This window comes from Pocillopora verrucosa, chromosome 10 (genome assembly GCF_036669915.1).
Source record: "Pocillopora verrucosa isolate sample1 chromosome 10, ASM3666991v2, whole genome shotgun sequence".
NCBI lineage: Eukaryota > Metazoa > Cnidaria > Anthozoa > Scleractinia > Pocilloporidae > Pocillopora > Pocillopora verrucosa.
In genome coordinates this window covers 11,897,715-12,139,109 of record NC_089321.1, presented here as the reverse complement: position 1 = coordinate 12,139,109, position 241,395 = coordinate 11,897,715, and the positions used below count along the sequence as shown (strand labels likewise).

The window sequence follows — 241,395 nt, the reverse complement described above, 5'->3', positions numbered from 1 at the left end:
AAAAATGAACCATTGTCAAAAGTCATTCGGAGTATTTCTATGTATCGAGGAAATTTCATTCGAACAAGAATAACGATCTAAATTTCTCGACACATCGTGGAAATTTGCTATAAATTTGGACAGAAATATTCAGATCATGTATACTAAGTTATCAGTGACGAAGACGAAAGATCATCGCAAGGAGTTGCTCTTTCCTGCACATCACAATCGTCCGTTTTTGCACACAATAATAATACTGAGACGTTTCGCGAAGTTCGCGAAATGTTTTTGTTTTTGGTTAAAAATTTATTCCGACATGCAATATAAGGGGAACCCAATTTATATCCATCATATGCCAAAACGCAGTAAACAATTTTTTTGTTTTCATAGACGACTTTGTTTAAAAAACAAAAATTATTTGAAATTTTCTTATCACAATTTCAAATGCATATTACTTGGTTCAAAACAAAATGCAATCAAATGAATTTATTTTCTTTTTTTTTCAAAATAGTTACGTCTAAATTAAAACATGCATTTCTAGTCTATTTGCTGCTTTATGAAGCCCTCATAATTCGAACTTTCAAAGTATTTGGCAAAACTCTGTTATGGTTTAGTTCGGGCTCCACGCAACATATCCTTAGTCACTTCAATCTATCCACCAGGCATTTGGTTTTGAAATGTATTGCAGTATATTTTAGAGGAAGGAATACTTTGTGCAGTAATTCGATGTAACACAGGAACAAAAAACAAAAAATCAAAAGCTTTTTGCCAAACCAGTTGTTGATTTTGACTCTCGATTGCCGAACTTTTCATAATGCCACATTGGAAGTGCTACATTTTTTAAATTAAAGACACGGAATTTAATTGATCAATGTATCCGTTTTCCGGGAAGATAAAAATTTTCCTGAGAAGTCCAGGTGAATCTGAAGACTTTTCTTTCTTAAATAACCAAAACGTTGTCGTTATTCAGAACCAATTGTAAATTTCCTACCTTTGACAACTAAACTAAATTTCAAATATATGCACCAATGGTTATTTTATTTCTTTTAACGGCCTCCAAAACAAATTTTCAAATCTCAGTATGCCTTAGGTTCATATATCGTTTTTTTTCTATTTCATATTTACAAAGTAAAAAGCAAAAAGCAGAGTCACTCTTGTGGTTAAAACCTAACCCTAATTCTCTTTGCAAATTGCTTCCTGTTTTTATTCCTGTGTTACACACGAAAAATGGTCGCTGAAGAAAATTTTCATCCTGAATTGAAACTGTATCATGGCAAATTGTAGGATACGTTTACTGAGCTGATATGCAAAAAAAGCTTTCGAAAAAATTGATTTAATTTCGACTATAATTGTGATTAAACTGCCTCGGTAAAGTTTGCCATGATGCCTTTTCGTTTAAAATAACTTTACGTGCTAGAGGCTGTCGCGAAAACATATTCTGGAAAAGATGGGGGTAGTCGATCCAAAAGATTTAGGCTGATGGTGAATGATGGGCGATCAGATTTAATCTTTTAGCATGGCATGCTTAACAAATAGTTTTTTGCGAGAGATTTTTTAGATAGCCTTGTTAAAATTTTTGCCGTAAAAGTCGCTAGGGGAAACTCTGTGCAAATTGCTCTGAATTTTCCTGCCAAAAGTCTTAGTATATATACGAAAAAATTTCTCTGAACATTTTTTATTGATTTAATGGGGCAATAGTTAGAACACAAGAAAACTATAATTTATTGACTTGTTTGTTAATAATGATGATAATACAAAAATGCATCGAGTGTAAAATATTGGGAAAACAAAATTGGCGCATGCGTATTTTGGGCGCCAATTTTGGCGGCGGGGAAAACTCAACTCATTTCAACAGAATTTTCCAACAAATGCAATGAAAAAAAATTGGCGCATGCGTACCTCCAGCACCTGTATTTGTCTTAGTTTTTTGGCGGGAAAATTTAAAATTTTTAACAGCCCTCGAAGACGAATCTCTTAACTCGCGAGACAACATCTGCTTTCGTTTGGCATCGAGCTCTTGATTTTCAAATTTGACTGGTCATATTCTTGAAAGAGATTCATTGCTTTTTTGCAAATGCTTCTTGTCCTTCGCCTTTGATTTGCCTTTGAGGTATCAGAGACATTAAACAGTCAGTCTGTATTTTTTCAAATTCGAGGAGTTTGTTGTTGTTGTCATCGGAAAAGACTTAGCCCTAATACGCTTACTCTTCATCTTGTTGTGTTTACGTACTGAGCTCTCTTATTTTAAACTGGCACGTTGAAAGTCATCAGTCAAGCCTCAACAAGCAATTACTCTCTCCTTGTATGCCAGCAATTCAAAGTTTCTGCGATCAGGACGGAATTTATAATTAAATGAAATAGCTGAATGAATTAAGTTTCCGCAGCTTATAATTAAATAACATTTCCGATCATTCTCAGGGTTTATATCAATCCCAAAAGTGCTCTGTCGTTCATGCTTTCGACGAAAATACCAAAGGTCGAGGAACATAATTCTTTTTTAAGTTTTTTTTTTCCGAGCCGAATAAAGATCAGATATAAATCTTGGCGACTGAAAAACTGATGAATATTAGACAAACAATTTAAATTGGAATGGAATCCCTGAGCGACGTTTTGATGAGAAGTTTAAACTATTCCCCTGATAACATATATTTTAAAAATCATTCAAAGGTATTTCGGCTGACAAGTGTTTTTATTTTTCTATGAAATCAAGTGAACTATTCTGTCGGCGAAATTGTTCCATAATCTCTTCCTGTAATAAAATTCATTCTTAAGATCATCACGTAATACTCGTTCGTAGATTCAGCTAAGACCTGTTTTCATTTATCGATGAGATCAAGTGCACTAGTCCTTCGAAAAATTTGTTCCATGCGAGGATTCTTGAATGAATAAATGTAAAATGGTTTCCGTGTTTACATAGCCTGATGTAAACACGCGGAAGGTTGGGAGAACACGAGATAAACGTAGGAAACCACGATGCGAAGCGGAGTGGTTTCCAGCTTATCGAGTGTTCTCCCAACCTTCCGCGTGTTTACATCAGGCTATGTAACACGGAAACCATTTTACATTTCTTTTATAAAATAACTAATGAAAGAGGAACGAAAACCGTGTTTACATACGCTCATGTAAAATGGTTTTATGGCCAATCAGAGCGCGCGTACTATTTGAATTATTTTATAAAAGAACGTTCTGGAACGTTCTACTTCTTATTATTATTATATATTATTATATTATTATTAGAGGGCCACAGGTTTGTCAGCTTTTCAGCTGTTACGTGTCCCCCTCTATAAATAAAGTCCTTATTATTATTATTATTATTATGTAATCACTCAAATTTAGAAACCGTGTTAATCTTCTTAATTTAGTTCTTTAGAGAACTTTCTAGATCCTTGGACTTTATGTATATAAGAGCGATAGTTTTATCAAAAAAAAGAGAAGTGTGAAGAAGCTTGGTGCTGTAAAGTCGAGAAGTCAATTACGTGGAAATAAATCAGTTTGTTGCTGTTACCGACGATCCTGAGTTTTCTCTAGGAACAACCCTGCTCTACATTGACACTCGTAACATTGGTGAATTCTTAGAGCCATTGGAAAACAAATATCTAGGTCTGAACGTACGCCTAAAAATGAGACTTCAAAGTTTATAAATTAAAAAAAAAAGTGGACTCAAAAATGTATCAGGGATTTAAAAAAGCAATGATGAAAACACATTTGGAATATATATATTTAATAACTGAGGAAATGAAACAAAAAATGAAAAATGGAAATGAAACAAAAAATAGGAATGGCAAAAATCTAAGATGAAGCTTAATATGCTTATTAATACTTATTCTAGGCAAAGAAATATTGTTATGCAAAAAAAGTGTAACTGAGAATATAAGAAACGTATGTACATAAAATGGGAACGACTTTTTATTTTTCAAAGAAAAGCAACTTTTGAGCGGTCCCTTTAAGATATCAGAAGTGTAATTTTGAGCGGTCCCTTTAAGATATCAGAAGTGTAATTTAGCCATCATTCTAGTACCACGATTTTTGAAAAGCTAGCCTTGAAAACCTGGAATGAATCGCTTGGTAAAGACGAAACATTTGTGCTTCGTGTTAAATTCTGCCTTGTAAAAATAAACACTTTATCCGACAAGTTGTCGCTAAAATACCATCAAAAATGGAGAATACCAGGCCAAAGCAACTTTTTCTCATATTATTTTAGAAAATTAAAGGAGTATCTACCAGGGTAAATGGTTGCTATAGTAACTTGGTGGAACAAATAGATTAAGTACAATAATAACTCGGTAATTCTTTGACTCTTGTGTTTTAGCACCAGCAGAAACGAAGTGATAGAAAAAAATGATTTATGAAACCAAAGATGTTGTAAACTTCTTAAAAACCATTCCAATCAAAGATATTAAAGAAATTAACCCACTTATCTGTTTACAGTTTTTGGTCTCGGACGTAGGTAAAATCCAAGTTTAAGCATTCCATGACGACCACACATATATTCACACACAATAACTCGCTATTAAGGGCCGGTTATTCACACGAGGTCTAACCCAAACCATGGCTTTACGCAAACAGTGGCCTCAGGCTTTCTCTATAACGGGGTTGCTTTAATTAAGTAGAAATGTCTTTCCACTGTTAGCTCTTGGCTCTCTTGACGCTGCTTACAGATTCAAATGTTCAGACTGAATTAAGGATTGTTCTGGACGCGGTTTTGTTAATCAACGGCTAAACTTTGTTTTTGATTATCAGAGATAACTGACTGACTTTGCTGACAGTTGTATGTCTTGCCTTCCTTTTATTCTTTCAATTCTTGATTGTTGTGCTGATTTCATTCTTTGCTTGATACTAACCCACAAATAAGAGAACTTTTTTAGAAGTAACTGGGTAATGACGTAAATTTGCCACCGTAAAGAGTTTCGAAGCTGACTTTTCGAGCGTTAGCCCTTCGAAAGGCTAACGCTCGAAACGTTTCTCTCCCACCGACGCAGCACCACAGTTTCTCCAGAAACTTGCCTCTTTGTTCATTTATTTTAGAAATACTTTCATACCGATTGTTTGATTAGCCCTTTCACTCCCAATATCTCATAAGTGATCCTCCTTACTGTCTGCCATGCAATTCTTATGATCTTGGCCAGGAGAATTTAGTATCTGATTGAATCAACTAATAATTCCCTAACTGATATTATGTTTCCGTAACTTCGTTTTATGCACCCAATCTAGGTTTATGTGTTAAATGCAGATTATAGTTACAAGCTTAGATGAATTTGATTATTTAAAAACTGAATTACCAACCTCCTAGGATGCTAAATATGTTATCCCTTCCTCCTTGGTCAGTTCTTTCTATTGAATATAATGCTTGACGCTTTCCTGGAGACAAAATATGAGAAATACATTAGGAATTCAAGCACGCTCGTATTAAGTTGAATACTCCTTATAAATAAAATAAGGCGAGATAACTACTTAATGTTTAAAACACGTTCAGAGAGATAAACAAGTAAATAAGCGAGCAACACACTAGAAATAAAGTCTATTTCCCCGAAAGCCTCGTGGTCCCAAAACGACCAACCATGGCGGTCGCCATTGAGAATTTCTTGCGCTGTACTATGTTCGAGCAAGCTTTCCCCCATATTCGTGTCTAGAATTTGACGGTCATAGACAAGAAAGACTACAAAATTCACTGCATCTCTAACAAAATTCTATTCATACGCAAGTTATTTACCTCGAGAAAGTTTGTGAAACTATTCATCAATCCTCGACGTCGAATTTAAGCCCCTCGTCAGCAACCTCGAAGAAGCGGGCAAACGCTGGTCTTGACAACGTGGACGATATCCATAGCAATATCATTAAATTTATATGTTTGGCTTCAAAGTAGCTGAAAAAAAGCTCGTACATGTCGTAAGCTCTCACCACGTGCAAGTTTTGAAGTAAATATGAATATTAAATTCGAAAGTTATTTGCAATTCTATGAGCTTCCGAAGTTGAAGGGCGATCCGAAAATTCCCGAAAAGCTCTTCGGCCAGTTTCGTTCAAACTGAATGACCTGCTATCGGCTGATTTTAAACTTGGAAAATTTAAAAAGATAGCCGCCTTTATCTTCGTAATTTTAAAGTGCTAACTCGACTCAGATGCACTCGTTCTTTATTTCGATAGATTTTTCATATCTTTGGCGGAAATTTCGATTCAGCGCGCAGGCATCTATTACACTGCACTGCCGAAGCGCTAATAACAAGGCGTTGCTCGCAGGCTACTCATCTCAATAATAACTACACTCAAACTTTAATCTTAAATATTCACTATTTTTATAAAGTTACAATGTTTTTTAATGACATATGACGGAGGAAGGTGCTTGGAAATTTCTCTGTACGAAGAAAGCCTCGGGCGTGGTAATTCAGCCTCAGCTCATGGGGGAAATAAAAGTTCTCGGAATTTTAAAACTGCCGGCAACTCATAAATACAATTTTTTCGCGCGAACATTGCTCACACGTATAATGTATTTGCACTTATTTTGGTAGTATGTCTTCGTAACTGAGAGACAAGATGTACATGTCCTCATTCTGTTGTATTCTACCTTAGTTTTTTCTAACACCTTTTGGTCTGAAACATTCTAAATATCACTTAAACCTACCAAACTTATCCGACAAGGCTCTCGCGAAGCCTGCGCGTTTCGAGTCAGCGAGAAATAGAAGTGCACGAGAGGTTCGCACAAGTTCTGGCATAAAGAGTGAGATCTCTCCTAGATTTCTCGCGTGTTCCTCTCGCTCGCTGGCTTGAATCTCGCAGGATTCGCGGCTGCCCGCTGTAGAGAGTCTGCTTGAAAGGCTAAATTTTCTAATGTCCAATGTCCGTGATGCTAACAAGGCAATGCAGCGTCCTAATTCATTCTATTGTCATTTGTTATTTCAGTCACATTCCCTTGAAAAACGCCTAGGACAGTTTGCAGCCTTCTTTTATAGGCATTGCTGTCACAAGTTTCACAGCCACATTCGGTAATAACCAAGTACTTCAAAACTTTAGTACTGCCATCTGGGCATTTCATTGACACGTTCGCGACGCTAAAATTCTTGGGTTTACAGCAAGAACATTCGATGTCGACCCAAGATGAGGTTATGTTCAAGACCGCGGTTGAGTTGCAAAAACCATTGCAAGTTGTCTGTTGAATTGGATAAGTGTTAGAACAGCCGGATTTGTCCACAATACTTCTTGGCTCTGAAGTGATATTGCATCGTGATATTGGAGCTTCAGCCTCTGTAATTTCCGTTATTGGTTGAATGGATGTTGTCGGCTTTGTAGTCCCTGCTATTGAAGAAGTTTGTGGAAAGCTCGTGCTTTTCGGAACGGCTTTTGATGTTATTGGTTCCGCAGCAGGTGTCACCATCGTTGATGGAGAAACTGTTGGAATTTCCCAGGTTGATGTCGGCTTTGTAGTCCCTGTTTCTGAAGAAGTTTGTGCAAAGCTCGTGCTTTTTGGAAGAGCTGTTGATGTTGTTGGTTTTGAGAGAGTCGTCGTGGTAGGTGTCCCCACAACCGTCGATGCGGATACTGTCGGAACTGACTGAGTTGTTAAAGAGCTCACCACAGCTGTTGATTAAAACAAAAGAAGTAAGCAATGATTGTGAATATATGAAACTCAGATATGTAAACTGCGGATTGAGACATGATTATTAAAGCGCTCTTCGCAATAATGATTCAGTGACTGAAAAACTGTAAGCAAAAGATTATGATAAGATAATTTTAGTCATATGATTAACTGAATTGCGTATGCATTTGGATTGATGTATTGAAGGTTTGACGTATGGATGACGTCGTCATTAACAACATTTGCTTTTTTATCATAGGAAACAAATAGATTCTTTGTTGTTGTGAGTCTGACGTCAAAACGTCAAAATGTGGTCAGAACAAAAATAGCTGGTTGCACAGAAACAAGAGAATATAAACAGTTTATATTCTCTTGGCAGGGTATGAAAGGGGGGCCATAGAACATTTGAGGCCAGGAGGGGGATCATTAGCATTCTACAATGCCTCAGGGGAAACCAGGTAAAAATTGTCGTGGCAAAACCAGAAACGGTCGCCCCGGTCCCCCCCCCCCCAGATAATGAATGAGGAGCGGTCCCTTAACTCTAACATTAGCTAGTTACTGAGAATTAATGACAACTCAACTCCAAAACGAATCCCAGAATATTTACAGAAAGTTTCCAAGTGAACTCACAAGGAGAGTTCCACTTACACAGCCTTGGCTTTTTACGAAAAGAAATGTTTACAAAAATTGGCACTTACAACGGGTTAAGTTATGCATAGTAAGAATGCACTATACTAGAGACTGACCAAAAACTATAAGGTCTAATACGATAATATTGGTGATCCCTTAAATGTAGGAAGATCTTCCCCATTACTTAAAAATGGTAATATCCTTCCAAATAAATTTACTGGTTTCCATATGGGAGTTATATTGGTATCTTTTTTAAGGACACTATCCTTAGATACTAATGAACGAAATTATCCTTTTAAACGATCTCGTAAAAAAGTTCTAACCTGGTGAAGGAACTTGATAATTGTGGCGGACGTTGCGCTTGAGGCGCTTGTTATTGTTGTTTTTCTCACGAAAGATCCAAGGGCTGATATTTCCGGTATCGGGCTCGATACCTTTGGTGTTGCTGACAGTTGTTGTTTAAAAGACGTAAATGTCGAACCTATTGGCCTTCCAACTTTCTGTATCATTGATTCATCCGTGGCCATTGCTGTGGTCAAGCTTGTCTCCTTTGAAATTGTTCTCGATTTTGTTGGAGATAACGCTGTCTTAGACAAACCTGTTGCCTTTCCAGTTGTCGCTTCCTGAGTGGTTATTGTTGTTGTTGGACTTGTCGTTTTTGCTGATTTCTCTGAGGATACCGTCCATGTGGGGGATGATAACTGTGTTTTAACAAACTCCTTTGCAGATACGTTTGATAGTGGACTTAATGACTTATACGTTGATTCCCGAGTGGGTTTTGTCGATATCAGACTGCCCACAGTTGGTGTTCTTGTCAATTCTTTTACAGATGACATTGATGAGGTTAGAATAGTTGTAAGACTTGTTGAAACTGCTTTACTCCCTCCCTTTGCTGAAATTAGCGATGTCGGTTCTGTTGTCTTTGTTTGTTTTAGCTCCTTTTCGGATATTGCCGGTGTCGCACGTGATAACTCTGTTGTTTCTGGCTCTTTAGTTGTGGATGCCGTTGATTCCACCGTTGATAAATTTACCACTACCGTTTTTATTTTTCTTGTTTTTGTTGTTGTTGCTGTTATCGTTGTTATTGACCCTCCCGAAGGTCTCGTTACCATCCAGCTTCTTACCTTCGTTGTTTTGGAATTCTTCGAAGACATTGTCGTTGATAGACTCTCTATGTTTGATACTAACAGAAATTGTTGGGTTGATATTGTTGTAGGTGTTTTCAATCGTTGAGCTTGGTTTCCTGGTCGAGCCGGTTCACTGTGACCTGGCAGCAGTATTCCAATTGCTATCAAGAGAATTATCCGGTGAAAATATGATATTAGATAATGTTCTGATTATCAATATAATTTGAGGCTTTCTTTAACCAAGTAAATTCGTTTCTTCAAATAAAAAGAAAATTAGGATCCAAAACAGCCTCCACTTAGCGAGAAAATATCCAAGGATATCTTTTCTAGATCCGACCTCAAGGAAAATAAAAGATGATGTATAACCCCTAGCCTCTCTTTTGCGCGAAAATATGCACGAATATTTGTCCGTAAACACTATTCGTTACTAAGAAACGAAGGGTCTTCAGAGAGCGAAGCCCAAGGAAGACTGTGAGCTTCGGGAAAATGATAATGTCCAAACTGGGCCATCTCAGACGTTCAGGGTGCTTGTTAAATCTATGTATGATGTGGGTATATCTACACAGTACGGTATGCCAGATATATGTTTTCGATGTGAGGTTGCTGTAGTTTTATCCTAGGAGATGTTCGTGAATTTTCACATCGTTAGCGTGCATCATCTTTCAACTTTTTCACTCTTTTGAGGTCGCAATGTGCTTACCTGCCGTGGATAATGAAGGAGACTTTGCATTTTCCACACTTATTGTTAAACTATTTCCAGTCCCCAAATACATTTTGACTGTGGTTGAAGTCCCATTTATTAACTGACACCTGCAACAGCCGGCTGAATTTTCCGGCATAACGAGTTTATAGCCCTGAGCAAACAAAACAAAACAAAGAAATTGAGAGGCAATTACGCAATTATGTTTTCAAAACTGAGATTTTTTCGAATAATTTTTTGTAGCTATGATCATAAACCAATATGCGTACCTTAGTACAAGACAGCGTACATGTGGTTTTGCAGACGGCTATTGTTTGGTTGAGGGTGTTGGGTTTCCTCATGCACGTACACACGCGGCACTCTCCGTCATGTATTGTATCCTTGATCTACGAAAAAGTAAGTATCCAGTGTATAAGGCTCTTCCATAATAGTAGTGGACTTGTCATAATTTATCACCGAGGATGGAGGATCTTGGGGGATTGCATGGTTTTGAAGAGGAACCGAGGAGGGGGGGGGGGGGGGGATCAACGAGAATAAAGGGAGGACTGTAGAGAATTTACTCCCAACTAACTTCCCCCTCCTCTCTCTTTCCCTCTCTCTTCAGGGGTAATAATGAGTAGTCCCTTAGTGATGTTAAGTTAAATGAAAGAGTGTTAGTACTTACAGATTGGTGCCAAGGAAAAAATAAGTTTTGCTTCCCCAATACCCATAAGAATAATAAGCGCACGTATGGTTTCTCTTAGGAGTTTGGTTCGCCCTTGGGAAAAATCGAGTGTCGGCCCACGGCACGTAACATGTTCTTCCCCAATCGCGGTTGTTTTGCTTTTAAGTTTTTCACATATCGATGTGAATTTTATTAACATCTTAGGTGCTCTAGTAGATTATTCGACTCAGTTCCCCGGCTCATGTTCAACAATGCGGACGTAGGTTGCCAAGGTACAAAGCTATTTATTAGAACAGGTTACTCCTATTTTTAAAGACACTAAAAGGGAGAAGAGTAAGTATGAATATTTATCTTCCTTAAATACATCGCAGCAGCCTCACATTCATTCAAACGTAGTCCTCTTCGTTTGGTTGCTTATTTTAACTTTACCGGAAATTCGTGTCCTTTGATGTCACATAGAGGCAAGCATGGCTCAGGCATGGGTACAACACATCGATTTTGCCACTTTAGCGTACCATTGTCACAGATGCAAGATGGACAATTGGCACCACGTTCACAATTGATTTTGCTATAGCAGTCCATCCTACAGATGCATTCTTTTCCGCACTCTGAAATGAAATCGTTGCATAGAAGGTAAGCAAGGAACAGAATCACAGGAGCCAGTTACTGTCAGTATTCGTGGATATTTACATGTATTTATGAATAAACTAGCTTGCATCAACCTTAAAAGTATTTGCATTTATATCATGTGATTAAGGGAACATTCCATAATCTACCAGAGCCCTGTAGAATCAGTGCTGCAGCCTTACTTAGAGTAAAGCGAACCTACTATCTTCACGCTTACCCTTTCTCCTCACCATTGAGGTGCCAACAGACAAAGTTGAAGGTGTTATGACCATCTTCGTGCTCTCTGGTAAGCTAATAGAACTCATTTTTGCTGTAGCTTGACTAGGAAGCGCTCGTATCTCCGACAAGGGTGACATAACCTCCGATGTGGTTGACATAATCTCCGAGACATGTGACGTTAACTGCGACACGGGTGACACCGTCTCCGACACGGGCGACATTATTTGCGACACGGGTGACTCCATCTCTGACACGGGTGACATCATCTGCGGCACGGGTGACATCATTTTTGACACGGGTGATATCATCTCCGTCACGGATGACATCCTAATCGACACGGGTGACATCATTTTCGACACGGGTGGCATCATTTCCGACACGGATGACATCCTAATCGACACAGATGACATCATCTTTGACACGGTTGACAACATCTTCGACACGGGTGACATCATCTCTGAAACGGGTGACATCATTTCCGTTGTTAATCGAGGGGTCGTAGTTTTGCTCGGGGAACTTCGGTTGATGGTTGAGACGAGAGTTGCTATCCTTGCCGTTATCCGCAGGGTGGCATGTGTTAGAGTGCGCGTGATTCCTGCTGAACCGGCTGGAGTTGGACATTGAGTCTCGTCCTGACCGTCTGAACAATCCTTGTGGCCATCACATAGAGATCTATGGGTTTGATTAGAATCACGTTAAATTTCAAATCTTAACAGAAACTTTTAAAATCTAAAAGCCATCACAATTTACATTTTATTCTGTAAGCTTCGCACGAATGTCTAAATGTGTTCTGGCAGAGGTTGACAGGAATACGGCCCCTTCCATCCTGGTCTATTTGCTTGATGAAAGCAGAGAAGAAGAATTCGTGATTGATAGGGTCTACAGGTTTTAAAACGGGGAACCTCTCTCTCGGAACACCTTCGACTCGGGCAAAGGACACAAACCATAGCAGCCGATTAAGAAAATGCTTCCATTAGCATAATGTTTGCCTCTATCATTGAAAAGGCACCTTGACATAGGTCCAAATTCAACTGCCATGAAAAGTGAATATCAAAATATCATAGAATCAATTATCTCCCACCTCCTGGTCTGAGTAATCTAGGGTTCACGTTATCCATGTGGGAAACGAACGGTACAAGAACAATACGGACGTGTCCATCCATTAAAGTTAAAAGATAATGAGCTACAAGAGCAGTTTTCAGGAAGGAGCAATATTTGTGTCCCCAAAATTAGAGTTTTACTGATCTGAGGAGCCACAAAGGATGGGTTAGAAGGTCGTAATATGACGTGTCAACTCCCGTAACCGCTGTTCAGGTTTGAGATCCTCAGTGAGTTTGCGATAAAATAAAAAGAGTTCTCTGCAATCGCAAATTTGTAGACATACGAATGACCCCAGGATCGATCAAGTGTGTGGACTGAAAACTTACTTGAAGGAAATGCACTTGGTGTTGTTATCACAGTGAAATTCTGCACATGGTGTAGAAGGGTTGCATGTCATCTCGTCTGAGCCATCACCGCAATCATCTCGTCCGTCACAAACGTTCTCGTGATTAATACACTTACTGTTGTTACATCTGCATCGTAAGGGCAACACGAACCATTAACCCGGCTGATAAGATACGTTGATATACCAATTGTGAGCGTAAAACACTTAAAGGACATGATAATAGTCCTTATGAGAGACAAAATCACTTGTCCGTTCGCTGGACTCGGAGCTAAAAGATCCGGTCTAGAGCACTGACCAGGGTTTTGCATTGTGCTAGACACTTTATGATCACCATTCCTTTTCCCCACCCAGGCGTGTAGCTACTGGCTGACTGAAGAGTATAGCTACTGACGGACTGAGGAATATAGCTACTGGCGGACTGAAGAGTATAGCTACCGGCAGACTGAGGAGTATAGCTAATGGCGGACTTAGGAGCACAGCTACCGACGGACTGAGGAATATAGCTACCGGCAGACTGAGGAGTATAGCTAATGGCGGACTTAAGAGCACAGCTACCGACGGACTGAGGAATATAGCTACCGGCAGACTGAGGAGTATAGCTACTGACGGACTGAGGAGTATGGCTACTGGCCGACTGAGGAGTATGGTTACTGACGGACTGAGGAGTATGGCTACTGGCGGACTGAGGAGTATGGCTACTGGAGGACTGTTTGATTAAGCCTTACAGAATTCAAGGGAGAGCTACCCGCGAAGAAAGAGCCATTCCCTTTAAAAGGAATTAAATACCCCATAAGCCTTTACTTCACAGAACGTGAGATAGGCTCCGATAGCTCTGTTAGTTTTTCTCTTATTCAGTAATTGTCCAATCTGCATTGTGGAAAATATATTACTGATAACCCAAGCAGACAGAAAGGTTCTATAAAACTATCAGTTTGAAGTCGTCAAACATATGAAGGACCGGATCCATTCGTTATTATTAACTTTGTCGGCTGCCAGCGGGTGAGGAAGGTTTTACTTTTTATCGAGCCAAGAGAAGGAAAACGGCAGGCGGTAACAATGAAGTCACTAACCTAACTTCAGGACAAATAGGTGGAACGTCGACCTTAATGTTGCAGCCGTAGAACTCCAGCCGCAGACATGGATCGGTGTGTGACTGGATTGGGTACACTCGCAGGTAAAGAGCCTTAACTGGCTGTGGAAACTTGTTTGTAACAACGGAAGTTTGGTCCCTGTTCGCGTGGAATGCCTGCCGGAAAAATTGTACCATATAAATATAGTGCTCGGCTAACTTAGCATTCCAATTTCGTTAAACCACAAGACGCTTCGGAGCTTCTTATGTCGGCATTTGTACTGCACGCAGCGATCAGACTAAGTAATAAGGACAACAAAGGTCCAAGTAAACACAACCGTGTTTCGAGATTTCCGATTGTAGGATAAAAAATTTTGTTAATGATTAAAATGAAAAATATGATTCAAATGTTTTTGTTAAGGGGAAGAGTAAAAGGAAAATGGAGAACATAGGCGGAGGGTTTACGGAAATACTCGGTGGATTACCGGGAGAGGCGATTTCGCCTGAATAAATAGGGTTACTTCCATGACTGAAATTCGTTGATGTAAATGACCGCGTAGGAGTGAGCACCGACACGCCTATTCTATCTCAAATTGCACAATCAGAAGGAAAAAATGATACAGTTAACGGCACCTTTTGTATTTTGGTCCAGGTAACTCCATTCCGACTATATGACATTCGAAACAATGTCACCCATTTGTGAAGAAATGGATGTCCTTGGGTTGCTACCGCGGTCACCTTCCGTAAGGAGTCCAGCTGGACCTGCAGATATGGTTCTGTATCGTCAGGTTTGGGGCACCAGGAACCGTTTCCCTTTCCTTTAACATGAGTATTATTAAGTCGTCCCTCACTCGGTCTGTAATATACACTGACAGAAGACGAGGCTGCGAAGGAATGATCTGGCGCTCGATCTGACAATCCTAGCAATGCAGAATCAAAAATTATCCAGTAAAGAAAGGAAATTAATTTAAAACCTCTGATTACGTTGCTAGCTGATAAACACTTTCGCTTGGATAAAAAATTGCAGTGGCATTTACCCGTATACTTTAAACGAAAGATTATCAAATAAGCTTACCTAAGGATGCAAAACACGGTGATATACTGGTGGTGCAATTTCCCTCGTCTTCGCCGTCTTTACAATCATTTTGTCCGTCACAAACCCAGTGTTTGGTGATGCATTTGCTATGATCTCTGCATTTGTACTCGGGTGAAATACATTTTGTTTCATTTTCAGGTACTACACAAGATTGACAGCATTGTCCAGGAGATATCAAAGCCACGGAATTGTTAGGACAAGGAACGAGCTGGGGAGGACAACGAACAGGTCGGCAGATGACACTATTATTCCAACACTGGCACTCATCACAAGTATCATTCCATGTGGCGCCTGGATCATAGTACTTTCCTTTATGGAAGCAAATGCAATCTGCTGGTTTAACACAATTTGTGCCATTAAACACTGTTTCACCGGGGCACTTGCATCCGGGTACACAAGGTATTGCAAGTGTCTTTCTGCACGTGTTGTTCATGTACTGACAGGACTCATCACAGATTGATTTACAAGGAGTGTACACCATGTTGGGAGGGCATTGCAAAGGAGTAATTGTAACAATGCTTGTATTTTGTGGCTTGATGTTTGTTGAAATTAATAGTTTTGTTGTAATAGTTGATACTGGTGATGCCCTTAATGCTGTAGATGCTTGTGATATTGTTGATGCTGGTGAAGCTGTTGATGCTGTCGTTACTGGTAATGCTGGTGATGCTGGTGATGCTGCTAATGCTTTCGTTACTGGTGATACTGTTGATGCTGTCGTTACTGGTGATGCTGTTAATGCTGGTGATGCAGGCGATGCTGTTGTTATTGTTGATGCTGGTGATGCTAGTGATGCTGGTGATGCTAGTGATGCTAGTGATGCAGGTGATGCAGGTGATGCTGTTGTTGCTGGTGATGCTGTTGATGCTGGTGATGCTGTTGATGCCATTGATGCTGGTGATGTTGTTGATGCTGTCGTTACTGGTGATGCTGGGAATGCAGGTGACGCTGTTGTTACTGTTGATGCTAGTGATGCTGGTGATGCAGGTGATGCTGGTGATGCAGGTGATACAGGTGATGCAGGTGATGTAGGTGATGCAGGTGATGATGTTGATGCTGTTGTTACTGTTGATGTTGTTGATGCTGATGATGTAGGTGATACTGGTGATGCTTTTGTTGCTGGTGATGCTGTTGATGCGGTGATGCTGTTGATGCCATTGATGCTGGTGATGTTTTTGACGCTGTTGTTACTGATGATACTGGGAATGCAGGTGACGCTGTTGATGCTGGCGATGCTGTTGATGCTAATGATGCTAATAATGGAGTTTCTAATGTTTCCTTTGATGCTGGTGATGCTGTTGATGCTGGTGATGCTGTTGATGCTGGTGATGCTGTTGATGCTGGTGATGCTGGTGATGCTGTTGATGCTGGTGATGCTGTTGATACTGGTGATGCTGTTGATGCTGTCGTTACTGGTGATGCTGGGAATGCAGGTGATGCTGTTGTTACTGTTGATGCTAGTGATGCTGGTGATGCAGGTGATGCAGGTGATGCAGTTGATGCTGTTGTTACTGTTGATGTTGTTGATGCTGATGATGCAGGTGATATTGTTGATGCTGGTGATGCAGGTGATGCTGTTGATGATGTTTTTACTGGTGATACTGATGATGCTGTTGATGCTGTTGTTACTGTTGATGCTGTTGATGCTGGCGATGCTGTTGATGCTGGTGATGCTAATGATGCTAATAATGGAGTTTCTAGTGTTTTTGATGACGCTTTTAGTGAAATTGTTGACTGCACTGTTGAGGCTATCACTGTGGTAAGGGAAGATGCAACTTGTTTTGGCATTGGTGGTACGGAACTAATTGTCATATTTGTTGGCCGCACTGGCGTTGGGAGACTTGCTGTCATCTCTACAGGTACTGATAATGGCAGGGAATTTGTTTTTACGAGAGATGATAAGGCTGCAGGTGGAGAGCTTGCTGCCACCTTAATGCCGGCTGATTTTTGCGAGGCACTTGCAAACATTTCTGGTAATGCCTCTTGTGCCGAACTTGTTTCTATCCTAACTATCGCTATTTTTCGGGAACTTATTTGTAGAGAGGTAACAATCACCTTTGAAGAAGGAACTAATGTTGGAGCACTCGCTGCCAATTCTGAGGTTCGTGTTGTTATTAAATAGCTTGTCAGCACTTTTAAAGTAGATGCTACTGGTTTGGAGGATGCTGGTGCCGTAGAGAATAAATTTTCCGTCACTTCTGAACGTAATGTCCCAGGTAAACTAGCTACTGTCATATTTGAAGTTACCCCTCCTGGTAAGGAGCTTTCCGATTTTTTTGAACTTGGTTCTGCCAGTATAAAACTTACTTTTCCTTTCGTAGAGGATGCTGCCGGAAGTAAAATCTCTGTTTCATTTAAAGATATTCGTGTCGGCAATGAACCGTATGTTACTTTCGAAGGGGAGGTTGCTGTAAGGTGGCGTTCTGTCACATCTGAAGGTTTTGTTGCTGCTAGAGATATTCTCGTCACTTTTGAATGTAGAATGGAGGGTGACGTTGCAAGTTTACCACTTCTGGTTACTCTTGGAATGATAAATGTTGGCACTGAGGAGCGTGATGCTTTTATCAGTGAGAACACTGTGACTATTTCGTGCTGTACGGCTAATCGAGAACTTGTGGTTACTGTTATGCGTGATGATATTGTTGGAAAAATTGCTGTTTGAAAAATTTCTCTTGCTGTTGAGTATAATGGCGTCACCATAAGGGAACCACTGGTTGCTATTTCACGTGGAGCTGCTATTACGGAGCTTGGCAATGTTACGTGGGCTGCTGCTTGTTGGGAATGTGATTTCCATGTAGTTTGTGTTGCTGTTAGAACGAATAAATAGTTAAAATCATTTTCACAGCAGTTAAAAGCTTTTCTCTAGTTTGGGAAAGAAATACTTTTGGGCTAAGTAGGCGCGCGTGCTGGTGCCTTACTTAGGTTTAAAGATAATGGCTTTTCGTACCTGATGATCTGCAAGAAGGACCAGTACATGAAAAACATCCAGCCTCACACGTACTAAAAAGAAGATAATATAAAGAATTATTAAATCAATAGTGGCAGCTGGAGTGCACTGAGTTCTTTTCTTGAGCATTGCGTGCAATCTCTTGAGTTAAGTCGCTAGGGTAAGGGTAATAAGAGGTGTATGGAGCGAAACGCCTTTTTACTTTCTAGTTTAGCTCTTGTTTCACATTTGGCAAATAAATCATAAAAAACTCTATGATTCTTTGGAGGATCCCTCCTCAACTGTCTTACCATCGTTGACAGTTTATCACCACAATTGATCCAGGTTCATGGTCAATCTCATCCAAACTACACGGACAGCTTTTGGGAGAAATGCACTTCCCATCATGCAGCACTGTTCCATTTGGGCAAGAGCATCCTTCAAGTGTTACGGGACAACGGGCAGGATTGGCTTCACACTGGTTTTCACATGTCCTGGGACAACCTGCAACACAGGGCGTGTACTCAAAGCAATGACCGTCCTCGCTAGGACATTGGATAGCTGTGTTTGGAAAAAAAGGATAATAATCATTGGCGAGAACAGTCCCACCCACAGGCCTAAATATATTATGTAGTTCAAATTTAATTGATACTTACAGAACTGCTGTAATACGGGTATTTGAGCCAACGTAAAATCATAGAATGAAACAAGTAATTCTTACGGTAGAAAAAGGAATTTAACATAGAGAAATAACCGTGGAGGAAAGAGGAAGGTTACGAGAGAGAAAGGGTAACCTGTATTTGTAAAGAAAATTGTGAAACGTTCAGGCTCAAGTTTTTAAGATGCAACAGCCGTGTCGATGATTTTTAAAGACTTTACCCTTCCGTTGGTTTCCAAGGTTACAGACTGCTTCTATGAAGTTATTTTTCTCGGATGTATTACAGTTTTTGACTGTTTCGAATTTCGTTTGTATGCAAGATAAAAATTCAACTCGTTTAACATCCCTACGATACTTACGACACAATTCTTGCGTTCTCCATTTGATTGGCACACTATGTTTGCAGCACTCATGGCCATAGGAGGCGATTGCTGTACACAAGCACTCACAGTCACCACCGCTATCACAAGCACAAGCATCGCGGTAGCATGCATCGTACCAAGGATCCGGGTTTACCTGAGAGTTAAATGTAGGACAAAACTCGGGGAAAGCTCAGCTTTTCTTTGATAAAGTATGGAATACGTTAGATTAAAAATGACCCACGTTCAAAATTTTTCGTCAATGCAATTTTTAAATCAAGTAAAGTGTGACACGACATCTGCCATAAACCAATGATTAGTTACTGCCGTTGGGGGAGGGGGGAAGGGGGGTTTGGAGGATACGATAAATTTTATCCCATCCCCCAAAAGACTCTTTAATGTTCTTATGATCTCCCCCGCCCCGCCTCATTGGCAGTTAATCGGCAGTGAATTTGCTCTGATTCCCCTTTATGCTCTGTTGGCGACGACTGATCCCTCCGTTCCCCCTGAAAACTATGTGACCCCCTTAAATCCTCCAATACCGACCCCTCCCCCTCCCCCTCCCCCTCTCCTCAGGTGATAAATAAAAACTGGTCTCCTGTTCGAAATAACCTTATCAACTTATTTTGTGTTACAATAGGCCCAGGACTTACGACTTCATGACAAGGCTTGAACACATCTGATCTGATGATGCTGCACATCTTGTGAGCCCACGGTGCACGATGCTTATTTATCACGCAGGGATTCCTGGGTATGACTGCATCCGGGCATGATGACTCGACCCTCCAGCTGTCGCCAAAGTCATTCGCTAAGGTCTCTGGCAACATTTGTGGTGTCATGAAATCGTCATTTCTGTCACCGTTAAAATTGCCGCATAGCCCACACACTCGCCCTGAAAAACAAAGATGTGCTATGAACATGTCACGTGATGCAAAAGACGGATAATTGACTTTTGATATTCAAATCTGCAAACGCCAATGAAGCAAGGCCACAACGTTTTGTCGTCCTAAAATACCGGTGGGAATATTCTTTAAACTTGAATGTAACTCATTGTCAGAGTTGTACTGAGACAGGTCTTGGTGATCGTCTTACCGGGAATAGGGAATTTACTTATCTCAGGTAAGTTATTTATCATATGGCACTTGGACCAAACTTGTTTATTTTGAATCAACCGGCTTTCGCGAACAAAAACACGCGGCTCAAGACCTTTTACGTGGAAACCGTCTGTATGGCAAAATTCAGACCCAGGAAGAACCAATAAGAGCGCCTAGATTTTAACTCAGGACTACCTCGCCAAATAATGATAAGTTTGATTCTCTCATGCCATAGCAAACACCAATAAAATTTCCACTCACCTGTAAATTTGGGATCCAAAGTGACATATAGCCTTGTTCCTCTGTCCCACGTGATTGTTAAACCAAAGCCAGTCTCTAACACGGTAAAGAAGTGATGCTCTCTGATTTGAAACTCTTCAATCATGCTCAAGGCTGCAGCACCCGGCCTCGAGGATATCACGGGATGCTGATCCCTCTCAAGAGTGACCACCGTGTTGTTGAGCGTGATAGTCACTTGCTTTGTGCACGTGACGCCACTGTTCCCGCAAGGGACATTCTGGGCCTGGATTTGGAAAGTACGTGAAGAGGCGTCATTACAAGAGTCCTGAGCAAGGACATAATCACAGGCCCCACTGAAAGTGTACCTCCTGTCGTCGAAGGTGATGTAATTCAGTTCACCGTAAACGGAGCATGTTCCAGGGCAAACGTGGTCAGTACATGACCATTTAGTACCTTTGCAAGAACTAAAATAAAACAAATAACATCTATCTGAGAACTCAGCGATACGTAAATTCACATGAATAAACTGCTTTTTCTTAGCTTTAAGTGAGACAGAAGTAATTTTTGGTGGCTATTTGTTGCCAAGTTCCAAAATAACACTTTCTTCAACTTGATTATCTACATTCAGCTTCCTGTCTAGACAGCAGCATGATACTCAGTCACTCAATGGTATTACGTGGTACAAATAAGTCATCTTACACTTTGTTATCATACTTCGTTGTCAAAAGCTAAAAACATTAAAAAGGTGTGTGTTGGGATCAAGAACCACTTGCTGTCGTCCCTAGTTGTGGTATTACCCCCAAACATGTGTAAAGCCTTTTTCAAAACTTTGTCTAAGACAGGTAGAATTAGGCTTGAGAGCTTCTGATTAAGAGTCCCTTCTATGCGATTGGCTGCAATTTTTCTTCACAAGATCGTAACACCATATTTATTGATTTTAATCAGATAGACTTCTTCAGCTTGTTTTTTTTTTGTTTTACACCTCTCAGGTCTCAAGAGAATGTAAATTTTGCGTACATATGCACGTCAATTATCGAAGGGCCTTAAATGGATAAGCTAAAGAGGTCTATTGTCTCATGATTGTTGAGCACAGTGTCCTCTTCTGTCATGTGTTGTGGAACCCACGAACATTGTACAATTGCGTTCACGGTTCGAGGTTATTGTTCTTTCCTATTCGTTATTGCGCCTATACGCGGTTGTCTTTACGTTTCTGTTTCTAACGAATTACGTGATACTCCTCGTATATCAGGCCAGTAGATTGTAGCATCTTCGCAGTTCAGTGCTCCAATCATCCGGTCTGTTTTAGCTGTAGCCATTCAATGTAACCCACAGACAACTATGGTGTTGTGAGTGGTTTGTGTTACCTTTAGAACATACCAAGTATTGCAATCCTCTTTAATCTCTTGTCCTAGCCTGTAACTGTGACCGCCGCGATGACAGTAGCACTGGGAAGAGTTGATACACCGCTGACCATGTAGTACTGTGCCCTCCGGGCAGACACAACCTTCCTGGCACTTGGTCTCCATACATGGCATATGAAAATTTTCACAGGTCCTTGCGCATTTTGCACCACAGCTTACCCACTTTTGTCCAGAGGGACAAGCTGAAAAAAAAAACTAAGTTACATTTACTCTAGCTCTAAAGAACGAAAGAGCGAAAAAGATACCATATCCGGAAGTTTATTCCACAGCTAACCCTGGGAGTATGTAGCCTAACTCTATAGAAATTGGCGTTCACGGTAGCTCAGAAATATAGAAGCACGTAGGATTGGCGGTCTGCAACGCTCTCCAAGAAGTTCCCCCCCCCTACCCTCCCTGCTAGCGTAGCCTACGCCCGTGACTGATGGATGATCTTTACACTTGTCTAGAAAAAAGAGCGCGCGCAAAATCCACCGTCTTTTTTTTAATCTCGCTAATTATCCTGTCCAGGAGCTTCTTTCCTGTCTAAACTTGATGAACTTTTAGAAAAACTAAAAGTGGAATAAAATAAAGCGCTGTTGATTTAACAAATGTAGAAAACGAATTTTTAAAATATTAGTTTTGATTTGCTTGTAATTGAAAACAATTTCAACATCTTAAAGATATCTCAAATTGTTTTTTTTCGCAAATTCTTTTAATGAAATATAACTAGAGTAGTTACATTTCTGCGAAACAAACTGGAAAATATTTATTAAAGCGTATGAAAAGGTAAAGATCGAAGAAAGTTCCCACACCGGGAGTCGAACCCGGGCCGCCTGGGTGAAAGCCAGGAATCCTAACCGCTAGACCATGTGGGAAATCCTGATATGTTCGAATACTCCTTTGGTGGTTAACAAAATATGAAAAATCCTCGTGAGCAAAATATACGTTGAAATTTCATCCAAATATAGGTTAAGATGGCTTTCAAACAGTTTGATCGATTTATACGTTCATTTGTAAACACAATAAAAACCTGTTCAAAGCTAAATTTATCTATAACGTATGCAAAATAACGCTTTTAAAAACAAAAGATATCTAGCTAGATCCTCCTGAAAGCGAAAACGTACAGCACTTTATTCGACCGTTGCCTTTTTTTTCTTTCCGTTGCTGTCGTTGTTATTGTAAATAATACTGGGCCATAGCCTTGAGGAGGAGGACCTCCCGGATTATACTCCATCAGCAACTCCTTCCCGCCGCACGAATACGAGAGGGAGAGCAGCGGCATTGGATTTTCGTGTAAGGCGCGCAAAATTTAAACATGACCACTCTTAAAATATCCATGCTACGTCTCTGTGATCTGAATTATAAGAAAGAAAAACGATCTTACCTTTGCATGATGTTTTGGTACAGTTAAATCGTCCGCTCTCACAAACGCTGGGGAAAAAGAGAGTCATTAAGACTCTAGAAAGGACAGATGTATCACGCAGTAAGAAGGATCATTTCATAGGCCTCTCGCAAGCTTCAATGTTTTGGGTTTTTTTTGCGCTGCACCAGTCATACAATATCTTTTATCAGCACCAAGAGTGACTTTGCTCAGAAAGTTTTTCAAGACTAAAAGAACACAAGGATTGACCAATCACCTGACGCGCTGAGTGCCACACCGGTTCTTTCGTAAGAAGCTGAGAGTTTACATTATCCTTTTAATAGTATTTGATATGTTCAGAATACTTACAGCTCTGCTGTTTGTCCAAAAAAAATGTTATTGCATATGTATACCGCATTGAAAATGCATGTTTACTCGATTTTCATTTGAAGAAAGCGACTCGCTCCCTAAGTGTTCTTGAAGACTCTTGAGATGTTTGTAAATTGCATAAAACGTTGAATGTTTGGTAGACTGTCTTAATCGAAGAAAATTAAACTTAAGGTAACCAAATATATTAAACCGAAATTGGAAAATGGGTTGGACATTAAACCGTTGAAATTCACAACATACGGAGCCCATTTCGCAAAATTCCCCGTAGTTATCTTCTCCGAAAAGATTCATTATGTGAGCCTTGTTTACCTTGAAAATCGAAATATTTTACAAAGGTAAAAAACCTTACCATTCTTTGCAGTGGGAGGGTCGTATCACAGTTCCAGGTTTATAATAATTTCCATCGAGAGAACAGGGACATTGTGAATGGGGAACACATTGATTATCCTCTGTGAGTGCCATGCCCCTTGGACAGTTACACCCCTCAACACATTCCTCTTCACAAGGGAGGTCCATGGAGATTTCACGACACGTCCGCTGACATGAAGAGCCGCAGACCTGGTGCACTTGGCCGGGAATGGAGCAAACTGCGTCTAAAAACGAAAGGCGTGTAAAATACAGATCTTTTATAGGCGATCAAATGGAATATCTAGTGGACGTCTTCAATTATGGTCAGCTTTTACTACATTCGTGCATTCCAAATTGACGGAAATTATGTCTGGCTAGCGAGTGATAAGGAAAATAGATCAAACCAATGATATAAATGACATGAATGAGTTTGTGAAGGAAAACCCAAGCCCGCCTGGAGTAATAGTGTTGTATTCTTAGGCAATACTCTCCTTAAAAATCAGGGATTAATATCAGTATCTGGGCAACTGCCCACCTACCCCTCCCCTAACCCAACATTAACCCTAACTTGTTACAAATTAATTGTTGTTGAGTTAGGGGAGGGGTAGGTGGGCAGTTGCCCAGAAACTGATATTGATTCAAAATCAGTGCCCTCCCAAGCAATTAGCGAAAGGACACTAACAAAATGTCAAGGAAACCTGGCCAACTGTAGGGATGGAGATGCATTGGACCAACTTGACTAATTTGTGTAATAACTACACTTAAAACCGTTCGCTGTTTTAAAGAGACTACAAATTTTAGCAGATCAGAAAGTAAAAGGGAAGAGTCTACGTAAGTTAACTAAATACTTACCACATTCCGGCATAACTTTAGAATTTATCCATTCAATCACGACCCCATGTCTTGCACAGTCGTGGACATAAGCAGCGATAGCACTACAAAGGCATTGGGTTCCCTGTTGACATCCACAGACGTCGTACATGCAGCTAGCGATGTAACCGCTAGATGGGTCCACTGTGTGATGGCAGCTGCTAAATGGAGACTGCAGTAATCTGTTGCACAATTTTCCCGCGGTAGCCTTTCTCTGTATCTGTACTTCACAAGGATGCCTTAACGGCTGCGTGTCATTACAAGCTGAGCTCACCTTCCACGAGTTTCCGAAGGCTGTCACGCTTGTTTCGATAACGCTTTCTTTGGTGGTGAGTTCGTCTTTCTGTTTGCCATTAAAAGTTCCGCACAAACCGCAAGTCATATCACGAAACTGAGGCTGTAATGTCACATAAATGCGCGAGATGCCGTCCCACTTGACATCGAGGCCAATGGGACTATGAACTGACGTCATTGATGACGACAATTGTTTAATGATGTAACCTACGAACATAGCATACTTACAGTTATTTCTAATGAATTTAAAAGCTACCACAGTGAAAAATGCTGTTATCGTCAACTATTAATTCCAACTTTACGTATTGCACTTCGATTTAAAAATATCTTCTTTTTTTACAACGTATTCTTGCATAAATTGTTCACCGTCACTACTCCATTCGGGCTGCATTGAAAAATCTAAACTAAGAGAGATAATGGCGTTATTTAATTGCTTACGAATTTAATTAAGAACCCGGCTAATTTAGCAAGCAGTAAGAAATCTATACCATCAAAAGCTTCTTGCCTTTCTATCATACAGCGTTTTTCTTCCACATAGTGTTAACAGTTAAACAGAATTTCACAAAGCTTTACATATAATCACCCCTTTCCATACTGTAATTTAAGGTTTTGTATCAGGGAATCAATGTCAGTATTTGAGCAACTGTGCACCCACCCTTCCCCTAAGCCAACAACATTATCCCTAACTTGTTATCAGTTGACTGGTGTTGGGTTAAGGGAGGGGTAGCTGCGCAGTTGCTCAGATACTGACGTTGATCCGATGACTTCTACTCACTCTCTGTTGCCATAGGGAAATTTGCCAATCTGTTTCCGTTAATGAGAACTGCCCCTCCTCCCCTGAGTGTGATAGTTGTCCCATTGAGAAGCACATATACGTTCCTGGTGCAGGACACTGAACCAACGGACCCGCACGCCACGTTGTCCACCAGAACAGTGAATGAATTGTTGACACAGTCCTTGGCCAAAATGTACTGACATAAACCCATAAAGGAGAACTCCAGCCCATCAAATGTCCTGTAGTGTGGGTCGCCAGTTGCAGAACAAACTCCTACACGAACAACATTCGGGACGATCTTAGAAATTTTTTCACTATTGTACGTCTTTTGAAAATACAAACCGAGCCCCAAAAACTAATTACTAGCGAATCTGTTCAGGACACTTCTATAAGCAACAAGAGAATACATATCAAAAACTTCAACGCGTTGAATAATTAATCTTTCATGGGGTCAACCTTCGTCGAAGTCTGAACCTGGGCTCGTGCAGTACAGTTGTAAGTCTGAAAATTTTTCTCGTGTTCATTCATTCCAAATTACATTCTTAAAATCAAAGCGAAACATTCTTACCTTGACAGTGGAGTTTCGTGCACAGCCATAGGCCATTAGCGCATGTGCTTCAGGTTAAAAAAAAAATCAAATCACTACGCTTGGAATAATTTTTTAATTTTCACGCAACTTTCAAAAAATATGCTTAACGAGTGATCCTACATCTCCAATGATAAGTATTGTTGGAAGTTGGAATTTGAACAGGAGGTTGCAAAATTGTCGAAAGAGATCTCTTTTCATCATGTCATGAGCTGTCGGTAAAGGCTTCTTAAAGGAGCTTGCATACCAAGTTGAAATTCTATATTTTCACATGAAATAAGTTTCCTTAAAATAGAAACCCTCTTATTTCAATCATACTCTTTCTTTAATTTGGCAGGTCAGTGATTCACACGGCAAAATTTTACTCGACATTTTCACGTTCTACGGTTATCTAAGGGGCTTCAGATCGCATTACTTACCAGTTGTTGCAGTCGCGCTTAATGACAGAGTTTGGTGGGTAATGCTTCTTATTGTGAAGACAGGGGCATTGCTGTATAGTGACACATCGCTGACCATCATACACCGTCCCGTTACGACATTGACAGACATCAAGACATCTCTGTGGACAAATGTAATTTCCGTTTTTGATTTGACACGTCGGAGGACAGGAGGATGCACATTCGGTGAACTGCTGAGTTTTTGGACAGGTAATAGCTACGAATTCCAAATACAAAATTAAATCAATCTCTGCTCAGTTTATGTAGTAGGGACGCGTGTGCATTACGACACAGACAGATGGAGCGAGAAGCCGCGCAGAAGTGTAGTGAAAGAAGCTCCTTCGCAGCTCGCAAGCCTCTGCCTTTGCCACCATCAACAAGTTACATTTACCATCGCTCCCGCCTCAATGTATCAGCGCCTGTCAAGTGGGCCAGTTTACCCTTCTCGAGCAAATCATACCAGGAACACGTTCATAGTCATTTTTCACAGACAGCGGCAGTATCAAAGAACATGACTTTTTCATTTATTTTTCTTGCTTAGGAAAAAAATTTCTATCATATCGTATAGTTCGTTTCCCAACTAAGAGGTACGTGCTGTTCCTTTGCCATCGGGTAAAGCCCTATTGTAAGCCCTTACGAAGTTTGAGATGACCGCCTTAGCCTAAAATTTATTTCCGTAGGAGAACTGCGACAAAAATCATCTTTAAAATTTGAACTTCTTTTCAGTACTTCTAAGCTTTTTTGAAAATTAACAAAAGATACCAAGTTAAACTTACGGCATAGATCATTTGTTCTCCATTGTACGGCCGCCTTATTCCGCGCGCATGCTCTGGAGTACTGCGTGAAAGCTGAGCATGCGCAGTCAAGCCGGTCAGTCAAATTGCACTTGCAAAGTTCTTCCTCACACATTTCGATGAACGGCGAAGGATCAAGAACCCCGTGACAAGGAAAGAACGTCGCATTCCGTAGAAAGGAACAAATACCTTTTATCTAGGGACAAGAATTAATGAAATTACAACATCGAAGGAGCGGACTTGGAGGGATTATTTTGTGGTTCCTCTTAGCGCTTAGATCAACACCGTACTTCAGCTCATTAAATAGCAATTAAAAAAATAGATTCTATATCGCTTTGCGTCCGTTCTTTCATAGATCACAGATGAAGTCACCAAGTGTAGTCACATAAAGTCGAGGCTTATTGGTATACTACAACAGTAAGATAAAGCAAACAAGAAAAAAAAATCCTTCTTTCGAAATCGGACTTTTCTCTTAATTTCAAAACATCCTTCCTGAAGTGCCTGTCGCACAGTGGGCCTTAAAACAGTGGTTCAGAATTATTATTTTCCCTGTTCAACCAGACTTACCCTAAACTTCGTTTTTCATGACTGACATCCGGAATAATTAGGAAATAAGGTCTGGGCTTGAATTTTTGCCACACACTCACCTTCGTCACGTTACCTTGCGTGACCATACTGCAAGGACTCTTGGTTTCTTCTTCTCGTACGTTGGGACACATGTCAAAAACATCAGTCATGCGCCAACTATTTCCAAATTTGGCGATAGATGAAACTTGTTGACGTCCTGACGTCCTGATGTCATCATCTGGTAAGCCATTGTAGTTGCCGCATAACCCACAAGTCTTATTCTTGTGATTGGCTGAGACATGCACGTAAACCGCATCGATACCATCCCATAATACCGTTATCCCATTGTAACCGTACGTAAGAACATAGTTGGACACTTTTTCGATGACAACATTGTTCACGATGTGAGGAAGGGAAACGTTCTTGTCTGCCACTGTAACTTGGTCACGTTCTCCTAAATAAATCTGACGGAATTTTTCTCATTACTGGTCTACTTACACCACTTTCTAAACTAACCATTACATTGATAGAGATGATGGCTAAGGTAAGTTTTCCCCCAGAGCGACCCTGTAAAATTTAAGACTAAACTCACCTTGATGTCCACTCCTCCCAGGTACAAATTGACCGAGCGGCGACAGCGTGTGAGATTCTTACACAGAGGGTCGCCAAAAACGTGAACGGAGAAAAGACTATCCTCACAATCATGAATCAGTTTGTATGTACAGCGACCCGGAAAGTAAATGTAGCGGCCGTCAAAAGTCTTGATGTGTGATCGCCAAGAGAAGCAAAGGTCTGGCTCGTTCATGGCACCGGAGGGAACTGGTAGGGAAGAAATGAAAAATGTGAGTGAAAGCTCATCATTGAACAACGCTGGAATAACATCAGAAACAATACATTTTGAAAAAACTAAACGGATTCATTTTATTGTTCCCTCTCTCTAACCATAATCTAGCTTTTTTTCATTTGGCTGAAACATTTCTGTATTTTGAAAAGCGGTTTTTCATTCGCAATATAAAATTTGTGATTCAGATGAAAAAACCTTAAAAAGATCTTTGGTGGTGACAACGCCCAATATACTATTTTATTGAGAGTCCCCCTCTTCCAAGGAACTCCCTCCTCGAGTCTCCTCTTGGTGAATTGGATACTTACGAGCGTCTGACAGAATCGTTTGTCCTTTGACGTCTATGACATCTGGAAAATTGAATCAAATTTTATAGTTCAACACTTAAAGCGAAGCAGCACCTGTTATCAAAGATTTGCTGGCATGCGCGTAAATAAAGAAGTTCTTCTACAGAGATCGATCGGGCTTATCTTATAATGGAGAGCTTCACAACTCAACTGACAGAGCATTGCATTGGAGAAGTGAGAGGATTCAGATCCCTTAAAGGAACTTTTTTTTTATTCGCGCTTTTTTCCCATCTAGGAGTTTTACTACTCTAAACTTTTAAATGTATGGAAAAGCGTACATATCGCAGGAAAAGCCAGTTAAAAGTTCTCTTTCCCTTAGTGCCATCATTGCCACTTAATTAGTTTAAATGTTTTATTCTTGGTAAAATTCCTTTATTCAACCTTCTGCGCTTTACAAGTATATGTTTATTTTACATGGTCTCGTTGATCACGAACGATTCTTAATTCGTAAGCAGGCAAATCATGTATGGAGAACTTGAATTAGATACTAGGTTTCAGGTTCTTAGAAGCCCCCACTTACGTTTGGAGCGAAAATTACCATTGATAATGATTGCATGATTGCGAGGAACCACCCATTTATTTTCATGCAAAAGCGATGTACATGAATTCATCAAACTTTAAAAGCTGGGAGCAGGTCAATTTTACCGCGAAGTGCATACCTTGATCACATGGTACATGTGCTGGCCAATCACACTGATTTATAGTGTAGTTGTACCTGAGGCCAGTGGGACAATCTTTGTAATTGGTGAGGCCATCAGAACATGATATATATCCATAACAGTTGGTAGGATCTTTGTAATCTCCATCAGGCAAACCAGAGCAGAACGATATTCCTGGAAGTCAAATTTGAAATCAGAAAACCAATAAAGTTAAAAACGGTCAAAATTTTTGATAGGAACCCCACGATTCTGAAAAAACATCTGACACCTTAACTTATTGTTTCGTGATATTTATAATATATCTCCACACAAGACATAACTTGCCTATGATAGTAGCATGTAAGATACCTGTATGTCCCTCATAAAATTGGTAAATGGTCAAACCGAGCCCAAGATTCTGAAAATTTGTTTTGTATTGCAATCATGCAAAAACTTTGCATTCTATCTTAACTTACCTAATTGACACTGAGAGCCTGTAAAACCAGGAGCACATGCACACTTTTCAGGCGCGATACAGGTGCCATGGTTAGCACATCCAGCAATACACAGAGCTTACGGGAATGAAGTGAGAACTTCGTTAGTTTTTGCCTTGATAAGAAGGAATTATCCGGAAAAGAAGGAGTTAAATCCGAAATTCTATTTTAGAACTTTCTTCTTACAAATCTATGTATAATGACAATTATAATCATTATTTGAAGGAATTTGGGTTGAATCTCAGTTTGATCGAGCGGGGAGGAACGATTGGAAGGTAGCTAACATAAAAATGAAAAAAATGAAAAAATTAGTAATATTCTATCTTGGTTCGCTTTAGAGTGTAGTGGAAGAAGTTTCCTCCTCTGTAAAGTGCGTGTTATCACAAACCTGTTTGACAGCGGTCTCCACTCCAACCAGGTGCGCAAAAACAGTTTCCATTCAAACAGGTTCCGCCGTTGCTACATGTCGGATCACAGAAATCTGAAGAGAGAGAGAGAAGCTAGTTTGTTATATATGGACAATTGCTTACTTAGTTCACTTCTCTCTTAATCTTAGCATATCACATGATTCTGTATAAGATTTGAAAATGATTCATGAAAAAAATGAATGGATTTTCCATCCTTTCTTTCTTTCCATAACCAACCTGTTTTGCACGTGGGCCCTGAGTAGCCAGGCCGACAGTTGCAAGTGTCAGGTGCCACGCAGATGCCACCGTTTTCGCACGGGCTGGAGCACAGTGCTACAAGATCAATTTAAGTAATCCATTTAACAAAAGTATAAAAATTAATTTAATTTATACACCTATCACTTGACTGGCGCAGTTTTTTTCCTCTGACGTTTTCGTGGGCGCATATCAGAGAACCATACGAATGATAATTGTGTAAGATCTAAAACTAGAAAACGCCATTGCAACAGAAAACAAAATAATAGCAATTGAAAAAAAATCAACTTTGGCTCAAATTCAAAGAAAAAACGACTTTATACAATCAAATTCACGTGCAGATCACGAGAAATTTGTAGGAAAAACTTAGCATTTTTCATGACAAAACATTGTTAAAGAAGAAAGAAAACAAACCGTCACTTCTTACCTTTGCTGCATCTCGGTCCAGTCCACCCGCTTAAACACGTGCATTGGTTAGGTTTTGAACAGAAACCACCGTTCAGACAAGTTGGAACACAAACAGCTAAAACAGAAAATTTATCAAATTTTTCATTATTATCTGTCTGTTAGTTATATCTTAACAGGAACATTTACTCTTCATTTGCAATCATCTGGACGTAAGCGAAATGTCTGTGCTTAAAAAGCCTGGAATACTATAGCATTAGGACATGGATTAACCACTTAAAGGCCGAAGTTTTCCTGAAACTCCATTTTAGTCTGCCTATTTAGTCTCCACCCGATATTAGTCTTATAAGACATTTTCCAAAAGACTTCGTTTTTCGATAAGAAAATGCACTCTTTTAAAGAGTAGACCAGGTGCAGCGAAAGAACTGTTCATTCAGATTTGAAGGTCCAGGGCTTATTCAGCCATTTACCTCGTTCACAGGCCCTTCCGGTGTAACCAGCAGGACAGAAACAAAAACCATCTGAACACAGGCCGTTGTTGAGACAAGATGGTGAACAGGTCTCTGTGGGAGGAAAAAAAGAACACCTTCAAGTTGAAAGAAAAGGGACCCTCATATAACCCTTCAGTTGAAACACCTACCCTTCCCCTAACGCTTAAACAGTCAACTGATAACAAGTCAGGGTTAATGTTGAGTTAGGGGAGGGGTAGGTGCACAGTTGTCTAGATACTGACATTGATCACAAAAGCTGTAGCTGTTATCATGGCAAACAAGAAGATAAGATGCATAATAATCCGGCATAAATTGACAACAAACTTTTTCTTTCAGATCCCAGTGCAGCATTAGAAGATAGGGTACCTTTTATAAATAGTACTTAATGTGAGGTACTCACTAGTACATTTGGTAGCGTTCACTCCATCAGCTATTGAACCGTTAGGACAAACTAGACACAATGTCTGACCGCTGTGAGGTTGATAAGTATTCCCACTACAGCCTGTACACTCTCCAGCATGTAGGTCATGATAAGAACCAGCGGCACACGGAACTATACACACAAGTAAAAATATGGGACATGAATTTATGACTCTTAATAAGTCACATACAGCGCGTTTAAGGGCTGTCTATCTCTCGCATGCTTCAAAAAGTATAAGTTTGTTGCAAACGCTTCTAACATTTTTTTTTGTATAGGAAGTTCCTCTCGGATTACGGGTAACCTGACCATGGGAAGTAGCAATTGTTGCCAAGAAAATTAAGATTAACTCCGGTTCAAGATGGCACTTATACTCTCGAAAGAATTAAAATTTTAAAGGATAGAATGTTTCTGGTTTTTTATAATTTTGGCGTGACCCTTACTCGGAGGTTAAAGGAAGCCTGGTGTGTCAAGATGTAAAGCCAAAGTTAAATGATGCGCTCTATGTTTATCTAAATATAGAGGAGTAGGTTACACTAGCTAATTCACTCACCACAAATGCCACTGTCGTCTACGTGACCATACTTGCAGCACAATCCACTCGTGTCATAAGTCACGTCAACTGCTTTAGCTGAGTGGCCATTGAACTTTGGTGCCTTGCGCTCAGGTATAACTTTGAAATCCCTGAAAACCCCGGATTCTTTTACACAGTCGATGTCGATGCTTGAAAGAGAAGTGGATGGTGAAAGCTTGGATCGGAGATAGAAAACTGCAGTTATGGATGTCACGTTGATTATGCGCCTGATGTGAACGTCACGCAGTTCCACCGTCACGTCTTGACACGTGTAAAGCCCAGCTATCGCCTCGCCGGCTATCTCTCTCATCTCACTGATGGCCTGGTTTCGAGTGATGTTGGCATCATTATATTCGAGAGTTATGTTGACTTTCCAGCACTTGATCTCTTTAGAGATGGAAGCTTTCAATAAATAAAAAAATAAGTGAATTAATAACAATAGCCTCAAGATTCATCCGTCAAGGTCAATATTGATGAGGTAAGTATGGAGAATTTTTGTCTTGAAATACACCAGGTACAGGTCACGAACTGTTCGGTGGGACTTTTTTTTCAAGTACTCCCAAAACTAAGAAATAACAGCCTTCAAACTATTTTTCTGATTATGACCTAAATGACTTTGATCTACCCAACTTACTGGATGACTTTAAATCCGAAAACTGCCTCTTTTGAGTCAAAGAGTCATCTCCTGCAAAAGGATATTGAGCATCAGTTCATCTAGATAACCATTTAACTCCCAGAAGTGATTAACATGTAACGTCTCCCTATAAAATCAATACATTATCCAGCAAGCAGGTATTGAGGATTTTTAAACTTATCAAGTAGAAGTCTTAATCTTGATCAAACATCAAATTCTCGTAACTAATTTATAAGAAAATTTCTTTCAGCTGGAGGGGAGAGTCAACGATCAGATCTCGGGAGTTATAGGTTAAGTCCCTATGAATTTTCAGCTCAACGACCGAGAGTGCTTAAGGATAGACAAGTTTCCGACATGACGTTTCAAAGAGGCTCCTCTTCAGAGTTCCATCCGATCAACGAGGCAAGAGAAAACAGCTGAGGAATAGAAGCAAAAACGTACGCTGATTGCAGTTGATGCCTTTCCATCCACTACAGCATCTCTGTACCCTTCGAAGAACTGTTCTGTCAAGGTCCTTGACTGCAGGCTCAAATACGACCCTACGATCGAAGAGAACAAACATACTGCTGAGGGAGAGTCCCATGGAGATCAATTTTGCCCGCCCGCGCGCCAATTTCCCGCGTAAAATTTCAAAGAAATCACAATAAACAACCGTTGTCTCGCAAAAAGAGCCGAAGAAAATTGGATTGTTCATAGAAGTCTGTAAGAAGGAGCAAAAACTAAAAAAAAGGAATTATCGAGACTTAAGAATTCAAAGCTTATTCAAGTACGAGTACCCTGTTGATTTACCGTACTCAGTTATCTTTACCGAAAAGTTAAATTGGCTTGCGTGGTTGTTTGTAACTGGTGACATGCAATTTAGCTTTGACAGACTAAAAGCGCACCACCCTGTAATTACAACATTCGCATATGCTGTGTTGAGTGCCACGAGCCAGACCATGAAGGATTAAGCAGAAAAAATGAAAAGAGAGAGAGCGAGCTTACTTAGCTAGCTATTCAATGTTCGTGCTTGTGGTGCAGTGTTTTTTTTTTAATTTTGTATTTAACGTGTGAAATGGTTATTTTGGTCAAAAGTGGTATATGAAATAATTAGGATTTTGACTATTCTTGGACGAGGGAATCCATACCATGAAAAACCTCATTTAATAACCCTTAACATTGTTGTTGTAGCAACTCTTAAGCCCTCTCAGGTAATAAGACTTACGAGCCTGAAATATTTTATTTAGTCGCGAGCCAAAGTCGCGTGCTTCGCTGACAGACAAAAACTTGGTTTTACTAATTTTTTATTATAATCCTCCGTTGCGGCTGTCATCTATCGTTCCATATTAGTTGCGTGTTTTTTCCTTTCCTGCCAAAGCCGGACGCTTTGGCCATTTTAAAACGTTCCTTTCTATTTTAGTCTGTCTGGCAGGAATGCGATTGCCGACAGTTACACGCCAGAGCCAGATGCTTAATTGGATGCTCTTGCGCGCAATCGGAAAATCATACACTTTACATGTGGTTTTTCGAGCAACCTTGCTGACTGATAGATCGAAGAATTGTTTCATTTAACTTGGAAGGTCGGGTGTGCTGCTTGTAAAGGAATCGTTATCAAAAGAGCTTTTTTACTAGCACATTCAATGTTTGCTGCATGTAAGATTCAGGGAATTCTCTGCATCAACATACGTTTCCGTGTTTAAATCCAAGCTAATTTTACAGCCACTTTAAATTTGGCTGTTTGACTTCACTTGACCTCAGTTTAGAAGAATTTATGATTTCTTAAGTATTCACTTCCGATCTTCCGTTATTAAAATAACAAAACTTGAGTATTTTTTCGATGCTTGCATGTTCCGTTTCTTTCTTAAACGGGCCTGGATATGACTGGCACGATTTACTAACAGAATGAACAGCACTGCTTACTTGACATTACGGTTTGAGCCGTAGTTTTGCAAAATCTTTCAGGAGTGGACTGATATCGGGGGGGGAGAGGTACTCAGCCGCTGGCCTCTCAAAATCCCTACCACATTGTAGTTTGTTCTATGGCCAATTATGAACCCCATCTTAGCCACCTTTGGATAAACGAACGTGGCAACTTTTCATCCGGAATCTTCCTATTTTTCAATCCCTTCGGAATTTTCTTACCCCCCAAAATCCTGAAAAGGTGTGACCCCATTCTAGAAACTATTGAAAATAGAACTCTAATATGGTCAATCCAGGCGTGAGAATGTGGCCCCATTCACCGAGACATCCCTATTAGCCTCTGACTAAGAAGTCCCCCCCTCCCCACCATCCCGGGGCTAAGAATACCCTTGAAACCAAGTTAACACTCTGCAAATTCTTGTAGACGAGTACGTTCTGTATTTTATGAAAACTCATTCAAGTTTATACCTGTACTGAGTGCATCGTTTAACGATTTCGCCCAGCTGGCAGGGCACTTGAAAACTCTTAACAGTTCTCCTTCTGAACTCTCGACGAACACGAATCTTGTGTGGTACGTAGAAAGTGCAGTAGTGTCCTTTTCTTTTACTTTCATCAGATTTCGACGTCGTTTCAGCAAGTCTGTCAAGTTCATCTAGACTGAAAAATCAGTGATCAAGAAGATTATCATGCGCTGTTCCAGTGTACTAAAAATGGATAATATTTTTGAAATTGTGATCGGTATTCGCAGCTACCAATATAGCATAAGGGTTCTCTTGGAGCCACCCATGAATTATACGTGGTTTAGGAATATATTATTATTCGGAAGTTCTATTAAAATATGCTTGGCTGCGTGGTTCATATCCTTCTCTTAAGCTGATCCATTGCGGTAAATTCTAGGAGGGGGTGGAGTGGAGGAAATAGGCGTTACCAATTCCCAGAAATTGTTTGTTTGCAATTTATCCACTGTTACATCAATAACACTTGAAATTCATGTCATCCTGAGTATATTCTTGTTCAAACGAAACGAAAATCTCCTGGCCGACGGAATATTTCATTTCCCTAAACCTTCGCATACCACACCGCAATATTCTCGTGAAGGACCAGGAAAGGTCTAATTAGAAGAAGTTCTCTGCAGTATTTTTTCTGCCAACAAAAAAACAACTGATCCATTTTAAACTTGTTTACTAGACACAAAGGAAGAGCTTTAAATAATTAAAGGTGTCAAACGATCAGTTTCCTTTCATACATATCGTATTTATAGATAAAATACTTGCCCTAAAGACCCCACTTTTCCTTAACGAGATTAATGCACATGTTTTATCTCTGAAGCGATAAAAGTGTGTTTGTTCACTCATATCACTTGACACAAGGCTTGCCTGCCGAGAAATGGATGATTTTCTTAGCTTAACACGAACGAAAACTTTTTAAAAACGTTTGAAGCTGTCCCTCACTCAATGTTGATTAAATGGACGATTCAATTGAGGCCTTGAGCCAGAAAATTTCTTTCCTTCTCTGACAATGCCGTAGATGGACGAAAGCTTGGAATACAAAAAAAATACAAATGCTCAAGGCCTCAATCGAATCGTCAGTGAAAACTTTTGAGTTTAAAGAAAACGATGCATTAAAAAGGTTTTCCAAAATAAGAAACCACTGCGCTCATAAAATTCTGCATCATTCCGAATTTTTTTTCTTTTCATTTTGCCGTCTTTGAGGAAGTGTCAGTTGACGAAAAAAGGCTTAACTAATCAAGAAACAAAATTAAACGTAATCAATTAAAATCTTCAGCTGTAAGAAAAGTAAAACTTTCATTGGTAATTTGTACGAACATGAAAGGTTTACCTAAGGTGAATTCTTTTTTAAACAGTTTCAACTTAGTGTGACTGTCGATAGCTTTGCGGCCAACAGCTTATTACAAGGTAAATCACGAAATTGCTTCCGATACTTACAAACCCAAGATTTCTTCTTGCGATTGCATTTCTCCGTAACTTGTTCCGGAATGTCCAAGCACCAACAAGACACCGTAAACCACAAGAAAAACAACATGGACAAACTTCATGATCTGAAGGTCCACACCTGGTCAGACTTCACTTCGGAGAGACAATTTAAAGTAGAACCGATCGAAACCTTTACAGATCTGCAGTTGAAAAAAACTCCTCTGAATTCTCTAGAACTCAATTCACCCTTCTATACCTCTGTCCTCGGCCAGTTTAAGAGGTGAACCCTATGTGGTAACCCTTCTAAGTACTTCTCGAAATTTTCTACTGGTATTTCCTCTTTTAACATTGGTGCACGAACAAATCTTTTGCCAATTTTTATGCTTCGCCCTGATTGGTCAAACCCTTGACCAAACGACGTCATCACCTGGTTAGTATCATCTTGAGCAGATTAATCTCCTGTTCATTGCATAAGTTAGTTATGATTCCTAAAACTTCTGCCCTTCTAGTTTGGTTTCAATATCTAGCCCTGAAGGGATTTGTGTTACAGGAAGTAAAAGGACATTCAAAGAAAAATTAAAAGAAAAATACATATTGCATTTATTATACGATGAATTCCACTTTCACTTCAGTTCTAGAAATTAAAGGCAGTGAGGTTATTTTAACAGTCTCCACTAAAATATCGTGATGGAGATCACTCACCAACAGATTAAGAAACAAATTTCTCTCAAAAAATCTGCGCCAGGCAGACAATAATCAGATTTCCCTGGAAACAGGAAACATTGATGCATTGAACGGCTCGTTTGCATGCAATCAGCCTTGATTAACAGGTTTTTTTAAATATAGTGGTGCATGTTTCGGACACCTCTTTTTTCTCTCAACGATACTCAAAGGGGCGCATAGAGAGGGTGCTTATCACGGTAGTTCTGCACATGAGTCTCGCTAGAATCCAAGACCAAATCGGAACGTCTCTTACTGAACACACACCAACAACAATAACAACAACGAAAAACAGTGGATACTAAAGATTTTAGATATATGAAAATTGCACTGCGGTGGAGAGATGAAATTAAGAGATCCTCGCAGCTAAGAACACTACTGAAACGAGTAGTTGTAAATAGGGCCTGAAAAAACCATTCACTTGGATGTTTGTTTGGACCCAATTCATTGACCAGCTCCCAGTTGGCTTGTCAGCTCAATTGGTAGAGTGCTGCACCGGTATCGCAAAGGTCATGGGTTCAAATCCCGTACGGGCCTGAATTTTTTTCAGGTCCTATTTACAACTACTCGTTTCAGTAGTGTTCTCAGTGGATACTTTTTCATAATGGAGGTAAGGGGTCAGCAGCACCATAGACCCTCGCTAGGATCAGATAAATTATTCCAGCATAATTGTGGGCATAAAGCTACAGTCAAAGTATCGTACAGAACGCAGGCATAATGATTAAGCTTCTTAAAAGTTCCCTTGATAAGATGAATTCTGCAACCTGCTTATCTTAGTTGAACTTCAAGATTTTGATCCAATAAAATGATACTCTGAAGTTTGCTGAGCCTTTCATTCTTAATAAGTTTACCTGTTGGTAGTAAGAAGCATAGAGGGGGGTAGGGGAGATGATGAAGGGGTTAAGAGGCTCTTAGGAGCATAATGAATAGAAAAAATTGAGGTTATTGGTTAGGTTCAAAAGCATAAATTTTTCAGCATAAATGATCTAAAACTAGTCCCACCCCAATCAGCAAGTGGTGAATCTAATCATGACCTCTCTTGACAAACATCCCCCACATTTCCTTGTTCACTGAGCCACATACTCACTACCATTCAATCAATTTAGTTTTGGCCCAGAAACGACAAAACTGTCGAAAAGCTTGTTCTGTGTCCTTCCTGTTTCCCTATGAAGATTTCAAAGAACTTATCCTCAAAGGTAGACCCACTGCAATTGAAGAAATTGGGAAAGATTTTCAAACCTCTTTCAAAGGTCTAAGACCAGTTAAGTCTCATCGGGTGAAAAAAGAACATTCTTGCTTCTTGAAACGTTAAAATCATGATTGATACTCAAATCAAGGTCTTAGAACTTCAATTTATTCATTTCAATGTTGTAAAAAACAGCACACGGCAAGTGTATCAACCCACAGTACATTTACAAGTCTGAAAAGAAAAGAGCTGTTTACTGCACTTCCTCTGCCAGTCTCTCTGCCTTTGCTACAGCCTCACTGATGTCCCCTACCATGTAGAATGCAACTTCAGGCAGATGATCATATTCACCTAGAAAAACAAGAAGACATGTTAGCAAAAATATTCAAACCTTTGTGGCTAAACAGAACAGTAAAGATTTAAAAATGAACAGAAAGAGAGATAGAACTGGAAAAGTGCATCAAACAATTTCCTCTTCCAAAAAAGGACTGAACCTTTCCAAACATGCTTTGTGTAATGAAGATATAAAAGAAAAACAAATTCTGATTTTTTTAAAATACATGTAGTTCAACCTACCATGAAGGATTTTCTTGAATCCTGAGATAGTGTCCTGACAAAGGGGGGAAAAAAAATTTAAGAAAATGCTGCAGAAGTAATCTATTTGTTTCAAGATGCAAACACACAACTGTAATTTTCAATAATTTTGCACCAAACCATTTCTCTCTTAAAAATTTACTGGCCTCAAGTAACACACATCCATCAGTTTCCATGGACAGAAACAACTTTTCTCAGTTGAATAATGAAGGAGAAAGTGAATATCATTATTGTTGTACCGGTAAGGGAACAAGCTTGCCATCGTGGCCCGTGAAAACCTCAGCAACCTGGAAAGGCTGTGAGAGGAATCTCTGGATCTTCCTTGCACGAGCCACTGTCAGTTTGTCATCTTCAGACAACTCATCCATACCCAGGATAGCAATGATATCTTGAAGAGATTTGTGATCCTACAAAAAGTAAACAAACAAACTTAGCAATCAAACATGATATACAGTTAATAAAAGGGGTAAGTTTCTAAAGTATAGTATAAGAGGGTAATCTAGTATTATCAACTGAGTTGATAATGTGAATTGGCTACTGTAAAGGCTGACTTTTTGAGCGTTAGCCCTTGGCTCAGAGTGATTGAGGAAGAGCTAATGCTTGAAGTGTCAGCTTTTCAACTCTTAACAGTGGCTAATTTACATTACCAACTCAGTTGATCAAACAAAATTACCTGCATGTACATGTACAAGTTGTATTGTTAATTAACTGCAATGACATGACTTACTGAAAGGATATAAATTAGGCCCAAATCTTCCACAGAAGAAAAATGTTACCATAAGAGATGAACTTTGTCTTACCTGCAAAATCTTCTGTACGCCTCTTGCTACCTCATAGTGCTCTTGACCAACTACATTGGGGTCCATAATACGAGATGTTGAATCCAGAGGGTCCACAGCTGGGTAAATACCCAGCTCAGCAATGCCTCGGGAAAGCACAGTGGTGGCGTCCAAGTGAGCAAAGGTAGTAGCAGGAGCAGGATCTGTCAAGTCATCAGCTGGCACATAGATAGCCTATCAAGAAACAAACAGCCTTTTATCCACATGGGCAAGATTTTCTCTTCCCTTTATAATCAAAGTGGCTGCAAGCCATTGAACTTAGAAAATGATTTATGCAGTGGTGAGAAGTATAGTCCATTGAACTTATATGTACTTCGTATTTTAAAACTTATTGTTCTGAAAATGAAAATCTACCCCCTGAAAGCACTCCTCTTCTATGTCAGTTAAGGGTTTAATTCATTCCAAAGTACTATTCATCGCTGTTGTGTTTTACTGCAACACTTTCAACCTTTTGCCAAGATAAAAATGATCATTTAAATAAAAAAAAGTCTTGCTAATGGCTACAGAATTATTGCAATTTACCTGTACTGATGTGATGGAGCCCTTTCTTGTTGTGGTAATTCTTTCCTGCATAGTACCCATATCAGTGGCAAGAGTTGGCTGGTATCCCACAGCTGATGGAATACGTCCCAACAGAGCAGACACCTGCAAAAAAAGAGAAACAAGAATACTTTGTTTGGCTTTTCAATACCATGATCAATATACAAAGCATCCTGGGAAAGACATAATATTAAGTACTTCCTGTGGTAGGTTGAAGCTAACATATTTCTGTCTTATCTTCAGCTCAAATGAAACATCCTTAGGGTACTTTGATAAAAGCTAAATTGTACCAAGGATTCAATTTAAGGATCTGTTGATGTAAAAATTCCTCAACTAAGTTACTCTGTTCAACCCAGGTGAAGGGCTACTTTACAAAGCCAGTGCCCTTTGAAGGTAAATAGTTGTGCTACATCACTGTTACACACACCTCTGAACCAGCTTGAGTAAAACGGAAGATGTTGTCAATGAAAAGCAGCACATCCTGTCCTTCCTCATCACGGAAGTACTCAGCTACAGTCAGGCCAGTCAATGCTACTCTGGCACGGGCGCCTGGGGGCTCGTTCATCTGACCATACACCAGAGCCACCTAACGACACAACAGAATCAACACGTTACAAAATTGATGATCAAAATAACCAACACTGAGACACCACCTAAGTCCTTGACTTAAGTTGAACTGTTGATGTTAATAGGGCCCTCTGAGATTAAGGTGGCTTTCATTTTATGATTTCGCGAGTGTGATTTGAATTCAGGCTTTCAGTGAACTATAACAGCTTATGCTCTCTTTGATGGTATATTATGCTTGTCCTGAGCAAGACAACATACACTTTTATTATTATCAAACGTAACTGAGCCCCATTTGTCATGCATAGTAATATCATTAGAGGTGCTTCTGTACCGTTCAAAAGACCAAAATGTATCTTTCTACAAAGAGTATTAGCAGCCTATTTTGCAGTCCACAGAGTTGACAACTAAATATTTCATGACAGGTTCCTCAAAACTATCTGTCAATCACTACCTTGGAGCTCTTGTCTTTCAAGCTGATGACACCAGACACAATCATTTCATGATACAAGTCATTTCCTTCACGTGTTCTTTCACCCACGCCAGCAAACACAGAGTAACCACCATGAGCTTTTGCAACATTGTTAATCAACTCCATGATCAACACAGTCTTTCCAACACCAGCTCCGCCAAACAGACCTGTAAATTTGTCATGAAAAAGAAAAGGGAAAAAAAAATACATAATTCTTGGCAAAGTCAATCACAGGTTAGTCAGGATGATTTGTCAAATAAACAAAAGCCACAAAAACTAGAATTACAGTTTGGGTGAACAAAAAAGTACATGTAAATAAGCAAAACAATGCCTAAGAAAACATTTTTTAAAGATTTCTTTACTTCATAGACTTTAACTACAAGAAGTCAAAGCAAAACTGTCATATACAACAAATAATTGATCATACCAATCTTTCCACCCTTAGCATATGGTGCAAGAAGATCTACCACTTTAATTCCTGTTACTAGAATCTCCTGTTCTGTGCTCATTTCCACAAATTCAGGTGCTTCTGCATGAATGGCAGCACGTCTGAAAAGAGTCATAGGAAAAATAACTCTCTTTGCCATAAGAGCATGAAGTAAGACATAACACAATTTCAGAGTCTCCCAAATCAATTATAATATTTCATCTTTTCTTTATCCTTTTTCTCATCACTTAAAAGCCAATTACTTTTTTAAGGCTCATCTGAAGGAAAAACAAATATAACTTGTTTGACTGTCTGCACAACAAAGCGTAGATGATGTAACTTCTATAAAAAATTTTGTTCCTGATAGTGATTGGGAACTCAAGTTTACTATACCTTAACAAACAATGTAATCACTTACTTGTCAGTATCAACAGGTCCTCTTTCATCAATGGGCTCTCCAATAACGTTAATAATTCTTCCTAGTGTTTCTGGCCCCACAGGAATTGTAATAGGCCCACCAGTATCCTTACATATTTGGCCTCTCACAAGACCCTCTGTACCATCCATAGCAATGGTTCGCACAGTGTTCTCACCTAAAGAAGTTAAGTCCATGAGTTACTAAGACCATCCCCACATAAGTTTCTTTCTTGCGGCCAGACTTCTCCCTCCCTCCCTCCCTCCCTCCCTCCTCCCCCCCCCCCGTAAATACAAGAAATTTGACGCTGATCTTAATAGTTCACTAAATTCAATTTTTCAACTTTATCTTGAAAGCAATTATAGCAAGGAAAAGCATATATCTAGGCTTTTCCTCAATTCAGGCTCCTTCAATCACTTTTCTTCACTTCTTTTCCTTTGTTTTTGCGAGGTTTGATTCATGGGGATTAATTTTCAAATTCTAATACACTGGGAAAGTAAAATACCCACGAGTTATAATACACTTATGCTTATACATCCTCTTTTCAAAATTTTTATTTTTTAGATGGCAAAATGATTCTTAAACTGATTGTTGGCTGTATTTACAGATAAAATTAGACCTTAGACCCTCTGCAGACTTTTGCATTCAAGGAAAGCTAATGAATGATTTCTGGTCACAGCCATTTTTGATTTTCTAAACATGTCATGTATTTTGCTGTCAGAGACAAATGTTGAACCGTCTGAAGCAATGTAAAATGAAATAGTTGGGGGGAAGGGGGGGGGGGGGGAGGGGAGCAATACCTATACTGTGGAAGCCTGAAGAGTTTGATGGGTTTTTCCAAATCACAAGTATGTGAAACTTTCTGGATAATGATAAATTAAGCAAACAACAACATTAGTTCTAACGGGCTGAAGGAATCCTTACCTAAATGTTGCGCGACCTCTAGAATGAGTCTTGGTGATCTACCCTCGACCTCCAGTGAGTTCAGAATAGGAGGGAGGGCCTCGTCAAATTGTACATCAACAACGGCACCGATAACAGCAATGATTTTACCAACTGCTCCTGGTGCAGCGGCTGGGGCTGCTGAGCCTGCCTTTGGTGCGGCAGCCGATGCAGCAGCCGCGGCGGACACGGGCTTATCGGTTGAAACATATCGACGATTATCTGGAGGAGGTAAGTTGGACAAGAATCTTACTATACAAGCCGACACAATATCATCATGCAAGTCCACAAAGAATCAAATGGAAGCGCATAAAACTACAATGAAAAACGGTTGGAGACGTGAAAGTTAATTCCGGTCACTGTTTAAAGTGAACTTGAAAGTAGGAAGCAATCATTGCTAAACATGAAGCACAAAGTCAGTATCGTAATCAACGTGTCTTCCTACAAATGCCGTCCAAAGAACTCATTCCTTTAGCTAAAAATAATGAATGAATTTTCGTTATTTTTTTACTTACACAGTTGCGAACATACTGGAAGTGTTCTTTGTTGAGTTTGTCTTAGAGTGCGAGCGACAAAGTTAGGTCTGAGAGCGGCTCTTGCCGCACGCCGTAATCCGTGGACCAACATGGCGGCTGAGAAGAATGGTGTAGGAGCTACCGGTGACCATGTGACCAACGATGGTTTTTGACGGATAGTAACGAACCTTTCCGAAACTTTACGGATACTCTTCGAGCGCAGTCCCCACGGTCAGCAAGCACAACATGACATGCACACGTGATTAAATCATGATATCAACAGCAGATATCGATTCCATCCAATAGAATTCGACATAAACACACGCTCCTCTGTCTGCTGCAATCAGCGATATTCTATCATGTAACTCACGTACATGCAAAAAATTTCGTTCTCTTGGCTGTGTCCCAGAGAGGAGTCTTATTGCTGTACGAAACTGCGTTAAGTTTCTGTTCGGAGATAAGTGCAGGAAGAAGCGAGTTTCTTTTGACAAAGTGAGTTTCTCTTGCGTTTGAAATCAACCAGGTGCGTTTCTAGGCCCTTCAAAATTTGGCGGGAAGAAAATACGCCTGTACCTATAAAACGTGCTCTTAATTGGTTTGCAATGCTCCTCGCGAAAAATATTGGCATGATGTCAAGAGGGTGATAAAATCAAGATCATGAGAGAGCTTTTGATTCTAACAATTTTTATGAGTTTGAAACTGCCTCGCTAAGCACTCACTGTTTATACAGAGGATTAGAATATGCGTTTCAAAGTCGGTTGTATTCCATAGTTCGAATCAGATTGTCACGGAATGCCTTGTTCGCATTTGTACTGTAAATGTCAACTTTAGTACACTATATATTATGGTTTCCTAGTTTTTATTAAATCCCTTTTTGTTGATGTTTCATTTAACAGATGTGGAAAGCGTGATCTACAGAACCTATGTAGTGGAGAAAGGAACAGGAATGTGTTTGCATTTTGTAGGGAAATTGTCTACTTTCTCCATTAGATGACGCATGATTCAAAGATCAGACGAGCAAAGAGGAAATTTTTCGATGAATCAAGTTAAAATAAAGTTTTTAAGGAGGACTTCATAGGCCTGCATAACTCAGCTGACTGAATGCTTTATTCATTGTCATGGAGGCAGCTGATCTTGTATCGTAGAAAATTAATTTTGTCCGCTCAGTGAGGGATGTGCATGCATGTACATTATGGCTTACAAATTACCAACACGGTATTTTATGCTGTGTTCTTTTATGATTCTGATGTTTTGGATGTTATTAAACGTGGTTTCTTTTATGTATTTGGGGTCGAACGATAAATATTTAACCAAAGGATACGGTAGACATCTTCAAAACGACAGCCCGTCGGATGATTTCGAGAGAGAGATGATAGCGCAAGAGAAGGACCCTAGCACTTTGGGTTTAATTCGAAATAAGGAGGATCAGAGAATTAGGGAAAACGGTTACGAGAAACACGCTTTTAATGAACTTGTTAGCAACAGATTGGGGTTTTACCGTGAAATACAGGACACTAGACACGAATTGTAAGTAGCCAATTTAAATGTATTTAACTGTTGACACAATTATGCTATTTGTTGAACTCTACAATCTTATAAACCATTGCTTACGATAACTGCTGCCTCCCCCTTAGTGATGGAAATCTGATGGATGAGTTCTATGACTTAAGCAAACATATGGTAAATAGGGAAACGCAAGATTTCTTTTGATCCAAATTTTCATAACAGCATTACAGGTGATTACAAGCAATCCTATTAGGGGGACATCAGTGGGAGGAACGCACAAGGGTCATGTCATCCGTTTAAATGATCTTGAGACACTGCTGCTTCATAGTGCTCTCCAAGTGCTACTGTGCTAAAATCTTCTTGCTCTCTCTCCCAATTCCAGAGCAATTTTTGATGGAAAGGAAGTTTTCCAATTTATATTGCCCCTCAAAATTCTAAGAATGCTCTTTTTTTAAAAAAATATATGCTTGTTTATTTAAACTCTCAGCCATTTCCAAATGATCCATAAGCCAAGTAAGTTTTGAAGACCCAGGATTTAAAGAGAAACTTAAGTCATTTTCTTGTGGCTGAATTTTGATAAAGGAGGAGATTATTTCATTTATCTATTCAAAATAATTGTTAGAGAATTTTCTCAGGGGAAGCACATCTATAGAGTATCTAGGGAAGGCAAGGTCCTCCAAGCCTGCCATAAAGTATGCTAGAGATGATTACTTCAACCCCAGATATACTCCAATCAATTTTCCAAATTAAGTGTGTGAGTACTTAATAATTATTATTCCTCTTTATTATATTGCAGGTGTAAATCAATGACATACTCTTCAAATCTACCATCAGCCAGTATTATCATTTGCTTTCACAATGAAGCATGGTCAACATTATTGAGAACTGTACACAGTGTCTTGAACAGAACAGCGGAAAATCTAGTTCATGAAATAATCTTAGTTGATGACCATAGCAGCTTAGAAACATTGAAAGATGAACTTCAAAATTATGTAAAAAAATTACCAAAAACCAAACTATTGAGGACAGCTCGGCGTGAAGGTCTCATAAGAGGGCGAATGATGGGAGCAAAGAATGCAATTGGTGAAGTGCTAGTATTCTTGGACAGTCATTGTGAAGTGAATAAAGATTGGCTTCCACCACTTCTGGAGAGGATAAAAAAAAATCCAACTACAGTTGTTTGTCCAGTGATTGACATGATTAATACGGACACCTTTGATTACCAGTCCTCTCCCTTGGTGAGAGGCGGTTTCAACTGGGGTCTTCATTTTTCTTGGGAGCCTGTGCCCAAGCATTTGCTTGTGAAGCCTGATGACTATGTTCTGCCCATTAGGTAAGGAAGAAAGGTTTTTAACATTTCTACTTGGTTTACGATGGTCAAAAATGCACAATCTAGTCTAGTCTGCACAGAATTTGGATAGAATTTGTCACTGTACTTATGTTATTGTCAATATACCATGTTCTTGCTCATGAGTAAAAGATTTGCATTTGATTATTTTTCATCCCTTATCTCACATTTTCCTGTGAGCTTAACCCTTTAACTCCTAAGATCTGATTGTTTATTCTTCTCTCTAGCTGCTACATATATCCTTGTAAATTAGTTATGAGAATTTGGTATAAGATCAAGACAACAACTTCTACCTGATGACTTTGAATATTCTCATTACCTGTTTGCTGGATAGTGTAAGGATATTATAGGCAGGATTTCATGTTGATCACTTCTGGGAGTTAAAGGGTTAACAATGAAATCAGATCACAAACTGGATATCCTAGAGTGCAGATCTCAGCTGAGATCTTGGGTGTTTAATATGTGGAATGAATATTTGGAGTCGAACCTTCTTTTACAATTATCAGTCAAATAACAATTATTTCAACTTTTTCAGCTGAATGTCCTGCACTTCATGGTTCTAACTTGGCTTTGCTTTGAATTCTTATTGGCTCCTAGTGATAGTTTCCTTTGTAGAAACAATAAACCATGAGTAATTAATTTGTCTTAATTTTAATTTGTCTCTATTAACAGATCACCTACCATGGCTGGAGGCTTGTTTGCCATGGATCGTAATTATTTCAATCAGCTTGGTCAATATGATGAAGGAATGAATATCTGGGGAGGTGAAAATCTGGAGATCTCATTTAGGGTAAGTAAAACAAGTATCTCTCAGATGCAACAAAAACTCAGGAGAAGCTTCACCAGCTGTAGGATGATTTGGATGAGTGGCAAGGATCTAATCTCCAAATCAAACATTAACCCTTTAGCCCCTAAGAGTGACCAGCTTCCAATTTCTCCCAACAATATCACCCCTGAATCAAACATAAGGTCACAAGAATTAAGGAAATGATCACTAACTTATAAAGTTCTTGATTTTTAAACAAATTCTCCTTGTTAGCACTTGAGCAAATGTATAGAGAACAGTAAGGAGAAAATACATACTGATGTTAGGGTGTAAAGGGTTAAGGTCAAAGGAATAAAAAAAAAATAATCACTAACTGAAAAGCACTTGTTTAAACTTTGGGCTGAAAGGAGGTCAAGGGCACTTATTGGAGCTTAATTGAGGGTGATGCTTATTAGGAAACTACTAATCTGTGCTGACTCTGCTGTAGTTGAAGCTTAAAAAGTTAAAAATGAGGTGGCAATAGAAACAAGTTTTCCTTTTATCCCTCATATCAAAAAAGTGCAGGAGGAGGGATGGGACAATTATTCAAAGGGGTGCTTGTGTGATGGGAAGGTGCTGATTTGTGGGGGGGTGCTTATTCAAGGGAAGAGGATAATTTATGTAAAACGCAAAACTTTTTCTCATTACTGTATAGATCTGGATGTGTGGTGGTTCCCTTGAGATCATTCCCTGCTCTAGAGTTGGACACATATTCCGTAGATGGCGCCCTTATGGATCAGATTCACAAGGTGACACTATGTCATACAACTCAATGAGGGTTGCGGAAGTATGGCTTGATGACTACAAGAAGTATTTTTATCAAATCAAGAAAGATCTTGTGGGTAAACCCTTTGGGGATGTAAGTGCAAGAACTGAGCTAAGAAAGAGGTTGAATTGCAACAGTTTTAAGTGGTATATGGGCAACATTTACCCTGAACTGAGACTTCCTGAAGAAGGTGTTGGTGGTAATAGTGTTATCTGGAATGCTGCATCACAAAAAGATAAAGTGATTGTTAATAAAGGAAATGTAAGTAAAAGATCAGTTTTGTCAAACTTTTTACTCTAAGAAAATCATAAAAATGAAACTTTCCCTGGCAATTTCAGATCACTGTCAGTATCTGAGAAACTATGTACCTACCCCTCCCCAAGCTCAACAATAGCCCTAACCTGTTATAAGTTAACTGTTGTTGGGTTAGGGGAGGGGTAGGTGGGCAGTTACTCAGATAATGACATTGATCCACAATTTCAATGAATTGCCTGGCAAACTTGTAATGAGAGTTTACACATCTATCAGCTCAACGATAACCCTAACCTGGTATGAGTTAACTGTTGTTGGGTTAAGGGAGGGGTAGGTGGTTAGTTTACACATCTATCAGCTGTATGGTTGTACTCCTTATGATAGCAATATTCTTGCTATGAGAATTTCTATTTGAAACAGTTGCTGCAGTGAAACTTTATGTGATACCAAAGTTTTTCGAGACATGAAATTTAGTAGAAACAATTGCAGTACTAAAAACAAGTACAGTACTGTTGACTTGTTTGTTTACAAAAATATAGTTTTTAACTTTTAGATCATTTGTAGTAATGTGGTAAAACAACAGTCCAATTTTAAAGTACTGGTTTTCAAATGTTTGTTTAACCCTGGACACCTAAGGGTGATCAGCTTCTAATTTCTCCTAATAAATCTTCCTGAATCACACAAATAGAGGAAATAATCACCAACTAATGAAGCTTTTCATTGTTACACAAATTCTCCTTGTCAGGGCCAAAGGAAATGTTTAGAGAACAGTATGGAGAATATGCATTGTAATATTAGGGTGTAAAGGATGAAAGCAATTCACCTTAGCAAAAGGCATCAAATGAACCATGGAACTGAATGCAATTTAAGTTTTTCTTTTGAGCCTAGAAGAGATGTTTACTGCATCTAGGATGCATGGTTGTATAACAACGGTCTTCTACATCTGCACGAGGCCACATTGGCTGTCTTCAAATGAGTTTGGATAACATAGAGATTACGGCTAAAATTAGCCTTTAACTTTGTACATTTGTTGTGACAGCTCTTTGTTTTATCTTACAGCTCCAGAATGTTGGCAGCCTCTTGTGTCTCGACATTCCTGGACAGTCAAGTGAAAAGCAAGCCTCTGCTTTGCTACGCAATTGCAAAGAGACCCATGCCAAGGTTAGTCAAAATCATGAATTCTACCATGCTTGAGGACACAGTTGCCTTATGGGTAACACAATGGACTTCTGATCAAGAGGCCTGGGTCTGAGCCTTGGCTGGGTTGTCATTTTGTATTTTGGGGCCAGACACTAAATACTCCATCAGGGCCCCTCTCTACCCATAAGTAGGTATTAGTGAACTTTTAGCAAAATTTGACAAAACATTGCCGCACAATCTACCATAGACTAGTGTCCTATCTAGGAGAAGTAGACAGTACTCCAGGGAACCAGTAGATGGCTGGCTGCATGGAGTGGATGGGTGATAATTCAAGGGCTCTTTCCCAAGGTCTTAGGGCATGCTTCACTACAAAATATTATTTTTAAAATGTAGAGGCTCTGAAATGCTATTTTATGTATTTTCTTGGAAACCATAATCAAAAACCTGAGGCCTGTCACACATAGCCCAAATGGGAACCTCTGCCCAGTTGCTTAAAAGGGGGAAATCACAATCTAGAGGGTAAGTGTTGGCCAAATGTGCACTGAGCCTCTCACTGGATTGAGAGTTATCCAGTGCATATAGCATTATCCACCCTTCAAACTACTGGGGTCTTTAGGCTGTCCCCTGGAAAGCATATAGGTTATTACAATTTATAGTCTTTTGATTTCTCAATGGACCCTTTTGTAGGTTTGGTCACTCAATCAAGACAATGAATTGAAAGTGGATCGCTTGCTCTGCCTTGAAGTAACCAGACAAGAGATGTTGAAAGTTATGAAATGTCATGGACAAGGAGGAGCTCAAGAATGGCGGCATAATAAGGTACGTACCTTATCATTCACAATGATGAAAAACATGGCTTTCAAATTACAAGCTGTAAATGACCAGGCTGTGGTTTGTTTGGACAAAAAATAGTACCTGAAAGGATCAGAATCACCTGTGAGAATTTGTATGGTTGCCCCAATCATATGGATCAGAGCTTTGGGCTGGATTGTTCAAAGCTGCAGGCTTTAGATAACCCAGGATTAGTGAGAAATCTGATTTCAGATGTGAAAGCTGTAGAATAAAATTCAGTCAAATTCTCTTTGTTTAGAATATGATTATTGGATGCTCTAAAAAGAATGCAGAAAAGTATCCCAAAGGGGCTTTTGAATTGAGGAATAAAGAAACCTGGATTCAAATTTAACCTTGGGTTAGTGCTAATCAACCTTTGATCAACTGGGTCTTGTACTCTTTAGGTGATTTTGGATTCTCTTACCCTTAGATTTTCTAATTTTAAATGGAGATTGTTTTCTTATTGGTCTTGATCATAAAAACAAAGTTTGATTGCATGGTGTACTTGTCTGGTGAGCAGTTAGGAAAGGACTCTTGCTGATGTTGGTGATTGCAAAGTAATCACCAAAGTCAGGTGCTTGACATTCACAGTTCTTGTCACAAAAATTCACTACACTCATTCATTGATCAAGGAAAACTTGGGTTCTATCTCTTGAGGTCAAACTCTTTATTTTTAACTTTTCTTTAAGGTCAAACATTTTATTTGCGACAGGTTTACTTTTCAGGTTCAAGGTTTAATTTAATCCTCCCTCTTTATGTTTAAGACTCTGCAGTTGTACCACAGAGCATCTGGTTTGTGTATGATGTCTACCAAAAAATCAACTGTGAAGATGGAAATCTGTGATGATAGCCTCACCCAGAAATGGTACTTCACAACTGACTAAGGAGGAGAAACTGAATTAAAGAAGTCAGGCAAACTCATGTGATATCTTGAAATAATGTCAAGCTGATATAGGGTGGAAACCCATGTTAGCTGTCAGACCATTTTTCACCAGCTATGTTTTGAATTGTGATTAAATAGAAAATGAGTATTTTTTAAATGATTCTAATATCAATGTATGGCCAAAGAAAAGTTTCTCAAATATGTCCCAGAATGCTGTAAATCATATCTCATCACTTTACTATTTATTGATATTGTGAGAAATTACTTTTTTTGGTCATTCCTGTTTGTGAAAGAGTTTAAAGAGGTTACAGTAGGCTTAACTCTTTAACTCCCAGATCAAATTTGTAATTCTCCTTACTGCTAACAATACAATTCTTATGTTAGTTCAGAGAATTTAGTACTGGATCAACTAATCATCCCCAAATTTATATTTTTCTTTATTCTCATTTCTTATCTATTAGATGTTGTATTGATATTGTAAGGAGAAATTCTGTCTTGGTCACTCATGAGAGTTAAATGATTAAGATAACACTTTTGAACTGGCTCACTAATTTTATATTCAGACTTCCAATTAAGTGGCCTTTCCCTTCAAGGTTACCTGGACATCTTGATGTAAAACATGGATACTGCCTCAAAAACTGAAAAATTGTAAACAAGTCTACAGACTATAATATGTAAATTAAAGGATCTCATGGTTATATTTTTGTCCAAGAAAAAAGAACTTGAAAAAATTTGTTCCCTTCAATTCCTACACAAAAAATGACATTGAAATTTACCGCAAAGTTCTCCTTTCTCTATTGAACATTACGATGTAAACAATTTATCATTTTATGCTTAATTCATGGAAGGAAATTATTGACTGTAAATTGTATTTTATTTATCAATGTTACACAATCATATTTTCAACATGGATTAGGTAGTAATTAATTTTAACTCAAGATGCTTGTATATTAATTGTGCAATAAATATTTGCTCTGCTAAATCTGTTTTGAACAAATATGGGTGTCAAGCGTAGGATGTTGTCCTTCAAAGATGCCACCTACATTCCCTGATGATGCTGTAGATCGGCAAAAGCTTGAAAACCAAATTATCATAGCAGACCCAGCCTCACTTGATTTACATGTGTGACTAAATATAGGTGTGTTTGGCTAGATCCAGTTTAGGTCTTGTAATCTATTGGGTTGAAGTGCAAGTCCAGTGCTCTTCCACAAAAATCTTGGAGATGAAGTTATCCGATAGTTTTCATGGATTATTTGATTTGCAAATTTTGACCAAATTTTGTTGTTGTTGTATCCCAGCCTCACTTCTTAACATCAGTATTTATATTCTCCATACTTTTCTACCCCTATTTTTAAGATATTGACAAAGAGAATTCATTTAAAAATCAAGAGCTTTCTCAGCTGGTGATCATTTCCTTTACTTTCATGGCCGCAGTGTTTGATTCACCAGTGATACTGTGAGGAGAATTTTGATGCTAGTCACCTTAAAAGTTTAGAGGGTCGCATCTTCTGGTCCTACTTTGGGACCCTTTTCTTTTATTCATGTACTTTTGATTTAAATGTAGTTTTCATTCTATGAGCATGCAGGAATTGCTACAATTTGGAAAGAGAGCTGCAGGAACACTTCTTTTCTTGAAGTTTCATTTCCAAGTTTTCTCTTTTGGGCTTTAAATCAGTACTTGGACCAGTCCCTCCTAGATATTCTCTTAATGTGCCTCCCTTGAAAGTACTTTTAGACTTTTGCAGCATATCATTGGTCTCCTTATAATTTTCACCTCAATCCCACTCTACTGTTTGTTCATGTCTGAGTGGACCCAAGGTCCTGAGCCAACTGGAGGGCAAACTAGAAGTCTTCTCTCATCTTGTGAGATGGAATGAGGATTGTCAGTTCTGGAATAGTCACCTTTGGGGCAAAGGATGGAATGGTGTAGAAAAAAGTTCTTTAGGGGGAGGCTTGGCCACAAGAAAACATTTTTGACAGAGAAGGCCCAAGTGTTAATGTTAACCCTTCTGCAGAGCAAATTGAGAAATTGGGGGTTGTGTGAAGTCCATAGAGAAAAAGACAGAGCAATGCTATTGGTGGAAACATGGTAACACAAAAAACACAAGAATAACTTGAATGAAGCATTGGTTGATACTGTGAGGAAAAATAGTGCTCACATGAAAGATAAATCTTTTTGGTTAAGTTTAGTGACTTTCTGAGCTGCCTAAATGCAGAGAAAGGCTGCATGTTGCTTAGAATGATTAGGGAAATTTTAAGTGTCTAGTGACTGATTTGGATACCTTTTCATCATCTTCTCTATGTTACAAAAGTTTTCTTGGGAATCAGTCTCCTAATTGTCTTCCTGGGTTGCATTAACAATACTCAGACATTTTCCTGACCTGAAATTTATTTTGATTAAAACCTTTATCAAAACTCTACAAAGTGGAATAATAAAGCAAAACAAGAAAAATAGCCTCACATGAAGTTATAATGAATTTATTCAAAAGAAACTAAAAATCCACTTGTTGAGAAAGCTGTCTTGAAAGAGACATGCACATGCAGGGATCCCATATACATCAGCATCAGTGCTCTTTCAAGAACTTTCCTCAAAAGATCAAGATAAACTACTGACAGCTTAAAATATTAATGGTCCAGATACAAATAGTACTACTTGCCCATAAATGGATGTAAAAATATTCAACATCTTTTCATTTGAGAATTTTTTCGGGAGAGAAAGAGGATATACAGTTGTTACGGCAACAAGTGAGCAAATTATGGCCAAGACAATCTGACTGAATTACCTTCATCTATCCTTTAAAGCATTGGCCAGTAACTGGAAGTGACCCCAGTCTCCACTGATAGAGAGACAGAAATGCAGAAAGCTCAGGACTGAAGTCAACTTAGTTTAAATGAGAAGGAATGATAGTTATTCATCATGATTCCTTGAAGTTTTATGGACCAAGCCCTCCGAGACATTGTTATGCAGAGATAACTTGGATGCTTAATGAAGTAGAGAAAACCTGCTTCAACCCTTCTTAATTAATACATACAATACCTTAACCTCAAATAAAAGTCACAAAAGTTTGCTAAAAGTATAAAATTCCCTTAACTTAACCTATTTCCAAACTACAAGATCCCAATCCTTCTTCAAAACCATTTCCATTTTTGCCATCTACCTAATATGTCTCTCTTTCCTCCATTGTTGAAGAACAGTGGATGAAGAACGCACTTCTTGGGTCAATTATACTAACAAAAGTCAAGTAGATGTAGTAAATGCCCTGGCTTTCCCTTCCAGAGGATTTGATCAACTTGGAATCAGGTGATAGCATGTAACTTGGTAAATTAAGCATTTTTTGCCCATTATCTTCCCCGACAGATTTGTCTCCCACCAACTCCTCTGCTACATTGATAACTACTGCATTTTTTTTTTATGTAATCAGCACCAAGCTGATTATTCCATAGGCCCAGGGGCGTGATTACTGAATGCTGTGAGGAAATTAATAGCATTATCAAGATAAAGTTGTTATGTAGGGAGGGGTTTGCAATCCAGTTGTAAGAAAAAAAAACAAAGATATAAGAAGAGGAACAAAGAAAAGTCAACAAAAATGAAAAGAATTCCAAGCTACTTAAAGAAAAATAGAAAAGCATAATCTGAATTAACTAAAAGATCTTCAAGCAAATTTACTCTGCATAGGTGGGGCACTACAGCAGCACCTGGTGTAACAATTGCAGTTCCCTAGGAGGCATATGAACGAGTGAACACCCAGGACCAAGAGATGATGAGAAAGAAAAAAAACAAAAGGGAAATAAAACAGGAACAAGACAGAAAGCCGGCAAGGAAGCAATGAGTTAATAAGGATCACAAAAAAAAAAAAAGAAAAAAATTAAATGAAGATGAAAGAGAGTCAAAGGAACAGAAGAAAGGATGACAAAACAAAGAAATGAAAAACTAAATGACAAGGTAGAGCCAAGGAGTAAACAAACTAAAGAGATAGAAGAAATGAAGAAATGAAGAAATGAAAAAGGGGAACAAACTGCATACTTACATGTTCCCTGCAAAGGTCTCAACACCAAAAACTTAAGAATATCTGACAGAGATAACACCCCAATGCAGTGACCTTCTTTATCAACAATTACAAGACGATGAACCTGGAAGCAAAGATATCAAAAACACTGTTAGAGAGTTTCTTAAATTTAAAAAAAAATCGCAGACTAGAATACATTTTGATTGCGAGTCCCAAAAGCATTGTAAGTGACTAGCCCAGGCAATAGCGAAGGAGACTATATACTGAACAGCCTAGCAGTTTATACTATCTTTCTAAACTGAGCAGCTGGCAGGGTTAAGTGCGCTAAATGATGAGCAGCAAAGAGGCCTGAAGAAAAAAAAACCAAAAACATTCAAAACTATTATTGTCACATGGCAAATGCTAGCCACCACATTGGAGCACATAACACCTCCAGCTATGCAAGCCACTATGTTGCCTACCCCTGCATCAGTTAGTCTGTCAATTATGGTGTGTAGTGTTTCATCCAAGCAACATGTATGGACTCCTTCAAATCCCTGCAACAAAGAAAATATTGTTTGAACAACTTTATTGCACCATTACGATTTACTGAAATCGGTAATGGCTGAGAGACATTTAGTCTACAGATGCAGCTTCAGTCCAGTGAACTTCCTTTGTAAGGAAAATTGCCCCAGTATCATGTTAAAAATGCCTGAATCAAAATGTCTAAAGCAGGGCAGGAAAATACAAACAAGCAGGTGGCCATTGGTTTCAGATTTGTACCTGATCTGTTGAGAAGGTGGAACAGGTTTTCTAAATTAATCACATAGCACAGCTGAGCAATAACAACACAGTCAAGGATTACTTTCAACATTTGTTTCACAATCAAGAGCTTCCCTGGTTGATGATCAATTCCCATGACCTAAATGTTTGATTCTGGGATGTTGTTGAGGGAAATTAGATGCTAGTCACTCTTTAGGGATCAAAAGGTTAAAGTGCATTGTTTAACAGTAAAACAATAACATTAAAGAATGCTTGGATATTTTGCTATTCCATTTATCACTCCAGACTTACATCTGCTCTGTGTTCAAGTGCCTTCTTTACAGTAATATCCAGGTTATTGTAAGTTTTCTCAGCAGCCAAATTCTACAAAGAAAATACAATCATCTTTAGTTGAGCAAACCTCTTCAACACTCAATTGAATACTATTCTATTTTGATTTAAAATTATTGAATACTTACAATAACATCAAATCTTGCATAAATATCAACTACAACCCCTGAAATAAAAACAAAGAACATTGAAAAAAGGTTCAAATTACGCCTCAAGTTTCAAAGTTCATTTGAGAATGATGACAGTTAGTGAAAATTTGCGATTATCACATGAAAAATTCTCTTCAATATTTAAGGAGACACCCCTACCCTTAGTCTGAAGTTTTTCTTAAGTTACCAAAGAGAAAAAAAGTATATCAAGCAAATGTTGACTAAACAGGCTTGGTTATTATAAGATTAATTACAGTGCCACAGTACTACAACTTAGAATAAATGTTTATCAAAGAATTTTGCATCACTCTTTTTAAGAAAATTCTTGACTTCAGTTTGTCTTTGTTTCCTTTGTTTAACTTTCCTCAAGGATGAAATCTTAAGAAGTGAACAGAGAAAACAAATCATACCACTCTCATCAACCACTGGTAAAGCAGAAACTCTCTTTTCAGAAAACATATGGAAGGCTGTTATCAGTGGAGTCTCAGGAGATATCTAAGAAAAAAATTTCCCACATTTAAAGATAAAAGCATAGACTTTCTAATTCTCTTGGATCATTGTCCACAGCACGAGCAAAACAAGAGCCACAGAAACACAAAATTTTCCCCCCACTGCCCATATTGTCACATGCTGGCTCTGATACAGCTAAACTAAAGACCAGCATATCTAAAGATTGTTTGTCAGTGTTAGGAAAGATGATAGAAAAATAGGGACAGCAGGTAGGATAACATTGAGTATATGTATGCATCATATTAAAAGACCAACTGAAGGTAAGTAATCAGAAGGGGCCAGAAATTTCAATAGTAATTGCTAAGTCTTGAGCAAGTATCAACCCTTAAGTGTAAAACAGAGATAGCGGCAACAAAGGATCCACTTGTATCTGAGTTTAAGAGGCCCTTCTGTCATGGTGTCTAGATTCTGATCAGGACTAACATGCTCGCTTTCCTTTTTCACTTCCATTGTGATGAAAATCATCATGACCTCATATACCCCAACAAAACAAACAGGGAGAAATACTACTGTAATGTGATACAGCCATAACCACTTACTCTATTAATACCTACCACAGCTACATCACGGTACGTTCCAATTCCAAGTTCTTTAAGCGTGTTATTCATGAACTCCGGTGGACTGGTTTGTGTCAACTGTCAACAAAAAGTCAATACTTACATGCACTTATTTGAATACAAGTTGTTACAATTTAGCTTACTACTAACAAATCCAATTACTTTACACTGATCACTAGATAAAACATTAGTAGCTCTTCTAAACAAGCCAAACCATCTCCCTATTTCAATTTTCCACCACACCCTTCCTAAAACTCAGAAACAAACCCCACAGCATTCCTAAAAATCAACCCAGTAAGTCTCTATCACATTATATTACAGGCATGCATTTGGTAAATACAGCACAGCAATAGTGCAGAAAGACCAAAGTAGGTGATGTTTTGGGACAGGTCGCGGCCTTCCCCATATTTGCCCTTTTATTTGATCCTTATTTCTTTCTCACCCATCTACTAACCAAATGGCTGAAAAATCTACCACATTTAGTGGAGTTCAGTTTGTGGACAAAGAATTAAGTCTTCAGTACATAATACAATGAACAAAATTAAGCATGCACTAATGGATCAATTTGGGCCTGCTGTGCCCCAATTTCCTGTGCAAAAGGTGGACAGAAAATATAACAAACAATAACTAGCAAAATTTGCAAAATAATGATCTGCAAAAGGCAAAAAAGGTTAGGGAAAGAAAAACCTAAAACTTCTCCAACGTAAAGACTATTAAGCTATGGGTTTCTTGACGATTAACACTGTTTTTGTTGGTTTTTTTTTTTTTTTTAGCTTTGTCAAAAAGTTATACTGGTATAAAACACCATGGCTTGCTTATATGTCTAGTGAGGCTACATGAGTCTGACAGCCTGAATGCATACCACCTAGCCACTTAAACAATCACACATGTGCAAACGTTTGACTGCTGTGTTCTTAAAGCTACTGTACATCTCAACCTTTTAAACTTACAGATGAAAACATGAATCGCAGGATTCTCTTGTGGGTCAGGATATAAAGAGCATTTCCTGTTACAGGATCAAGTACAGGAAGTCGATGGATTTTATGCTCCACCAATGTCTTGACAGCATCAAGTAGACTGTAAAATAATGTTAAACCACAACTTACTTCAGGTGTATATGTAGCTCACTAACTTTGAAATATTATTAGTCTTTCTTTACTCAGAGATCGTTATTGTCAGTACCTCTGCATCGGTGATATTTGAATCAACTCAGGCCTCAAGTTGGAATCATCATAATCTTCACAGGAAAAAAAAAGGCATCAGAAACCAGAAGTTATGCACAATAATATTGCAACCACAGTTGTAAAAGGTATGTGGTGACAAACAGGGCAAGTTTCTAAAAATCTGTGGTGCTGCATCGGTAGAGGTACAGCAGGATAATTTGGTTTTACCAACTGAATTGATAAGTAAATGTAACTTGGCCAAAGTAGAGCGTTCCTAAAGCTGATACTTCTAAAGAGCCAATGCTTGAAACATTCATGGACAGTGTTATGTCCATAAGCAGTGTCTGGGTGTTTGACAAAATATAAGTATAAGAAAAATAGTAATAAATGAAATAAAAAGGATAATAATAAAAGAGTCTTCTTTGGTTCTTGAAGAAAATAGGAGGCATACATGAATGCAGGGGCTACACATGTACATTAATTGTGTCACCTTATTTATTTACTGAGTTAGACTTTCTCGTCTTGGCAACAAATAATAAGTGCTTGCCCCTTTCACTCCTAAGATCTCATTTATTTTAAAAAGTAATTCTCCTTTCTGTCTGCGTACAATTCCAAGATTTGGTATTGGATCAACGGATAATCCCCTTGTTCATATTTTTCTTTATTCTCATCACTTGTCTGCTTGATAGTGTATTGATACTGTAAGGAGAAATTCTGTATTGATCACTCATGGGAGTTCAAGGGTTACCTCGAAAAGCTTGAATATCATATTCTTCTAATTCATCTATTTGGACCTGAAGAATAACAAAAGGTTATTGACTTTAGATTAAAACTATTACTTCTGTGCAACACATGCCTTATGCACACTATAGTATAACCAGCACCTATTAATTAAGCATAGCTCTTACCAATGGTGACTTGTAATAGTGGCGAAGAATGTTGATAAAGTCTGAAATAGTAAGCATTCCTGCAAACCAGAGCAGAACACATTAACTTTGTAACAAAGAATGTTCTCCATGTTGTCCATTTGTACATAAATACAGTAGAACACAAAAGACAGAATTGATGACACAAAGTCCTGTTACCAATGGAGTCCAATTTGGTCTGTAATCATACAACTGATTAACAAAATCGGGTAACTGCAAGGCGGGAGTCAGATTTTTTAATCACTTGTTTGGTTACAGAGAGAATTGATGACGCAAAGTCCTGTTACCAATTAATCAAAACTATGACAAAATTCAAGAAAGAAACTAGGTCAAACTAGGCTTCAGCTTTATGTTTTCATAAAAAAAAAAAAAAAGTTAACTCAGCAAAATGTGAGACAACAATATAAATGCGAGCACATGACATGTTCTGTCCACTTACACAGCCATGGAGTGTTAACTGTCCCTTTAACTCTCCTATGACACTGTCCAATTACAAGCATGACACATACACTGTCCTATTAGAGCTCAAATCAGGCTGGTAATAACTAATCACATTTGAGAATTTTTTTATAGTTTTTGATTGACCTTGAAAAAGTTCCAATTTCCCTTGATCCTGTTTTTTCAGTCATTTACTAGCAAACTCAAACCCCTGACAACCTCAAACCATTTTTTTGTTTCCCTAGGGAGTTTGAATTAGCAGGGTTTTACTGCAGCCTGTTCCAAGTTTTCAGCAATTAAAACAGTACAAGTAAACCGTGCATAATCAGTGTGAAATAATAAATAGCTTCAAAGAAGCAGTAGAGAGAAAACAGAGGGAGGTCTGGATCTGGTTGGGTCCACTTACCAACAAAGGTATGTTTTTCACTGTCCCAGAGAGGTGCAGATCTAACACCTAACAGAAAAATACAAACAAAACATTTGACATCCAGCAAATAGTTTAATCTTGTCTCATGACTTAAACATTCTGGTACTTAGGGCATAAGCCATGTGAATAAGCTCAGAGACTAGACATTAATAATGCACATAATTTAAACAAAGTTGTTTGTAGAGTGCTTACCATTGGCAACCAGTCCAAAAAATGCTTTCTTAACCTAATGCAAATAAAATTTAAAAATTAATTATAAAATATTAAATGCAGCTTAAGACAACAGACAAACATTTTAATGACATTTCAACAGTAAGACAGACGCAACAATAGTGCAGTACTATCAAGTGACTTAGCTCACCCTTAGCTTGGTATCAAACACTACAATCTTGGAGCTTTTCGGCATGATGTCGTAACAAGTTCTTGTCTTGAGAAAGTTGGTATACATGTAGGTTTCATCCTCATCTGACAAGAAGGAGAAACGCAAATGTTTATAAGGGATATTGTACCACAACAATCAATGAGAGAGAGGGTGCAAGTTGTCACTGTTGAAGGCTAAGACATGTAGATAAGAAAATCTGACAGTTACTTTTAAGGGCTGAAAGAGTCCAAGGTTTGGTTATAAGAGAGGCCATTACAATTGTACTGTAGAACTTGACATCCCTCAACCCTTTCTTTTAAACAAATCCTCCAACCACAAATTGAAAGAAAATAATCAATTTGTCAACTATTCAGAAAGTTTGGAGAGGCCAACTTAAAAGTCCTTTAAGGCATCATTGTGGCAACTGTTTGCTACATGTTACCTTTTTTACAATTAGATGCCATACTGCTGTGTGTTTGTTCAGTAATAGGTTACAGATGAGGTCAGCTGGAACTCCTTTACAAACCTCTTAAAAATTAATGTTTTACATATGTGCAGTCTGGGCCAGGGTTTTGGAGGGCAAAGTACTGTTCAACATTCCATAAAAAAACTTACTAAACTTACTAAAGATTTTCTAAACATTTTATGATAAAAAAATAACTTTCCACAGAAATACACTATAAGACAAATTCACCTGATGTTGCATATTCCATCATGTCCTCCACATCATCATCTTGAGCCTTAAAAAAAAAATGTTTAAACATATCAAGACTGGTACATTGAGCAGAGCTCAATATAATGGCTGGTCAGTGGACAATGTCTGCTCAAATACAGGTTTTGTCCACTCAACTTTTTGGATGGCAGGACATTTTGTCCTATTGTCTGTAAACTTAAAGAAGAATTTAATTCCAAGCTAAGTTCAGGTTTGAAATACCACTGTATCAATTTTTCCTGCATTGAGCTTGAGACTGCATGTACAATAAAAGTGTAGTAAAAATACTTGTTTTATAAGGAGGATGGGATTTCTTGAGATATGATGTACAGTAATTGATGTTTGTTGAGCCAAAAATGCCTCATATCCAAGCAAAAATAAGTTTGACTGGATAACTTGATTGGCACCAGCTAAAAAACAATTTTGAGACTTGTTGTGAAGTACATGTACTTTGAAAGCCAAGCATTCAAAAAGAAATTTCAGATTGAAAGCTCAAAAATTTTTATCATTTGCTATTGTCATGAACTCCCTATTTTGCTAAACCAAAGTACACTGTAGCTCAAACTTACAAAGACTTGACCTGCTCCTCTGCCATCATCTGCGATCCCTTCATCGGATGTCACCTCACCCCTGGTCTGCCTCAGTTCCATGAGTTTCTTGCTTGGTGAACGTGACAAATTCTGGATTTCAAATGGCTCACTTTCCATCTGTTCCTCTTCCAGACCTGCTGTTCTTGGCAATGAGCTACTACGAGCAAAACTCCCTGACGGCGAATCTGAGTTTGTTTCAGGGGCTGATGAGCTATTTGACCTCTGCATCTGCTGAAGATAGTGCTCAACCTCGCTGGTGTCACTTTTTCTGTTCCACTCCAGGACCCATTCCCTTGACGACTGTTGTTCTTGCGGCAAACCATCGTCATTTGAGTTGCATGATTGTGGATAATTCAAGCCAGGAATTACAAATGCATTGTGGTCATCATTAACATGTAGATTCTAGCAAAGGAAATATGCAAAAGCATTCAGTCAAAAAGGAATTGTTGTTGGGTGTTACACCTCATCTGGCCTGAAATCGGCAGCACATATTTCTCCTTTAAGAGCATCACTATAAATACTCCATGCAACAGCAGAAAGTATTGATGCTAAAGCCATGCAGTATCAAAATTTCTAAACACAACAAAATGACATTTTTTGCATGGTTACATTTTTGGAGAAATTTGTATGCATGCTGGTGCAAATGCCATTTCTTTAGTCCAAAATGGCATCAAACCCTTCTTTTACATATAAGGGAAGGTTAATAAAATAAAATACATTGTTATCAGATGAAATTTTTCAAATTCACTAAAAAATAATAACTTACAACCGATGCAGAAACTGTGATAAAATGCAGTGAAAAAGTTATTTTCAGTTGACAAAAATACACACAGATATATTTAATAGCTAATTCATGAAGAGAGATACATCAATTGTTTAGTAATTATTAAATGTTTTATCACCAGTGGTTTACGGAAAACATGCGACATGACATCTAGACATTGTTGGTAATAAGGAATTGCATATTCTTCTGTAACTGCATGAAATTAAGTTTAGTTATTGTAACAGATAAAAATACGAATACAATTTACATTGTTCTTTTGTAGATTAATACATTCTTCTAAAACAAAAATTTTAAGACAGCAGCTGTAGTTAGGAATTGACTTTACAGTTGTATTACAAACCATTTTTAAATTCAAGCATATGTGTCATTATCCTATCAGACATTACTAACAAATTTCAAGTTAGTTCAAGTAAATGAGTGTTTTATCATTATCACAAAAATCATCATTATTTAATTATTTGATAGATGTCACCTTTAAAACACTAAATAATTCCCCCATGAATTATAATTAACCCTTTAACTCCCAAGATCTGACTGTTTATTCTCCCCCTCCAGCTTTTACACAATTCCTGGCAATAAGGTAGTCAATTTGGTATTAGATCACGGTAACAACTTTCCCCTGATAAGTTTGGGTATTCTCATGCGCCTTTTGCTGGATGATGTATGGATATTATGGGGAGAAGTTTCATGTTAATCACTTCTAGGAGTTAAAGGGTTTACGATGATAATAAATAATTTTTTTTTTAATCAACCTATTTGTTAAAGTGGCACTTTGCCCATCACTGTTATGGAGAGCTCTGCAGACAACACTAAAATTAACTTACATTTAGTCATTTGCATGTTGTGGCTCATGATAAGCTGTTAAATGGAACAAGTGTAGCATGTTACATCGTCATTTATGTTATCAATGAAATTTCCATTTCAATCATTCTGATATTGTATACAGAGATCTGATCTTCTCATGGATGTTCAAGGTAAGAATAAAAATATTACTGAGTGCACAGTGGTTAAAATGAAAAATGTGTTAAGTAGAGGCATGAACCAAAGAACACAATTAACTTTATAAGCAAAAATCTAATTGCGGTTTTATCTCCCTTACTCATCAAAACAATGTAGTTGCTGCATCAACATGGCATCATTTCTTGGATGGCTTTTGCCAGACAGGTTAGCGCTCATGGTATCAAGTCTACTGTTTCATAAATTATTCTTAAGTTACTCTGACTATTCCCTCAGTTAAGATGAGATATTACACAGTTAATCAGTCAGTCATACAATTTATATAAATGTGGACAAGCATGGGAAAGGGACGCAAAAGACTGAGAGTCTAACTAGAAATTCAACTCATGCTGAAACAATGCACATCGCATTTTCCTCTCAAAGTTCTTAATTTTCTTCAGCTTATCTATTGACAAATCCTTGCATGAAAAATAAAAAATTATATTCAGATGTTATTATTTATCATGCTACTTTTGCTCACCAATCAAAGGTCAGTAAGATGTTAGACTTAGACTTATAATACTTAGAGAAGGGTTACAGATACAGAACATATAAAGGAAAGGTTCAGATAGAATAAATGTCTAAAATATATTACACCATTTCAACAAGTTCAATACAAATTTATCAATTATTTGTGTCCATATAAAGCTGTTAAATTAGAGAAAATTCTTAGTCTTGTATCTTAGTTTTACCATCCGTCTTTAAATATGAACTGGTGTGAGGTTCCATTGTTACACATATCGCAATATTTGAATAAGGACACAAAGGAGCGGAAAAAGTCTCTTTGAAGTTAAACGAAAACTACTTAAATATTCCATCTGTTTCTACGACGGAGTTAATAACCAAAAATTAATTTTTAATAAAATTATATACCTTTTTCTTTCTTACAATGAAAAAGACACTTCACATTTCAATGATGTAACACTAATTAGCATTACATTACCTCCATTTCAGCACTTCTCCACAATCTATCTCCTATTGAATTCCTGTTTCCATACTGTTCCTGTTTGCAGCATAAATGTGCATACACACAAAAATAACTATTACTTACTTTTACTTTCATTAACTTACTTTCTAGTTTACTACATAAAAATGTTGAATCAACAGCTTCAGAAGTAATAATTTGTGTACCATACTACAGTGAGAAGTGCACTTCTGCATTGGTTACAATGGCAAACAAGAATTGCACTTTTTTCTATACAGGACTTCCTTGGGAATGGTATTCAAAAGAATGCCAAATAATTTATTTTCAGCAAGTTGAGATCCTTCTTTGGTCAAATAAGGTTACCAATACAAGCAAACCAACATCCTTTAAGAAACACCTTTAATTTTAGTTTTACATGCTTGCAGCTCAAAAATGAGTAAAGTTAGCCACAAGTTTTTTTTTTCAATTACCAAATTGCAATTAACATATCAAACTTCACCTGTCTAGAAACTGTAACAAAATCTGTAAAATCATGTACAATTCAGACCCAGTTAAATTCTTTTTTTATGCTTAGGGTGGCAAAGATTTTTACAGTTTTCTTATGCAGTTCAACCATTGAAATATGGAGGAAAAGCAACAATCCCAAATAATAGCCTTGTTTTTACTGAAATCAGAATACTCTAGCTGTACAAAGGAGTTGAGCTTAGGAGATTTGAAAAATCCTTTTAAATATTATGAAATCAGAATGAATAAACATGTACATCCAAGTACAAGTCATGTTTCATGTATATATTACTTGTGGTTGTTAAGTATGTACATGGCTGTATACAGTAACTGAATAAAGGGGATAAGTTTCTAAAGAAACTGTGGTGCTGTGTTGATGGGAGAGTATAACAGGATAATTTAGCATTATCAGCTGAGTTGATGACATTAATTGATCAATGTAGAGAGTTTAAAAACTGATGTTTCAAGCGTTAGCCCTTTGTTAGAGTAACTGGTTCAGTAAGTGGCTCATTTACCAGATAAAAAAGTAAAAATTTGAACTGCAGTATCAACTAGACAATAAACTGGTTCAGCTTAAAGACAGCCAGGCTGAAAATACAATACCAATTGTGGAAAAAAAAAACATGAATCAGTAGAGTAACTCTTAGTTACACTTTAAAGTATGGCTTGAAAATTATTCAGTAAAGCTAGGTTCACTTCACAATAAATATAAACCAGTTTCAAAAAATTAATTCTGATTTCATTACTTCAAACTAAAGATTAAATCTTAACACACATCTTCATTTGGTACACGTATGTAAGCGATTTTTCTGTGAGCTTTTTTAATGGAACCCATGAAAAAAAAAATTCGCTCTTTTTCAGAAAAATCACCCTATTCTGATACTAGCATGATGAATCAAGCACTTCTTGAGGGTAAAACCACATCCAAGATTTTTTTTCAATACATTGAAATAAAAAAAGCTCACCAAACAAAATTTCCAATAATTTCTGCGGACTGCCACTGTGGTGTCAGCCATTTTTTGCATGTGAGAAGATTGGGATGAACCTTGAAGTGACCCAGTTTCCAACAATGAAAGACTTTAGATATAAAGTAATACAGTTCTAAAACAGCAGTAAATTGCCAATGAAAACACTACATGTATTTAGAGGAAATGGTACATCTGTTGGTCATTTAAAGCAGGAGACAATTGCACAAAACAGGAAAACAACAGGAAATCAATATCTCATAGCCTTTTGTAAAACATCGAGCCATGACATGTGATTGTGGCATGATACCTTGCTGACTAATTTTTTTCCCTTGAATTTCCTGTTTTTTCACATCACAAAAATCAGCTAGGAAACAGAGACCACATCTTTAGAAGTAAATCTATCCCAAAATTAATATGACAGCACATTTCTTAAATTTTCAGATGTCTTATTTAACAGTTTGTTCCCTGTAATTACTTGTAAATCTAAATGTAATGAAACTCCAACTGTGTTTGAACTTTTGAAACATGAAACATGAAACTACATGTTTGCAAAACATGAGAACCTAACAGTAGTTCAAAGTTTACATTTTCATAAGGTACACCATTATTTTATTACATGGTAAGTCACTTAAACTCAGACTTGGTGTTAACTGTTCCTGAAACAAAACCCTATTTAATAGCCAAAAAGATCCTCAATAAGAATAGATATTTTCAAAATTAATTATTAGCCATACTTTACAAGGAATAACACTTTTATCCCCTGTTGACCATATGATGAAGTTCAGGGTTACCATGTCTCTAACATGATATGACAGGTAGCTTTAAGCAGTCATTCCCCCACATAAACACGCTTGTAATAGTTTGATCCAAATGATTTTCTGGGAGTTCAAGGCAAATAAGACAAATGATATGTCTCATGTCAATGATTTTAAATAGGCCATGATGATACAAAGCCACCAAATTACAAAAAATAAATTAATAAACACCCATTCAAAACAATCGACTGTATTCTTTAATTTCCCTTATACTTCTATTTAAAGAACTCCTTCTAAAATTACCTCTGAGTCATCACTCAGCAAGAAAACCCATTTTAGGCAATACATTAAATTATAATATATTCCCTGGAAAATCATGCAAAAAAAATTAATTAACTGCTGTAAAATGACCTTTCCAGATTGAAGGTCATACTTTAATTGAAGAAAAACACCTCAGATTACTTTGCATAGGCAGAACTTATTCTTTAGCGGAACAAAGAATATCAAAAAGAAAATTATGTGATTAAAACCGATTCCATGACAGTAGAGGTCTTAAAAAAAGTTTTGACTCATAGAAAAGGAATTACAGAGAAATTTAACAATTAAACGCATTTACTTAATCTTCAACCAGTGAGTGGGACAGCTTTTGATTAAGAGCTTTCAATTAAACATTGTAGATCAAAAAGCGGAAAGAAAATGTCCATTTTAACTCCATCCTATAGCTCTTGAGTAGCTATAAAAAGCTCTGATCTCAAAATATTTTTGGCAAAATAAGTTAGTAATATTCCTGTTAAGGGAGCTAAGAGGTGAAAAGGTTTTGGAACCCCTGAAATGGTTCTTTCCTTCAGATTATTAAAAAATTCTCAAAATCCTCAAAATCTCTGAACATAAGGTAATATGTTCAGAGATATGGATCATAAGGTAAGTGTGTGGTGCATCTTTGAACAGGAAATAATAATAACAGTCATAATGATTTCTGGTGATAGACATTCATCCGTATGGACTGATTACAAATTAATTATAACATTCATTTCAACTAAATTATAAGCTGTGTCAATGTGTAAAGTTATGTTACTTGTGCAAAAGTCCGATACAAACAAAAATAAAAATAAGCTCGGCCAAGCTCAATTTCAAATAAGCTTTTTCACAGTTTAGGGTTAAGCTCTTTGCTATTACATGCAAATACGTAAGCCAATTATTAGTAAACAAAGAGCGATAAGACAGAAAGCTATTTGCATTAGGTGAACAAATAACAGTATGAAGTATTTTGCAGACACGTTGACAGAAACATTATGAGCTAAAAAAAACCTTAGGCTGGAAAACGCACAAGTCGATGGTATTACACATTCAAATCGCGAAAAAAGTTACACTCTTGCTCTTCCCAAATACGCCGATTACTAGATGGCCGAGACCACAGACGACCACATAGATCAAAACAAAAGCATAACAAAAAAAACAATGAATTTATGCATCTATAACTAAAAAAGAACTCATAGAATTTTCTCTTGTAGAAAAATGCTCTATACGTGTTAAAAATAAACTTATTTAGAAGTACTTCGTGACGTTTTTATGTCCTCGAGTTGGCGCAAAGTCCACACACCAGTTAACCCTCGCGGCCGTGCTTCTCTGCACACATGTAGCACTAGATTGATTATATATTAACAAGAAATGTGAAAGCTGAGAGCCGTTTTTTTTTAACATCAAAATGAGCTCCTAAATTGCATATCTTTGTAAATCTTGCTCGATAATACCTTATCCGCGGTTACTTCCATCCCGTTCAAGGCATCAGACGACATCGTTCGTTTTGCAATAACAACTCCGCGATGAACAAGTGTGAAGATTTCTCTACACAAAACAAAACAATGCATGAATTATATAACGCGAAAAAATAATATAATTCTAAAATATAAACAACTTCAGCGTAACAGAGGGAACCGGATTTGCTAATAAATTTAGAAACAGCTGGAAACATTAATTTAAAAAAGTTTAAATTTTGTTTTGGTGTCGCTCCATTGCTCGGAGAGTAATATCAATTTAAAATCGTCTCTTTCTCTCATTAACTACAAATAAATCACCGTTACCTACCAAAGCGTTCTCATCTTAAGGACGAGGTTAGCAATCGGTCGCCACAACAGCTACTTAATTACTGTTCCAGTAAGCTTTTTCAAGGCCACCTTAAACCGAGAGTCTTATTACGATTTCCCAGCTTAGTGATACGACGGGCGCCGTTTGGTTCAGCGGTCTCACTATTTGATAATGCGTGATTGTGTTGGTTGCCATACTAAATTCGTCCCTCGGGTTTTCGGGTGCAGCCACGGGTGTTAAACATGCCCGGGGTCATGCACCAGATTATTGTCATTCTGGAAAGAGATGATAGGAAGGAAACGAACTTGTTTGAATTTTAAGATCAACCGTTTTCTTCCTCTTGCTTTTTTAAAATTTTTTTTCTAATTTTCCGTGGGCAGTAAGGGCAGCATCATTAAGAGCCTTTGAGGTCAACCTTGGTCCCAGGGCCCTCCCTTGAAGGAGAGGAAGAGAGGACCCTAATAGTGACGTAGGAGTACACAGCTGAGCCACATGTCTTGACCGTTTTTTATTTTAAAGAAAGAAAACACCAGCAACAACAACCAAGACTTTTTTACGAATGTGGGACCACAGTTTAGCTACTGTCACTGTTTAATTCATTACTTGTAACAGCAATGTTTTTATAAACCCATGCACACAGGCCAGCATGAACACCCAACTCTTACAACAGCCTTTAAAAATGTATATGGTTGTATGGATACTTCTTGGGAAAGGGATAAAGGGAATCCAATTTTGACTGCAATGGTCATCCCTTAAGAACAAGCAGCAACTCAACAAGCTTGTCACCTGCACATACACTTATGAATCTATGATGATTAACTCACAAAATTATGCCACCTGGCCCTCTGGGTGTTTTTACAGTGATAGATAATGGCTCACTGGTTGTTTCTTACAAAATCAGCCATTCCTTCTTTCTACTCTAAGCTTCGTTTGTAGCATCCTGGACTTGATCATCATTACCAGTTGATCCCTATACTCATATGTTGTGAACCATTTACTGCCCAAGAGTGACATGCATCTAATTTCTTCTCCCAGTGTCACCCCTGGATCAAACATCAAGGTCATGAGAATTAAGGAAATGGTCACCAACAAAAGATCTTGATTTTTAAACAAATTCCCCTTGTCTGCACCTTATTCAGGAATAAATAGAGAAAATTATGAAGGATATACAAACTATAATAGGGTGTAAAGGGTAGACCCTTTAACTCCCAGATCAAATTTGTAATTCTCCTTACTGTCAACTGTACAATTCTTATGATGTAGTTCAGAGAATTTTGTATTGGATCAATTAATTATCCCCAAATTGATTTATTCTCATCACTTATCTAGTTGATATTATATTGACATTGTAAGGAGAAATTCTGTCTCAGTCACTCATGGGAGTTAAAGGGTTAAAAGATAATAAACAGAGACAAAGTAACATCATGGGGTATACTGCAAGGTTAAGAGGGAAAGAAGCTTGGATTGCTGAAGTGTAAACTAAAAATGTCACAGGCAATATGCATTTACTATTCAGGAACTGGTATCAACTAACATCTGGAGACCAACATCAAAAAATTTCGTAGAGCTTTATTTCATAACTTGTGCAAATTTTCATCCCACAATTCTAATAATAATCATAGCATGATGTGCTGACTGAGACCTGAAGTTTCAAACCCAAAATAAATGTATCAATAAATACCATTAAATCATAAATACAATGGCCAATTGTTAAGAACCAATAACTACAGACTCGTCAAAAACATTTCTGCAGAACAGTTACAGAATTCCTTAACATAACTTACTTGTTACAGGCCACACATTAAAAATTACAACACACTATCAATATAACACAGTAATACCAAAATGATGTACAAGACTATGCAGAATAATTCCCAAATATCTAAGATCTCAATAAGTATTTTAAATGATGTTACTTCCTATCAGTTGAGGAATTCAAAAAAAAAAAAAAATTGGTCCTGCACCAATCATTTTAAAATAAGTTTGTCTTACAAAGGTGCTGAGGGACAGTCTAGCCTAACATCTGCATTCTGTAACTTCCTTAAGTGATTTCAAATGCACACAAAGTCATCACAGCTTCAACTGAGACAAAACAAAATTCACCAGGAGCCTTAATCAAAGAAGAATTTGTTTCTGAACAAAGAAGAATAACACACAAACTATTGCATTAAAGCCATGATGAAGAGGATGAGAGCCAACAGAGAAATGTTCGGGACACTGGTGATGCCAATGCCTTTCACTTTCTTAGATGGGTCCATCATTAAACAGTTGGAGTAGTCAGCGTTTGGCAGGGTGTATTTGTATGACTCTCCCCACATCTTCTCGCAAAGGTTCTTACCATTTCCATACATGGCCTGGTACGACTTACAGCTGCTGTTGACAGGACAGTAATTCTCTTCATGTTTGGTGAAGTTATAGTCCACAAGAACATTTTCAACACAAATCTGATCTTCCTTACAGGCTTCATACCACTCATCACAAAAGCCAGAACAAACTGGTACACCTGAAAGGCAAATTTTCAAAAGTTGTACAACTCCCAATGCAATAAGTATCAAATAACAAAATAGGAACTTCTGGCAACTTTAATCCATTTTTTTAAACAATTGAGAACTTCTTTCATTGGTGATCATTTCTTTTATTCTTGTGGATTTAATGTGTGATTCAGGAGTGTTATATTTGTAAGGAGGAATCAAATGCTTTACAATCTATAAGGGGTCATGGAGTTACAATTAATCTGGGCCATTCATAAAACCCACCTTCTTCAACCTATAGGTACGCAAAATTTATCACAGCATGCACATTGCAAATGGTTGCAGTTTGTATCAGTAAACACCCTGTTGATTACAGGCATATCCACCACACACACTATATATTGTATTTTACATCCTGTCATGCACCAGAGAAATTGATGGCTACTTTTAAGTGTCAGCAAAAGATTGAAGAATATAAAAGAGTATAAAAAAGATTAACCAAAGAAAAGATGACGCTTAAACACAACGTAAAGTCAAATTAAGAAGGCTACTGCGACAACAGCATGAAAACATCTGGCTTTGTTATACACCTAAGCCTTCACCCAATAAAATGAGTACAGTGATTGGTTGATTCTTGGTCACGTGCCCCTGATAAATGCAAATGTATCCTGACCATGATACAATTGCGCAGTTGTTGCCTGTGTGCCGAATACAACAGCATGTTTTTGCCATATGATTGTTTAAGGGAAAGTCTAAATATATAGCAAAGCACATAATGTATGGGTCCCAAGGGAGACTGTTTTGTTTTCTCTCTTGACCATACATTAAGTGTATAACACTAGTCTTGAAAACATGCCTGAAATGTGAAATGCAGAGAACGTGATCTTGATCTCTTGCCAAGATGTCTGCTCAGATGTAAGTGGAAACAATCATACATTGTCAAGCATAGTAAATTAGTATGCTATCTTGTATATTACCTTTCAGACCCCCTTTAAAATTTGGATCTTCATATCGGTAAACCTTGGGAGAACACTGATAAAAACATTCCTGAAAAAAAAGAAAAAAAGGCAAAGTCATTAAAACTCAACAGACAGGAAAGATTCTTGCATGACCTCGTACTGTTCTAAAACAAAGCCGAAGTCCAAAAGGCAGTCTATTTTGGCTTTGTTTTTTTTTTTATCCGAGAACTGTATGCATAATGACATTCGGGATTGAACAGAAATTTTTCCTTTTGGGGTGGCATAGTAAGCTTTCAATTAATGATCACTCTGAAATCACAAGACGTTTTCCTGTAGCTTCAAAGCAAAGCATGAACCACTGTGACAGCCATGTCCGGAGCTAGAGTAAATCTTTTTTACATTTGTGTAAAAGATAGGAAAACAGAAAAAGTAAGATTTAGTAAACCTGAATTTCTACTCAATTTATCGTACGCAATCACCAAGTATTTTGATATTCCTGCTAAATTTAATTTTTTTGGTCAAAATAACACTTGACAGTTGCTGAAAATCGCGTGACAAATATTGAGTTACCAAATGGTTCAATGTTGCATAATCAGTCATAAATTCTATGCGGAATGCCCTACTTGATACTTAAAAGGCTTAACAAAATTAAAATCAGAAGCCGGGCTGGTTGTCCAAATCGGCCTTTGTATAGCTGCCTAGTACTCGAAGTGAATATCAAAAACCTGCTCTCCAAGATTGTCTTCTGATTGCTTTTGTTCAGAAAAAATCACGGCGAGGCGATAGCAACAGGTGTGTTTAACGACCTCTTTCTTCAACCTGGAAACGAAGCATATTTATCTGATCCCCCCCGAGTTTACCTGTTTAACCCAAAAGGATTGACATTTTGCTGAGAGAGTACCGCAGCGATGCCAGGAATGGTTGTACAAATTGCGGGTTTCGTTGGCCATCAATTCCACCGTAAAGGCTGCGTTGCAACAACTGCTTTCTTTAAAGGCATGGCAAGTTTTGAACTCGGCTGTTTCGGGAGAGGGTGACTTTTTGTGCCACTTTCCTTCTATGCACTTGTCTACATACTCCTCTGCATTTACATAAAGGGTTTGAAGGAATATTGCAAGGAAAATAGACAAGATAAATTTCGCCATCGCCAGCGCCTTCCTTTTGTTTCGAAGTCCGTCAGCACATGAATTTGTAAGGGCAGAACGCACGTGCATGCAACGATGAGCATTTCAGAGTACGTAAACATGTGGAAGCAAATATCGCGACCCTACCCTACCCTCCAGGGGTATGAGTAGACTATGAGATAAAAATATTATAGATTAAGGTGATAAAATAAAAATTTTAAAAAACCCGGAACACCAAAGCGATAAGAGTTGATATTGTTATTATACAATTTCCCATCTTGCACAGATTTCTTCATCACTCAAAAAAAAAGGGAAAATTGAATTGTTCGCCACAGACCCAGGGGTAGACTGGGGAATTTAAGGATCGTGGGAACCTGAGATTTTGTGTCCAGTCCTTCTGGTTCTAAAATAGCAGCCTGGTGGAATTTAGCCAGGTTCAGAAGTTCAGTGGCGATAGAGTTTTAGGAATTGTTTTGTCCAAAAATCGTACTTTGTAGGCCCAAAACGACAGCAATTGAGTCACCCTATGGCGTAATATACTATTTAGGGCGAAACAGATGGTTAAAGGATCGAAATGAAAAACCAAAAACGAAAAGCTACCGACTGTAAGTAGTGTTACAGACAAGTTTTATACTTTGAGATGGGTAGTATTTTGTTCATTGAATGCCCTCCCGTTAATTGCAAGGCTTAGATAATAGCAGTTCATGAAAATCTTCAAACAGGTATGACCCAAATAAAAAATTTTAAATGAATTTTGTATGATTATTACAAGCAATATATATAGTAACATAAATACTCTGAAGTGAAGGTCGTGTCATTATCTTATCTGTCTGACCTTACAGCTTCGAAAACATCAAGAAAGGCCAAGAAAAACAAGGTATCATGTTAGAGAATACCCTGAAGTTAATTTTTTATTTGTATTGACAGAAAGTCGTGGAAAAATCGTAGTAATTCTCATGTTGAAGACGCAAGTAGGAGTTTTAAGATTCAAAATGGTGATGTCTCAGTTGGACATATTTTTTTTTTACAAAAAAAATGCGTCGTTATGAGTGCAATTTACAAGATTGTTCAACCAAGTGTTTGAGTTAATAGAGGGTGGCAAAGGGGGGAGAGGAAAAGGGGGGGTCCTGATCCTGTTTTGCACATTAATTTTAGAAAAATAGTATTTTACATGTCATGAGTGTAAAAGGAAAAACTTCATATCTTGCCTTACCTCACATTTCTGTATGATTCATTGTTTCGACGATAAATTCTTCAACTTTTACAGATTCGAAAATGAAAATGCAGACACTAAACATACTGTTTTTTGTCCGACCTCTTCGACTGCTGAACAACAACTAACACTGACACGACCGATTTGAATTTTAATTAGTAAGGCTTAAATTCTAGCATGCAGTGTTTATTGGGCTGTCCCATCGGACGGCATTAATGTCAATGATCAAGTGCTCACCAGAACATTCATTTGTCACCTATTAGCTTTGGGCTTAATCATGCATCATGTATCAGCAGTCACCCTGAATTGCACCCTTTTGGTTGCCATGGAAATTAAAAATGTATTTGGTGACTAAAATTTTGACAACAGATTTGAAAAAAAAAAGGAAAAAGGAAAAAGAAGAAAAGTTTCAGTCCCTGGCCGAATCGTCAAACAAACAAATGTAAACAAAAGGTTCTGGAACTCTAAAAGCAACCAAAATATTTTTTATGGCCACCATTTTATGATTGAAGGTGGCCAAAAGGTGACACATACTCTTTGCCACCTGCTTAATTGCCATTCAAGACCTGGCTGTAGTTTATTCTTCACCTTTCTTTAACTTATTTTCCTACCACCACATAGCAAAAACTGATATCAAACCCTTGAACAGTACAAAATTTTGAAACCTCACATCACATGCCTTTGGTCTAACTTATACACTGGAAAAAATCATGCCCCAATGTAATTAACTAATTCTTCTTATAATTAGGTTGAAGAAGAGGAGGAGTTTGTAGATGATGAGCCTGTAGATGATAGTATGTATATGTCTTTTTAATGGTCAAATTGTGCATTGTAATCCCCCTTGTTAAGCCAAGGTGGTTTTGGGGAAAACAATGAAAAATATGTTTAACCCTTTAACTCCCATGAATGACCAAAACAGAATTTCTCCTTACAATATCAATACAATATCAACCTAGCAAGTGGTGAAAATAAAGAAAGCTATCAATATGGGGATAACTAGTTGATCCAATACAAAATTCTCTGAACTAACATTATAAGAATTGTATGGTTGGCAGGTAGGAGAATTACAAATTTGGTCTGGGAGCTAAAGGGTTAAATAAAAAAAATTGTGAAAGCCTAAATTTTGAAGATGTAGATGACTGAAGTTTCAATATCCTGTTTTTAAGGGTCTCTGCTAAATTATGTTGCTTAGTTGTTCCTAAGTGAAAACCAGTTTGAAGAGAATCACATGTTTGTTAGGATTACAATAACATTTTGGTTAAAGGCTACAAGCAGGAAGCAGGCACATTGATTACTAGCAGGTGGATGTATCTGCTACCCCACTGCTGATGAAAATCCAGATCTTTGTCAACTCGTGACTTTCTTAACCCTGTTACGGCCCTAGGAATGACTTCCTTAGTATTTCTCCCAACAATATTACCCCTAAATCAAACATTTAGTTAATGAGAATAAAGGACATGATCAACATCTAAAGAGGTTCTTCATTGTTATACTAATTCTCCTTGTCAGCACCTTGGGAAATGTATATAGAACAGTATGGAGAATATCAATACTGATGTTAGGGTGTAAAGGATTAAAAAGGCTATGGAATAATCAATGGTGACATGTTTTAATTTAATTCTAGGTGAGGTTACACCAAAATCGTCTTCTGCCACAGTGAATGATCAGGCAAATGAAGTGAGTTTAGGAGTGATTTATTTTCATTTGATATCTAAACCTGACATGACTTTTGATACAGAAATACCGATTGATGTCAAAATGGTTATCTATGAAAATCCTTAATAATTGAATTATGATTGCTGCTAGGATGAGTTTGGAGCCAAAGATTATCGTAAGCTGATAGAGCTCAAAGCAGATCATTCCTCTAGACCTCTCTGGGTGGTGAGTAGGAAGTTATTTCTGGCATAACAGATTTTAATTATTTATAACTTAAAAGTCAATCTTTGAAATTATGAAAAAGATTATTATTAATAACATTTTCTTTACATCTGAACAAGTTAGATTAGCACTGTGATAATAATATTGGCTAGAGAGAGCCCATGATCTAAAACCCCTTGGGTTTTTCATGGGCTTCCCTATCAGCTGAAGTCTTAAATTACTTATTTCAATTGTAATTTGATAATTAAATTTGTGCCCAAAGAAAAAGGAGAAGGAAATAGAAAATCCTTTGTTTTTCTCTTATCAGGCTCCTGATGGTCACATTTTCCTGGAATCTTTCTCTCCTGTGTACAAACATGCCCATGATTTTCTTATAGCCATTTCCGAGGTAGGTCATGATATACAATGAACCAGGGGTTAATTTAAGCTCACACCAAGTTATTTGAAAACAGTTTTACCATAGCCCATTTCTAACATGATAGTGTGGAAAGATTAATTTTTTTTAAACTTTTAAGTGCACTTGACATTGATTAATTATTTATTGTAATTAAGTCAATTACATATTTTCATTTTTTTTTTCAAAACGGTTTGTTTAAACAGCCAGTCTGCAGGCCAGAACACATTCATGAGTACAGGTAAGTACATACTTAAATTATTATTATTATTATTATCTTTATTATTATTATTAAATTATTAATAAATACAATTAATGAGTTATAAGCATTCGATAACATTGGATGATCTCTGTTTCAGTTTGCCAAAAATTAAAAAAAAAAGACTTGTAATGAGATATGCCTTAGCAATGTCCTGAAACCAAATGGGATTTGCTCTACTTGGTGTCATTTGTAATTCATTTAATAGTTTAAAATGATCTAACCCAGATTGATTTGTTTTTTCCTGTCATTTCTTTCTTTCTTTCCACGTTGTATAATAATTTATTGAAGATAAATTATTCTCAACTGGAATAAAAAAAAATGTGATCATTTTTGTGTGAGGTATTTAACATGATATCCATATACAAGACACTTGTGATAGTATGATTCAATTTTTGTCACACTGTTTTTCTTAAAGGTTGACGGCATATTCTCTCTATGCTGCTGTCTCTGTTGGTCTCCAGGTGAGGATTGTAGTCTCTAGGCTTCAATGTACACTGTTATGTAAGAGAATAAATTAGAAAAAAATAGATTCAGTGCCATTCTTATTGAATTTTGTAAAATTTCCTTATGAATCAGAGCTTGAATAGGAAACTATTTTAAATTTCTTTTAATAGCATGTTTGTTATCTCCTTTTTGGTCTCCTTTGTTTGTGTGATTTTTTTTGGTCATTTCTTTTGTTTGATGCGACAGTTTATGTTCCATAAAATATTTTGGCTAGCACATGATTGGTCTTAACCCAGCATGTGACCCAATTTCCCCCAGCTAAAACTGGGTGATATCTGAGAATATCACCCTTGAAAGGGATATTCCCCAATTTTCAAACCTTACATCCACTACAAGAATTCTTTGTTTCAAATTTAAATCAAGATTAGAGAGGGTTTTTATGGTTGTTACAGAAGAATGGAAATCTTTTTTTTGTGCATTAAGTTGTACCAGAGAACAATCTCAAAAGAAACATCCCACATTGTATACAGTAAGCTGTTCGTAATCTTTTTTTCATGCACGTCGCAAAATATTTGCAAAGAAGAGAATTCATGGAAACAATAGCCCCTATTTGGTGCAAAAATATGTGTGAATATTTGTCCTTGGACATTATCTTTTCCTCGAAACCCACAGTTTTCCTTGTGCTTTGCTTTAGGGAAACTGTTCGCTTCTTGAAGCAGGTAATTTCTACAGGCAAATATGTGTACATACTTTCATGCCAAATAGAGGCTCTTGTTTACATTATTTCTCTTCGCAAATTAAATACAATGTTTTGACCTGTCCTTTAATTGTCTCAAGGTTAACATAAAAAATATATTATTTATGATGCGACTCTAAAATTCACCACAGCAAACAAAACGCTAATGATATTCTCTATTTTTCAGACAAGTGATATCATTGAATATTTAAGACGACTCAGCAAAACTACAATCCCTGATGGAATAATCCAGTTTATAAAGGTAAATATGAGTGGGTATCTTAAAGCGAAAGATTTGATAGAATGAGAGTGTAGAGTAATGCAATTAATGTCCTCTGCTTCCTTGAATTTATCTTTGTTAATTAATCAATGTTCTGCTCCTTTATTTGCTTGTTTTCTTTGTTTGTCTCAAGTTATGCACATTGAGCTACGGAAAAGTGAAGCTGGTGCTGAAACACAACAGATACTTTGTGGAGAGTAGCCATCCAGTAAGTAAATATTCAGAGGTCTTTAAGATTGAATCTCTCCTCTCACAGTATAGTTGATCAAGGGTATGATTAGCATGTCCGTACACTATCCCAATGATGATGATGTATATAAAAGCATTATTTTAAATATAGAAATACAATTTTAGTGTGAAAATTGTTTAATGTCTTTACCATTTTAAGCAATCTTATCTTAAATCTCCCAAAACATATGAGATGTTGTTGCTTAGTTTCAGGGCAGAAGGGAAGGGATGTGGAAACTCACCTTTCTTCCCCCCCCCCTTATAAAGATTATTTTAGAACATTTACCCCCTTAATTTGAGAGGATTCTCCTCTTTATGATAATAATGAAAAACACTTATTTTAAGAGGAGACCTCCATCACTCTGAGTAGTTTTCAGCGGGAGTCTTCTAAAGATTAAGTAGGCCAGAAATCTTTCAGAATAAAGTACAGTTTAACTATAAATTTTCTTAACTCTGCTTTTTAATTCTTGAACAATTGGCTTGAGTTAACCTGAGTTATAATCATTGATTTTCAAATAGGAAGTCCTTCAGCATCTTCTCAGAGACCCACAGATTCAAGAATGTAGAAAACGAACAGAGGAAGACATGGAACTTGGCACAGGAGAGGACCAGCTGGTTAAATCTACTGTGAGCGGAAAGTCGTCATTGAAGGTGGAGAAAGGGAAACTTGAAAGGCACTTGTGCCATATGCTTAGTTAGCCAGGTTGAATTGTAAACTGTAATGGATGTATCCAGTAGGTGTTTAGGGCATACCAATATGTTGAAAAAAGTTATTTGCCTTAAGTAAGTAACTTTATATCAAATTGGGGTAATGAGGCTGATTAGGCCCCTGGCAGTACATGCTAAAATGCTGAGAAAAGTAAAAAAAACCTAACAAAAACTGTTACATAAGTGTCCTATTTTAGAAGCTAGAGTCTGATTATAGAAACTAGCATTCAATTGTAGACACCAGTGTCTGATTTTTGGACACTAGTGTGCAATTCTAAACACTAATTTCCAACACTAGTGTCTGATTGTAGACATTGGTGCATACAATTATTCTGCCATTTAGAGGTTATGAGCTACAGCTTCATTTCCATCTGTTTACTTTTCTTATTTAAAACAGTTGAATAAACCACAAGAATCTAATGGAGACTCGTCACAAGCAGCAGAACAGGTGATTCATGTTCCGTGTTATAGAAATTTTTTTAGGCGTGAGAAGAAAAACGAGCAGATTCCCTTTTGAACATAACTTTTCAACTGGTCCTCTTGTAGTTTATAACATATGAAATATCATCAATGAAAATTTACCTTAATCCATTAGGATCAGCCGTCAGAGGGGACATCCATTCCGACTGACATTTCAGATTATATTGAGAGAATAGACCAGGACGAAGATGAAGAAGAGGTTGGTAAAGAACCATGTGTTTGTGTATGTTTGAAGAAAAGAAACATTTAAAACCCACTTGTATGACTTCAAATTTAAATAAATTTTGTTTAGTGCTCTTTACAAGTTTTTTTTTCTCTTCGAACCTAATTGTGGTGTCATCTCTTTCCAGAGTCAGACTTACTCTTTTGAAGTGGCTCAAGAACACATTGAAACGTTACAGAGAAAGTAAGCATTTTTCACCTCAACATCCACACAGGTTTATCTCCTCCGAGAGCCACGCCTATTCCTCATCACTAACCTAATAAGCTCTCACCTCTCTGCTCTCCTAATTTATTATCAACTTCATTCTGGTTCATTTATACGGAGAAACGGGCCCATCACGCCAGAGATACTTCCGCTCCCTGCTCATCGATACGCATGCCCAGAGAAATGCATCGTGTGAGTAAAGTGACCTACCTAAGAACATAACACTAGGACTCGGCGACGACTCAGACCCAGACTTCTCGCTCTGGAGTCCTGCGCTAACTTACAGGCCACTCTGTCTCCCATTCAGAAACCTATAGATTGACCTAAAGAAAGCTCTTTACTTTCTATTTTCAGGTGCATTGAACTGGACTATCCTTTACTAGCAGAATATGATTTCAAAAATGACGCAGTCAATCCTGATCTGAAGTAGGTGACGTTATCAGTTTGGGGTTTATTCTAAGGCGCGGCTTTGCGAGATTTCCGTCCGCATAAAATCCACGTCAAAGGGACTTTATCTCTTGCGGGGAAGGGGAGGGGAGGGGGAGGTGGTGGGGGTGAAGTTGATTAACAGTCATTTTTGTATAGTCTTAATACTCGTTTGGCGACTATTGGTCTCCTTTGTGTTCCTCCTAAAACCATGCGATCTCCCAAAAATCCTTCTTACTCCCCCCCCCCCTTCCAACATCTCTGGCGATAAATAATGATTGTCCTCCCTAAGCATCAAATGTCCCCAAATTTGTCCCCTAGTAAATTGACAAGTATAAAAAATTTCATTTAACCCTTTAACTCCCAGAAGTGATTAAAATGGAATTTCTCCCTATTATATCCAAACATTATCCAGGTAAACAGGTATTGAGAAAACTCCAACTTTTCATGCAGAAGTTGTTATCTTGATCTAACACTAAATTCCCAGAACTGATTTACAAGGAAATGTGTTGCAGCTAGAGGGGAGAATTGACAATCAGATCTTGGGAGTTAAAGGGTCAATTGGCATATTTTGAACCTTTTTTCTGACAGCATAGACCTAAAGCCAACTACAGTTTTAAGGCCATATCAGGTATGGTGACTTTTACTCGAGTTTTACTTGTTTTACCTGTGCATATTTGTATTATTTAGATCGTTTGCAAAATTGTAGATTACGTTTTGTATTCTCATAGCGCAAGAGGCCTTTACGGTGTGAATCAACCCCTTGCTGCTGATCCCACAACACTCCATTTGTATTTTTACTTGGTAGGAGCGAATTTGAAAGGAACATCATTTTGCCCTTTTGAGTCTCCATTTCACTGTGCGTCTCCAATATAGATTTCCATCCACCCTCTTTTTGCCATCACTTCCAGCGCCAAATATTTATTATCTTGTTGTGGTCATTCATTTTTTTCCCATCGTCCTTCATCTGAGACAGTGCCAGTGTAGTTCATGTCAAATAATCCCAGTTTTTTTTTCTGTTAGGAAAAAAGCCTTCGGAAGATGTTTGGTAACGGAAGAGCCAGATCTGGTGTCATTGTCTTACCTTGTGGTGAGGTTCAAAGTATATTAAAATTCTGCGCCTCAAATATGCAAGCACAGAAATTGATCGCAATTTCCAATCAGTAAATAGGTAAATATTACAGACCTGGGGGGAATTCAAAATATAGATAAACAAACTGCTTGAAGCGCGAGAAAACGCAAATAACCAAGTCGCTGTAGGTGTAACCTTGTTATCTGATTGGTTAAGACGATGGTACGAGTTTTCTACACCAACATACGAGCGAAGTAGAGAAAAGTCAAACTCTGTTAAAAAAAAAAAAAAGCGGAAACTGATCATTTTAGCCTCTCTGTTTGTATAAACAGGAGCTGGGAAGACCCTCGTAGGAGTGACGGCTGCATGTACTGTGAGAAAGCGATGCCTTGTCCTTTGTACTTCAGGTAAGACGCACGCCCACGTCCCTTATTCAATACTCTAGTGTCAATTTCATAGGCTGTTCGCGGACCTTCCACTTATTCTCCTATTATCGTCCAGTGATATAAAAGCCGCCTGGGATTTTACGAACACGAACGTGAGAGGGCAGGCCATGCGCTTTTTCTCTCGCGCCGCGCTTATTCCCTTGCGCCTACTCTGCGCTTTTTCTCTCGCGCTCTTTCCGAGCTACCTCGCATGACTAATCAAATTTATGGCCCAAATTAATGGCCAGCTTGTTTGATTAGCTAGTTTCCTTTAAGTATTATTTGGAATCGTTTTCTGGAGAGGTTTCAAATATGGACAACCTCAGAATCTCTATTTTCCCCTGCCACTTTTGCACTTAGAGAATGATGTACGTTTCTTCATTTCCTCGAAGGTGTTGCAGTGGAACAATGGAGAACACAGGTTTGGCCAGTTATATGAAATTACTAATATGAGAATTAGTACTTATCACATTTCAGGCACAGAGCTTCTCTGTGTCCGCATGTTGTATATTTACGGTGCCATAACGTTATTCTTGTGAACAAGACATTCACTCTGAAAAAAAACCTTCATTCTGGCTTAAGCGGGCTGTTGGCATCCATTCTGTGATTAACTAGAATTTTAACTCCTGTCATGTTGTAGGTATCTTGCCCCTCGTATTTACGGTGCTGCCTCCATTTGCTTTTTTTCACTCTAGTTTAAGATGTGGTCAACCATTGACGATCGCACAATCTGCCGTTTTACTTCAGACGCGAAAGACAAACCTGTCAGTACGTATCTTTCATGATTGGAGAGGTTTCATGAGTAGGAAATGACTTTTGCTTCCATCAACAAGTGTCATAACTGATACTAAGGTAGACGCCTTGTACTCATCTATAAAGATATACCTAACTCTCATATTTTCTTTTTTAACAGATTGTAATATTGCAATATCTACGTACTCTATGGTGTCTTTCACGGGGAAAAGGTCGTGGGAGGCTGGCGAGGTTGGTATCGTTTCGATATGTCTTCTAAAGGTCTATGGTTAAGGCTTTTAGAGGGTGCATTATTTGGTATCTGTGCCTTCTCGCAGAGCTGGTTTTTTTCTTTCGGCAGGTTATGAATTTTATGCAAACACAAGAATGGGGCTTAATGATTTTAGACGGTGAGTGTTCCACATTTCTTGTTCCTAAAACGAGTATCCACTGAAACGCGAAAAAAACGTCATGCCTTGATAATCCGTGTTTACCGTTTTTTAGACGGCTTTGTTAGTTCCTTTTTTGGATTCATGACATTCACTTGAAAACCGTCCACTTTAAAAATGCATTTTCAATCGAGTGTCGTGAACCAAAACCTGGTGGCTGGATTATGAAGAATACCAAAGGAACCATTGTCTGAAACCTCAAATTCCAAAGCAAAATACCTAAAGCGCCCGAAGACGTCGGTAATCAAGTCTTAATTGATTTTGGTCTTGCATCTAATTGGCTGAGAGGTTGGCGAAAGTTTTCTGGACCAATCGCAAAGCGCAGTGAAGGGAAACCAACAAAATTGCAGATTACTTCCAAACTCTAATCGACAGTAACTTTGTAGAGGCCACTCGCTTACAACAAAAATTGCTTCCTAAAGTAATCTTTGTGTTTTCTTTAGAGGTTCACACTATCCCTGCCAAGCAGTTCAGAAGAGTTTTGACAGGTAAGGACAAAACATTGCTACAAATCCTCTCCTAAACAACTGTACTTTAACAGACAAAATTATGCGAGACCTTTAGTGTTGGCCTTTCAGTTAACATCTTGACCTATGTTTCCTAATAGTTGTTCAAGCGCATTGTAAACTGGGACTCACAGCAACTCTGGTGCGAGAAGATGATAAGATTCAGGTTTGTGTTCTCTCATCAATTCCTAGGTTCCATTCCTGGACCGGGCCTCAAATGTGATTTGAGTTTGTTGTTGTTTCTCGACCCTGCTCCGAGGGTTTATTTCCAGGCCCTCCAGTTTCCTTCCCTCTTACGTCGATGCCCAGGAAACTCCGCTATTCTCATATCCAGTCCTCTCACTGTGATATAAATGAAGAGATTTAGTGACGAAATGAATAGAGAGGCTGTTTTCAAGCGCGATTTTTGGATGTGCTAGTGATCGCTGTGTCCAAGAATAATCGAGATATTTATCAATAATTCTCTCTATAGGATTTGAACTTCCTGATTGGACCCAAACTTTATGAGGCCAACTGGATGGAACTTCAGAACAATGGATTTATTGCACGAGTCCAGTGTGCGGAGGTATCTGTTCTACCTACTGCCATGCTTCTTCGTGTGAATTTACTTAGGTCTTTTGTTGGGAGCGGGCTGGCGCAGAGGTAAAAACGCTTGCCTTCCATCCGCTGTGGCCTGGGTTCCATTCCTGGACCTGGTTTCACATGTGATTTGAGTTTGTTGTTGGTTCTCATCCTTGCTCCGAGGGTTTTTTCCCGGGTCCTCCGGTTTCCCCCCCCGTCACGAAAACTAACATTCCAAAGTCCAGTTCGACCTGGAAATAGTGGACAAGAAGAGCCACCTCGTGGAATATCCACTGCTTAATTCCCTTTATTTTTATAGTTATTATTGTAGTTATTATTATTATTATTTTTTTATTACCAATATATCTTTTATCAGGTATGGTGCCCTATGACACCCGAGTTTTACAGAGAGTACCTCAATATAAGGACAAGAAAGAGGAAGGTATGACAGCAAGAAAAAAGTTGTGCTGAGTTGAATGAATTGTATCGTTTTCCAAAGGTCTTAAGGATGTACTTATTTCTGAAGCCATCGCGTTCAAAAGTATCCCCGGTAAAGTGGTAGGTGACTGTTCCCGAAAGCCGCTTCGATTTGTAAGTTTTCCAATCTTGCTGACGGGTTCACGGTTTCTTTTTTCGCGAAAGTTGAATGGAGAGATCCTTCTCTTTCTGTTGATTGATCAATATCCCGGTTGCTTGGTTAATGTGGTTTACTTCGTGAAGAGTTGGGCTTAATACGCATATTCTCCATACTGTTCTCTATACATTTCCTATGGTGCCACAAGGAGAATTTGTAGAACAATCAAGAACTTCTTAAGCTAGTGATCATTTCCTTTATTTTCGTGACCTAAATGTTTGATTCAGGGCTGATATTGTATGGAGAAATTAGATGCCGATCACTCTCAGGGATTAAAGGGTAAACTTAACCTTTTTTGTTTCAGTTACTGTATGTGATGAATCCGAACAAGTTCCGGTCTTGCGAGGTAAGATAAGATTGTGTTGAATAATAAACTATAAAAACCAACTTTCTTTCGCCTCTTTTCGTGTCGGTGAAAATGAAAATTATATCAAGCTTCTCAAGCTTGAGATTGTAAGGTGAACGAAGAATCTTTTTTGTCGCTTCTTGGGGAAGAATATATACCCAGAAGGCGAGAAAAATTTATCTCTGTCTGCCTATGTTGCCAAGGTAAAAAAAACTATATTCTAAAACGCTTTTATAAAATCCCTCTTTACTGTTATCTTTCGATTTCAAAACGTTTTCCTTTATTCTTTTTCCTTGCGCAGTTTCTGATTCGTTTTCACGAAAGGTGAGCATAAGATTTCCAGTGTTGAAGTTAAATGAATATATTTTTTTTTATGCAAAGAATTAATGTCATTTTATGCAAAGAATAGTTAGCCTGAATTATAGTTTTTTACGTTTTTGCTGATGAATTTTTTTACGTCTTTCTCTTAGACGAAATGATAAAGTTATTGTTTTCTCCGACAACGTGTTCGCGCTCAAAAAATACGCCGAGAAGCTTAAAAAGTGAGTATTATAATGACACATGAGTACATTTTACCTTTCTGGCGCTCTTGAGGGGTGCAGAACGAGAGGAATGATAGACGGGCGGATAGCTAGGCTGGCAGGCAGACAGACAGAATGCCTACAGGCAGGGGCCAAGGCAATACAAAATTAAACGAGGTCTTTAGTTTCTGAAGAAGCCGTGTTGCTGCGTGGGCGGGAAACTGTAATAATTGGTCGGTTGTCTCTGAACTATCAGTCGATACAATAGGTAATCGACCGTAATGAATATTGGGGAAAAAATGACGTTGAAAAAGTTAGATTTTCGCGTCAGAGTAAGTCGGAAGTAGGGTGAACCCTCGAAACGTTTTTCAAAATTTCGCTACAGTATTTAACAAAGACAACATACATTTATCAGCTTATGGTACCTTGTTGTGGTCTTCTTTCTCTTTCTTCAGACCGTTTATTTATGGACCAACTCACCAAGGAGAACGGATGCAAATCCTGCAGAACTTTCAACATAATCCTTTGGTTAACACAATTTTTATATCTAAGGTAAGAAGAATTTTATTTTCCGATTTTTTAAGAAGCAAAATTGGAAATGTCTTTTTCTCCCAGTCCCTGCGAGTTGAAATTTAATGCGAGAAAGAAACCTTTCGGATCTGCCAACAAACGGATTTGCCATTTTGGCCAAATTTACCAGTGTATTAATCCTCCCTGCCATTTTTGCCATATTCGCCAGTAAACAGATGGGACCTTGCAAAAATTGCCATATTTACCATAAGTGATCCTTCGCCAAAGTCCTTGGCACACTTTCGCCAAAATTGCCATTTTCGTTGCAACTTTGATTTCTGGACATAAGTGAGGTTTTTAAATATTAGAGATTAATAGCACTGGATTTTAACTCGTCTTTTATTACTTTCTAGGTTGGAGATAACTCCTTCGATCTCCCAGAGGCAAATGTGTTAATTCAGGTAGGCTTAACTTCAGGATTGTTGTCGAACACTTACAACTTCAATCTAGCCTAGAAATCTACTTCTCAAGATCCATGGCATTTAAGAATGTGTTCCTTTTTTCTTTCCAGATTTCCTCGCACGGTGGCTCAAGGAGACAGGTTAGGCACCAGTCCTTATTCATCACCTGGGGCCTGGGAGCGGGAGGGGGGAAGGTGTGGGAGGTTTTGGGTCGAAACAGAGGGGAGGGGGATCGGTCGTCGCCATCAGAGTAGAAATGGGAGACTACAGGAAATTAACTGTCAATTAACCACCAGTTAGGGGGGATCTTTAGAATATTGTTGAGCCTTGCTGGAAGATGGGGTAAGTTGTATCGCGACACAACCGAAATCCTTCACTCACCCACTCAGGGAATTAAAAATGAATGGTCAATGTGTAATTCATTTTGGGACAACTTCGGGACAGTTCAGAAATTTAACACGCATATGATTTTCGTGATGTACGCGGCATGACCTTGTGTGATACAACGGAATTTAAATAAAAGCCCTTAAAGAGAACCTAAGAATTTGTAACATATTGCAAAACCTTAATTACAAAACCACCCCCTCTCCCCCTTCTTTGTACAATACTGTTTAGGATGGCTTTGTTGCTCAGCTCCGCCTTACCGTAACATTTGTGTAATTTTTAACAGGAAGCTCAACGTCTCGGAAGAATTCTCCGGGCAAAGAAAGGTATGAGTGAGTCTATTCCCTGCACACTTAATCTTGTGGATTCACCCTGTGACCTCTAAGAGTGACCAGCATCTAATTTCTCCTTACAATATCACCCCTGAATCAAATATTATGGTCACGAGAATAACGGAAATGATCACCAACTAAAGAAGCTCTTGATTGTTCAACAAATTCTCCTTGTCAGTACCACAGGAAATGTATAGAGAACAGTATGGAGAATATGCATACTGATGTTGGGGTGCAAAGGGCTGAGCCTTTACCTTTCATGTTCTTAAAGTATCAATTCATAGAATCTGCTTTCGTATATTCTCTACGTTTTGGGAAATTAGTATAGGGTAAGAAACGATCTTCGGTAGTATGGCATAAATCAGAGTTATTACAGAAGCAAATCAGTGCAGTGGAAAATTTTGCAAGGAGCAAGTGAAAAGTGAGCAATGCGACTTAAGTAAATCGGAACGAAATGGCTAACGGCGCGATTTTAGTGGAGAAGTAAAAACGGCTGAAGACCTGGGTCGGGTTCATTAGGCGACTAGACCCAAACCTCCCTTTCATTACTCCGCCATTTTACTATCGCGCTTCGATTTACTAACTTAAAGCCTGGAACAGGCTGCGTCAGATTGATCTGATTAATGAGTCATGTGGAGCGAGTTTTCTTGTTTTGATGAACCACAGAGCCAAGAAAGGCAAACTTAAACCAGTCCCAGATTAAGTTTCGTATTCGGTGGAAAATTACCCCATCCAAAATTTATTTGTTCCTTTCCCCTTTCTCTTTTTCGTAGATATGGCCGCGGAGGAGTACAACGCATTCTTTTACACTCTTGTCTCTACGGTAAGTAATTTATTTGAAGATGTCTCATGAGATTAAAAACAGTTCTTCTTGGAGTCGAATTGAGGCCCTTTTTATGTCGAGAGGACTGAACCAACCAGTTAGAAATCCCTTATGCCAGTTTGCTTCCCCTTGAACTTGAATGGTCAGTGGGAGTCACGGTGCAAGAAGCGTGAGACTATCCGTGCGCATGTTCAGCCGTTCTGCAGCCGTGTCCAGAGTTCAATGTATTTGGACGCGAGCAAGGAATCTGGGTCTGGCACATGAAAGAAAGGCTTGCTGGCAAACTTCCGTAGAAAAATAATGTTGCGAGAGAAATCCATGCTCTTCTTTTTATGGGCTATTTTTTTTTTTCGGTTGTAGCGAAGAAAAAGATTTGCTTGAAGAAAATTAACGTGGTGAGAATTGAGGGGTCTTGCACTAATTCCAATTTTAGAAATAAACCCTTGGTTAACAGTTCGTAACAACTTCCTTTGCTCTGCAGGCTATGGAATAGAAATACTTGCTAATTCTTCTCTTGATGTTACAGGACACTGAAGAAATGTTTTATTCTGCAAAGCGTCAGCGTTTTCTGGTAAATCAAGGGTACAGCTTCAAGGTGAGCCCATTCTCAGCTCTACACATGTAAACCGCGTCGGAAATAGTGTTACCGGACGTGTTATATCTAATCCCGGTGAATACCAGCCAAGAAACTTCTTAAGGACACTCCTTTTTAAGATCTTGCTTGAGAATAAATCTCCACAACCCCTTTTCAGCATCTTTAATAAAGAAAAAGTCTGATGAGTCAGTTTTTTGTAAAGCTGTGTTGTCAAAGAAAGACTTCTCACACTGTTTGTATACACCCAGCGGTAGCAGAGAAGTCGTATATGACCACGATACGCGCGACTCGTTCATAATACTGGAAATACATTGGGCAGCATTTAGCGAATCCTGTGATCAGATTAGCTGCCTAAGTGGGCAAGATGGGCCTATGTTGTACTCTAGGGATTTCCCGATTTGATTTCATGCCAAAAAAAAATTGCGTGAAGAAGACTAACAAATTTCGTACTTTTTGGACAATATCGGCAAAAGAGTCGCATTATGCGAAAGAGGACAGTAAAAACAAAGAAAACATAAACGAATCTCTTGGGTTTATTGTGCTACAAACACAGTTGGCTTCCATTCGTGGCTCTCGAAATAAACAAATCATTCTTGATTCCCATTATAGTGAGAGCTACTTGCTTTTTAATAAATCCTTTTTTAACCATGCTTTCTCGGTCAAGATGGCTGGAGATTGGCCCCGTTCCTTTTTCTGGCGTTTTCACGGATCTAGACTTCGTCTAGCCTTGTTAACCACACGCTTAGTGAATAACGCATATATGATAATCCTCCGCTGCCTGTGCAACATTGTTAAAGAAATGAGAGGACAACAAACAAAGCCAAAAGTATTTTTGTTGTGGAAATCTTCAAATATTTTTCCTTCTAAACTGTCAACGAAAGCATTGCTAGAGAACGATAGTTGTCCAGAGAAACTTGGCTCTTTAAAGTATTCATTACGATCAAGTGTCCCTTTTGTCATAATTTTACGAAATAGCCGAGTGCTACGCGCGCTCTGATGGGTCAAAAACTCGTCTTTTATCAAACTGATAAAGTTATAGCTATTTGTACGAGCAATATATGACACTCTATGTCGGTTAGGCCTGTTGATAACCAATCAAGGATGGGTCTTTTCAAATTATATTTAATTGATTTTTTGGTCTTCTTTTTTCTTTACTTCAAGGTCATTACACGGCTGACTGGAATGGAAGAGGTACCTATAAATGTAGACTCTATAACAATGATTACTTTCATTTTAATCGCACTTTTATTTTGCAATCGTGGTCAAGGTGAAGGTCGTGACATGAAGTGAGCTGCAAGTTGCTGATCCTATAGTATTTTTCAATACACTTTTCGAAATTTCATGGGGGATTTAGATTTTTTTTGTCCCCTGTTTGTGACAACGTTTGATATCTTTCTTATCTGTAACGTTTGCTGTTTTGCTCCGTACAAAACTATTGTCAATTTAATTTAAAAAACCTTACACTATGAGCAATGGAAGGAAGGAAACCATCAAAGAGATACAGATGAACAAATTTGGTGCGAAGGTGAATAACGACGGGGAAGATTCACACGGATTTCAGATGACTTCTTTTCATGATAAGCAAACCTTGCTGTTGCTGCTCTATCAAGTAAATAGTCTAATACTTTTCGTCGTCCTTGATTGAACAGGAGAATTTGGAGCTTGGAGACAAGAGAAAACAGCAGGAACTCCTGCAGCAGGTATGTGCCGATAATTGCTTGCGTTACCGCGAAAGACAACAAAGTTTATGGTTCTCTGTCGAACGAGAAGAGTGCTGTTTTGTTTGAAGCGATTCTACAACGAAGTGTTTTCTTATACTTTGATAGTATAAACTCGCCTTCAGTTCGTAAATTATTTTCTTCCAATAACTTGGCTAATTTTTGAACACGTTAAGGTTGATCAATCACCAAGAAACTCTTCTCTTCTAGTATAGTTGATCCACATTGAAATATTTCGTGAACTGAGATGTTGGAGTTTTGCATATTACTGCGAGACAGATGCAGTTTCATGAGCACATGGCACCGACGGCAAAATAGCTGTCAATTTAATTGATTTTATACTCAAAAGTCATGTACTTAGTACTGAAGACAGATTTATATAACTCTGGAAAGTCAGAATGTGTTCATTGATGAGCCCTATACTTGACACCAAAGAATTGGTTCATGCTTAGCGTGCGTATATCGAGTTATGGATACACGCGGTAATTTATACCATAATTCGCATCGCTTTTGGGATTGAAGTATCGTCTATTTTTCGTCGCTTGAAAGAGCTACTTGGTCATTGTTTTTAGAAACGAGTATAATTGGGCATATTTTCCTTTCATTTGAGTTCGAAAAGGTCCATCTCAGTCGGGATAGAACGGAAAAACAATCTTGAAAGGTTTGAAACATCGCGGCTAAACTCGATGGAAACTTTCAGCCGAAGTGAGATTGCACACGTCGTGTTATGGATACACGGTCGTGCGGTACATAGGGATTTTTGTTATGACAGCTCCTTAGGAAATAGGTTGGCCTTACGCGCGCGCTATGATATTACATAATTTGGGTTTTGCGACTATTTGCAATGAATTTGTCCCGGTAGTAAGGCCAGTTTTTGATATACGCCCAACAAAGACTTTCAATTACTTTTTCGACTATGACATATTTATTGGCATAGGGTGAAGGACATCCGGTTTTTGCACCGAAACAAAACAATGCTTTGAGTAGCCAGCTCTTAGTCTTTGAATGACTGCCTCACACTTAATTGTGGTTACGTAAATGTGGGTTGAATAGTGACTGTAGAGTCATATTCGTGAGACACTTGAACCACTTCCTAATTCCGCCTTCGAATTTCCTCCGCCTTTTCCTCCGCAAGTGTAATTCACGAGAAAACGTGAAGTGGAAACATTTGTCGATGACCCAAGCGGGAGATCAAGGTCGGGAGAAACAACTGAAAATCAACATGGCCAACTTCTTCGAAGCTAATTTAACAAATGTTACAAAAATTAGCAGCACAGCAAACGATGAAGCAAAAGTCCCATTAGGTATCATCATTAACAGCATCGCTTGTCCTTTCATAGTTGTACTTAACGTGCAAGTTATAATGGCTGTGAAAACGAGACCACGACTGCGAACCAACAGCAACATCTTGCTGACCTGTTTCGCGGTGACCGATGCATTAACTGGTCTCACAGTGCAGCCTTTGTTTGTTTTGGGGAGAATTCTCCGGCTCTTTGACGTTGGTGACCCCGAGAGAGTTGCAAAAGCCCACAATACTATTCTCTTTCTTGTCGTAACATCTTCGTTGCTTCAACTTATGCTGGTTACTTTTGAACGGCTAGTTGCGATCAAATTTACCATGCACTACTTGAACGTTATCACTGGGAAAAACCTCAAGTTAACAGTGGGTGCATTTTGGAGCTTTAGTTTCATCTGTGGGGCTATGTGGCAGTTAAATTTCAGACTGGTTTTATATTTTTGTATAGCTCCTGTTTTGGTTTCATGTATCGTTTTCGTTGCGTTAGCTTACGTGGTTTTGTATCGTGAAACCCTTCGCCACCGAAAAAGGATAAAAACTCATCAACTGCCCCAAGAAGAGGTTGAAAGATTTACTAAAGAGAACAAGGCGCTTAAGACAACTGTTTTTGTAATCGGTGCCATCGTTGTTTGCTTTTTGCCAGCTGGGTTCTCTATCATCCTCCACATCTATGGAGTGTTTCAGGGTAACGCATACGTAACTTTGACTTCATGGATTCGAACATCCGCCATGTATAACTCTCTTGTAAATCCGCTGATATACTGCTGGCGACAAAAGGAAATGAGGAAGGCAATATTTTGTTCAAGTTGCCAGGTTGTGGATCCTGCCAACCAATGAAAGTGAGGAAGAAAAGCGCGCTGAATAAACTTTTTAGAATGAACCGGAATACGACTGTCCCTAACAACCAGCGTGTTTAGTCATAGAACAACAGTGGGGATTTAGTTACCTCATTTTGTGAATAAATAAGCCGTTACTGATTAAATTTTCCCCAATCCCGGTGTTCGTTTTCTTTAAATCCCTTGCGCTAGCGCTCTTGAGGATGATCTGTAACCCTTTGACTCTCAAGATCTCATTAGGAATTCTCCTTACTGTCTGCCAAATGATTCTCATTAAGTTAGTTTGGAGAATTTGGTATCGGTTCAATAAGTAACCCCATAATTGATATTTTTCTTTATTCTCATCACTTGTCTGCATGATAGTGTATAGATATAGTAATGAGAAATTCTGTCTTGGTCACTCACGAAAGTTAAAGGGTTAAGGAAGTAGGTCTGTCAGCTAACCAATAATTAAACGTCCTTTTGATTACACAATTTCTAACACATTTAAAGTCTCAACCAAGTTTATGAAATTAGTGATATACTACGAGCGCCTCGGTCGAATTGGACAAAAACCTATTGTTTATTTAGCCTGCAGAACAGGCATACTTTTTTTGCGTTTTTCAGTGGAACAGAGGCGAGCACGAGCGCAAAAAATTTTCCTTTCGCAATCCTACCCTCGCGCGTGACTTGCCCTTCGCGCTTGCTTAGCGTTTGTCTCCGTTCGCCTGTTACATGTAGAAATTTACGCCGGTTCTGCAGGCTACGCGAGGTGTTGGAGTGCACACTAGATGTTTGTAAATCATTCGCATCTGGCTCGTGATTTTCAGGCCCTTCTCATGGTCTCCCAACATTCTGCATGGGTATAACGTAAGCTGATATTGCTTAAGGCCGTGAAAAAAGTCGTGCAAGTTTTTATCAAGACGATGTCAACCCCCTGTTATGAGCACTATGCTGATATTAAACTCCTCGTGTACGTGACTCGTGACTCTAGAATGACATCCTTTTGTTTACATGCACTTGAAAATTTTACTTCGTGGGGGTTATTGGAGTTGTCGGGAGTTGCGTGACATTGTAGCGTGACACAGAATTGTATTTCCCTTCAGGTGCTGGCTGCTAGTGACGCAGACGCTGAGGAAGAGAGAGTGGGTAATGAAATAAACCGCAGTAGCTCGCAGGTATGATGCAAGGGCGTGGCTAAGGGAGAAGGGGGGAGTCAAGAGGGTGTTGGACCCCATTCTTAGTGATGCAAAACACCACATGTTGGTTAGACGTTGGTGTAGGATGCCTCTTGAGCTGCAAAACTCCACATGCTCTCTTGCGATGCTATGTGAGGGGGAAAAAACATGTCCTCAGGGAAGAGAGAGGGTCACATGATTCTAGACGGAAGATTTTTTGTGTCACAGGGGAGTAGGTAGTCTCTTCTAAGCGACTCTAAAAGGCAGGGCGAGAAGTGTACAAGCACTTTCCATATTTATACAAGGGAACGAGTTGAAAGGGAGGGTCAGAATTACTTCCCATTCGGACAGGAGTCACGTTAGTTTTAAGAGCACTCCACAGCTTACTCTCCTCAAACCAAAACGAAAGATACTACTTCGGCCGATCGGAGCAAAGGATTCAGTACAGGTTCTTCCCGTAACGAACCTTTGTCTTTGGGCGACCGGTATGAACTTGTTTTTAAGAAAACTTGCTAAATAGAATTGGCACTCCAGATTTCTCAGATGAGAATATCCAGCCCTTTCCAAGCCTTGACTGGACAAGCTGTTGCTTTTAGGATGATGTGCATCTTTTCTCCCATGGGCAGTTGTTCTGAACAGTGGTATCAGGGGTTTGGGCCATCCCGCAAAGCTCACCACGTGACTTGTTGGTTTTCATTTATACTCGAGTTTTATAAAATAGATCGGATTCCCATTATGTTCAGAACTATGGAAAAAAATTCCAATGCTGTAGGTTCTCCACGAGAGGAGGAAACATTATTGTAGCTTTACTTACATGGGTTGATTTTTTTTCTCTAGAGCTCTATAGTATCTCGGCGCCAAGGCTCAATGGCTTCCATGTCTGGAGCAGACGATATGATGTATCTGGAATACAGGAGTAGTTCAAAACAATCCAAGTCTAGACATCCCCTGTTTAAACGTTTCAGAAAATGAATTGGAATGAACTGAGACTCGCATTTTATGCGACTATAAAATATTCGTTCTATGAGACTAAAAGATTGGAAAGAGACATTTGTAGACCAAGAAGGATCAGAGATGGCTAAGGATGAAAAAGTTGAAGTCACTTTGCAAATAATTCGCTAGACTTCGAGCAGTCCTTGCTTTTTGGCAAAGTTCGTCATACGAGTCAAAAATCAGTTGGAAAGTGAAAATCGATGTTAGTGCGTCGCGCGGAACCCTGGGAGTAATGCGCACGAGTTCTCGCACGGCGGACTTAGCTTAAAAGTAGGGATTGCTTTAGTCTAATAAGTAGCTTTTCCTGTCGGAAACGAAGCAACCTGTTGACCGCAATGGAAAACGTTTCAAGACTGAAAACCTCTGCCTTCTTACGGATAGAAGTCGATCTATGCGTGCAAGGTGTTGAGATTCACGAAATTGTCTGTAATAAAAGGTGTTGCTGAAATAGTGTCATTTTATTGTCAAGTGTGCTGTTGCGTAAGACAACAGTATCGAAACGAAGTGCGCTGTCGTAAGTAGAGGAAACCGGTTGGGTCAACCGAAGAACTTAAAGGTCAATGGACCTCTTGAGCTCGTATGTTTTTTAGACACATTTTAGGTCTCAAGGGTATTCCCAGCTTCAACGTTGATAATTCATGCGTACATATACACGTAAATGAGAGGAATTGCTCTTGAGTACGTATTAATGTGAAACAAAACATACAAGCCTGAGAGGCAGCGAGCTCTGACTTTTTGACGCACCAGTCACGTGACCTTTATCGTGCTCAAGATATTAAGATATCGGCTGGAACCAGTGTTATCAACTTTGATTTGACTCTCACACCATTTGGTAATGATGTAATACAGTTCAAAGTCCTTTTAAGCCTGGTTTCCATATAATCTCCCAGATTCTCTTGATGTTCCCAGTTTTTTTCATCATTTGTAGCATACTTTGCGACGTTACTCCGCCCCAGTCGTCTCTGCTCAGTATCTGCTGGCGCGGTTGAGGTGGGATTGAGTTTAGGTGACACGCCGTAAAGAGGATGGTGGGATTTGCTAAGGATTATAAGTTGCATTTAAATGGAATCTATTAAGTTGGTCTCGGCCTGAACGCAGCACAGTGCAATTAATTTTGCTCTAACGAAACTTATTGTCAACAGCTTCAGTCGATAATTATTTCAACTGTTCTAACAATTTGATTGATCTTCAACAACAACATTTCAACTTGTGACTTTTAGCTAGTTGATTTTCGTCTGCTAAAATTTACCAATTCGGATTAAGTGAATGAAATAATCACGCAATCACTGATGACTGTCAAGGCCAACATTTCAAGCGACGTGACTAAAACACTTATGGTAAATTCAAATGTTTTTTTCTTTTATTGATAGGCCTGGCAAGGAATGTTCCGTGAGCAATTTGCTAATGAGGATTCAAGGTGGTACGCTTCCAATGATTTCCAAGGTAATTCCTCGTTGTTCACAACATCGTTCTGGTAACTCCTGTGATGGGGTTGGTGCCACATTGTAACATTCCTTCCGAGGGGGACGCTCAACAGGGTCCTCTCTCTTTACCCTTAGTGCCCTAACATCAGTAAGCATATTCTCCATACTGTTCACCGTACATTTCCTAAAAAGCTGTCGAGGTGATCAATTCCTTTATTCTTGTGACCTTAATGTTTGATTCAAGGGTGATATGCCCAGGAGAAATTAGTTGCCAATCACTCTTAGGGGTTGAAGTGTTAAACCTTGAGAGAGGAAAAGAGAGGACCCTGGGAACAAGGTTAAAGCCTTCCTTAGCCTCGTAGCCTCGCTTTTGTGTATATGCATGACGTCACCCGGAAACTGCATAGTATTCTGAAAGCAGGCTTATTTTCAAACGTAGGTATTTTGGTGCTGCTGCTACTCAGAAACTGAAAGCTTACCAAAAGATGTCAGGACCAAAGAGTGAAGGCGTTAACAGACCATCTTCACTGCTTAAACAGTATGAAAATGACGAAATTTTTAGTATGCTTGGTCGCCGTTGTGTGGTAAGTTGAAAAGAATCAGCTCCAAGAGTGGCGTTGGAGCAAGTTCGAGCCTCGTTCTTTTTCCTTATTTTTATCATGACTCTTTTACAGACTCTAGCGACATCCGTAGCCCAGCTATATATTGCACCGCCTGAAAACCGTAGAGTATGGAAGAAGAAAGTTACAGGAGTAATTTGTTTTGTGAAAGACAACGGGAAGAGATCATACTTTCTTCGAATGTACAGTCTTGTGGTAAGCTCAGAACGTGTCACTTCACAACTGCACTCTAGAAAGACATCATATTGGCCAATCTATGTGTTGATTTTAATTCTACCTTCATCGTATTGTAGACAAAGTCGTTAGAATGGGAACAGGAGTTGTACAACCAGTTCAAATATACTCGTTCTCAGCCTTATTTCCACGCTTTCGCCGCTGATGTAAGTAGAAGTAATTTAGAATTTCATTTGTCTAATCTACTTTGTTTTCAATGTTACAATTTTAGTATTTTACCGATTATAACGTTACTATCTATCTGTGGGCAGTTAAACAAAATTAACTGGGATTAAATGAGCAATTGCCTTTGTTGTGAGATTTAAGAGAGTTTAGCTTATGTAATAAATTTCTCTATGTTATTAACTGATGACTAAGTGCTATTTTTGAAATACGTGCTATGATTGGTCAATATAGCAACCCTTGTTCCACAATAGAGGATATTTGTCCCTTCCTGAGTTGAATGTCTTTGCTGTTGTTGAGCAGAAATCATTGGATAGATCTTCATTTGGACTTGCTGCTAATATAATAATGCAAATCAAAGTAGAGAAGAAGATTAGCCCTATCAGTTCACATATATGATTTTCATATATCCACAGTCTTTTATTAATCTGTTTGTGATGTGGCCACTCTGTGTTGTAGAAATACAATGCTGGTCTAAATTTTGCAAATGCTGAAGAGGCCCAGAACTTTATCAATGTGATTGAAAAGAAGCTGAAGGAGAAGGAACAGAGACGCGTAGGTGAGAGAAAGATTAGATTAGGTCAACATGTACATGCATTTATACAGTCACATGGCTGAATACACCATGAACTGATAGTCAGAGCCGTATTGTTGGGAAGTGATTGAAATGAGCAGTTATGTTTTGGTCACTACTAGGAGTGTGCACATGAAATAGTGTCCAGTGAGAAAAGCTGATACATCGATGCTAATTTTTAATGATTAATCCTTTAATTCATAAGAGTGACTAGTATCTAATTTCTCCTTAGAATATCACCCCTGAATCAAACATTAAGGTCCTGAGAATAAATAAAATCATCACCAACTTAAGAGGCTCTTGATTGTCAAACAAATTCTCCTTGTCAGCACCTCAGGAAACATAAAGAGAACAGTATGGAGAATATACATATTAATGTTAGGGTGTAAAGGGTTGATTATGTTTCAAACATAATTGATTGCTGTTTATTGCTGTCTATTAAAAAATTCTTCATCACATTAATGTGGCTTTTTTTTTGACATTTTATGATCAGCAACACTTTTTAACAACCATTTTACAGAAGCAAATGAATCTCTTTTGTGTGATTTGTAGAAAGAAAAAAAGAGAATGCCTCAAGGCATGGCAAGCAGCCTGCTCCGCCCCCTGCAGTAGGGGGCAATGTGGACATTGGAAAGAGGAGTTCTTTACAGGCCAATGGTAAGAGTATGTGTAAAAAAATTGGTTGACTGTTGAAATCACCTTCATTTGCTTTTGGTTTTGCATGTACAACACTGAATAGATGTATGCTCTTTAAATCATTATTTGTTGTTGTAGATCTCCATCTCTGCTAATACAATTCGTTTTGGTATCTTTTTTGTACAAAGATAACTTTAGCAATATGAGTCATTCACAATCACAGACAAGTCTTTCCTCCGTGGATGGTGGTCCTGCTCTGTCTCGGAAAAAGAGCAAAGACAGAAAAGACAGCAAAAGTAATGCATCAAACAACAAGAAAAACACCAAGAAAAGGATTACCAAAGATGACATTGGAAAACCAGAGAACTTCCAGTGAGCTGATCTTTGAATTGTTAATTTCCCTTTTAACCTTTTAACTCCCATAAGTGACCAAGACAGAATTTCTCCTTACAATGTCAATGCAATATCAGGCAGACAAGTGATGAGAATAAAGAAAAATATCAATTAGGGAATTATTAGTTGATCCAATACCAAATTCTCCAAACTAACATCATAAGAACTATATGATGGACAGTAAGGAGAATTACTAATGAGATCTTGGGAGTTAAAGGGTTAGCTTCCAGAAGTGATTACCATCTAACTTCTCTCTACAATATTCATACATTATCCAGCAAACAGGTAATGAGAATACTCAAATACACCAAATAGAAGCGGTCATCTTGATCTAACACCAAATTCTTGTAACTGATTTAAAAGGAAGTATGTAGTAGCTGGAGGGGAGAATTGACTATCAGATCTGGGAGGTAAAAGGTTAAGAATGGAGGCTCTTCTTTAGGACAACCTTTATTCAGGGCACACAAGCATAACCCTTTGACCCTTATGATGACTAATATCTAATTTCTCCTTACAATATCACACCTAAATAACACATTAAGGTCATGAGAATAAAGGAAATGATCACCAATTGAGAAGCTCTTGATTTTTAAAGAAATTCTTCTTGTCAGCACCAAAAGAAATGTGTAGAGAAGAGTTTTAAGAAAATGGATACTGAAGTTGGGATGCAGACACTTAAGTCCCCCAGAAATATTCATGTAACATTTCAATTCGCCTCTGTTTAGGAGTAGTGTACATGTAATCTTGTATGCAAATCAATGGTCATTATCAGTGTTGTTTTTTCTTCAGGTTTCTTTTTGCAGAACCAATTCAGCTGTATTTCCATGAATAAGCACCCACACTCTATAAAGGGTCGTCCCCCAGATAAACACCCACCATCAATGTCATAATGTCAGACAAGTGCCCCTCTTAAATAAGTGCCCCCCCTCTCCTCTCCCTTCTCTCTCAATTTCTTAATTAGTAGGGATTTAAGGAAAACCCTGTTTTTACTGCCACTTTATTTATAACCTCTTAAGCTTCAACTACAGCAGCATTAGCACAGAAGAATGATGAGCACCCCCCTTGCTTTAGCATCCTTTTTCCAATAAGTGTCCCTCCTTTTAGGCAATATTTTAAATCAGCACCTAGTGCTTATTTGAGGAAATACAGTGATAAGAATTTTTTTAAATTTCACTACAGGCACATTGGACATATTGGCTGGGATCCACAAGGTGGATTTGATGTAAGAAAACGGTTTTAATGTCTTTAAAGGGGGAACTTAAAACTTGACTACCAATGAGGGAGGAGGTGGGGTGGATATCAAGTGAGTTTTCTTATGACACAACCAAAATCCTTCAACACCCCCTCCATGGTAAATATTGACCAGTCCCTAAGATAACAAAATCTTCATTAAAATTTTTCATTCAACAGTAGACTATGAGTTCAAGATTTCTTTTGGATGAAGCAAGAAGCTTGATTGTTGCAATTGTCAATGACGTAGACCACAACTTTGTGGGTGACTAGTTGCCATGGAGATGTTAATCAAAAAGAAACTTTCAGAGCTGAATGCCTAAATTTCTTTGAAACATTCTGGTGATCAGTTTTTTGTCTTTGTTAGGTTGATAGATTGGATGATAAATGGAAAGAGCTGTTTTCTCTAGTTGGTGTTACTGCTGAACAAATGCAGAAAAAGGAAACGATGGACTTCATCTATGATTTTGTCGAAAAGAGAGGAGGAATTGACAATGTTAGACGTGAAATAGAGAAGGAAAAAGCTACGGAACCACGTAAGCAATCAATATTCCTCTTTTTTTCAAGCTGATGGATTGACATGAACTGTTTAAATTGGAAAAATGTTCAAAATACCAGTGAGTTTTTTTAATCTATGAATTAATTTGCAATTTGTTAACAGGCTAGCTCAGTTTAGCTTTAAAGCTGGTTTAAATGGGGGCCTGTATAAACATTAACAAGGCCAGATCACAACACAGAGAGCTAAATTCCCCACTCTTTGCCAGAAGAGAAGATGCAGGAGAAAGGGCCTACGGTTTTTTGTCCTTATCTGAGAGGACTAGAATGTTTAACCATTTGCAGATGTCATAGCCAAGGCAGCAAGTTCTTCTCATACATATGTTGGCACTTAAGGGGGACATTATATATATATTTTTTCTAAGTAGGGACATAAATCACAAGGCCTTTATTACGATTTTAACACGTTAAATATTATGTCCTAGCTCCACCAGCTCCACCAGCACCATCCAGAGGACAGTCAAGAGGACCCCCACCACCCCCTCCCCCCTCACGTGGAGCCCCACCACCACCCCCAGCAAGAATAGGAAATGCCCCACCACCACCCCCTCCATCCCGTGGTGGGCCTCCACCACCCCCTCCCTCACGTGGAGGCTTACCACCACCACCCCCTCTTTCCAGGGCACCACTTCCTCCTGCAGGGGTACCTCCGCCTCCTGCCCCACCTCCTCCTCCACCAATGGGTGGTGCACCTCCTCCACCTCCACCAATGGGAAGAGGTGGCCCTCCGCCTCCTCCTCCCCCCATAGCTAGCGGTGGTGGCCCGGGTCGTGGAGCTCTTCTTGATCAGATTTGTCAAGGAACCTCCCTGAAGAAGGTAGCAGCCGAGGAGAGAAGACCAAGCAGTTCAGATGGTCGAAGTGGATTGCTGAGTGAGATCAGGAGTGGCAAGCAGTTGAAGAAGGTGGGGTTAACTCGTGCGTGACCTCCAGATAACTCTACTTTTCCGCAAGGAACCCAAAAAATTCAATGACTTGCTCATAATTGAATTAATCTCTTTTACTACTTAAACGCGCTTTTGCTATGATGCAGGAATTTAATAAGTTCCAGTTGAGTGATTGCGTGTCAATATCACATATTTACTCTCTCCTGTGAGCATTTTTTCTGTTACACGCATTGGCGTGTAGTAACACGCAGAGTGCGTGTACTATGCGTGGGAATTGCACGCGCGTGAAGTGCGTGTGCTGCAATACGCACGAGTAGTACAATATATCAGACTGATTGCGTGCTAATTTCCATTTTGTTAGGTATCAGAGACAGATGGACCACCAAAAAATTTGAAGTCTCCATCCGGAGGTGGAGGGGGTGGAATCTTAGGGGCCCTCCAATTGGCACTGGAGCAAAGAGAAAAAGCCATCCACTCTTCAGGTACACCAAGTGATGGACATGTAACTTCTCCTTATAATATCCAAACATTGTCCAGCCAACACGTAATGAGAATACTCTAACTTATCAAGCTACAGTTGTTATCTTGATCCAACACCAAATTCTTGTAATTAGTTTACAAGGAAATGTGTAGCAGCTAGAGGGGAGAATTAATAATCAGATCTTGGGAGTTAAAGGGTTCAAGCTAAACCGGCGGAAATCCAAGCTGTCGGTAATGGCCGTTGTGCACACCGCGAGGTCTTTCTTTGATAGTAGTTAATTATTTGATTCATTTGTTTGCAGAGAGTGAAAGCGAAAGTGCATCTGAGTTTGAAGACGACGAGGACGAGTGGATGGACTAGGGACTAGCACAGGCCACAGTATATGAAGTGCTAATTACGCATATTAAAGCGGGAAGACACTTGACTTTCGAATATATAAGCGTAACAATTTACTCTTTGTATCTTATAAGTAGATGAATGATTTCTAGTGTAGTGTTTGATCTCTGGTATCAATTGTGATTGGAGAAGATGGGCTCATTTCTTACATGCGTTGTGGGGGGTGCGGACGGGAGGGAAGAGGGGCGAGGGCGGACACGTGCACTTTTTGTGATGTGTTTTTTCTCCCTCGTGCGTGTGTCGCCTGATCAGTTCTGTCGCCTCGCCTACAGAAGTTTAGGACCGATAAACGGCAAGTTGAACTTTAGTTGTCTATTTTTCTGCTATCTGTGTATAAATGTGAAAATGATGGAATTTTTTGTGAGAAAGAAATGTTCCAGTTTTCTGTTGATTCCTTGAACGCAATAAGAGGTAACTTTTTCCCAAGAGTTTGTAAACCTGTCGTAGCTTCCTTTAAGGCTTTCTCCCAGTTCTTCACGGTCAATCGATTCTGGTGACTTAACCAAGGAGAATGGGATGGAGAAAGTTCACTTTTTGAGAAGTAGGAGAGGGGATAACCGTGGCGAAAGTTTTGGGCTTAGGTACAAGGAAATCTGATGAGGAATGATCCGAGGGCGTATCAATAATGATATCGTATGGAAATGATGTGCAATTTTGAACGAAATCGTGATGAGGCTAGGGGAACTGGATGAGGTGAATTTTGTAACAATTGTGAAATGCTAAGATTGTGTGTCGCCGTTGAGACATGTTCAGGAACAGAAGACACACTTTAATGTATTCACCATTTAGGTTAAACAATAAAACGTGATGGAAAGATGAAAGTTTTGTCAACTTTTCTGATTATTTTGTTGAAAATCCTGAGGAGAATTTAGATTCCGGTCTTTGGTACAAATTGCCTGTCGTCAGGCAAGCATGCGCGGCTGTGCTTGTGCTCAGTTCTCCGCACCCTATTTTGGCGAGAAGAAATCTGGAAATGAGAAAAAATGCGAGGCGATCTGGAGCACAAACTACATTTTGTTTATTAATAAGGTGTGACAGTTGTCTCGTAGCTGTCGGGTAAATTACAGCTCGAACGGAAACTTGCGTCCTTTCGGTTTGATTTTGTTCAGCTGAGGCGGAAGATAATCGTAGCTATGTCGGTGACGGTGTTTGTGAAGGTGAGTTGCCAACGTTACAGCTATGGGGTCGCACTTCTGGAATTGAGAATTAATTCATTCCGTGAAAGCGGTGTTAATTTCACAAAATGTTGTGTTTTGGGTTTAGGGATCTAACGACCATTTTAAAGTTCACAAAGAGCTAGGAGATTGCCCTTCCAGTCAACGAATTGTGATGATATTGCGACTGAAAGGTGTTCCGTTCCATCAAGAATTCGTCGATCTGACGAAAAAAGATACGAAAAAGTGGGATGAATTTGTGCGAAGAACCCAGGGAAGATTAAAACCACCTGTGCTTATCCATGGAGATTTGGAACCGATTGAAGACGCCGACGCGATCGTGGGATATTTGGAGGAAACCTTTCCAGAGCCTGATTTGAAGAGTTTGAAAGCGCAAGCCAACATCGCCGGCCGCGATTTGTATTCAAAGTTCGCTTTATTCATGCGGAACAGCATCCCAGACAACGATGCTAAACTGCGCGCCGCGCTCGTAAGGGAACTTAAAAAGTTGAATGAGTTTTTAGACAAGGAGAGCCCAGGTGCTTACCTGGACGGAGACAAATTAAAGTTGCCAGACTGCAATTTATTGCCTAAACTTATGCACATCAAGGTGGCTGGAGAGCTGAAGGGGTTTACGATTCCGGAAGAATTTGAAGCCATTTCGACTTATCTGAGAGAGACACACAGACAGAAAGCATTCAAGGAAACATTCACCGAACCGGTAAAGCACGACATAAAACAGGGTTGGCTCAAAAAGATGGGAAATTCTATGGGTACTAACTCGCATAGATAAACCTTACCGGAACCTTTTTTAAATTATATTAACGCTGAATACTGAGACAACACGCTGAAGCCGTAAATGTTATTACTTAAAAATCCGAAAGGTGTTCTCTTAAATAACAAAAGAAAGAAGGGGTCGTTTGAAACAGAGTAAAATGTTTGAAGCTCGCTGTAAGCGATACTTCGTTAAGTCACACTTAACGTGTTATTAAAATGATAGACCAACATTTGAATATTAACAAGTTTCTCTTGTTTTTAATGACTTTTTTCGCACAAATAGAAAACGCTGTACTAAAGGCGGAACATTTTTGCAAAATTTTCACACAAAATAATTTTTTCTACACCATCCGAAACCAACCAGATCGGTTTTCAAAGCTGACAACGGTAAATTATTCATTCTTTCAACATCAACACCAGGGGTCGAACCGATCTTCTGAAAATAATATTAGTATTGCTTATTTTTTTCTTTCATTTTAAAGCAAAACACAACCGCTTCACTTACACAGTAAACTTTTTCAACTTGAAAGAACAAAATATATGAATAAACTGCATGCATTACTAATTACTCCACGGAAAAACTAGGCGTTTCGAAACAATAGAAATAAGTTATGCTAATAAAAGTGTGCGGTTTGGTTTTCGTAATTTGCATGCGGTGGAAGCAAGATCATGATTTGAGGTTTTTTGCGCGTTCTTGATCTCTAATAGATATAAATAATTTTAAGTTTTCGCTTCAAGTTATATTCAAATCTTCAAATAAAGTATTATCTTGCTGTTTTTTCAAATCTCATATTAAATGCTTCTTTGTTTTAGCTGTATTTACTTTTAATACAAGCCAAGGTCTTTTATACAAATCCATATAAGGACAGATAGACTGTCTAGAATATTTACTTGAAGGATACAAATTTCTTTATTTTTATTCAGTGCGTTAACAAAATAGAGACTTGAGAAGTTAGGAGCGAACTCACGAATGGCGAAATATCTTTCGAAAATTTGTTTAACTTTCGGATTGAGTGCGAATGATACACATCCCAGTTTTAAGTCTTAAGATATGAAGCGCTTCATTTGAAATTTGGCAGCGTAACTGAGTAAGACATTGCAAAGGCACCCCATCTTCTCAGTAGGAATATTCGCGGTTGCTCGCTAAAATTGAGGCTGTGTTTCCCATTACAGCTGTTTTCCGTTCATTCTAAGTCAAAGTAGTGAATTTTTGGCTAGTCGGTAGTCTCCTTGCGTCTCGGAGGGTAATTATAAGGCCGCAGTTGTCAACGCAGAGCTTGCAAATTTGCCTGTTATGAAAAAAGTAGATTTTAATTGCTTGTCACAAGTGACATACATCTCACTATACGTCGATTTGCCGTAGTTTTCGGGCTTTTATTTCTTTATGGAAGTTTCTAGAATTTTAAGTGCAGGTGTACTATCTTCAACTGTTAATTTCTTCGTACACCTTATTTACTCCTATTTTAATTTCGTTATAAGCCCTCGCCAGCGAACAATGAGTTTTGCACTAAACTTCTTTTCAAGGCGGTAAAAAAACAGTAAATTGTTATGCAAGTTTTTGTTGACTTTAAATGGGTTTTCTGAAAGTCTTGGCTCGGAGACAACTTGTATTTTAGTTAACAGCTGGTTCTATCACTGTTGTCATGCAGATATAGGGGGACTTCTCGGACGAATTATCGTTTCCTTTAGGACCAAACATGAATAAACCAGCGACACGTTTGACACCCACGCTTACAATTACATTCGCGTAAAATACATAGGAACCACTCATTATTTATCGACTGAAGGGGGGAGCGTGGAGTATTTTAGGGGGGTGTCACATGGTTCTTTGGGTGAAAGGAGGGAATCAGTGGTCGTTAAGAGAGTATAAAGGGAGGACTGCAGAGAATTGACCGAGAATGAGGAGGGATCATAATCATATCCCAGAACCTTATGGGGATCATTATTCCCCAGTATGGCTTGAACAAGCGAATTTAGTAATTAGTTTATCTTATGGCACTCGGATCAAACTTGTTTATTTTGAATTTGCCGGCTTTCGCAAACAAAAATACATGGTTTTTGACCGTTTCCGTGGATACTGTCCATATAGCAATATCCCAACCAAGTAAGCACCAATCAGAACGCTCAGATTGGGTCTTGGTTCAATGGGTCACTTTTTGCTGGGTTTGTGCCGCTGGCCTCTTGGAACCCTTACCCCGGCCTACCCTGTGGTCAAATTCAGACTCCATCTTGGTCACTTTTGGTAATATGGAAACAGCTATTTAACTACAAATCTTCCCATTTTTAATCCCCACTTACCAGAACTTTCTGATCCCCAAAGTACCGAAAAAAATGTGCGACCCCATCTTCATAACTCTGTTGAAAATGTAATCTCATCAGTAGTCAATCCAGCGACACATTCCCATAACTCTGTTGATAAGAAGTACCCCCTCCCCTCCCCCCCCCCCGAAGGTTAACGTGTACCGTTCAATATCATTTTCAAAGCAATGCAGTTAACATGAGGTACATCCACGCAGTTTAGATGTGTTACTGACTTCCTTTTTGCAGGTTCCGTTCCTTTATCTTGAATCTGATACCTCTCTCGATCATTGGACCGGATTCAGTAGAGAACCTGCAAAAAAATAAAACAATTGTCTTTATTTAAAGTTTAAATTCGATCGGATTGGTTCGCACGTCTTCTTAACTCCAATAGGCTTAAAGTATGACACTTGAGTGGTATATTGAAAAGAAATACTGGTGGCCTTCCAAATAATAACAGGTGGAAAAAAATTCGACAAAAACAAATTTGCCCGACGGAGAAAAAACAACCACTGGCGGAAAGATGGCGGGATGTACGCACAGGAATTACCAAGAGGATGAAAACTGGCAAACAGAAAAAAGAAACATTGTGGAGCGAAATCGTTACATGTTCAACAACGAACTTATGAGCGATGTGCATTTTCTCGTCGGAAAATGCGATAAGTTGAGAATTCCAGCGCACAAGTACGTAATGGCGATCAGCAGCCCAGTGTTCTACGCCATGTTTTACGGAAGAATGGCCGAACAAGGGGAAGAGATAAAAATCGGCGACTGCGAAGCAGGCAGCTTTTTAGAGCTGCTGCGATACATTTATTACGATGAAGCAAAAATCGATCCTTCGAATGTCTTCGGCATTCTATACTTGGCCAAGAAATACTTCCTCCCATTTTTAGCCGAGAGGTGCGTGGATTTTCTGGAAGAGAACATCGACCATCAAAATGCCTTCACGTTACTCGCGCAAGCGCGTTATTTCTGCGAGCCTAAACTGGAAGAAAAATGCTGGGAAATTATCGATAGGGAAACAGCTCGAGTTTTGTCGTCTGAGGCGTTTACCGAAATCGATCATGAAACGTTGCTAGCGGTGCTAACACGTGATACATTGACGGTGCTCGAAGCGGATCTGTTTAAAGCAGTAAAACGCTGGGCCGAAGGGGAATGCAATCGTAAAATTCTTCCACCGACGCCAGAAAACAAACGGAGTGTACTGTCCAGCGCTCTGAATTTCATTCGCTTCCCCGTGATGACTCTGAAAGAGTTTTCAGAGGACGCAGCACAATCCGGAATTCTTACCTCTGAAGAAACGATCAATACGTTTCTATACTTTGGTTCCAAAGATGATACCAAAGTAAAGAATTTTCTAACTCACCCTCGTCCTGGAGCGCACCGGGCTTATCGTTGCACGCGGTTCCCCACTTACGGTCAAGATTGGCTTTGCGAAGGAACAAACGTTGACAGTATAAAATTCACTGTCGATCGAGATATCACTGTGCTTGGTGTTGGACTTTACGGAGTAAGTAACAAAGAAGACTGCTCAAGTCCTTTTAGCGTTGATGTAGAGCTTCTGGATTCGCACAATGATGTTATGTGTACGTACGAGGGAACGTTCTTCGCTGATGTTAGCAAACGCGTCCATGATATTCTCTTTGATGAGCCCGTCATCGTAAGAGGTCATCGGCCGTACATCATTAGAGTCTTGCTCAAAGGACCGATCACGTTGGGGGGTACGGACGGGATGAGAGATGTTGTAACTGAGGGGATAAGATTTAGATTTGACGTAGACGAAGCCAGCTTCAATGGGACTACAACAGCTGATGGACAAATTCCAGATATTGTGTTTAAAATTTAAGAAACGGGAGGGAAGACTGTTGTACAAGGACTGTAATCTAAAGTTGCAAGATTTTACACCCCTGGGAACAGGTCATTATGAATCACCTGGGAAGGGGGGGGGAGGGTTCAAAGGATTTTGGTAATGTCACGATAAAATTAAATTAGTTAATTAGTTTAGTTAATTGGCTGGTAGGTTTCTGTAGTCTCCTCCTTATAATCTGTTGGCGACGACTGATTCCACTCTCCGTTCTCCCTGAAAACCATTTGATCCCCCCCCCTCAAAAAAAACCTTTCATTCCCCTTCCCCCTTCCAGTCGATTAATAATAACTCGTCCTTTACTTAACCTTTAGTTCTACTTTGCAAAATTAGGGGAGGGGTCGGAAAGAGGTGAAGAGGGAGTGATTTGCTAAAGATAAAAAATAAATAAAAAAAACAGCTCAGACGATTTTATCTTTCATTTCAAATCAAACTCATGCTGTGGTCTCGATGGTTTATGTTTAAAAGATTTTCTCGAATGCTCTCTGTGTGCAATGTGACAACAAAAAAGCGTATTATTAGATTTTTCAAAAATATGGTGCTCGCTGATCGCACTGTAACTTAAAAATACGTAAATAAATTTAATTTTTTTTCGTAGGTCCTATTGTCTTGATGTTTTCTATCGTCCTCACCATATCTGCCCATACTCTCTGAAAATCCCACAAAAGCAAATCACCGTGAAAGATTTGGGGTTTTTTTAAGTCTCTTCGTACTTTCACTTTCAGACTTTCAAGAGTGTACTATTCTATTATTCTAAGTTTTTGTATCACTTTCAAGTTGAAACAAGATCTTACAATACGGATCTTGGTTGCAATTTATGGCTTCATATATTTATTTTGTTAATTGAGTATCGCATGGTTTAAGTCGATAGGAAGCCCTGAGCCTTCCTAAATGTTCAGTTTTAAATTTCAATTGTGATGACACTTTGCTCATTTAGGGCCTTTTCGATTGAGTGTCATAAACCCAAACCAAAGTAATCCCAACAACCAATCAGAAGGTAGGAAAATGCATTTAAGAGCCAATGAGAACTCAAAATAAAACCGACCAAATCTCCGAAAGCGCGGGAAAACGCGAACAACTAAGCCGTGATTGGATTTAATGTTGCGTCTGATTGGCTGAAAGAGTAGCGCAAGTTTTCTAGACCAATCACAGAGCAAAGTAAAGGAAAAACGATGCAGTCCCAAATTACTTTGGACACTTAATTGAATATTGCTCGAACTGATAATAAGTTGGAGTTAAGCTGTAGCATTTGTACGAGGTGACTCTACATTCAGCGTATTATCTATCATTTGGAGGACCGGTTTTCGCAGAGGGAGGAAAACCAAAAAATTCTGAGGAAAACTCTCGGAGCAAGGACGAAGAAACAAGAAAAAATGTTAACCCGTGTATGTCATCCGTATTGCGAAATCGAACTCAGGCTTCAGCGACGGGAGACAAGCACTTTCAAGATTGCGATACTTCTGCTCCACTAATTGTGTTTTAATTTGATTAGTAAATCACCTCTTCTCTGTTCACTGAAGGTTTTTGCCTCGTCAATACGATCAACAAGAAGTAATTCAGACGTAGAATTTGTTTTATCACAGAGCTGTCAAAACTTACAGGTGTTCTTTTCAATGACGACACGCCTGAATTCACCCGGTTGTTCACTCTTTGCTGGCGAGAGTGCCCAAAATAACTTTTTCGCAAAGCAGGGGAGGATTATTGAACTTCCTTTTACCTTTCGTTGCGGAGTTTGATGGCTTTTTGATCCTCTTCGATGTCTAAGTACGTGGATTTGCGGTTATGTTCGTTCGATGGATGGTTTTGGTACTTCTCCTTTTGCCCTTAGCATCGAGCGCGTCGGCTCCGCCGAAATTTGAACATAAAAAGTCCACGATGCTGTCATTTGATTTACGTAGAAAAACCAAACATCACAGACATAGAAATACGACTGCAGTAACTGCAACGCCTGCACCAACAGCAGACAGCGATCAAGAGGAAATGGAATTTACACTTCGCGTATGTTGTATTATAATTGTTTGTTATTTTTTTAGTGATTTGCGTGAACATGTAATGCAACACCCAAACGCGCTTAACACTAATTTTCTACTCTATATCAGCTTTATTTTCGTTTGAAAGCTTTATATTTGACTGGCTTCTTGCAAAGGTATTTCTATCAGCGTTTTTACATTTCTTTTTTTTTGTTTGTTTGTTTTCCCATAGAGCACCTCCTATGCTTATGTTATCGAGTTGGATCTAGGCACACCCCCTCAACGGGTAATTGTATTTGTTCATCATGAGAATGCAAATAAAATGTGAACTTGCTTAAATCGTTATCGATAGATAATGAGATATGTTGTTTAACAGAGTAACTGGTCACAAGAGAAAGGAAAGCTAGCTGCTGAATAACTTAAAGGCGGAAAGACTTTGGTCAGTCGAGAAGCGTACCGGACCCATAAGGGCAGATCAAGCGGAGGGGGGGGGGGGGGGGGGGATTTCAAGCTATGATCACCGCACATTTCACATAACTTTAGCTCTGCAAGTCTGTTTTCCAAACGAGCAGTGTTTCCCAGTTTAAACCTTTCTTTCTTCTCGTTGCCTTTCTGTTTAACAATGTACTTAAACGTGATCTTTTTCGCTTTATAAAATTGGAGGGAACATTCTCACGCCTAAATCGAGTTCAATCCACGAATCTGACTTATTTAAACAAAGGCCTAGCTAATTTTCCCATTCCATTACTTTAAAGCTGGAGTTTTTGATTGATACTGGTTCCTCCAACATGGCTATTGCAGGTAAGAGTTTATCTGAAACATGATAAAAAGGATCTTCGAGAGTTGATCATTTCTTTAGCGAGTGAACGAAGTGAGATACTGTTCAACATTAATCTAAAATACGGCCGCCTCGTGAAGACCGCTGAAAATATTTTCCGTCTTTTAAAGTGCTTACATCAATTCTATTGGTCTGTTTAATCTACTAGCTGCGTATTTTCATCGTTACAAAAAGGAAATCTTAGTCAAAGAGATTGTGGCTAGGGCAATGTCAAATTCTGAGCAACTCGTACCCACCCCTCCTCTAACCCAACACTAACCCTTACTTGTTATCGATTGACTGTTGCTGTATTAGGGGAGGGGTAGGTGGGCAGTTTTTCAAATACATACATTAATCCGTGTGGCCTTATAGCTGAGATTTTTCAAACAGGTGGTCACCCAAAGGTGTAGGAGCACGAAACAAAGATGTCACGCCCTGCACTTCACACCTTTGCCCGGAAATTTGAGTGCCTGCTCTTCAGACATTAGTTATAATATGATAAAGGTAAAAAGATAAAATAAAAAATAATTCAAACTGTGTCTTCTTTATGTCTCGCTTCTGAAGGCCCAGAATGTCAAGATGAAATGGATCATAAGTGTCAAATAGAGACCTTCTATCATCCAGAGAAGTCCAATACATCGGTAGATCAACATATTCCAGTGAGTGCTTTTCATATTTCATCTTAGAGCTGAAATTTTGAAATACCGTTCAGAGTAAAATTAAGGAACAGTCAATTTTTATCGCCTGGGGGTGGGGTGAGTTAGGGAGGGGGAAAGTCGAGGATTTTCACGGGATCACATGACTTTCAGGGGGAACAGAGGGGGAATCAGTCGTCGTCAACAGAGTGTAAAGAGGGGACTATAGACAATTATAAGGGGGGGGGGAGGATCATTGAAATATTACAGAGTCTCAGGGTTGGAGTAAGTAAATTTCATCGTGACACAACCAAAGGATGACTGGTTTCTTATTCCAAGGGATTTTGTTGAGTGCTTAACAGTCGATCATGTATGAAAGATCATACAGGTGTGACAAACCTTTGGCTGGTTTCTTTCTGAATTACGATATTTTTTCTTATCCTGCAGATCGAAACAGAGTACGGAAAAGGGGCGTGGTCAGGGGATATTTATCTCGATGTCGTGGCCTTCCCAGGTGAAGGTAAGATGAATCTGATGCCTATCAAGTTAAAAACCACAGGGTAAAGGGATTTTTTTATACATGTGATGTGTATTGTGAATCCAGCCGCTACAGAGTCTTTCACCTCTCTACTTCTTGATTGTCAGCTTAACTTGTGTCGCAAAAAAGTTCAGCAACGAGGCTTTTCCGCATCAGTGATGTTTGTGTTAAAGAAAAACGGGAACAATATCAGTATCTAAGCACCTGTGCACCCACCCCTCCCCTGGCTGACCCGACAACAGTCGACTGAAAACAACTCAGGATAAATGTTGTGTTAAGGGAGGGGCAGGTGCGGAGTTGTTCAAACCAATTCTTTTTCTTAGCCACCGTTATTTCCATGCTGTTCTTTATTGTTGTGTAAATCATTTCAGCAGGTCGGGTATGCGTCATTCAAGGAGAGAGGGGAGGGAGAGAGGGTTGAAAAAGAAAATAGACTGGTGATGAGCTTGTAAGATTAACATGACATAAAATAGGTGTTCAGTGTTTAAAGAGATTCCTTTCCCATTTTTTAATCCTTTAGGTCCGAGGACGACAGCAGAATTTGCGGTCATAAGGCACGAAAAAGACTTCTTCCTCAGTAAGATGGAATTGAAGTAACAGTTTTTAAAATTTGTTTTGTACAACAATATATTTGCTTGCAAGAACTTTAAAAAGTTTATGCGAGCAAATGTGTTTGCTTGCACTTTGCAATAATTTATGCGACGGTCGTTAACGTACCTTTTTAGCCCTCGAAGTGACTAGCATCTAATCTTTCCTTACAGTATCACCTCTAAGTGTAAACTTTTTTATGACTGTAAACGGTTAAATTTGTCAAGTTTTACACTTAACAGTCAACCCGACCCATTGAGACCCTCTGAAATGTTCTTAAATCACAACGAAAACCTGCAGGTCAACAGGCATTTCCATCTCGATAAATTCTCTTGGTATTCCTCTGACACTGAAAGAGACGATATTGAAGAGATTTCAAAACTTACTACCTCTTCGACTTACTAACTTCGTTTTTCGCCTCATCAATGCAGGAAATTCCATAAATGAGGGGATTCTTGGCCTGGCGTATAAAACCCTGGCGACTGATGATGTTCAGGTACTTATTAGTTATCACCATTGTAAATATTTGTTTTTCAAAAAATTTCTGCTTTAGAGCTTTTGCTTGCAAGCAAAACTCTAAAGCAGGATTATAAAGTTTATCTTTCTACCTTAACGGATGGATCTACGTATTCGGATTGTGTCACAATGAACTTTATCTGCCCCCCCCCCCCCATAAGGCTCTGTAACGTTCTTATGTCCCCCCCCCTCCTCATTAACAGGTTATTAACGATCATTAACAGGTTATTAGCGAACGCCGAACCCCCCTCCGTTTTCGCTGGAAACCATGAGATCCCCTAAAATCCCCCTCCCCTTCCCTCCCCCTCCCCCCCCCCCCCCGTTTCAGGCGATAAATAATAATGACTATTTCCCAACTGAGGCAAAAGTTTTCATTCACATTTTTCTCGTAGCCATTGTACGATCAGCTCGTCCAGGATAACAAAGTTCCAAATGTATTCACTCTAGGGCTGTGTAATGGAATGGTGAGCGAATTTGACCTCTATATTTTATCTGTAATTTTTTGAGTAGGCCAATCTACATAGCTTGATAAGATTAGTCGTAATCGTTTCCGACGAAGGCGCCCAAATATTTCCGATGGGTTCCGACGAGTTACAGCACAACCTCGTCCTTAGTTCTCTCCCAATATATTTCAGAGGTTTTGAGGAAAATTGGATTATTTGTGCAATCTTCTCCGTCTTTTATTGATCTGAGTTGATTTGATTTCATGTCTGTTTTTCAAATATATGGTTCTTTGACATTAATTGACTGTAAATATGAGCTGGTGTAGCATGAACAGTTTCGTTGTGTGGGTGTTCATGTCGAGAGGTATCACTAAAAACTGAACATTTCATTTTTCCAAAGGGTAAAATCTGGCTGGACGCTCCAGAACCGTCGGCGTATCGCGGGCCTATTCACTACACGAGCATTAATCAAGAAACCTGGTACAGCGTTTCCATGACAGGCATTGTAAGTGAGTCTATCGTTATGTATGACAACCTGACGAATGTAAAGTCAGAAGAAACCGATTGTTTAAAAAGACCATGTCTATCATTTTTTACTTGTTCTCCTTGTACTGGACATGGTTTTCCCAGGTAATTAAGTGTTATCAACAGAGTTGATAACGTAAATTAACGATCGCAAAGAGTTTAAAGGCTGACGTTTCAGCGTTAGCCTCTGACGAAGGGCTAACGCTCGAAACGTCAGCCTTTAAACTCTTTACGTGGCCAACTGACGTTATCGACTCAGTTGATAATACTAAATTACCCTGTTATACTCTCCCACCAACGCAGTACCACAGTCTCTCTAGAAACTTACCCCCTCTATGGCTTTCCTAGCTCAAGTCTACCTAACTCGAACGTACAAACGTACAAGCAAGCCTGCATTACAGCGCTTTTTAATTACATTGAGAGTCGAAAAACCAAAACCAAATTAATTCCAGCGACCAATCAGAGCCTAGGTTTATATTATCATTAGACAATGAGAACTCAAATTAAAAACAAGCAAACTGCCTGAAGCGCGGGAAAAACGCGAGCGACCAAGTCGTAAGTGGTTTAAGTTTTGCTTTTGATTGGTCGAGAGAGTGAACCAATCATAGAGCAAAGGAATAAAACCAAAGCAATCCCGGATTACTTTCTATATTACTAGGTAACGTATAACGCTTCTTCATTGTTTCTTTTTATTCACGTGTCATTCCTGAGCTATGATATTTTTTGGAGAACTTGTTAGGTTTTTTTTCAGGAAGACGCATGACCAGAGGAAATCTTATAGAGAAATACTACGATTTCCGGTTGAGTGAAACGCGACAGAAGTTTGGCGACCACGTTTTGATGTTAAAATCTTGTTGTCACGAGCAACCGGCTCTGTTTCCAATGACAACGTGTCGTTTCACCGCTTTTAGCGAACTTTCACGTTCGACGGTTGGGGACGGACGATTTTTGAGATTCGGTCACTACTGGAAATAAGGAAGATCGCCTTTAGACAAAACCGTAATTTTTACCATCAAAGCCCCGTTACCAAACTTACCTGCGCCTCACTCAACTGATAATCGTAGTACCATTGCTTATTTTTATTATGAACTCTTAAACGCGAACAACAAGAAAGTGCAGGTCTTGCTGCCCTTACCCACTTGGCCGCAGAACCAGACAGCTGATTTGTACGGCTCTTATATTCATCTTTCAGGATGTTGCTGGCAATAGTTTAGGTTTTTTACCCCCTAGTTTCTCAGCCGCCATTGTTGACAGTGGTAAGTACTTCCATGGTGCACATGCACATTTTGTTTTCAGTGAAAGATTTCCCCTTTAATTAACACTTTTGGGAGCACTGCGGAGATGTTCGTGGGCTCGCTTACTCGTTGCTTGATGTGGGGGCATGCTACTGATTCTGCTCAATCAAAAAAAACATTTTCCTTTTCTAAGGCACAACGGATATTTTATTACAACCTGAGATTTACGCAGCAGTTATAGCACAACTAAAGGAGGTAAGAAATTGTTTGTTTTATTTTTTCGAGACAATTTTCTTACTAAACGATCCTCTGGATGATCACAACTTGCAAAAAGGGGTCAGTCCCGCATATAGAGATCTGGTGTCCAGTCCACTGAATCTGCAACCTTTTCATTTTAGAAGTTTCTTCAAAATGGCAGCACTTAACAAAGACTGATTACGATTCTGGGTGTAAAGGTCCAGTTGGAACCTTAGTTGAGTTAATTACGCGTTTTGTTCCTGGAAAGACACTTTATTTAAAGAGTGCGTCTCTCCAACTAGGAGTTTAAATGAGTATCTTCCCCCCCTCCCCCCCCCCCCCAAAAAAAAAAGGCATGGAAAGCTATCAAATTGTTGGACAAATACCCTACCATGTTGCGGTTTTCCCTCGACTGAGCGGAGGAAAGGGGTTAGTGCACGTGATCGTTGAATGGCATCTTTCGATGCAAAGTAAGCTCCGAAAATAACGTATTCCTTAGCGAAACTGTATATCCTAATTGTTAATGTGTTTCTGCCCTTTTTTTTTCCTTTGTCTTGCCAGCGTGGTCCTCCTGTTGATGAACGCTTCTGGAAGAGCTACTGTGTTGACACAGATCCCTACCAGTGGCCTTATATTACTATTTACCTCAAAGATATGAGTAAGTAAAGAATACTTCTTCCCTGTACCAGATTTGCCTTTTCTTAAAATAAGGTAGCTTCATGTCAGCTTTTCCCTCGCTCTATTTCATAATTTATAGGATTATAAGTCGTTTAGTCGAACTAGAGATTACCAATTGCTTGCAGAGCACCTTCTTAAGATAACGAAATTTTCTGGCGTTCCTGCTTCTTCTTAAACATAGTGCTTAAGCTGACTTAATCCGGCATTTTCTCTGCTCTTAGAGCGTGTTGCAAAAAAATTCCCACCTGGATTCGGTGGTAACTTTAAGCGTTTAATTAATTATCGATGTGGGTTTCTTAGTCGTCTTAATATTTTCGAAGGTAACCTTGTTATCATTTTTTGTAGTTGGAGGCTCATTCGGACTGACTGTTCTTGGAAAGCATTATGTCAGAAAACAGGAGTAAGTCATTGTGTAATGTCATTAACAAATTATGAATACTTAGAATTCTTATAGCAGTTATAAGTTTTTTTGAATCTCTGTTTCAGTTTCAAAATGCATAAAATGGGAAAAGGTGTTGGGGATTACAACGAGTACGAAAATGTTTTGCTAATCTTCTCGTAAAATTGCAGTGTTTTTCCCATTCCCGCGTGCGCTTCAGACATTCATGTTTGAGAGGGAGAGTTTGTGAGTCCGACGCCATTGACGGCTATAGAGTTGTGTGTGTAGCTTAATGCATGTATGTCTACTGATTCTTGAATATATTGGACTTACAACTGAGCACCAGATGTTGTCCCAAATTCCGTTCATTTCATTTTGCATTGTGACACTCTATGATTGGTCTGGAAAACTTGCGCCACTTTCGCAATCAATCAGATACAAAATTAAAACCAACTGCAAGTCACTCGCGTTTCTCGCGTTTTACTCCTACTGCGTGTTGACTCCGAGCTCTCTGCGGTTTTATACTTGTTGTGATTGGCTGTTGAATACCAGGATGTAATTGTTCTTTTTTTTCCTGTTTACATCTCTCCTCAGCGAGTTTCATTGCCTCAGTATTGGTGCCAAACCATCAGGGGCTGTGTTGGGTGAAGTTGTCATGGAGGGGAACGTAGTAGTGTTTGATCGAGCCAATCAGAGGATTGGATTTGCACCGAGTAACATGTCCCATCCTGACGTTGGACAATGTGGTAAGAGAGGGCCTGGTAAAGGTTTTTATTGGTATGGGAGTGTAATTCTAGTTGGTTGCTCGAGACTTTTACAGCCAGTAGCAAATTGATTGAGACATTTCAGGCTTTTCTTTCCTTCTTGAAGTGGCGTTAGATTTCTGCAGGGTGCCTCTGACCACAAGAAGATATGATAGAAAATTTCAAACAAAACCTATAGATTTAAAGGGTCTCCAAAAGGTTTTCTTGTTGTTATTTATTCAGATAAGACCTTCAATGCAATGTGTTCAAGACACGATGCCACTCGCATTTCACTTGTACTTCACTCGCATTTCACCCGATCAGTTCATTGCTTCCTTCCCTATTAGGAATTCGGTAACTTACTTTATACTCACACTCTGATATTAAAGCATCATTTGCAAATTAATACCAAACATCAATTTTTTTTCCAGGGAATCCTATTCGTGTAAACAACACTGTCAAAGGTAGGATCACTGTAACAAAATTGAGTGAAATTTAACGTTTAAAAGAAGCTCTTCGACGCGATCACCAGGGTATAAGTAACATCATCATAACGGTAGAAGTACGTACCCCTCCCAGTTGACTGTTGTTGGGTATAGGGGAGGGGAAGGTGCGCAGTTACCCAGATACTCATATTAGTCCGAATTGTATGCAATTTCTGTAAGAATTTTCACGTCCAGTCGTCGCTTTAATTGTCCATGGGTTGGCGGGCTACTTTAGAAATCTACCATTCTAGTCACCAGTGCCTTTCGGTTGTTGCAGGTTGATTTGGGGGTTGTTCGTGGCAGCTGATTTTTGTCTGCAGGTTCTCCAGGTTGGGGTGTTCTAGCTTCAAATTACTCCACCCAGTTTTGGTAGCCATTTTACCCTTGTAACTTATCTGTTTTTGGATGAACTCTACATTCACATTTTTTTCTGCTTCTAGGGCGTCTGCACAAGTATTGCCGTGCTCCCAACATGCCCCACGAGACGTGTTTTATGGGTTGCAAGCCTTGTATCGAATATGGTGGCGTGTGGTGCCCTAAGGGTCACGTGGTTGTCTGGATTAATGGAGTCAGGTAGACCATTAAATTTTCGCTGTTATTATCTATCACGGGGGGGGAGGGGTCACGAGGGAGGATCTGTCATTTCCAACAGAATGTAAAGGGGGAACTATAGAACACTGACTGCCAATTAAATTCCAATGGGGGGGGAATCATTGGAATTTTAAATAGCCTTATGGGGGAATCAGGTAAATTTTATCGTGACTAAACCAAAATCGTCCAGTCCCCCGAGAGGATAAATAACGACCAGTCCCTTAGTTGTAATTCAACGGCCTGTCAGAAGCTGAATTCTGATTGGCAGTTGTCAAATCAAAAATATCTTTTTAACTTTTTTTCAATCGCAGATCTGTTCTCAGCACCAAAAGGGGCTTCTGCTGGCCAGGTAAGCTCTAATGCGTGTAAGAGGTTAAATAATTGGAATCCTTTAGGGCATGGCCTTTTTTTCAAGGAGTGCCGTCCTGGTTTTTTTGAGATGTATACAATTAAACTTTTGTAAAATTGTTCTCTGCAATATAACAACTTATTTCATACTCAACAGGAGGCCTTTTCACCTTAGATGATACGAAAGTTCAAACCTTTCTTACGGGACATGGCAGCGCCGAATTCCAGGCGTATTGCGAATCGTTTGTTCCGATGTATAAACAGTGTTCAGGTAAGCAAACCAAATCAAAGGTACTACTAGCCTAACTATCAGGCCTTCCAACGGAAGGGGTAGTGAGGTTGAGCGAAAGCTAACCTTAACCCTTCCCCCCTTGGAAAGCCTGGTACTTATGATCAGGCTATGGAATCACGTTGCTACTACTGAAAAGAAAGCATCAGTTCTTGCGCCAACAACGTCAATAAACAGTTCGTATGAAAGAACAGCTCAGTATTTCATGAGAATTGATAAAATGGTTGGTTACATTTTAGCCGATTTTAGGATTGCACGCACAGACTTAGAACCAGCAAATTACATAGTACAATATCAACGTACTGCCTAATAGCTTTGTCAAAAAATAAGGCTGTTCTACATGACAATCAGTACTGCATTAAACTGCCGCTCTTTAGCGCTCACCGTAAGGATGACCGACTCTCCTTTGAACAGGACTCAAAAGCGCCAATTCAAAATCCCATTCACTATTTCTCATTTGAAGAGTTACATGCTTCCAGTGAATAGGGTTTCTTCAGACCTTACAGTTGACACCATAATGAGCGTAAAAGCAAAAAATTTAAAACACCATTAAACAATGTTTTTATATCAAGGTTACAAAGAAGGGTTGTATTCTGTTATTAAGTCTTAAAACAGAGAATTATCTAAGCTCAATGAACAGTAAGCATGACCAAGACAAGAGCTAATTGTTCTTCACGGTAACAGGTAACGTTGCCTCCTTACACGGTCGCCCCAATTCCGTGTCCCCCCTCCCTCAAGTATGTTTGAGAGCCCCCAACTTTCCAACGTATTTTGTCAGAGGTTGGTGGCTACGCTACTTCAAGCTGGGGGCGATGCAATCACACTTCGGGGTGACGAAACTTCAATTAGGGCGAAGAAATTTGGGGCGACCGTGAAAGGGCGTAGTCACTTACATTTGTCTTTATTTTACTGATCGTACTCATGGTTGCATAAACAGTAACTAATGACTGTGATCTTTGTTTAATTGCCTCATTTTGTTTCTATTTCAGTGGAGGGTATTTGGGTTTTGCTGATGAGCGGCACGGTTTTTTTCATCCTTTGTTCACTGTTCTTGTTCGTGAGCTGTCGAGGAAGCATTAGAGCTAAATCGATCAACAATCGTCAGAATCCGGGAAATGACAGCAAATCTCCAACACATCACAAAGAAAGATTTCCATCCAACAGATGACATCAACTCCTAACATTCGCTACAACGAATGCAAACGTTTCTATCTGAGTGAACGTTTGGAAAGAGCGGTGAAGTTCAGCTGATTAACAACACCGTTTATCAAGAATTCCGAGCTTAACATGATTAATTAAATTTTTTGAAGTAAAAAAATTGCGTCCTAAGGGTTTTTTCCCTTAGTTAGCTTTTATACCAAATTTCATATTAATATCTGAGTATGCGCAACTGTGCACCTATCCCTCTCAGTTAACCTGAACTTGTTGTCAGTTAACTGTCGTTTGGTTAGGGAGGGGAAGGTGCGGAGCTGCTCGTATATTACCATTGATCCTATTCCTTAATATTGAAAATTTATTGAGGACCTTTTGGATTTAAACAAAAACTGGTCAATCAAATTACCTTTAATATTTACTAGATTATTTCCATTTCACCAATACCATGCCTGCAAGCAGGAGCGCTTTTATATTTTCTGGTCAAGCGTACAATGAGTTTTAACGAAAGTCGTTTCTTTCAAGGTTCCAAGTGATTTGTGAAAGGAGATGTCTAGACATTTTTCAAATTCAAAAGTTTACAGCATTTTGGGTTATTTTTTCTCTAAATATTCAGTATCATTGTACATAATATTGTTATTATTGTTTTTTAATTGAATTTATCTACTCAACAACTCTTGATTGACGACCAAATACAATTTATTTGTCAGCCTGTCTGTCTGCCTGTGTGTCCATCTGCCTGTATATCCGTCTGACAGCCTGTCGGTCGGTTGGTCTGTCTGTCTGTCAAACTGTTTCTGCATTTTTTCGTCTGTATGACCGTTGGAACTCCTCTTCAAAGTTGTGGTACCCTTACAAATGCAAAGGCTGGAGTACAAATAGGAAAGCTTGAACGTGAATGTTAAGTTCTCTGCTCTCTTGATATTTTCTTCAGGCCACGAAAATAACAAAGGTCCTGCTATCTAAAAAACAAATTCATTGTATTCTCGTAGACGGTTTCAGCGAGTGACTGAACATCTTCACCTCGGCATCCCGCCACAACCTCTAACACTTGTCTAAAAAAAGCAGAGACAAGGAGAAAACAGCTTAGGGTTAAAGCAAGAACACGACGACGACATTTTAAATCAAAATGAAAGAGAATTTGGGAAAAGAACGCTTCTTGATTGTAGAGGCAAATGGGAAAATTTCGTAGAAGTTTTTGATAAAGCTCAAAACGAAATGTCAAATTAGCAGGATGCCCATGTTTAAATAAGCGTTGTGTTTGAATAGCCTCGAGTTTTTCTTTGCCCTACCTCGATTTCCTTTTCCAGATTGTTACGTTTCAATCTTTTTGCATATTTCACGTGACATTTTTCCCCAGTTTCCTTTGAAAGTTTTACGCGGGAAATTAGCGCGCGGCCGGCTCTTTTGATTCACTTGCGCATGCTCCTGTGGTGTATTTGTATTGTTGGCTTAAGGTGCCCGATGGGATACTTACACAATGTTCGCAGGCTCATTACGACCTTTCACGCACTGTCCTGCCTGCCATTTCTCCTTTTTCCTGCTCTCAAACTTTGTTTTAACGTGTTTAAAGCCAGCATGTGTGGGACGGATATCACACCAAGGCGCATCTAAACAGTGTAGAAGAGGGAAGTGTTATTGACGGTCAATTATGGAACGCATTCACGGAAGGAAATTAACCGTTTCTGACAAAATACCTCTTCTCATGGGACTCCTTTGTTTAAAGGGCCTTGGAACCGAATCGTAAGAAGTGCCCTATTACCATTTGTATCTGTAACCTCCCTTGGTAGAAAACCTCTACTGAGGCATTTGTTTTAAAATTGGGATCAATGTCGGTATCTGGGCTACTATGCACCTTCCCCTCCCCTAACCCAACATTAGTCCTAACTTGTTATCGGTTGACTATTGATGGTTTAGGGGAGGGGTAGATGCGTAGTTGCTCAGATCCTGACATTGATCAGTAAATCTTGTTCTAACCTGTTTCAAGAAGTAATCTTTCTGAAGGAATTGACTTCATGACTTCGATATTTTCGTCTGTCTTTAACGAGCTACAGAAAGAAAAAGACAATAGTCATTTCAAAACAAAGGATTAGGGCACCTTCGCTCTTGCTGAGGAACATAGGGTGTTGGACCTCAACCCCCTGGCGATGATTTCAATACAAAAGCTTAAGAAATAATCACCCAAACGTAAATCTAACTCTTAAAATTCCCCATATTTAAAATGTTACCGACAATTCTGCCGGGAGAACGTACCAACCCGTGATACCGATATATAATCCCTGGTCCAGATAATCAGATGCTTCTTCCTTGGTTCCAGTGAAGCAGTGAGCCTGAAAAAAAATTGAACATACGTCTCAATGGTTCGTTCTACGAAAGTATAAATGAAATTTTGGCTGTAAAACTGTTCAAGTTGAGCGTATTCCATGACGACTAAGACAAACAACTCACAACGAATTCTACAACCATTAACGCCTTATCTCCCACGATCTACTTGATAATTCTCCCCACCACCTACCACACATTTCTTTGTAAATAAGTTACGAGAATTTGGTGTTAAATCATGGTAACTTTACCTGAAAATTTTGAATGTTCTCATTACCTACTTTCTGGATAATGCACGGATATTATGGGGAGAAGTTAAAAATTAATCATTTCTGGGAGTTAACCCTTTCACTCCCACAAGTGACCAAGGCAGAATTTCTCCTAACAATATCAATACAATATCAAGCAGGCAGGTGATGAGAATAGAGAAGAATATCAATTATGGGATTATTAGTTGATCCAATACCAAATTCTCTGAACTAACATCATAAGAATTGTATGGCAGATAGTAAGGAGAATTACTAATTAGATCTTGGGAGTGAAAGGGTTAAGGGGTTAACAGAAGTTTGCAATATAGGACACTAACAAGCTCGTACTTATTCCGGTTTCTACCGAGGGGTGGGATGCTATCTCAAAGCAGGTATCCCCCCTCTTCCTCCCTTCCCCCCCCCCCCCACCCCCACCACAATCCTATTTTTTCACCAAGCTTCCCTGACAATTCACTGATAACCAGTTACACTCCTTGGGGACGAGTGGCGTGATAATTATTTATCACTTGGGGTGGGTGGAGGATTTTGAGGGGTATCACATGGTTTTCAGCGGTACGGTGTAGGATCAGTCGTCGCTAGAGGATAAAAGGGGGTCTATAGAAAATCAACTTAATGACCGGTCCCTAGGAGTAAAGTGACCATAACGTCTTGACCCAGACCTTTCGATCAAGACCCCAGGTCACCTCGTTCGTACGTACAGCTAGGTCCACAAGTTTAGAAGTGGATTCCAAAAATAGAAAAAATGTCAGTCAATAAACAGAAACAGTGAATTTGTGATGTAAGCGCAATCACCATTAACATAACCACACGGCTACGCCTTCCACTAAAGAACGAATTAACGGAGATTTTGGAGATATAAATTGAAATTTTCAGAAAACTAAATGACTCCACGCCCGTTTTGCTGGCAAAATCAACTCGTACTTTAAAGATAGAATTGATTTAAGAATCTGATCACTGGGACTCACCACACCACCCACAAATCTATCTCTATTTCGTCTGATGATTTCTGCAAGAAATGTTGTAGAACACTGTTAAACAAATGATTATCAAAAGTTTTACCAGTGGTTTCGTTGACGCGTGCTGATTTTGTAAGCGACAAAACTCCACTGTATATTATTGTACTCTTCCAGCACGTTATCTGGGAAAGACGTTCTGTCCCAGCCAATGGAAAAGGCGAAGGAAAACAAAAATCTTCGAGGTATTTTAGACCAGAAAAGATTGGAAAAATCTTGCAAAGAAAAAAAACATAAAAATTGCGTTTCATTGTTTCTACGTCAAAAAGATTCCAATACGTTCTATGTTAATAATTTCCTGGTTTAAAATTTTAAATTTAATGATGGACATTGATCCCAACATTTCAATGTAGTTGACTCGGAAAAAGCAAGGTGGCAGCTAAAGAGATACTTCATTATAGACTGACAGGTCGAAGGCTACAGCTTCGAGTCTCAAAGAAATTTATCGACATGCTCAAGGTTTCTAAAGAAACTGTGGTGCTGCGTCGGTGGGAGAGTATAACAAGGTAATAAAGTACTATCAACTGAGTTGATAATGTGAATTGGCCACCGTAAAGAGTTTCAAAGCTGACGTTTCCGGCGTTAGCCCTTCTCAATTGCTCGAAACGTCAGCTTTTAAACTCTTTACGGTGGCCAATTTACGTTATCAACTCAGTTAAAAAATACTAAATTACCCTGTTTGTGAGAAAGTGACCTTTCCACACGCACAAGACAAAAACTGATCTGCCTACCAATGAAATCTTGATGTGCACTTCTTGAATGTAGAAACATAGGTAGTTTGGTTTCTTCCGCTAAGTGAAACTGTTTCTCAAAATATCTGTAAAGAATAACCAAAATCTAACATGAGCGGTGTTTTCATACATTAAAACACTGTTTCTTGGTGAAGTTACAATACATCATTAGGCGGACGGAACGCGCCAACCAACTCGTCATTGCTGTTTGTTATGCACCTGATTGGCTTAGAGACTTGCTCGAGTTTTCTGGACCAGTCACAGAGCTGATTTAACACTTTTGACACTCAATTGAAAACTGCTCAGATCCGAATGGCCAATCAGAACATAGGAAAACATCACAAGGATTCGATGAGAACTCAAGGTAAAATTAAGCAAACCGCATAAGCGCGGGAAATAGCGCGTGCACAAGTCGTAGTTGACTTAAGCTCTCAATCTGATTGATTGGTTGGGAATATGGTGTGAGTTTTCTAAAGCAACCAAAGAGCGCATTTAAATGCAATCACATATTACAGACTCCTTCATATCTAATATCCGCACCAAATTTTACATCATTACTTTACTTACTTTAACTGAACTTCTTTTGGACAAAAATGGATCCTGTCATAATCTGGAAAATCAACAAAAGTTGCTCTTTGTTATTTAAACATTCTAAGACGAGTTGAACTGGCACATTATGAATCTCCTAAATACTGACATTCTTTGGTTGACTGCTTTAACCCTATACAGCCTACCATCAAAGTGCATATTCTCCATACTGTTCTCTATACATTTCCTAAGGTGCTGACAAGGAGAATTTGTCTAACAATCAAGAGCTTCTTTTGGTGGTGATCATTTTCTTTATTCTCGCGACCATGATGTGTGACTAAGGGGTGATATTGTAAGGAGAAATGATATGCTCGTCAGGGGTTAAAGGGTTAACCTTAAGGTTAAAAGTAACCAGAAAGTCCTAAACCTCATGGCCTTGAAGAAATCCCTTTTTTTGAAGTCCCAAACAAACTCACTTTTTACATCTTTCTGAAACTGGTTAGCTTCCATTAAGACACTTCTGCTTAAGGGAATCTTCCTACAGAAGTTTCAAATCAATTATCACCCCTTAAGCTGAGTTGTGTGAACCATTCTATGGCTCTCTGAATCTTTGACTGTCCTTCAGCACCTGCCATCTGTTGGTCTCTTGGATCGTGTGTCTACTTTGGTCAGTTTGTATTCATTTTTCAAAATGTCTCACTGCCAATTTGCCCAACTGCTTCTGTCTTTGAATGTCTGCTCGTCTTTCCGTCACTATCTGAAGCTAATTTGGTTTTATAACTCAAGTTCATAACCATAAAGGGTTCTAAAAAAGACATTTTTAAGGGTTAGCCCTTCATCTGTCTGTCTGTTTGACTTTGACTGTCTTTAGACCTATCAGTTTCTCATCAGGTGATGTTCTGCCTATATGTTGGTCTCTAAGGGTGACCACTAACAACTTCTATTTCCAAACCTCTCTCAGCACAACTCCCCGCATTTACGTTGAACTGAACATATAACAGAGTGTTTAGCTACACGTAACAAGAAATATACTTGCCCAGGCCACATTCCCCAACAGCAACAACTTTTCCTTTATTTTCCTGTGCTACTGCAATCAACTGCTGCAGGTAGTCAGTAGGGTCTTGGCCATCCTGATCAAATTCACTGCATCGAGTTGGGTGACACCCAACTGTAGAGTGGAAAAATTCTACAGAAAATGGCAAGAAATCAAATGAAAATAACTGTTCAATGTATGAAACCTAGATTTAATGAAAATCTTCCTTATCCACAAAAACCCATTCCTGTTTTGTGTTCATCTAAGGAGGTTTAACCTTTTAACTCTTTAACTCCCAAGGTCTTGTTGTCATAAACTGTTAATAACATAATACATTGCAAAATGCACCAATCAGAGCTGTTGAAAAACAACTAATCACAGCAGAGCATCATGCTTTATAAGATCACGCATGACCAGTCAACCTCATCGCCTGAAGAAGACCAACAGTATGCAGTTGGAACATGGCGATCTACATCACACGTGACTACATCATGAGACAAACAAAAAACTTAGCTTTTATTGTTATTCACCAGGATGAATAACCACAACCTTTTCTACAAAATTAAATTAAAAGTTAATCACTTCTGGGGTTTGAGGGACAAACCCTGAAAGTGATCGACAAAAGAATATGGGAAATGATCACTGACCTGAGAAGCTTTGATCGTTAAACAAATTCTCCTTGTCATTGCCAAAGAAAATGCATAAAAAAGAGTTTGGAGAATTTGGTTACTGATACTGGGGTGTAAAGGATTATTGGAAAAATAGTTACAAAAGTGCAGAATTGTAGCTTTGATTATTACCCTTTGTTTGTGCAAGCTCCAGTGCATTGTGACTCTCAGATAAATTTCCTGCTGTAATTATCATCTGAAACAGAAAGTAGACAAAGCTAATTCTTAAATAAAATTTTATTTTTTTTATTTTTTGAGATATTTTTGGCCGGACTTAATTTTCAGAATATATGCCCTTGAGAGCTGAATGTTTCACTGTCTTGGATATAATTATTTAATTTGTAACATATTTCTTACCTTTTGCACACCAGTATCAGATGCCCTCTTAAGTACCTCTGTAAAATCATCTGCGAAAAAAGCGTGGACATCAGTGGGGTGGTAATCTAACAGTAATCTGTATCAAAGACCTTTCCTTTTTACTAAATCCTAAGATCAGTTTTAAATTCTCAAAACTGAGCCACGCATTTCCTTAAATTGCAATGAGAAAATTTAGTGTCGCAAGTTTGCCTGAAAATGTATTGAAATTGTGAGAAAAAAATCAACTCAAATCACTTCTTTGGGTTGAGGGGTTGATGCATGAGTAAAAACTCTCTCCAAAATACTAAACATGCATCTTGAATCTATCATATCACCTCCTACAATTTTCTGTAAAAGCCTCCTCACAAAGAATGTTGTAACAAATGATGTATATTAACAGATTCACCAATAATTAACAGACATCAAAAAAATTCTCTTAGACTTGCCTACATGAGCTTGCTTTCCATGATAAATTCCTTTAAACATTAGATCTAGAAAAATTGTAAGGTACATACTTAGAAAATATTATACTCCTCCTCTCTCACTCTTCCCAAGATCTGATTGTTAATTCTCCTCTCGAGCAGCTACACATTTGCTTGAAAATTTTTTAGGGGAATTTGGTACTAGATCAAGATAACAATTTCTACCCATTAAGATTGAGAATTCTTATTACTTGTTTTATGGATAGTGTATGAGTAAGTAGAGGGAGAAGTTACATGTTTATCACTTCAGGGAGTGAAAGGGTTAAAATCACAGAGATGGATTATTAATTTAAATTATAAGAAACAAGTTAAACTACTCAAAGAAACAATTTCCATTGAAAGATATTTCTCCTCCGAACAAGTTTTGTTCCCCATTGTTCCTTCCCAATCCCCTAGAACAGACACCTTGTGTGCACAACCATAAAATATAGGGGTACCTCATTTCTAATGATCTGAATTTGGTACCTTAACCCTTTAACTTTCAAGATCAGATTGTTAATTCTCCCCTCTAGTTCCAACACATTTCCTTCTAAATTGGTTTGGAGAATTTGGTGTTAGATTAAGAAAAACAACTTCTACATGATAAGTTTAAGTATTCTCATTAACTGTTTGCTAGATAGTGTATGGATATTATAGAGAGAAGTTGCCTCTCAATCACTTCTGGGATTTTAAGAGTTAAAATACACTACAATTACCTATTTTGAATATTATTAATACTATTACTATTATCATCTATAACTTTAACTTTCTGTGTGACTTTCAGATCTCCTGTTCCATTTGGGTGACATTCCACATGATGCCAACCCCATTACAACACTTCACTCACTCCCACCCCCTCCCCCAGGGGTTGGGAACAAGGAAAAGGAAACGAACTTCCCTGCAAGCTGAAGGGGAAGGTGGAAGAGGAACGTGAAGTTGAAAGACGGGAACCCTTTAAATGAACCTGAAAAAACTTGAACACGTACAGCAGCCTTTTTTTTAAACATGACGGATAATATCCAAATACTAAATGATATTCATGGCTTTAAAATATCAGCTCAGCGAAGGGGGCAAATCTTACCTGTTAAATTAACTCCGATGTCTTTTGGGGGGAATTGTTAATAAAAACAACATATGATTATATTGAATCATCATTCTATATCGAAGATCACCTAGTATGCTGTATGAAGAGAAAAACAATTTTCAAGTAAACTCAACAAACCAATGAACCGGAGCGACGCAGCCGCCATCTTGGGAATCATGGATACAGTCTAATTGTGTTACATAACAAAACATTGTCTTGGTATTACTGCTGACCTTTACATTGCATAATTCTTATTTCATTTCCATCGAGTAGGTGACAGAGTGAACTGAACCATCACCAAGATTCAAACTTCGATCTTAAAGGTAATTTAACTTAAGGATTTTTCTTCCGATTCATGAGTGCTCAAATCCTTTCTTAAAGGGTTAAGTTGACGCACATATCGCGCTAAGCCAATACAAGAGAAACCTGTGTTTGTTCTCAAGATGGAAGTTCCTGGTTACCTAACATTTCTTAAATTTATGTTCTTAGCTTAGTTTCAGTACGATTTGTTTGATTTTCCAAATATTTTGTTTGTTTGTAACTTAAAGTAAACAGCGTAGACAAGCTTATTGTTTTCTTTCAAAGGATAAGGTTATTATTGCTCTTTTTCCTTGTCAAGTCCTTATCGATCAGACGAAAGGGAACTCCGAGTACTCGAAAACAAATTTTTGACAGACATTGAGGATAGTTTGCTAATTAGTATTAGAGATGCATATTTTGCGACAATAATTTCAACGTACGCCGTTAGCTACTGTATTTGGTAGATCTTGGTATCAATTGACGCAAGCACTTCATAAAAATACTGAGCTTTGTTCGAATATTGAAATATTCTAAACAGTTTCTTTCAGTCGCACAACACCAGCTTGTTGACGCCATCGGGAATCTACCAGAAATAACCACTCAGCTATGAATCGTGCAGCGCTCACGCTGATTTTTGGGGTTTTACTCTCATGTTTTTACCTCGAATGTAAAGGTTAGTGCAAGAGACATTGATTTTAGGTGGAAAGATTCCGTACGTACACTTTTCTAAAAGCCTTATAATATATGTTATTTCGTAGTTGTCAAAACTTGTGATTGCTCACGTAACATCCTAAATATTTGCGTGCAATTTTTGCTACAGAGATCTATCTACTGTAAGATTGTTTTAAATTTATTTGAAATATAATTCCCGTTGTTTTTCGTTATTCGTTAAAGGAGTTTTCACCAATCATTAGTTAATTCAGGTTTGCACTGTAACTCAGGAAGTTTGCGGCAGTTAAATTTTCGTGAAATATTATGCGCAATTATGTATGCATGAACTTTGTTTTGCTTTGTCATTCTTTAAGATCTGTTGTCGTAAGAGCAGCGGCTGTTGTTTGTTTGACACGGCAACGAATATTTTTTTGCGTCAAAAGACTGCGAAATTTTTTCAGTTCTTCTATCGATGTGCAAAGTACCTACGTGCGAAAGTTCTTTCAAAATGTCACGCGATCTTAAAAAGGAAAGATTGATTACCCCGTGCGATGACGTGAAATTCAAAATAAATGTTCTGTTATCTTTTATTTGACTTGTCCTCTTAGCCCTTCAGTATCAAGACTCACGTCACAATTTTCTAAGTTCTCTCTTGGAAACGGACAATACACTTGATTTAATTCGCCATGATCACCATCGGTCCAGAAGAAATCTGGGAGGAGTGCTTACTAATGACTCAAAGGATTGTGAACAGCCAGAAAAAAATTTAAACTGTTCAGAAGTGGAGGTAAGTGTTGTGTCAAGAAGCTATTTGTTTTTCATCCTTCTTTTCTTGTCAGCGTGTTATATTGTTTTTGCAGAAGGGTCACAAATATCGTCATGATCAAACATTAAATATTGCAATTTAAGTTTGTTATCTGCAAAATGTTTTGGAAATTTTTGACACAAAAGCTGACAAAGTTTAACTCTTTGGCTCCCAAAAAAGATTAACACGTAACTTCTCCCTGTAATATCCGTATATATTATCCAGCAAACAGGTAATAAGAATATCCAGACTTCTCACATTGAAGTTGTGTTGTTGATCTAACATTAAATTCTCGTAACTAATTTAAAAGGAAATATATAGCAGCTAGAGGAAAGAATAAAAAGTAAATCGTGCATTTTAGTTTGGTACTCCTTCCCTAGTTGGATAAACGGTTTAAAAATCTGGATGAAATGTTTAGAAAGTTAAGGAATAGATCAATACATAAAAATAACAGTGCTTCAACCTCAAAAAAAAAAAAGGTTTTAGAATGTAGAAAAGAGGTGCCTCAAAGTTAAAGAATCAAGGTCTTTTCAAATCTTTCTCACAGATCTCATGCAATATTGACAACCCTCAGTGGTGGCCAAATATTTTCTATTTATGGAGACTTGTTTTGAAAACACATAAATATTATAATGTACAACCCACATTATTTACATGTTGTAAATGTTGTGGTCTAATTTTATCATATTATAATCAAACTCATTATCATACATTACAATACCCAAAAACAAAACAAAAGAAAATTTGAACCAAGGGTAAAATTGAACCACAACATATACATCAAGCAAAAATTGCCGTTTTTACTCAAAATATGTGACCCTGAAAGGTAAAACAGACAATAATGGAAAACCGTTCGAATGTCAAAAATGTACGCATGAAGAATGATTAACGAATGGTACTTGAAGCATTTGAACAGTTTACCTAACTGTTCGAATGGATGAATAAATTATTTGAACAGAAATCAAGGTTCCGATGTGTAATGCTGTATTGTCGCAATCCATTCTCTTGTATTGATCAAGATATCTAAATCGCTGTTTAGTTGAAGTACCATATTCACTTGTGTATGAGTCAAAACTCATTATTATTAATATAAGTTGACCCCCCATTTTGAAAGTAAAAAATTCTTTAATCATTTCTAATTAAAGAAGTAAAATTTAATTAGAAATTTCCCAAAAAGTTAATCTCTTCTACATGTACAGTATATTTCTGTAAAGCATGATAAATACAGTTCCTTGTGATACTATTGTTATTAAAAAATTGGAATAATGATGAAATTTCAAAGCAATCATATCACTATTTTTTGTTTTGGAATCTGATTATACTACAGTGTTATTTATCAATGACAGAAGGGTATTTCTTTCTTTTTTTTCTCTCTTAGGTGCACCATAAATACTATGTGTCACAAATTATTAATAGTGGAAAAGACTACTGGGTTGATGTCCAAGGTAATCCTGACCATGAGGAACATTATAAACTATCGGACAGCTATCTGTTAAGAAAGGTATTTCTATTTTTATGCATTAAATATTGTTACCAGCACTAACAATAGATGGCAGTGAATGGCTGCTCTTAGGGTCAGTGGTCGATTTAAGACAAGTGCAGTCCCCCCCACTTGTACATGTGGAAGTTTGTTTACCTGTTACAACCTAACATCAAAATATATATTCTCCCTATACTGCTCTCTGTACATTTCCTAAGGTGCTGACGAGGTGAAATTGTTTATCAATCAAGAACTACTGTAAATGTAGTTGGTGATCATTTCCTCTATTCTCATGACCTTAATGTGAGATTCAGGAGTGATGTTGTAAGGAAAATTTACTTGTAGATGCCAGTTGCTCATAGGTGTCAAAGGGTTAACTCTTTAACTCCCAGTAGTGATTAACATGTAACTTCCCCTGACAATATCCATACATTATCCAGCAAACAGGTAATGAGAATACTCAGACTTATCAGGTTGAATTTGTTATCTTGATCTAACACCAAATTCTCATAACTAATCTATGAGGAGATTTGTAGTAGCTAGAGGGGAGAATTAATGATCAGATCTTGTAACTGCTTGAACATTCAGGGCAGCTTATTTACATGAAGGCTTAAAGTTATCAGGCTGAATTGCACCACAATCACCACTCATACTATTTTGATAATCAGTGCTTTAAACTTGTGAAATATCTTTCATTTTTTGTAGCCCTATCCATTAAAATTCAAGTTCCCCTACTATGGTCACTTGCTGGACTCTGTGGTGCTAACAACTGGAGGTACAGTGTTCATGTAACTTATTAAAGAGAGTTTGTGAAATGAAATAGTTTGCTCTATAATAAGTTGGAAAACTTTGTTTCTCTTTTTTTCTTAACCCTTACACCTCTTGAGTAGCTCTTGCTCTCTTCCTTTTTAATTTTCTGACTTTGCATCTTTTTTCCTTTTTTTTTCATTGGTGGGTCTGCTTTTTATCTCTTACCTTTTCTTTCCCTTTCATTCACTCTTTCCCTCCTCTCAATCCCTTCCTTTTATTCACTTCCTCCCTTCTCATAAACTTCGCCCCTTAGAATTGATATTGGCACAGGTACTTCTTTTGATACATGTAGATTTAAAAACCTGTGTTGTCCATCACATGATATCACTTCTGCCTGATCCTTTTTTTTGTGCAACAGGGTTCCTGTACATGGATGTCCATGACACAAGGCTAATGACACAAGTTCAGTACCTTGCTCCACTGATGGCGTACTTTAATCCTCATTTAGACAAAGATTCAAAAGTCCTTACATTACATGATGGCAAGTAAAAACTTATGGAACACTTGATGGTAGAAGCATAAAACCTTTCACTTTCAAGATCTCTGTTTGGTTATAGTATCGGTGGCAGATACTACTGATTGTAAATTTTATCATCCAAGACTTCTTGCGACCCATGGTTGACCACAAAAGAATTTCTCCGTACAATATTAATACGGTATCAAGAAGACAAGTGAATGAGAATAAGGAAAAAATTAATATTAATAAAATAAGGAGGTTATTAGTTGATCTAATTCCAAATTCTCCAAACTACCATCATAAGAATTGTATTTCAGACAGTAAGGAGAACTACTAATGAGATTTTGGGTGTGAAAAGGTTAAGCTATGGATTCTCATTTTTTCCTTTGGTCTATATTTTGTGTGATTTGCACTTCTCCAAACTACATGTAGATCAGTTGTAAGGTTTCTAAGAAATATTTCCTCTGCATTCTTTTTCGCTGGTGCACACTTTGCATGGTTAAATCTTTTTATAAGTGCAGAATCCTGGAAGGCTTAATGATCCAACATTTGAAGCCTAGTTTGAGTGGAAAAATTAACTTCTACATCGCAAGACTTTTGCCATTGGGAACAAAGAATTTAGCAGACAGAGCTCATTTCCCTTAATGATGAGCTAGTGTTTTTACCTTTTATAAATAAATATGTTTTTCCTGATAAATTGCTCATTTTTATTTTATTTTTTTGTTTTTCAGAATCCAAACTGACAGTGCAGTGGAACCAAGTTCATTTACATAACAACAAATCTGGTAGGTGTATGTTCAAGCTTAGAGTAATGATAAAAATCATTATCTTGTATCCTTTTCATTAATTCATGTCAGCCTGTTTGTTGTATCATGTTAGATTTTCCTTGGATTACCATACTACCGAATTTTTATGAAACATTTTAATATGCAGATTCTCATTATGGGTCTACAAATTTTGACACCATCATGTGCAATTGTATGGATAAGTCAGTATGAAAATTGTCAGTTTAGATTTTCAAAAGCTGGTAACCCCTTCTGATCTGTTATGCAGGCATTTTTTTTTTTTTATTATTGATGCATTCAATCATCTTGTTATGGCTTGTTGCTTTATAATACATTCCATTTTTTCTTTTTTCAGCTGGACCATTCACGTTTCAATGCACTCTGCACAAGAATGGCACAATCTGGTTTGCTTACCAAGCGGTAATTGCATTTCATCATGTGCTTCTCATTACATGAAAATATTGAGATGGTCCCTCTGTAGCCACCCCTATCTCTTCCTTAATTCTTCTGCCCCTGCCACTTTCAGTCCATTCTTTTCATCTCTGTCTCAATCCTTTCACTCTTTCAAAACTGTCAGTATTCAGTCACCCCATCATCTTAGGCCTATCACACTCTGATTTCTCTGTTCCCATACTGTCATTCACCCTCATTCTGCTCCCTCCTGTCCATTTACTAACCACTCTTCCACCTTTCTTCCATGGATCTTCCCCCCATGACCAGTGGTATGAAGTCATTACTCTCCCATCAGTCCTACTCTTTCCGCCAACACCTCCTTACACCACCACTTCCCTTTCATCTAATCTGCCACCCTGCTTCACTGCACATTCCCCTCTCTACTCTTGTAGACATACATGTAGTTGTATAAGAAAACTCTTAACCTGTGGAGGAGTAGATGACTTTTGATATCAGTAGTAAAACTCTTGTGTGTCTCCATGTCATAGATCCCTGTTGATGTGGCAAAAATTCCACATTTACCATACCACCCTGTCAGAGTTGGCATTGCAGATGCATTTGTGATTGAAGTTAAAAGAGGACAGGTTCGTTACCGATATTTCTACATCTACAGTACAATCAACATCACTATGGAGAAAGTGGGTAACAATGTGGCAGTCATCATTAAACCTCAACTTAGTAAGTTGTAACTTTAAATAGTATTGGGTGTAGAAAGATTGAAAAGGAGAGTACGTGTAAATTTTGAGCTCTGCTGTCGGTTAAAGGGGAGTGTTAAATAGGCGATACAAATAAAATTACACAGATTAATAATATTAGTAATAATTATATATAATGGTAATAGGACCAAGTGGAGTCCAATTCTGTCAGTAGTCATGCAAGTGGTTAACAAAATCGGATGACTATGAAGCGGGAGTCTGATTTGTTACCTAGCAACATGATTAGACAGAATTGGACGATAAGAAGTCTTGTTACCAATTAATCAAAACTATGACAAAATTTTAGAAAGAAACTAGACATCCTTCAGTTATACCTTTTCATTAAAAAAAACGACAACAACAGTTAACTTGGTGAAATGCAAGACAACAGTGCGCGCACATGACGCGTTCTGTCCACTTACACAGGCATGACGTGTTAACTGCGCCTTTCATTGTCCTATTACTCTTTCCAATTACAAGCATGACTCGTACGGTGTCTCATTAGTGCTCAAATTGGGCTGGTGATAGCTAATCACATTTGAGAATTTTGTTATGGTTTTGATCACTATTATTACAGGTTGTGTGAGTGCCCAGTCATGTTCTCTCTGCATGAAGAGGACTGAACAGTCTAACTTCACATGTCAATGGTGTCCTGAATTGAACAGGTGGGTAACTTATCACTTCCAAATATACTGTAGATGATGTTTCACCTGAAGAGTTGGAGGTTATTCCTGTATTTCCAGGACCAATCAGATGCATTAAGGAAGGTGTCCAAGTTTGGATGTGTAGGTCAACACAGTAAATCCTGGAATTTGGGACTGTAATCTTTGAAATTTGTCATTTTGGCAAATATTAATGTTACGTTGATGGGCAGAGAATTGATTGCTTGTTTGTAATTATTGTAGATGCTCTGATGGAGTTGATCGTCATCGCGCAGATTGGGATGCAAAGAATTGCCCGAAAAATGCCGTCAAAGAGGTAACTAGATGCATGTACGTGTAGGTTATGTTGCAGTCTGCCAAGGTGCATTTCATGACAGTAAGTTAAGCTTTGCCATGTGGACTGCGTTACAACCAAAACTTGGAGGCCTGAGCACAGGACTAAGAGCTTAGACTGATGATATTCAACACTGAGTGAAAAGTGCCACAGTGAAGGGGGCAAGAGAAGAAAGAGCGAGCTTTCATTGCTTCTCCGTTGCAACAAGTCATTCTAAGTTAAAGATTTAAGGTGGCAAAAGTAAGATGGTTCTGAAGCCACTCCATAAATTTTGTGAAAACCATGTAGGAAGATAAACTGTTACATGTTGATTAGTTGTTTTTCAACAGCTCTGATTGGTGCATTTCGATCCTCGCTGTTTCATTCAGTGATTTGCTCCCTCGGCGGTCTGCTGTCGCACGGCTCTCCTGTTTTTATGTTTTTTGATCGTGGGCATCCACGCTTCTGGAATTTCTATTCCACTATCCCTGTTGATGTTGTCAGGGTGAAGTCTTATCTAAATTTCCTCTTTGACCTTGCGCGTGTAGTAATAAGGGTCACGATCAATAAACTTTACTTCGTTCCAGAGTGGCTTGTGTCCGATGTTGTGGGCATGCTCTGAAACGGCGGAGGTCTCGGTACGGGCGAGTCGGATGTCTCGATCGTGCTCCTTAATTCTGTCTTGCATAGGTCTTCCAGTCTCTCCGATGTACATTCAACCTTGCCGCATTCACAGGGAATCCTGTAAACTACGCCGTCTTGTTTAGCCGGGTCGACAGCGTCTTTTGGTCGTACTAACTGAGATCTTAACGTAGTCTCCGACTTAGAAACAGCGCGTACGCCTTGTTGTTGTAGGCAACGGCAAAGCTGTTCGGACAGACCTTTGACATAAGGTAAAACCGCATTAGCTTTGAAATCGTTGGCGGGTTCGGCACTGTTGTTTGGTTTTCCGGTCTTGGTAAGTTTCCGCTAGAAAGAAAGAAAAGAAAAAAACCAATCAGAGCCGTTGAAAAACAACTAATCACAGCAGAGCATCATGCTTTCGAAGATCACGCATGACCAGTCGACCTCATCGCCTGAAGAAGACTAACAGTATGCAGTTGAAACGTCGCAATCTACATCACACTTGACTACATCGTGAGACAAACGAAAAACTTAGTTTTTATTGTTATTCACCACGATGAATAACCACAACCTTTTTTTACTAAGCTCTGTGTTAGACAGTCACCAAGATGTGTGTTCTTGCAGGCTTTGCTGACAAGTTCTTGACCTGTTCGGTCCTGATAATGATCAGTATCCTATTTCTCCTTAGAGTATCACTACTGAATAAAACATCGAAGTCATGAGAATAAGTAAAATGATCACCAACTAAAACTGCTCTTGATTTCGAACAAATTATCCCTGTCAGTCCCATTGGAATTAAGTGCGTAGAGAGCAGAATGGGGAACATGCATACTTATGTTAAGTTATAAAAGGTTAAAGGAGAGAAGTGTACTAGTTCACTACTTTGGGAACATTTCATTTTTTTTCTTTATAAAATTTTTGATTTGATGCTAAAAAATTGTGGTATCCACTGATTGTCTTGCAGTTGACCAAAGAGTGTAAAGCCAACACAGTAGGCATAACAGGCTCTCATGGGTCGGATGAGAAAAAAGGAATCGGTGCAGGAGCCATCGTGGCCATTTGTTTTGTACTGGTGTTGATAATCGGTGTGGCTGCTTGGTGCATGTATGCATACAGGTATCCCACCTCTAAATCTGGACTCTTCCTCATTGAGGTAAAGATCATCTTTCAATCCTGTTGTTTTCAACAGCATTGGAAACAACATTTGAATTTTTCTCTCCTTTGAGGGTTTCTGTCTATCTACTAATAGATAAAAGCAGGATTTTTGTTCAATTTTACTAAAATGCACTAAAATCATTAAATCCATGAACTGTGAACATTAATGGACATAAGTGTGAAGAGAACTGATACACTTTTGGTCATTTTGGCATAACAAAGATATTTACTAGTTTCATCCTCCACAAAGTGAATTTGGAACAGCTCTCCAGACATGTGACGCACATTTAATTCTACCAGGAGCTGATGTTAACTGTGATTTCCTCCAACTGTAGCTATGCATCTCCTCTTCAAACATGAATTCAGGGGTATGGGTACCAGTTGTTATTTATGCCTTTGGGGGTGGAGGATTTTTTTTTAAATTTGGGGGGGAGGGAGGGAGGGGAGGTCACATGGTTTTTTTTCAGGGGGAAGGGAGGGGAATCAGTTGTTGCCACAGAGTATAAAGAGGGACCACAGAAAATTGACTGCTTATTGATGGCTAGTCAGGGAAGGGGGGGTGGGGATGGGGTCATATGAATGTTACAGAGTAGTGTGAGCAAATTTCATTGTGGCACAACCAAAATCTTCAAACCCCTCCCTCCCATGATAAATAATGACCAGTCCCTAAGTCTTAGCTGAATGAAGAACATCTTGTATAAAAGTTATTTTTATTTTCATTGCTTTTTGTGGGACAATCTTACATGTTTATCACCACAGGAAGTTAGAGTTAACTTGGATGCAGCCATTGCTTCTGCCCTGACTGAAAATTGACTTATGACCCCTAAATCTCTGAGGATGCCATTTATTGTAAGGTGGACAATTGTCTTATCACATTTCCCATGTTTTTTCACAGGCCAGTCGCCGCCCCAGGGAGCTGTTCAAGAGTAGGTCTGATGGAGGAAACACAAGCCATGCAGCGCCCTCTGATGTAAAACCTCAAGTGCTGTAGAATAGTAGTGGATATTTCTGCCATTCATAATATGGCAGAAAGAATGATATTTGTCCAATCAATAATGCAAAAGCATAATTTTCCAAATCAGCACACACATGCTTGTTGAATGTATTTTGTAACTATAATGCACTTTTTAGTAAGAAGTTTTGTAGACTTGTGTTTTTCATGCAACAATTTCCCTTAGTCAACGAGAAATTCAAAAGCAAGAGTTTTGTTAGGGAGCTTTTCACGTTTGTGTCAAAATACCTTATCAACTTATCAATTCCATGCAAATAAGGGTTACAAAAGCCAGGAATGAAGTTGCAATTGGTTTAAATGCTACATTTAGGGCATGTTTACATAGAGGTGAGGGAACCCAATTTCTCTCAGGTAACCCACTCATTCATTTAATCTCTTATTTTATCTTGATAAAATTTACATGATAGGTGGAGTGACTTGCCAAGGCAAGTTGTCCAATCTGCTGGGTAGGGTGATCCTGTCAGCAGGGGTCACAATTTGCTGTGTCTCCAGGAGGGTAACCCTCCTAGCAGGGGTTGCATTTGTGTTATATTTGCAAGCGCACCAACAACCATGAGAAACTTCACCCAGGGATGCTGGGGTTGTAAGATTGTACGCAAATGTAGGCTATTTTCTGACCATGGCTAAGTGGGTTGCCTCACCTATCTGGGGGGGCCCCACCTCCATGTAAGAGGTTGATTGAGATGACAATACAACTTCTTAACCCTTTAACTCCCAGACCAAATTTGTAATTCTCCTTACTGTCAACCATACAATTCTTATAATGTTAGTTCAAAGAATTTATTATTGGATCAACTAACTATCCCCAAATTGATAGTTTTCTTCACTCTCATTACTTGTCTGGTTGATATTGTACTGGTATTGTAAGGAGAAATTCTGTCTTGGTCACTCCTGGGAGTTAAAGGGCTAAAGCCAATAAATTGTCAGTTTTGCTTGGCACTCAGTTGGTAAGCTTTCTACTCTGGGTTTTCGATAATAACTGAATTGTTTTTCATCAACACAATCAAAGTGATTTACTGCAATATTGTTATGTGGATTGAAAATAATGTTGCCCTGTTCCTTTTTTTCTCCTAATTACAAGCTAATTTTCATTGCTTGTAATATTTTGGTTGTTAACTAATTTTTTTCATGATTTTTTTTTTCGATTTAATTTGTCCTTTTGATAAAAAAGACCATAAAATCTGCAAAATTGACCAAATTGAGTGGAAGCATATTGTAACGGACGTAGTCCAGGTCAAAGGAACTTTTAATCTGTCCTTGACCCAAAAAAATTGGTTTTTTGAAACACCTATTTAAAGCTATCCTATTATTTAGTACTATTTCAACTTAGTTATATTTACTGCGAAGTTTCGTCTTTTTTTATCGTATTTAAAAACCGATGTAGGGTTAATTTACGTGAGTGGCATTTTGAATGCATATTTTTTAGTCTATTAAGGTTATTGTGTACACGGTAGAAAATGGTTTTGTGTTATGATAAGTTTTTGAGCTTTTCCTTTAAGACTATTTAAGCTGGAACGTTCATGAAACGTTTAGCTTTTTTTTTGCTTGTATATTTAAGTTACCAGTACTCTTTTAGCTTCCCACCTGAAAATGAAATTAAAACAGTCTTGTTGCTTATCTCTGTTGTCGTATAAGATGTACATGACATTCGTGGAACACTGATCCCTAAATACAAGTAAATCTCACTGGAATGCTGCTGAAATTAAGTGGGAGGGGAGGGTAGAACATGCTTAGTGCGTGGCTTTGTTCTTGCCACATTTTGACGTCATCTGTGATCTATTACTGAACAGACGCACGCCAACTTGGAATCTATTTGTTAAGTTTATACTACACGAATAAATTAAAGTTTCAACTTTACCGCTTACCCTCGTTGTCGAGGCAGGATTACAAAGTGAGTTGAGCGATAACTGTTCATACCTTCAGTGAATTTCGCGCAGAGAAATCTACTGCCTTTCGTAAGGAGCTAAGAGATTTGACGGTTATACTCGTTGCGCTCAGTCAATATGAGAAAGGAAGTTGTTATTTGTTTTCAAGATGGGAGTTCTTGGTTACCAAAGATTTCCTACATTCATGATCACTACGATTCGCTTTATTGTCACAATAAAGTTTAATGTTTATCTTTAAGTTTTCGTTTTGGATTTAACTTTAAACGAGTCTCAAAACAGCTAAGTTTTAGTTTTGAATTATGAAGTTTAAGTTGCTCTTCTAGCTTGACTCTTCTGCGGTATCATCAGCAGGTGAAAGAAAACTTGATTTTCATCACCCGAACAGAATACAGGGGAAACGCAGCGAAATAAAATATTCAGTGAGCAGAATAAAGTTCGGTACGTGTGCTTCAACCGTTTTGCATTTCAAATAACGCTCCTCTGCAAAGAAACAAAGTGCAATTGCAAAATTTTGCGTAGAATACACAGGAAACTTCGAAGGCGAGTTATGCACGTTCCTCAGTATCAGGTGTTAGCGTATCATTGGGTATAACCAAGTTACAGAGAAGTTTGCGACATTAGTAGTCACACTGAAGGTTGAAGGGCTCTCAAAGTAAAGTGAAATTTTCAACTCGGCATTTTCTCTTCTCAATTATGTTTATCAAAAAAAGCTACTTGCTTTGACATATTTTCAATTCTGTATCACGCAGAATGAGCATACTAGTTTTCTTGTGGCTCCCGTGACGTCACGTCCATGACTCCCTTCGTCCACAAGAGGGTAGTGCGCACTGTCTCTAGGCAGAGTAGCTTTTGTTGATAGCTGCTGTCTTGATGGAAAGGCAACTCTTGCTAGATGTTGCCTTTACTGTTATGAAGTATCATTTTGGTTTTTAGGCTCTACCTGACACATTCCCTCATTTAATTTGCAGAGCAAATTAAATGAGGGAAGTTTACCCTTCTGTTATTTAAGAGTATCTGGCACTTTCTGGTTCCACTTACTATTCCCTTTATTTTGCTATGTATTGCTCTTCACATCTCTTTTCTTTTTCTTCCTCAGATGTGTTTGCTCAGGTTCTTATCGAAATCAGGCAACACCGGGAGTCAGCTTCTTTCGGGGTCTGGCGGACAGTTTCAAAATTACGGTCCTTTCTTCAGAGGCGTGCATACAGCAATACCCTTCAGTGGCACCGTGCGTGCCACAAGTGATAACAAGTTCGCGGTCTGTAAGCGTAAAGGAAATAGTTTTCTCGCTGATTATTTTCCCGAAGCTCTTTATTTACAGAATCTTGTGAAGCAGTTCCAGTCTCATAGCGCGATTGACTTCGTCTTAAACGGCATCAAATGGTACCATGTTATGGTTAATGTCCTATTTCCGACTGACAACCCTGAAGTCGACGCTTTCAGGTGAGAAAATTCTTTGTACTGCTACTGTCAACCATAAGGAACACATTTCCTCAGATTTGATCCGTAGAATTTTTAGCCATTCTAACTTGGATAACCCCGTGGATTTGTAGATGCTTTTTTGCTGGCTTTTGTTGTTTTGATGACATTTCTCGAGTAAGATTACTCATTACTCATTACCTGTTTGCTGATGAATGTATGGATATTGTAGGGAGAAGTTTTATGTTAGTCACCTCTGGGAGTTAAAGGGTTAAGCCATTTATTGCAGTATCGATATCTTAAACTTAGCGTATTCCGTAAAACCAAAACAACACACAATCGTTCAGAAGGAATAAAACTGACCAAACCGGAACCAAAACCAGTAGAGAGCGAGATAAACTAGTTTTTAGTCACTGTAGTCTTGAAGAGTCATAACAGCGCCAACCACGGATGGACTTATTCAGAAACGGATATTTCACATGGGGGTAGGCAACTAAATTTATGCTATGATGCTTTTCATAACAATACAATATGCAATGTGCTGTCATAAGTCGGAATAAAACCGGTCAGGCTCCATAAATAAACAATGGCCTCTATTTTGCGCAAAAATATGTACGGATATCTGTTTGTGGACGTTATTTGTGCCAAACAGTTTTCCGAGAGCGAAGTTCGAAGAAAATGTAAGCTTCGAGAAACAGGTAATGTCCAAGGACAGATACATGAGCATATTTTCGCACAAAATGGAGGTTCTTGCGTTTATTATCCTTCAAATGTTTCTGCAACTGGTGCGCGGGAAAAAAAACGAGATGCGAGATGTTCACTTTTCAGTGTTCTCTGGTACGACTTTCTAAGTAAAAAAAGAGCGGTTTTTTTTTCTGTAACAACCGTAACACGCTCTCTCATCTTGAATTAAATATTAAGAGAAAACTTCCTCCGGGACTTGAGTTATGAAAACTCGGGAATATCACCTGGGGTACAACCTCGCCAGTTTTAGCTGAGCATATTCAGCGTTGGGACCAATCGCGCACGAATAAAATTATTTGATGGATTTTAAGTTTAATTAAAAAGTCTAAATTAGTAAGCTTTAAACTCACAAATGATTTCCGTGGCAAAAGCCCCTATGCAAATAATTAACGTTAAGCTCATGGTGCCCAAGCAAAAGAGATGTGAAATAAATCAATGTATGATTTTTCCCACTGATACGCTTTAAATCGGTGAACGACAAATAATAAGCTTAACAACTACGAAATATTTATCAAGTGATGCAAGGTGAAAACATTTGTGAAGAAACCAGCGGGCTATTTCGAGTTATCAGCTACCACGAAAAGTAGGCTGAAACCATTTTGGGACTTGCTAAAACACATTTGGTGATAATAAAAAATCTTAATTGATTTTTTTTCAATCACTTTGGGTTAATATTAGGATTTGGGCCGAGCTTAAGGCAAATCCAGTTGATTAGGCGAGGAAAAGCCCTCTTGGAATCTGTCCTTTATGGTGCAATTGTGAAAGTGTGTTCTGAGACGTCATGCGTAAGAGGTGCTTAAAGTACTTACTCTTTTAAGTTTAAAGTTCGGTACTTTTTACGGCAGATCATAGTCAAAACAGCAGAGGAAATAAAGAGGTAATCTCAGCTAGATATGGTTGATTTACATGTCTTCAAACTCAGATGTGGTGAAATTCTCCTGGGCCGGCTTTAGAAACGTGTACAAACTCATAAACCTATTTCTAATGTTCATTTTAAAGTTTTCGGATCAATATCAGTATCTGGGAAACTGCCCACCTACCCTTCCCCTAACTCAACAACAGTCAATTGACAGTCAATTGACAACAACTTAAGGTTAATGTTGGGTTAGGGGAGGGGTAGGTGGGCAGTTACCCAGAAACTGAAATTGATCCAAGATTTCTATGTATCCTGTCATTTTGATTTTAAATTCTTGGTTTTGCTGAACGTTTCATTGAAAGCGGTCAACATTATATACATTATAGTATTTACGTTATTAAATGACTAACTTCCAGGATAATATTCACTGACATTATAACAATATTGAAATATTGCTGATAGCATTTTCGGAAATGTCTGATTGTTTCTCGTTATGTATGAAATGATATTACAAGGCATCAAAAGCATTCGATTTTGGTTGGGTTGATATGTCATTAGACTATGTTCTAATTACTGAGTAATTAACATCATTTTAAATATATTTTGAAATGTCAAACGATGTTATGTAATGTTTGAGAAGCAAAATGCGACTATAAGCAATTTGAAATTAGCAGAATTGAATTAAAGAATTCTTTTTGTATTTAAACTATAGTAAAAGTGAAAATTGTACGTTCACTCATGAACTCGGTAGATATTTAAACCACAAACGGTTGAGCGGCACACACATTTGATACAAAAAACTTGAAACTGAATTAGTTAGACAATTCGCTAAGGATTACATAGTTACAAATGGAAATACGTGAGAAAATGTCAAATGGAAACACATGCACACTGGAGAGGAGCAAGTCCATCAAAGCCCCCGAAAAAAAACAGTTTTAATCCAACACACTGATGAAAGAGGTGCGGTTGATCTTCGTTACGTATATATTGACCTCACTCCTTCGGGTTTAATTTAAAAACCGGGGATCTGAAAAGATGGCCAACCAAGAAGGCGACACAGCGTATTTACCACTGGAGGTAAGTTTCATCATCAGTATTATCATTAACAGCATCGCCTGTCCCTTCACAGTTGTGCTCAACGCGCGGGTGATAATGGCCGTGAAAGAGAGACACCGACTTCGAACCAACAGCAACATTTTGCTGGCCTGTTTAGCCGTGACTGACTTATTCACTGGTCTTCTTGGCCAACCATCGTTTATCCTCTGGAGGGTATTCCTATTCTTGGGTCTCAAGAGCAGTCGAACAGTGGGAAGTTTCCATTTCGATGCTCTGGCCGTTTTTGTAGTGGCGTCATACGTTCATCTGATGTTGGTTACGTTGGAGAGGCTCATAGCAATCAAATTTACGATGTTTTACTCAAAAATTGTAACTGGTCATAACATGAAGATGGCAGTGTCAGTAGCCTGGATCATTGCCTTTATGTGCGGGGTTTTCAATGTGTTAAAAATGTACCATGTGTTACTTCCTGTGGGAGGCCTCATCACTTTTTCATGTATTGTTTTTGTGGCCTTAGCTTATGCGATTTTGTATCATGAAACCCGTCGCCACCAAAGAAAAATAAAGGCACAGCTACTTCCCAAAGAAGAAGTGGAAAGATTTACCAAAGAGAACAAGGCGCTTAAAACGACTGTCTTAGTAATAGTTGCTGTTGTTGTCTGCGTTCTCCCTCTTTGTTTCTGTCAGATCACGATGTCTACAGGCCTTTATAATTATTGCCCCATCAACGTGTTAGTGCTACAAACATTTGTTATGTTTAACTCGCTTGTTAATCCACTAATTTACTGCTGGAGACAAAAAGAAATGCGAAAGTTCATATTTAGAATGCGAACCCAGGTTGTGCATCCAGTTATCCAGTGAAAGTGGGAAGGCGGAAACACAGAAAAACTGGTTAACTATTTATGAACACTTTTCTAGCGCATTTTCCATCCACTTGATGAACGAAATTATGAACGAAACTATGTTTTAAGGAAGATATATTTTAGGCTTATTTACTCCTTACCAAATCTGATTCTTGAAGACAGAAAGGCAGATGTCCTCGACAGGAGTGCAATTTGTTGAGCTTACTTTTCTGCACTTCTGGATATGCACTACATACCAATTTTTCTTCTGTTTTATTTATCTATTTCATTCGACTGAATCACATTAAAGGAAATGTTCATTTCCTACTTAATGGTTTAAAAAAATCAAATCCCTTACAGGCCTGAATTTTTTTCAGGCCTTATTTTCACTACTGCTCGAGTAGTGTTCATTACTGCGAAGATCGCTTTCATGTTCATGTCGCATTTGAAATATATGACTTTCCTATATCCACAGTCGTTAGTTATTTTTATTGTTGTCGCTTGATAGGGTGTTCAGAACCTTGCCAATGCACTATTTTGGAGGGTAACATGAATGGCTTTATACCCGTTGATTGTAAAGGAAAACGTGCACTCAGTTCCACCGAATATACCAGAAACTACATTAAAACTGTAAGTGTTTTAAGTCGCCACACTGAATGTGCTTCCGAAAAAGTGTATTCTCTTGAAGCAATACTTGTAAAGAATAAAAGCACAACTTAAAATTTATAAAAATCTCTGGCTTAAAGTGTCACTTCGTGTCAATATCACTGAGTCGATAACTATAATGAATGATGAATGAAAAATTGGGGATTGCCAATTTTGCTACTTGAGTGATCAATTGTTATCGATTTTTAAAGTTCGTTATCGGTGGTCGCAAAATTTTAACTAGGCATGCAAATGCGACACGCAGCTCCAAAGCCGGTGTGTCATCTCACTAGCGTGTCCATGCGTTCACCTTATTCCTTGTTTTCCATGGAGGGTCACATATTGAGAGGATCTAACGTCAGAAGAACTAAGTTTTACGGTAACTTCTTAGAGAACTGTACAGTTTTGGAAGACGATATTACAAGAATTTATTTGATTTGAACTTGCGGACGTAATTGCCCTGAATTAGGAGCCATCGCATGTACGAAACTCTTTTTGTTTTTTATTGATCTCTTGTTTTATTTATTTTTTTCCAGTAAGTTAGCAATGTAAGAATTCCCTTTCAAAATAAGGAGAAACGTTTTTAGTATCCAGCGAATCTCACGTAACCTCGTTAAGTGTTTTTTTTTCTCTTTTACGACTAATTGGTCATAAGGAATGGTCCATAAATCATTCCCAGATCCGGTTACATGTCGCAAGCTGATGTATGGCAACCGTTTTTTATTAAACAATTGAGAGATATGATTTATTATCAGGAAAACATTGAGTACAATCAAATTTTCCATGGATCACTGATTCTTTGAAGCAATATCTTTTTAGATGATGTCATGAGTTCTGTCAGGGTATCTAGCGTGTAAAAACCATGCTCTTAAAATCCACTAGTGCATAAAGAAAAATAATGTTCATTGATGGTAAATCATTACCAAAAGACCGACACACAACAAAAACCGAGTCAGGCTTCATTCACCCCTCCCCTCTTCTGTACCATGATGGAGATTTCACTTTGTTTCATTTGTCTGAGAGTTAAGCATAATATATTCCTTGTTATATCAACGGATTGAAGTCTTGCAATAATTATGACCTTTATTTAAAGAGGATAAAAGTCAAAGCCGTCAGTTTCTAAAACAAGAATGGTCTAAAACGACCTAAAATAAGCTAAAATGAGCTAAAATGACCTTTTAGAGTGATTTCTGAACTGTTCTAAAATGACCTTGATATTTTGGCGTCGACAAAATCTGGATCGGAACAGATCGGATCGGATCACGGATCGGATCTGAGACTGGATCACGAATCAGATCACAGATCAGCTCAAGGATCGGGTCACGGATCAGATCACGGATCATGGATCTGATCATGTTAAATAAAATTTTGCGCTACATGGCAAAATAAAGTCTGCGTGACATAATAGAGCGTAGAAACCAATGAAAGTTTTTTGCCCAAAAGCCCCATATAGTGCCACCATGGACGAAGGCAAGCGAGAGTTACGTATTATTTCATCAATCAGTTAAGAAAAACATAACACAATCCACAGTTTCTTCTTAGAGTCCTTGAGCTTCTTCCGTTGCCTGTGCGTGAGGCACGTTGGAAGCCATGGTTCGCAAATTGATCAACCTAAGTGTTCCACATTGCAAGGTCAAAGTCTCGGGCTACAGGTCCTTACGATAGTTAACCGGCAAGAAGTTATCAAATCACTCAAAGTCATTTCATTCCACGAGTTTTCAGTGAAACAAGATTGCTGTACAGACTGTAAGTGCCAAAACATATTGCAAACAAGAAGGGAGTCAGACTGAAACAGACTGAGTACTAAAACGTCCACTTATCTTATTTTTGCTACACATGTAACCGCATCATAATTATTATACTTCTATTTTAATAATCATTATAATATCATTCCAATGATGATTATTATTTTTTGTGATTTGTTTGGAAAAACAAGTTGTCAATGACATAAAGCATGACAAAACTTTTCTATACCAAACAAGTCTTGTCATTAGATGCTTTCCCTTCGGAAAATATATCAGCAACTATGGAAATTTTCTTTCACACATTTCTACATGTAACAAACATTTAAGCACAATATGGAACAAAAAGTTGAAGTGGAAATGCAGATGTGACAGTATGACAGATCAATCAAAAATGTAAAGGCAGCAATTACAAAACTCTAATATTACTGACAGAGGTGGGACCAGCTTAAAACCACTTAAAAAAAATTATTCCTTAGTTTATATTACATGTAATAGTCCATTTTATAGCTGCATGCTTGGTTGCCAAGCCTTTGAACAGAAGTGAAACTAAGGGTGATGATACAAACCTTGCTGCTTTTCAAATGTAAATTACATTAATTGTTATGCAAACTAGATACTGGCCTCTATCACAACCAGGTCACCTTCAGCCTTACTCCAAATCACAAGCTTGGCAACTAAGTACACAACTGTAAAATGGCCTACTGGTTATCTGTTCTGAATGCTATAGGTTTGCGGCCTGCATCAAACCCTGGGATAGTTAATACACAGCCGTGTTCCCTGGGCAGCAATAGGCTTGGTTTGTGACCATTACCACTGACTGTTGGCAAAGGCAGGACACTGAGCTGGCTGTGCTCTGTATAGATGAGCAAGATGAACACACTGACTGACATTCTGACTGCATTACTTCCATGTGTTTCTCTATGGCAACAATAATTTCACCAGCCCAAGCAAGTGCATCTGGTCTGTTAGAGGCACCTCTAACAACCTGTTAATGTTGAATGAGCAATGAAACTGTCAAAGGTAGAGTACACAGTACAGTATGATTGTGAGAAGTTTAACATTTATGTGCATGACCAATCACATCAGATATCAGGACACAAATACAAACCACAATACCAACAAACTCAAGGGGTGTGCAAAATGATTCCCTCATTAAATTTTGATATGGCCTCAAATTCTCCTTACGTTTTAAATAAACAAAACAATTTGGAAGGAGGATCTTGCAGTCTAACTGGAGTCACACAGACCTTTTTTTCCAGCCCCTTTTTAACTACAGTTTTAAAGGTTGTTTTTTGCACCAACAGATGGCCATCTTTTAGAACCACAGTACATGTATGTTTGAATGGCATAGACTGGGTATTTATAGCTATTTTTGTGAACAAAAAGTCAGTTTTACCTGAAGCAACTGGCAGACAGATTTGTAGAGAGCTGTTGACCTTCATGTTCAAACAAAATCATTGTTAATATTAGAACAGATTTATGACCTCAGTATTTGACTTATTTTCTTGTTTTCCTCAGTCTCCGGATTCGTTATACAATGTACCTGTACATGTAGTATTGTGTCTGAGCACATACACAATGTTCTTACATGTACTTGTATCTTGTCCAAATAGATTTTGTTATCATAGCCCATTCATTAAATGGCAGTTAAGATACTGACAGTAGTATTGAAATATTCATGTATTATAATTTGAAATACTGCATCTCTCAAATGATTTATCAAGGGTTTTATATTTTGACCATGAAAAACATGTATGTTGTCATTTCCTTACTTCTCTTCAATTTGCTTGGAGTCTGAAGGTATATACATTGCTTTGACCAGCTCATCCACTCTGGAAGAGAAAAATTTTTCAGATTGCAAAACTGAACATCCTTCTGTAATATTTTCCAATTTCCTTCTAGGCAACCATGCTTTACAAAGCAAAAATTCAGATGCTTGTCAACAACTCTAAAACCTGTAGGATTATAGAAGTTAGTAACCTAAAAAAAGAGTATTTAATAGTGACACAAACTTATTCAAAGTAGAGCAAAACAGGAATTATAAGGTAAGAGTCACCAAATACCCTCCATATTGGGAAAACAAATTATCTGAAATATGCAACACTTAACAGCTCAGAGGTAAATGGCCAATGCATACACAATACCTTTGCACGTTTATGGTGTTTCATGCATAATAAAACAAGCACCAAAGTGCATGTCTTATGCACGTTTCTGCTAATGTTATTCAATGCAGTCAGTTTTTTTTGCTTTGATCTGAACTGTTTTGCATGACTAAAGTTTCCTGTTTCAAATGCCAGGAGGTCCAGGCCATCAAGAAAAGTACAGGATGCTTTAACTGCACATCACCTTGGCCTAATTTTCTTTGCTGCAGTCACAATTTTATCCATTTCTGTTGGTGACTTGATTGTTCCACTGCTCTCCATTGTGTGGGCAACAAGCTGTTCTGTTAGTACATGACAGGACTTCAACAAGTCGATGCAGTGCGATATCAGGTGTCTGAAGCAATAAAAATTAGACAATCAAAAATTGAATTGAAAATAAGAGATTGTAATCCATGTAAGAGATAATATTCATAAAATTTACAAAAATTTAAGAGAGAATGATAATGATGAAAATCATTGATTTTTAGTAATGTTTTAATGAAAAATAACAAAAATGATGATAATTACAACAATAATGATAACGATGGTAATAACAGTGTGACTGTGTAACCTAAAACTTGTGCAACCAGCTAAACCAATCAGATAACTGTTTCTTCTGTTCATACAATGTAACACTTACTTATTGTGAGATTTTGTCAAGTAACCGACAATGACACATTAATTAATTTTCACCCTTATGTTTTCACATCACTCTGTTGAACTTACTCAGCATCGCCACTCCAATCTGGATCCAGAAACATTTCTGGCTTAAAATTGAAAAGTATGAATATCAGAAATGCCAAGACATTTAATTAATTATCGTAATTAATACAATCAAATAATACTGGGTCACCTACTGTCCTCTTATTTCTAATCCATTTTCTATTACCTAACCCTTTAACTCCAAAGATCTGATTGTTAATTCTCCCCTCTAGCTGCTACACATTTCCTTCTAAATTGGTTTGGAGAATTTGGTGTTAGATCAAGAAAAACAAATTTTATGTGATATGTTTAAGTATTCTCATTACCTGTTTGCTAGATAGTGTGTGGATATTATAGGGAGAAGTTACATCTCAATAACTTCTGGGAGTTAAAGGGTTCACCCCTTGAACTCCAAGAGTGACTAGCATCTAATTTATCCTTAACCCTTTAACTCCCGCAAGTGACCAAGACAAAATTTCTCCTTACAATATTAATACAGTATTCACCAGGTAAGTGATGAGAATAAAGAAAAATATCAATTTGGGAATAATTAGTTAATCCAATACTAAATTCTCTGAACTTACATTATAAGAATTGTATTGTCGACAGTAAGGAGAATTACAAATTTGATCTGGGAGTTAAAGGGCTAAAATATCACCCCTGAATCAAACAGTAAGGTCAAGAGAATATAGAAGACGATTACCAACTATAGAGGCTCTTGATTGCTAAACAAATTCTCCAAGTCAGCACCTTATGAAATGCATTGGGAACAGTATGGAGAATATGTATACTGATATTAAGGTGTAAAGGGTAAATATTCACCAGGTCATCCTGTGGAGAAAACCCATCCAAACCCAGTTCAGTATGAGATGTGTTCCATGCCGCCTGCACCAGCTCTGCATCCTGCTTCCTTGAAAAAGATAGAAAATAACTACTTAAATTATGACTCATTTTATTTCAAATGTCACATGAAAATTCAAGTTGATTATTACTTATTTCCTGAAGCATTTTTTACAAAAATCAACTGATCACTATTTGAATAAAGTTCTGCTTAATCTTTTCAGTAATCTTAATCACTAGCAAGGAGTACACTCCACTCCAGGTGTGGCAACAACCTGAGCTGTTTTAATCAATACTTCAAGATCTTCAATACCCCTAAAAGCATCACAGAATAATTTCAGCCATCTTGTTTCACTCTGCATCGTAGCAGTCTGAGTTATCCAGATGAGATTGATAAGAAAAGTTTAAATTGAGTGTTAAAAGCAATTTACATCTAGGATCATCTTAGTTTTGCTTTACTTCCCTCTGTGATTGGTCACAAAAATTTGCACCCTGCTGTCAACCAATCAGATGCAAAACTTACACCAATCACAACCAGGTCACTGATGTTTTCCTACACTTAACAAAGTTTATTTAAAGAGCGTCATCACCCTATGGACATTTTCTTTAATTTGCTTTCAATGACAGGCCATTGATATTACTGTGGGTCTGGGTTTGCAACAATCAATGGAAAATTGTTCTAAGAAGAGAAACAAGAACGTTGTACTAATCCAAATTCTACCTTGTATGAGTCGTATGAACAGGTGCGGTACATGCAGTAATACACACAGAGTACGTGTTTTGTGTGTGCGATGCAAGAGATTTCTGATGTGCGTGTGTGATGCAGAGGTACATACAAGTGGTACTGTACACGATTCTATGCTGCAACTGGACTACCGATCTTTTAATCATTACCTGGTGTTGAAGGGGAGAGGGGGATTCCCTTGTTTTTCCCAAGTGGGATTATGTGCCAAGCAGGGTATCGTTTTTGAGATCTTGAGTCTTAAAACAGGGTGTGAAAAGTCCAATTTCATTACTAATCCTCTTGTACGGACGTTTTCGCAAATGATCTTGCTATCTAGGAATATGCTTTCACCCTCTGCGTCAAATCATTCCTCTGACTCATAAATTAAAGTTGCCAGTCATATATGAAAGTTTTGCGATAATTCCTGTATTTAGCCGAGGGTCTATTAAACATAAGCGTTAAACTATCAAAATTAGCAAAAGTAAGTAAAATTAATATCAGCACAATCAGGTGGAACACTGCATCTAACCTAATTCCTCTAGTCAACTGACAAACTACATATCACTCAAACTCACTGATATTGCTGTTGTGAAAATTCAGCTTTCCTGCAACGCCGTTTGGTACAAATAAGCAACAACAAAGCGAAAAGAGAAGCCGTGACAACTGTTCCCAGTAGGCTAACCGCAATGATCAAGGTCGGAGTCATAATGGCCGCGAGAGTGGAATCATTCACATTTCCCCTTCCTTACATAGTGTTTTGATTCGGATCTGTTCGTAACAGGCGCGAATATTGCCGCGAGTCCGAATACAAACAAGATCTTCTGGGGAAACCCGAATTATGTCCGACAAACTCTCGGAGAGCGTTTGTCTATTTTAATTGGACTATCTGAATCGAGAGCCTTTCGTAAACTTCCCTAGGGATTTACCTCCGAACTTGAAAAAAAAATCACTAAGCCAGGGTAGGGTCAGTTTTTTTCGGTATGGTTTAAGACGTTTTATGAGAAAATATTTTTGCTGTTATATTCTTAAACTTTAAATGATGTTTGAATTGTATTGAAAATTTGTCTCGGTTTTTAAGGAGAAAAAATAGCTGGATTTTGTAAAAGAGGGAAAAAGAATCGTATATTAATCTCGGAAGAGATAACTTCCCTCTACCCTCCCTACAAGGGGCTATTTAAGACCAGACAAGTGCAAACCCATTCAACCGACGTCTGAAATGACAATAGATGGTAAAACTTTTGCGGAGAAATAGCTGTTACTGAAAGCGAAGCTGACTCACGTGCCTTAGCTCAACATTTGCCCCAGCGAATTTTCAAGAAATATTTCATCATGGCGCCTAGCGAACGGGAGTCAATGGGATCGCCATTTGTTTTTATCCTCTCTGTGGGCGCGATTCAAATTTTCGGGATCTTGGCCATGGTTCTCACTGGCATATGGATGGGAAAATATCTCGGTGGATTTGCTTGGGATGGAACAGCTCACGAGTTTAACTATCATCCTCTATGTATGGTTATCAGTATGGTGTTTTTATACAGCGAAGGTAAGCTCAGAACGTTTTCGCGTTCGAAGTCTCACTACAGCCCTTTTACAATTACCTCTTAAACGCCCACTAAAAGTTGATGAGAATTATGTAATATTTCACCCTCAAAAATGCTGCTCAGAAGCTAATACTTTTTACTTTAATATCTGTTGAATCCTTTTTTATTTTTAGCTGTGTCGTTATCTGAATTTGTTTCGTGAATATTTAATGTCATTTTCAAAAGGCCAGCAGCTGAAATCTTAAACGCCCCAAAGGATGCTGCGATGGCTCCGCTTAATCTTATCATCATAGTGTTGACGGGTAGATGGTGATCCACAGAATTAAAAGAATAGGATTAAAGTAAATAATAGCATTTAAAATTTGAAATGTTCTGAATTTGAGATTGCTCCTTGTACAATGTACATGTATCTAAGTTTTCATTATCACACTAACTTACTTTACTCAAAATAAGAAGTACGAGTTGCAATCGTTAAATATGCACGGGTATCCAACCAAAAACAACGTAATCAAGGATGTTATACACCTATTTTCTAGAATCTATAACACGGAGAGAAATCAAAACTTTCACAATTTCTTTAATTGCTGCTGGTACGAAATGGGGCGGCTGTCATATCACTTCCCGCAGATGCCAGCAAGACTTGATTCAATTTTATTTTCGCCTGATACTCGGTTACCCATCTGCAGCAAAGGCATTCACTGTGCTTCTTAGCTACAGTGCATTTTCTTGAAAGATTGATGAGAAATATGGTGAAGTTTGTTATAAAGGGTTACCGTGCTGCTTGTCAGATGTTTGGTTTACAACCTATAGAATCTAATTTGCCTCTACTGTACATAAAAAATGTTTTGTCATTTAGCAGGAAACTGACGCGTGCCATTGTAACTGCAGCTGGGTGTTCTTGAAGTATCAACGTTTATAGTAAAATGTGGCTACATGTTGCAGAATTCTCTAGTTTAAATAAAACTCTTTCCACCTGAACAGTAGTATTCATATTGTTCACACTGTTTTTTTTTTCTTATGATACCAAAAAGGAGAATTTGTTCGATAATCAGCAGCTCCTAAAATTGGTGATCATTTTCTTTATTCTTGTGATCTTTAAATTTGATTCAGTGGTAATGCATTCAGGAGAAATCATAGAAGCCAGTCTCCTGTAGGGGTTGGTTTTCACAGTTATCTTCTAGATACCACTAAATTTTTTTAACAAAAACCATGGTGAAGTTTTGTTATTAAAGGTTACATGCTTGTCAGGTGTTTGGTTTACAACTGACCACTTGTAATTTCTCCTTACATTTTTACCCTGCTGAATCACACATTTAGGTCACAAGAATAAAGGAAGTGACTACCATATAAAAAAGCTATTTATTGTTAAACAAATTCTCCTGGTTAGTACCTTAAGAAATCCAGAGAGAACTGTATGGAGAATATTCCTACTGATGTTAGGGTGTAAAGGGTTGAAATAAACTAGAGAATAATGGCACAGCGGCAAAATGGGTGCACATGCTTGTAACATGCAAGAATTTTTTATGCACGCAAAAGAATGGGAACTACATTATTTCAGTAGTAACACTATGGAGGCAAATGGCTGCATTTTTAAAATTCTCATTGCTTGTTTTCATTTCATGGGGAGAAGCCCATATCAAAACAGATAAGGTTGCCATTTTCAGGAAAGTTTCTGTCAAACCTTCTCTGTCACATATCTCATTCAACAAGAAAAAATTGCCGTAAGGGGTAAAGCATCTGTATCATGGCAATGTAGGTCATGGCACCTGTTATCATTTAAGCACTTTTTGTCCTTGCTTCAGTTCAGTGGGCAAACCCCCTGGAAAAAAAGTTTGTTGTCTCAGTGAAAAACAGCACACATCAATTTTGTTTCCAGAGGAATAATAATGGCAACTCTGAATACTCAATTGGCTCAAGTAGCTGTTAGCATGCACACTCATTTAGCCGCTGTGTTGAGGGAAACAAGGATGATTGAGAATGGAGTTAATGAATAAGTCTTGTGATTGTCAAACATAAAAACTGAGCTGCAAAAATCATCATAGCTACTTAAACTACATCAAATTTTTCAGAGATGGGTTTGGCAAGCTCATATTACAGTATGCTATCACATTCCCTTTTTGCAGCTATGATTGTGTATCGAGTGTTTCGCCATGAAAACAAATTCTTCATCAAGCTGGTTCACTTTGGTCTTCAGCTAGTAGCCTTTGTAATTGCAGTCCTGGGTCTAAAGGCCGTGTTCGACTTCCATAACCATAACGGAATTCCTAATCTCTACAGCCTCCATAGCTGGTGTGGATTGTCAACCATAATTCTCTTCTCTTGTCAGGTCAGTGAGTGATGTGCATGTTGTGAAGCATTTCTACACTCAAACTTTTATTACAATTTAAATTGTTTCTCAATCAAGTTGTTATTTTGCTACCACGAAAGTAGATTGAGAGATGTAAGTTCAGGAAGTGGTGCAGGATAGAATTAATCAAATTAGTTCTGTTTTCAGTGATGTATCTAATCAGGTGATTAAGCACATAGGAATATAGCAGCATGATTTTCAAGTGAATCCACGTTTGATGGGAAATTAATGCCCACAAATCATTGTGCCTGTCATTGACTCCTACCAAGGCTGAGATAAGTGATAAGAACAAATTTATAATTTTTAGTGAATAATAATCTATTTTTTTAACAAGTAGCTAACCTTTTCATATGTTATGTAGCATAAACTCACAGGGGCTGATCACAAAGTGGGCTCCCAAACATTTCATCAAGCTTTGCAGCAGGGGCAGCATTAGAATTTGGCCCCACCCATAATTTACCTAATGCTCTAAGATTGAAATTTGCCTTTTTCCCTGCGTTAAGGAGCACAAACTATACTTCAGTGGCCCAAAAGTTATCACTTTTTAGAACACGGAAACAAGATTTGATGCAGTACCCCAGTGCATAATTAGTTATGTATTAGATCTACATATTTTGCTAGTTGAAATTGATGTATTTTATTTTTTAGAAAATATGTGAGGAAAATGTCTTGTAATTCTTTGGTTGAGATTTAGACAGCAGTTCCACAAAGTTGTCTTAACAGCTGGTCAATTTGTACTGTGCCTGGCCCCTTAAATGAAACTCATTGAAACCACAAATTCTACTGATAGACTGCTTAACAGAATTATGACTGGCTAAGCAATTTGTCCTATTTGTCTTAATTACTTCAGCTCAACTGAACTGGTCATACCTTCTTTGCCTTTCTCTCCAGCTTCTTTTTGGTTTTGTGAGCTTTCTTTTCCCCAAGCTGCCAGACGGTCTTCGTGCAGCATACCTTAAAGTACATGTGTTCTTTGGTATGTTTATTTTTATGATGGTCATCGGCACAGCGCTCATTGGAATCAACGAGAAGCTTTTCTTCCAGTTGAGCACAAAGTAAGTGAGTCATGGACTGGTCATTCAACCCTTAAACTCCCTTGAGAGACCAAGACAGAATTTCTCCTTACAACATCATTACAATATCAAGCAGAAAAGTGATGAGATCGAATAAGGAAAAAAATTCAATCAGGGAATCATTAGTTGATCTGATACCAAATTCTCCAAACTAACATCATAAAAATTGTTTTTTAAACAATTGTAATCGTTAGTTACAATAAATCTTTGTATGAACCTTTCCATGAAGGCATGAGCCTCCTGTATTATTTGGCCTAGCTTTTTCAATGAATTCCTATTAGTTTAAGGGTTTTTTAGAGTAGCTGGCAAGTAGGTGCTATTGAGGTTGATAATACATGAGCCTTTAGCTCAGTTCCTTTCAAAGATTCCCTCTCAATATTTTACTTTTTTCACATTGTTCTTTTTTTTTTTTTGCATTCCATCCTCAAATCCTCTGACTTCATTCTGTGTTGAGAGTGCAGAAAGACAAACCAGTAGTTCATAGTTCTCGCAACATTCAAAATAGAATACACACAGTATATATGCTGTAGAACTTGTCAAGAGCTACATGTGATACAGTAACTGTAGGTAGGGGAAGGGTATATTCTCTCCAAATAGACACAGTACATACAGTATACATGTGGGCACAGTGTTAATTTATGATTTGGGGGTATCATGTTGTAAGGAGAAATTAGATGCTAGTCACTCTTAGGGTTAACCTATTGACTCCAAAAGTGACCAAGTGATGAGCGTAAAGAAAAATGTCACTTGAGGGATTACTAGTTTATCAAATTCCCGAATTCTCCAAACTAATTTCGTTATAGTTAATATTGTAGAGAGTAAGGAGAATTATTGAATGGGGGTTCTTGCGAATGAAAGGGTTAAATCCAAGAGGTTATATGGCTTGGTAATAAAATCAGTTTTGATACTGGTTATGCAGCTAGGCTATCTTATGTACTTTAACAGTAGCCAAGCAATTAGCAAACAGTAGCCAAGCAATTAGCAAACAGTAGCCAAGCAATTAGCAAATTCTTAGGCTCTTAATTTGAATAACAAATGGAATTGGTAGTATTGATCTGCCAGTGGAATGTGCTTGTTTTTTGTTCTTCCACTGTTTACTTTTCTTCTGACTACACCTTTCATCTTCCTTTCATTGCCAAATTGAGCTGACAGTAAGTTAATTTTTGCAGATATTCCACACTACCTGCTGCGGGGCAACTAGGCAATGTGCTGGGCATCACACTTATCATTTTAGCTGGCACAGTCATGTTTGTGGTGACAAACTCTGCATTCAAGAGGGTTGACACAGATGAAGAACGTGTGTCCTTGATGAATGACAAATAATTTAACAATATTCATTATTTTACAGTGGAGTCTTGTTATCTTGAATCACCAGTATAGAGAATATATGATCACACTTTCAACACATTATCCAACAAAAAGGTAATTGAGAGTGAATAAATATATGAGCTGGAGGCTGTTTGCTTGATACAAAACCAAATTCTCTAACTTCGTTTAAAAAGAGATTCATATTGGCCCGAAGGGAGAATTACTAAATCATGATCAGATCATGGAATAGTTGAATCCACCCCTGAAATGTGTCCTTGTGTGTGTGATGAGAAAAAGGTTAAGATATTAAGGGCTTGAGATATCCAGACTCCACTGCATTGAAAATATTGATTTTAAAAATAATGGTTATTTGAAGGATTGTTTGAGCAGCAAAAGAAAAATAAACTTTACTTAATCCTTTAACTCACAAAAGTGATTAACATGCAACTTCTCCCTAAAATATCTGTACATTTTTCAGCAAACGCATTATGAGAATGTTCAAACTTATTAGGTAGAATTTGTTGTATTGATCTTACACCAAATTCTCATAACCAATTTACAAGGAAATGTGTAGCAGCTGGAGGGGAGAATTAACAATCAGATCTTGGGAGTTAAAGGGTTAAGAGACCAGATAACATGCCTTGAATGGAGTGGTGTTCTGAAAACAGATTTTGCAGTTTGCATTGTAATAATTGTTACAGTTGTCTGTTCAAGCAGCTCAACAAAATTAAAGAAGCAAAATTGTAACTTTTTCAAATTTTGTGACTTGTTGAGTTATTTAGTGAGGAGCTTCCTGTTTCGTCAACTGGAGAAGTGCATTGTTAGTAAGTTTGAATGAGCAACATTCAAATTGACACATCAAGACTAATAGAAGTATCCACCATTGTATTTGAAAGGATTTTTTTTTGGGGGGGGTAGGATTTTTTTTTTTTTACAGATTAAGAGCAATCCCTGAAATTGACAAAAATAAAGCACTGTCAATTTTATCATGCTCCATCGCCATGGTAACAGCTATGTACCCAGTGGATAGTGATGTTTATTGTCTAAACAGTCAGGACCTATGGTGGATAAATTTTAGGTGTATATTAAATTTCCAGTCATAAAAAATTGAGAATACAATTTATTAGTTGCCCATAAATGACTAACCAGGAAATGAAAAACCATCTCATTGAATTCATTGTTTATTTTGTACTTTGTGATGGTCTGCTAGTGCTGATAGTAATGGGTTTAACTCCATGAGTTATCATTATGTGAATGGCATTTTAAGTAATATTTTTCATGCTAATATACGAAAATTGTTTTGTTTACTGAAATGGTTAAAATGAGTGCCATCCCCTGGACAAGAGGCTTGGCCAATTGTTACTTTATTTATCTATTTATTGATGCCTCTAACACATACATTCCATTACAAAGTTGTGGTGTAATTGTCTCTCAGCAATTTCAAGGCTTACAAGTGAAAATTTAAATGTAGTTTCTATAAATGTTCCCATAATTGTTAGCACAAGGTTATATGTGCCCTTTGAAAGGGCTTGGGAAATCATTTAAGCTCAGAGGGCTCCATTCCTAAAAAAAGGAAATGAGGATGAATAGTTATGATTGTTTTTGCATCAAAAATAAATGAGAACATACTTCCATTACCTCCTCAAATAAATTATATGCAATTTTCTGGACACTAAGATTGAATTATTATGCTTGCCACAGCCTGTTTTAGGCATTTGAGTTGTTTATATATTTACTCTTTTACTCTCAAGTGACTAGCTTCTAATTTCTCCTTACATTAGCATACCTGAGTCAAACATTAAGGTCATGAGAATCTGGGAAATGATTGCCAAGTTTTAAAGCTCTTGATTTTTAGACAAATTCTCCTTGTCAGTGAGTGAGGAAATGTCTAGAGTTCAGTATGGAGAATATGCATACTGATGTTCAGATGTAAAGGGTTAAAGGTAGGCCTTGGAATATAATATTAATAATTATTGTAATATTATTATCATTAGTCAATTATTTTCATGTTGTCTGAAAAGATCTGATTCAGTATCTTAGAATAGAATAAAGATGACATTTGATGTCTAAAAAGGATTTGATGTTGAGTGTCTTGAATCAATTTTGAACTGTTTGTCACTCCTAGGTGAATTTTATTGTGCTCCTGTCAAAATTATTTACCCCAGGTACCATAAACTGCCACTTATAAGACACACCCTCTTATAAGCCCTTATCTAGCTTTTCCTGGTTTTTACAATAAAGCAGGACGCATCACTGCAGAGAATTATACATAACACATTTAAATATTGGTAACAGGAGAGCAAAAATGAACTTCGAGGGAAAAAGTCCGATCTTGCGTTTTGTGCTGTTCCCGTTTTGTTCGTGTTGTTAATTTTGATTCTGTTCCAAGAGTATTGAAATTAATTCGATTCATTGTGATGTTTTGAAGCTTAATTAAAAACCAGTTTTTTATCAGCACTGCTGTAACTCGTTTCGTAGCACTTTCTATTCCGGATGTAAGCTCCTTCGAATACAAGTCTTTCCGTTTACAAGCCCTCTTAAAAATCCTTACGAAATTGTATAAGCCTAGGGCTTCAGCGGCAGTTTACGTTATCAAAAGGCTATAAAACTCTGTGCTAGAGCACTGATTAAGATGACTAACCTCAATTGTTATGCGTGAAAACCTTCCTTGTCATCTGTTACAACGTGAAATTTGATCCAGCGTTGCAAGTGTCACACTCCTTCACATAAATCCGTCACGCAACGCTTCCGGCTGCGAAGGAACTAAATTGGTGGTTTCCACTATACCTGCTCCACCATATTTTAAAATCAGCATATGCAGAATAGAGAAGTAGTTTCTGGCACCCCAACCAGTCCATTTTGTTTCGTCACCTGATATGGTTTTATTGTGGGAAATTCAAAACTTTTGAAACCCCCATCTTGAATGAAAACAGAACAACTTCACAGGCCCAATAAGTTACCGGAATCCACCCATGCCCTTGTCCTCCAAAATAATATAAAACGAGAACTGACCGACATTGCGCTGTCTTGGAAGAATTTTTAACATAAAAGCCAGACATACTTCTCGGTCACAGATATTGGACGAGAAAACTTACCGTCATCATGCCCACAGGAAGGTCTCAATGGGGTTAACCGATTGCCGTTTAGCATAAGATTTGACAAATTTTAAGTAACAGTCGTAAAAATTAATCGTAAAAAAAATTACAGGTGACAACAATGGAACGATATTAACCTTTTTGCCATAAAATCTATCACTCACTGACACCCTTTAACAGTATGTGCGATTATTGGCTCTCTTTTGCTAACTTATCATTATATAATCTACACCAAAGTGATCAACATCTCCACGGTAGACAGCTCACGCGGCGAGCCACCTTGAATAGGCAAATATTTCCACGTTGCGCAACGCGTGAAACAAAAAGATTTGCATGGGAATGAACGGTCGTGCTCTCAACATCATTAAATAGGTCTGGATCAGCTCTGAATAAGGACAAATTTACCCCGCTCAAGTGGTTGTTCATTTACATCGTGTGAATTTCTTGGGCTGATTTAGGGTCATTACGCTCGGTATTAGTTCATCTGCTATGCCCTTACATATACAGTCCAAGAAAACGTCTGAGGGTGACTTCATATTTATTAAATGAGGAGGCAGCACCTACCTTACCCCTCCCTACAGGGGGCTATTCGTTTTGTCACATGCTTTTTCCTACTTCCGCTGAATGTGAACTGAAAATAATCGACAACACTCGAATACGGATAAAATTACCGAGTTTTCCAAAGTGACTCTAACAAACGTGCCTTAACCTAAGCTTTAAGCGGCGAAGTGACCAACATTGTAGTATGGCTCCAGATGATCAACATCGCACATCTTCGATGCGTTCTTTAATTGTGTTCTCCCTATCGGTTGGTGCAGTTATAATTTTAGGGATGTTGGCGATAGCACTGACCGGTACATGGACAGTGAAATACCTCGGAGGATTCGCTTGGGATGGGACAGCTCACGAGTTTAACTACCATCCTCTTTGCATGGTGATTAGCATGGTATTTCTCTATAGCGAAGGTAAGTTTCTTTGAAGCTTAACTGAAGCATTACTGCCGCTTTGTCTCATGTCAGTGGACTACATTATGTAAGTTTTCGTGCTTTGTTTTGCTCTTGCGATTTACTTCAAAGTCTTACTTTCCTCCTATGTAAATCTTTTTCCTCTGCTTGCCATGAGCCAGTTAAGCCTCTGGCTTTGGCTTGACTGTTGAGAAAAGAACCACTAAAATGATGCAAAAAGTTGTACTCGAAAGCCGGTTTTAATTTTAGATTATTGCATGATTATATTCGCTAATTTTAAATACCCCCGGTGCAGAGGTTACCATGCATGTTGTAATTAACAAGGTAATCGACGAGAGCGCATATTAAGACGGGAGATAGTGCGTTCTGCAAAAAAACATGTCCTTGTTTAGTGTTTATCGACTTATGGATGTTCGCAGACAGTTTGAAAAGCGGGAAGTAGCTCTACTTTCTTGACTGCTGTCCAATCTACTGTAGTGCATCGGTAACTCGTTCGCGCCGCTCAAAGCCTCTTTAGCCTGTATTTTCAGGTTATGTGATAATATTCTAGAGAACTTTCCTTTCAAATTTCCTCTTATATACTTGCTTATGTACGTCTAATTTACAGTAACATAAAGCAGGGAATTCCCTTGAGACCTGAAATGGCTAAACAAAACATACAAACTAAAGAGGTAATTAAGTGTTAACAACTGATTTGAAAATGTAAATTAGCCACCGTAAAGGGTAAAAAAGCTGACGTTTCGAGCGTTAGCCCTTCGGCAGATCGGGCTAACGCTCGAAACGCCAGCTTTTTTACCCTTTACGGTGGCTAATTTACGTTTTCAACTCAGTTGTTAACACTTAATTACCTGCTATACTCTGCCACCAACGCAGCGCCACAGTTTCTTTAGAAACTTACCCCTTTATACAAACTAAAGAGGTCGGTTTATTGAGGAACTCGTGCTTTTTGATGTCACGCAATACTGAGAGATCACTGCGTGACACCCCTAAAAACGACCGGGAATGAGACTTCGTGACTATACGACCTCTTTCAACCGATGATTTTATGGTGGAAGACGTAAATAACCATAGCTCATTACGTTTAATATTTGTAAACCATCAGACATTTCATATTCTTTGCGGTTAATAAAAACGCGTTACTTTTTCGAATATGCAACAGGGGAGTATTTGTGATATGAATGCCCTTAGTGATAAGGGCATATCACTAAGGGCATATCCTTGAAAAGTTGACTCAAGTTGGGAGAGCTTTCCCTAGACGGGACCTAGACGTTTGTAAACGTTTTGTTCCGATCACTGCAAAAAAATTTTCCGATGGTTGAGATAATAACCTCTGTTTGGCTTGAGGCTGTACGTACTCATATCTTTGTCCCTGGACATCATTTTCCTTGAGCTTCGCTCTCGGTAATCTGTGGGCCTCTCAGGACAAAAACCTTTTTTGAAATGGGGGGAGAGGGGGAGGTAAATAAAAGGTATAGAAAGAATTCAAAATAAGTAATGCGTGCCGAGAATCTTCCAACTTATTCTAGGTTTATGAAAAACCTTTGATTAAAAAGAACATTTGCCATTATGAGAAGTTCATCTCGCTACCACGACAATCTAAAGGAGCTCATTAGATTTTGTATCCTTTTGTTCCAGCCATGATTATATTCAGAGTCTCACGTCACCAAAACATATTCTATGTAAAGCTGGTTCATTTTGGTCTTCAGCTAGTGGCGTTTGGAATCGCAGTCTGGGGTGTTAAGGCTGTGTTTGACTTCCACAACCATATGAATTATCCTAATCTTTACAGCGTACATAGCTGGTGTGGATTGTCTACCGTCATCCTCTTCGGTTGTCAGGTCAGTTATCCAAAGCCATTTTCTTTCTCCTCATCGAGGCAAAACAGTGGTTAAACGTCTGTGCATGTGCAAACGTTCATATGGCCAGGTGGCGGGCTTAGTTAGGGCCAAGTTGTCTTACTGGAATTGGATAAATTACTGGATTACTGGATAAAGCTCAAAACAGAATAGTAAATCGACAGGATACCTTGGCTTAAAGGCCCATTTTCATCCTTAATGCAATGGACGCCGTGACCCAGTTTCCTGTAACACGAAATAACTCCCAGATTACTGAAAACCTTCTAAAGTCGTCTTTCTCAAAAGCCATCCTGGACATATAGTCAACTGTTGCATGCGGATATATTTTTATCCCTTAAATGGCTGTACATGTTTTTTTTTTTTAGCTAAAACCGGTTATTTTCTGAAATATGACTACTTGACGACCGAACTCTCGATGACTTCTGTTTAACGAGATAGGAGAACGTAGTTCTGTAATTGTTAGATTCATAGAGCATACCATTTTATTTTCTTTATTGTAGTCATCTTTTTCTCCTCAGATTCTATTTGGTTTTGTGAGCTTTCTTTTCCCCAAGCTGCCTGATGGTCTTCGTGCAGCTTACCTGAAAGTACATGTGTTCTTTGGGGTGTTTATTTTTATGATGGCCATCGGCAGTTGCCTATTGGGAGTGAATGAAAAGCTTTCTTTCAACCCCAAGTGAGTACTTGTAAACTGACAATTTTAGTAGTTTTAATGATTCAAGTACAGATTTTTTTTGTTGATACCGAAGGAATACAGTCCTCTAATGGTTAATTTTCTTTTGACCAATCCTTCACTTACTAACTTTGATAAAATCGCGCGAATCTTTTCAAAACATTTTTTTTTTTTGGCAAAGTAAAAATCATTGAAAAATGGCCATCGCGGAACGCGTAGTATTCAGGACATTGTAATATATTAAAGTGATAATATTTAAACTCCTAACTTTTGCAGCTACTCAAAACTACCACCTGTAGGAATATTGGGTAATTCGTTGAGTGTCACACTCATCCTCCTAGCCGGCACAGTCATGTTTGTGGTGACAAACCCAGCATTCAAGAAGCTAAATACAGGTGAAGAGCGAGTGTCGTTGATAAATGAGAATTTAGCCTCTGCTTGACCCATGGAGCACTTGGATGATGCCTAATGTCTCAAACATACCACTAAGTTGGCAAATAGTCTCACAGACATCCGAGCGCACTTAGAAGGTGCCCAATGTCTGCTACATGCCAACAAGATGAGATACAGTCTCACAGACATCATAGCGCACTAAGATGGTGCCCAATGTCTGTAACAAATCAACTAGTTGATATCGAGTCTCACACAGACATCATAGCGCATTTAGAAAGTGCCCAATGTCTGCAACATACCAACAAGTTGGCATCAAGTCTCACACAGACATCTTGGCGCACTTAGATGGTGCCCAGTGTCCACAACGTACCAAGAAGTTGATATCGAGTCTCACACAGACATCATAGCGCACTAAGATGGTGCCCAGTGTCTGCAACATACCAACAAGCTGGCATCAAGTCTCACACAGACATCATAGCGCACGATGGTGCCCAGTGTCCACAACGTACCAACAAGTTGATATCGAGTCTCACACAGACATCATAGCGTACTTAGATGGTGCCCAGTGTCTGCAACATACCAGCAAGCTGGCATCAAGTCTCACACAGACATCATAGTGCACTTAGATGGTGCCCAGTGTCTGCAAAGTACCAACAGGTTAATATCCAGTCCCACACAAACATCATAGCGCACTTAGATGGTGCCCAGTGTCTGCAACGTACCAACAAGTTGATATCGAGTCTCACACAGACATCTTGGCGCACTTAGATGGTGCCCAGTGTTCACAACGTACCAACAAGTTGACATCGAGTCTCACAGAGACATCTTTGCGCACTTAGATGGTGCCCAGTGTCCACAACGTACCAACAAGTTGATATCGAGTCTTACACAGACATCATAGCGAACTTAGAAGGTGCCCAATGTCTGCAACATACCAACAAGTTGATATTGAGTCCCACACAGACATCATGGCGCACTTAGATGGTGCCCACCGTTTGCAACATACCAACAAGTTGGCATTAAGTCTCACACAGACATCATAGCGCACTTAGATGGTGCCCAGTCTCTACAACATACCAACAAGTTGATATCGAGGGTCACACAGACATTACAACACAATTAGATGGCGTCTAGTGTCTGCAATATACCAACAAGTTAATATCGAGTCTCACACAGACATCATAGCGAACTTAGATGGTGCCCAAGCTAAGATCCAATCTCACACAGACATCATGGCGCACTTAGATGGTGCCCAATGTCTGAAACATATAAACAAGCTGAGATCCAATCTCACACGGGCATCATGGCGCACTTAGTAAATGCCCAGGCTGGCATCAAGTCTCACACAGACATAATAGCGCACTTAGATGGTGCCCAGTGTCTGCAACATACCAACAAGTTAGCATCAAGTCTCACACAGACATCATAGCGCACTTAGTTGGTGTCCAGTGCGCGCAATAAACCAACAAGTTGATATAGAGGGTCACACAGACATGATGGCGCACTTAGATGGTACCCAGTGTCTGCAACATACTAACAAGCTTGCATCAGGTCTCACACAGACATCATAGCGCACTTAGATGGTGTCCAGTATCTGCAACATACCCACAAGTTGGCATCAAGTCTTACACAGACATCATAACGCACTTGGATGGTGTCCAGTATCTGCAACATACCCACAAGTTCGCATCAAGTCTCACACAGAGATCATAGCGCACTTAGATGGTTTCCAGTATTTGCAACATACCCACAAGTTGGCATCAAGTCTCATACAGACATCATAACACACTTAGATGGTGTCCAGTGTGTGCAACATACCAACAAGTTGTATCGAGGGTCACGCAGACATCATAGCGCACTTAGATGGTGCCCAATGTCTGCAACATACTAAAAAGCAGGCATTCAGTTTTGCACAGACATCGTAGCACACTTAGAAGGTGTTCAATGCGCGTAAGATACCAATGAGCTGGCATATGGTCTTGAACAGACCTTATAGCTGTTGTTTGACTTCACAGCTGTGTTTGTTGCGCGGAGTGCGAGCAAAAAGACGCAGAGAGGATTATGACGAAAGCAGCAAGTCTTTATGAACTGATCATTGAGGTTCCCCATCTGAGTTGAACTCTAGAAAGTCGGACATGTACGGCCTGGGCACTGAAAAGTTTTTTTAAAGTTAGCGCGTTCGTAGTTGAAATTAAGCACATTTAACGGCAATTTTCAAAAGGCTAAATCTTTGTTTGGAATCTTAACCAGCTGTAAGAAGCAAACTTGTGAAAATTTTTTGTAAACCAAATCCTACCCATACAAATCATTTTTGTTTTCAGCCAACTTTATTCTTCTTGTTTATAATTATTTGTGTTTCTCTATCCTACTAAAGTAACATTTTGCGGTCATTTGCAATCCGTTTTAGTCATCTTCATCCTCGGTCATCCCAGTTCCCTCGGGGTCAAGTATCAAATAAAGATAAAAAAAAGTCGTTGTAGGTCCTGTCTCCTTCATCTTCTCTGTACTGATTAAAAGGGGACGTTGAAGAGCCCATGCACCTCTAGCAAAGAGAAAGGAACGTAGCTCCCGCGTCAGTACCGGACAGCGGTACGCTAGTTATAGGCATACGTGGCCGTGCGTTTCGTTCTGTTCCTTTGATGTCTGTAAGCCCGCTCGTTCTGTTATCATCATACCAGTTTCATTAAAGCATCAGTTGTGTTACTAATCGTGTCATCAATTCACCTCTACTTCCATAACTGGCACCGCTGTTGTGGTTTGGCCTTGTTAGATTGTCTATATAGGCCCTAATTTAAACCAGTTTTAAAAGCTGAACTGGGCCGAACCAAGATTTTTGTTGTCATTTATAGCTCATGTCAACCTTCTCCATCCTAAGCCATTCTTGCTCCTTCTTAGTTTCTTTTGTGGCTCTTTCGTGTTTTTATTTCTACCCTATCTTATATTTTGTAGTCTCCCCTTGAAGTTTAACGTCGCTTTGCGAATCGCAGAGAATTTCTGATAGGCCAGCAATTTGATGATTAATCTATAGAAAATTCTTTATGGACCAATGATGAGATGATAATTACAACCTTCGAAAGTGATATACCGCTGTTATCACATATGTCTTTACGTGCTCTACTTATTTTTACCACCAGTGACAAACGAATCGACACAAAAAAAAAAAAAAAGAAGCGAAGCAAAGCGGCAAAGGAGGGTTGTGACTGGAACACGCTGCTGCTACTCTAGACTTCAACAGACGTAGAACTCAACAAAGCAATAACTATATTCAAGTCAAGACATACAAAATGCAAAATAAGACCTAACATACAAAACAAGTAAAGCACAGAATGTGAGACGGATCAAGGCAACCAAAGGTACAAGAAAGTGAAAACTAGGCAAAAAGCACGAACATAGACGATTACGTAATGCGGACGCTTACAACTGTAATTGGTGTTTTGGTCGGCCTTTGTGACAAATTCATTTCAGATTTACTAACAGATAATTTGTTAACGATAGTCATTCATTTAAAGTGGAAAGAAATAAAGAGCGGAAGATCTGAGAAAACTCACTAGATATTTCTCACTAATAGCTACTGGGATTGAAAAATGATAACTGACTTCAAATTCGTATTATCAAACGAAGAGAGAACACTTGTGCGCCAGCGAAATAAACTTTCGAAATGACAAGCATTATTCTCTACATTTATAGAAAAATTGAGTTGTAGGTAATTGTGGCATGATTTCTTGTATTATGTAATATGCCACCGTCAAGCACGACTTTTGAGCACAAAACTAACTTTATTTTCGATCGATGCCATAGATGCGTTGACAAATGGCCTAATAGAATAGTTATTAGCAGATGACGCACGGCATCCCAGGAGTTTTGGGCGAAATCAAATTTAAAGTCATTTTTATAACGAAACAAATTTCAATCAATTAATCAATCCATCAATAAATCGTTTATTTACCCACGTAGCGTCCAGTGAGCTGGAAAGCTCGTTCAAAATACGTACGTTATAACGTAAAATGGCCCTAAAACATGCAGAATTAAAAATATGTTACATATCTATAACAACGTAGGTTTATCATAAAAAAGCTAACATGTACAACTGCGAATGTCACTATATTAGGATTAAGATGTCTAAAAACTGCTGTAAATAAGAATGGAATATATAAAAGCTGATTCTAGTATACCAGATAAAAAACGCTACAATAAAATGAAATAAGAAATGGAATTAAAATGATTTCTTCTTAATCGACGTCGCAAACATGGATAGTTCTCCTTTCCTTAAATCGGGTTCAAGTGATTTCCAGATTTAAGCGGCTTGTTAAGTGAAAGAGTTCTTCATCCAGTTAAGATTAAACCTTGGCATGCTAATATTAACAAAAAAACTTCTTAAGTTATAAGTTGAGTCTTTAAAACCAAAAAAGTTACGGATGTACCAAGGTCTGTTGCAGAGAAAATTTAAAACCTAATTAATGGCAGAAGACAGTCTTGGAATCACCAAGAACCATATCGCCGCTCAAAAGACCTCTCAAAATGAGAGTGACCAGCATCTAATTTCTCCTTTCAATATCACCCATGAATCAAACATCAAGGTTATGAGAATAAAAGAAATGAAAATTAACTGAAGAACCTCTTGATTGTGAAACAAATTCTCCTTGCAAGCACATTAGGAAATGTATAGAGACCAGTATGGAGAATATGCATACTGATGATAAGGTGTAAAGGGTTAAAGACTAAATAGGAAAATTAGATAGAAAACAGGTGCCTTCTGAATTAGTGCATCAAATTCGAATTCGAATTTTAAGAAAAGTTGCCTGTTAATAGCGGAGTATTTCTGTGAAGCTAAGAAAATCGCGTGAGGTGATGTCATGATCTCTCAAAGATGGCTACCGCTGAAGGTGATAGCCTGAAATTGTTCTAAAAGTTGGTTCTATAATAAATGATGATGATGATAATGGCAGATTCTTCGTAGTCCGACGATCAGTGGGGAGAAAGTCCTTACTAGGGGCGGCATGCCCTCTGATGAGTGATGAGTCCAATTCTGGATTTACATATTCTTGAGCAGGTGGGGTAGTGGAAAGTCTGATCGCTGCAGGACGATGCTTGATTGGCAGACTCCTTTCATTATATGATTACAATTATGTTATATATAATAAATAACTACAAGAATCACCTGTATATTCACAAATCGGCTTAACGAACTGGCTTACAATTTATGTGATTCATGCGTGGAAATTTTCAAGTGGTCACGGTAACATTCACCAAAGTGGTGGATTATCAAATTCAATATTACAGTTGCGATTCAACAGGATGAGTTGATCCGTTCACCTTTATTATTCATGTCAATCGAACTGACCAACTTCTTCGAGCTTGATTTTGCAAATGCCACAACTATGACCAGCTCGGAAGGCAACGCAAGTGTAGTTTAATTTTGTCATGATAATCATTATTAATAGCATCGCTTATCCCTTCACAATTGCTAACTTGCAGCTTAAAGCAACGCTTGTAAGCACTTCACAATCTTGTACTTGGTGACGGAAACAGCGAGAGAATTGAAATCTTTCTCTCCATTTCTTTGTGGATCTTGTTCATGAATCTCTTCTCTGCTTCATTTAGTGTTGGTTACGTTCGAGAGATTAATTACGATCAAATATTTACGGTGAAGTACTTAAACATTATTACTGAGAGAATCATAAAAAAGGCAGTGACAATGTTGTAGATTATTTCGTTCATTTTTGGGGCTTTTTTTTCAGTGCACTTTTTAGCTCAACTCTTGCCCTTCCTCTGATTAAATGAAACTTTTGCGTTGCCTCTACTTCCATAAAAATGTATCGAGAAACGTGTCGCCACCAGAAGGAAATGAAAACCCAACAACTGCTCCCAAGAAGAAGTAAAGAGACTCATTCACTTAATTTATGTCTTCTCCCCTCCGTGTTTACTTTATGTCATCTCAGTCTTGTGATTTGCTGGAGTCCTTAGCCCGCAAGTTCGGCTCGCATGAAATCAGCCTGGATTCGAACATTTGCCATGTTATGAAGAAGACGTTGCCATGAGGGGAGGGTACAGCTACACGTAGGGTAAGGTTAAGCACAGAACATTGCACAGTTTCTTTATCAACGCCACCTCGAAGTTGGTGACCAAGTTACAGGCCACATGTGACTGATAGATTCAACATTCCAATAGAATCTCCAAACGTTCAGATCTTAGTTCGCAAATGGAAATGTTAGATTAGGGATTTTCGATGAAACTTTCCAGAGCTATAGCTTTTAGCGACTGCAAAATTGCAATTCTAAAGAGGACTTTTGTGCGAATTTCCTTAATTTAATTAGGCTCCCCTACCAGCTGCTGAGTCCGCAGAGACCACGCTCGAGGTTCACGAGAGTGCAGCTGTTAATATAAGCAGATACTAGAAAATACGAATGCCAAGTCCATGGCATTCATAAATCCTGTAACGAAATTAGTGTAGTTTACTCTGTACGCTCCACTTGTCACCACTGTATCGGATCGATCAGGGTTTTAATAACTGGGATATGAAAATGTATCGGTTTCGACAGTTTTGCCTGCGGTTTTCGGTTTTGATCGAATTTTTTTTCGGTTTTTCGGTATTGGATGATTTTAACTACGGTTTTGCGGTTTCTAATAGGCCCCAATGCCCGCCTCTTTAACTGATAGTCGCAAAAAAATTAATCGTTAAAAAATTACAGGTGACAACAATGGAACGATATTGACCATTATCCGTAAATTGGCCAAACTTTTAATTTTTTGCAGTAAAAGCAAAAAGCACCTCTCTTTTGCTAATTATTAATCTACACCAACGTGATCAACATCTCGACGATGGACAGCTCATAAGCAAATATTTTCACGTTGCGCAACGCGTGAAACAAAAAGATTTTCATGGGAATGAACAGTCGTGCTCTCAACATTATTAAATAGATCTGGATCAGCTCTGAATAAGGACAAATTTACCCGCTCAAGTGGTTGTTCTTTTGCATCGTGTGAATTTCTTGGGTGATTTAGGGTCATTATGCTTGGTATTAATTCATCTGCTTTGCCCTTACATAATCAGTCCAAGAAAACGTCTGAGAGTGACTTTCTATTTATTGAATGAGGAGATAGCACCTACCTTACCCCCTCCCTACAGGGGGCTATTCGTTGTTTGTCACATGCTTTTTCCTACTTCCGCTGAATGGAAACTGAAAAGAATCGACAACACTCAAATACGGTTAGAATTACCGAATTTTCCAAAGTGACCCAAACAAACGTGCCCTAACCTAAACTCTAAGCGGCGAAGTGAACAACATTGTAGTAAGGCTCCAGGTGATCAACATCGCACATCTTCCATGCGTTCTATAATTGTGTTCTCCCTATCGGTTGGTGCAGTTATAATTTTAGGGATGTTGGCGGTAGCACTGACCGGTACATGGACAGTGAAATACCTCGGAGGATTCGCTTGGGATGGGACAGCTCGCGAGTCTAACTACCATCCTCTTTGCATGGTGATTAGCATGGTATTTCTCTATAGCGAAGGTAAGTTTCTTTGAAGCTTAACTGAAGCAGTGGACTTCATTATGTAAGTTTTCGTGCTATGTTTTGCTCTTGCGATTTACTTTAAAGTCTTGCTTTCCTTCTATGTAAATCTTTTTCCTCTGCTTGCCATGAGCCGGTTAAGCCTCTGGCTTTGGCTTGACTGTTGTGAAAAGAACCAATAAATTGATGAAAACAAATTGTAATCGTAATCAGGTTTTAATTTTAATTTTGGATTATTGCACAATTATATTCGCTAATTTTAATTATAATGAATTTCGGATATAACACGTGCTGTCATTGCCTTGAAGTGTTTGTTTTCCACTTGTCATTTGAAATACTTGCGTGTTTTTCTGAGCTATAATTCGGCCGAATTTCACCGAACATTTCACTTTCAGATTCTGTATTATAAACTAAAAAACTTCAGACAAAAGTGTTAAATTCGACACGCCGAACTATTTTGGTCTGTAAACTATTGCAGAATGTGAAACTTCTGAAATTTGATGGTTTGACATTTTGACAGCTTTAGTCTTGTACAGCCAATCAGATTATTTGAACCATTCCAACAGGGATTCTGATTGGCTTATTGTAGCGTGCTTTATGAGAGTATAGAGCATGCTGACGACGTTGTTGTTCGCTTTGGAAAAAAGGTTTGTTTTGAAAATTGAAAGCAATTCTTGGGGAATTTGACGGATTCTTTATTATAAAACAAATAGAGAAGCCTTGACTGTGCTCTGTTCTGTTTTAAAGCACTTAGGAAGCGGCTAAAGCACTCAAGAAGTAGGGAGACACACTAGACTACGTCTCGTGTTTCCCTCTACACTTCTTTCGTGCTCTAGCCGCTTCCTGCGTGCTTTATAACAGAACAGAGCACAGTCAAGGCTTCTCTATTTGTTAATTATAATAAATTTCGGATAAAACGTGCGCTGTCATTGGTTGAAAGAGCGTGCTCTATGAGAGTATAGAGCATAGAGCTAAGCTAAGGCTGCCACGTCATCTGCCAAATTGTACCATGTCCGCCCTTTTCCGTGACTTTTCTCTAGTTTTTTTTCCTTAATTGAAAGTGAATTTCGGAGTCAACAAATAGCAACAGAACAACCAAACAAAGGTTTGCAAACATGCCAGGTGCCGTAATTGACGTTATTATAACGTAAGCAGAAACGAAAATCCTCAAAGGGAAAACGAAATGGACAGTTCAAGTTTTCATGGTTTTCACACTCACTTAGATTACAAGCTTGCGTACGGTAATAGAAATCAAACACAGCTAACACTCGTGTAGTTCATGTAGTTTCGTGTTCAAAAGCAAAGCAGAAATGATGAAAAAATATAGTCAAAGTGGCATAACTGATAAGATTCATACCAATCATGACAGTGTCAGAGCGACCGTGATCATGCTGAGGTCCAACGCGGCTAGCTCATCACGGCGATCTCCGGTCATCGTAATGAAACAAGCCTCAGAAATTACATCGGCCGCTCTTCGAGTGAACAACCAAGAGCTTGCTCTCATGTCCTTTCCGGTGCGTTGTGTGGAAAGCCACATTCAGTCACTGCAAACAGATTATTTGAACTATTATGACAAGGATTCTAATTGGCTTATTGTAGCGTGCTCTCTGAGAGTATAGAGCATGCGACGACACTGTTGTTCGCTTTGGAATTAAACATTTGTTTTGAAAATTGAAAGTAATGCGTGGGGAATTTAACGGATTCTTTATTATAAAACAAATAGAGAAGCCTTGACTGTGCTCTGTTATGTTGTAAAGCACTTAGGAAACGGCTAGAGCACTCAAGAAGTAGGGAGAAACACGAGACGTAGTCGAGTGTCTCCCCCTACTCTTCTTTTGTGCTCTAACCGCTTCCTGGGTGCTTTGCAACAGAACAGAGCACAGTCAAGGCTTCTCTTTTTGTTAAATACTCCCGATGCAGAGGTTACCATGCATGTTGTAATTAACAAGGTAATCGACGAGAGCGCATATTAAGACGGGAGATAGTGCGCACTGCAAAAAAACAGGTCCTTGTTTAGTGTTTATCGACTTATGGATGTTTGCGGGCAGTTTGAAAAGCAGGATGTAGCTCTACCCGCCTGACTGCTTTCCAATCTTCTGTAGTACATCGGTAACTCGTTCGCGCCGCTCAAAGCCTCTTTAGCCTGTATTTTCAGGTCATGTGATAATATTCTAGAGAACTTTCCCTTCAAATTTCCTCTTACATACTTGCTTATGTACGTCTCATTTACAGTAGCATAAAGAAGGGAATTCCCTTGAGACCTGAAATGGCTAAACAAAACATACAAACAAAAGAGGTCGGTTTACTGTGGAACTCGGGCTTAGTGATGTCATGCAATACTGAAAGATCACTGCGTGACACCCCAAAGAAGAGCCGGGAATGAGACTTCGCGGCGATACGACCTCTTTTAACCGACGATTTCATGGTGGAAGACGTAAATAACCATCAAAAGTATCTGAGCTCTTTGTAAACCATCAGATATTTTATATTCTTTGCGATTAACATAAACGTGTTATTTTTTCGAATATGCACCTTCTAAAACAGGGGAGTACTTGTGATATGCCCTTAGTGAAACGTTTTGTTCCGATCACTGCAAAAAAAATGTTCCGATGGTTGAGATAATTGGCTCGAAGCTGTACGTACTCATATCTTTGTCCTTGGACATCATCTCTTCTTCGAAACTCATAGTTTTCCTTGAGCTTCGCTCTCGGTAATCTGTGCGCCTCTCAGGACAAAAACTTTTACTTGAAATGGGAGAGAGGGGGAGGTAAATAAAAGGTTTAGAAATAATTCAAAATAAGTAACTGGTGTCGAAACTTTGCAACTCATTCTAGGTTTGTGAAAGACCTTTGATTAAAGAGCACATTTGCCATTATGAGAAGTTCATCTCGCTACCATGACAATCTAAAGGAGCTCAGTAGATTTTTTATCCTTTTGTTCCAGCCATGATTGTATTTAGAGTCTTCAGTCACCAAAACAAATTCTATGTAAAGCTGGTTCATTTTGGTCTTCAGCTAGTGGCGTTTGGAATCGCAGTCTGGGGTGTTAAGGCTGTGTTTGACTTCCACAACCACATGGGCTATCCTAATCTCTACAGCGTACATAGCTGGTGTGGATTGTCTACCGTCATCCTCTTCGGTTGTCAGGTCAGTTATCGAAAGCCATTTTCTTTCTCCTCATCGAGGCAAAACAGCGGTCGAACGTCTGTGCATGTGCAAACGTTCATATGGCCAGGTGGCGGGCTTAGTTAGGGCCAAGTTGTCTTACTGGAATTATAAACAACCACAAAAACCAGTCCGTAACGAAATTTTAAAACCATAAAACATTTTTGATAAAGCTCAAAGCAGAATAGTAAATCGACAGGATACCCTGGCTTAAAGGCTCATTTTCACCCTTGATACAATGCGCGCCGCGACCCAATTTCCTGTAACACGAAATTTCAAGATTACTGAAAACCTTCTAAAATCGTCTTTCTCAAGAGCCATCCTTGACATATAGTCAACTGTTGCATGCAGATATAAAAGTATGGTTTTAGAGCTTACTTATTCCTTAAATGGCTGTACATGGTTTTTTTCTAAGCTAAAACCGGTTACTTTCTGACATTTGACCACTTGACGACCGTTTGACGAGATAGGAGAACGTAGTTCTGTAATTGTTAGATTCATAGAGCATACCATTTTATTTTCCTTATTGTAGTCATCTTTTTCTCCACAGATTCTGGCTGGTTTTGTGAGCTTTCTTTTCCCCAAGTTGCCTGATGGTCTTCGTGCAGCTTACCTGAAAGTACATGTGTTCTTTGGGGTGTTTATTTTTATGATGGCCATCGGCAGTTGCCTATTGGGAGTGAATGAAAAGCTTTCTTTCAACCCCAAGTGAGTACTTGTAAACTGACAATTTTAGTAGTTTTAATGATTCAAGTACAGATTTTTTTTCGCTGACACCGAAGGAGTACAGTCCTCTAATGGTTAATTTTCTTTTGACCAATCCTTCACTTACTAACTTTGATAAAATCGGGCGAATCTTTTCAAAACATTTCTTTTTTTTTTTGGCAAAGTAAAGATCATTGAAAAATGGCTATCACAGAACGCGTAGCATTCAGGACATTGTAATACATTAATGTGATGATATTTACACTCTTAACTTTTGCAGCTACTCAAAACTACCACCTGTAGGAAAATTGGGTAATTCGTTGAGTGTCACACTCATCCTCCTAGCTGTCACAGTCATGTTTGTGGTGACAAACTCAGCATTCAAGAAGGTAAATACAGTTGAGGAGCGAGTGTCGTTGATAGATGAGAATTTAGCCTCTGCTTGACCCATGGTGCACTTGGATGATACCCAATGTCTCAAACAAACCAACAAGTTGGCAAATAGTATACACCACATCAATCAATCAATCAATCCATCGTTTTATTTAGTGATGTAGGTTACGAAAGTGGCAGCCATCAGGCTGATGTGAACCTACAATTAACTAATAAAATATGAAATAAACGAAAAAATTTGTAAAATCACTCTATGGTATTTCAGTTCAGTACAAGTCAGTAAAATGAGGTTCATTGACAAATAAAAGTTACAAACTAATCTAGAAATTTACGTACAGTATTAATAATACTTTAAAATATACAAAATCTCGGCCTTTCATAGCTATCATGGGTGCTTCGAATGAGAAGCTGTTTATGTTTTGTGAGAGCCTAAGTAAAATTTTAAAACTGTCTTTTTGAACGTTTACATTAAAATTTATCAACCTAGTAATAAAATTCCAGATTACAGGGCCTTTGTATTATGTGATTCCTTTCCCACTTTGTACTCCACCCTGGGGATTTCAATCTGTAACCCTCCCCTGCGTGATGGCCTGTTGACTAACTTCAAATTAAAAGGGGAATATAAGACTTTATCATATAAAATATCATGCATCAGGAGAAGGAGTCTTCTTTTATATGTATAAGAAATTGACAACCAATTTAGCTTTTCAAGACTTTTTATCCTGGTGGATAACTCGTGTAGCTCTCGCTTGAACAAGGTTTAAAGAGTTCATAATAGGGTAACTGCAGTTTCCCCACACCACAATACCATAAGTTACTGCTGGTACAATGGATTTGAAGTTAATTTCCTCCAGCACTTTAACAGGAAGCTTCTTCGTTCTTTTTAATGCGCCCACTTTCTGTACAAAAGATTTCTTCATATGGTCTGCATGCATTGCCCATGAGCGCACTTAGAAGGTGCTCAATATCTGCAATATACCAACAAGCTGAGATCCAGTCTCACACAGACATCATACCGCATTTAGATGATGTCTAGTGTCTGCAACATACCAGCAAGTTGGCATCAAGTCTCACACAGACAACACGGCGCACTTAGATTGTGTCCAGTGTCTGCAACATACCAACAAGTTGGCATCAAGTCTCACACAGACATCACAGCGAACTTAGATTGTGCCCACTGTCTGCAACATACCAACAAGCTAAGATCCAATCTCACACAGACATTATGGCGCACTTAGATGGTGCCCAGTGTCACCCCCATGAGAAGACACAAGTGCTTTGCACTGTAAGTATTAAGCCCGCTGGGCTCGTCTTTTTCAGGTGTGATAATCCCGAAGTTAATTTGATTTAATCTCATTAAATATGTCATGGGCCGACTAACTTAAATTATCAACACTCTCGAGTTAGCAGCTGGATAATGTTACTATGTCGATATTCGAATGTCATGGTTTTTGCCCGCCTATCTTTTCTTTGCAGTTTCGTGTTTCAAACGCGTGATTCAGTAGCAGTAGAGATGGCACCTAGGAAGGGTTTCTCGCCCTTCACTCCGGTCATCAGCCCTGAATTAAGTCCACAATTGACTTAGTTCATTCTAAGTTCGAAAGTTTGTGGATCAACGCCGACGTAATACTTTAAGCGGTCGCCTGTTGTCGCCAGTTTTCCAAGCGATTTTCAAAGAATCGACAGTGCCCACATTCGGCTGCTAGATGGCCACCATTACTCGAACAAGAAGTCCTCTAATGCAACGGAAATTGTCTGTTCCTCGTTTGGGTTGATAACCACTCTGCTTCGCCGTTCCTCTTCAGAAAGCTCTGAGTTCATTTCGCAGCTGAGAGATTTGCTGAACTCAGTATATCTCAGTAAAATGTCTATCGACGAAGAAAATGAAGGCCAAGCAAACAAAGAACGACCACGTGCTTCACGATGCTTGGAAATGCCAACGACACCAACGAACAAGACATCATCTGTGGCCATGACACCCCCAAACAGTGGAAACTCGCAAAGAGCTGAAAAAAAGAATGTTTCCCCAAATCTAAAGGAGATCAGCGAAAAGGAAGATTTGGATACTCCAGAAAAGGTGCTGTTGATGAAGCAGCGAAGCAGTCGCGTCATCAAGGACGTGCATAACGTGTGCGAAAGAAACAGGGAAAGTTTGGCGATGGTGCTTTCGAACATGTGCGCATTTGGCGACCCAGAAGCGAAGGCCATCGTCAATGAAATTGTCGAAGAGATGGCTGTAAAAATGGGAGTAAAGAGGAGTGTGGAAGAGCTAGTTGGCGACGACACAATGTCGAAGTACGTGGCGTGCCTGAGAGTTCCTGATTGGAAGCTTGTCCTTTTCCAGGCGATGGCGAGAGTTTCTTCGAAAACGTGGCAATCCGTGATAAACATCACAGGGCTCAGAAGGACGGGGGTAAGATGTTTAGTTACGTTGGTCTTACGTCGGTATATTAATATTCATACTTGGCGCCCCGGCTAAGGGAATAAAAGAACAAAAAAAGAACTATTCCATCGCGAGCCTCAATGTTTATAGCAGCTCTTTCTTTTGTTTTATTCAGTTATTCTCGTAAGCGAAGCCTTGTACAGGAAAAGATAAGCAGGCTTTTTTTTATTACTTGAGCGGGCGTTTTACTCAACTGCGTCTTCAAAATTACCCTAGGTCTGTTTTCCAGAGCAATTTCAGCCAGTGGTAAGCTCTTTTTCAGCTGGTGAAATATGCTGGAAGCCGTATGATAATCATCCACATATTTTTTTTGTGTGTGTGTGTGTTGTACTTCCAAATCAAAATAACTATAACTGTTAAATTTTTTTGGCCTTGCAAGCAGTTCTTTGTATGGAAGGTGGTCATTATAATAATGTGTAAGGTGAAATGGGTTGGTGAAGGGTGCAGTTTTTGTCTTGACTAATTTAGTGTAAAAAATTGTTTTGCAGGTAGAGCTCATATGTTGTTTGGAATTGTTCCCCGTGATGGTGCTGTATATAGCCAGCAAAGTGCAAAATCAGTCTACACATTGACAATTGCCAACTGTAAAGAAGACAGGTTTGTGAATTGCAACTTGCTTGAACTCTTTACTACCTTCTGGCTAGAATATGCTTGTGGTTGTATGTGCATTTAACTTAAATAACACAATGACAGATTTTTGTAAGCCCCACTCAGTTGCAATATCACCAGGTCATGCATCCACTCTGAGATCTAAGTGGATTGATATCAATATCCCTAATTTGGCTTTAATGCACTAAATATAATAATGACTGTATAGATTTTTGGTTTTTGTTTGTTGACAGAGACAACCTCAAGATTCTTTTTGAGGACATCAACCACCAGAAGAAAATATTAAAGGAAAAAGGAATGACAGTTGATGGTAGACATTACACCGTTGAATTTCTGGGTAAGAATCAATGTTAGTCTTGGAATTTGCTTTAAAAGTCAACTTCTTGTTCATGATACTATTTATAGCAATTTATTGTGTTTCTACCCAGTTGGTAGTCTGACTAGAACTAGATTGAAGCAGTAGTCAAACTATAGTAAATTAAGAGTTTTTTATATTGTAAAACATGTTCAAGGTTTAACTGCAGCAGCAAGAAATAAAACCTGGAATTTATTACTATTTTACGTCAGAAATTGATTTGACTACCCTTTTCTTTAGATACATTAGAGATAAATTTCCTGGAAAGTTTAGCATGTTAACTTTTGCTTTCCCATTTCTGTTATCAAACTTAGTTGTACTGGACTACAAGACCTTGGTACTTCTTTTGATGAAGAAGATGAATGCTTCATTCATGTTAGGTGGTAGAGGTGTCAGTGTCGAGTTCTGTTTCATCTGCAATGCTATCAGGGTAAAGTACTCAAATGATATAGAAATTAGTATGGGGCAACTGCAACTTGTGCTGTTAAAGTTGAGGTACATAAAAGTGCTGCATCAGTTCATCAACTTTTTTTACAGTGATTTCAGATGACTTTGATCTTTGCCAATATTTGGGAAAATAATTAGTGAGTGATAGAAACATCAAGTAGCTTTAATTCAGTCAAAAAAAGTTGTAAAGTACTTCTCTAAAGGTCATTCTGCTTTTAAAACATTTAAAAATCACTGAAAGTATGAATACATGTACTGTAAAAAGAACAGGGCTCACACAGAGTCATAAATTCTTGGAAAAGTCTTGATTTTCCAGACCTGGAAAGAGTCTTGAAATTGAAGATAATGTCTAGAAAAATAGTTCAAGTCTGGAGTTTTTTTTATAGCTAGAAAAAGTGCTTAATAAGTTCATTTTTTCTCCTGTGGTCAATTCAATCTCGCCTGTAGCTAAGACATTCAATCACAGAATGAGAAGTTTCACAATTGCACCATGGTTATTGTACATTTGCAGTGCATCATGAAAGAAGCTTGGTTTCTGCATTTTTCAAGATCTCTATTGATCACCTATTTGACCATCTTCAGTCTGGAAAAATAAATTGATGTTTTGGAAAAAAGGTCTGGGAAAAGTCTTGAATTTTGGATCCAAAAATCTGCATGAACTCTGAAGAAGATAATCAGAAGCATGATAAATGTGTAGTTCTATCTGAAATTATAATATTATATATTATTTGATAGTGTGCCTGTTTTTGTCAGGGTTGCAAATGCCATGATGTTGCTCCAGATGAGACATGCCTGGATTGCCTCAGAAGCAAATGCAACATGGGAAGGTGTGTAGGCATTTGATCATTGTCATATTAAATTACATTCAAACACATAAAGGGGATTTTCTTACTGTTACATAACAAAATGAATTTTGTAAGCCATGGGGAAATGACTTGTACTAAAGCATGAACTGAAATTAAGTGTATAGTTTGGGGTTTTTTTTTTTAATTGTTGCTAGTAAACTAAAATCCTCATTCAGGATCTTTTGCCAAACTTGGAAGGTTGCCAAAAATTGTTTTCATACTGTCAGGAAAGGAGTACTCATAGTTTGGTAATTGAAAAAGAAAAAGAAAAACATTTTTAGAGAAAAACATGAAATAATTCATTGCTTCAGAAAATCAATCATTCTTTGAAATTGTCTTGTAGATCAACTGGTATATGAGATGATCTGGTTTTTTCTTTTGGACGAAGAGCTTTGCAACATTCAACTTTGTGCTCTCCATATGGAGATGCGCAACACTGAACAGTTGGTCTTCATGCATACAGGGTAGATTCAGGGTAGATTCCCTAGCAGAGGCCAATGCTGCCTTGAAAAACTATGGCCCAGAGTCATTTCATGGCGATCACATCTCAGTAAAGAAGAAGTCAGATCAACAGTCTGCTATTACAAAGCAGAATATCCATGTCAGTTCAATGTCTGGTAAGACATTTCCTAAAATAATGTTTTCAAGAGATGTTTTCCATAGGTCTTAGGTAAAATCTTTTTTTTTTCTTTTTTAATTTACTCTCATGCTGTTGTGTTTCAGGTCCAACAGATCGGGAAATCCTTCAACACCTTGAAGAAATTGTAGAACTTGCCCTACCACTGGATAAATTCAAGAAGCCGTATGAAGATGTGAACACGGCAAAAAATTTGATCCTTAACAGAGTTACATTTTACCAGGCTCGTGTTGATGTTAGTAAGAAGCAACTATTATTTTTATACTTGCAACTTGATTTAACATCATGTAGTCAAGATCATTGGTAATGTGTATTCATTGAGTTCATACAGCGTCCAGACGATCCGTCGGAGTGCGCTTTAGAAATCAAATACCTCTGTGAGTATTTCTTTAATTGCTACAGTCTCCTATGTAATTTGCCCATCTTATGACTAATTCCATCACACAGCAGCTTGAAATTAATGGAGCTCCATTAACTGAAAGCTACTGCATGTAGGAATATAGGTGAGCTCAGGATTGAAGTGTGAACCATTGTTTAATTTTAGCATGTCTGATTCTGTTAGTTAACACACCTTAAAGTGTAGAGTAACACAGAATTTTCTATAGTTAGAGATCCATAGGTGCAGTGTAACCCAGTGTTTAATTTAGTTCAAGGTAACTAACATAGGCTGCACTTTAGGTGGTACACCCATGGGTGCAGTGTAACCCAGTGTTTAATTTAGTTAAAGGTAACTAACATAGGCTGCACGTTAGGTGGCACACCCATAGGTGCAGTGTAACCCAGTGTTTTCTTTAGTAAACAGTAACTAACATAGGCTGCACTTTAGGTGGCACACCCATGGGTGCAGTGTAACCTTGTGTTTTATTTAGTTAAAGGTAATTAACATAGGCTGCACTTTAGGTGGCACACCCATGGGTGTAGTGTAGCCCAGTGTTGTATTTAGTAAAGGTAACTAACATAGGCTGCATTTTAGGTGGCACACCCATGGGTGCAGTGTAACCCAGTGTTTTAATTAGGTCAAGGTCACTACTGTAGGCTGCACTTTAGGTGGCACACCCATAGGTGCAGTGTAACCCAGTGTTTTCTTTAGTAAACGGTAACTAACATAGGCTGCACTTTAGGTGGCACACCCATGGGTGCAGTGTAACCTAGTGTTTTATTTAGTTAAAGGTAATTAACATAGGCTGCACTTTAGGTGGCACACCCATGGGTGCAGTGTAAACCAGTGTCTTATTTAGTTAAAGGTAACTAACATAGGCTGCACTTTAGGTGGCACAACCATGGGTGCAGTGTAACCCATTGTTTTCTTTAGTTAAAGGAAACTTACTTTGGCTGCATTTAGGTGGTACACCCATAGGTGCAGTGTAACCCAGTGTTTTCTTTAGTTCAAGGTAACTAACATAGGCTGCATTTTAGGTGGCACACCCATGGGTGCAGTGTAACCCAGTGTTTTATTTAGTTAAAGGTAACTACTGTAGGCTGCACTTCAGGTGGCACACCCATAGGTGCAGTGTAACCCAGTGTTTTCTTTAGTAAACGGTAACTAACATAGGCTGCACTTTAGGTGGTACACCCATGGGTGCAGTGTAACCTAGTGTTTTATTTAGTTAAAGGTAATTAACATAGGCTGCACTTTAGGTGGCACACCCATAGGTGCAGTGTAACCCAGTGTTTTCTTCAGTAAACGGTAACTAACATAGGCTGCACTTTAGGTGGCGCACCCATGGGTGCAGTATAACCTAATGTTTTATTTAGTTAAAGGTAATTAACATAGGCTGCATGTTAGGTGGCATACCCATGGGTGCAGTGTAGCCCAGTGTTGTATTTAGTAAAGGTAACTTCCTTTGGCTGCACTTTAGGTGGCACACCCATGGGTGCTGTGTAACCCAGTGTCTTATTTAGTTAAAGGTAATTAACATAGGCTGCACTTTAGGTGGCACACCCATGGGTGCTGTGTAACCCAGTGTCTTATTTAGTTAAAGGTAATTAACATAGGCTGCACTTTAGGTGGCACATCCATGGGTGCAGTGTAACCTAGTGTTGCTAATGAGTGACTGTAACCCAGTTCAGTTTTTTCTAGAAAGTGCTGTCCTTTAAGTAGCATAAAGACATGCAGACATTCTCTTTAAGACAATGAAATTGGTGTGAGGGAACATTTCTTCAATTGGTATGGCAGCACAATGTTATGTAATTAATGCATTTTTCCAAATGTTTAGTACTTTTCAGAAGCTTTAAGCAAGGGCACTTTTGTAAGAGATTTTGGTACACATACTGAGATAATTGATTTGGAAGGCTCAGGTTTGTAGAACAACAGAAGTAATAACACTTTGTTTTTTCTTTGGTTACAAGTTCTGATTTTTTCTCACTAGCTAAAGAAGATTTACCATACTATAATATGACTTTATTGAGTGTTTTATGCTGAAATATAAAAATTTTGGAAAATGAGTTTGGAAAATATTAAAATAATTAAACTTATTGCTAATGATGAGCTTAGGAGCTGGTACCTTAAAGGTTAGTGTGAACCCACTGACCAGCTTTGCTCCAATTTAACTTTGCCTAAATGATATTTAGCCACATCAAAAGGAGCTTTTTGTTTTTAATTCCTCAAAAATATTTACCCAAGGAAAACAAAATGTTTACTTGCAACAGTTATTTGAATGATGTGATAACATATAGGGCCTCTCATTACAGTCTTTCTCAGGTCTTATTTCAGGTTTTGGCTATTTTGCAGATATTAAAGCTGACATGGAGCCTCGCCTTGTTCAGTGGCAAGGCAAGTTGGATGAGCTACATGTCTTTTTCAAGAAGTTGTGCAAGTCACGCAAAAAGTCACTATTCACTATTCACTATTGTTTTCCTTGCGTTAGATCTGCTTTTTTCGATTCGATTGCACCTTGACTATTTTTGTACCGCTACTCCTCTTGCGTTATATTTATTTAAATGAGCAACTTTTAAAAGACAGAAAATGTCCTTCTTTCAATAACGTGGCAGAATAAAACAATTACACAAAGATGTTACTATGATACTTTTTGGTACGAAATATTTTATTTTTGACCAGCACTGTTATGCCTAATTTTGTCCATAAACGGACAAAATTGCTCCGATTTTGAGACGACATTACAGCTTTTTGGCAGCGATCGCCAAGAAACTGAATGTGCCACGGAATTACACCCAATTAAGAAAGATATTTTCTCCCTTCCAGCAGTCATTAGAAAGCCGTTTTGTCCCCTCAAAATCGGATGTAGTTCACACGTTAAGGGTAATAAACTGATAAAAAATGATTTACAATTATCCTGTTGTCAATAGGTTCTTATTCACGTAAGCTGGGTCATAAACTATTTCTTGCGGCAGAATCATGGGGAAGAAGTTGTCCTTCATTTTAAAATCGCTGAAATTGTAGTAACTAAACCTTGAATGAAACTATTGTAGGAAGATTCATTACTTGACGAGGGAATTCCGCATTTAATTGCACGCGAAAAGCGATACGCGAAGCGATGAGTGCGATATCGGTTTTTAAGTGCAATTTAACGCGGAATTCACGAGCCAAGTAATGGATTTTCCTTGAATCACATATTTGAATAAAAACAAGATAAAAAGAAAACAGCATTACTTGTATTTGTTATGTATACGTGGATGCGAAACAATATCACTTAGCCCCGCTAAACAACTCGCCTCGTCAACCAATAAGAAGGCGAGATTTTATGCAATCATGCGATTCTATCTGATATTAGGTCTGCTGACTTGGAAAATACTACACCTAAAATTTAACATCAGCAATCTTACGAGAGAAAGCATAAAGGCTAGGTCTCTTTGACGGCTTATCTCTGGTTGACATTTTAACCAATTCTCGGACCCTTTATAATAATAATAATAATAATAAAGACTTTATTTTACGAGGGTAACACATAATAGCATAGCTAATAAACTTGTGGCCCTCACAAACCCACCCAACCCAACCCAGGGGAGGACATCCATCACACAGTAATCTCGTGCGTGGGAAATTAACGTCTCCTATCCCAAACCCTGCAGGAGACGGGACCTCCGGCTTAACGTCTTATCCGAGAAGACGAAGCAAGGTGAGTGAAGCGACTTGCTTAAGGCCACAACGTAGTGCCCCATCCAGGACTCGAACCTGGGCCGTCCGACCCAGAGTCCAGCGCTCTGACCACTGGGCCACTCACGCCTCACCTCACCTTTCATAAAAACCCAACAAAGACGATATCGCCTTAAGCATTCTTCCTAATGAAAAAATGTCACTGGCAACGCCATAGAGTCGTTCACTAACAACCTCAGGGGCTAAATAGCTTTTCCCTTTGCATTTCATAACGGTGCCGTTTCTGCGGTACAACGTAACAGATGAAACCTTAAGGCTCTTTCCAAAGTCAATAAGAACTGGGCTGAATTCCCCAGAGGCTGAGGGCCGATCTAGTACGGGCGACCCTAAAAGCCAGAACGGTGGAATGGTGGAATGGCGGAAAATGACCCCAAATCCTAAAGCACGGAACGGCGGAAAGTGACCCCAAATCCTAAAGCACGGAACGGCGGAAAATGACCCTAAATCCTAAAGCACGGAACGGCGGAAAATGACCCCAAATCCTAAAGCACGGAACGGCGGAAAATGACCCCAAATCCTAAAGCACGGAACGGCGGAATTTGACCCCAAATCCTAAAGCACGGAACGGCGGAAAATGACCCCAAATCCTAAAACACGGAACGGATGCCAGGGCATGTTGCACAAATTTCGTACAAAGACACCAAGTGCTTAGCTCATTTATCCTCACGACGATAACGCGCGTGACTAAAATTAAGTGTTACTAATTTTTTTTCTTTTACTGAGTGGTATAAATAATAATGAACCATTATGCATGAAAGATAGCTGCGTTTTCGCGTTGTAAACCTGTTTAGCTACCTTTTGTTATGCAAAATTTGCCATGAGTTTGTCGCGGCATAAAAAGTCGCACAGCATGTGGAAACCAACTCGACATACCACACTACAATAAATAATTATAACTTTGATACATTTCCTGGTCACGTCTGCATTGATTTATTGAAACAATAACATCTCATATGCTTGTAAATGTGAGAACATCACAGGAACGTTTTCAGGCTTCTCAAAATATGACAACGTTCAGCCCCAGCTCCAAACTTAGACTAGCGTAAGAAAGTTAGCAGAAGGAAGCCGTCAAGAAGAATTTGAAGAAGGGAGCGAAGTCGAAAAACAAATATTCAAGCATCATTGCACACGGTTCCATGCACACAGCTTGAAACCTAACGATATGTTCACTTTTATTCCCATGGAGTATTTTTGCCTCTTTGAGGAAAAGACGCTTTTCCTTCTCGTCCTCACCTTACAGTTTTTTGATAACGACCTTCTCAGAATTGTTTCTCGCCACAAAAACCAAACCATAGGATCCTCGACCGATAGCCTCTTCTTTGCCTCGCAACTGCTTCCACTCGAATAATGGTAAACCATGACAATCCAAAGATCCGTCTGAATTAAACTTCCCTTTCAGAAAGGGCAATTTAAACGCCATAGAGTTGACGATTTGCAATTTGTTGAGGAACAGAAGAAATCCGCTGAACGAATTGGTGAAATAGCCTCTTTTTTGTTTAGAAAGTTTATTTCTTCAGCTGATATGTAAGCCGTAAATTTCACAGTAGGATGGTGGTGTTTTGGACACCTGGTCGCGAAGAAATTCTTCAAATTCTTCTTGACGGCTTCCTTCTTCTAACTTTCTTTTGTCTTTTCACGCCATGAGAAATTCCCACGCGCGTGACACCCTGCAAACCTCTCTTCAACTAGTGTTACTCAAGTCCCAAAACTTATTCGTGGATGAAAAAACGCTCGTATTGAAGGGCTCGTAACGAGGGCTTGCTCTCACGCTAGTCTAAGTTTGGAGCTGGGGCTGAACGTTGTCATATTTTGAGAAGCCTGAAAACGTTCCTGTGATGTTCTCACATTTACAAGCATATGAGACGTTATTGTTTCAATAAATCAATACAGACGTGACCAGGAAACGTATCAAAGTTACAATTGTTTATTGTAATGTGGTATGTCGAGTTTGGTTTCATGGCAAATTTTGCTTAACAAAAGGTAACTAAACAGGTTTACAACGCGAAAACGCAGCTATCTTTCATGCATAATGGTTCATTATTATTTATACCACTCAGTAAAAGAAAAAAATTAATAACACTTAATTTTAGTCACGCGCGTTATCGTCGTGGGGATAAATGAGCCAAGCGCTTGGTGTCTTTGTACAAAATTTGTGCAACATGCCCTGACATCCGTTCCGTGTTTTAGGATTTGGGGTCATTTTCCGCCATTCCACCATTCCGCCATTCCGCCATTCCACCGTTCCACCGTTCCGGCTTTTAGGGTCGCCCTTCTAGTACAACATTGTTTCCTTTGATGTCGTTTTGAAGGTATCCTTTAGAGTGCACGTGGTCTAAAACACTGCATATCTTTTTAAATATAGAAATACAGTTTGCTTTAGTAACTGCGTTGTTATCGGCCGCTTGATGGAGAGTTACACTTTCACGCTGAACACCATGAAATTGAGTCACAAGGCATAATGGTGAGGCCTTTGTAACAACACCAAAAATCATGGGTAGATGTGGATGGTCCCCCAAAGCAGAGCAAATCTCTCCTTGCTCGTTCTTCATCCTCTGACTTTTCGTTGTGAGTCATTTGCTTGACAATAACGTCGAAGCCTCGATAGCGCCCGAGAAAACACTGTCCAAAGCTTCCACTCCCAACTGGATTTTTAGACAAGTATTCAATGTTTTCTGGCCTGAGTTCTTTGGGTTCAAATCTGGATCCATTGCTCGCTGTGGTTTTTTTTCCAATTAAAAAGGTTTGATGACGTTTCCCACGAGGTTTCTGCGAGACAACTGCGTCGGCACCAACAGCCATTTGAATCATCTTAGCAGCTCTTGAACAACCACCCAAGGCCTCTTTCATCTCTTCACTGCCTGGTTTAAGCGCGAGGATATGGGGTTTCTTGACATTTTGTGGCTCAAAATGTTGGTCCGAAGGAAGCAGTTTCGTTTCCTTAGCCTCAGAAGTACAAGGCACCAACTTATTCGCTTCGCGGTTGAGTGATTGTAGTTCAACATTTTTATTCGTTGAATTCGGCATATGCTTCCCTTGTTTCCTCTTTCTCCATTCTTTTCTCTGTCTGTTTCTTTCTTCTGGAGTGTTTTTTCGTGATTTAATAGCTCGCTCTTTTCGTTCTTCTTCATCTTCAAATTCCTTCACAAATTCCGCCATCATTATGTAGCTGATTGATCTATTTCCGAAACACAAATGAGCTCGTGATCGGTGTAAAAGTATAAAACAAAGGCTTGTTGATGTGCAGGAAATTCAATGCTCGTTTTAATGAACTTGATGATATGTGAAAGCCCGAGTTGCTCTTCAATCGTTTCTGGTTTGCTTTCTTTACGCGACATTCTTCTGTCAGAAGAGTGTCGGGAAAAACACCTCGCAAGGATCGTACGTGACAACACCCTCCACGCCTCGACTAACGCTAAAAAAGCTCCATACAATTCCTTATAATTTTATTATAAGGAATTGTATGGAGCTCTCCGGGATACTTACAGTGCAAGCCCTGTGTGTCTTCTCATGTGCAACACACCAACAAGTTGGCATCGAGTCTCACACAGACATCATAGCGCACTTAGATGGTGTTCAGTATCTCCAACATACCAACAAGTTGACATCAAGTCTCACACAGACACCATAGCGCATTTAGATGGTGTCCAGTGTCTGCAATATACTAACAAGTTGGCATCAAGTGTCACAGACATCACGGCGCACTTAGATGGTGTCCAGTGTCTGCAACATACCAACAAGTTGGCATCAAGTCTCACACAGACATCATGGCGCACTTAGATGGTGCCCAGTGTCTGCAACATACCAACAAGTTGATATCGAGTCTCACGGAGACATCATGGCGCACTTAGATGGTGCCCTTTGTCTGCAACATACCAACAAGCTGGCATCAAGTCTCACACAGACATTATGGTGCACTTAGATGGTGTCCAGTGTCTTCAACATACCGATAAGTTGGCATCAAGTCCCACACAGACATCATGGCGCACTGGTGCCCAGTGTCTGCAACATACCAATAAGTTGATATCAAGTCTCACACAGACATCACGGCGCACTGAGATGGTGTCCGGTGTCTGCAACATACCAATAAGTTGGCATCAAGTCTTACTAGACATCATAGCGCACTAAAATGGTGTCCTGTGTCTGCAACATACCAACAAGTTAGCATCAAGTCTCACACAGACATCTTGGCGCACTTAGAAGGTGTCCAGTGTCTGCAACATACCAAAAGGTTCGCATCAAGTCTAACACAGACATCTTGGCGCACTTAGATGGTGTCCAGTTTCTACAAAATACCAACAAGTTGGCATCAAGTCTCACTCAGACATCATAGCGCACTTAGATGGTGTCCAGTTTCTACAAAATACCAACAAGTCGGCATCAAGTCTCACACAGACATCACGGTGCACTTAGATGGTGTCCAGTGTCTGCAGCATACCAACAAGTTGGCCTTAAGTCTCACACTGACTCCTTGGTAATTGTAGCATGATTTCTTGTATTATGTAATATGCCACCGTCAATTTCGACTTTTGAGCACAGAACTAACTTTATTTTTTCGATCGATGACACAGATGCGTTGACAAATGGCTTTATAGAATGGTTCAATTTCAATCAATCAATCAATCAATCAATCCATAAATTAATCGTTTATTTTCCCACGTAGCGTCTAGTGAGCTGGAAAGCTTGTTCAAAATACGTACGTTATAACAGAAAATAGCCTTAAAACATACTGAATTTAAAATATATATGTGTAACAACTAGGTTTATCATAATAAAGCTAACATGTACAACTGCGAAAGTCACCATATTAGGATTAAGATGACTAAAAATTGATCAAAGAGTTTGGCTGTGATCTTGTGAAAATTAGAACAGCACTTATTGTACGAAAATGATTCAAATGTCTGCTGGCTAGTATTAGATACCTAAGCCATGTCTTGTTTTTGCATTGGATCCCTCGAAATTATCTTCTGTTTATGTTTTGGAATCATTTTTTTTTCTTCCTGCCCACCTCTTGGTTGCATGCTTTGTACTGGTGTGCTTAGCCCTGGATCTCATTCACGGCAACCACAAATTTACCAAGATTGTATTGGCCACGATCCCCTTGTCAAAATCAAAGCGTTTTTATATTTTTGTATTCTGTTAACCAATTTTGCCTTTTGCAATTGTTGTCCATATTGTCTATTTCAAGTCTCAAGCTGCGAAATAAACGTGATATTTAATTCCTGCGAACCGGGCATGGAGTTCTGTACCTAAATTATCTATCCAGGTTCGTGAACTCACAGAGAACCCAGACCATTTTGCCCCAGATATTGTGATTTGGGTGTCCATCAGCGCTTCAAGGCATCATTCATTTCCTCCGGAAGTCCCGTGCTAACATGGTGCCCAGCCTTCCTTTGACTGAAATGGTTACTGGTGTGCTGGTGTCCCATGCCACAGGCATCATACAGCACTTAGATAGGGTCAAATCTCTGTAACATACTAATGAGCTGTATACAGCGTGCTGCACGAATTGTATTAATACAAAAAAAAGCTAAGAGAACTAATCCCCCATACATCCAATGAATTTTTTTTTTAATATCATTTTAGTGCACGTACCTGCGGAGCGACTATTCTGAGAACAAAAGCGGGCGGGCGGGCTGCGCTTTGTGCTTTGTGGTGTTCGTTATGATGACGTGATGACATTCTTTGTAAAGACGGTAAAAACAAGGGCTAAGAAAGACTAACCTCTGAGCGCTACTCCTGAAGCCTAAGTTTTTCTCCCCCTCTACTACTCCACAAGTTAGGGTGTGTGGAAGATGTTTCATCTGAAGGTTTGATTGGATGAACTAAAACTTTCGAAATGCTCGATTCAGGTAAATTACCTCACGGGTTATCGATTCAGCGGCAATAGCGCAACGTAACGCATTTTCCAGTCTACAGAAAGTGAACCAGCTGGATCTTGATGATTTCTTAATTTTAAAAAATCAATGCCGTTAATTGCTCACCTCTGTGCTTGATTAGCTATGTGACTCCTACCTCGACCCTCGACCAAGAGACAGATTTTTATAATTTGGTAGAGAATTAAATAGCATATGGCTGTTTACAAGAGCCCCTCTATGGTTTGAGAGAAAATGAAAACATTTTGAAATACGAACTAACCGATAGTGGGAAATGATGACAGTTCTTAGAATACAAAATTAACTGGTATATATCAGAACCCAAATTCAGGAATACCTTGAGAGGAAAATGGAAAGATCTTGGATGTGCAAATATTTGGAGTAGATCAAATACCTCTACAATGCGTACCACCGAAGTTAAAAAACATGTTAGGAAAATTTGCAATGTAAAAGGAGCGAAATTTCTTGTACTGAAACCTTGAGTTTTTTTTTCGAGTATGACCACAGATGTGATTTTTAACTGATTTTTATTGCAGGAACAAGCAATAGGTGAAATGAAGATGATTGGGCTCAGCAATTATTGCAAAGTCATGATATTTAAAAGCTGAAGAAAGATGAAAGATGAAAAGATGAAGAGAAAACAAATGTAAAAAAAGAAAGAAAACAAATTTGGTCTCGAATTACGAAGAGCTTATCAGTGGGTGAATTCAAGTTGCTAATGTCTTCACTTGGTCAGAATCTTAATGGGATTTTTACCTTAACTGCGATGGAAAAACACCAATCTCACCACATGCCTACCTTCTGCTAAACAGAAGGTTATATTTGTTAATAGCAAGTGTTGAACTTGGAATAAAAAACGGCGATAGTATATACAGAGGAATCGTCAGCGATAACGATTGAAATTACAAAAGAACTTCGAAACCTTTCATGAAAGACTTTTTAAAATCATCAGAGTCCCAGAATTAATGGACGAAACGTTTGCACAGGTCCAGAATAGAGCCAATACTTCGAGTTTCTCGAAAAAAAAGTGAGGGTCATAATCTAAGTGTGGGGTGATTTACTAACCAAGCCGGAGTTATACCACAAGTGAAAATAGGACAAGGGGAGAATAAAATTGTATGTGTAAAATCGAATGACCTTGACCACATTGAAAATTAATTTTCTTTACACTTGTCATTTACGAGTTACAAATTAGCAATGAACACTAAAAAAGCCACCATTTCTATATGTGACCAGAGCTAAGTAGAAGAAAACGGGAGAGAAACAAGCAATACTCAAAATGAATAAATAAATTATATTTAGTTTTACAGAGTTGACGTTTGCAATGACGACTTCACCTCCGGTCCTCCTAATGTTGTTTCTCCTTATTTACGTGTTCACGAGGAATCATGATACCTCAGCTACTCAAGGTGAACTTATTTTACTAGTTTTCTTTTCCTCAACACAAATTAAGCTCTTCTCCCTATAAAGGAGAATGGAAACATTTTCTTTTTTCATCGTGTGCATTTTCGGTGAGGTCATTTTAAAACATTTCCGCTGAGCCAAAAATAAATTCAGCGCTGACCTTTCAAAGAATTATTCAGATGCCTTGGGATTGGGTTTTATTTTCGCACCGATTCAAAACCAACCGTTTTGTGTAACAGAAGATGTTTTGAACAAAGGAAAAGTGTCATCCATCTCACTCCAACGGAACTACTCCCCCAATGCTCATGCTTTTCTGTGTTGTTATGATATGATTTTTGTCTCATGAAACAAATTTATTCGCTGTTCTATCCGTGTATTCAACACAAGGCAAGCCAATATGCCAGCCTTTAGGCTGAAATGAAAGTCATTGATGGAGTGCTTATCTTTCCCACTAATTCTGAATTCACCGGATCAAAAATTCAAATTTAGTGAAGGGTTTGTTCTGCTTGTTACCCATTGTTATAATTTTTTATCGAGATAAGAGTAGAAAAAATAATTCATCACATTCAATTAATGTCAAACCATCGATATAAATGTTGCCGGTCGCACAGCTTTTACATCAACTCCAAGTCTTAAAAACTCCACAGCTTCTGCGGGTCCTACAAACATCACAGCCTCTACAGGTCCTATAAACACTACAGCCTCTACAGGTCTTATAAAAATCACAGCCACCGCAGTTCCTTTAAACACTTCAGCTTCTGCAAGTCCTTCAAATACTACGGCCTCTGTAGCTCCTCCAAACACTACAGCCTCTGCAGGTCCTACAAATGCTACAGCTCCTGAAGGTCCTACAATCACTACAGCCTCTACAGGTCCTACAAATATTACAGCCTTTGCAGATCTTAAAAATACTACAGCCTCTTCAGGTCCTACAAACACTACAGCCTCTGCAAGTCCTTCAAACACTACAGCCTCTGCAAGTCCTACAAATACTACAGCCTCTGCAAGTCCTACAAACACTACAGCCTCTACGAGTCCTAAAAACACTACAGCCTCTACGAGTCCTACAAACACTACAGCCCCTGCGAGTCCTACAAATACTACGGCCTCTGCAAGTCCTACAAACACTACAGCCTCTGCAGGTTCTACAAACACTACAGCCTCTGCAAGTCCTACAAACACTACAGCCTCTGCAAGTCCTACAAACACTACAGCCTCTGCAGGTTCTACATACACTTCAGCCCCTTCAGACACTTCAATCACTACAGCTTCCACAGGTACTACGCATACTATAGATACTGCAGGTACTGCACATTATAACGATGTTAGCTATGGGTAGACAGTGGCTAAGTGGGAAATATGATTAATCGCTTAGATATATGATTTTGCTAAGAATGCAAAGAATGCTAATAACGCATTGGAATGATTTGTTTAAGTCTAAAATCAGGATTTTAAAGATACTTCATCTCCTTATTCTCACAGATAATCTGTTCCCAGTAGTCTTTTTAGATAATATTCCTTCCTTTCTCAATTGTCCTCCTACATTGTATCAATGATATTTAAGAGCTCTTCCCACCAAACTATATGGATATTGCAAAATGTTACCCTGTTATACTCCCCCACTGCACCACAGTTTCTTTAGAAACTTACCACTTTTATTCTTAAGTGAAATTACTCGTCTGCCATCTAGATAGTTAAAAGATCCTCTCAGCCGCATATTTATGCATATTATTATACATGACTGTACAGATGCTACAAGTCCTTCCTATACTATTACGGATAAAACGCTTACTTCAAGTTCTAGAGGTACTGCAACTATTAGAATAAGGCGACCTGAGATATAAATATTGATCCGTTACCCATAAATCCGCTGAGGAATAATTTATCCAAGCCTGAGGAAGGGAATTTTTTACATGAATTCTTTCCATTTTTATTCGATCCACCTTCCCCTCTCTTTAAGCTGTCTTGGTTTGCGGTCTCCTTATGCATGAGCTGGGAAGAAATAAATATAATTTATATTAGTATTTTGCCCCATTATTTGTAAATTCGTGAGGAGAACTTAATTTGGCTTCAATCAAAAAGACATTTCATGTGACATTTTGGAAGTTTCCTGTTCTTAGAAAAGAGTTTTTGGCGCGCAAAACAAATCTCAGTTTCTACAAAACTATCCACGAAATCAATGCAAGGCTAACGAATGCAAGCTCTTAGGCCGAAATGATTTGTAAGGGGAAGCCCACCCGAAAAGAGAAACATTTGAACTTTCCCATCATATATCAACAGGTCAGTTGAGGCGATTGAGTAAAAAACTGTTTCACATATCTTAGTTTCTAAAAAAACTATCGGGAGCTTTGGAAACAGCGCACGGATCAATAGAACATTTTGTTTAAAATTGAATTGAGTGCGAGTCTACTTTTTTACCGACCTTATGTATTTCAATAAATGTAAATTTTTGGTATCTACTGAATCTCTCCCGGATGAATTTGCATGGATACTGCCACAAATTTCTCGCGGAAAAAAGAACAGTTTCCGCTATGAAAGCACTCCATTTCGCGAGAACAGTTTGGAAAACATCGCTTATCCTAAAAATACACGTTGTTTCCCCAGTTTTCGAATTCATATGAAAGAATTGTCGTGGCGTGAATCGTATCTATCCAGCTTACTTTTGATGGGATCAATACAAGGCCAGCCAAAACTAGCTTTTGGTCGACTAACGAAAACTTTATGGGATGCCAAGCCAGAGAAATACTCGACCTAAAATTTTTCGTTTTGTACACCAGTGAGCGGGTTTACTTTAGTCGTCACTAAAACATAAGGCAAACAGTCTAGAGTAAATACTTCGTAACTTTCAACAAATTCATCCTAAGAGTATATACTCTGCCTACTTTAGGAACCAGAACACAGAGTTATGGATGTGAGTTTAACTGGGCTACTCCGCAAAGTGTACGAGTAGCTGCTGCTGCTCATGGTAGGTGATAGAACCTTGAAATAACAAACATAATCAACTTCTTGTCCTTCACAGGAGCTTTGTTTCAAGTTCACAAGGCGGTTAATATACAGTCTAAGAAATATCTCGTAATTTTCAACAAATTCATCGTAACCATATGAATTATACCCTACGTACTCCAGGTTCCAAATATTTTGCAGGCTGTGTGATCGATACTCCACCATGCTCATAGAACTCTACAATACTCTGAGCGCCCTTTTAATTTTTTCTTTCGAGCGAGTTGGATTTTCAGAACACGCATGTCCTAAAAATCTCCAAGAAATGTAGACGTTTCGGCACAATTTTATATATATATATATATATATATATTTTTAACGTTAAAACAACAAACTTCAGTTTTTGAAAGAGTAAACCAAGGAGTTATTGCCATAAGCTATTACGAAAAATTTTCCAATGAGGTCACTGTATTAAGGAAATCGCTCTTGAAAATGACTTTTTTTTACTGAAAATGACCAAATTTTGAGTATTTTCAAGTGAAAAATGATAATCCTACTTCGTAAAAATTGTTCATTTTAGGTGCAAATTATAGATACATCTTTCATCTTAAAACAGCCGTTCGTTGATTTAGAAGTAAGCTCCTCTAAAATTCATAAAAGTGAGTTTTATGAAGCCTTGTAGGCCAAATTTGGCCCATTCTTCTCTAGTTCAGGGCTCTCCAAGGCGAGGTGGCGTTCAAATTTGCCGTTTCTCGGTTATGAATAATTAATCATGTCTACGCATTCTGCCCTGTGCATTTTGCCTTTTTCGAAGAATATTGTTACCGTTGCAAATATAAGGGAAAACAAAGTATGTCTTCACGGCAAAACAAAATTTGCAGCATTATAACTCGATATCATCTACACGCATCACGCTTATCTTAAAGCAATTGGCGAAAATTTGTCAGGACAAACCGTGCTTCGAATGTTGCCAAGCTTTGGGCGGGAACTTGAATATCATAAGAATTAACAAGTATAATAACTAATACAAAAAACAACGCCGTCGATTCGAGGTTCCATTTCAATCTAAAATGAAAATCGTTTGGCTGTTTCCAAGCTTAAGGGATCCATCTGCTACACAACTTGTACTCTTGTACTTAACTTTTTCAGATCCCTTGGCGACTACAGATACCACATTCCCGCATTTTGCACTTCCTGCATATTTTACAGCGCCTACAGATGTTGCCGCTAACACAAGTTTAGCAGATACTGTATAAATATTACACGACTACAACGAATTGTGAAAAAAATTGTTGAATGACTAAATTTTACTGCTGGCGTACTGTAGACTGACCACGTGTTCGAGGATGTTTAACTACCTTTAACTTTTCAGCGATGAATTTCTTAGTCTTATGCCTTCACGGTGTGAAAAAAAGTAGAGTTCGAGAATGATATTTGCAACTCATGGTAGTAACTTGTAACACTGAGATTTTTCTTGAAGAAAATGACACTTGTAATACTGAAAATTTTAACGTCCTGCAAAAAGCGTAATGCGAGGAGGGACCTGTCCTAAGCATATAATTTTCCCGGGTTTCTGCCGAATTTTAATTCTATCGACTCATTTATTATTTTGATCCACAGCAATCAGAACTGATTCTTACAATGCCGCTACCTTACATTTTATTGATGGTCCTCCCAACATATCGCTGCCTACTGTTGTACAAACCCTACCAGGTTACAAAGTGACGTTTTTAGTGACCGGAACGCCTCCGATAAACACAGTAATACTGAGCCACTCGGCAGTATTCGTAGACACAACAAACACATCAGTGGCTGTTCAACTTGAAGAAGGAAATTTTGTTTGTGTGGCCACCAACAAGTTTGGATTCGACTTGAGAATGTTCTCTGTAACTTTTTCGGGTAAGCGCCTCAACCTTAAATAATCTTAACTTCGATTTTGCAGCAGTAAACAACCTGCTAGAAGCGTCAATTCGCTTCACATCGTAATCATTTCATTTTTAGCCTGGATCGGAAATCATTAGTGATGTGAAAATCAAGTTACATCACCTTTCTCATGTAATACAATCAGGCTTTGACGTAATGGACAAATTTAATATTGCTGCACGTTTTCTAGATTGCCTGCTGGCGATTCTTCGAGGTAAGAGGAAACGTTGTGTAAAGTTTCTAACCTTTACCGAACTATCGTTTCAGATAACAGGGACTTTCACTTGTGCTATGTCTAAGTTAACAGGGGCGTATATGAGAGGGAGGTATTCTTTTTCAAGAAGTGCACAATACTATTCCAAATAAAAATAAAAGTTATTAGATAGGAGAAACTGGTTCATCCCTACTTTTGAATCTTCAGAAGGTATCCTCGTAGTTCAACGTGCAAATGAGGATATTGGCATACCCTTTCTTGGACGTAAAAGGTATCGTTCGAGAGAATGTTTGTTTCAAATCTGTTTTTTGTTTAAAGATTGCGGACCAAGCTGTTCTTCTGAGTGGAGCATCTCTCACGGGAATACTCTCTCTTGCACAAATGTAACAGGTGCACATCTCAGCAACTGTCTTCCAGCTTCGACTGAAAAACTGTATGATCATATTACGAGATAAACTATCCACACTCACTTGCTTCACATCTTTCTTAATAGTCCCATCTTTTTCTGTTTCGAGTCAATGGTCAAGATGTTATGGTTTTGTTCGTATTGGAGTAAATCAATCAGTATCTATTTGCAGATTATTTCTTTATCGATTGGTGAAGAAGCCAAATCATCGCCATAGGTTTAATAAGGGCATATCAGTTTTGATCGATATTTTATGAAGTATCGTTAGTAATTGTACGTCTCTCATTCGATTCTTTCCCAAACACGTAGAGTCTACTTATCACTGATTTGATATACACGTACGGTAGCAGTGTGTGATTTTCTTATTTATATTCAGTCCTATGATACCAAGTGTGAGGCAAACCTGAATCATGATTTTCACTCGTGAATTATCTACAGTGTTGGAATTTTAAATGATTGTTATTTAATCGATTATGCACCGTTATCAAAACCCGAGCTGAATCGTTTTTAATGGAATTGATACATATAACTTACAATAAAGATGCAATGGTACAACTTGATCTATTTCTGTATATGTATTTATCTTCATTTCGTTAATATAGGTATTCATCTTCATTTCGAAACGTTTTGTTAATATTATAAACAGCACATTAAATTAGCATTCCTAGAAACAAGAAATAAGAATTAAAATAATAAGTGAGAAGGTAAATTTGAGCTCGAAAGTGCAATAAAGTCCAGCCCATTCATCTTGTTATGAACGCGGAATGAGAAATGGTACCTCAGACCTTTGGCCTCCTACGCCCCTTTGCTGTAGCACTGTGTAAAAGAGAGTAAAGTAAGTCCGAACATACTTACCTTCATATGTGGCACGTGTCCTTCATGCTGCTAAGATCATGAACGTCAAAAGCATCATGTGAGTAAAATGGGTATGAAAGATGATAAATTTAGATGTCCTTTTTTCCTAATGAAATAAAAACTTTTTACTCGAAATTTTCTGTGGCTCTATTCCAATATTACCATAAGATTTTCTTAATTTTACTATATTATTAGTCTAATAACTGTGAATTTCAATGTACTTGTCGTAACTAGATGTCTTAATTCATATTCCAAAGCCTATAAGCTTCCTATCGAATTCATTTCCATGTTGTCATTACCTTTCCCTTCAACTGCGACGAAATTATGCATTTATCCGTCTTCATTAAAAAATGAAATATTTTTGCAGGAATTTGTCTTCAAATGCTATTACTTCTGTACCGGAAGGATTGTTTGCCAATCCAGTTGACCTAGTTAAACTGTGCGTACCATGAAAAATGCCAAGTTCACCCCCGAAATCTCTATTTCTTATCATTTTTTAAAAATCCTATTGGAATATGTTGTCAGATAGATGTTAAGATCCAAACGCTATTGCCTATCAGACAGATTTCATTTCCTTTTCACACGACTGTCCTGTAATAAAAAACAAACAAACAAACAAACACTGTGTCTATTCTGTTAAATATTTTTTATGTTTTGATAGATTCCTGTCTTCAAACGCTATTACTTCTTTACCAGAGGGATTGTTTGCCAACCTAACAAACCTCTATAGACTGTGCGTACCATAAAACATATTACTTTGTTTGCTTTCGAAATCTTCTTTTTCAGCCTTTTCCTAAACTTCGTATTGAAACCACTGAGGTGTAACGACTGCGTCAGGATTCAATTTAAACGTTACTTCCTCTCTATCAAATTCTATGCCTCCACTTGTTTGCTCCAGGATTAAATTTTTAATGTCTCTTCATGGATTTGTCTTCAAATGCTATCACCTTTCCCTTTGTCTTTTCCTGAAAATCGTCCTGTAATTGAAAAAAATTACACCATTAAATAATATCTAATGTTTCTGCAAGGGATTTGTCTTCAAACATTATCACTTCTCTACCAGAAGGATTGTTTGCCGACCTAACTAACCTTTACAGACTGTGAGTACTATTAAACATAATAAGTTTACCTACGAAATCTTTTCTATATTTTGGAACTAGAAGATGAATCATAACATCATATTTTATTACGTACGTTAAGGTACAGGTACAGGCCTGAATTTTTTCAGGCCTTATTTTCACTACTGCTCCATGAGGAAACACTACTACAATATGCAACTCCTTTTTCCTCGGTTGAGAAATTGGTTTTTTCACAGGGATCTACAAAAAAATGCTATAGCTTCTTTACCGGAAAGACTGTTTGCCAACTCCTCCAACCTGCGGAGCCTGTGAGTAACACGCAATAAATCTAAGCTATCCATGAACGTTTACTCTTCATAACATTGTTAAAATGTAATTAGTACGTCGTACGTACATTAATTGCGTGTGTCACCTCTCCAACGCCGGGGAGATTTTTTCGGTCACCAAATATCCCTTATGGACTGTGTGTTTAGATGAACACACCAAGTTTATCTGTTAAAAATCTCTATTTTTCCGCAAAGAAGTAATATAATGGAATTCTTCCTCTCTTGAATTAATTTCTTTCGAAGGGACTTGTCTTCGAATGCGATATCCTCCTTATCGGAAGGATTGTTTGCCAAGCTCACCTTACTGCGGCACCTGTACGTTAAAATGATATAGATATAACTAATGTGATTGCTATGGCATTGCAGAATTCTACTGATGAGATTAAATGTTTAAACTTACAATTCAAAACAATAAAAACTCTTCACCAGAGGTTTAAAGCTCTCTTTGTTATAAATGTTTTCGTTCATTCCATACGTTTCCGTTAACACCGTAGTCTCACTCATGATTTAGGACAGAAAAATATTTTCCTGCCATTGTTAAAACAGGGAATCCGTTCTATTCATCTCACATTCCTTAAATACAGTCTTGTTTATTTGAGAAAGTCTTTCAAAAGTTCATCTCCTCACTTCTGGCATCGATTAAAACATGGGATGCTTCGCAGTCATTGCTTTTTTCTTTTTGCATCAGATAATACTATTTGTTTCTAGCTTAATTCATTGATGTTTTCAAAGGAATTTGTCTTCAAACGCTTTAAGTTCCTTACCAGGAGGACTGTTTACCCACCTAGTCAATCTGGGCTCTCTGTACGTAAAATAAAATTTACATAAAATAAATCCTAAAAAATATTGCTCTCGTGGCAGTTGTGACCAAATTTCTTCAATGCAATAAGGTGTGTCATTTCTATGTAAAGGCTTTTTTCTCTCCACCAGCGGCTTTTTTTAATTGGAAACCATCAGGTTCAGTTGATTTAAAAAGTAATGTCTATGGTAAATTATGTGCGTATTGCCAAGTATGTAAGTAAGTCGATCAATGTCAGACGTGGAAACTGAATTTTAGAACACTAGTGTCTGCGTTGTGAAAATAAAATGAAATGAATGAATAAAAGAAGGGTAGGTATTGATCATAACACAAGGCAAACAAACTAGGACCAATTATATTCTCTCGAAAGACCGTGTTTCATATTGTTTCGAGCCATCGACTAATTTTCAATAATTTGATTCAGATAAATATAGAAACGCTAACATGCACATCATTTAATTTTTATCTTAGATCAAAAGAAAAATGAGTCTATTATCATTTAATGACATATATATTTTTTCAACTCAAATTGTATGGCATATTTTTGTTATTAGCTACTTTCCCAATTCAAAACATTATCTTACTTTTAGAATCGATTATAAGCTTGCCTACCAAGTTGCCACAGCTATTTGTTTCCTCCAGGATATGAAGTGATTAAAAACTCTCTTTTTTCCTGTTTCTAAAGGTATTTCTCTTCTAACACTTTAACCTTCTTACCAGAAGGACTGTTTGCCAGCTTAACACAAATGGAGGCCCTGTAAGTGAAATGGAATATAACATTTGCCTTTAGCAGAAATGTTTGTCTTGTCATGGCATTGCTTTTTACCACGATTTTTATTTACTAGTCTTCCCTTTTATTTCAGATTTTTCTCGTTAACCTAAAATCTTACACGTGAATTAATAAATCCCACTGGAATTAGATGAAAATCTTCGTGTCATGGTCGAATTATGCCTTCGTGTCCATTTTTTTGGTTGTTTGTTTATTTTTCAACTTACCCAAACACAGTCTAGTTTTTTCATTTGGAATATACTTGGAATAGATTACAATATATCATGCTATTTTCATCTCTGTTTTCCCCTAGGACTTAAACTGGTGGAATTATCTTTCTAGGATTAATGAATTATTGTTTTCATAGGGGTCTATCTTCAAACGCCATTGTATCCCTACCAGAAGGATTGTTTGCTAAGCCAACTCGGTTGCTTTACCTGTATGTATCGTTTCGTTTCCTTTCAAACACTCTCTCTCTTCGCCTAACTACGGGTGCAGTGAGGCGAACACGCTCATTGTTAAATCATGAGAAGTCCAAGTGCGCACCAAGATTATATATCCTGCATCAAACGCGCAGGAACATCATGGCTAACTAAGCGCAGTGCAACGGGGTGAGCGCGTCGGATGCACATCTTCCGGAGCGTGTGCATTTGAATGGTTAAAGATTTGACCACCTATCGGTTTTTTAGACAAATCGTGTGGGCAATGCAGATTGCCGAGGACGTACGGACTTACTGTCGTAACGTTAAAACATCACGATCAAAATTTTTGGCTTGAATGGTCAGCATATTTTCTTAGGTATCAGCGCCGCTAGCGCGCTTCACGCGTGGGAACTTATTCTAAATTGTTAGAACCGCACTTCACTCATTCATGTATTAATCTGTAAATGCTTTATAGGGATTTGTCTTCAAACGCTATAACCTTCGTAACAGAAAAACTGTTTTCCAAGTTAACAGTGCTTCATTACCTGTACGTGAAATAGAAAATAACCTCAGAAATTATTCTCGTGGCGGCATCGTTTAATTTCACTTTGATTTCTTTCTCGAGAGCCTGAAAAAGATTGTACTATGTACAATTATGTAATATAGATGGACCTGCATGCGCTAGACAAAAACAATAATTAAACGGTAGTGATTGTGAACCCGGACTGAAGCCATCGTTCCCTCCGATCAAACCGCAATATATCCAGCTCGAGCCAGCTAGGAGCTATCTCTTGAAGGGAGAAAACGTAGAGTTCTGTTTCCGTGTTACGAAGCAAGATTCTCTTTGTTTCGGTTTAGATTGCTCAACGGCAACCGTTTACGACGTATTCCACATCGAGCGTTTGCTACCATGAAAGAACTGAAGATAATGTAAGTATGGACGAATGGACCATTTGCCAAAATCTAACACATACATCCTTTACTTATCATACGTTTCTCTTGCTTTAATTCTGAATGCCACTGAATAATGTTAACATGCAGTTGATGTGCGCCCATGTGAACAGAATGCATAATCGAAGAATTCGAACCAGAACGTTGATATAATCGAGGTAATCCGAGCAACTCAAGAATTATCACAGATTATTTTCGTACCACACAACATATAACGAACCCCTCGGGTAAAATAACAAGATAACCAGATTGCTATAAACCAAAGAGCTAGCTCGGAAAAAAATTATTACATGGTCCATAAACATATCTAAGTATTTACCTCATCCATCCCTCTTTTATTTCCAGAGCACTTTCTCAGAATCCCATAGAGACAATTGACCCAGAAGCGTTTCATCTAGGTGGCTTCTCTGATTTCAGATTGTAAGTTTTTCCACCAAGCAGCATTGTTTTGGGTGATAGGGAAAACGTTCAAGAAAAACTTATTAGACATGAGTTATAGGATATATGTTTACTATGTTGAGTGGAGGTATGTCGACCTCCCACTGATGGGAGGGGGGGGAAGGTGTGCCAACTACTTTTGTCACTTATTTTAGTTGTACTGCTTATAGTTTCTTAGAAAAACGAGATAGAAACCTCCATAGGGTAACTCAAGAATGTACTTAGATACTCTGGCGTGTCCCTTGAAATAATCCCGACAAAAGAGCACAATTAATAATTAGAAACAAAATTTGAGTTTGTGATCACTTAGTGGACATGCATGCCTTCCAGTTACCATGCTTCCTGAATGAAATTAAATTAAATGAACATGTTTGAGATCAAATCTATCAAACTTCAACTTACCTTCTAAAAGCTACGTCAGACCATGCGTCACTTCTGTGTAACTATGCAACCGCTCATCTGTGACCGCACGCGAAAAGAGCACTAGGACCGAGGCTGCCAAAGAGCAGTCTGGTTCCTTGACTTCTTACACTCATAAGTAAAAAAGTAAGTTTCTAAAGAAACTGTGGTACTGAGTTTCAAAGCTGACGTTTCAAGCATTAACCTTTCATCAGCTTTGTAGCTCTTTACGGTGGCCAATTTACGCTATCAACTCAGTTGATGATACGAAATTACCCTGTTAAACATTATTTTGATTCGATTTTATTAAAAACTGATTTTGAAACATCGTATACGCGGAGTAATACCTTCACAGAAACTTCTATTAGATTCTGTATCTAGACTCAAATGTCTTCAACAAATTTAGCCTTTTTTAAGAAACTAATTGTTGTGTTTTAACAGATTTCTTTTAGGAACGAAATTGAAAAGATTTAACTCTGACAGTTTTATGAAGCTCAAAGTTGAAGATTTTAAGCTGTTAAGTATCACGCATTTTCTAAAATTTTTGGGCCGTATGTTTTGAAAGCCTATATTTATGACAAAGGCATTGAACTGCAGTCGAACCTGTATTAACCGGTCACCCACGCGAAACGGCAAGCCGACTACTCAATATAGGTTTACCGCCTCGTACAAGTTCCTCTGTAAGGAGGTGTTATAAAACGATTGAAAACGCAATTTCATGCCGTAAGTTTATGTACAAGAACAAGAGTCCATCATGGGCTCCTGACAAAAACTCGCTCAAAAACACTGATTTCGAGAGATAAACATGGATTAATAAATGTACTTAAAATCTTTTTTCGGTTGTACTGAAGTGGTTCCGCTTTAACTGACCGTTCAATACAGGTGGAAGACAATACAAACAGGCCTGTAGGATTCAGTAAAAGGGTGACTACGACTTTCGGGACTTTGACAACCGACCGCTCAATACAGAGCGACCGCTTAATACGGTGCCCTTTAATACAGGTTCCACTGTACAATCGTTTTGTGCAATTTTTGATGGACACTTGTCTGTTGCCAACAGCCTTCACGTAAAATCTGTCTAATCACATACGTAGCTCCCTCAACCCGACTGATCTCTGAAAAAGGGTTGAGAGGATCGCTGCACTAACCCACTCTTGCGCATAATTTTCTTTTAGTAATTCGTGGACAAGAATTCCTCGGATTATAAAGTACCGTCGTTGGGACAAAGTCAGGAACTCGACGACCTTGGAAGTACACCTGTAAGGATGTTGTCATGGTTGTATGAGTCAGATAAACAAATAAACAAATGACAATATCAAAAGTTTTCCTGCAGATATGCAAACACCCAGACAATGTCATCTTACTCAACACAAAGGCAGTTTAGAACGGTGAAAATAGGAATCAGTTATGGTGGAAATGAATAGAATATATTGTATTTTGCAACGTGTAGTTAAATTTTTTTGTGTGCGATACATTGGTGTGCGAAAGTATTTGGTCGTTTCTGATTAAAATCAAGATATTTGTAGACGAAGCAAACTTCACAACAGCTCACATACCTCGCAGTGTTAATACAGCGTTATAGACAAATGAGTCGTCTCTTCTTTTTTCCTCCTAAATATGCTAAAAAGAAAAATATTATGTGGTCAAATTTCCTCTTAAAAGCCGCAATTTCTTGTCAAAGGGCGTTATTGATACTATGTCCATCAATAATTTCAACTCATTTCGCATTTCAGGAGAATAATTTGGCCCACAAAGTAAACTACTGGGTCCACCAGTAAATGTGATAGCCATTGAAGTCTATTTATCAACTTATAATTTTGTGTAAAAAAAAAATATTCTAACTGGCTGCTTTGTTGCTCTCACGAACCCAGGAAGACCTATGCGTTTCGAAGTTGCTTGCTCTTGTTCCAAAGTCTCCACGCTTATCTTAATAAATCATTGATGGTAAATAACTTTCTGTCCAAGGAATCCTGCCGATCAAAGCGGAGAAGCGATCAAAGTCCATCAAGATTTTGAGAACACTTATTGGTTTCGCATTCTTCAGCCCACTATGTTGACCATGGGCTTTACGAAAACTGCCTTTGGTTCTGACATGTTATTTCTGCCATGTCCTTTGGGGACGTTCTCAAATTCTTCCGTACCAAAACATGACAAGTGCACAGAATGTCCACCAGGTATTTTATCGAGTATAATTCATTGTTAGGTAATCAACCTTCTCTAAACGGCCACTATAGAAAATGAAAATGTGTTTTCCTGCTAAGAGACCCACAAGAAGAAGATGCTCAGTTTACTGAAATATTATACCATCTGAAGTGTCTACACAAACACCAAACAGCGAAAAGTCAATTGTGTCACTTGTGACAGAGATTTTATAAAGATAATAACCAAGAGTATTTTTGAAGGTTATATTCACAGGATAATGACATCTTTTATTAGGTGGTTTCTACTCTGATACTCTTGCTTACGTGGCGGAAGGCTGCAAGCAATGTCCAAATGGATCGTACGTTCCATTTGAGAAAAAACCTGGCAAATCAATACTGGAATGCAAGGCGTGCCCACTCGGTAAGTAATTTAAAAACAAAATAATTTTAAACAGCACTATTTTGTGCAAAGAGTTTTGGCCGTGATAGGGGAAAGAGTGGTACCGAGGCCTGCTCCCTGTAAGTTCCAGATCGTTGACGATAAGGACGCCAAATATCAATGGAATAATGTACTCATTATTTGTATCAAGGGGAGCGTTACTACTTCACTCTGCCGCTTTTTTGGTCAAGAAAAAAAAGCAGAAACATAAAGATTTACCTTTTATCTGTTTAGCCTTGAACAACAATGATCATTTTTAAGAAGAACTGTAAATGAAAGTAAAAAATTTGACGAATGTAATTTCAATACAAGTTGACTCGCTTGGAAAACACACTGACTTAATTTTCATTGGATTTAACAGGAACGGAAAGTGACTTTTTTGCTGGATATCGTGCTTGTCCTTGTTTGGAAGGATTTTATCGAACCCATCTATTTTCTGGATGTCGCAAATGTGAAAAATCTGGCGGACTGGTTTGCCAGGATGAATATGCCTCATTAAAACTTGGATATTGGTGGGAGTGGCGTAATGAGTCATACAAACTTCGCTACCAGGATTTCATAAAGAATCTTTTGGCTTCCTCTCCAGAGTTAGATGATTCTTCCGTACAGTACCCGCATGCGATACCAGCACCATACAGGTGCCCAGTAAAAGAGTCTTGCAAAGGTGGCCTGGACTCCCCATGCGAAGATGGATACGAGGGTCCACTTTGTGCAGTTTGTTCTTTAGGATACTACAAGCAACTGGAGTCTTGCGCGAAATGTCCCTCAAAGACGTGGATTGTGGCACAGTTTTCGATCATCTTTGTCATTATAATTCTACTTGTTGCATTTCTGATGTGGAAGAGGAAAGCAACGTTATCAAAGGACCGAGGCCAGTATCTGATAGACATGTTTTTATCCAAGCTTAAGATAATAATCGGTTTTTACCAGGTCACGCACGGCTTACTGACAGTATTCTCGTATATCGAATGGCCAGAGTCACTGCATGTTGTTTCCACTTATTCCGGAATACTTCAAATGAATCTGCTTCAGATCGCACCCATTCACTGTTTATCATCAGGGCTACGCGTGAACGTCTTTGGAGAACTGCTCCTGATATTAACTGTGAATGTCACTGCCATTGGTGTAACAGGTTTTGGTTATATTGTGTTTAAGACAATAATTTTGAAAAATCACAACCTCAACGACAAAGAAAAGTCGACCAAAATCTCGGAAACGAAACGCCTGTTTTGTAAGAATTTGTTTTTCTTCCTGTATGTGACATATCTGGGTACTTTTTCCAAGACAGTCAGCGTTTTGCCACTAGCTTGCCGAAAAGTCTGCCGGGACGACGAGGAAGAGTTGTGTAACATGTACGCCAAAGCAGATTACAGCTTAAGATGCCAAGGAGCCACATATGACTATTGGCTTATCTTGGCATACATTTCAACCGCGTACGTAGTTGCCTTGCCCGTTGCCTCGTTAACTGTACTTTGGAGGCAGAAGAGAGTGATAGTATCTAAAATAGACAATGATGGTGGCTTTGGCATGGAAACAATTGAAGGGTTGAGGTTCCTCTTCGAAAACTACAAGTCTGAAGCATGGTATTGGGAACTGGTTGAAATGTCGCGTAAAGTCGTTCTTACTTCTGGTGTCATTCTTGTCGGACAGGAAAGCAGATCCTACATTGGCCTCACTTGGGTTGTTGCAGGCATGTTTGGAGTGCTTTTCTGCTGGGTGAAACCGATCAAAGACGCTTCTGAGAACTTGTTGATGTCGGCTTCCCTGGCTGTTACAGTTGTAAACCTGGGCATTGGCGCTGTAAGCAGAATCCCAGCAGAGAATGTATCAAACATAGTGGATAAACACAAAGACGTAATAGCAATGAAAATACTTATACTTGGTGCAAATACTCTGGTGATTGGCCTAATTATTGGTGAGTGATGCTGAGAGGTAAACTGTTGTTATATCAACTAAACATACGGAACCCCAAAACAGCCGAGTGACATTCTGTTCCGTTGCTTGCTTTTAGGAGAGGGGATAACTTTTTAATTCAAATTTCAAGGATAAAACATTGATAATTTTATTGCCTTTTTATTCTAGGATATCAAGTGAACAGCAGTTAAACACTTAAAAATTAGAATAGGAGATAAACATTTTTAATTTTTCTAACTCTTTACTTTAGCACAAGATAATTAGGAAAAGAGGCAAACAAAGGCGCGGAACGTTGCCAAACAGCCCCCATGGAAAAGCCTCTGCGCTGATAACAAACTGTTTTAAAGTACATCGTAGTTCAATACACAATCATTTTGAATGACACAAGTTGATTTTATCACTATTTCAGTGCAATACTTGACGTTTTTGTACGAGTACTACAAAGAGTGGCGCCAAAACCCGCAGTGGTCTGTTTCTTGTTGTCTGGCTCTGCTTCTCCCTCTTGATGATTTGCAAGGAGAAGTTCATGGTATGGCTGGTGATAACTTGATGAAAACCCAGATTGACACAGGAAGGACGGAGAAGCCGTCGTTTGCTGCCACAGTTAAAGACAGCGGAGCTCTAAGTTTCACTCTTTGCTATGAAGATGTCGAAGGAAACGATGATGAAATCAGGATGGAATATAATGAGCCAAACGTTGAAGTTGTTGACTACACCAACAACAGATGTCATCGTTGGACACAAACGAAAGTCTTTGTCTTACCGTTTGTCTCAAACGCGAAACTTGGGTCTTTGGAAGATGACCAACAGCGATATAAGTGAGTAGTAGGAAAACTTTAAAATTGTGATTTAACAATGTAAAGGAAACCGTACAATCAAATCCGTAAAAACTACCTCACTAAGAAATTCCGACGAATTACAACCTTTCCAGTTACAAGTTAAGTTTCGTATCATGTACTCTATGAATGTACATGATACGAAAAAAATTAACTTGAGCTTAAGTGTGAGGCAAAAACCCTGCACCACTCCAAACCCCCCCCCGCCCCCCCCCCCCAAAAAAAAGGAAAGAAAAAGTAAAAAAAGCAGCTAATAATAACCTTTGAATAACCACTGTATCTAGACACCAGACGCCTGGAAATAAGGCAGCTCTTGCTGACGTTGCAAAGAGTGGTGTATCCTCTAAGCAGAAGATATGCATGAACAAGAAAAAAGACAGTAACGAACCAGCAGAGCAGAAGAAATACGACGAAAAACGAGGCAGCAAGTGAAAATAACGATTGACACCTGAGTTGTATATGTGACTGTTGGCTGTGCTATAACCCGCTTAGTTTACGGCAGAACCAGGTAGAGACAAATATAGCAGAACTATTACATTTCTTATGCAGATAGTTTCGGCGAGCACTCATATGAACTTTGTTTTATGATAAAGTGTTGCGAAAATGAAAATTTTGTAGTCAAAAGTAGCCTTTAATGTTTTTTAGTGCATATGTAATACGGCTGCATAACATGATATAGTATTTACCACTTTATTCAAAATCACTCAGGTTTCCTTATCTATTGCCATGGCATTATCTTGTTTTTGATAGTTGTTCGGAACAAAACGTCCGCTTTTTTTTGTGGAAAAAATTCAGGGAGTTGAAAAGAGCAAGTGTATACAATGGTAGATAAATGGGGTAAATACGATATAAGACCTAATACTGTTATTCAAAAAAGCCACCTATGAAATAACATGCTGAGATAGAATCGGAAAAAAAATGATAAAAAAGTATACCAGTAATAGTATAGACTTTCTTTTATCTCCAGCTACAAGTGTTAGATAACAACAAGTTCGAGTAAATATATGAGCCAGATACATATGCATTATATGAACTGCGCACTTAGTATATGTGAGTAATGGGTTCACTATGATTTATGGTAAGGCATTGTTTCACAACGAAGCCAAGCATCGAATGAATGATGAGTAATATATAGTCGTTAATTTATCTCCAGATTCAAGTCTTAGATAATAACATCAAGATCGAGTTAATAAATGAACGAGATACATATGCATTATCTTACCTGTGCACTTGATATTTGCGTGTATTGGGGTAAATATGATTTGTGGCTGAACGCTGTTATAGAAAGAAGCCACTTTATAAACAACATGCTAATGTAGCATGTTATGATAGTCATGAAGCTCCATGATAATCTTCCTAGTTTTCTAGTTATTATTATTTCAATTTTGGCGTTAATTTTTTTGTGTGTTTTGCACCTTGCCTGAAATCTTTTCCTCCTCGCCCTTACCCCCTCCCCCGTGAGTTTTTTAATTAGTCTGCGATATTTTGGTCACTTGGGTAGCTCTCACCCTTTAACTATTGCTTAGTTCTCATATCCAGACTCCTCGCAAAACGAGCCTTGAAAAAGACTGGGGCGGCAGATAATCTGCTCTTAAAAAGCTCCTTAGGTACAGGAAAGTAGATATTGGAACTGCCTTTGCATTGTAGAACCGAAAAAATGTTTCCTTCTCATATGTCTGTGAATGATCTGGGTGTATTTGCAGTAGTGATGGTTTTTGGTTTGTTGATTGTTCTTTTGTTCATGTTTGACTTCGTAAGTATGACAACTTTCTTTGCTAACGTTGGTTGCGCGCGTGGAATATTTATTCACTTAATTCACTGAATGGCATTCAATTACAATATCGATTACTCCATTTCCCTCGAAACATTTATTTTTTTTGTTATAAGGGCTGTGCCTGTAAATTAGTGTATAGTCGTAGGGAGAATTTAGTTATCATTTCTTGTAAATCAATTTCAGTGCAATCAGCCGCGCTCCGTGTTCACAGCTACCACGAGCTAAGTGGTATAAATGAAAGTTTTCAGATGCTCGCACAAATATTCGACCTTTGTGCAACTGCGGTTGCGGTTGCGGTTGCTCAATAAGTAGTGTTCGTGTGAGTTAGAACTGTCTGGGTCAAGATTCCTGCACCGCGCCATATTTTATTATGTATTCAGGTCTTGCAATAAGAAGACAATGGCGAAAACAATAGGTTACATTGGCTATGAGACTATGGCTTTAATTTGTTTCAGAATTGCGTGGGGTTATTCGGTTATTATTATTATATTTTCTTTCATGCTGGAATTGACGTTGAATTTATATTTGGTCTATAGCGCTTTAGAGTCTTCTGAAAGAAATTAATAACTGCAATACGCTCACATGATTATCCTTTAAACAAAATAGACTTGGAAAGATTTCCATGCATGTAACCCCTACACTACTGTAAAAAAATGCCTTGGTCCCAAAGGCAATCTTTTGTTTTTAACATTGTGTCTGGTAATCAAGGATTCTAGGCATGATTAAGTATTGGGCTGTGCAGAAATCCTGTCCTAGACTGGGGATATAAAAAAACCTTATTCCTTTTTAATCTGAGTTATGGTAAGAAATTGGAAGGGTATGTGTAGAATATACCACTCACATTAATACCCCTTCTTAGTTAATAACAGGACACTAAGTTATTTCTCTTATAAACACAGAAAACCCATTTGTCCATTAAGACTAAGGTAATACATTTACATAGAGGTACTAAAGGAGGGGTGGGGTTGGGGGAGGGGTCCTTATCCCATTTCACACACAACTTTTAAAAACATATCTTTCTTAAACGGTATGTCACACTTTACAAATCTAAAGAGAAAACTTCAAATCTCTCCTTACCTTGTATTTCAGAACACTTCATGCATCACATATTCATTCTGGGCGTAATCATATGTCACATTTAAACCCTTTGCACTCTTGGCAGTGTTTCAGCTGGAATATTTTACTTGAGGGCCAGAGTGGTCCCTGAAGACCATTTTTAGGGAGGAACCTTTTAAGAAAGGGGCCAAGAGGCTCTGTAAAGGCACTTAAAGTCCAATATCTTGGATAGCACAATGCCTTAACTCTCAGTTTAGTTGTCTTTGGGAATTAATTCTTCTCTGTGAAAACAATTTTCATTGTCCATTACAGAGGGGTACATCAAAAGGCCCATCAATTCCAGGAGAGGAACCATCAGACCCAGAGTAAGTAATTTGATAAGTACTCACATTTTCTGTGGAAGACATTTCTCTCCCCAGGGGTCAGGAGTATACACTCTGAAGTGTAGATTGAAAGGGTGTGTAAATCACCAAAACACACCTGCATGAAGATATGCCAATGATTGCAACACAATGGCTCAGGGGTTTCATCAAGGTTTAGAGTAAGGGAAGGGGGGGGGCATCTGACTTTAGCAGATTAAATACAGATGAATACAATACAAACAAGCCATTGGCATTCAATCAAGGGTGACCTTGACCATGACCTCATGATAGAGGTGATATTACAGTAATTAACTGAAAACAATTTGGGACTTTTACAATCAACTGCTTAACACAGGGTGACCACTTTATACAGATTCAACTTTAATTACTTTGAATTCTTGTAAATAAATTTTTTTCTGAATTCTAAATTTCAAGGATGGGTAATCTGGGTGATATGGGAAAAGCAGGCAGCCTTCACCAGTACATGATGTTATTACATGAGAAGTATGGTCCTATAGCAGGATTCTGGTGGGCCAAACAATACGTTGTTAGTTTAGCAGCTCCAGAGTACTGGAAAGAAATAAAGTCAATCTTTGATAGACCTGGTAAGAAAGAAAAATTAATGCTGAATTTCCTTGAACTGAGTAAAGGATTATTTTGATTATCCTTACTACATATGTGAACCCTACACTCCCAAGATCTCATTAGAATTTCTCCTTACTGTCTGCTGTACTTTTTCATATCATGTTAGTTTGGGAAATTTGATATTTGATCAACCAATAATCCCCTAAATGATATAAACTTCTTACTAACCACATGTGAAGGCTATACTTGAGAATATTGGCCTGAGGTTGTGGCTATGCCAAAACAAACAATTAAGGGCCAATTTTCCCCAGTAACTCTTGGGCAAGCAAGGTTAGTAAGTAAAGGGGGTAAGTTTCTAAAGTTCTGTGGTGCTGCATCAGTGGGAGAGTGTGACAAGGTAATTTGGTTTTATCAACTGAGTTCATAATGTAATTTGGCTACTGTAAAGAGTTTCAAAGCTGATGTTTTGAACATAAGCTCTTTTTCAGACACTCTAAGGAAGAGCTAATGCTCAAAATGTCAGATAAAACCAAATTACTAGGGTAGTATGTAGTTTATTACTAACAGTTGGCACTTGGACCAAACTAAATTATTTTAAATTTGTTGGCTTTTATAAACAAAAATACATGACTTATGACCCTTTCTGTGAAAATGATCCATATGGCAAAATATGAACCATTCAAGAACCCATCAGAAAGCCTGGATCTACCTCAGGACTGCCTAGCTATATGATAATCTTCTTTATTGTCATCACATGTCTTCTTGTTATTGAAAAGGAGAAATTCTGTCTTGGTCACTGTTTGGAGTAAGAGGGCTGAAATAACCTCAGTCTAATGTTTTTGCATAGAAATACAGCTGTTTTTGATATACATAGAAAGTTTTGTCACAAGATATTTCTAATTTACAAATATTAGGTTTTATTCATAATTGATTAACCTCTAAATAAATTATATTTTGCAAACAAAATCATACGGGACAAGTTCTGATGCATGCCATTCTTTCAAACAGACAAGATGAATTTTTTCTTTAGGCATCAGTGCTTTTAGGAACACTTCAGTTATGTTATATTTGCAAAGTCAAATATTCTAGACCACCTTCTGATCTCCAAAACATTCATATGACATAAAGAAAATTTCTAGATGGAAAGGGACTCTGAAATTGTGAAAGATGCTGTACTTATTTCTCAGTTATATCAATGTTCTGTCCATATTTCAGGGGATCTTTTCAGGCTGTTTGAACCGCTCATTGGCAAGAAAAGTATCCAGTATGCCAATGGTCCAGAAGGAAGGAAGAGAAGACAGTTGATGGACAGAAGTTTCAGTCATGAAGCTGTCAAGGACTACTATGATCACTTTGTCAAGGTTTCATACAATTTTTGCTTTGTTTGCATTTTGTTCAACATCAGCTGACTCTTTTTTAAAATTTTTTTCTGCTCCATTGACAGAGGCAATACCTACAAATTGGATTGCACATTACAATACTAATACAATCTATGATACAATTCTTACAGTAATGCCACTAATTATGTTTTCTTACTTACAATACTACTAATTGCTATAAGTCAGTTACAGAACTACTGTCCAACTAGATCTACTTAAAATATATTACACTTTTGTGGTACTTTTCATTACTAATGAATGCTACTTAGACTATAATTATTACACTATCATATGACATTGTATACATACTAAAAGCAAACAAACAGACAAAAAACTGGACATGTTTACACCATTAACATTACAATTCTTTTTTAATTAATCAAGTCAATAATTGTACTAGAACAGTTAGTATGCTGGACTCAGGGTCACAGTCCTTTGAGCACAATAGATAAATCCTGTCAATCCGTAGATCCCAAAATGAATTCTCCCCATTGTCTGTCCTGTATTTCTAAGTTTAACTGTCAAAATTTAATATTAAAAGAAATAATCCTTAGTTGAATTTTTCCTGTCTGAGGAGAAATTACGTATTGATCACCCATGGCAAAGATGTAAAACTGAATCTTTAACTGTTGCCTAGCAGTTAGCGTGTCAGACTCTGGGTTGAGAGGTACAGGGTTAAGACAAGGTTTGAGGGTCATGCTCTTAGGGTTTAGGGTTAACCCTTTAACCCCTAGGAATGATAAGTATCTAATTTATCCCAACAGTATCAGCCTTGAATCACACTTTAAGGTCATGAGAATGAAGGAAATGTTCACCAACTAAAGGAGCCTTTGATTTTTAGACAAATTCTCCTGGTAAATACCATAGGAAATGTATAGAGAGCAGTATGGAGAATATGCACACTGATGCTGCTAGGGTGTGAATGGCTAACAAGACATATAGCTCTTGCAGTACCTATCTCCACTCAGTGATGAAGATGGGTGAGAGGGAAATGTTTGGGAAGCCTGAAAAAAAGCTAGAAATTTCAGAATTATGAACTTTAATTAATTTATGAAGATTTTTCATTCCTTTAGATTGCCAAAGAGACAGCTGACAAGTTTGCTAAGGGTGGTTCTCAAGAACATATTCCTTTGGGGAAAAGTATGATTGCCATGGCAATCAAAGCCATCTCTGTTGCAGGAATGGGCCGTTCGTTTATGGATGAAAAGGAAGTTGACAAGTTAGCCGCAGTATATGATGTGGTAAGACTTCTTTACGTATATAGTATGCTGTTGGACAGTATAAAGAAAAAAATAAAAGTTACCAGCTGAACTTTGTGTTTCATAGTGACTTAACCCTTTAACTCCCAGATCTGATTGTCAATTCTCCCTTCTAGCTGCTAAACATTCCCTTGTAAATTAGTTATAAGAATTTGGTGTTAAATTAAGATAACAACTTCTACCTGATAAGTTTGAGCATTCTCATTACCCATTTGTGGGATAATATACAGATATTGTAGTTAATCACTTCTGGAAGGTAGAGGGTTAATTCTAATTACTGCTTAGATTAACTTGAAGCAAGGCAGATTGATGGAGTGGAATTAGGAAGGGGTCATTACTTTACTTACTTGAGGCTAATGAAAATTTACAGCTCCCTGCTAAGAGTAAGTCTCATCACATCACATTGCAAACACTCACTTAGTTGCTGCTCCTTTGTCATGCCCACCTTAAAGTTCATACAACTCACATGGTTGTCATGGCTGTGTTTACACTCAGATCCAACCATTGGTATCACCAAGTTCTCAGTTAGCTCTACCATGCTCATCTGCTGTCACCTAGTTTAAATACTTTTGAATTTCACTTGTAGTGGAAAAGTTCCCCTTGAGAAACTTAAATTGATGATGCATATTGTAAAGTTTTAAAGTTGTGTTAATGCGTTTGTTCTTCGTAGTGCTGGGAGGAGATGGAGGAACGTCTCACATCACCTCCTCCTGGTCCAGACAGTGACAGAGAGAAAAACTTTCAAAAAGGTACAAGCACAATATTATCTGGTCTAATGTCTGGTGAATATAAAAATGTGGTTTTATTAACTTATCACAATTAACCTCTCAATCCCCAAGAGTTGAAAGTGCTAAGGAAACTAGGAAGAAGTCTCAGAGTCAATGAAGTCTCACTAAGAGTGACCAGCATCTAAATTCTCCTTACAATATCACCCCTGAATCACAAATTTAGGTCACAAGAATAAGGGAAATGATTAACTAAAGCAACTCTTGATTCTTACACAAATTCTCCTTGTCAGCCCCTTTGGAAATGTATAGAGAACAGTGTGGAGAATATGCATACTGAGATGAGTAGCACAATCACCATACCCACTTCTGTAACATGTACGGAAAATGTGAAAATTGCTAGTTTGGGACAAAATCACTTCTTTAGGTCTATTTTAAACTCACATTTACTATTACAACTGATTTATTTCAAACTATTTTATTTTTGTCACATTCGATTCAAATTTGTATTTCCCAGAATCCCTTGTGGGTGTGGTCTTTTTCACAAATAATCAATTTCGAGTTCACTGACATAGTAAAACGTAGAAATAATAACATTTTGTATTACATGGAGGCTAGTATCTCCTCAGTGAGATCAACTGGCACTCTAAAAACAGACTTTCTGCCTCTTTTTACAACTTGAAGATCACATCACCATTTTTCTCTTGGAAATTCAGCTCTCTTTTTGTGATTCTTTTCATTATATTTTAGATTCCTTAGACTATTCTTTTCCTGCTTTTTCCTCCTCCACTCTTTGATCCTCGCAAGCTTTTCTTCCTTTTCGTTAACCATACCTCTTGTCAGGCGCACTTGAAGCGATTTTTACAGATTGCTAAATCTCAGAAAAATTATTGAGCTTGAAGACCCAGCGACCCTTGATAACGTCGCAGAAACCGCCAAAACAGGAAAGGTTACTATAGCTGCAAACGCTAATCACTCGTATTTCAAACTTTACTAGAACAAACTTGACACATTGTTGAATACGGTAACTGAAAATGACAAAATTACAAACACGCGAATGAGCATAAAATAACTTACATCGTATGAGTGAAAGTACTGGAAAACGACAGAGCGAAATAAACAAGGATACTTACAAGACGAATGTGACCAAACCAAAGACGAAAACATGAAACCCAGAGCTAGATATGTAACGATAATTTTCGCAAACTAGACAACTAACCAAATAAATTACGCGCAACCAATATATATACGATATGCAAATAAAGTGCAAAACTGGTAACTGACAAAGGACACTAATGAAGACGAGAAAATAAACACCTAACACAAAACTATGAAACACCAACACTAACAAAAAATGATAATACAAATTCCTGCGCCTACAGTAACCAAGCTATTTTCGACACGGAGATGAAAAGATGAAGGCGAAAATGGCGGAGAAAACAGCAGATTTCATAGCGCTTTTGGTGGCATTTGTGGCGAGACTCCGTTCTCAATATGGCGTCAACATGGTAAAAAGCGTAGCGACTTGATCAAAAGTGAATATTTTGGCCGTTTCTAGAGATATGGACCCGAAAACTTGGAAATGACAAGAGAAACTTATGAGCATTGAAGTGTAATCGATTTTGAAACCCGACTTCGCCGTGTTTGAAGTATAGTAGCGAAGGAGCAGGTAAGTTGATGAAAAATATTATTGCGTAATCAGGTTTTACAAAACCGTAGCGACTGTTTTACACTGATATTTCTCCGTTTATAGTCAATCCTTTAGACTGATTTTTCGCTATTTTAGAACACCAAGTATGAGCATTTGGTTAATGTGTTTTTGTTCCCACAGGATTCCAGTTCAGTCAATCTACGGACAACAACTTGGTGTACTTCCAAATTCTGAAACCCAGCGTTACACAAAGGATACTTAAGAATGATGAATCTTTTCTATTCGTTTTAATAAACTTGAAATGTCAAAGTTTTGCTCAAATGTAGTGTTTATTGTGTGTTATCATTAGGTGTAATTTGTTTAGTCAAACGAGCTTTCTTTTCAGTGAAAAATGTATTTTAAAAATTTTACCACTGATATTGTGTTACGCGTTACAACCAAAATTGGCTCGATTTTTCATCTTTCACGGGTATTTTCTCGAAGACAGTAATGTGGTTTTCTGATTTTTTGCTTTTACAATAATCAATAAGAACAACTTTACCTGTAAGCAAAGATTCGGCTTCAATGAAAATGTAAAACAGAAGAAATCATTGAAAGTTTGCAGTCAACCCCCTATGGGCATGGTGATTGTGCTACTCATCTGATGTTAGGCTGAAAAGGGATTTATTAATTTGCATGATGTCCTGGTGGCAACCTTGATGAATTTCAGATATTTCCTCTTTTCTCTCCATTGTTTTAACCCTCTGTCATCGTAGATCTTAATGTAAATCTCCTCTCTGTCAGCCATATGCTCTCTATATCATTTAAGCTCAGAGAATTTAGTGCAAATTAAACTTTATCCTCTCGACGATTTTTTTCTCTCTTCTCATTGCCATTCTGCTTGAAAATGGGTGGATGTGGTAAGGAGAAATTCTTTCTTGGTCGCCCCTGGGAGTGAAAGGGTCTACCATTATGTAGTAATTTCTGGTGTGGTTTTTGTGTAAGTATAAATATTCCTTTTAGTTTATGGAAATTCTTCCTCTTGAGTGTACATTTTCCAATTATTTTCAGCCCGAGCTGAGATGCAGAAACTTGTCAGAGACCTCATTAGAAAGAGGCGTCAGGACACAGAAAAAGCTGAAAAGTTATTCATTGACTCCATGTTGGATAATGACTTCATGGATGAAGAGGAGGTAACTAATTTAACCTTGTATCTAATGACTATTACCTCACATTAATAATTCAGGAGAGGCAGCAAAGGGTGTGCCTTTTGAGCTGTTTTTGTCTGTTAGGGTATGGGTCAAGGTGTAGAGCCCCAGGTTACCTTGTGAGTGGAGTTTTGGGGTTCAAGCCTCAGACCAGACCAACTCTTACGGTCTTTAAATAACTGTCGAGAATCAGCTGCCTTAGCTATGACATTCTCGTGCTCTCTGATAAGGACAATAAACTGTAAGCCCTGTCACTCGCATCTTCAATGTACTAGTTAGCAGGGGACATTAAACAACTCACCCACTTCTCACAAAGAGTAGGGAACATAGCTCCCAGTGATGTGGTCTAACTAAACCTTTAGATTGATTATAAAGGCCCCCATTTAAACCAGCTGTAAGCTGAACTGGGCCAGCCTGTTTTGATATGGCAAATATATAAATAAATAAATTAGTCATAGCAATCTCATCACTGATGTGGCGTACAATTATTTGTTTAATATCACAATTACTTTTTTGCTTCTTGTGTGGCTTGTATCACACTGTTCCTTATAAATTTCTTACAATACTGCAGGCAGGATTTGCTTCAAACTAACAAGCTTCTCACTATTTCCATTAAATTCATGAACTTAATGTTTGATTCAGAGATTCTTTAGTTGGTGATCATTTCATTCCTTTATTCCTATGACCTTAAGATTTGACCCAGGAGTAATTAGATGCTAGTCACTCTTGGGAGTGAAAATGTAAATACTTGCATCTTTTGAATGAAAGGATGTGAACAAGAAACAAGATTTACTGGTTGATGTGATTAAAATTTTATCCTTAGTCTTCATCCTAACTTAGAGAGTACTTAATGGTGAATTTTTTCAGAAACTTCAACTAAAATTAATGATGGTTTTCATATGTATGTTCTTCTCTCCTTTATAGATTTGTGACCATGTTATAACCTTTCTTATCGGAGGATTCCATACCACAGGAAACAGTGAGTTCATATTGTTTATGATCCATCAATTGCGCTTGTGCATGTTTGGTCTCAACACGTCATGTGACCGAATATTCCCCAGTTAAAACAGGGGGATATCCCAGGATATCACCTAAGTGATATTCCCCAATTTTCAAACCTTACATCCACAATGAATAGTGTTCATTTAAAATTTAATCCAAGATGAGAGAGTGATTTATGGTTGTTACAGACGAAAGAAATATTTGTTTGTTCAGAGTCGTACCAAAGAATACTCAAAAGAAAATATCCCATATCATATGACATCCAGATATCATCTTTGTGTCCGAATGACAGTCTGTCATGTTTGTAATTCCACACTGTTGCGACCCTACTCATTATAATAGATGGTCACTTATTACACATTCACTTTGAGGTGGCTCTTAGCAGAGTGTGAACTTAAAACAAGATGCTGAACAATCAGGGGGTTTCCATAACTTTTTCCATGAGCGGCTGTCAGTGGTTTAATTGAAGACCGTGTCGGAGAAAGCTTAAACTGAGAGACTACTCACTGGCTAAACAGATGGCAGTGAGAAGTCTTATTGGCAAAGGTAGACCACTGGAAACTGGGTTGTGAACAATTGATTTTAGAGGCCACTAGATAGGTGCATTTTCCAATGAGAGCAAATCTCTGTGTGAAGCAAAGAAGTGAAAAAAAAATTGTAAACAAAATTGAACGCTGGAAATGATCCCAATTAAGGAATTGATACACCAGCCTTAGAAAGGGTTAGAATTTGAGTATAAATTTTTTTCTCCAACAGTGATGATTTGGTGTTTGTACTTCCTGACCAAACATCCAGAGATCCAAGAAAAAGTTTTTGCTGAACTGGAAGAAGTTCTGGGACAGGAGGACATCAAACCTCAAGTAGTGACAGAACTGACGTAAATAAAAACGTTCCTTTTATGTTAATGTAAAATAACTTACAGATGGCTCTAAGTAAGAGATGAGAATTAGAAATTTCTTTTACTCCTCATTTCTCTTGCTTTTCCTATCCCTTCACACCTAACATCAGTATGCACATTCTCCATACTGTTCTCTGTACAATTCTTAAGGCTGACAAGGAGAATTTGTTTAACAATCAAGAGCTTTTCTAGTTGGTGATCATTTCCTTTATTCTCATGACCTTAGTATGTGAATCAGGGGTGATATTTTAGGGAGAAATTAGATGCTAGTGACTCTTAGGGGTGAAAGGGTTTTAAAATTATTACTGTGTTTGCGAGAAAATGAGGAACACACGCGTGAGAGACCAGACCAGACTTATTGTCACGTGCCTGACTTCTCCCTCGTGTGTGCTGGTCTTAAATCACTCGTTGTCTTGTCCACACTTTACTTCAGGTACACTCGTCAAGTAATAGATGAGACACTTCGTGCTTCAGTACTCGCTCCATGGGGAGCCAGAGTCCACGAGTACGACCTCCAAGTCGGAGAATTTGTTATTCCAAAAGAGGTAAATCCTTTGCAATTTACGGTCTTGCGTTAAGAAGTCTTTCCTGGAGTCAAACTTATGAGGAGTTCTTATTTTATAGACCCCCATTCTTCTTCCGTTTGGAGTTGTATTACAAGACCAGAATTTGTGGCCAGAGCCGAAAAGGTAACAGTTATAGCAGACAATGAATTAGAGTTCTCACGTGCTTAGTTAAACTGGCTTTCTGAGCGGGGATCAAAACTTAAACCAAACAAGACTTGTTTACACGCTTTTTCTCGCGCTTTATGGTTTATTTGGTGTCGGATTTTCGACACTCGTTTGAAATGAGCTCCTCACTTCATTCAATTCTCCTGTATCAGGTTTGATCCAGATCGCTTTAGTTCAGAGAACATCAAACAGCTTCCAAGCCTTGCTTACCAGCCGTTTGGATTCGCTGGAAAACGCAAGTGTCCCGGATGGCGGTTCTCGATCGCGGAGGGACTGGTGTTCTTGTCTGTTCTCATAAGACGCTTTAAGTTCCATCTTGTTGAAGGGCAGGAAGTGAAACCTGTTTATCGCCTTGTGACGTCACCAGCTGAGGAGGTCTGGGTCACAGTGACTGAGAGATGAATCATTGGTTCAAATGTTTTCTAAAAGCTGACTCTTGTAGCTCGATGATTCGTTGCGGTATATATTTTTAGCAGCGATTGGTCGCCTACTATGTTCGAGCCTCTAACTTGAGGGTTTGTTAACTTGAGCGTAAACGATTTTTCGTGCCGTCGAAGAAAAAAAGGGTGGCGAGACTATGATGCACCAAACTCCTGCAAAACACTTACTATACAGGCTAAACATTGGAATGAAATATAATAGATTAATAATAATATTGATGATAATAATAATAATAATGATGATGATGATAATAATAATAATTATAATAATATAAGTAATAGTTATAGTAATGTAGATGACGTTGTTGCTGATGATGATGATGATAGTAACATAAAATAACATATTATTGTAGTAATAATAATAAAAATATTTCAAGAAGCCCATTCGCCAAAGAGGTTTTGAGTGGGACCTTCACAAAAAAAAAAGATAAGAAAGATGAAGGCTTAGTTGGTAAATTTAAAGTTAAAGGAGCTATTTTCGCGTAAAACTAACTGCACGTGGATCGAAATTTAAATAATTTCCTTGAGATTTTAATGACGAATAACGAAGCAAATCAATAAATTTTAGAGGCGCATATCTGTGAATTTTACTAAAAAACTTGGAAGGTAAACTTGTTGGGAAGAAGAGTTCCAAAGCGAGTAAATATGACAGCGATGATAAAGGGGCAATGAACTTATGCAGTTGGTATCATGTCACAAAGAGATGAAATAAAAAAATTTTGTGCCATGCGAAACGTTAAATATAATGGCCTTGGCTATAGTCTTGACGATAAAGATTTTTGTTAAGGGTTTTTGATGGCTGTGTCCTGAGGAATTCTTGTATTTTACAGCCGAACCTGTATTAAACAGCTTAACTAGTGCATGTCGCTTTTGAGAATTGCATTTCTCGTTACTCCAAGCTGATTCCGTCGCTTTTAAGTGATATATTTCCATTACTTTCGCAAATTTTGCTCTTCGGAACTTACAGTTTTCATTTGAGCTTCAAATGGTACGGAACTACAGCTAACTCGGCGGAATAAGCGACAACAGCGCACGCTTGTGACGCTTACTGTCCACTTACGTAGGCATGGCGTGTCAACCGTCCCAGTACATTATCTGATCATAACCATTTCAATTTCCTCAAATGTGATTGTTGTACTAACTGAAAGAAATGAAGTCTCCAAGCGAAAGCACGGAAAGTTTAACATTGCGATTTAAAGTATTTATTTCTTCTGTATATATGACAATCGACACTGGCGCTTCTTCCGTTGTCAGTTCTTCGTCTTTTTTGGTTGAACTTTTGCTTACCATTTTCTGGGCCGTGTTCACAGGATTTTCTCGCTTTCTCGTTGTCGCAAGCGAAGGAGGCTTTTTATGCCTCCAAGAATTTGTAGTTCATTTCAAAACAGGGAAGAACGTCTGGCTCACTTTGAAAAACGCTTTTGTTTGTTTTTTGACTTATTAAAAGGTTAACTCGCAATCCACTCTAAATACTTCGCTTCGTTGACCAATCAGAATGCGAGATTTTGTTCAATTATGCGATTCTGCCATCGATCTTTTTCGCAACTGGTAGTGACGAACAAACAATTTTAATGCGAAATGAAAATTCTCCTTATGATCAAGTCCGGTTGACAAACTCCTCTGGAAGTGCCGCACAATAAGCAAGCCAATGAAAACACTGTGAAAGGCACTTGAGGCCATTACAGGTCGACAGGGTCAGGCCAATTCCGATCGAGGACGAGATAGTGTTTCTCCTTAGATGCACTAACAAAACAGGAACGGGAAAAAAGGAAACTTCAAGAGGATATTTCGTAAAAAGGACAAAAACCGCACTTAATTAACATTTGCCACAAATATTGACGGAATTTTGTGGTTTATTTAGGCTAGAATGCTAGCTTAACACGAAAGACTTTATCTGTACCATTTCGTCAAGTTTAAGTACATTTTTCCTTTGCATGGGATGTCTTTCCACAAATCAGCACAATTTATCGCCTTTCGAGTTCACATTGTAGGCATGAATTGACTTTTGTCAGGACCACTTATCGACGAGAATAATAATGAAAAAACCTTTGGAAGTTTTTTTTGTGTGGAATCGAGGAAAGAAGGAGAATAATTGTTGCGGGGCTGCTTGTTGCTTCTGCTAATTAATTTTCGGAAAAACCCCAGTTACGTCTATGATTCCTGACAGCCACGTGTCTGTATTTCAATCAAGCCGCAGCAACGAAGAGTTAGAGGCAACCAAGATTATTTGTATTCTTCCATATTCTAATGTAGCCTTCTCTTAGGTTTCGAGTAAAAAATGACAAAGCTTATGCTTGTCTTTTAAGATGTGTTTTCCTCTGAAGCCATTTTGGCAAGTTTTATTGGTAACATTTTCAAGGTAGGGTGAACGTTTCAAGGTTCAATGCCTGCTCTCTCTGTCCTAATGTGTCCCTCGCAGAAGGCGGGCCTTTTTTGTAAGGAGTATATGAATTGATAGTAAGAGTTACAGGTAATCTGAAAATCTTTACGAAAACGTGACACAAATGTAGAATTGCTTCCCCAGTTTGTGATGAGTTATTGATTTTAGTTGAAGGTTGGGGCAAATTATGCCACAAAAAAAATGCGACATTACCCTTAATGTTCTTGTTCCCTTATGCTGCGCGTACTTTCGCGAGACTCCCGCTCTGCGTGGAGACAGAAAAAAACTGCAATGCATGCTTAGAATTCACTGGAAATTCTCATTCACCAACTTTATTTCGAACCTCTGTTTAAAGTGATATTACAAGATTTTAGATCATCCCAATCGTTTGCATTTACAATCTCCATCCCTGATGTTCATGTAGTCGTAATTTTTGTTTACATCTCCGCACATAAATCCACTCGAGTCGCTGCAGTCCTGGCCTCCAGTGCAGTGTCAAAATTAGTAGTACCAAATTCGATGTTTTACGAAATTAAATGGCTCATTATTGAATGGGTCACAAAATTGAATTACGGGTGGATTATTGCAGTTGGATTGTGTCAAAATTAGTAGTATCAAATTGAATGGCTCATTACTGAATGGCTCATTACTGAATGGCTCATTACTGAATGGCTCATTACTGAATGGCTCGTTACTGAATGGCTCGTTATTGGAGTGAATTCGTTAACCTGTTCGTTATATGCTAATGAGAAGAACAACTAAGAACAGCTGTGAACATTTATTCAATTAATCAAAACTGTGATAAAATTTAGAACTTGACTGGTTATCTCCAGTCTGATTTAAGCACTAATGGAACAGTCTCAGTAGATTCTACTTCCTGGTACCACTTTACATAGCGGGTCGATTGTGTCAAAATTAGTTGTACCAAACTGAATGGCTCACCAAACTGAATGGCTCACCAAACTGAATGGTTCACTGTTGAATGGCTCACAAAATTGAATGGCTCATAATTGAATGTCTCGCCAAATTGAATGGTTCACTAATGAATTTTTACTATTACCATGGTAATAATTGTAGTAAGAATTATAGAGGTTATAATTAGATAATGTATTGGGACGATTGACACGCCGTGCCTATGTACGTGGACAGTAAGCGTCACTAGCGTTCGCTGTTGTCGCTCATTTCGCTGAGTTAGCTGGTTTTTTTTTAAAGTGGAAACGTATAACCGATGTCCAATTTCTTTCTTGAATTTTTTCATAGTCTTCCTTAATTGATAACAGGACTTCGTGTCGTCCAATTCTGTCTTTAATCATACTCGTGATTAACAAATCACACTCCTGCTTCGCGATCGTCCGATTTTGTTAGTTCTTTAGCCCTCAAGGATGACTAAGATCTAAATTCTCCTTACAATATCTCCCCTGAATCACACGTTAGGGTCACAAGAATAAAGAAAATGATCTCCATCCAAAGAAGGCCTTGATCGTTATACAAATTCTTCTTGTCAGCACCTTAGAAAATGTATAGAGAGCAGTGGGGAGAATATGCAAACTGATGTTAGGGTGTAAAGGGTTAATCACTCGTATGATTACAGACCCAATTGGACTCGTCTCAGTCCTATTACACAATTAACCGATGCTGCAAAAGATAATGATTTTCGTCGGCCGATGGTGACTGTAAAGTCACAAGAATCAGCAAAAAGGCAAGTACAGATTCAAAAGCACTACACGTTACTTGTTATTATGTAAAGTTGAAGCAGCCATTCACACTAAGTCCATTCAGCTAAATCCACCAATCACAGAATTGACCGCAGTAACCATGGCAGTAGCCACTCATCTGAAGTGGAGAAACTTTTAACTTTAAACATCGTCTCCACGAGCGACATTTGTTCTAGATGTAATTGTTTTTTCGGAAATTATAATGGTTATGATTAATTGGTAATAGTAATAATTCAATAGTGAACCATTCAGTTTGGTTAGCCATTCAGTTTAGTACAACTAATTTTGACACAATCGACCCGCTATTTAAGGCGGTGTGATGACAAGACAGTACCAGAGAGTAGAATCTACTCACACTGTCCTGTTGGTGCTCAGATCAGACTGGAGATAACCAATCACGTTCGAGAATTTTATTCTAGTTTTGATTAATTGAATAAATGTTCACAGCTGTTCTTAGTTGTTCTTCTCATTAGCATATAACGAACAGGTCAACGAATTCATTCTAGTAACGAGCCATTCAATCTGGTAAGCCATTCAATAGTAAGCCATTGCAATTGGTAAGCCATTCAATCATTGGTTAGTCATTCAATCCTCGGTAAGCTATTCAATCATTGGTAAGCCATTCAATCATTGGGGAGCCATTCAATCTTTGGTGAGCCATTCAATCATTGGTGAGCCATTCAACAGTGAACCAGTCAATTTGTTGAGCCATTCAATTTGGTGCGCCATACAGTTTGGTACTACTAATTTTTACATAATCCACCCGCTATATAAGGCGGTGTATTGACAAGACGGTACCAGAAAGTACAATCTACTTGGTTACGAAGAAACATCACATACCACCGACGAGGTAAGAAGTGGAAAAATTATTTCCTGGTTTATTTCTTTATTACACCTATAGGACAAGCTGGAAAACCAAAATAAATGTACTTTAATATCACTATGTTGGAAAATTACTTGGTCAGCTCCCGTTTTCCAAATTTTGATGTTAAGTTTATACACAAAAGGGCTTTCCATTTCAGTCTCACTTTTGATAATAGGAATTTTCCTCTATTTTTCACTGAATTATTTGCCTCTGGCGTAGAATGATCATGACTTTCAAAATGAGAGAATGAAGCCACAGGGCTGCCAGTTGTGATCGATTGCCCTAACAGGCAAGACAGGGCGTGCGGTAGGTTCCTGTGACCCGCACACACACTGTACACAACCCAAAGATCATCTACAGAGAAACTGTCCTGCGTGGCGAAATATATAAGAAAACAATTGTAACGAATAATAAACTTAAAGCACTTCTTTAAGTTGTCAATAAATACAATCGTTTCTTTTTTCAGTTAAGTTTTAATTGCACTTTCAACCTGTTCGTCTTCAATTTACGAAGTTTTGTGACGTGTTTGATTTGCGTTGAGCAATGTTTTTTTTTATATGTTTTTTAATTGTTTTGTTTTCTTTTTATTCATTTTCAGGAATTATGGCTTTGCAGTGCACCACTGAAATTTTGTTATTTTCGCTTGTACTCCTATCCGTTCAAGTCCAAGGCTTAAAAAAAGGTACAAATCACTGACCATTTTTGTCTCTGCGTCAAAAATTATGTTGTGATGAGTATTAGGTGCGAGGCACTACTTTAGAGTACGCTGTTAATTATTGGTGATTCAAACCAGGTGCTTTACACTTCACACTTGTTATTCTATTAGAAATGAGTAAATTAATCCAACGCACAATAATGTCATCGGATAATCACAGCCAAACATAGGAGCCGGGAAGGCTTGTAAAAACAGGATTAATTACACGGAAAACGTTTATTTTGGCTCACATTTTTGTTATGAAATCGTAAGTGTTGGATGTAGTAAATAGAAAAAGAACGGAAAATACATAAATAGTTAAGCGATCAGGTAACGAGTCATGAACAGCTGTTTTGGCCGTGTTAGGCGTTTCATTAGCATGACGAAGCTGATAATTCAGAGTATTTTTTTTGGCGGATGTCGAACGTAATCCATGATAGCATTGCTTTGTTTAACTTCGATATGTGATTGGTCCAAAAAAAAAAGCGCCACTCCCTCAACCAATCAGATGCAACGCTAAAACTGATTACAACTTGGTCAGCTGTGTTATTCGCGCTTTAGGTGGTTTGTTTGTTTTTTAGTTGTTTTTTTTTTGTTAAAAAAAATATCATTATGTTTGCGTATCGAGTGGTATGTTGCTCGCAACAATCAGATCACTGTATTTGGGTATGCATCTCTCACTTATCACATCGGTGCATCACTGTAAAGGCCTAGCACGAATTTATCATTTGCACGTTTGTTTTGGAAGGGCTAGGTTTGCTGACGAAGGTAAAAATTGCACAGAGCATTTGCATAAAGCATATTTGATTGATAATCTTTATTTTGCCTTATGATTGCTCTTCTGGCGACGGTTGGAAAGATCAGCAAGGTATATTCACTTTCTGCGTCGACTGCAATGAGAAATGATTGTTCTTTGCTTTTTAAAGTTCTCCGTGAATTTCATCTTGTGTTTAAACGTTTTTTTCCTCAATATCTACGTGTTTACTTGTCACTAAAAATGCTCTTTTTCTTTGGCAAAAATGTAAACACAAGTTTCAACCTGCCTATCTGAAAGATAAATCTCGCATGCCGAGACCCATAGTAATGAGCTCGTGCGCATGCGTAGCATGCCTATTTTTTTTCTGTGAGTTGTCACTGGCTCAGTGTGATACTTTTCTTTGCTCTTTGATATTTCTATTTACTTTCCTCTCCATTGTTATATAATTGACTGGGAATAGCCTACGTGTAGCCGTGCCCTCTCCGCCAAGGAGAAACGGAAGCATTACTCCTTGGGGGGGGGGGAGGAGAGGGGGAGAGGGGGAGAGGGTACGGCTACATGTAGACTAGCCAGGAACGGCCTTATGCAAGTGGTCGAATTTCATTTTTTCTTACATACTAGAGGTCCTGCCAAAGATGCACGAAGAAATTAACTACGAGGGTACAAAACTGAAATGTGACATCTATCATACCACCGACGATTCTGGCACGTGGTGTAACTGTCCTTTTCTGTTCTGCACCGGAAGCCAGGACTGTAGCAACTTAGGTGGATTAATGTGCGGAATTAAAAACAAAAATTACGATTACATGAACATCAAGGATGGAGATTGTAAATGCAAATATTTGGGATAATTTGGAATCATGTAATATCACCTAAAACAGAGGTTCGAAATAAAGTTGATACATGAGAAATTCCAGTGCATTCTAAGCATGCATAGCAGTATTTTTTTTTCTGTCTCCACGCAGAGCTGGAGACCGGAGATGCGTAAGCAGAGCGGGAGTCTCGCGAAAGTACGCGCGGCGTAAGGGAGCAAAATCATTAAGGGTTAGGGGACTGGGGGGGAACTGGAGAAAAAGCCTGCTACTAAGCCCAGAGATTTTCCCGACTACCGGTCATCTACGGTTCGAACGAATGGCAATGAGGCGCTACAATTGGTCATTAGCCCTCCCCGCCCTTATAACCTAACCCTTTATTTTTATTTTTTTTTTGCGCACTTGTGATCTAGTTCCAGAAACATAATCTTTCTCCAGAGGGATATTTTTATAAAATCTTCCACCTCATTCCACTAATATGTCGCATTTTTTTGTGGCCTAACTTGCCCCCACATTCAGCTAAAATAAATAACTTATCACAAGCCGGGGATGTAATTCTACATTTCTGTTATGTTTTCGCAAAGATTGTTAGAGCACCTGTAACTCTTACCATCAATTCAAAAAGGCGTGCCTTCTGCGAAGGACACATAAGGATAGAGAGCACAGGCATTGAACCATGAAACCTTCACCCTTCCTTGAAAATGTTTCCACTAAACTTGCCAAAATGGCCTCAGAGGAGCACACATATAAAAGGACACGCATTAAGCATAAGATTTGTCATTTTAACTTGAAACCTAAAGGAAGGCATTATTTTAATATAAATAAGCCTGGTTGCCTGTACTTTGCTGTTGCAGTTCGATTGAAATACAATCACGTGGCTGTAAGGCAATAAATAGTGCTGATTTGTGAAAAAACATCCCATGTAAATACAAAATGTACTGCTCGTTGAACTTGACTAAATGGAACGGATGAAGTCTTTCGTGTTAAGCTAGCACTCTAACATGAATAAACCACAAAATTCCGTCAATATTTCTTGTTTACGAAATATCCTCTCGACGTTACTTTTTTTCCTGTTCCTGTTTTGATATTGCATCTAGGAAACAACACCATCTCGTCCTCGATCGGAATTGGCACTTTTTCGTTGACCCTGTCGACCAGTAATGGCCTCAAGTACCTTTCACGATGTTTTCATTGGCTTGCTAATTGTGCGGCGCTCTCAAAGGGGTTTGTCAACCGGACTTGATCGTTAGTAGGATTTTCATTTCTCATTAAATTGTTTGTTCGTCACTGCCATCTTGGGAAAAGTTGTAAAGTTTCTCGAACATCTGCATACGATTTTTTAAAATTTACAGTTACGAAAAAGATCGACGGTAGAATATTTTTCTGCTATCTAAATACCCAATATTCAAATACCCACTATTTTCACACAACCGTGTAGTCCTTTTGAATCTGTACTTGCCTTTTTGCTGATTTTTGTAACTTGACAGCCACCACCAGCCGACAAAAGTCATTTGTTAATCACGGGTATGATTACAGACAGAAGTGTGCCTTTTGAGCTGTTTTTGTCTGTTAGGGTATGGCTCAGGGTGTAGAGCCCCAGGTTACCTTGTGATTGGAGTTTTGGGGTTCAAGCCCCAGACCAGACCAACACTTAGGGTCTTTAAATAACTGTCGAGAATCAGCTGCCTTGGCTATGACATTCTCGTGCTCTCTGATAAGGACAATTAACTGTAGGCCCTGTCACTCACATCTTCAATGTACTAGTTAGCAGGGGACGTTAAACAGCTCACAGTGATGTGGTCTAACTGAACCTTTAGATTGATTATAAAGGCCCCTATTTAAACCAGCTGTAAGCTGAACTGAGCCAGCCTGTTTTGATATGGCAAATATATAAATAAATAAATTAGTCATAGCAATCTCATCACTGATGTGGTGTACAATTATTTGTTTAATATCACAATTACTTTTTTGCTTCTTGTGTGGCTTATATCACACTGTTCCTTATAAATTTCTTACAATACTGCAGGCAGGATTTGCTTCAAACTAACAAGCTTCTCACTATTTCCATTAAATTCATGAACTTAATGTTTGATTCAGAGATTCTTTAGTTGGTGATCATTTCAGTCCTTTATTCCTATGACCTTAAGATTTGACCCAAGGGTGGTCTGGTAAGGAGTAATTAGATGCTAGTCACTCTCAGGGGTGAAAATGTAAATACTTGCATCTTTCGAATGAAAGGATGTGAATAAGAAACAAGCTTTACTGGTTGATGTGATTATAATTTTATCCTTAGTCTTCATCCTAACTTGGAGAGTACTTAATGGTGAATTTTTCAGAAACTTCAACTAAAATTAATGATGGTTTTCATATGTATGTTCTTCTCTCCTTTATAGATTTGTGACCATGTTATAACTTTTCTTATCGGAGGATTCCATACTACAGGAAACAGTGAGTTCATATTGTTTATGATCCATCAATTGCGCTTGTGCATGTTTGGTCTCAACACGTCATGTGACTGAATATTCCTCAGTTAAAACAGGGGGATATCCCAGGATATCACCTAAGTGATATTCCCCAATTTTTAAACCTTACATCCACTATGATAAGTGTTCATTTAAAATTTAATCCAAGATGAGAGGGTGATTTATGGTTGTTACAGACGAAAGAAATATTTGTTTGTTCAGAGTCGTACCAAAGAATACTCAAAATAAAATATCCCATATCATATGACATCCAGATATCATCTTTGTGTCCGAATGACAGTCTGTCATGTTTTTGATTCCACACTGTTGCGACCCTACTCATTATAATAGATGGTCACTTATTACACATTCACTTTGAGGTGGCTCTTAGCAGAGTGTGAACTTAAAACAAGATGCTGAACAATCAGGGGGTTTCCATAACTTTTTCCATGAGCGGCTGTCAGTGGTTTAATTGAAGACCGTGTCGGAGAAAGCTTAAACTGAGAGACTACTCACTGGCTAAACAGATGGCAGTGAGAAGTCTTATTGGCAAAGGTAGACCACTGGAAACTGGGTTGTGAACAATTGATTTTAGAGGCCACTAGATAGGTGCATTTTCCAATGAGAGCAAATCTCTGTGTGAAGCAAAGAAGTGAAAAAAAAATTGTAAACAAAATTGAACGCTGGAAATGATCCCAATTAAGGAATTGATACACCAGCCTTAGAAAGGGTTAGAATTTGAGTATAAATTTTTTTTCTCCAACAGTGATGATTTGGTGTTTGTACTTCCTGACCAAACATCCAGAGATCCAAGAAAAAGTTTTTGCTGAACTGGAAGAAGTTCTGGGACAGGAGGACATCAAACCTCAAGTAGTGACAGAACTGACGTAAATAAAAACGTTTCTTTTATGTTAATGTAAAATAACTTACAGATGGCTCTAAGTAAGAGATGAGTATTAGACATTTTTTTTATTCCTCATTTCTCTTGCTTTTCCTAGCCCTTTACACCTAAAATCGCTATGCATATTCCTCACATTCTTTTCCATACATTCCTAAGGTGCTGACATGGAGAATTTGTTTAACAATCAAGAGCTTTTCTATTCATATGACCTTAGTATGTGAATCAGGGGTGATATTTTAGGGAGAAATTAGATGCTAGTGACTCTTAGGGGTGAAAGGGTTTTAAAATAATTCCTGTGTTTGCGAGAAAATGAGGAACACACGCGTGAGAGACCAGACCAGACTTATTGTCGCGTGCCTGACTTCTCCCTCGTGTGTGCTGGTCTTAAATCACTTGTTGTCTTGTCCACACTTTACTTCAGGTACACTCGTCAAGTAATAGATGAGACACTTCGTGCTTCAGTACTCGCTCCATGGGGAGCCAGAGTCCACGAGTATGACCTCCAAGTCGGAGAATTTGTTATTCCAAAAGAGGTAAATCCTTTGCAATTTACGGTCTAGCGTTAAGAAGTCTTTCCTGGAATCAAACTTATGAGGAGTTCTTATTTTATAGACCCCCATTCTTCTTCCGTTTGGAGTTGTATTACAAGACCAGAATTTGTGGCCAGAGCCGAAAAGGTAACAGTTATAGCAGACAATGAATTAGAGTTCTCACGTGCTTAGTTAAACTGGCTTTCTGAGCGGGGATCAAAACTTAAACCAAACAAGACTTGTTTACACGCTTTTTCTCGCGCTTTATGGTTTATTTGGTGTCGGATTTTCGACACTCGTTTGAAATGAGCTCCTCACTTCATTCAATTCTCCTGTATCAGGTTTGATCCAGATCGCTTCAGTTCAGAGAACATCAAACAGCTTCCAAGCCTTGCTTACCAGCCGTTTGGATTCGCTGGAAAACGCAAGTGTCCCGGATGGCGGTTCTCGATCGCGGAGGGACTGGTGTTCTTGTCTGTTCTCATAAGACGCTTTAAGTTCCATCTTGTTGAAGGACAGGAAGTGAAACCTGTTTATCGCCTTGTGACGTCACCAGCTGAGGAGGTCTGGGTCACAGTGACTGAGAGATGAATCATTGGTTCAAATGTTTTCTAAAAGCTGACTCTTGTAGCTCGATGATTCGTTGCAGTATATATTTTTAGCAGCGATTGGTCGCCTACTATGTTCGAGCCTCTAACTTGAGGGTTTGTTAACTTGAGCGTAAACGATTTTTCGTGCCGTCGAAGAAAAAATGGGTGGCGAGACTATGATGCACCAAACTCCTGCAAAACACTTACTATACAGGCTAAACATTGGAATGAAATATAATAGATTAATAATAATATTGATGATAATAATAATAATAATAATGATGATGATGGTAATAATAATAATTATAATAATATAAGTAATAGTTATAGTAATGTAGATGACGTTGTTGCTGATGATGATGATGATAGTAACATAACATAACATATTATTGTAGTAATAATAATAAAAATATTTCAAGAAGCCCATTCGCCAAAGAGGTTTTGAGTGGGACCTTCACAAAAAAAAAAGATAAGAAAGATGAAGGCTTAGTTGGTAAATTTAAAGTTAAAGGAGCTATTTTCGCGTAAAACTAACTGCACGTGGATCGAAATTTAAATAATTTCCTTGAGATTTTAATGACGAATAACGAAGCAAATCAATAACTTTTAGAGGCGCATATATGTGAATTTTACTAAAAAACTTGGAAGGTCAACTTGTTGGGAAGAAGAGTTCCAAAGCGAGTAAATATGACAGCGATGATAAAGGGGCAATGAACTTATGCAGTTGGTATCATGTCACAAAGAGATGAAATAAAAAATTTTGTGCCATGCGAAACGTTAAATATAATGGCCTTGGCTATAGTCTTGACGATAAAGATTTTTGTTAAGGGTTTTTGATGGCTGTGTCCTGAGGAATTCTTGTATTTTACAGCCGAACCTGTATTAAACAGCTTAACTAGTGCATGTCGCTTTTGAGAATCGCATTTCTCGTTACTCCAAGCTGATTCCGTCGCTTTTAAGTGATATATTTCCATTACTTTCGCAAATTTTGCACTTAATTAACATTTGCTACAAATATTGACGAAATTTTGTGGTTTATTTAGGCTAGAATGCTAGCTTAACACGAAAGACTTTATCTGTACCATTTCGTCAAGTTTAAGTACATTTTTCCTTTGCATGGGATGTCTTTCCACAAATCAGCACAATTTATCGCCTTTCGAGTTCACATTGTAAGCATGAATTGACTTTTGTCAGGACCACTTATCGACGAGAATAATAATGAAAAAACCTTTGGAAGTTTTTTTTGTGTGGAATCGAGGAAAGAAGGAGAGAAGCTGCTTGTTGCTTCTGCTAATTAATTTTCGGAAAAACCCCAGTTACGTCTATGATTCCTGACAGCCACGTGTCTGTATTTCAATCAAGCCGCAGCAACGAAGAGTTAGAGGCAACCAAGATTATTTGTATTCTTCCATATTCTAATGTAACCTTCTCTTAGGTTTCGAGTAAAAAATGACAAAGCTTATGCTTGTCTTTTAAGATGTGTTTTCCTCTGAAGCCATTTTGGCAAGTTTTATTGGTAACATTTTCAAGGTAGGGTGAACGTTTCAAGGTTCAATGCCTACTCTCTCTGTCCTAATGTGTCCCTCGCAGAAGGCGGGCCTTTTTGTAAGGAGTATATGAATTGATAGTAAGAGTTACAGGTAATCTGAAAATCTTTACGAAAACGTGACACAAATGTAGAATTGCTTCCCCAGTTTGTGATGAGTTATCATTCTTGTTCCCTTATGCTGCGCGTACTTTCGCGAGACTCCCGCTCTGCGTGGAGACAGAAAAAAACTGCAATGCATGCTTAGAATTCACTGGAAATTCTCATTCACCAACTTTATTTCGAACCTCTGTTTAAAGTGATATTACAAGATTTTAGATCATCCCAATCGTTTGCATTTACAATCTCCATCCCTGATGTTCATGTAGTCGTAATTTTTGTTTACATCTCCGCACATAAATCCACTCGAGTCGCTGCAGTCCTGGCCTCCAGTGCAGTGTCAAAATTAGTAGTACCAAATTCGATGTTTTACGAAATTAAATGGCTCATTATTGAATGGGTCACAAAATTGAATTACGGGTGGATTATTGCAGTTGGATTGTGTCAAAATTAGTAATATCAAATTGAATGGCTCATTACTGAATGGCTCATTACTGAATGGCTCGTTACTGAATGGCTCGTTATTGGAGTGAATTCGTTAACCTGTTCGTTATATGCTAATGAGAAGAACAACTAAGAACAGCTGTGAACATTTATTCAATTAATCAAAACTGTGATAAAATTTAGAACTTGACTGGTTATCTCCAGTCTGATTTAAGCACTAATGGAACAGTGTCAGTAGATTCTACTTCCTGGTACCACTTTACATAGCGGGTCGATTGTGTCAAAATTTGTTGTACCAAACTGAATGGCTCAACAAACTGAATGGTTCACTGTTGAATGGCTCACAAAATTGAATGGCTCATAATTGAATGTCTCGCCAAATTGAATGGTTCACTAATGAATTTTTACTATTACCATGGTAATAATTGTAGTAAGAATTATAGAGGTTATAATTAGATAATGTATTGGGACGATTGACACGCCGTGCCTATGTACGTGGACAGTAAGCGTCACAAGCGCGCGCTGTTGTCGCTCATTTCGCTGAGTTAGCTGGTTTTTTTTTAAGTGGAAACGTATAACCGATGTCCAATTTCTTTCTTGAATTTTTCATAGTCTTCCTTAATTGATAACAGGACTTCGTGTCGTCCAATTCTGTCTTTAATCATACTCGTGATTAACAAATGACACTCCTGCTTCGCGATCGTCCGATTTTGTTAGTTCTTTAACCCCCAAGGGTGACTAACATCTAAATTCTCCTTACAACATCTCCCCTGAATCACACATTAGAGTCACAAGAATAAAGAAAATGATCTCCATCCAAAGAAGGCCTTGATCGTTATACAAATTCTTCTTGTCAGCACCTTAGAAAATGTATAGAGAGCAGTGGGGAGAATATGCAAACTGATGTTAGGGTGTAAAGGGTTAATCACTCGTATGATTACAGACCGAATTGGACTCGTCTCAGTCCTATTACACAATTAACCGATGCTGCAAAAGATAATGATTTTCGTCGGCCGGTGGTGACTGTAAAGTCACAAGAATCAGCAAAAAGGCGAGTACAAATTCAAAAGCGCTACACGTTACTTGTTATTATGTAAAGTTGAAGCAGCCATTCACACTAAGTCCACTCAGCTAAATCCACCAATCACAGAATTGACCGCAGTAACCAAGGCGGTAGCCACTCATCCGAAGTGGAGA

The 241,395-nt window shown here is 38.4% G+C and overlaps 19 protein-coding genes, 1 non-coding gene and 2 pseudogenes across 28 annotated transcripts; 14 read left to right on the top strand and 8 right to left on the bottom strand.

The window, feature by feature from the left end:
- Nucleotides 1-16,089: 16,089 nt before the first annotated feature.
- LOC131776200 (mucin-2) lies at nucleotides 16,090-37,718 on the bottom strand. The gene is made up of 29 exons (XM_059092369.2): nucleotides 37,570-37,718; nucleotides 36,092-36,280; nucleotides 34,166-34,263; nucleotides 33,725-33,775; nucleotides 33,070-33,492; nucleotides 32,499-32,651; nucleotides 32,078-32,170; nucleotides 31,630-31,725; nucleotides 31,185-31,280; nucleotides 30,929-31,021; nucleotides 30,523-30,618; nucleotides 30,068-30,241; nucleotides 29,370-29,411; nucleotides 28,813-29,039; nucleotides 28,301-28,684; nucleotides 27,636-27,849; nucleotides 26,842-27,076; nucleotides 26,405-26,451; nucleotides 25,837-26,109; nucleotides 24,750-25,268; nucleotides 23,899-24,142; nucleotides 23,184-23,230; nucleotides 21,777-22,002; nucleotides 20,421-20,863; nucleotides 19,719-19,957; nucleotides 19,066-19,222; nucleotides 18,360-18,609; nucleotides 18,070-18,122; nucleotides 16,090-17,929 (listed from the first exon to the last, which is right to left on the bottom strand). Exons 1-29 carry the CDS (start codon nucleotides 37,677-37,679, stop codon nucleotides 16,185-16,187), a joined length of 7,017 nt encoding a protein of 2,338 aa, XP_058948352.2. The 5' UTR covers nucleotides 37,680-37,718; the 3' UTR covers nucleotides 16,090-16,184.
- Nucleotides 22,603-22,674, bottom strand: Trnae-uuc (transfer RNA glutamic acid (anticodon UUC)). The gene has a single exon. It is a non-coding gene; the product is annotated as a tRNA-Glu (tRNA).
- Nucleotides 37,719-39,609: 1,891 nt separating the features above from the next.
- Nucleotides 39,610-44,933, bottom strand: LOC131776194 (ATP synthase subunit beta, mitochondrial). The gene is made up of 11 exons (XM_059092361.2): nucleotides 44,772-44,933; nucleotides 44,239-44,478; nucleotides 43,318-43,492; nucleotides 42,900-43,021; nucleotides 42,455-42,639; nucleotides 41,864-42,022; nucleotides 41,419-41,541; nucleotides 40,858-41,070; nucleotides 40,297-40,464; nucleotides 40,040-40,073; nucleotides 39,610-39,814 (listed from the first exon to the last, which is right to left on the bottom strand). Exons 1-11 carry the CDS (start codon nucleotides 44,881-44,883, stop codon nucleotides 39,717-39,719), a joined length of 1,629 nt encoding a protein of 542 aa, XP_058948344.1. The 5' UTR covers nucleotides 44,884-44,933; the 3' UTR covers nucleotides 39,610-39,716.
- Nucleotides 44,934-45,092: 159 nt separating this feature from the next.
- On the top strand, nucleotides 45,093-53,267 carry LOC131776193 (polypeptide N-acetylgalactosaminyltransferase 11). 2 transcript variants are annotated; one of them, XM_059092359.2, is made up of 8 exons: nucleotides 45,093-45,263; nucleotides 45,668-46,298; nucleotides 47,074-47,610; nucleotides 48,298-48,415; nucleotides 49,086-49,457; nucleotides 50,508-50,609; nucleotides 51,276-51,407; nucleotides 52,184-53,267. In XM_059092359.2, exons 2-8 carry the CDS (start codon nucleotides 45,955-45,957, stop codon nucleotides 52,301-52,303), a joined length of 1,725 nt encoding a protein of 574 aa, XP_058948342.2. In that variant the 5' UTR covers nucleotides 45,093-45,263; nucleotides 45,668-45,954; the 3' UTR covers nucleotides 52,304-53,267. The 2 variants fall into 2 exon arrangements, with proteins under 2 accessions (XP_058948342.2, XP_058948343.2); XM_059092360.2 differs by having other exon boundaries at nucleotides 45,093-45,294.
- A 1,497-nt stretch (nucleotides 53,268-54,764) lies between these two features.
- Nucleotides 54,765-70,387, bottom strand: LOC131776196 (5'-AMP-activated protein kinase subunit gamma-1). Of its 3 annotated transcripts, XM_059092365.2 has the most exons (19): nucleotides 70,252-70,387; nucleotides 69,918-70,011; nucleotides 65,958-66,017; nucleotides 63,214-63,636; nucleotides 62,627-62,672; nucleotides 61,933-62,036; nucleotides 61,764-61,797; nucleotides 61,551-61,598; nucleotides 60,689-60,747; nucleotides 60,529-60,574; nucleotides 59,800-59,854; nucleotides 59,568-59,694; nucleotides 58,615-58,695; nucleotides 57,961-58,045; nucleotides 57,530-57,567; nucleotides 57,363-57,434; nucleotides 56,771-56,845; nucleotides 56,331-56,433; nucleotides 54,765-55,770 (listed from the first exon to the last, which is right to left on the bottom strand). In XM_059092365.2, the coding sequence occupies exons 2-19, from the start codon at nucleotides 69,960-69,962 to the stop codon at nucleotides 55,736-55,738; spliced, it is 1,536 nt and encodes a 511-aa protein (XP_058948348.2). In that variant the 5' UTR covers nucleotides 69,963-70,011; nucleotides 70,252-70,387; the 3' UTR covers nucleotides 54,765-55,735. The 3 variants fall into 3 exon arrangements, with proteins under 3 accessions (XP_058948348.2, XP_058948349.2, XP_058948347.2); XM_059092366.2 differs by lacking the exon at nucleotides 65,958-66,017; XM_059092364.2 differs by lacking the exons at nucleotides 69,918-70,011; nucleotides 70,252-70,387 and adding an exon at nucleotides 67,409-67,624.
- Nucleotides 70,388-71,800: 1,413 nt separating this feature from the next.
- On the bottom strand, nucleotides 71,801-74,894 carry LOC131776198 (riboflavin-binding protein-like). Its single transcript, XM_059092367.2, has 3 exons — nucleotides 74,542-74,894; nucleotides 73,700-73,769; nucleotides 71,801-72,754 (listed from the first exon to the last, which is right to left on the bottom strand). Exons 1-3 carry the CDS (start codon nucleotides 74,824-74,826, stop codon nucleotides 72,411-72,413), a joined length of 699 nt encoding a protein of 232 aa, XP_058948350.1. The 5' UTR covers nucleotides 74,827-74,894; the 3' UTR covers nucleotides 71,801-72,410.
- A 310-nt stretch (nucleotides 74,895-75,204) lies between these two features.
- LOC131776192 (general transcription and DNA repair factor IIH helicase/translocase subunit XPB) lies at nucleotides 75,205-97,162 on the top strand. The gene is made up of 39 exons (XM_059092357.2): nucleotides 75,205-75,410; nucleotides 75,648-75,682; nucleotides 76,767-76,812; nucleotides 77,643-77,695; nucleotides 77,825-77,899; nucleotides 78,204-78,284; nucleotides 78,497-78,531; nucleotides 78,968-79,013; nucleotides 79,920-79,994; nucleotides 80,146-80,220; nucleotides 80,760-80,891; nucleotides 81,346-81,396; nucleotides 81,544-81,627; nucleotides 81,779-81,834; nucleotides 82,210-82,281; nucleotides 82,873-82,912; nucleotides 83,305-83,371; nucleotides 83,686-83,760; nucleotides 84,171-84,199; nucleotides 84,474-84,546; nucleotides 84,692-84,762; nucleotides 84,872-84,920; nucleotides 85,403-85,447; nucleotides 85,567-85,631; nucleotides 85,938-86,030; nucleotides 86,403-86,468; nucleotides 86,965-87,006; nucleotides 87,308-87,330; nucleotides 87,477-87,548; nucleotides 87,983-88,079; nucleotides 88,451-88,498; nucleotides 88,609-88,638; nucleotides 89,169-89,208; nucleotides 89,988-90,037; nucleotides 90,564-90,632; nucleotides 91,794-91,823; nucleotides 92,282-92,332; nucleotides 95,569-95,640; nucleotides 96,478-97,162. The coding sequence occupies exons 1-39, from the start codon at nucleotides 75,380-75,382 to the stop codon at nucleotides 96,610-96,612; spliced, it is 2,379 nt and encodes a 792-aa protein (XP_058948340.2). The 5' UTR covers nucleotides 75,205-75,379; the 3' UTR covers nucleotides 96,613-97,162.
- Nucleotides 97,163-98,460: 1,298 nt separating this feature from the next.
- LOC131776195 (actin nucleation-promoting factor WASL-like) lies at nucleotides 98,461-105,045 on the top strand. Of its 2 annotated transcripts, none has more exons than XM_059092363.2 (11): nucleotides 98,461-98,641; nucleotides 98,732-98,872; nucleotides 98,971-99,057; nucleotides 99,533-99,632; nucleotides 100,200-100,304; nucleotides 100,472-100,655; nucleotides 101,856-101,898; nucleotides 102,274-102,442; nucleotides 102,896-103,365; nucleotides 103,709-103,829; nucleotides 104,130-105,045. In XM_059092363.2, exons 1-11 carry the CDS (start codon nucleotides 98,543-98,545, stop codon nucleotides 104,186-104,188), a joined length of 1,578 nt encoding a protein of 525 aa, XP_058948346.2. In that variant the 5' UTR covers nucleotides 98,461-98,542; the 3' UTR covers nucleotides 104,189-105,045. The 2 variants fall into 2 exon arrangements, with proteins under 2 accessions (XP_058948346.2, XP_058948345.2); XM_059092362.2 differs by having other exon boundaries at nucleotides 102,887-103,365.
- Nucleotides 105,046-105,261: 216 nt separating this feature from the next.
- LOC131776199 (chloride intracellular channel protein 3) lies at nucleotides 105,262-106,933 on the top strand. The gene is made up of 2 exons (XM_059092368.2): nucleotides 105,262-105,381; nucleotides 105,488-106,933. Exons 1-2 carry the CDS (start codon nucleotides 105,358-105,360, stop codon nucleotides 106,169-106,171), a joined length of 708 nt encoding a protein of 235 aa, XP_058948351.1. The 5' UTR covers nucleotides 105,262-105,357; the 3' UTR covers nucleotides 106,172-106,933.
- A 2,043-nt stretch (nucleotides 106,934-108,976) lies between these two features.
- LOC131776233 (BTB/POZ domain-containing protein 6-like) lies at nucleotides 108,977-110,804 on the top strand. The gene has a single exon (XM_059092403.2). The coding sequence runs from the start codon at nucleotides 108,977-108,979 to the stop codon at nucleotides 110,297-110,299; it is 1,323 nt and encodes a 440-aa protein (XP_058948386.2). The 3' UTR covers nucleotides 110,300-110,804.
- A 1,035-nt stretch (nucleotides 110,805-111,839) lies between these two features.
- Nucleotides 111,840-122,727, top strand: LOC131776141 (beta-secretase 2). Its single transcript, XM_059092288.2, has 19 exons — nucleotides 111,840-112,315; nucleotides 112,520-112,573; nucleotides 113,043-113,088; nucleotides 113,669-113,763; nucleotides 114,187-114,259; nucleotides 114,798-114,854; nucleotides 115,297-115,361; nucleotides 115,774-115,845; nucleotides 116,225-116,329; nucleotides 117,542-117,605; nucleotides 117,778-117,839; nucleotides 118,383-118,479; nucleotides 118,845-118,899; nucleotides 119,473-119,624; nucleotides 120,053-120,085; nucleotides 120,547-120,679; nucleotides 121,009-121,046; nucleotides 121,203-121,316; nucleotides 122,324-122,727. Exons 1-19 carry the CDS (start codon nucleotides 112,100-112,102, stop codon nucleotides 122,500-122,502), a joined length of 1,710 nt encoding a protein of 569 aa, XP_058948271.2. The 5' UTR covers nucleotides 111,840-112,099; the 3' UTR covers nucleotides 122,503-122,727.
- On the bottom strand, nucleotides 122,702-131,190 carry LOC131776142 (deoxyribonuclease TATDN1-like). Of its 3 annotated transcripts, XM_059092289.2 has the most exons (13): nucleotides 131,091-131,190; nucleotides 130,950-130,970; nucleotides 129,854-129,898; nucleotides 129,408-129,457; nucleotides 129,183-129,246; nucleotides 128,386-128,535; nucleotides 127,389-127,431; nucleotides 126,822-126,907; nucleotides 126,043-126,083; nucleotides 124,740-124,816; nucleotides 124,464-124,534; nucleotides 123,964-124,096; nucleotides 122,702-123,541 (listed from the first exon to the last, which is right to left on the bottom strand). In XM_059092289.2, exons 1-13 carry the CDS (start codon nucleotides 131,128-131,130, stop codon nucleotides 123,445-123,447), a joined length of 918 nt encoding a protein of 305 aa, XP_058948272.2. In that variant the 5' UTR covers nucleotides 131,131-131,190; the 3' UTR covers nucleotides 122,702-123,444. The 3 variants fall into 3 exon arrangements, with proteins under 3 accessions (XP_058948272.2, XP_066029207.1, XP_066029208.1); XM_066173110.1 differs by lacking the exon at nucleotides 129,854-129,898 and having other exon boundaries at nucleotides 131,091-131,133; XM_066173111.1 differs by lacking the exon at nucleotides 129,854-129,898 and adding an exon at nucleotides 129,923-130,030 and having other exon boundaries at nucleotides 130,950-131,109.
- On the top strand, nucleotides 131,188-142,771 carry LOC131776175 (plexin domain-containing protein 2). 2 transcript variants are annotated; one of them, XM_059092334.2, is made up of 13 exons: nucleotides 131,188-131,275; nucleotides 131,801-131,925; nucleotides 132,512-132,690; nucleotides 134,087-134,209; nucleotides 134,894-134,963; nucleotides 135,357-135,479; nucleotides 136,187-136,240; nucleotides 136,596-136,660; nucleotides 137,182-137,371; nucleotides 137,966-138,053; nucleotides 138,294-138,366; nucleotides 139,952-140,140; nucleotides 141,038-142,771. In XM_059092334.2, exons 2-13 carry the CDS (start codon nucleotides 131,859-131,861, stop codon nucleotides 141,131-141,133), a joined length of 1,317 nt encoding a protein of 438 aa, XP_058948317.2. In that variant the 5' UTR covers nucleotides 131,188-131,275; nucleotides 131,801-131,858; the 3' UTR covers nucleotides 141,134-142,771. The 2 variants fall into 2 exon arrangements, with proteins under 2 accessions (XP_058948317.2, XP_066029206.1); XM_066173109.1 differs by having other exon boundaries at nucleotides 131,791-131,925.
- A 4,323-nt stretch (nucleotides 142,772-147,094) lies between these two features.
- LOC131776231 (adenosine receptor A2a-like) lies at nucleotides 147,095-147,976 on the top strand. Its single transcript, XM_059092400.2, has one exon. It carries the CDS (start codon nucleotides 147,095-147,097, stop codon nucleotides 147,974-147,976), a length of 882 nt encoding a protein of 293 aa, XP_058948383.1.
- A 1,695-nt stretch (nucleotides 147,977-149,671) lies between these two features.
- Nucleotides 149,672-155,544, bottom strand: LOC131776156 (transmembrane protein 98). The gene is made up of 7 exons (XM_059092307.2): nucleotides 155,330-155,544; nucleotides 154,013-154,100; nucleotides 153,215-153,255; nucleotides 152,694-152,843; nucleotides 152,120-152,179; nucleotides 151,744-151,783; nucleotides 149,672-151,332 (listed from the first exon to the last, which is right to left on the bottom strand). The coding sequence occupies exons 1-7, from the start codon at nucleotides 155,458-155,460 to the stop codon at nucleotides 151,105-151,107; spliced, it is 738 nt and encodes a 245-aa protein (XP_058948290.2). The 5' UTR covers nucleotides 155,461-155,544; the 3' UTR covers nucleotides 149,672-151,104.
- Nucleotides 155,545-155,949: 405 nt separating this feature from the next.
- LOC131776147 (transmembrane ascorbate-dependent reductase CYB561-like) lies at nucleotides 155,950-163,069 on the top strand. The gene is made up of 4 exons (XM_059092296.2): nucleotides 155,950-156,294; nucleotides 158,416-158,618; nucleotides 159,531-159,694; nucleotides 160,882-163,069. The coding sequence occupies exons 1-4, from the start codon at nucleotides 156,084-156,086 to the stop codon at nucleotides 161,033-161,035; spliced, it is 732 nt and encodes a 243-aa protein (XP_058948279.1). The 5' UTR covers nucleotides 155,950-156,083; the 3' UTR covers nucleotides 161,036-163,069.
- Nucleotides 163,070-164,197: 1,128 nt separating this feature from the next.
- LOC131776230 (transmembrane ascorbate-dependent reductase CYB561-like) lies at nucleotides 164,198-170,652 on the top strand. Its single transcript, XM_059092399.2, has 4 exons — nucleotides 164,198-165,080; nucleotides 166,716-166,918; nucleotides 167,455-167,612; nucleotides 167,886-170,652. The coding sequence occupies exons 1-4, from the start codon at nucleotides 164,861-164,863 to the stop codon at nucleotides 168,049-168,051; spliced, it is 747 nt and encodes a 248-aa protein (XP_058948382.2). The 5' UTR covers nucleotides 164,198-164,860; the 3' UTR covers nucleotides 168,052-170,652.
- A 4,510-nt stretch (nucleotides 170,653-175,162) lies between these two features.
- On the top strand, nucleotides 175,163-180,261 carry LOC131776210 (transmembrane ascorbate-dependent reductase CYB561). The gene is made up of 4 exons (XM_059092379.2): nucleotides 175,163-175,514; nucleotides 178,458-178,660; nucleotides 179,229-179,386; nucleotides 179,664-180,261. Exons 1-4 carry the CDS (start codon nucleotides 175,328-175,330, stop codon nucleotides 179,827-179,829), a joined length of 714 nt encoding a protein of 237 aa, XP_058948362.2. The 5' UTR covers nucleotides 175,163-175,327; the 3' UTR covers nucleotides 179,830-180,261.
- A 1,004-nt stretch (nucleotides 180,262-181,265) lies between these two features.
- On the top strand, nucleotides 181,266-188,713 carry LOC131770040 (uncharacterized; annotated as a pseudogene).
- Nucleotides 188,714-188,869: 156 nt separating this feature from the next.
- LOC131786861 (uncharacterized) lies at nucleotides 188,870-192,382 on the bottom strand (annotated as a pseudogene).
- Nucleotides 192,383-210,074: 17,692 nt separating this feature from the next.
- On the top strand, nucleotides 210,075-213,786 carry LOC131776228 (putative leucine-rich repeat-containing protein DDB_G0281931). Its single transcript, XM_059092398.2, has 5 exons — nucleotides 210,075-210,198; nucleotides 210,461-210,586; nucleotides 210,966-212,519; nucleotides 212,928-213,336; nucleotides 213,639-213,786. Exons 1-5 carry the CDS (start codon nucleotides 210,075-210,077, stop codon nucleotides 213,784-213,786), a joined length of 2,361 nt encoding a protein of 786 aa, XP_058948381.2.
- Nucleotides 213,787-214,944: 1,158 nt separating this feature from the next.
- Nucleotides 214,945-238,892, top strand: LOC131776169 (cytochrome P450 20A1-like). 2 transcript variants are annotated; one of them, XM_066173738.1, is made up of 12 exons: nucleotides 214,945-215,107; nucleotides 216,497-216,549; nucleotides 216,982-217,151; nucleotides 218,347-218,492; nucleotides 219,584-219,751; nucleotides 220,440-220,518; nucleotides 223,196-223,317; nucleotides 236,020-236,074; nucleotides 236,855-236,975; nucleotides 237,411-237,522; nucleotides 237,602-237,666; nucleotides 237,861-238,892. In XM_066173738.1, the coding sequence occupies exons 1-12, from the start codon at nucleotides 215,012-215,014 to the stop codon at nucleotides 238,108-238,110; spliced, it is 1,437 nt and encodes a 478-aa protein (XP_066029835.1). In that variant the 5' UTR covers nucleotides 214,945-215,011; the 3' UTR covers nucleotides 238,111-238,892. The 2 variants fall into 2 exon arrangements, with proteins under 2 accessions (XP_066029835.1, XP_058948313.1); XM_059092330.2 differs by lacking the exons at nucleotides 236,020-236,074; nucleotides 236,855-236,975; nucleotides 237,411-237,522; nucleotides 237,602-237,666; nucleotides 237,861-238,892 and adding exons at nucleotides 224,257-224,311; nucleotides 225,091-225,211; nucleotides 225,666-225,777; nucleotides 225,857-225,921; nucleotides 226,116-226,874.
- The last annotated feature ends 2,503 nt before the right edge of the window (nucleotides 238,893-241,395 follow it).

Bases quoted from the DNA above. Each gene is read 5' to 3' on its own strand.
- LOC131776192 (XM_059092357.2), top strand. From the start codon at position 75,380: ATGAAAAACCAAAAACGAAAAGCTACCGACT. The intron at 77,900-78,203 runs GTGAGTAGGAAG...TTCTCTTATCAG, and splicing joins CCTCTAGACCTCTCTGGGTG to GCTCCTGATGGTCACATTTT. The intron at 82,282-82,872 runs GTAGGTGACGTT...TTTTTCTGACAG, and splicing joins GCAGTCAATCCTGATCTGAA to CATAGACCTAAAGCCAACTA.
- LOC131776200 (XM_059092369.2), bottom strand. From the start codon at position 37,679: ATGAAGTTTGTCCATGTTGTTTTTCTTGTGGTTTACGGTGTCTTGTTG. The intron at 28,685-28,812 runs GTGAGTTTAGTC...AAATTCCGTCAG, and splicing joins TGGGAGGAGTGGACATCAAG to ATTTATTTAGGAGAACGTGA. The intron at 27,077-27,635 runs GTAAGTTTAACT...TGGAATTCGTAG, and splicing joins GAGAACAAATGATCTATGCC to CTATTACCTGTCCAAAAACT.
- LOC131776230 (XM_059092399.2), top strand. From the start codon at position 164,861: ATGGCTCCAGATGATCAACATCGCACATCTTCGATGCGTTCTTTAATT. The intron at 166,919-167,454 runs GTCAGTTATCCA...TTTTCTCCTCAG, and splicing joins TCATCCTCTTCGGTTGTCAG to ATTCTATTTGGTTTTGTGAG. The intron at 167,613-167,885 runs GTGAGTACTTGT...TAACTTTTGCAG, and splicing joins AAGCTTTCTTTCAACCCCAA to CTACTCAAAACTACCACCTG.
- LOC131776196 (XM_059092364.2), bottom strand. From the start codon at position 67,468: ATGCAAAAAATGGCTGACACCACAGTGGCAGTCCGCAGAAATTATTGG. The intron at 61,599-61,763 runs GTAAGCACTCTA...TTTTTCTGTTAG, and splicing joins TTTTGGACTGGTTGCCAATG to GTGTTAGATCTGCACCTCTC. The intron at 57,568-57,960 runs GTATGATTTGTT...TTTTTATTTCAG, and splicing joins ACCAGTGGTTGATGAGAGTG to GGGTTGTAGTTGATATTTAT.
- LOC131776210 (XM_059092379.2), top strand. From the start codon at position 175,328: ATGCGTTCTATAATTGTGTTCTCCCTATCGGTTGGTGCAGTTATAATT. The intron at 175,515-178,457 runs GTAAGTTTCTTT...CTTTTGTTCCAG, and splicing joins GGTATTTCTCTATAGCGAAG to CCATGATTGTATTTAGAGTC. The intron at 179,387-179,663 runs GTGAGTACTTGT...TAACTTTTGCAG, and splicing joins AAGCTTTCTTTCAACCCCAA to CTACTCAAAACTACCACCTG.
- LOC131776141 (XM_059092288.2), top strand. From the start codon at position 112,100: ATGTTCGTTCGATGGATGGTTTTGGTACTTCTCCTTTTGCCCTTAGCA. The intron at 118,900-119,472 runs GTAAGTCATTGT...ATCTCTCCTCAG, and splicing joins CATTATGTCAGAAAACAGGA to CGAGTTTCATTGCCTCAGTA. The intron at 120,086-120,546 runs GTAGGATCACTG...TTCTGCTTCTAG, and splicing joins TGTAAACAACACTGTCAAAG to GGCGTCTGCACAAGTATTGC.
- LOC131776147 (XM_059092296.2), top strand. From the start codon at position 156,084: ATGGCGCCTAGCGAACGGGAGTCAATGGGATCGCCATTTGTTTTTATC. The intron at 156,295-158,415 runs GTAAGCTCAGAA...CCCTTTTTGCAG, and splicing joins GGTGTTTTTATACAGCGAAG to CTATGATTGTGTATCGAGTG. The intron at 159,695-160,881 runs GTAAGTGAGTCA...TAATTTTTGCAG, and splicing joins TTCTTCCAGTTGAGCACAAA to ATATTCCACACTACCTGCTG.
- LOC131776169 (XM_066173738.1), top strand. From the start codon at position 215,012: ATGTTTCCTTCTCATATGTCTGTGAATGATCTGGGTGTATTTGCAGTA. The intron at 236,075-236,854 runs GTGAGTTCATAT...TTTCTCCAACAG, and splicing joins ATTCCATACTACAGGAAACA to TGATGATTTGGTGTTTGTAC. The intron at 236,976-237,410 runs GTAAATAAAAAC...ACTTTACTTCAG, and splicing joins CAAGTAGTGACAGAACTGAC to GTACACTCGTCAAGTAATAG.
- LOC131776195 (XM_059092362.2), top strand. From the start codon at position 98,543: ATGTCAGGACCAAAGAGTGAAGGCGTTAACAGACCATCTTCACTGCTT. The intron at 100,305-100,471 runs GTAAGAGTATGT...TTTTGTACAAAG, and splicing joins GAGTTCTTTACAGGCCAATG to ATAACTTTAGCAATATGAGT. The intron at 103,366-103,708 runs GTGGGGTTAACT...CCATTTTGTTAG, and splicing joins GTGGCAAGCAGTTGAAGAAG to GTATCAGAGACAGATGGACC.
- LOC131776228 (XM_059092398.2), top strand. From the start codon at position 210,075: ATGTTGACCATGGGCTTTACGAAAACTGCCTTTGGTTCTGACATGTTA. The intron at 210,199-210,460 runs GTATTTTATCGA...ATCTTTTATTAG, and splicing joins GTGCACAGAATGTCCACCAG to GTGGTTTCTACTCTGATACT. The intron at 210,587-210,965 runs GTAAGTAATTTA...TGGATTTAACAG, and splicing joins ATGCAAGGCGTGCCCACTCG to GAACGGAAAGTGACTTTTTT.
- LOC131776156 (XM_059092307.2), bottom strand. From the start codon at position 155,460: ATGACTCCGACCTTGATCATTGCGGTTAGCCTACTGGGAACAGTTGTC. The intron at 154,101-155,329 runs GTGAGTTTGAGT...ATCTTTTTCAAG, and splicing joins TTTTCACAACAGCAATATCA to GAAGCAGGATGCAGAGCTGG. The intron at 153,256-154,012 runs GTGAATATTTAC...TTCAATTTTAAG, and splicing joins TTTCTCCACAGGATGACCTG to CCAGAAATGTTTCTGGATCC.
- LOC131776193 (XM_059092359.2), top strand. From the start codon at position 45,955: ATGTACATTATGGCTTACAAATTACCAACACGGTATTTTATGCTGTGT. The intron at 46,299-47,073 runs GTAAGTAGCCAA...ATTATATTGCAG, and splicing joins CAGGACACTAGACACGAATT to GTGTAAATCAATGACATACT. The intron at 51,408-52,183 runs GTACGTACCTTA...TTTATGTTTAAG, and splicing joins AAGAATGGCGGCATAATAAG to ACTCTGCAGTTGTACCACAG.
- LOC131776231 (XM_059092400.2), top strand. From the start codon at position 147,095: ATGGCCAACCAAGAAGGCGACACAGCGTATTTACCACTGGAGGTAAGT.
- LOC131776175 (XM_059092334.2), top strand. From the start codon at position 131,859: ATGAATCGTGCAGCGCTCACGCTGATTTTTGGGGTTTTACTCTCATGT. The intron at 134,964-135,356 runs GTACAGTGTTCA...TTTGTGCAACAG, and splicing joins TGTGGTGCTAACAACTGGAG to GGTTCCTGTACATGGATGTC. The intron at 138,054-138,293 runs GTGGGTAACTTA...TAATTATTGTAG, and splicing joins TGGTGTCCTGAATTGAACAG to ATGCTCTGATGGAGTTGATC.
- LOC131776198 (XM_059092367.2), bottom strand. From the start codon at position 74,826: ATGGCGAAATTTATCTTGTCTATTTTCCTTGCAATATTCCTTCAAACC. The intron at 73,770-74,541 runs GTAAACTCGGGG...CTTTTTTTTCAG, and splicing joins AATCCTTTTGGGTTAAACAG to GAATGTTTTTATCAGTGTTC. The intron at 72,755-73,699 runs GTAATATACAAG...TTTGCCTTTCAG, and splicing joins TTTTAAAGGGGGTCTGAAAG to GTGTACCAGTTTGTTCTGGC.
- LOC131776233 (XM_059092403.2), top strand. From the start codon at position 108,977: ATGGCGGGATGTACGCACAGGAATTACCAAGAGGATGAAAACTGGCAA.
- LOC131776199 (XM_059092368.2), top strand. From the start codon at position 105,358: ATGTCGGTGACGGTGTTTGTGAAG. The intron at 105,382-105,487 runs GTGAGTTGCCAA...TTTTGGGTTTAG, and splicing joins CGGTGACGGTGTTTGTGAAG to GGATCTAACGACCATTTTAA.
- LOC131776142 (XM_059092289.2), bottom strand. From the start codon at position 131,130: ATGATTCCCAAGATGGCGGCTGCGTCGCTCCGGTTCATTG. The intron at 129,458-129,853 runs GCAAGTCTAAGA...CTTTTTTCGCAG, and splicing joins TGGAAAGCAAGCTCATGTAG to ATGATTTTACAGAGGTACTT. The intron at 126,084-126,821 runs GTAGGCAGATCA...CATTTCTTGCAG, and splicing joins TGCACATCAAGATTTCATTG to AAATCATCAGACGAAATAGA.
- LOC131776194 (XM_059092361.2), bottom strand. From the start codon at position 44,883: ATGTTGGTCCACGGATTACGGCGTGCGGCAAGAGCCGCTCTCAGACCT. The intron at 42,640-42,899 runs GTATGATCAATT...ACAAATTTACAG, and splicing joins TGCTAAGGGTGGAAAGATTG to GTCTGTTTGGCGGAGCTGGT. The intron at 40,074-40,296 runs GTACAACAATAA...CCCCTTTGTCAG, and splicing joins GCAAGCTTGTTCCCTTACCG to GACACTATCTCAGGATTCAA.